At 42.9% G+C, this 288358-nt stretch overlaps 2 protein-coding genes across 2 annotated transcripts; both read right to left on the bottom strand.

The window, feature by feature from the left end:
- Positions 1-76876: 76876 nt before the first annotated feature.
- Positions 76877-77833, bottom strand: LOC309546652 (olfactory receptor class A-like protein 1; the record flags this gene model as incomplete). The annotated part of the gene is made up of 1 exon (XM_082246377.1): positions 76877-77833. One exon carries the CDS (start codon positions 77831-77833, stop codon positions 76877-76879), a length of 957 nt encoding a protein of 318 aa, XP_082102503.1.
- A 127601-nt stretch (positions 77834-205434) lies between these two features.
- On the bottom strand, positions 205435-206388 carry LOC309546653 (olfactory receptor class A-like protein 1; the record flags this gene model as incomplete). The annotated part of the gene is made up of 1 exon (XM_082246378.1): positions 205435-206388. The coding sequence occupies one exon, from the start codon at positions 206386-206388 to the stop codon at positions 205435-205437; it is 954 nt and encodes a 317-aa protein (XP_082102504.1).
- Between the last annotated feature and the right edge of the window lie 81970 nt (positions 206389-288358).

The following is a 288358-nucleotide window of genomic DNA, read 5'->3' on the forward strand; positions in this document are numbered from 1 at the left end:
TAAATGTGTGTACTCCTTGCAGTGCTGGGACAAGGTCATCCAGCGCCCAGGGCGAACGTGCAAAACTGCGCCCCCCCCCCCCCCTGGGTTGTGCATGACCAATCATTTTACCCATGCCTAATAACCACACTTGATAATTACACCTATGTATAGAGTGCTAAGGTCAGGACTGGATAATTTACCCCTATGAGGCATTTCATATATGCATGAATACATACATACATACAAACACTCAATATATACATTAAACCACCAACTAATGTACCTGTCTAACCCAAATGTCTTCCCTGAATTTTTTTCATAATAAACGTTTAAATCCCAACTTCAGGAAAAAAAACAAAAAATCAACCCTTACAATGGGGCCTGAAAAGTCCCAGTATATTCCTAAGACTAGCATGTAAAAAAAAAAAAAAAAAAAATGTTTTGATATTCTCATTGTGTGTATGGGACTTTTTTATTCTAGGAGCAGAGGATTAGGGTAAAACCACTTAGTCCCAGTTCACACTGGTATGATGCGGGAAACCCTGCTATTCAGTGCCGGTTCCCGCATTGCACCAGAATCGCACAGTGGTTCACACTGAGATCTGCAAATCTCTGGGGGGTGTCAATGTAAAGGTAATGATGACACTTTCAGATTGGTTCGCAGATCGCAGTTCAAATTGTGAAATGGTGCAGGAATTGGATCCCATAGGTGTGAACACCCATGCAATCCGATTCCAGTGCGAACCAAAAAAAGGGCCCTGCTCCATTCTTGTGCAAATGGGATGCGATTTCAGCCAAAAAGTTTGTATGGCTGAAATCACATTGCACAGACATCGCATGTGATCTGCACCACAATGTGGTGCAAATCACATGCGATGTCTGCCATTGCAATAGTGTGATTCGGCACTTAAACTGGCACACATGCATAGGTTTTTTTTTTATTTTGGTATAGCCAGTGGGCTGAATTGAAAAAAAACACTTACAGATTCATCCATCCACACAAGAGGTGGATGAAGAAATCCCCTCCACGAGACGTATTCTGACGCTGGGGACTCTTCTCTGTCAGAATACACTGATCAGCATTGCAGCTGATTGGCTGCAAGCTGCTGATCGAACAAGGTTTTCCAGCAGGCTCCCATTCTACAGAAGCTTCCATTCTGACAGGCGGCCAACAGGCAAGGCCATACATAGATCAAAATTCAGCTGGTCCCTGCTGAACCGAACAAATTTTGTTTCATGTGTACCCAGCTTTACCTTACTCCTTGCTCCAGTAGGCTCTCTCCAGTGCTGTGACTGGTCCTCGGGAGCTCCTGGGTAAACTGTGACTGACTGGGTCACACTCCAGCCTCATCATACCATACAGGGTTAATGTTCCTGTATGGTATGTGATGAGACTTTGGGTGGTAGAGGAGAGCACTGTAGCTGGCTGGAGAAAGTATACATGAGGCGATATCCTCCAGCACTGCAAGGGTGGACTGTTTCACTTGGAGTTGGGCTGCAACATATCACTTGTTTATGATCAATCTTTGAATAGGTTAGGAATATACTGGGACTTTTCAGGCTCTACATACTGTAGATGTATTCCACATACACAATATATCTTATTAAAAGGCAGGATTAATATATAGTGTGTATGTGTGGAATACATTTACAATATGTGAAGCCTGAAAAGTCCCATTATATTCCGAACCTATTCAAAACATTTTACTTTCTCTTTAGCAAACCTGCACTGCAAGGGTCAGTACAGGTTTACAGCACATCATTGCACAGTAAAACAGGACAGGACACATCGGGACTCACAGGAGGAGGAAATTCAGTCTGCTATCTGTCTCTTATCTTCAGCTTGAGGAGGAGAGGAGAGGAGAGCTCCGATGTCTGCTGGGCAGAAAGCAGTGATCGAGGCTGCAGTGTAGTGTGCTCTGCTTGCTCCGCCCACCTGTACAGGAGCTCTCACGGTCCCGATCCAACCAGCCAGCCTGTACGAAACCTGTGCCCAGGAGAGTGTTTCTCTCCTTTCCATCAAGGGGCGGGAAGCCTGCAGAAGGCATGGGCGCATTGTTGACTCTGATTTTGGACATGTTTTAGCAACACTGGAGCTTAGAATAAAGGTGATTCTTCAGTGTTTTGGCGACCCCTCCCTCACTCCTCCCACACTCCGCCCAGGGCAGCCGCCCCTCCCGCCCACCCCTTGTACCGGCCCTGACTCCTTGACCTTGTCTTGAAGAACAGTTTCAGTTTTAGAATGGATCATGGCCTGGGTGACTTTTTTTTGTTTTTGTTACATTAGAAAAGTTAGATTTGCAGGCCTTTGCTATGGTTTGCTTGGCAGCTGTGGTTATATATAGGAACAGACTGAGCCTGTGTCAGGTTGGGAAGATGAGAATTTGGTAATGTCATACGTGAATCTGGGGGGATTGATATAGAAAATAGTGTGGAGAGCTTGAGAAAGACTTCAGCCCAGAAGCAACTCACTACAGGGCAGGCCCACCATGTGTGGAAATAGGCACCCAAGCCCCCACATCCTCTAAGCCAAGCATAAGAATAATTTTGGACATATTTGATGATCTTAGTACGAACCAGTCACCAGTGGGTCATGAATTTATAATTGGTTTCCAAGGGTCCAATATTTTGCACTGAAGATTTAGTTGTGGCCCAAGTAGCAGTCCAGTCGATGTTATCTGGTGAAATTTCAAGGTTGCTTTTAGTGTAGGTATAATTGTGATATGAGCCCAGGTGAGTATGTTACTTTGCAGGTAGCAGAACATTTCCAAATTGGGTAAGCTGTGTGATTCCTGTAGCACTGGGAAGAGCTTGAAGGCTGGGAAGAGCTTGAAGGCTGAATTAGTGGTCAATTTGTAAAGTCTGAACAAGGTCATGGCCACCCAGGCTTAAAAAAAAAATGATGGGTAGTCTAGAGCTTAATAGAGCAAGGGGTTCCTAAGACTGTAAGGCAGTGGTCTTCAACTCCGGTCCTCAGGGCCCACTAACAGGCCGGATTTTAGGTATTACCTTGGGGAGATGCAGACTAGGGTACTGCAATCCCTGAGCAGCAAATTATATCACCTGGGATGTATTTCAGTTATCTTGCAAACCTGGCCTGTTACTGGGCCCTGAGGGACAGGGTTGAGGACCACTGCTGTAAGGTATTATGTAGTGAGATAATTCCAAATGCAACTTTCAGTCTATCCCTGAGGGTGAGGAAATGTTTTATAATTGGGTTAGAAATGTGCTTCCTATCTGGGTAATAAGGGGTTCAAAAGAAACGACTGTAACAGATTCTGTGGCAAGATAAGTCCATATGCCACTTTCAGTCAATCACAGAGGGTAAGAAAATGTTTTTCTAATTGCGTTAGAAATGTGCCATCTATCTGAGGGGCGCAACCAAAGCAGTTTGGCGACTGAAAGAGGGTCACAATGAGCCCCCTCAAGAGCCACCTTAAGCTCTCCTCTGACCTATATTCTTGTGGTAAATTTTAGCTAGTAGTTTTTTTTTTGTTTTTTTTAATAGTTTTTTATCAGATAAGAAAAATATAGGGTACAAGAAATAAAGTTGAGGGAGAGATATTCACCCAGAACATAGGTGTACACAAACATGGAATGTTACAACAATATCTTGTGAATGAATCTGAATAAGCATAAAACCTATATATGATGGGGTGCATACTCTATAGCAGGAAGAGGACTGCTTTATCAATCCTCGGGTGAGGAAAGTATTGAGTGGGGGGTAGGGATGAAAGGCAGGAAGGAGGAGAGTGAGCAGAGAGTGATAAAAGGCAGGTTTTGACGTAGACTTATGAAGATATTGTAGATATCTAAAGGCACAATAGGGCTAGGGATTTGCTTCTGGCTCTGTTTGGTCTGGGACACAGGAAGGTATGAGTCATACATATGGGGTCTGTCAAAGAAGACATCACTACACATTATTAAGGGTGATACCTCTGGGGTGTGCTAGCCATGGAGACCATTGCTTCTGGAACTTATTTCCAGTCATGTTTGATTTGGCGAAGAGAAATTCCATGTGACAATGATTGTTAATGGTAGAGGTGAGAGAGCATAGTGTTGGTGGAAGTGGATCCTTCAAAATCCATGCTAGGGTTACACATGCTGCTATCAAGATATGTTTTCAGATGGGAAGAAATGTTGTAGACTAGACCAGGCTAGAGAGAGGGGTCTAGACCAAAGAGAGCCATTTACGGAGTCAACACGTATGAGTCAGATAAGAAAAATACGTATTGACGAGTAATATCAGCAAATAAAGTAGATTTTGTCCTAGAAGGGAGCGGTGTCAGGGCAGTCCCACCAGATTTGGAAAATGTCCCCTATAGCATTACAATTTCTCCAGCATTTCAGAGAGTGAGATGAGGCTATATAGGTCATTCTGTTGAGTGTATATAATTTGTGGTATATTTTTATCAGAATTTCCCAATAAGACACGTTTTTAGAGAAGACAGTTGGCAGCCTGAGGGTTTGATGCCAGGCCTCTGGTGAGAGTGAAATCTGTAGTTTTGATTTCCAGAATATTATACTTGAGGATTTAGATGTGGATGCTGAGCAAGAAAAAAGATTATAAATATATGATATCCCTTTGATTTTGCTGGATTGCTGAATACAGAATAAGAGAAAACCCTTGGAGGCAGTCCCATCAATTATGGAAATTGAGGAAATAATGACGGATCCTGATTAGAATCCCCACACATTATCAGAGTGCCTTGTTGAAATTTACAACCTAGAGCAAGTGGGTAAAAAACCTGGGGGGGTACAAGAGGGTTGACATTGAACCACAGCACAGTTGATCAGTTCACAGGGTGGCAATAGGCACACAACAGATAAGCAGTTTACAGAGTAGCAGTGGGGCCACCATGAGTGAACAGTTAACAAAGTAAAGATAAGACAAAACAAAGGGAGGTGATCCTAGAATAGAACCACACAGCTTGTGGAAACAGCCCACAAAACCACAGTAGGCATGGTCATGGGCAGGGATTCTCCGGGTGGAAAAAGGGCCCAGCAAAGGTCAAGCATCGATGGAGAGGAAATATGGCACAGCACAGCCGGGAAAAGTCCACAGAGTCACAGGTAGGCACAACAAGGGTGAAAACAGATCTTTAGAGTGGTAGTATGGCACAGCAACTATCCAGGGAAATATTAGGGTACAGCAGAGCAGGGCAGGGGGTTCAGGGACTCACACCTAGGACTCAAGGGGCCCATGGCCATTGGTGGAGTGGTCTGGGGGCTTTTTCCTGATGGATCCATGGAGGCAGTGTCTCAGAAGACTGTGCTGGATCCAGGGGAGAGAGAGGCGCAGGGGTGCAGGCACAGAGGCAGCAGACAATGGGAGGCAGAGGGTAATCCCTGGAGGCTTAAACTCAGTTTGGGGTCCTCACAGGCACAGGGAACACACTGGGAAGGCAGAAGAACACTGGCATAGAGCAGAGAGAGTAGGCAGGACAATCCTTGAAGATCTCTGGGCACACTGCAGAGAGGACAGACAGGGAAATCCTTGGAGGATTCTGGGCACACAGCAGAGAGGGCAGGCAGGGCCATCCTTGGAGGGCTCTGGGCACACACCAGTCTTGGGCCCCCACAGGTTCTGGCAGCAAGTGGTTCCCATAGAAAAAGGGTTTACAATGTGGGAAAAAAGGGGAATCCCGTGTCTGGAAAGTAGCACAGACAATATGTTACTACATGTCCCAGCAGTCCCAGTGTCCAGAAAGTAGCACAACATCCATACCAAACTATCAGACTCAGCAGTACTAAGCCCCTTCTAGTCCTCTTCTAATGAGACCTGCAGTCATAAATGTCCATCCTGGGAGTAAACTCAGAAAAGTCTCACACTTTTTGTGACAGCGTAGGGTTAATATATTATACTTGGACACAATACAAACAGGGAGCAAAGTGTGCACTCACGGAACCTTCAATATAACTTTGCTCACCCGGCGCTAAAAACAATCCTAAAGACAATAAAATAAAATAAAATAAAGCAGCTGCTATATGTTCATAGATATATATATATATAGGTGCATAAAGATCAACACAGCCCGAGGGCTAAGAGACTCCTTCACACACTAGCAGCGCTATAGTCCATGAATGAACATGAATATATAAATGAACCAAAAGGGAAGTCCATGCATACAGTCCCAAACTGAAAGGAGGTAGTTGGAGTAGGTGTATCCTTGCAGAGACCCAAAAGACCTTCACCACACCGCTGTGTGCACCCTTATGTGGGAACACTTACCAGAACCAAACTGTGTATATGCCAAATAAATCAGCCAGCGGGATCGCCTTAAACTCCTTGCACCTCTTATGCTGAAACTCGAATGGGACCACCGTCAGGTATCAAATGCAGACCACCTCACCAGCATATGGACCGTGTGCATGAGAAATAATAGAGCAACATAGCGTAATCCTGCTAATTATATGCCTTTATTTCCCAAAATAATCCCTTCAACAATTGCACTTACAAACAACAAGAAGTCTTAATAGCATGTCAGCAAGTAAACCAATTGTTCCTACCACTCTCTCCCTGTAATGTTCCGGTACCTTTGGTACCCTAAATTACTCTTTTCACAAGTGTATGCTTTCTCTTTTGGAAAGGTGCGCATACACCTTTAAGACTGAAGCTGTCATCACTCAGCGCCGGACTAGATGGCTATTTAAATCGCCGGTTCTCACTCACATGTGTTCGTTCAAACACCCTTACCTGGATGCTAACTTGGCTTGAAGCTTTCATGCTTGCAAGCATACCTCGCTGACGGAACCTCGCTGCGCTGATCCCTGTATCCGCTTCCGGATCATCCGCTCCTCCTGAACCAACCTTCGGCTGTATTGCTATTAGTGCTAAGTACCCCGCAGGGGAACCCTCTATAAACTTATACTAAGCTTACACTATCTAGCTCTGCATAGTAAAGACTATTTATCACATCTGCATATCTAGATTGCTAGCTCTTAAGACTACTGCTACTTATTCCTGCACTGGGTTGATCTCTCTTGTATGTCCACCTGCTACTCTGTCATCTGCTACCATACATGATTGCTAAACCTACCTGCATCCATCTGCTACTGTCTTACCTTCAAGTGTCTGTCACCTACCACCTCCACTCAACCTGTCTCTTAAATCTTCATCACTGTGTTACTACATACATAAAGTCACTCTAGGAACCAGCTTGTTGAGTGTGTGTATTTACTAGCTGAATTAAGACCTTCCACACATGATGAGTCATTGAGGTTGGGAATGGTATCTCAGCATCTCTCTTACATGACTACTGAAGTGGAATATTTCTGCAGCTGAAAATCCACACCATACATGAAACGCAGGAGCGTTACACTCCCGTCCTGAACGCCCGCAGTCCAGTACCTGGCCGTGAGCCTCGAGGGATCGGCGTGTGACAAGGGCTTCTTGCGTGATTACGTGACCACGCCCTGACGCGTTTCGTCAGCAAGTGACTTCTACCGAGGGTGTGGTCACGTAACGTAATCACCTCTATTTACATGCATCGGAATGGGCGGAGACGGTGATGAGCCGATCACATGGGAGGGTGATGTCCGTCCCACTTCCGCCCTATTCTCTATGCTCCTCATGTATGCCGCACTTCCGCCCTCACACGGCATCACCACCTTCACCGTCCGGGACTCGGTGTGCGTGACCACACATACCATACAATCCGGATCCGGATCATCGGCAGATCATGTAGCCATTACTTAATCAAGTATTTATAGCCAGTACTATATACAACATAATGCTGACATACGGCTATATTCATATAAAGTGCATAACGTCATACAGAGATACAATACATCAAATATTACTAAAACATAATCCAAAGACATTCAATTTAAAATGACACTTAGATTTAAAAACATATAGCAGGTTATGACATTGGATCTACCCCTCAAATTAAAATGGGTAACCAATTAATTTGACATTACCGCTATCTCATTACAATCGAAAGATAAAATATAAAATACACCCAAAGCAGATATGTACGCAGCATGAATATATAAAAGGCCATAAAGACCATACATATGTGTATATATAAAATACTACAAAAATATATATAAAAATTATTTATAGGTCATATAAAAATATTAAAAGTTGTAAAAAATATATTACAAAGACCACTGGTTAATAGTTACTGATGAAACAGTTGATGTCAAGGTCTATATTGAGTCCCCTCGGGTATAGAGAGTTAGTCTGAAATATCCAATATGTTTCACGTTTCGATAGTTCCCTAACTCTGTTTGAACCCCTCCATACAGGATCCACTTTTTCAATACCCCAAAATTTTAATTGGGTGGGATCCTGATTGTGATGTTCCTAGAAATGGAGTGAAACATTGTGGTCCTTGAACCCTTTCCGGATATTAGCAATATGCTCTGATATCCTGATTGCTATGGTTCTCTTGGTCCTACCAATGTAAAGTAACCCACAGGGACATTCCATGCCGTACACAACGTGGGTAGTGTGGCAGGTTATTAGATCCTTGATCTCAAAGTTTTCCCCATTGGCAGACGAGTGGAAAGAAGTGTAGCCTCTTAGGTGGGTCTGCACTTGTTTACAAGTTTTGCACCTTCGACAGGCATAAAATTCTGTCCCGCTCTCCCAAAACATTGTGGGTTGCGTAGGTGGGTCCAACACCTTTCGCACAATCTGATCCCCAAAGGTGGGGGCCTTTCTGTATATAAAAGAAGGCTTGGTTGGTAGGTTGCTCACGAGGATTTTATCAAGGCATAACACACCCCAATGCTTCCTCATGATATCCTCAATCTCCTTGTACTGGGAGTTATACTGAGTTAAGAAACTCCATTCATGTTGGTTACACGGAGTGCTAGCCCGTTCGATTAGACAAGACTGTTGTGAAATAGCTGCCACCTCTGCAACATTACTATCCAAGATTCCCCCATCGTATCCCTTCTCTAGGAAACGTTGGCGGATCACCTGGGCCTGTGCATAATAATCTGCATCGGTGGTGCAATTCCTCCTCACCCGTAACAGTTGCCCCTTAGGGATGTTACGGAGCCAACAGCTATGGTGACCACTCTGGATCGGGAGGTACCCGTTGCGGTCCGTGGGCTTGAAGTAGACCCTAGTTTCCAAAGTCCTATTCCGCAAAACATTACCTCCACATCCAAATAGTGTATTGAGGACTGGCTCCAGTTGAACTCTAATCTGATGTTATTATTATTGGTGTTTAATGAGTTGGCAAATTCCGTCAACTCTTCCTCTGGACCTTCCCATATAAAGAAAAGGTCATCGATGTACCTCCTGTACATCTTAAGCTGCGGCTTTTGCTGGGCGTAGACGAACCTATCCTCCCATTCCCCCATAAAAAGGTTGGCGAGGCTTGGAGCGAACTTGGCTCCCATAGCCACACCACGTTTTTGGCTATAAAACTTGCCATCATACCAAAAGTAATTATTAGCCAGGCAGAATTCCAAGGCATATCTTAGAAGCTTTTTTGGGGGTCTGGGAGGTCGGCACGTCTACTGAAAGCCCAGTTCAAAGCCAACAGAGCATCCTCATGCTGGATCACAGTGTACAAAGAGGAAACATCTGCTGTCACCAAGAACATCTCTTTATCTGGGCAAACTGAAACCTCTCTTAATCCACATAGGAAATCCTTTGTATCCTTTAAGTAGGATCTTAAACTGGTTACACTAGTTTGCAGGAAGCAGTCAAGGTATTCCCCCATCCGTGCAGTGACAGAATTAATCCCATTCACTATGGGTCTGGCGGGGGGATTGATAGCATCCTTTGGATTTTTGGCAATGTATAGATCGTGGGGATCCTGTTAAAGCTTGGATTTAAATATCTTTTCTCTTTATCAGACAACACCCACTGATCATATCCATAGGTTACCAAATCCTTTAGAACCTTTCGGCATGCAGACGTAGGGTCACCCTTAAGTTCCACATACGTCTGTGTGTCGGATAACATTTCGGACAGTTGTTTGTGGTAATAATCCTTTTTGAGTATAACTACCCCTCCCCCCTTGTCAGCGGGTCTAATAACCACCTCTTTACTATTCTCTAAGGCTTCTAGGCCTTTCTGAATATAACGTGGGTTAACAGCTTTCTTCGGCTGTAACGCCTTTACATCCTGAATGACTAGATTTTTAAAGACATCCACATGATGGTTGGAAGGCTGTGGGGGATTGAATAGGGAGTTATTTTTAAGGCCACTGTCTACTCCAATCGACACATCTGTGTTGTTATTCCGATTTCTTTTACAGGTCCTAGTTGGATTAAGGAAATATCGTTTAAGATTTATTTTGCGGATATACTTATGAACATCTATGTATACATTAAATTTGTTTAAAGGTTTGTGCTTGGCACATTTAAGGCCCGCATTTAAGATGTTCGTTTCTTTTTGCGTTAAAGCAATACCATCAAAATATCAAAATGTCAACAAAGCTGTTATGAATTAATTCATCTATAACAGCTGTGTGGACTAAGCTGTAATTGGCCCACAGATATTACATGGTAGTTGGGCCGATCACAGCACCTGTACTATGTGATTGCTGTGGCTAATCACAGAAACTGATATTCATTGTAACAACAAACAAAATGTAAAACAATAAATAAATAATCCCTGATCACCCCCCTTCCCCCAGAGAAGTACAATGTTACTATGGTGACACTGAACTACTCTGATGACTATTTAAAAAAACTGTATTCAATATCTTAATTTTCAAAAAAATTGTAACAAGATATTAAAACTTCCAAAAGCTCAGCATGCCTCTCATTAAATGCCTCAGACTGTCTACTTTCCAAAAAGGGGTTACTTCGCAAAAATTTAACTGTTCTTGTATTAAAGGGCCTCAAGAAATGAGATAGGCCATCAGTACATCATAATTGTTAAATTCTCAAATACAGTGCCTTGCGAAAGTATTCGGCCCCCTTTAACATTTTGACCTTTTGCCACATTTCAGGCTTCAAACATAAAGATATAAAAGTGTAATTTTTTGTGACTAATCAACGAGTGGGACACAATCATGAAGTGGAACAAAATTTATTGGATATTTCAAACTTTGTTAACAAATAAAAAACTGAAAAATTGGGCCTGCAAAATTATTCAGCCCCTTTACTTTCAGTGCAGCAAACTCTCTCCAGAAGTTCAGTGAGGATCTCTGAATAATCCAATGTTGACCTAAATGACTAATGATGATAAATAGAATCCACCTGTGTGTAATCAAGTCTCTGTATAAATGTACCTGCACTGTGATAGTCTCAGAGGTCCGTTTAAAGTGCAGAGAGCATCATGAAGAACAAGGAACACACCTGGCAGGTCCGAGATACTGTTGTGGAGAAGTTTAAAGCCGAATTTGGATACAAAGCGATAATATTGAAATGGAAGGAGTATCAGACCACTGCAAATCTACGAAGACCTGGCCGTCCCTCTAAACTTTCAGCTCATACATGGAGAAGACTGATCAGAGATGCAGCCAAGAGGCCCATGATCACTCTGGATGAACTGCAGAGATCTACAGCTGAGGTGGGAGACTCTGTCCATAGGATAACAATCAGTCGTATACTGCACAAATCTGGCCTTTATGGAAGAGTGGCAAGAAGAAAGCCATTTCTTAAAGATATCCATAAAAAGTGTCGTTTAAAGTTTGCCACAAGCCACCTGGGAGACACCCCAAACATGTGGAAGAAGGTGCTCTGGTCAGATGAAACCAAAATCAAACTTTTTGGCAACAATGCAAAATGTTATGTTTGGCGTAAAAGCAACACAGCTCATCACCCTGAACACACCATCCCCACTGTCAAACATGGTGGTGGCAGCATCATGGTTTGGGCCTGCTTTTCTTCAGCAGGGACAGGGAAGGTGGTTAAAATTGATGGGAAGATGGATGGAGTTAAATACAGGACCATTCTGGAAGAAAACCTGATGGAGTCTGCAAAAGACCTGAGACTGGGATGGAGATTTGTCTTCCAACAAGATAATGATCCAAAACATAAAGCAAAATCTACAATGGAATGGTTCACAAATAAACATATCCAGGTGTTAGAATGGCCAAGTCAAAGTCCAGACCTGAATCCAATCGAGAATCCGTGGAAAGAACTGGAAACTGCTATTCACAAACACTCTCCATCAAACCTCACTGAGCACTGTTTTGCAAGGAGGAATGGGCAAAAATTTCAGTCTCTCGATGTGCAAAACTGATAGAGACATACCCCAAGCGACTTACAGCTGTAATCGCAGCAAAAGGTGGCGCTACAAAGTATTAACTTAAGGGGGCTGAATAATTTTGCACGCCCAATTTTTCAGTTTCTTATATGTTAAAAAAGTTTGAAATATCCAATAAATTTCGTTCCACTTCATGATTGTGTCCCACTTGTTGTTGATTCTTCACAAAAAATTACAGTTTTATATCTTTATGTTTGAAGCCTGAAATGTGGCAAAAGGTCGAAAAGTTAAAGGGGGCCGAATACTTTCGCAAGGCACTGTATATATACTATAGTTTGTAGATGCTTTAACTTTCACACAAACCAAATAATATACACCTATTGGGATTTTTTTTTTTTTATTAAAGACATGCAGCAGAGTACATTTTAACCTAAATTTATGAAGAAATTTGATTTTATTGGATATAATTTATTACAGAATGTAAAAAAATATAGTTTTTTTTTCAAAATTTATGGTATTTTTAAAAAAAACAGTGGTGAATAAATACCACCAAAAGAAAGTTCTATTTGTGTGAAAAAAATTATATAAATCTTATTTACAATAAGCCAGTTATTATTTATAAAAAACATTCAATAATTATATATATAGAGAGAGTTTCTCACAAAAGTGAGGACACCCCTCACACTTTTGTAAATATTTTATTATATCTTTTCACGTGACAACACTGCAGAAATGACACTTTGCTACAATGTAAAGTAGTGAGTGTACAGCTTGTATAACAGTGTAAATTTGCTGTCCCCTGAAAGTAACTCAACACACAGCCATTAACCACTTAAGCCCCGGAAGATTTTACCCCCTTCCTGACCAGGGTTTTTTTTGCGATTTTTTACTGCGTGACTTTGACGGACAATTGCGCGGTCGTGCGACGATGTACCTAAACGAATTTCACGTTTTTTTCCCACAAACAGAGCTTTCTTTTGGTGGTATTTGATCACCTGTGCGATTTTTCGATCATGCGCTATAAACAAAAAAAGAGCGTAATTTTTGCAAAAATAACAATATTTTTCACTTTTTTTTATATGAAATTCCCCCCCAAAAAAATGTAAAAATCAAAACTTTTTAACATTTTCGGGCCAAATTGTTTTACGCTACATATGTTTGGTAAAAAAAATCACAAAAAGCGTATTTTGATTGGTTATCGCGTTTACTAACAAAGGGAAAGATTTTTGTCATTTTTGGTGTTTTTTTTTAATGAGTTATGGCGGCGATCTGCGATTTTTTTTGCGGTACTGCGACATTGCAGCGGACAGATCGGACCCTTGACTGACATTTTTGACACTTTTGGGGGTACCAGTGACATTACTGCAGTAATCAGTGCTATATATATGCACTGTTACTGCAAAAATGACACTGGCAGGGAAGGGGTTAACTGTATTGGACAGGGAGGAGTTAAGTGTGTCCTAGGGGCTTGATTCTAACTGTAGGGGGACAGGTCTCCTAGTGTAAAAACAAAGATCAATGGTTCTACATAGTAGAACCGTCTGATCTTCATTTTTACACAGGGGATAATGACAGGCGGCTTGTTTACATAAGCCGCTCTGTCTTTCTCCCGCTGTACCGGCGATCGTAGTGTGACCGGCGGACATCGGGTCCGCCGGTCACACGCCCGCACTCCTTTGTGAACGAGCCGAGGCGGGCGCGCGCCGAGGCGGGCGCACGCTCGCCCGCTATTGGCTCTAAAGGAGTGACAGGCGAGCGACGTAGACCTACGTCACTCTGCCTGGCCGGGGCTGACTGCCGCAGTAAATATACTGTGAGCAGTCGGCAACCGGTTAATGACTAAACTGCTGGAAACAAAAGTGAGTACACTCCTAAGTTATAATGTCCAAATTGGGCCCAAAGTGTCAATATTTTGTGTGGCCACCATTATTTTCCAGCACTGCCTTAACCCTCTTGGGCATGGAGCTCACCAGAGCTTCAGAGGTTGCCACTGGAGTCCTCTTCCTCTCCTCCATGACGACATCACAGAGCTGGTGGATTTTAGAGACCTTGCGCTCCTCCACCTTCCGTTTCAGGATGCCCCACAGATGCTCAATAGGGTTTAGGTCTAGAGACATGCTTGGCCAGTTCATCACCTTTTCCCTCACCTTTTTTAGCAAAGCAGTGGCCATCTTGGAGGTGTGTTTGGGGTCGTTATCATGTTGGAATACTGCCCTGTGGCCCAGCTTCAGTATGCCACAGTACATGTTGGCATTCATGGTTCCCTCAATGAACTGTAGCTCCCCAGTATCGGCAGCACTAATTCAGCCCCAGACCATGACATTGTACCTGATTGCTACCCTGATTGCTACCACAAACGCTTGACATCATCAGAACCAAATAAGTTTATCTTGTTAAATAAGTTCAACATGGCACCTCACTTAGACACATCAACGCCGGAGTATGAGGAGTGGCGCTGGAGAAAGCATGCAGAGCCTAGGCCTTCCTGCATCTCTCCTCTCACAGGCAGAGTGCATTTGATGTCACTCCACCTGTGACAGGAAGGAGCTGGAACTATACAAAAAGCATCAGCTCCATTCTGACTCGGCATTGCGCGGCACTTGCGGGTGTCAGGGAGCTGCAGCCCAAATGCGGGAGACTCCCGCCCCTTGTGGGAGTCTTGGGATGTTTGCCTTGACAAAAGGGCACTTTGGGCATCAAGGGGCAAAGGGGCAGGTGCTCAAGCACCCTCTGCCCCTCCCCCAACCTTCTTGCACATGACTGATGCCCGCACAATTGCCAGTTAAAGTAGCTCAGTGCTGAATAGCAAAAAATTGCCTGGTCATAAAGGGGGTAAAACCTTCCAGAGCTGAAGTGGTTAAGGTCTACTAGTGGTTTTATGGCATAGCTTAAATACAGGTCTCTGGTTAAATACTGTTTACAACAGCCATTTGTCCAAACCAGGATCTGAACCTATAACCCACTGTGTCTGGCAGTGGCTCTTCTTGCAGCTCCTTCTCTGATCTTTTGTAATTTCTTGCCTTGTCTCTTGTTTCTGTTTCTTGTAGCCAGAAATTTGATCACTCAGTGTGAATTTACTAAATCTAAGCACAATGTTTCTCCCTTAGCTTTTACAGAGTACTTTTTAAAAAATATTTGTTGCATTTATCTAGAGAATAGCGAGATTGTGCTGTCAAACAAGTGTAGCAGGTTTTCCAGGCATTGGGCCTTATGTGGATCTGCCATTGTTACCGGTTACCTCTCCAGCCCATGTGGGCTGCGACCCTGGGTGTGAGAACTGAGACATTGACAACTTCGGCATCTTTGTTTGGTTGTTTTATTGTAATTTTAGGGGATGGGAGAAGGGAATAAGTGGGGTACTATTTTGGCTTGACTATGTACAACTTTGGGACTTTTATAGCAAAAATGCCCGTTAGCGCTGTCTTGACGCCAGCCGACGCTAGCCAACGCTTACTGGCGCTTTGAACACACTGTATCTCTGAAAGTTGTGCTGGAACTCCGACTTAAGTCCAAAAAATCCAGGACTGTAGAACATTGAACTTCTGACACTGCTGGCACTCACAAGTCACTGACTACTCCCTTCAGCCTTGCACTGGCTTGAGATAGCTTGTTGTGAATTCCTGTATGGCTGCAACTCTTAACCGATGCACTACACACTGTGCACTGACTCTTCAGGCCCTAACTACAGGTGCCCCCTTTAACTCTTCAGGGTCCCCTGACTAGGTACCCCCCTGTCACTTCAGGGTCCTCAACCTAGGTACCCCCTTTACAACTAGCTGACACTTGGATCCTAGAACCTTCTCCGGAGTGGTCCCCACTGACACTAGGCAGACCTCCAGGGGCAATCTTCAGTACTGACGACCTGTGTAGGCTTTCCTGGGACTGGACCCCTCTTTCTCTCCGCTGGTTCTCGGCAAACCGGATCCCCACAGCTAACTCAGCATCCTCTGGATTCTTAGGCAGCACCCGAGACATCCACTTCCTCAGACAGAAGGAGAGACAGCCGTTCTCTCCCTCCTGGGACTCTGCTCCCGCCAAAGACACTGAGTCATGCACTTCCCTCAGACTTATACCCACTCCCAGAATCCTTTGCAGCAGAATCTGCCTTCTGGGGTAGTTACAAGCTCAAATGTGTCCCTGATTGGGTTTCCTCCACTCCCCTATGAGAAGCCTCTCACTGAGCCAGTGGGGAGACTCCCCTCTCAACAGACACACCTGCAAGCCATGACACCCTAACCAAAAAAAACAATCATGGCCCTGCTGTTAGGCAGACAAGGCCCACTATGCATTTACCTAGCACCTACCTGTAAGGTGCTACACAAGTATTTTGTTTTCCTCTAAAGACAGCTGTACCTTTAGCCAATCTAATGCTAACCCAGCCCATTTAGACTGCCTGGAATAATCTATACTGAAATCCAGGGTCCCAGTTGCTTTCTAACTTCAGAAGCACAAGCCCGGCCTGCTCTGATCTTTTCAGTTTTTGAAGAAATTTCCTTTAGCACTGGCTGTACATTCAATTTATGCCCTAATAGACTAGCATAGGGTGATAGTCTAAGTGTCTGCATTTTTGGTTTAAGATCCTTTAAAAGTCTAGGAGGGCTTACTGCACAAAAACAGCCGATCCTGAGAAGAATATCTGTCTAAGAGGCTTTATACATTGGTAAAGGCTGCTGCTTGCTACTGAAGTAAATAAAGAGATGGAACGTGGGCTTTTACTTCCCAGATTTTATCTGCTGGTTCCTATGGCAGAGTGTTCTTTGAAAGCTCTAAATAGAAAGTGATATTAAAGAAATTCATATATACTGTATACAGGTGATATAGTGCATCTGAACCTAGATTATTCTTGAGGTGTTTAAAATGCAAAGGACTTATTTTATATAGTCATCCTTTTAGTGAAAACACATCAGGGCTTACAGGTGCAAAGAATATCCCATTATTTGAACCACTGTGATTATATCCATAAAGTTTCCCAAAAAAGTCCTTAATGCATGCAAGAAAAATCTTCCAAGTGGTATTTTTCTTTTTTCTCTTATAATAGTGTGTCTCCCATTAAGCTCCAATAACAGCGATAGCCACCTCATGTTTTTACCCAAAGATTTTTATAGGTATTACTTTCTTTGCATACCTTATTTTCCAGCGTATAAGATGACTTTTTAACCTCAAAAAAATTACCCAAAAATGGGGAGGCCGTCATATATGCCAAGTATAAAAATCTCCAAGGTAAGTAAGTAAGTGTAATCTCTCAAAGCGCTGGCCGTCTGTGCCCTATTCATCTGCAAGGTACTGTAAGTACCGTAAATGTAATCTCTCATATATCTTCAAGGTACCGTAAGTAAGTATTACCGGTAGATGTAATCTCTCAAGGCGCTGGCTGTGCAGGAATCCTGTACCGGTATACCGTATGTACCGTAGCTTTGGCTACATACAGTATACCACGCTGAGCCAATCACGGTGAGCAATGTATTCAATTGTTGAATGCAAAGCCTGCTCGGATTGGCGGAGTCAGAGAGAGTAACATCAGCCCGCTCTCTGACTCCGCCAATCTGAGCAGGCTTTGCATTCAATAATAGAATACATCGCTTACTGTGATTGGCTCAGCATGGTATACTGTATGTAGCCGAAACTACGATACATACAGTATACCGATACAGGATTCTCATACTACCGGTAATACTTACGGTACATTGGAGATATAGGAGAGATTACATTTACAGTACTTCTGAAGGGGGGTAGTCTTATACGGCGACTATAACCCAAAACCTATGTTTTAACTTGAAAATTTGGAGGGTTGTCTTATACGTCCAGTCGTCTTATATGCTAGAAAATACGGTACTTTTATTTAGGCTGTTTGGAATTTCAAACTGTTAAGCAAAGCGCTACATCATCTTTTCTCTTAATCCATAATATACAGTATTATTACCTTGCGTTACAATAAACTGTGCCTCCTGTTACAATTTGTTAAAGGAAATCTATCATCAATGAATTCAGAAGAAATGTATGACTGTGAAAATTCTGGTCTTGTTATTATGCAGATCCTCTGGCTTCTTGCAGATGTATGACAGAAGGGCAACAATGACAGATTACATAATTCTTTCATGACAAGTCTCGATACCCATGTTTTTGTATCTACTTGCTTTTACAATACATGTATTCATTTTCTCAAAGACATTATCAGCAGTCCTTAATAAATCACTGTCTGGCACTGTGAAAGTCACAGCAAAGCAAGGAAAAATGTATTGTCTCAGATTGCTATGGGCTAATGAATGCAATTATGCAATGATTGTGTACATGCACAGGCAATATAATCCAGCTGACAGGTTTTCATCTCAGCTACCTAAAATGGACCTTCACTTACAATTTGAATGTACTCCTAATCTGCCTCTCCTCTCTCCTCTAACATTTTTTTCGGGAGAACATGCTTTTTTATTTAGACAGTTACCCGCTTCTACTTCCACAGTTCTCACCCTGGCTGACTTCACATCACGTCTCAGAAGGCTGCAGGACCAATCTGACAGTACATCATAATCTTGCATATGTGCAGTGGGGAGCAGACTGTGGAATGTCCCAGCTGGCTCCCACAGTCAAGATGACATTGCCAAGGATCTTTAAATATCTTTGCCTAATACCCAGCTTGAACTGGACTGGTGGATGGGTCCTAGCACCACATCCCAATATTAAAATTATTAAAATTCCAAACATTTCCAAAAGGGACTTTTAAGGTATGGGAAACATTACAGGAATTCTTCCCTATTTATCCACATCTATATATTGCTACTGTGATGGAACAGCTTGGCACCCTACTTAGGTGCTTCCACCCAGGGCCGGAGTGGGACTCATTTTCAGCCCTGGAGTTTCACGACTTAGACTGACCCACTTTAGTTCACGACTCACTATATTAAAATAATGTAATTAAAACCTCTGAATATAAGTTTGCAATGGCGCACTGTTCTCTACAGCCTTGTAATTCATTCAGTGAGAGAAAGAGAGAAGGAGGAGTGAAAGAAAGAGGGAAGGAGAGGCAGGGAGCGAGAGAGAGAGAGAGGGGTGGAAAGAAAGAGGGAAGGAGAGAGAGAGAAAGAGAAGGAGGGGCGAAAGAAAGAGGGAAGGAGAGAGAGAGAGCGAGTAGGTGGGGTGGAAAGAAAGAGGGAAGGACTGACCCCCCCTACACTGACCCCCCCCTACATTGACACCTAAACTGACCCCCCTACACTGACCCCATCACTGACTCCCCTACACTGACACCCCCTTCACTGAATCCTTACACTGACCCCCCTACATTGACCCCTTCACTGACACCTACACTGCCCCCCCCCCACATTGAATTGACACCTACACTGGCCTTCCCTACACTGACCCCCCTACACTGACCCCCTCCACTGACCCTCCCCACATTGACACCTACACTGACCCCCCTACACTGACCCTTTCACTGACACCTACACTGACCCCTTCACTGACACCTACACTGCCCCCCCCCCCCCACATTGCAGCAGTGGCATCTGTAAACCTCTAGCTGCTGCCTCTGCAGCTTAAACGGCGGGAGTGATAGGGAGCTGTAAAATGAGGCTCAGCAGCATGTTTTATAGCCCGCCAACCACCAGTGTAAATGAGCCCATGGCTAGGTTCACACTGTTACAGGTGGTTGCATGTGTGGGACAGCGTGTAAATGGCACCTATTCCCACAACCACCTGCAGGAAAAATTCCCTGCTCCTTTACAGATGCGCAAGGCTGATATTTATTCCTTTTGGCACTCCTGCGCACCTGAAAATGCAGCACATTTTTTGGTGCGGGAAATTACATGATACTTTTGCACCATGCTATTTCCCTGCGGCTGCGTTTTCATAAAGGTGCAGGGACCTTTTTTCTGTGTTTCCTGCAGGTACAGGAGCCCATTTAAATGAATCGGCTGCTGTGCCTGCGCAAATGTGAGTCACAGAAAACGCATTAGTGTGAGCCTGATATAATAGTCACCTAAAAGGAAAATACATACAGCAGGGTGCCTCCAACATATTTTACTTAATAGCACAAAGTCACTTTAAAAAATATTCCTCCTGAGTACTCCCCTATTTAGCAATCATATCCACAGTACTCAGCTGAAAAGAGCAGAACATCACTGCATTGTGCAAGTGCTATAGATTTTTGCGCCAAATGATTACTAAATTAATTAGATTATATATAGCGGTGAACAAGACTGCAGCTACCTTACAATCACCAATAGGGAAAGAGTACTCTACTAATATTAAGAAGCTATGCTTTAATTAGGCAGCGCATATCTTGTCTTCCAAAATTGTGCTTACATGTATGTATTATACTATAGTGACATGGACTTTTAAATAATACCAATCCTTATAAATAATTATTAAAGTGCATAAATGTCAAAAATTAATAAAATATACATAAAGTGCTCTGTGACATTCATGTAAACATCCGTACCCAAAAGAATATAACTGTGTGTATATATTACTGCAATCAATTAAAGTGCTTAGTGCTCATGAAATACCCAATTAAATACAATTATATATATAACAATTCAAACAAATAAAAGTGCTTTTGTGCTCAGTGCTACTATCATTTGATCACTCAAAGTTCAGTGCAAATAAATTGTCCAATATTCTCCCAGTGAAGTATTCGCGACCATGCAGGGGAACAGTGGTGGTGGGTATCTCCTATTCACCCGTGCAGTATTAATTGGGGTGTGCGCTTACCAGAGGGATATGATCCCTGTTAACTTATGGCAACCAGGATCCTAAACGCTTTTTAGCTAATATTTAGCTGTTGAATGGTCCTCTCGTCCACTTTTCCTCTGTTTGGGATCACCTATATGTCTCAGGGTAAGTAATAGGAGAGAGACAAGGGACTTCTTATGGTGTAGTATGTTCAATAATCGTATCCTTTATTACGGGTTCATTAAAACTCATACAAAATATAAAATCAATTAATGCCTATGTAGCATTATGCTGAATAGCTGTATATAGTACTAATTACCGGATCACTGAGAATAGCAAGCCCTCAGGTGCAAATCACGTCGCTCCTTCCCGGCTACTAGTCCGGCATCCGGCGTGCGTTCCAGCTAAACTCTGCAGTGAGGCGGATCCTGGTTGCCATAAGGTAACAGGGATCATATCTCTCTGGTAAGCGCACACCCCAATTAATACTGCACGGGTGAATAGGAGATACCTACCACCACTGTTCCCCTGCATGGTCGCGAATACTACACTGGGAGAATATTGGACAATTTTTTTGCACTGAACTTTGAGTGATCAAATTATAGTAGCACTGAGCACAAAAGCACTTTTATTTGTTTGAAGTGTTATATATACAATATATAATTGTATTTAATTGGGTATTTCATGAGCACTAAGCACTTTAATTGATTGCAGTGTTATATACACACAGTTATATTCTTTTGGATACGAATGTTTACATGAATGTCACAGAGCACTTTATGTATATTTTATTCATTTTTGACATTTATGCACTTTAATAATTATTTATAAGGATTGGTATTATTTAAAAGTCCATGTCACTATAGTATAATACATACATTTAAGCACAATTTTGGAAGACAAGATATGCGCTGCCTAATTGAAGCATAGCTTCTTAATATTAGTAGATCACTGCATTGTACCTGTAATTCATCAGTGTTCTTGGGTTTAATCTGGGCATCTTCTGTCTGCTTCTGTCCCCGTCTGTCAGCCCGCCCACCACCTGAATTGCTTTAGTATTCTTAGCTCTGCCAGGGATGTAGTCCCAACATTTTCTTCATCTTCTGCCGGCCTCTATCCCCGCCCACTGGCCCGCCCACCATGTACAGCGCTTCCCTAGACCATTAACTACAGGTCTGATAGGAGGTGGGCGGGGACAGAAGATGAAGAAAATGCCGGGACTCAACCTGGACACAGAACTAAGAATTCTAAAGCAATGCAGGTTGTGGGCAGGCTTACGGTCGGGGACAGAAGCAGACAGAAGATGCTCAGACTAAACCCGAGCCCTAAGCACTTCACTTCCGCTGCGCCCCCCCTTTCCTACAATAAATTGTTCCACCCCCCTTGTACTGGCCCTGCACTGAATTCTCCCGGTGCTCCCGATTAGCCAATCCGGGCCTGCTTCCACCTAAACAGTGCCTCCTGTTCTTCTAACCCTTCCAGCAGACCAAGAGCTGATATCAGCCCATTTACCCCAAGCATGAATGACTGTTTATTGAAACTCAGACACATAAAAAAAACACAGGAGGACATTCGCCTCTTGAGGATATTAGCATGACAATGCCAACTTAAAACACCAATCAAATTACAGCTAACAGCTAGCAGTGATCTTAATTATTCAGTAATCAAATTAAACAGTAAGTTAATCAAAAAACATATAACATCCCACAATCATTTGGTTATGAGGTGAAGTGGACACAATGCTAGCAGACAGAAACAATAGGTGTCTCAATTAACTGCACCCCTAGGAGGGAGACATAGGGAGAGACACACTTAATAAACACATAACACCTTGATAAACAGACTATAGCAGGTGACCCCCAGCATCAGGTTGCTTGAGCTGATTATATTAACATCTGTTCTGAGTCTCAAAGTCTGAAGCAGTCATTGCTGGTTTAGGCCTAAAGACCCCCAAATATGTAAATGAGTCCTCCAGTTCCCAGAATCTGTGTGTTTTGGGGAAACATGGACTTGAATATGAAACCATTCCACAGGTACCCCGGGGAACACTTTTCCCAAAGAGTAGTGTTCCCTTAAAATCCCAGGCCCATAGTCTGTGGGTAGGAGGCTTGCCCCTAGTCCCCTCCAAAAGCCTCTGTCCCAGTTTGGTCTGTCACAACTACCATATTGTCTCAACATAAATTCAAATGATTGGTTAATGTATGCTCAGTATTGGAAAAGGAAAGATCTTCTTCTCAATGGATTTCACAGATTGCTTCCTCTGTAGATCAAGTGAGGATCCATTTACAATATGATATTAGAACACACTTATTATTTGTATAAATATTTTTTTAGTATCTTCCACATTCTTTCAATCTTCAACAGTATGATAATATGTAGGGAAATACTTAGTTTCCTCTTATTATAGTACTATATTATTCATACTTTTTTGCAAATTCATACATACCCACCTTACAGAATTTCCTTAATTTAATGACATGCACAATAATGGTGAATTCTTTTGAGAAATCCCTGTTTTGTTTTGACATACAGTGGGTACGGAAAGTATTCAGACCCCCTTAAATTTTTCACTCTTTGTTATATTGCAGCCATTTGCTAAAATCATTTAAGTTCATTCTTCTTCCTCATGAATGTACACATAGCACCCCATACTGACAGAAAAACACAGAATTGTTGACATTGTTGCAGATTTATTAAAAAAGAAAAACTGAAATATCACATGGTCCTAAGTATTCAGACCCTTTGCTGTGACACTCATATATTTAACTCAGGTGCTTTCCATTTCTTCTGATCATCCTTGAGATGGTTCTACACCTTCATTTGAGTCCAGCTGTGTTTGATTATACTGATTGGACTTGATTAGGAAAGCCACACACCTGTCTATATAAGACCTTCCAGATCACAATGCCTGTCAGAGCAAATGAGAATCATGAGGTCAAAGGAACTGCCTGAAGAGCTCAGAGACAGAATTGTGGCAAGGCACAGATCTGGCCAAGGTTACAAAAAGATTTCTGCTGCACTTAAAGTTCCTAAGAGCACAGTGGCCTCCATAATCCTCAAATGGAAGACATTTGGGACGACCAGAACCCTTCCTAGAGCTGGCCGTCCGGCCAAACTGAGCTATCGGGGGAGAAGAGCCTTGGTGAGAGAGGTAAAGAAGAACCCAAAGATCACTGTGGCTGAGCTCCAGAGATGCAGTCAGGAGATGAGAGAAATTTGTAGAAAGTCAACCATCACTGCAGCCCTCCACCAGTCGGGGCTTTATGGCAGAGTGGCCCGACGGAAGCCTCTCCTCAGGGTAAGACACATGAAAGCCCGCATGGAGTTTGCTAAAAAACACCTGAAGGACTCCAAGATGGTGAGAAATAAGATTCTCTGGTCTGATGAGACCAAAATAGAACTTTTTGGCCTTAATTCTAAGCGGTATGTGTGGAGAAAACCAGGCACTGCTCATCACCTGTCCAATACAGTCCCAACAGTGAAGCATGGTGGTGGCAGCATCATGCTGTGGGGGTGTTTTTCAGCTGCAGGGACAGGACGACTGGTTGCAATCGAGGGAAAGATGAATGCGGCCAAGTACAGGGATATCCTGGACAAAAACCTTCTCCAGAGTGCTCTGGACCTCAGACTGGGCCGAAGGTTTACCTTCCAACAAGACAATGACCCTAAGCACACAGCTAAAATAGCGAAGGAGTGGCTTCACAACAACTCCGTGACTGTTCTTGAATGGCCCAGCCAGAGCCCTGACTTAAACCCAATTGAGCATCTCTGGAGAGACCTAAAAATGGCTGTCCACCAACGTTTACCATCCAACCTGACAGAACTGGAGAGGATCTGCAAGGAGGAATGGCAGAGGATCCCCAAATCCAGGTGTGAAAGACTTGTTGCATCTTTCCCAAAAAGACTCCTGGCTGTATTAGATCAAAAGGGGGCTTCTACTAAATACTGAGCAAAGGGTCTGAATACTTAGGACCATGTGATATTTCAGTTTTTCTTTTTTAATAAATCTGCAAAAATGTCAACAATTCTGTGTTTTTCTGTCAGTATGGGGTGCTATGTGTACATTCATGAGGAAGAAGAATGAACTTAAATGATTTTAGCAAATGGCTGCAATATAACAAAGAGTGAAAAATTTAAGGGGGTCTGAATACTTTCAGTACCCACTGTATTCTCAGTTGTGTAGTGCTGGGTTATCTCTGCCCCACTATATAACTGTTTTAAGGGTATTGTCATAGTGAAAGACATTTACAAATATTTATTTTTGAGGAAAATATTTATACAATTAGTTAATATATGTGTTCTAATAGGATATTTTAGATGAATCCTTCCTTAGATCTCTTGAGGAAAACCACATTGAAAATAAAGCTGATCCCTTTCCAACACTAAATATCTACATTGTTGAGACAATATGGTGTGATTATACATGGGACAGATGTATTTGAAAGGATTTCTGTCAATTGTTCTGTAATAGTATTTTTTTTTTTTTTATTGTCTGTATTTTTATCTGCTTCTGTCCAGTGTACATCCGCATCTGGGGCAGCAACTGGGGCTGCAATCAGTTATACCAGGATCACGGCTGCAGTTGCAGCCATGATTTTGGTACTATGATTTTGATCACTATCTTTAATGCAGTTTACTTATCGCTTGATATCTTTGGTGTACTTTAGATGGACTGTGCAGTATAACAGAGCTTTTGGTAGATGAAAAGTCTGGATGACCTAGTCTGATCTGTAGTGGACTACTTATCTTACAATATCACTCCACACATCTGCTCCCCTAAGCTCTCTATATTATACTGTTGTAAGTACCTTTAGCTACCCCTCCAATAGACTGATCTAGCTGAGTCTTTGACAGTCTTTTGTTACTTACTTATTTAGGATATCATATTGAAATTTGTATTCCTCGCTGTCCTCATTACTTGGGTATATTACCTGCTGCCATATATCCTATACAGTTGTCAGAATAAAGTAAGTTTATAGTGACAAAGTTGGATCTTCCTTTTGGCTATATGTTCATCATATACAGATTTTGTGTGACATTATATATCCTTTCATCTAGGATTGCTGTTTTTTTAACCTCCTGCACTGTGGTTTGAATTTGCCTGGTGTGCTCCTTTGCCCGCCCTAGGTGTTCGGGCTGGCTGACCTCTTGCCGGGTCCTATTGACAGGAGTATATGATACAATATTTGGCTAAATGACATACAGTATATCATTTCTGTAAAATATATGTGTGTTTTTAATACTATGTTGTTTTAGGTTATTCTAATACATAATATATATATAATTCTATATGTCATATGTCTGGGTCCTGAAGAAGCCAAGTTAGTGACAAAACATTGATCGTACAGACAACACCATATCACACCACTGCAATAATTGTATTGTTCCAATTATATATATATTGATTTTACAATTTTTTTTATCTAATGCACTATTTCTTCTCCCCTGCTGGGGCAAAGAAATCTTTCTCAAAACATTTTAAATTTGTTTAATAACATTTTTTAACTTGTCTCCTCTCTGTTGCCTTGTAGGATACTAGGGTTTTTACCAAAAATTTTTGTATGAATTTGGAAGCAATGAGAATTTTATCACTTCTGGTTTCAAAGCTGTCTTTTTCTAGCCGTTACAGCCAGGCAACTAGCTGATCAAACATGATCTGTGTTTGACTAGCTGCCTTGGAGGGCAGGGGAGACATCAAGAGTCTAGTAGACTTCTGATGTCTCCATAAAGAGTGCCTGTCCCTGCCCAAAGCTGTCAAAAGAGGGCTTGGTTACCCCTTGTGATAGTAATTAGGTAAAAAAAAATGTAAAAAATAAATGAAGATAATAAAAAAAATAAAAGCACCTTGTCCTCCTTGCTTACACACACATGCATATGTGTATATAGATTAGACAAAAACGATGTGCCAAGGATGCTACACAGAAATAGTGGGGAAGATAGTCTCCTCTCTGTCCTCCGATATGCTGTCATTCCTTAATAGTAGAGTTAAAAATCAGAGCTGTATCGCCCTATGGTCGGGTTGCAAGTAATCTGTCCACAGTGTCCATATTTTAAGAAATAAGTCATGTTTATCCACCACAAAGGCTGTCAATTTTTGTTGACCATTGTACTATTAAAACAGGTTTTTTTGACTTTCTGGACTTTCAACCAGGGGAACTTCTTGAAGTGTGCAGAATAGTTTGTTTGGTGGCATTAAAAATAAAGTTAGTTTAGTTTAGCCAGTTAGTTTTGCTGTTTTCCGACGTATAGCCTGAATGGTCCTGTTTAATTAGACCACAATTGGATTCTTACTTAAATTGCACTGGAGGACCAAATTTATTAGGGAGTAAACAATTCACAGCCTCTGTACCTTCAGCATGTCCACCATATATGTGCCATTGATCTCCTCCACTCCACAGCCACTTAAGCAAAGGGGAGAGTACATATTTAGATATGCTTTAAGGGGGTTAGGTACCAATGCATGAAGAATATAAGAATATTTGAAGGCTAATATGTTACTATAACTAGCAGCCGTGGAGGAAGATATCCTTTCAATCTTTCTCCAGGAAAACAACACCCAGCTCCTCCTCTCAACGTAGCATATATTTCACTTTTTGATTGATTTTGGAAGAGTTTATAGAGGCATATAAAAATGAAATAAGACCCGGAAAATGAGGATTGGAGCAACCATATGAGAACTGATGAGGTGTCCGTATGTGACAAAAGCATACAGTACTAGCATAATGCCTGAGTTGTATATAATGAAAAAATGTCTACGGGGGCACCTCATAATTCTCCTTAAAGTAATAAAATGATTTAATACCTTTGGCGGTAAGGAGAGAATGAACATCAGTAAAACCCCATGGGTCTACTTTTGGAACCTAGAGGGGGCTTCAAATCCTGGGGAAAACTTTGGACAGCAAACCAGGTTAAGAAGTGATAAGTGAAGGGAGATGATGCCACTCGAATACTTGATTGGGTTCCTTATTTTAGGAGAATGCTCCAAGGAAAAAGTGATGGACGATAAGTAAGCAAGAGCCAATTCAATCAAGATAGAGCTGTGTTGTTACAGTCTATCATTTCTAATAATGTCCATGTAGGAATAGGAGAAGCGTGTAGACTGGTAGGCAGGACAAGTTGGGCTGCCCTATAATAATGGAGGTAATTAGAGACCCCTAGGCCACCACTGAGTCTTTGTGGATAGAGAGTATGTTTATTGACCCAATGCGGAGTCGTGTTCCATATATGTTTCAGAATTTTATTCTAAAGAACATGCAGTAATCAGTATGGAAATAGGTAGCATCCTAAAATAGTATAGAAGTGTTTTGGGAACAATGTCATCCTGGTGGTGTTTAGTGTCCCCAGCCAAGAAATTTGATTTGGGTCCATGTGCGTAAAAGAATAAATAATAAGTGAAGGGGAAGTTAGCCTACCATAGTGTGACATAGGTGGACATTAAAAAAATTGCCAAATATGGAAGTTGGGTAGTCCAAGAGAATGTAAAAGAGCATTGCAGGTTGTAAAAAGTAGCGGGACCTAAAGAGATATCCATGGCCATAGATTTGGACTGAACAACTCTTAGACTTGCAAAAGTTGCAAACAAACATGATAGGGACACGAAAAATGACGTCTTGTTATTGATATCTACCTTTTCTGTTTACCTAATATCCTTGCATTACAGAATATATAATTCTAGAGGCTCCAAAACCAGTATAAATAGACCATGTACGAGGGTCTTTATTAGGCTTGAGTAGCATTACCACATGAGCTTTCACCATTTTGGATGGTATGGTTCCAGAAGTTCTGATCTCATTATACACAGCTGCTAATCTAGTGCAGAGAATGTTTGCAAATTTTTTTGTATAGAAAAGGGTGGAAAATTCTTCAGGGCTATGCTGTTTACCAGATTTCAGAGTCTTAATAGTAGCCCATACTTCCTCAGGAGTAATGGAAGCTTCCATAATATTTTTCAAAAACTCTGGGACCTGAGAAAGCCAGATGTTGGCAAAGAAATCTTCTTCCACAGCTGAGTCAAAATGTGTTAAATCAGCATACAGTTTTGCCAGCTGCGTCCTAAATTCCTCCATTCCTCCTCCTATCTTTAAAGGGTTACTAGTACCCATGCTAGTTCTGGTTTATAGCTGTATCTGGGGATAACCTGGATTATATTATTTTAGCTAATACAGCAAAGGTGTGTCTGCCTTATTCCCTTTTACCTAATATAGTTGTTTAAACCACCACAGTTTCCGTTTGGCAACATCTATCAACATTTTTAAGGTTGGCTTTCATTGGATGGTATTTAAACATTTTGGAATCCAAGGACAGGTCACATTCAAGCTTGGAAAGTAGTAATTGGTGTTCTTTCTTCTTAACAAGAGCAAATTTGGATTAAAGTGCTTCTAAAGCCCAAACTTTTTTTCACCTTATTACATTCCCAGCATGTTCAGGTATCAGTATGCCCCCTTACCTCCCATTATACTTACCTGAGCCCTCACTCAATCTAGCCCTGTGCCCACCTGTAGCAGCTCCGTCTTCTCTCCCCTCTCTCACGCTCTTTGCTGAGTCAGCAGGAGCCATTGTCTCATGCTGCTGTCAGTCAAATCCTGTAACAAGGTGGTGGGGCTGAGCCATACAGTCTTTGTCTATGGACAAAGGCAGCACAGCTCGGGATGGAGCTCGCAGGTGTGCCACAATAGGAAGTGGCTTCTATAATAGCACATCAAGAAGAGGAGGAGCCAACCTTATCCAGATAATGCTGACATATGTCTTAGATGTTGTACTGGTGCTGACACTTACTTCCATGTCTTCAGGTCATGCCATTGATATCGTGAGCAACTTCCCATTGAGTGCTGATATGTTGCTGTTGGGGGTAATGGAGCCTGTGGAGGTTACCAAACATGAAAAGCTTTTTGCTTTCTTCTCTGCCTACTATACTTGAATAGAAATTCTTCTCAAATGGAAAACTCAGCTCCCCTCATGGTGTGTAGTTGGAATGCTGCGATAAACAGGACTCTCACCCTATATAAGCTCACATACAGTATGCCAGTAGAAATTGCCCCAAGAAACTCAATAAGATTTGGAACAATTGGATTGATGCATAGGGCTTGACTCTTCAATTGTTTACAAGTTCTTACGTATTTCTCATTTGAATATATACTGCTATAGTACTAGATGTTGCTGGATCCCCTTTTCGCCCATTTCCTTCTTCATCCTTTCTCTTTCTCTTCTTCTTCACTCCTCCTCCCCTCCTCACCTTATTCCCCCATTTTCCTCTCTTCCACATTATTTACTGTATATATCCTGCTATGCCCTAAAATGTCCACTATGCTTTTGTAAGCTGAATTATGGCCCACAAAGGTGTTTCCTACTTCTATATACTCTGGTGAGATGGATGGAGCCAAATACAGGACCATTCTGGAAGAAAACCTGATGGAGTCTGCAAAAGACCTGAGACTGGGATGGAGATTTGTCTTCCAACAAGACAATGATCCAAAACATAAAGCAAAATCTACAATGGAATCGTTCACAAATAAACATATCCAGGTGTTAGAATGGCCAAGTCAAAGTCCAGACCTGAATGCAATCGAGAATCTGTGGAAAGAACTGCTGTTCACAAACGCTCTCCATCCAACCTCACTGAGCTCGAGCTGTTTTGCAAGGAGGAATGGGCAAAAATTTCAGTCTCTCGATGTGCAAAACTGATAGAGACATATCCCAAGCGACTTACAGCTGTAATCGCAGCAAAAGGTGGTGCTACAAAGTATTAACTTAAGGGGGCTGAATAATTTTGCACGCCCAATTTTTCAGTTTTTTATTTGTTAACAAAGTTTGAAATATCCAATAAATTTCGTTCCACTTCATGATTGTGTCCCACTTGTTGATTCTTCACAAAAAAATTACAGTTTTATATCTTTATGTTTGAAGCCTGAAATGTGGCAAAAGGTCGCAAAGTTCAAGGGGGTCGAATACTTTCTCAAGGCACTGTATATGTAGCAGGTTTTCCAGGGCTGTGGCTTGATGTTAGTCTGCCATTGCTACCGGCTACCTCTCCAACCCATGTGAGCTGCAACCCTGGGTGTGAGAACTGAGACATAGATGACTCCGGCATCTTGATTTTGTGGTTTTTATTGTAGAAAAGGGGATGGGAGAAGGGAATGAGTGGCTAGCTGACGCCAGCCAAAGCTCACTAACACTGAGAACACAATGTAGCTTGATAGAACTGCTGGATCCTCCACAATAAGTCCAGAAGACCCAAGACTGTGAATTGTATAATTACTGACACTGCGGTACTGCAAAGTCACTGAATACTCACCTCCCGCCTTGCACTGGCTTGAGGTAGTTTGCTGTAGATTTCTGTAAAGCTGCAACTTCCAACTGTCACACTCTGTCCAATTCAGGGCCCATATGCAGGTGCCCCCTTTAACCTTGAACTCTTCGGGGGTTCACTGACTATGTACCCCCCTCTGTAACTTCAGGGTGCTCAACCTAGGTACCCCCTTTTAGCTAGCCTTCACTGTATCCCAGAACCTCTTCCGGGAATGGTCCCCTCTGACTCTGGCAGATCCCCAGGGGCAAGCCGCAGTACTCACGACCTGTGTAGGCTTTTCTGGGACTGACACCTCTCTTCTCCGCAGGCTCTCGGCACACCGGATCCCCTCAGCTCAACACTCTCTGGATTCTCAGGCGACACCCCGAGACATCCACCTTCCTCAGACAGGAGGAGAGACAGCCGTACTCTCCCTCCTGGGACTCTGCTCCCACCAAAGACAACCTGTCACGCACTTCACCCAAGCTTATACCCACTTCCAGAATCCTTTGCAGCATAATCTGTCTTCTGGGGTAGTTACAAGCTTGGATGTGTCCCCTGATTGTGTTTCGCACACTGCCCTATGAGAAGCCTCTCACAGGAGCCAGTTAGGATACTTCTCCCCTCAGCAGGCACATCTGGAAGCCCTGACAACCTAACTAAATGAATCACAGCCCTGCTGTTAGGCAGACAGGGACCACTATACATTTACCTAGCACCTACCTGTAGGGTGCTACATATATATACTGTATACACTATATTGTCAAATGTACAGGGACACCTGCCTTTACACACACATGAACTTTAATGGCATCCCAGTCTTAGTCCGCAGGGTTCAATATTGAGTTGGCCCACTCCTTGCAGCTATAACAGCTTCAACTCTTCTGAGAAAGCCGTCCACAAGGTTAAGGAGTTTGTCTATTTGACCATTCTTTCAGAAGCGCATTTTTGAGGTCAGGCACTGATTTTGGACTAGAAGGCCTGACTCGCAGTCTCCACTCCAATTTATCCCAAATGTGTTCTATCGGGTTGAGGTCAGGACTCTTTTCAGGCCAGTCAAGTTCCTCCACCCCAAACTCACTCATCCATGTCTTTATGGACCTTGCTTTGTGCACTCATTCAAATCATTTGGTGGAGGGGGGATTAGGGTGTGGGGATGTTTTTTAGGGGTCGGGTTTGGCCCCTTAGTACCAGTGAAGGGAACACTAAAGGCGTCAGCATGCCAAGACATTTTGGACAATTTCATGCTCCCATATTTTTGGGAACAGTTTGGGGATGACCACTTCCTGTTCCAACATGACTGTGCACCAGTGCAGAAAACAAGGTCCATAAAGACATGGATGAGTGAGTTTGGGGTGGAGGAACTTGACTGGCCAGCACAGAGTCCTGACCTCAACCCAATAGAACACCTTTGAGATGAATTAGAGTGGAGACTGCAAGCCAGGACTTCTCATCCAACATCAGTGCCTGACCTCACAAATGCACTTCTGGAAGAATGGTCAAAAATTCCCATAGAAAAACTCCTAAACCTTGTGGACAACCTTCCCAGAAGAGCTGAAGGTGTTATAGCTGCAAAGGTTGGGCCGACTCAAAATTGAACCATACAAACATACTTAGATGCTATTAAAGTTCATGTGCGTTTAAAGGCAGGCATCCCAATACTTTTGACAATATAGTGTATAAGTATATATCTGTAGCACCACCCCCGCAGGAGCTGCTGATTAGATTATTGGGTCTACGTCCTGCCTACCAACCCCTGGAATTGGCTCGAACCCTCCCTAGGCACAACTGACACGAAATGGGACTATAATACCAAATGGCTACAGGAGAACACAATTCAGGATATATCACCCCAATAAGTAATAATAACTTGTTACCTTTCTCCAGCCGCAGTCCCTCTGGGTGACACAAAGTGCAACACACAGACTTTTGCTTAACCAAAGTAGCTTTACTGAGAATTAAAGTACAAGTTGACTCCATAAGACATCACAAGAGTCAACTAAGAAAGATAAAGTTAGTGTCACAATAATAAACAATATGATTAAGATAGCTATATTTGTATACTTATGCAACTAAAAGATAACTCATAAGCTTTCTTTTACCCAATTCAGACTACACTTTACACGCGTCTAGTCTCTTGTATCTGGTAGGCAGAACCTATTGGAATCCCACACACAGTTCCTTCCTTTTGGTTTGGAATCTTCGCTAGCAATCGTTGGTGCACAAGCTATTTGTAATCCAAAAGTAAGGATATATAGTCAAAAAGGGTGAGAAAAAAAAAGGTTACAATCACCCGCAATGTTACTGCGTAATTGGGTATATGAATCTTCTTAGTGGTGCATATATAGGCCCCTGACACCTTATGTACTTGGGTTTAAATGCTTAGTATCCTGGAAGGTGCACTAGGCCGTTGAGTGTACTGCGTACTATCTGAAGTATAGTTAGCACCGGCTAAAGTTACTTTCTTCCAAGCGAGAATCAGATTTTGGGCATGTGCCCTGCTCACCAAACAGCCTCTTTCTTCAGGAGCACTCCACCTCCGATTTCTGTCACCAGCCGTGCTTGTGGTTAGATGTGGGCGACACCAGTCTCTGCAGAGCATCGATGGGTTCTCTAGGAAGGCTCCTTTACTGAAGATGAAACGCTTCCACTCAGTCACTTCAGGCCCAGGCTTCAGGCCTAGTCCGCAGCATCAGCCCACAGCACTTGCTTCCTTCTAGGTGTTGTGTGAGGAGACAAGAAAAGAGCCTGGCTCCTCCCTTCCTTTATAAAGCCTCCCCCAGAAGGCTGCACAGTGAGGCAGTGCACTCTGGTATCACAACTGCAGTGTGGGTAATGTAGTCTTCAGTCTCCCAGAGATTGCAGAGCCTGCAGTGTAACCTCAGCACCACTAGAGGGGGCCGAGTTCCTGAAAATGTCCAGCAGCAGTCTTTTACAACTTGTATAAGGGGAAACCTGGCTACACACTCCCCCCACTTGAAAACTTTGGTCCCCAAAGATAACGACAGTATGTATCCTGTCACATACGTTGAAAAAAAACAATTAACTCATGCACAATGGTAAACCATGTCCCTTATCAGTAACAGAGTTCAAACCCAACAACTGCACATTAAAACACAGGGCCGACAGCGGAACCTCCCACCAATTGTTGGGGGAGGGAAGATGGTTCTGTTCACAAACCCCCGACACTTGAGTGGCTTGTACAGATGTGCCTGGGGGTGAGCTAGGGTTGTCCTCCACTAAATCTGCAGTGGAAGAACTAGGCTGATCAAGAGTTCTCTTAGAAGTAAGGACAGCTTCTTCCGAGCATTCCCCCAATTGGTAGTAAGTTAGTCTTTTGGGTGGGTGAATGACTCTTCTTTCCCTCTGTTCTTTGTGAGTCACAATCTTAGAAGTGCTGGAACCAGCCGATCTTGGGGATTCTTCAAGAGCTTCCTCCTCTTGTTCCAACGCATTGGACTCTGGGGTTTCAGAAGCAGTTAATTCTTCTTCAGAGAAAGGTGCAACCTCCTCCTCAGGATCTTCACCATCAGCTACTTCTTCTGTAAGCATGTGGAAAGGCACGAATTCAGGAGCTTCTGCCCGAGGGGGTTCCTCTTTCAACCAGTTTGGGTGAAGGCAGACAAATTGTCGCGGGTTCTAGTGATTGCGATGACCACATCCAGCTAGGTATCTCCTCATCATTTTCCATATCCACACTTGCGGAATCTCCATCCCCTCCATCTGGAAATGCTGTTTGAGATCTGGTGACTGGCCTGTGCCCTTGAGAAGTTGAAGGGGCTTCATGTGAGACTGGGACAGGAGGTAGGTGAATTGCTTCTGAGAGAGGTAATAGGTGGTTCCAATGCCAAGTCTTCAGTGGGCCCACTCTCCCTTCCGGCCTAATATACATGATACACAGGAAGGTTTGGCAGCTGCTTACAGATGACATAGGGCTGGGATTTCCAACGGTCAGCCAACTTGCGTTTCCCAGAGATACCCAAGTTCCTCAACAACACTTTATCCCCTGGCTGCAGATCCTGGATCCTAACTTTCAGGTCAAAGTTTCTTTTATTTCTCAGCCCCCGTTGATCAGATGAGACTTGGGCTTTTTCTAAGGCCGTTTTTAGACTCTTCCTCAACCGGTCCACATACCCCTTGTGAGATGCTGCTGAGGTGTGATCAGGTGATATGCCGAAAGCCAAGTCCACTGGCAGCCGAGCCTCCCGCCCGAACATTAATCGGTATGGGGAGTATCCTGTAACATCACTGACAGTACTATTGTAGGCATGTACGATGGCAGCTACATGCTTACTCCAGTGCTGTTTCTTTTCTGAGCTCAGGGTCCCCAACATGTTCAAAAGAATCCGGTTAAACCATTCAGGCTGAGCATCCCCTTGTGGGTGGTAGGGAGTAGTCCTAGTCTTTCGGATGCCTAACAAGTCTAGCAACTTCTTAATCAGCCGGCTTTCAAAGTCTCTTCCCTGATCTGAATGGAGGCGTTGCGGTAAACCATAGTGCACAAAGAACTTTTCCACTAATACTTTGGCCACTGTTGTGGCTTTCTGGTCTTTTGTTGGAAACGCCTAGGCGTATCTGGTGAAATGATCTGTTACCACAAGGACATTCCCTTGACCACTCAAGTCAGGCTCCAGGCAAAGGAAATCAATGCACACCAGTTCCATAGGTCCCTGACTTTGCAGATGGCCCATTGGGGCTGCTTGACGTGGCAAAGTTTTCCTCTGGATGCAGCGAGCACAAGAACGACAGTATCCTTCAACTTCACCCCGCATACAGGGCCAGTAAAACCTGTCTCTCACAAGTTGGAAAGTCCTTTCAGGCCCCTGATGACCATGATTGTCATGGAGAGCAGCCAAGACTCCTTCCCTGAATTTAGCTGGTAGGAACAGTTGCCACTTCTCTTCCAGATCATCAGAGGGGCCCCTTCGGTAGACCACCCCTTGGCGTATCTGTAGCCGGTCCCATTCCTTATGCAACAATCGGCTTCCCGAGGGGAGTCTGTTAGAAGCAGCTCAGGGCGCTGAGTCTCCATGGCCTTCAGCAAAAGTTTCCCCAAAGGGTCTTTTAACTGTTCCTTCCTCAAGTCCCCTTTTGAAAGCCTAGGCAAACCTTCTTCTTCAACCTGGGTCACCCTGCAATAACACCTGGGTACTCCAGCAGCTGAGACCCCAATCTCTTCGGCTCTTGCTCCTCCACTGGATCGAAATTCCGTTCCCTGACATAGGGCGCGCACTCCCTCCGAGGTCAAGTGGGCCCATTCTTCAGTAGGATCGTTGGGGGCATGAGACCTTCTGGAGAGGGCGTCTGCATCCCTATTCCCAATTCCTGGTAGGTATTTTAAACTGAACATAAAGCTAGAGAGAGCGGCTAACCACCTATGTCCAGTAGCGTCCAGTTTGGCAGTGGTCAGCAGGTAGGTAAGTGGATTATTATCCATTTTGACTATGAATTCTGCTCCATATAAGTAATCTTTCAGTTTGTCTACTACAGCCCACTTCAAGGCCAGGAATTCCAGCTTGTGTGTGGGGTAATTCCTCTCGGAAGGTATCAGACTTCTGCTCACATAAGCAAGGGGCCGCAGGTGACCGTCATGCTCCTGGTACAACACCCCACCTAGCCCATCTCTGCTTGCATCGACATGTAGTTCGTAGGGTTTTGAGGGGTCTGCGTAGGCTAACACAGGGGCAGTGGTCAGGCTCTTCTTCAACTGAATGAAGGCTTCCTCACATTTTGAGGTCCACTGATCCTGAATAGATTCCTTAGGCTTTCTAGGCCCCGTGGCGGGTTTCACTGGGTTGACTAGTTCTGGAACATCATCTTCCCCTTCGGTTCTGAGTAATTCATTGAGGGGTCGGGCAATTTTGGCAAACCCTTCCACAAATCTCCTGTAATAGGAGCAGAAACCCAGGAATGATCGGAGCTCAGTCAAATTTGTGGGCCTCGGCCAGGAAGTAACAGCATCCAGCTTCTCTGGGTCGGTGGACACTCCTTCTGCAGACACAATGTGACCCAGGTAATGGACTGAGGACTGGTAAAACTGGCACTTCTCCGGAGAAAGTTTCAGGCCTTCTTCATATAACCTCTTTAGGACCTTTTCCAACCTCTCTTCATTCTCTTCTAGGGTTCTGCCGAACACAATAACATCGTCCAAGTATACCAGTACCTCTATCAGGTTCATATCCCCAACAGTTCTCTCCATCAATCTTTGGAAGGTGGCTGGGGCTCCTGACAACCCTTGAGGCATGCGGTTAAACTCAAAGAACCCCACGGGTGTGATGAAGGCTGTCTTCTCCCTATTCTCAGGGTGCATGGGGATCTGGTAGTATCCACTTTTCAAGTCCATCACACTGAACCACTTGGCCCCTGACAAACTTTGTAAAGCGTCTTCAATCCGGGGGGTAGTATATTGGTCTGGAATGGTCCTTCTGTTCAGTGTTCGGTAGTCGATACAGAGTCTCAGGGACCCAGTTTTCTTCCGGACTACCACTATTGGAGAAGTGTACGGGCTCCTGGATTCTCGGATAATCCCTGTTCTCTTGAGTTCCCCCAACTGCTCCCGTAGATCCTCTAAGTCACCCAAGGGAACCCGTCGGACTCTCTCCCGAAAGGGTTTATCTTCATGTAGGTGGATCTTATGGATGGCACTCTTTGCACACCCCACATCGAATTCATCTCTAGAGAATATTCCTTTCCATCGAATCAGTTGGGCCCTGGCTCTCTTCTTCCATTCCGGTGGGAGGGCTGTATTTCCAGAGCAGAGCTCCTCTATAGTGATTTCGCCCCCGTCTTCCCTCTTCAAATCCGATGGGGCAACTGGGGTGGCCGGGTTCACCTGGCCCAACAGCACCCTGGCCGGCACCTTCACCGGAGTAGTAGCAGTATTTCTGACACTCACCAAAACCTTTCCATTACTTTTCTGTAATGCCTTCAATGGGACCACTTCGGGGATCACTTCTATCCCTTTCTGTGCCTCCGATGGGCCTGATTCAAGAACCATGAAAGGGCCTGGCTGCTTCCAAGTGAGCTTGACAGAAGCCCTCAAGCAGGTCACCTCTCCCGGCTGCAACACCTTCTCTGTTTTATCCAGCTTCCAGATCTTTCCAACTCCTTCGGCAGGGGCCTTCTGTTCCAGTCCTAGACGTTGATAGGCCTGCCTTAACATGGGATGAACTTTCAGAGCTGGGGCATCCTGTCCCTGGACTAGTTGTGTCAGCAATCGCCTGACTAAGTCAGTGTTGGTCCCTATAATGAGGGAACTCTTGTTGGCCCCTGGTGGGCGAGGGCATACCACTGCTAAAGTATCGAAGGTTTCGGCTTTCCCGGCCAAGGAGGGGTCAAAAGTTAACTTGATTGGCAAATACCCGTCATAGGGAAAACTTTGTGTTCCAATACCCCATATCTCCAGGTCTTCCAGCCTCTTCAGGGGCAGATGTTTGAGGTGTCTATCGTAGAAATCCCTATACAGGAGAGTCACCTGTGCTCCTGTGTCCAGTAAAGCCTTTGTATAAATTCCTTCCACTTGGATTGAGACTACAGGGGAAGGCCCCACTAGCTTGACAGGAAATTCTTTTAGAGTAGCCCTTCTGCCTGGCTCAGCTACCTGCACCCGTACTCCTTTCCATTTTAAATTTCTACTGGGCCTCATCTCATCCTGGGCCTGGTGTGCATTGATTTCCCGCCTCTTATCGGCCCAAAGTCATGGAATGAGAGGCATTTAAAGAGGGCTTTACTCCCTGACTGTGGCTCTTGAATTTAAGGGATCTCTTGGAGTCCGTTAAAACTGTTGGGCGCCCGGTTGACTCCTTCACCGGAGCCCTCTGAAGTTTTTCCACCGGCTTTCGGTGTTTGGAGGCAGCCTCCTCTGGACTGGGACATACTCCTCTGACATGCCCTACCCCTCCGCAATTGAAACAGGTTATCGGCCTCCTAGATTTCTGTTCTGGTTCAACACTGGAACTAGGGTGTTTAGCGGGCTTCTCTTCTGTGTTTCTATTGGATAGAGCAGATGCCTGACTGTTCAGGATGGATACCATTTCTATTAGCTGTGACACCTGAGTCTTTAAGAGCTCAACTTGTGAGTCGCCTTCTTCTGCACTTATCACTCTAACTCGGGCGGTGGTTTCCCGTTCTTGGCTCTTCCTTTTGTTATCCAACATGACCTCTTCTTCCCGGACCATCCTGATCAGATCAGGGTATTCCAGAATGCCACCGTCCTGGCGAGTTCGCAACAGTATAGCAATAGGGTCTAGAGGTTGAGCTCCCCTCAGCACCTGCTGTGCTCGAGTCTCATCCACCTTCCGGGGATCCAACCCTTTTTTTAACAGAATCTGATGCATGATCCTATCCAGACGCCTGATGAATTCAGACAGTTTTTCTCCTTCCTTCTGGTAACAGTGCTCCAGTTGGTAAAGAAGTTCAGTAACCTTTTCTGTCCGGCCAAACACATCTTGTAGAATATCCAGATAGTCTTGTGCAGTACAATCCTTCTTGCTTAGCTTGAGGTTGCGTACGGCCTCCAATGCAGGCCCCTTCAAACTCTCTGTGATTCGCTGCTTCTCATGCTGTTCTGGTATTTCCCACTCCTCCAGGGCCTGAGTAGCGTTATCTAGCCACTCCTCGAATCCATCTTCCACTGAAGGTACAGGTTGCTTCCCATAAAAAGTCCTGAGCTTCCTGTATCCAGTCATCAGATAGTTTGGAGGATCCTTGTTACATTTGGCTACTATTTCCCAGAGGACAGCGCATAGTTCAGAGCTAAGGGTAGTCAAAGGTGGTGCACTGGATCCCTCCTTTTTGGCACTTTCTTCTGTGCTCAGTCCCCCTGTAGTAGTGGGTATAGGGTCTACCTCTAAACCTTCTGGATGTATCAGGAATAACTCTACTTGATCTATAGTTTTTATGCTGGTGCCCTTGAAGTGATCTGGGACCCCCTTCTTCCATTCACACAATGCGTAGGTGCGTTGATTGGTGGTATCTGTCCTCATGTCCATCACTGAAAGTTTCCTGTCCTTGGAGTATGTTCTCAGAACTGAGAGTAGTTGTTCCTCTGTCCAGTTCTCTCCTTTGATTCCAATCACCAGACCATGGCCGATAAGGACATTTTCTTCTCTGCACCACCGGGCTGCAGCGGCAGGGTCCATTTTTGTGCGAACAGGGATTTTGTCACTGAGAGGGAATTGTTGCAGGACCGTAGATATCCCGGACGAGCCCCCACGTGTAGCACCACCCCCGCAGGAGCTGCTGATTAGATTATTGGGTCTACGTCCTGCCTACCAACCCCTGGAATTGGCTCGAACCCTCCCTAGGCACAACTGACACAAAATGGGACTATAATACCAAATGGCTACAGGAGAACACAATTCAGGATATATCACCCCAATAAGTAATAATAACTTGTTACCTTTCTCCAGCCGCAGTCCCTCTGGGTGACACAAAGTGCAACACACAGACTTTTGCTTAACCAAAGTAGCTTTACTGAGAATTAAAGTACAAGTTGACTCCATAAGACATTACAAGAGTCAACTAAGAAAGATAAAGTTAGTGTCACAATAATAAACAATATGATTAAGATAGCTATATTTGTATACTTATGCAACTAAAAGATAACTCATAAGCTTTCTTTTACCCAATTCAGACTACACTTTACACGCGTCTAGTCTCTTGTATCAGGTAGGCAGAACCTATTGGAATCCCACACACAGTTCCTTCCTTTTGGTTTGGAATCTTCGCTAGCAATCGTTGGTGCACAAGCTATTTGTAATCCAAAAGTAAGGATATATAGTCAAAAAGGGTGAGAAAAAAAAGGTTACAATCACCCCCAATGTTACTGCATAATTGGGTATATGAATCTTCTTAGTGGTGCATATATAGGCCCCTGACACCTTATGTACTTGGGTTTAAATGCTTAGTCTCCTGGAAGGTGCACTAGGCCGCTGAGTGTACTGCGTACTATCTGAAGTATAGTTAGCACCGGCTAAAGTTACTTTCTTCCAAGCGAGAATCAGATTTTGGGCATGTGCCCTGCTCACCAAACAGCCTCTTTCTTCAGGAGCACTCCACCTCCGATTTCTGTCACCAGCCGCGCTTGTGGTTAGATGTGGGCGACACCAGTCTCTGCAGAGCATCGATGGGTTCTCTGGGAAGGCTCCTTTACTGAAGATGAAACGCTTCCACTCAGTCACTTCAGGCCCAGGCTTCAGGCCTAGTCCGCAGCATCAGCCCACAGCACTTGCTTCCTTCTAGGTGTTGTGTGAGGAGACAAGAAAAGAGCCTGGCTCCTCCCTTCCTTTATAAAGCCTCCCCCAGAAGGCTGCACGGTGAGGCAGTGCACTCTGGTATCACAACTGCAGTGTGGGTAATGTAGTCTTCAGTCTCCCAGAGATTGCAGAGCCTGCAGTATAACCTCAGCACCACTAGAGGGGGCCGAGTTCCTGAAAATGTCCAGCAGCAGTCTTTTACAACTTGTATAAGGGGAAACCTCGCTACATATCAATCTAGTGTGCACATTATGAGGATTTGAATAAAAAAAAAAAAAAAAAGTCCTTAATTAGTGTAGTTCCCTCCAGGAGTCAATGAAGTTGTGCTGAGCAAGTAGATTTTGAAAACATTGCACTTTAGCAGAAGGGGGTACTACCACAGGCAATCTGTCAGAACAATTATCAGGTTTAGGATTAAGCAATACATTGGAATCTCAGCAATGAAAAACCATCCCCATCTAATGGTGGTCAAGCAAACAAACATTATGGGATAGGAATTGCCTACATTTAGGAGCATATTAAGCATACTGTAATGTCAGAATCATGGAGCGTACTTCATAGTAAAAGATAACGTCCTTCTGCTATCTGTTTAATGCAGTGGAAATTAAGATTTACTATGAGTACTCCCCTTTGCTTGGTGCTAGCCGTGGACATTTAGAGGAAAAGCCACTGAAGTATTTGACAGAGGAGGCTATGGAAACATGAGGAGATTAGGCAAATTGTGAGAGTGTAGATAGTTTAATACCTTTACTAATTTTTGAGGAGTGTTAATGCATTTTACATTTAGTATGAGTAAATTAGGAGACATTAGGGGGAGCAACAAATGGCTTAGTAGAATTGCAAGGAGATGGTAAGCAGCCCAGTAGAAAGGGGTAGAGAAAAGGAAGGAGGGAGACACAGAGGGAAAAGAGAGAGAGAGGGGTCCAAAAGAGAGGGGCAACAACATTACTTGCAACGAGTAACTAAAGTGATCCATACATGAGACAGCAATCTCACAAGACTGGTGGGGGGGAGAAAGGTAGGGACTGTATAAAAAAAGAATACTAGAAATCATTAGGGTCCTATCAGTCTGAAGCGACCCTGAAGTAGTATAATGAAGACAATAAATACCTTGTCTTCCCAAGTAAGATAAAGTGCAAATAAAAAGGTTACACAGTAGGTTTGAGAAACTTACAGAAGACAATAAATTGGAAATTTGAAAAGGCAGACCTCGAAAAACAGACCATATTAATAGGATAAAATGGATAACCATAAAAAAGACACTGCATAGTCATATAACAATCTCAGAACACCAGAGATAATATTATATGAAGGCAAATTCAACATACCATGAAAGCTTCCCTGTAAAGGCATACACATCAACATCAGAACTGTATAAAATCTCAACTGGATAAGAATCTCGAAGGAAAAACACAAGGCTGTTCTCTATCATATACCAATAGATTGCTGGAAAATATAGGTAATTGTGTATATTAACAAACAGCCTGATGCACTGCTATGCACTAGTAAAGTGAAAATATTCAATAAAATTGAAATATACCTGTTTCTGAGTCACTATAGAATATATATATATGTGTCACATAAATAGCTAAAATAAGTACATCAATAGTGTAAAGTGTTAAAACTATTAATACATTGAGTGTAAGTCTCCGTTTCCACTACCGCGGCTACGAAGTCGTGCTACTTCTAGCGCGACTTCGTAGTGAAAGTAAACTGCGGCTTTCAGTGCGACTTGTCCCTCATTATAGAGGGAAGTCGCACTGAAGTCGGCTCAAAAGTAGTGCACAAACTACTTTTGAAGTCGCCGCAACTGAAGTCGCGGCAGTGAAAACGGGCCCGATTGAAACAAATGGCTTTTGACTTGCTGTGCGACTTGACATGTGTCAAGTTGCACAGCAAGTCACACTAGTGGAAACCGGCCCTAACACTGGACACTGGACATTATCAAAACACCAGTAGAAAGCTGTAGCTGTAGAAGAAGTTTTTCAGCTTTTTTTGTAGTAGCGTTTTTCAGCGGTTTTTAGCTTTTTTTTTTTAGCAAAACTATACTCCCACAAAAGCTTATGGCTCAAAAACACAGATAAATGCTGAATACCCAAGTGGTTTTTGGCATTTTTTCAGCATTTTTAAGCTTTTATCAGAGTGAGAGCATTTTACAGCTGAAAAACTCCTCTCAAAACACACTAGTTCTGGGTTTTTTTACAGCCAGAAAATGTCCCTGACAAAAACTACTGATACCAGCCTATATGTGCATGGACACATGCTGGGGAGTTTATTGGCTGCAGAAAAAAATGTCTAAAGCCAAAAACAGCAGCTGTAAAAACGTCCAGTGTGCATGAAGCCTAAGGCCCCGTTCACATTGCCGCGATCCGACTTGGGGGGGCGACCTCCGAGGTCGCGGTGCGAGCAGCGCGCCGCAACCTCGGAGCGGCCGCCACGGACTTCATAACATTGAAGTCTATGGCGGTCGCCTCCGGGTCGCCCCAAAGAAGCTCCGGACCCTTTTTCTAAGTCGGAGCGACTTGTGTCGCTCCTATTAGAACGGGTCCGCAGCTTCCCTATGGAAGGCGACCTACGGCGACCTGTGAGGCGACCAGGTCGCCTCACAGGTCGCCTTAGTGTGAACGGGGACTAAAAAACAAGAACAAAAACAAATAAAATCAATAGAAACTCTTCATCAACTCATTTCGTTAGTGCTCATAAAAGTCCCACAAATCTTGATATATTTGGGTGCTTCTATGTAAATGCACATGTGCCACCTCTGTGCTCATCAACCTCTTCATACATCAGTTTTTGTGCCTACTTAGCCAGTCGCAGACAAGAAGTGACATAGGAGGGCGTTCTGCCCTCGTTTTCTCTATTCTTTGTGGCGTTTTTAAGTCTGTTATATTGTACGTAATAATCTTCACCTTTTAAATACTGTAACGTGAGAGGCTCTGTATATGTTTTCTCCTAACATGCCTTATACATGAGCGTTCTAAATTCTTAAAGGGCCAGTACCCATTAACATCAGAAGTATTGTAAATGTTATCTGGAGGGCCCCTAGTGGACAGGAAACTGGGAAATCATCTGTAGAGCAACAAACTTGATGGATGATAACTAGGCGCGGTATCTGATGTATGAATGTAAGAGTTTGGTGAGCACAGAGGGGGCATGTGTGAATTTATATATAGGCACCCACATATATAAAGAGGTGTGTGACATTTATGAGCACTAAACAAACAATGACTTGATGAAAAGTTTACATTGGTTATTTTGTTTTTATTCTTGTTTTTTACATTCAGTGTTTTAATATTTGATCACTTTGCACTATTGATGGACTTATTTTAGCTTGGTATGTGACTCAGAAACAGGTATATTTCAATTTTATTGAATATTTTTACTTTACTAATGTATAGCAGTGCAGCACTCTGTTAATATATTGTCTGATATTGTGGGAACACAAGTTTGTTTGCAGCAGCTTAACACTTATTCGATTTTTTTATTTTTTATTTATATATTGATTGAAGCAAACGTACTCACTGGTAGCGCAAGAGTTCACATTTATTTAATAGGTGATTGTGTGGTACAGGTGGATGAGCGAAGCACCCACTGGAGGGCAGCAGAGGACAATACTTAATTGTCAGTGAAACTGGGATATAAGATTCATAAAGGACTAATTCCAAATATTAAAATATTCAGGTATCTTATCAAATGAAAAAGTACAGTATCTCACAAAAGTGAGTACACCCCTCACATTTTTGTAAATATTTTATCATATCTTTTCATGTGACAACACTGAAGAAATGACATTTTGCTACAATGTAAAGTAGTTAGTGCACAGCTTGTATAACAGTGTAAATTTGCTTTCCCCTCAAAATAACTCAACACAGCCATTAATGTCTAAACCGCTGGCAACAAAAGTGAGTACACCCCTAAGTGAAAATGTCCAAATTGGGCCCAAAGTGTCAATATTTTGTGTGGCCACTATTATTTTCTAGCACTGCCTTAACCCTCTTGGGCATGGAGTTCACCAGGACTTCACAGGTTGCCACTGGAGTTCTCTTACACTCCTCCATGATGACATCACGGAGCTGGTGGATGTTAGAGACTTTGCACTCCTACACCTTCTGTTAGAGGATGCCCCACAGATGCTCAATATGGTTTAGGTCTGGAGACATGCTTGGCCAGTCCATTACATTTACCCTCAGATTTATTAGCTCAGTTTAGAATCACCTATATAGAGGAAAAAAGAAGAAGAAGTGCTTGGCGCTGCCAATATATGCGTTAGAAGTGTGGAAGGTAGAAACTAGTATAAATAACACAGATATCACAAATATTGCAAATATTATGCACGATTGAAAAAAGTGGTGGATGTTAGATAAATAAGTGAGGTATTAAATATTCAAGAGGTAAAAACAGGAATAAAGTGTAAAAGCATAAAACCTAAAAACCAATATTTAAATGTATGCAGAAATATAAATAGGTATGCAAAAAATGAATAAATAGAAAATGACGTATATATCCACAATATACTCCAGTAAAAAATATATAAAGTGCCCTTCAAGTGAGGGTGAAGTGGTGATGTTGAAACAATAAATAAATATATGAATTCAGAAATGGTATTATAGTGCAGTGAGTATTTGGTGATATGTAACACAGGTGTATAAGTGATGATTAAAAGGTATAGTAGAAGAAATTAGTAAATATAAATTAATTTACAGTGACTTGGGTGACCAAAAAGTGACGTGTGCAAAAAAGAAACCTCAGTCCCAAACCAGGGAAGAGAGAGTGCACTCTCTCTTCCCTGGTTTGGGACTGAGGTTTCTTTTTTGCACACGTCACTTTTTGGTCACCCAAGTCACTGTAAATTAATTTATATTTACTAATTTCTTCTACTATACCTTTTTATCATCACTTATACACCTGTGTTACATATCACCAAATACTCACTGCACTATAATACCATTTCTGAATTCATATATTTATTTATTGTTTCAACATCACCACTTCACCCTCACTTGAAGGGCACTATATATATTTTTTACTGGAGTATATTGTGGATATATACGTCATTTTCTATTTATTCATTTTTTGCATACCTATTTATATTTCTGCATACATTTAAATATTGGTTTTTAGGTTTTATGCTTTTACACTTTATTCCTGTTTTTACCTCTTGAATATTTAATACCTCACTTATTTATCTAACATCCACCACTTTTTTCAATCGTGCATAATATTTGCAATATTTGTGATATCTGTGTTATTTATACTAGTTTCTACCTTCCACACTTCTAACGCATATATTGGCAGCGCCAAGCACTTCTTCTTTTTTCCTCTACATATCTAATATAATCTCTAGTAGATTATATTCTGAAGTGGGCTGCAGCCAATCGTTTTTTTCTACCCCCTCCCTTCGATATTATCCTAAGCGCGGATTCCTTTCCACTCTTGATCACCTATAGCAGTCCCTGTTCCTGTAAGCCAAAAAAGCCTAGCCTACTGGTACATGGCTGTGCCCAGGAATGCCATGTTCACTTGACAAGAAGTACAGGAGGATGAAGAAAGGAAAAACAAAAGAGTTTCTGCGGTTCAAGGAGTGCAGTTGCCTGCAGGAGATGGCTGGGACTCCTATCTCACAGGAACGTCGTCAGTCAGACGTGCAGAAGGGTCAGTTTAGGCAGCAGGCAGAGACATGGGGCTCCATTCACAAAGCAGTATCTTACTGCATTGCAGTTCTTAACAACAGTAACTGTCATGGTTGTTATCAGGGTTTGACACTGACAGCTGAATGTAAAAGCAAAATGCCCAAAAGCACCCCCCAATGTTGAGGGCATGTGGCTTGATATGGCTCAGGAGGGGGGTCCTGCGATCCTGAATCATTGAAAATCGTGGGATGCATGGGCAATTGCCATGACTTGCAATGGCACCCCGCGCTTGGGGTGCCATTGCAAGTCACAGGAATTGCAGGGCATTCCGCGATTTGCAATGATTTGGGATTGCGGGCAGAATCAATACAGTATGTGAATGGAGCCTAAGAGTTCTAATTTTATTACTCATCCTCCAATGGGGGTGATATTTCTCAATTCCCCAAAATACGAGGGAGGAGGGATCTTTATTGTGATGAGTTGCATAGCGCTTAGAAACACTATGCTTGGGGTAACCAATATTTGTTCCCTAAAACTTTTCCACATAGGTCCTTTTGTTCTTCCAACATTTTGGATCTGGCATTGACATCGCAGGGCATAGACTACTCCTTCTGTTCTACAATTTATGCAATCTTTAATTTGGTATTCATTTCCTGTCGTAGTAGCTTTAAGTGTCTCTTTTTATATTTTATTCTTAGTTTTGGTACATGCATAACACTGCTTACATTGGAAAAACCCTTTGCCTGCAAAACAAAAGTAAAATTCATTTTTTGGGCGGATCCACTATATTCTTAGCTAATTTGTCACTTTGTGTGGGGACTCTTCTGTATACGAATTTTGGATGTGTAGGTAACACTTGCTTTAGATGTTTATCTGCTCTCAGGATGGGCCAATGCTTTCTGAATATTTTTTTCTATTTTCTTATGTTGTACTCCATAATTAGGAATATTTGGCATGTTATCTTGATATGTGTCAAGTCTCACTTTATCCATTATTAGGTCTCATCTACGGATGGGCTTGATGTTCGAATTGAATGTAAGTTCGACTCGAACATCAGCTGTTTGTGTGTTTGCTGAACACACAAACAAATGGGGCGCTCGGCGGGAAGTTCGCCCGCCGATGAGCGCCCCATAATGCACTGCGCTGGTGCAGTGAATAAATTACTGATGATTGGCCAAAGCGTGCACATGACCTGTATGCTTTGGCCAATAACAGCACAGTGCCCTGTCAGAGCCACACTATATAAGGTTGCTGCTTACACAGCAGCCGTGTATAGTGTATTAATAGAGGTTAGGCAGGTAGTTAGTGGATAGTGAGTTGAGTTAGTTTAGTGCAGTCAGTGTAGTGAACAGGCATACCCCACTTCTATAATGTATAGCTATGTTGTACTCCTGGGTCCCCTCTCAGTGCTTCCCACGTTTTGTGCCTCTGTCACTTATAGTTCGTGAGCAGTGCCATGCCAAGCTGACTGAGATTTCCCATAGACGCCAATGTTAAAGATAGGGAGCAGTGCCATGTCAAGCTAACCGATATTTCCCATAGACACCAATGAGCACTGAAATCTGAAAATTGGTCTAGGCAGGAAGGGGGTGAATGTGCCCTGTATTTAAGTGGTTAAGAGGACCACTATGACAGAATTAAAAAAAATATGGCATAGGGCTCCCCCCAAAATCCATACCAGGTCATTTGGGTCTGGTACAGATTTAAAGGGGAACTCCACGCCAAAATTGAAAAAAAAAAAAAACGGCGTGGGCCCCCCCCCCAAGATGCATGCCAGACCCTTATCCGAGCAAGCAACCTGGCTGGCCAGGATAGGGGGGGGGACAAGTGAGCCCCCCTCCTGATCCATACCAGGCCGCTTGCCCTCAACATGGGGAGGGTGCTTTGGGGTGCCCCCCAAAGCACCTTGTCCCCATGTTGATGGGGACAAGGGCCTCTTCTGGAGAACCCTGGGCTGTGGTTGTCGAGGTCTGCGGGTGGAGGGCTAATTGGAATCTGGAAGCCCCCTTTAACAAGTGGGCCCCCATATCCTGCCCCCCCCCCCCACCAAAAAAGTGTGAAAAAAAAATTAAGACAAAAGCCAGTTTTTTGACAAGTCCTTTATTAAAAAATAAAAAAATAGTGTTCACCCCCCCCCCCGATGTAAATCCATCGTCAATCACGTTGCCCGCCACACCCGAAAAATAGAGAAAAAAAAATGCTCCCGCTTCTACACACTCCTCCCGCATAATGACCTGTTTGAGCTGTGACAGCTCCTTTCATTTTTTTATCTGTATTTCCGGGAGCCGACAATACATTACAGCCACGAGCAAGTTTGAAAGACATTTTTTTCTTTAGAAATGTCAGTATTGCTGCAACAGGCTACATACATCACACAAATGCGCCACTTTACAGGCACATTAAGGGAACCCCCAGGCATGATATTTAAAGGAATTTTTTATTTTTATTGTTTCACTTTAAGCATAATTAAAATCACTGCTCCTGTAAAAAGGATTGTTCGAGATGTTCGGGGGGGGGGGGGGGGGAATGTTCAGCCCATCACTAGTCTCATCTATCCATTTGGTCTATTTGAATTTTTTTTGGGGGAGCGCAAACAAACCCCTCCAGGTCCGCACTCACATACATCGCAGCGATCGCACAGACAATACAATCTATAGCTGCCCCCTCTGCATTACCCTGCCCAGCATTTTCCCCCCACAGTATCGTCTCCACGGGACGAGGAGCCAGAAACTGGAAGTGACACAATGACGAATATTGATTCACTAAAATCAGAAGTGGGAGGGTTTGGGTGCAGAGCACAGATTACTTTGATTTTAGGACAACCTAGAGCCTCAGCCTGGAATCACATGCTTGCATCACATTTACGAACCTAATAGACACCCATTATTCCGGCGACCCACACAGTGCACACACTTTAAGTTTCACATATGACTGATTTATTTAAAAATAATATGACCAACAGTTTTCAACATGTTAAAGTAGGTTTCTTCTTTGGCAAACTAACTTTGGGAACTTTGGAGGGGGGGGTGCCCCTGTACCCATTATGGACCGGCCGCCACTGTCACTGACTGTCCTACCACTACATACTGCTCACTGACACTGACTGCTCTGCCATTACGTACTGCTCGGTGACTGCTCTGCCATATATACTGTTAAGTAACTGCCCTGCAATTACATTCTGCTAATTATCCTGCCACTGCACACTGTTCACTTACTGCCATTGCCAGCCTGCTCTGCACTACCCCTAGATACTGTGCATGGCCATATGTCTTTAGTGCCACATAGAACTCACTGCATGCTGGGTACTGCCCTGCACCTTCTTACTACAAAGTATCACATACTCTGCACTTCTGCATTGGCATTTCTTACTGCTATCTGCCCCACACTGCACACTGCCCTTTATGTACGTACTGATCTATGCTGACACTGTATACTTCAGCCGCACATTTTACACACTAGTACTGAAAGTCACACTGAATGAGGGAGGGGGGCCCTGTCAAGTAGGCTGGATGGATCCCCATCATTTCTAATGGGGACTCTGGGTACACTTACAACCAGTAAACAGGGGGTACCCTTACCACCAATGTACAGGAGATACAATGAACACCATTGTACAGGGGGCACACTGACCACCACAGTACAGAGGGAAGACTGATCACTAGTGTACAGGAGGAACATTGACCATTATACAGGGGGTGTACTGAAAATGTTGTACTCAGTACTGAACCCCACACATTATGCGCTGTATAGTGCTGACTGCTTTACTCTTTACGCTCTGTTGCATGTTTCACAATGAAGGGGGCATACTGACTGCTATGCTCCTGGAGGATAATTATTATATGATGTTGGGGATTACCTTTAATGTAGTTCTGGGGGTTAATAATGCAAAATTCCTGGGGGTTTATTACTGTGCAATGCTGGGGTTTTATTATTAGGCCATGCTGGGAATTAAAGTGGCTGTAAAGGCTCAACTTTCTGTGTGCAGCAGCAACCCCAGCCCACCTAAAACGTACTTGAGCCCCATCTCAACACAGCAGGGAGTCTCTCCCTCCTCACTGGCTGAGACAGCAGTGGTACCCATTGGCTCCCACTACTGTCAATCACAGCCAGTGAGTCAATGAGGATAGGGAGGGGACAGGGTCAAGCCGCGGCTCTGTGTGTAAATGGACATGCAGAGAAGCAGTTTGGGAGTATGCCTGCTAGTGTGTCCCCGCTGCAAGCTGCTTGCTCTAGGGGCACTCGGTAGGTGGGAGAGGCCTCGAGCCCCGGCAGGGGAACCGAGAAGAGGAGCATCAGAGCTGCTCTGTGCAAAACCAGTGCACAGGGCAAGTAAATATAATATAATATATTTGTTTTTTTTTTTACAAAAACAACAACTCTTTAATAAAAGGACCCAGCCGTTTTCTGACATTTGTTGTTTACAAGTTACAATCAGTATTTTTTGCTGGACAATTACTTAGAACCCCTTTTCAAACACAATTTTTTGGGAAGAATTACACTTTAATGAATAAAAAAAGCCAAAACATAATGTATACCACAATTGTTTTGTATAATATGAAAGATGATGTTACCCAGAGTAAATAGATATCAAACATGTCAAAACTGTGCGCGCTCATGGAATGGCGCCAAACGATGGTACCCTAAAAATCTCCATAGCCACACTTTAAACATTTCTACAGGTTACCAGTTTAGAATTACAGGGGAGGTCTTAGTGCTAGAATTATTGCTCTTGCTCACTAATTAATGCTATTGTTCACTGGTCACTGCAATATCTGTCATAGAGAAGTTTGACAACTTTTCCGATCTAACAAGCAACTGGAAAAAGTCTTTATCACTCCCATTAGATTCCTCTCCCTCCTGCAGTATCTCATATTAATGTGGATACAAGGGTCAAATATTTAGGGGTGATTATTTCTATTCAACATAAGGTATATGTCTTCCATAACTTGTTACCACTAATTCAGAAATTTAGATCTCAGAGTAAAATAAGCTGTAAGCTACCAATCTCTGTAGCAGGCCATGCCAATCTTTTAAAAATGATCCGAATGCCACAATTAATGTATTATTTTTATACTTCACCCTGTTAGATTCCACAGAAATATTTTAAGAAAGTTGGTACGATTTTTGGTTATCTGATATGGGCGACTAGACCTGCTAGAATTAAATATGAATATTTACAATTTCCAAATGATCAAGGGGGGCTATCGGTATCAAATCCCTGGCTATATTTTTTGGCGGCCCAATTTCAACATCTCACTGGTTGGGAAAAAGGGGGTTTTCACATATCTTCTTATAAAATACTTAATTCTTTATTTCATAATGGAAGCTCCTTACGGGTTCTGAACTCTTATATTCCCCCCTTAATCAATATACCTATCCCACACTCCACCTGATTTACAAGGTCTAGCAATGCATCACAAAAAAAAAAAAAAAATGCTGGGCGTTACAGGTACACCAGATTTACACCTTTATGGCCAAATTTCCTGAAATTTCCAGATTGGAAGGGTTTTCCAGGTGGAAATGTGCTGGGATTGTATTTCTGATGCAGTTGTACACCGACGGAGTGCTGAAAACATATCAGCAGCTTTGTATGGACTACAGTCTGGAGCAAAAGTGGTTCTTCTAGTTCCTACAATTAAGACATGCTCTGAAATCCCATGGTTTGGCCCAGAATACTGCTTTTTTCTCAACCCCCATTTTGGACAGCGTAGTTCAAGTGAATAACACAAAGGGCCTTATTGCCAAAGTCTATATGCGATTGTTATCTAACTCGCTTCCTAGTTTTCCTATCCCATGTAGGCTGAAATGGGAGATGGATGTTGATGTGGCTCTAGGAGACATATGGGACCAAATAATGTAGAATATCCAACTGGTCTCACTGTCTCCAACTCAAAGAGTCACTCAACTGTTTATCCTGCAGATAGCCAGGAAGGAAAATCCTGAATGTACAAGATGTGCTTAATCTCCCGACTCTTTTAGTAATTTTTGTTGGAGATGTCCAAAACGACAATGTTACTGGCAGGATGTGATAGATGTAATCAACACTGTTTACAATACGGCATTGACTCCAGATCCCGTTCTATGTCTCCTAGGGTATATAAACCCCAACAATTTGGAACACAATCAGGTAGTGGCCATTATTAGATAATTTTTCATAGCTCGTAAGCTAATCGCTTCCTGCTGGGTCTCTCCCAACCCTCCAACCCTGGGGGACTGGATTCAGGTAATGGAGAAAAATGTAATGTTTGAAAAAAATATACTTATGCTTAATGAAATGCATCCTGGAAGTTTGGATATGGAATATTGGCAAAAATGGATAGATGCCTCATGCTCTAGTTTAGGCTTAAAATAAAGAGAGATAGTGCTTGAAGAGCAGGATTGCCTTTTCTGTTCAACTTTCTAATACAGTGTATCAGCTGCACTGGAACACTTTTGGAATTTTTGGAATGTTGATTAATAATGAATTAAATGTGTTGCAAATGTTAGCATCTTATTGGCCTTATTGAATAAGTAAGGGAAGGAGAAAAGTTGGGAGATAGGAGAGGGAAGAAAAAGATGAAAAGGTAGTTTTGGTATGTTTTTTTTAATTATTACTATTATTACTATTATTATTTCTTTGTTGGTTTTGTTCTTTTTGTATATGTGTAAAATGGAAAAGAAACAATGTTCAAAAACAACATCTGAATTCAAAAAATAATTATTGTTCTTGCTCATACTTTTGTGGCAATACCTCACATGTTTGGTGCAAACACTGTTTACATATGTGGGCATGGCCTACATATGCAATCACTACTGGGGGCGCTATCATTTTTTTTATTAATTTATTTATTTTTTAATTATTTAATTAATTAATTAATTAATTTATTTATTAAGAATGTTAGCACTGTCCATTTAAAAAACATTTTACATTTTTTGATCACGCAAGGCATGTAAACATCCCTTGCAATAACAATACAGCATGACAGGTCCTCTTTATGGAGAGATCTCTCCTCTACCCTTAAAAGCAAAAGATTAAAAAAACTATATATTTTTTATTTTTTCTCTAAGAAAAACAAAACAAAACCTGTTTACATGGCCAGAGAATTGGAAGTGACGTAGACATCGCTCTGATTCTCCAAGAGCATAGAGATGAGTGGTTGCCATCTTGTCATCGCTTATCTTTATGGAAAAACCCTGCTGACGCCGGATGGTTCCTGGGCTCACCAATCGGTAATGTTAGCCTCTCCCACAGCTTCCTAAAGTGATTTTGTGGAGAACCTGCAACTGGGGTCACTTTTATCGGAAAGTTGGCCACCTGAGGGAAAAGAAAATATTGGGGTTATGGTATCTATGCAGCCATAATCTATAATCCATGAAAGTTATAATATTATATAACATCAAAGTAATGACGTATATGCCCATGGGCAGTTAGGCAGTCGGCAAGTAGTTAATTGTTGTTCTTTGCTAAGGGGTTAATTACTGTGCAATTTTAGAGGTTAATTATAGTGCAGTGCTGGAGTTTAATATTGTGTCATACTGGTGGTTAATTATTGTTCTGTGCTAGGGGTTAACCATTGTGCTGTGCTGGGGGCTTATTATTGTGCCAGGCAGGGGGTTATTTATGGTGCTTTGATATGGGTTTGTTATTGTGCCATCCTGTGTATTTATTTTTGTTCCATGCCAGGATTTAATTATTATGCAATACTGGGGGTTATCATTGCTGGTCCTTACACTTGCTGTGGGTTATTGCTGGTCCTGACTCTTGCTAGGGGCTATCATTGCTGGTCCTAATTGGACTTATTTTATTCCAACAGTCTTTTTTGTGTCCCCCAAAGCTTTATTTGGTCTAGACAAAGGGAAAAGGTAACATGCTACAGTCTGTGTAGAAACATCCATTTTTGGACATACCCACCAATGACCAAGCCCACTTTATGGCCATACCCACAGAATTAATGTAACTACTCTAGGACAGGAACTGTGTTATTTTAACATTACCAGATGACCACAGTTGTATAAAGTACTCGAAACCCATACTTGAGTAAAAGTACAAGTGCTTGATCAAAAAGTGACTTGAGTAGAAGTATTAAAGTATTCAACATTTTTTGTACTTAAGTATTGCAAGTAGTTTTTAAAAAATGTTGCTACTCAAGTACTGAAAGTAAAAGTACCAGTAGTTTTGAAAAAAAAATTGCTACTCAAGTACTGAAAGTAAAAGTACAAGTACTGTGTTATGTAGTTATTAAAGAAAGAAGTCAAAAGTTTGAACATCATATTGTTTTTTATTATTTCAAATGCAGCTTTTATTTATACATACAGTAGCATTTATTTTCGTATGCGCTGATAATACACATGTTTTGAGCTTCATGAAACCTGCCATCTACTGTTCTGGCAGTGGTAATTTTTATAATTGTAACGAGTAACTATGCAGCACAAAAAAAAATATCGGAGTAGAAGTATTGAAATCATTGAAAAGATGTAGTGAAGTAAAAGTGGAAGTAGGAGAAAAAAATTCTACTCCAGGAAAGTACAGATACCGTCTTTCGGTACTTAAGTACAGTAGTGAAGTAGTTCTACTTAGTTACTATACATCTCTGCAGATGACTATAAAGGAAAGAAAGCCTGAAAAAAGAACACCAAGGCAGCCACCCTATCTACGGTCTGGTAAACTGCAATATATTATTACATTTTTTTTTTTGGAGGGGGGCATAAATACACTTTAATCAGTGCTGTCTTCAGTCACAATTCCTGCAGTCATGTAGTCACAAGAGTAGGTGCATGTGCAGGGGGATTTAATATGATATTACACCTCTACAATGAAGATCATGTTCTGGTATCTCCATCTATGGGGAGAGCAATTCAAAAGCATGCATATGCTCTTCTACAGCCTGCAACAGAAACTAGCCAAGATCACATTTACGATGTTCTAGTTGTCTGTTTACTGACCCTGTTCCTTCAATGCTTACATTTAATAGCCTGGAACAAGAACAAGTAAGTATGCTGATAGAAACTTTAAATTTTGACCATTAGGTTAGCAACAACAGCCATTGGATTTCACTGAAGAGAGGTTTAATTTAAGAAATTACATTTTTATTATAGTACATTATTATTAATAGTAATAGAAATATGAAAGATTTAGTTTTCCATACAAAATAATGAGCTGTACTTTCCATATTGCTCAGTGGGCAAAAATACAAATAAATTGATATCATGAGCATCACCCATATTAAAGTAGAAAAACATACGAACAGTAATTATTTTAGTTTTGCTGAGTTATACATTTTACGTGTTATCTTATAGGGAGTGAGGCACATTGGTTTCTAGTCTCTTGCTTTTTCATTACTTTGGATTTCTTCCAATAAACTAAGTTATGAATTGTGAGGTGCCAAGTGCTTACAAGATCAGTGACCTGAAAATAAAACTTGGATATACTGAAAGAAAACCTATGATATACAGAGAATATACGCAGGCTGCTAAAGTCGAACTCTCTTTTTAAAAATCTAGTTTCCTGGCTCTTATTCTAACCTAAAAGGCGGCAATGCTGTTTAGTCACCCATTCAGAAAAATATGTAAGTCAGAAGTTTAGATTTTCCTGTGACTTTACTAGTAGATACATTAAAATAAAAACGATATAGGTATATAAAAACATCATACAACTATAACACCATTTAACTAGATAAAATTGCAGCATGCAAAAGATCGATATATAAATATGTATACTGTACATAAGAACTACAGTTCTTAAAGTGAGACTCTCTTTTTGTATGCTCTTTCTGGGTTACAAAAATCACTGAGTATGACTAGACATTAAAGTGATTGTAAAGTCTCGTTTTTTTTGTTGGTGTTGCACAAAGCAGCCAGGATCCTCCTCTTCTTGGGTTCCTCTTTGGCTCTCCTGGCCCCTCCCTCCCTTTGAGTGCCCCCACAGCAAGCAGCTTGCTATGGGGGCACCAGAGCTGAGTCAAAGCTCTGTGTATCCATTCAGACATGGAGGTGCGGTTCGACCCTGCCCCCTCTCTCTCCTCATTGGCTAACGGACTGACAGCAGCGGGAGCCAATGAGGAGGGGAGTACGGGATGGCTGAGACAGTTGTGCACATCGCTGGATCGAGAGGGGGTTCAGGTAAGCATTTTGAAGGACGCGGCTGCACACATAAGGCTTTTTATCTTAATGTATAGAATGCAATAAGATAAAAAAACCTTCTGACCTTAAAACTACTTTAAGCATAGAGGTAAACTTACACCATACTTGTACGGTACATTGTCTTGTATACATTGTTTTGTGTGTCATTTGTATATATCATGAAACCCACCATACTTGTACTGCAAATTATCTTGTAAATATTTTTTATAATGTTTGGTGTGTTATTTGTAAATATTATGTATCCGTACCAATAGGAGCCTGTTCACACTGTGTGCCGTGACATGTGTTTTTCTTCATTGGATAAGCTCTTTTGTTCATTGGATAAGCTCACCACTGCAGTGCAAAGACGTAACACTTTAAATAAATAAAAAAAAAACAAAAAAAAAAAACAGTGTGATGTACCGAAAAGCACATATCTTCTGGAGTTCACACTTATAGCTGCTCACATGTTCCATTTTACCATGCAGTCTGGTGCGAACCAGGAAAAATATATACAACTACTAATTTTCTCCAGGAATACCTCAAATCTACACGTGTTTATGTAAATATTCCTATAGTGATTCGAATATGTTTACATATAAACACTCGAGTGTGTCAAGGAAAAAAGTTGTATTCATGTTTTATTCTATATTTTTATATTTGTATATTTTTAAAATAATTTTGCATCCTGAAAGTTTGCTTCTTTATCAGGTCATGTTAGCTAGTAAAGGGCATTACCCAAATTCCAAATTATCCTTTAAATTTAAGCTGAAATGTTCCCTTTTTAAGAGCAACAGGTTTACTGCAAAGCAAGTATCATAATTAGTGATGGGGAAATCTACCCTAGTTTGATTTGTCAAGAGTTTGGTGAATCCTGTTCAAAGTTTGGTGAACCCAACTTAGAGACAAATCCTGCTGAAGTCTATTGGAGGGGTGCAAAATCCGAAATTCTAGCCATTTTTAGAGCCAACAGGCAAACTATTGCCAAAAAAGGCTTGGGGCACTGGGTACTGCCATGGGGGACATGAACTGATTGATAAATACTTTATATATTGCACAGAAAGAAGAGGGTCCTTTCATGCAGCCTCAATTTTAAAAATAGACACATCATTTGCTTGTGGGATGATCTAATACTGTAATTGGTGTTTCATAGTACAATTTCCACAGACAGTCTCAATAACAGCATTGCACAATTCTACAAAAAGATTAGTGCTGCTCAGCACCCTACTCCTGCGCTCAGAACCTGGTCCTCAGGCTGCCTCAATCTTGGAAATTGTACTCATACTTGGCATCCACTATGGCTAGGCTTTGCTGCCCTCTACGACTGGGGCGGTCGACCAAACACTGTAAATACAAAACAAAGAAAGGGCGCACCAGCCTAGCGCATTATGCTCAGCAAGTTTATTGATAATAAAAGGATAAAAATCAGCTACTCACAAACATGCGTGAAAGTCAAGCATTTCAATTCCATAAAGCAGCATCTTTACAGGAGTCCAATATCTCATGGAAGCGGAGGGCTGACGCGTTTCGAGGCCGTGCCTCTTCCTCAGAGCCTGGAGGCCATGACTAAGTCCATGGCTTAAATATGGTAGACTAGGCCTCCATCCCACATCTCTGAGGGTCATGTGGAGGCCTAATCTACCATATTTAAGCCATGGACTTAGTCATGGCCTCCAGGCTCTGAGGAAGAGGCACGGGCTCGAAACGCGTCAGCCCTCTGCTTCCATGATATATTGGACTCCTGTAAAGATGCTGCTTTATGGAATTGAAATGCTTGACTTTCACGCATGTTTGTGAGTAGCTGATTTTTATCCTTTTATTATCAATAAACTTGCTGAGGATAATGCGCTAGGCTGGTGCTCCCTTTCTTTGTTTTGTACAATTCTACAGCTGAGTTGGCTTACAGTAGCAGCGTCTCAATCTGATTCATTTCACTTTGAGAAAAAATCCTTTTTTTTTTTGGTAGCTTTAGCAGCACACATGCCTATTCATCAAATTGTAATAGGTTTGCTATAACTGGTAGGTAGAAATTGGCCAGTGGTTCACTGTGGCTGTCCCTATTTTCAGTAATACAAAACTGTCCTGGCCAATTTATATCAAGCTCCTATTAGGAATTAAGAAATGGCAGATGATACAGCAGTGTAAAATTGGCCAGAAGCAGGACATTTTTAATGAGGGAAAATTGGCCAAAATGTACTTTAAAAAAAGAATACAGGCAGCATTGTAAAATTAGCTGTGTTTGTCTGACTTTTAATAAATCTAATGGGATAAGGGGATGCAGTAATTGTAAGTGATATAATGTGAGGTGGATTACATGCGAACTGTTCTTGCACTTCAAAAACAGTAAATGCTCCACTTTGAGAACCCCAAACTTAAAATAAAAAAGGAAAGAAAATCAGAAAATCCAAATACACCTCCCTGAAACAGAAGCCTATTTTTTTTTTTTTTAAGCCTTGCAGCAAACAATAAATAAATGCATAAATAAATAAATTCATACATAAATACATAGTGTAACAGATAAACCTAAAATAAATTAGTTATTAATATACAATACAAACCAGTATACCCCCCAAATAAACCACAGAATAACATGAAAGACAAAAAAGTCTTCCAAAAAAGAAATAAAAAGGCAGCAACGGGTTGATTGCTAAAAGACCTATCAATAAAAATAAAAATACAGTTTCCTATGCACCCTAATCTCTCCTTTGTCATCTTTCGCTATGCTTTCTCTGCAACAGCTTCCAATTTATTGACATTATGGCTTCTCCATGCCCCCCCTTCTTCTGTAATGAGTGGGCAGCCTTAACCAAAATCACCATTATTGGCCCATCTAAACCTGCTGGTCATAGTTCAAATGTCATGCACTGCATTATGGCTTGAAAATGTTCTCCTGGGTGAACCTGCACTTTGTGTAAAGTTGTAAAGTCTCGCTTTTTTCCTTTAAAAATAATAAACATGTTATACTTAACTGCTCTGTTGCAGTGGATTCGCACAGAGCAGCCTGGATCCTCTTCTTCCCAGGTCACTCTTCTGTGATCCTGCCCCTCCCTCCTGTTCAGTGCTGCTTGCTGTGGGGGGCACCCGAGCCGAGTCACAGCTCCCTGTGTCTATTCAGACGGAGAGCCCTGACCGGGCCCCACCCTCTTTCTCCCCTGATTGGCTAGCTGACTTTGATTGAGTCAGTGATACTGCTGCTGTGTCTCTGCCAATCAGGAAGGAGAATCTCAGTCGGCTGAGACACTAGTGGACATCTCTAGACAGAGTGGGACCTCAGGTAAGTATTTGGGGGGCCGAGGGGGGCTGCTGCACACAGAAGGATTTTTATCTTCATGCATAGAATGCATGAAGATAAAAAAAAAAAAACCTTCTGATTTTACAACTACTTTAAGCATAGAGGTATACTTACACCATACTTGTACAATACATTGTCTTGTAAACATTAATGACATAAACCCCCAGCATTCACCTCAAACCCCTAATCATAACAGGATTCAACACAGCTTCCCTGACTTCCATGCCACTTGGTACTTCTTGTTATGAAATAATATTTCCCTTGTCTTCCCTTAATGCAGCTCAGAGTTTAAACAGACAGTAGTCAGGCTACACACTGTCTCGCTGGCAGAATCCTGTGCATATTTTACCTTTCAGGGAGTAGAAATTAATGAAGCACAGGAAACACAAATACATACTGTATGGGCAAAGTATTGGTTTGATTAATAAAGAAAGGATACATTGTATATTACCTGCATTTTATCATTAATACTCTAGGTGACAGTAGCACTGCATACTGAAAACAAGAATTTGATTCTGTACACTATCAAGTCTATGGCTGAAGTGAAAATCAACTTTCTCTTCTACTCCAAAGCTAAAGTGGGTAAGTAACACATAGGATAATTCATTTTGTATGTTAACAGTACTATTTTTAGCAGTTGTTAATTCTCTTGATTAAGACACAGAGTTCAGCATTTGAGCATAACAGGATCATGGGAGAGGTTTAATCTGAACATTATGAAAACAAGTATACAATATAGTCAGAGAATATATGACCATTTGAAACAAAAAATAACTTTCAACAACCATTTCACTATCTAGATTAAATAAAGGGATATCTGAAAGGTCTGATTTTGAAATATTTACTATTTCTAGGGCCTCAAAACTATCTCAGTTTGCAGTCTATATGTGCTGCAAGGAAAGTCTGGAGCCTTTATACACAACTCAGGATTTGACTTTTGATGCAAGAGCATTTTGATGCCAGCTAATTGCTTTGTAAGGTAATAGCTGAAGAAGCAAGATGTCACTTCATATTGTAGGAATGTTGAGCTAAGCTTAAAATCATGTAGATATGTGAAAAGTCAGCATTACATTTCAAGTAAAGAGCATTAGATGCTAAATAATATAAATGCAGATTCCACATATTGCTTTTATCCAGCTTTGTGTAATTCTTAGGCCAAGACAGGCCCAATCCAAAGGTTTCAGTTGTCATACATTACCTGAAGCATACGGGTGTCTATGGGAGCTAGTGTAGACTGTCTGTGTTATTAAACATCATTGCTGAACATTGACAATAATTGCTTCCGTGAACTGATCATGAATGAGTTTCTACTACCAAGGCAAGCAACTTTCCACAGGATAGGCCTACCCAGCTGCCTTGGATCACCGTAAGAGGAACGGGCTCAGGAGACCATAATGGGAAGCCAGTTAAACTGGAGCATTTGACAGGCTGGGTTTATTCATGCTTCTGGTGAGTGCATAGTGGTGGAGGATTCTAGCACACTGTGGATGCACTTTGGGTCATACGGAGGAGCACTTCTTTATTGGATGTCTTCACTTGATGTCTTCAGAGTAACTTGGGGGATAATTCTTCTCAGTAGGAGACTGATTTGTGGAAACTTTAGTTATTTTGAATGAAATTACACTTTTTTATTTTTATTTATTTATTTATTTAATCTCAATGATTTTTATTGTTTTCAAAGATAAACATACAGGAAAAGGGAGTAAACACCCAGTTGTGACTGCATGCACATCATCAATAACATATATGTCGTTGCATATAGGTAATATATGAACATTTGAAGCAAGTTGAGGTTAGTAGTAATAGTGTCAGTAGAATACTATTGTGTATTTGCACATCTTTCCGACCAGATTTTCAAAGAGTTATCAATAGATTGACAGGTTAAAGAGTTAAAAGACAATAAGCGGTGTAGTTTCTTTGAACCAATACCTTTACCTCTGAAACATTCACAGTTTTATCACTCTTCCAGTTTCGGAGGATTAAAGTATGAGCGGCCAGCTCACACCTCTCCTGTACATCTCCCCGAGGCCCACCATTGGGTCTCCTCCCTAAGCCGACAACTATCCCTCTCTGCTCCTGGGCTTCCTTTGCCCGGTGGACGGGCGTACCCATTACCACCGCCTTGCTCCATTTGGGAATGTGTTCCCACCTTAGGGATCCCCGTAATCCTGCAAACCTTACGCGCTCCCTCTGCCGCTGGGATCTCATCTCATCTCAACTCCTCAGACCACAGGTCCTGCCTTTACCCAGGGTACCTTTCTGTATCAGTTTTACCCACTTGTACAATACAATCCTCACTGGCCTTTCTGAATAGTTGTTTACTATGTCTTCCCACTACTCAGAGACTGGTTGCTTTTGATCCTGTGTAGGCTGGGTTAGTTGTCATGTGTTATGTTGATTTAATTGCCTTGTTTATACATTTATGCCTGTATTACCACCTGCATTCCATGTTTTTGTTACTGCTACTTTTATTACCAATAAAACATTAAAAAAAAAAAAAAAGTATGAGCGGCCAGTAGTACCTGGGAAATAACATGTTTAAAGTTGGAGGGGAGGTTTTTTTTTCGATACCAATGTGGGTAAGGCTGTGTTATTTAACCAGTAAGGGTAGATATCAATTGGAAAACCTGGTTCCAATAGCTTTGTATACTAGAGGATCCCTAGAAGATATATAGGAGATGTCCCGTCTGGTCGCAGTTACACCAGCAAAGAGAAGAAGTGTCTGGAAACATTTTAGCCAATCTATGGGGGGTGTACTGCCATCTGTTGAATATTTTGATCATCATTTCCCACTGGGCAGTGCAATGGGAGGTTTTAGAAATTACCTGGAAGGCTATCTTCCATTTTTTTGCATTGAAGGATTGAATTTAGGTGTGATTCTCATTTTTTGGGGAATGTTGATTTGTTATAGGACTTTTTCTCTTGCATAAGGTTGTAGAGGAGTGATGTACCTTTGGTATTGGGTTCCAGGGATGTATAGAATTGCCATATTTTTTGGGGTAGATATTGGCCTGGAATAGGGTATGTGCAAGAAAATACAGTATGTGAGCACTTGGGAAATGCATATTTCCAAGTAGGTCGTACTCAGTCATGAGATGCTCTACCCTTTTTGGCCTAGAATTTACTAGGAAGTTTTCTAGGGAATTAATACCATAGGTTGAGTATGGTTTAGTGGATAGCATAGGGATTTTGGCTTCTAGTAGACCTAGTAGAAACTTGTATTCTTCCTTTAAAGAATTCAATGTACAATGTGTATGTAAGAACCTCCAGGCTTGTATAGATACTTGTATAGAGGGGGAATTATTCCAGATATCCCATGGTTTCCAGAGATCACCTATAAGGTAGGTTTTTTTGATCTTTTGTAAGGGCTAGGGATTTCTCTACCTCTATCCACAGTGGTACATCTCCATCTTTGAACCACCACCTAACTTGATCCAGTCTGACTGCCCACATGTAATCCCCTATATCTACTAGACCAGCACCTCCAACATGTTTGTGAGAGATGCAGTTTGAGCATGAACCTCTTGCTTTTTTGCCTTTCCAAATATATTTTCACATGATTCTTGACAGGGTTTGAATGTATTGGGAGGAGATGGGAATAGGTAAATCACAAAATATGTATAGTATTTGGGGCAGGATTATCATCTTAAATGCTGCTATTCTGCCTAGCCAGGATATTTCTCTTTTTGAGATCTCTGTGAGTTGATTTTCTAACTTTGCGATTTAAGGGTTTAATGGTACTAGCTAAGAGGTTGTGGTTGTCAGTTTTATACCTAGGTACGTGATTTTACTCCACATGTAGGGGAGAGTTTTTTGAAGCCTTTGCTTGGTAGTCTTTTGTCCTCCCAAGTCTAGGATAAGGGATTTTGTGTAATTGACCTTATAATAGGAGATATTGACAAAATCTATTAGGATCTTGTGGGCATGCGAGAGGGAAGTGAGCGGATCTGTTGAGAGGAGAATGACATCATCCGCAAAAAGGTTAATTACGTGTGATTCGGAGTCAAACTGAAATCCCTTAATTACAGAATGTGCATGAATCGCCTCAGCTAGGGGCACTATCATTAAGTTGAAAATGGATGGGGAGAGGGGGAAACCCTGTCGAGTCCCATTGGAAATGTTGAGAGTTTTCCATAGAAGGCCAGACGTATAGACTTGTGTGGTGGGGCAGGAATATAGAGCCAAAATCGCATTAAGTATATGACCTTGAAATCCAATTTCATTCCCCAAAGTGCCAATCCAACATTCCCCAAAGTGCCATCTTTATGTACCCCCAGTGAACTCTGTCAAACGCCTTCTCTGCATCTATGGATAGTAGCAGAGAAGACATTTGGGTTTTTTTCAGCATAGTGAATATTATTTACAGCCCTTCTAGTAGTATCTGAGGTCTGTTTTCCCTTCACAAATCCCATCTGGTCGTGTTGTATTAGAGAGGGGATAATGCTCGTTAGGCGCTTAGCTAGTAATTTAGCATAGACTTTAACATCAGAGTTAAAAAGTGAAATCGGCCTAAAGTTGGCAGAAGTGTTGGGACGACAGTATGTAGGCTCTCAGAATCTCAAGGGGAAAAGAAGCAGATGTTGCAGCTTTGGTAAAGACTTTTTGCATGTAAGGGGATAATACTTTGCTGAAAGTTTTGTGGTACTCGTTGGAAAAACCATCAGGACCAGGAGACTTGCTGTTTGGTAGTGTATGAATTACTGATTCTATCTCTGATGTCGTGAATGGGGCATTCAGTTCCTGGATGTGTGTGTCTGAAAGAGAAGGAATATTTAACCTTTGTAGGAATTGTATGTTTTCAGTAGTCGATTGAGGGGTCGTCTGAAGGTTATAGAGCACTCTGTAGTAACTAGAGCATTGGTCTGCAATTTCTTGTGGGTAATAATTTTGTAGAGATGGGCGAATAAGTTGAGCTAGTCTAGTTTTGGTGCATACTGCCTTAATTCTATTTGCTAAATATTTACCAGCTCTGTTTGCGTTAGCATAAGAATTCATTTGTAGGCGTTGGAGATGCCTGTTGAAAAAGAAGGTCTCTCAGACTCTCTCTGAGTGTGGAGAGGGTATTTTGAGTGATATGTTGGGATAGGTTTTATTACGAGATTCTAAAGTGTGAATTTCAGAAAGCAGGGAATTAAGTTTGGCATTGTAACGTTTTTTCTCTCTGGATCCAATTTATATGAGAATGCCTCCCATGAATGCTTTGGGGGCATTCCATAATGTACATGGGTCTTCTACTGAGTCTTTGTTGTTGTGAAGAAAGTCCCTGAGATGCTGAGAGACCGCTGAAGTGGAATTAGGTTCTTGTAGAAGTCTTAAATTGCAACGCAAGATAGGGGAGGAAGGGGGGGGGGTGGGGGAGGCACCCTTTTCTGCAATCGATAAGGAAATGACAGCATGGTCAGACCACGTAATATCGTGAATGTGTGTGGAGGACACCTTTTGGAGTAGCCATTTGTCCGTCAAAAGCATATCAATACGGGAATATGATCAATGCTTGTGAGAGAAATAGGTGTAGTCCCTCTAGCCAGCATGCTGGAATCTCCATGCCTCGAACAGGTGTAGAAGGTGTCGGAATGTAGTGTAGTAAGATGGTTTATTGGTTGTGGTATCCATCTTTGGGTGAACAATTAGGTTGAAGTCCCTACATATGAGAAGGTTGTCATGTTTTACGGAGGATACACATTTGAGCAATTTCCTTAAGAAACAAATTTGATGGGAGTTAGGTGCGTAGACTGCTACTAGAGTGTAAGGCCTTGAGTTTATGGTGCAGGTGACTATGATATATCTGCCTCCCTGACCCAAGAGGGTTTCTTTAGTTTGCAAAGAAAGTGAGTTTCTCACTGCCAGTAGTACTCCTCCTTTCTTACGCCCAGGAGTACAAGCTAGGAAAATGTGTGGGTAAACTCTATGTGAGCAGGGGGGCACTTTGGCTGTTTGGAAGTGGGTTTCTTGCACAAATAGGATGTTCGCTTTGTGTTTGATGGCCTCTTTCCACAGAGAGTGTCTCTTTGTGGGGTGGTTAGGTCCCCTTGCATTTAAAGATAGACATTTGATGGTCATTTGTACATTGGATTTTGGTGTGTGGTGACATGTTGGGAATACTCACTGTTAGGCATGAGCTTTGAGTTCGAGTTGATGGTAAGTTTAACTCAAACATCGGTAATTCAATTGTTCATCGAATGACGAACAAATGTGCTTCTTCGTGCGAAATTTGAGTTTCCCATAATGCACTGCGCGCGCGCCACGCGTGCAGTACGTTATGTGATTAGCCAAAGCATGCACCCTGACCTCATGCTTTGGCCAATCAAATGATCTCTGCCATGATTGGACTAAAGGCAGGCTTCCTTTAGCCAACCAAGGCTCAGGGGCCAAGTACATGATCCACACTACAAAAAGGCTGCCTGCGCAGCGGCAGCGTGTAGTGTCATTGTGCAGGTGATGAGACAGGGACAGGCACGCGATTCAGGCAGGGAGAGAGTAGTTTTTTTTGAGTCAGACAGTGCAGAGAGACATTCCTAGCAGTATAGGAAGGTACAGGTTCCTGTGGGAGGTAGGGAGAGATTGATTTCTTTACATCATATCAGACAGTATAGCGCCAGTGAGTGAGTAGCAGTGTAGGGAGGGCCAAGGTTCCTGTGTGAGGTAGGGAGAGCTGTCTTTCTTTACATCAGATACCAGTCAGTATTGTTCATTAGTTAGCTTCTGCAACATTCTATAATATTCACAGACCTGTAAGAATAGAGATCACTGCAGATATCAGCCACAGTAACCATTGCTCAGTTGTGGATCTTTCTATAGGGATCTCAGACCTGTAGGAATAGAGGTCACTGCAGATATCAGCCTGAGTAACCTTTGCTCAGTTGTGGATCTTTCTATAGGGATCACAGACCTGTAGGAATAGAGATTACTGCAGATATCAGCCACAGTAACCTTTGCTCAGTTTTTGATCTTTCTATAGGGATCACAAACCTGTAGGAATAAAGATCACTGCAGATATCAGCCACAGTAACCTATGCTCAGTTGTGGATCTTTCTATAGGGATCTCAGACCTGTAGGAATAAAGATCACTGCAGATATCAGCCACAGTAACCATTGCTCAGTTGTGGATCTTTCTATAGGAACACTTGACACATGTTCCATGCTTGGCACATGTTCTGAATCTGGTGGTGCAGCGTTTCTTTTCAGGCCATAAAAGTCTGAGGCAGAACAGGGGCAGGAAGAGGAGGACTTCCTTTCCTCACAAGGCCCCCTTTATGCAGATATCATTCCTGCAGGGCCACAAAATACAGAGGAGGAAGAGGAGAATGAGGATTTCGGCAGCATGGATGTAGAGGAAGAGGATAGAAGTCTTCAAGGGATGGTTTTTAATCCCCAGAAACCCCAGGAGTTGTATATGGTTGGGGAGAGGTTTCTCCTGCTGACAATGTCATCCTTAGTGACCCAGAGGACTCAGAAGCTCATGCCTCCTCCAACTTACGTTGCATGGGCTCCCTGAATCTGCAAAGCCTGCGAAAGGACTCGAGGATTCGTGCTATCAAGGAGAAGGATAATTACTGGTTGGCAACCCTTCTTGATCCACGTTACAACGGTAAAGTTGCAGAGCTCATCCTTCCTTCACAGATGGAGCAGAGGATGAAACATCTTGAGGAGGCCTTGAAAAAAAATTTGTGTACCACCTTTCCAGGCACTGGGAGGTCAACATTCTCCAGATGTGTTTCTGAGGCATCGTTCAGCCAAAGGAGCGGTGAAGAAGGTGGCCGGGTGACCGATGCCTTTAAACAGTTCTTTTGTCTTCAGCAGCACTCAGGGCTGTTAGGTTTAAGCAACCATCACCAGTGTCTCCGTTTCCTGCTTTCAGCATGCTTTCCAAACGGATGTTCAGTGCTGGTGGAGGTTTTGTGACGGACAAAAGAGTGCGTCTGTCCAAAGACTCTGTTGATCAGCTGACTTTCATCAAAATGGACCAGTCCTGGATTAACAAGAGCTATCAGGCCCCTGATGCTGATGTAACAGTTTGAATTTGCTAGGAGTCAGCCATCCCTTGAAGACTGCATATGCTGCCTATTCTATTCCTCTACCTTGATTCTGCTGGCTTCCAACAATGTTTTTGGTTAGGTAACTACCAACCCCCAAAGCCTAATTTTCTACACTTGTATGACAGGTGCATACAATTTAAATGTCATTGTGCCCTGCTAACTGTGAGGGGTTACGGTGTTCAGGCACCACCAACACCAAAGGCCCAATTTTTTGGCACCTGTGTAGCACATGCAATTTTAAATTTGCATTGAATTCTTACCAGCAGGTCCCATTCCTGCACCCAGCAAGAGTAACTGCGAGGCCTTGGTTACGATGTTCAGACAACACCTCCCGCAAAGGCCCAATTTTTGGCACTTGTATAGCACATGCGATTTCAAATTTGCATGGAATTCTTACCAGCAGGTCCCGTTCCTGCACCCAGCAAGAGTAACTGCGAGGCCTTGGTTACGGTGTTCAGGCACCATAAACGGCAAAGGCCCAATTTTTGGCACTTGTATAGCACATGCGATTTCAAATTTGCATGGAATTCTTACCAGCAGATCCCGTTCCGGCACCCAGCAAGAGTAACTGCAATGCCTTGGTTACGGTGTTCAGGCACCACCTTCCGCAAAGGCCCAATTTTTGGCACTTGTATAGCACATGCGATTTCAAATTTGCATGTAATTCTTACCAGCAGGTCCTGTTCCGGCAACCGGCAAGAGTAACTGTGAGGGGTTGGTTACGGTGTTCAGGCACCAGCAACACCAAAGGCCCAATTTTTGGCACCTGTATGACAAGTACATGCGATTTCATATTTGTATGGATTTTTTAGCAGCAGGGCCCGTTCCTGCACCCAGCAAGAGTAACTGCGAGGGGTTACGGTGTTCAGGCACCATCAACAAGCAAGGCCCAATTTTTCTGCAACCGTATGACAAGTACATGTGATTTTAAACTTGTATGTATATTTGTATATGACATTTTTTGCTTTAGAAATGTCAGTATAGCTGCATCATAGAGATGCATTACTTTACAGGCACATTCAGGGGACCCCCCAGGCACGATATTTGAAGGAATTTTTCATTTTTATAGTTTCACTTTAAGCCTCAGTAAAATCAGTAAATCAGTGCTCCTTTAAAAACGATTGTTTTTAAAAACGTTATTTTCATTGCTACATGTTCCCCAGGTCAGGACCCAGACCCCCATGCACTTTTTTGGGGCAATAACTTGCATTTAGGCCTTCAAAATGAGGCCGTTTGATTTTCAAGGTTCGAGTCCCTTAGACTTCAATGGGGTTCGTTTGTTCGAACAAACTTTCCTCTGTTTGCGGTGTTCTGGTGCGAACCGAACCAGGGGTTGTTCGGCTCATCATTACTCACTGTGCCGGCGAGGTCTTCTCCAGTCAAAGGCTGATTCTCTAGGTGTGGTTATAGGCATCTTGATGTCAGCAAGCTTGAAATTTCTTAGGTTGGATGCATCCGTTCGACATAGGTGTAACATAGTGGTCATGCAGATGTCAGTAGAAGTATTTAAAAAAAAGATTTAGTGTTAAGAACAGGAATAGAACTATAAAAAGAGGATCTTTTAATGGACCCATAAGCAGTGTATTCTGCTTAAGGGAGTTGGGGGAAACAGGAAGAAACATGGTGGTCTTCCGGGACCGGAGAGAGAGTTGGATGGATTAAGACATTTTTCTCATGAGCCTGTATTGGTGTGTTTGATATTAGAGCGCGATACCAACTGCCAAGGGTCTTAGATTGCCGGTATTTGCAAGGTGTGCGTGGAGGTTGGTGCTTGATCATGGATAATACCCGACTTGCGTAGAGCCAACATGCCTTCTTCGAATGTGTTGATTGAAGATGTAGGCCTGTGGTAGGTGGCGGATAGTGTCGCAGGGTATTTCCACTTGTGTAAAACTTTGTGATTCCTTAGGGCCTTGGTAATGATCGCCCTTTTGCGGGAGCATTGTAGCATAGACAGGTCTGGGAGTAGTTGTAGGGAAGCATATTGAGGTGGGATGTTATCAAGCCTTCTAGATGCGTTTAGAATTTGTTCTTTTACATGGTAGAAATGAATCCTTAGCAGGACATCCCTGGGTGTCTCTGCGGATAGGAATGAGGGTTTAGGCACTCTGGGAATCCTGTTGATTATAAGATCTTGAGCAGTTAGGGACGGTACCAATGTTGAGAACAAAGCCTGAGCGTTGTTGTATCTGTGTGACTGGCACAGATTCAGGAACTACCTGAATTTTGAGGTTGTTCCTTCTCGATCTGTCCTCTAAGTCTGCGATTTTATCTTTTAACCAGGCTACATCTTCAATCTGAGTGGTGTGTGCATCTACTAGGGTGTTAAAAGAGGAAGTATACGCATTGACTCATTTTCTGCTCTATGTGATCGACTCGTTTACCGGCAGCGTGGACGTCTGCCTGACATTGATTTATGCCTGCCAGTATATCTGAATGCAGGGATGCTCTTAGAGACAACAGCATTTCTTTTAGTGTAGTATCGCATATTAGTTGATCTGATGTCGGGAATGTGGCAATGAGATCATTTGTGAGGGATGAAGCAGCAGCATTGTTTGTGTGGGGTCCGCTTGCCTCCCTGCTGAGATCACTATGCTGTCTGGCTGGGGAGTCCATGAGAGGTCTGGATTTTTCAGGGCTCCTTGTGTAGGGACTGGATGTGCCAAGGAGGACCCGCTCTGTGTAGTGGCCTTGTAGGATGTCGTTTGGGGTGTCCCCTGCCCACTGTGCTTTGTCACTACCTTCTTAATCTGCCGTTGTGTCCATATGCCCCCGCCATTTTGTTGTAGCTTGCGCATTGCCAAGGTGAAGAATGCCGGCAGCTTGCAGAGCTGTGGCTAGCTTTTTCTTTGCCTCGCCATTTTGGAGGGTCCCTGCGGGCTCAGGGCAGTGATTGAGGCGGTGGATGCAGCTTGGAGGCTCGGATGTATGTGGATTCTCTCCGGCGGCCAAGCAGAGCTCCTATCTTATGCTGCCATCTTGGAGATTGGTCCCCACGCCCACCTTTATTGTTTTATGTATCACCATATATGCACATTTGCATTTTATAGATAATTGATTACTGAATATTGGATTCAGCGCTGTACATTTTTTTATTTATTTTTTTAATTTTGAGGCCATCCTTTTATGCTAGCTGCTTTTGCTTTTCTAGCAATATCTGTTTTGCGCGTATTGTTAGTTGGCCTTCATTGCTTTTGACCATGGTTAATGAACAATTTCCATTCACCTGCATCTGCAACAATAAAACCCCATAGTATGTTTCTGCTACCTACAAATCTTTCTATGAGACCTGCCTATCTGCAGGCAGCAATTCTTTGTTTCATGAACCATAAAAAAACGACATATTGACAGAAACATAATGCACAGATATACATTTAAACGTGACTCCTAAAAATATTCAATTTCAATCAACTGAACTAATTGAATAATGCATCAGACAGACAGGCTCAGATGGGTAGGTATTGAAAAACATAAAATCAAGCCTAATAAGTTTTGCTGCTCAGTGTTGATTTTGAAGAACATCAACTCCTAATGCCGCTTCCTTTAAAGGTGGATCAAAAAATGCTTCACCAGAATTATTAATTTGCTGCACTGGCATTAGTGCAAGCACAACAGATTTAACAAAGCAAAGTTTGAAGAATTCCCCCTTAAGAACATTTCTGTAACTTTGGGACTGGCCACATTATTGACTAAGATGGGAAACATTTCCTTTCTCTTCAGCATTTTCAAAGATATATGCACTCAAACTCACATCGATAGTCTACACAGATATTAAACAAAAAAATCGGGAAGCAATTTAAAAAAAATACAAAAGATTTTCCTACAATATGTCTCCTAAGGCAAAAGTTCTCTAAAAGTGCCACTTTAAAAGATGTCACCATGGTTAACCAAGACTTGCTCCCCAACAACAGGTTTCCTCTATGGTTTTCTTAGTCGGGAAGCTCTCCTATTGGATGCTGCCACCCCATGTGGCTCTGACAGCCATCTTGGGTCAGGCAGAGCCTATTTAAGGCCCTGGCTCCCAGGTTTGGTGCACATTTATGCAAGTGGGTAGCGTGACAAAAGGTACCCCATTTACTATGGACAGCACTAGTGATTGGGAAAGGTTCCTGATGAATAGGGTAAGCGTAGGATTGCAACTGGATACTTTCCTGATTGGGCACAAGATTGCTATGCGGCATTCTGCCCCTCTCAACAGATGCTGTCAGTCCAGCTGGAAACTAGAGAAGGGGAAGAAGGAGTTAATTAGAACTGGTAAGGGTAAACTAAGGGTTGATAAGGGGTAAAACAGAGACAAATATTATTAAAAAAAATGTTTTAACTAGTCAGGTTGCTTTAACTAACATCATATCCATCCCCTTTTTCTGTAGATGATTGAAACAGAGTAGTTGCAAATTCAACGAAGTTACTTTGTATCTCCATATTTCACTTATGAAATGTGTTGAGGCACACTGAGTCATACAGCCTTACTAGAGCTGCTGTACAGTAACAACACAACAACTCTGGAATTTGTTTTAAGAGCTGGGACTTGCCAGCAAGGGGGAGAGGTGTATGCAGTAGCAGGGCAGAAGGACTAGACATACTAAACACGCCCTGTGTACTTTGAAGACGTTTTTTGGAACAAGTTCTATTCCCATCACTTCACTTGTGTTGCACACGGGTACCCTTCTCAGTGGAGCTTTTGTGAACTTTGAGCATTTGAGCACTATACTATACCTGTTATAGACTAGTGGACCTGGTGTTGGATTATTTCTATAGATTGAACAGGTCTGTTTTGCATGTGTGGATTATGAGATTGTTCCTATCCAAAGCATTGTAGTATGATTACAAGTTATGGACAATTCTATTTTACAGAATTATTGATTCATGAGTTTACTTGAACATTATTGAATAGAGGACTACATGTGTTTTTTTTCCTCTCAGCAATAGCTGCAAAAATTTCCAAATTCAGGTGGTAGCAACCTGTATGGATGTTCACCGGTTGACAAATGGCACTTTACATATGGCTAAGTTAACACACTCAATATGCTTCTTTATGGCATGTATCAGCCTTTGCAACAATGACACTTCTTGGTAGCTCAGTATTTCAAGAAGTTGTCCATGTCCAAACTTGTGTGTATTTGCATTGATATGGTATATGTTTACACCCACTTACGCTGTGACTCGCTTGTTATAAAATACTTTATACCTTATATTTACTTGGTGGAAATATACATATTTTTATCTTGTTATGGATTTCCGGACTGTTTGAATGTATGTGAACTAGGGTGCCAAGATTATCAAAGATACAATAGATAAAGCATTTAGAAAGGACCCCACTAAAAGTTTTAAAGTTTATTTTAATGTATCAATACATAAAGTATTGACATTTTATATGCTTGATTTTGATGGTTTACCTGTATTTGTGTGTGACTTAATATTTTAGATCAATGAACCCGCTCCATTATTTATATTTAGAGAAAAAGTCACCTTACCTCCAAGTACTGATCCCAAGTTTATGAACCCCTGCTTTTCTCTACATGATACAGGTGATCAAGCAATTACTATGTAAAATCCTGTACCTCACCTGACAAAATATACACATTTTCACCCCCCCCCTCTCTGTTACTTTAGCTACAAGCCAATGCAATACTGAATGCAATCACAGTGACAAAGGAGGAAAGAGATCTGTGAAAGATCTTGCTCTATAGACCTACACTTGGCCCATACCCATAACTGGTAACTGACAGCGTAACTTACAACTAAATAAAATTGTGTCAATCAGCGCAAGCCCAAAAATCTGTGAAAATCAAACATAAAATGAAAATAATCTACAATTAAACAATATAATGCTGACTAGCCAAACACTGTGTAAGTGAGTCCACAACACCTCACAATAAATCTATTCAAAATAGATACCGTGTAAGCACAATAATAATGGAAAAGTCCAAAGAGTCCCATAAAGATGTGATCACACACACATCTAACTAAACCATGGAATAGTCGTGCAATTACCAAAAGAATAGGTGAAATCGTCCGTGAATGTCTATTTGATTGCTTCCAAACACCCGGTGCTTAATCTTTACACACTGTGATTATCCGTCACTGAGTGCCTGCTTACCTCCATATAGATTAAAAAAACAGCTTATCTTCTCTCATCCCCCTAGATAATATGTATTAAGTCAGAAAGGACAGACATGGGGGTTTATTCACTAAAGGCAAATCCACCGTGCACCTACTGAAGAAGTCACGTGGTGATACTCGTCTAGGGGGAGTACCAGAGCTCTGTGATGTTTACCAGAGTTACTCCATGTGAGGTGGTGAGCCAGATGATATATACTGTAAAACAGTTTCAAAAACGTTGGTCTTAACCTAAGTGATGTCATTGGTGTGTGGCCTGTTGTTCTTCAGACTGTCATATTGGAGATTGCTGTACCTAAAAGATCAAAGTTCTACAACATCTTAGAGTGTACACTCCTAATACTCCTAATACTCAGTTTATACATATAGGAAATGCTACATTTAATTGTGTGACTGAGAACAGTTTAATATAACTGTGCAAGTGAACATACTGTGTCTTGCACATACTTGGGTATTTAAAGTGAAATCTTTTTAGGTAAAATCCTTGTGTCCTCACAGATCATAAGGGAACTGCAGGCGCATGTGAGCAGCTAGAAGATATAAACTCTCAGATGAGGGAAATGTGGTATGTTTAAGGGTTGAGAACGTTCAAAGCACCAATAGCCCACTAGCAGGGTCACCATTCTCCACACTTATAGCTTAGAGATAAAAGAACCTTAACTTAAAGATACACATGCTTGTATGCGGTCATGCGTACATTCTAAAATTGCACTTTGAGGAAAACTGGTAAACCATTTTTTTGCATGGAAATAAAAGATGTACCTAATCCTAAGAGTCAGTTGGCAACTCAGTTTGCTACCAAATTCTTTGCTGGAACTTTTATAAACTACCCCTTTGGGTTCTTCCCTCCACCACTATTTAGTTGCAAGAGTGTCTGTCCCTTTTAAGGTAATGCCAATGCAATAAAGGAAAAAAATATAGAAAACTAGTTAGAGTGTGGAGTCATCAGGATCCTGAAAATGTTGGTGAGTGTATTTATCACTAACATAAACCAGCACAATTTTCATTAATTTTACTGAAAGTTTAAACTTCCTATTATACGTACTGCATACAGTATATGTAGAGCTCCATTGCTTCATATCCTCCACAGGAGTATTCACCCTTTACATAGTCTAATATTAGAGATAAAAAAAATAACAAAAAAACTTTTGTCACAGTTTTTTATACCAGGGTAAAAACTCTTGCTTGTGTGTGATTGGACAGAAAAAGGAAAGGCAGCAACTGATGAGCTAATTTTCAATCGGCTCTGTCCTTCTATCAGCATTATCCTTGTAGCACATGAGCATTGCAGTACATTTGGTTGGCTCCTTGTGCTGCTCTTTCGTCGCCCAGTCTGAGCTCTGCTGTTCAGGAATTACTAGTGGCTAAAACATGTAAATAGAAGGTTTTACACTGCTTAAAAAAGCAATATATTTGTATTTATAAATACAGAACTGCATTTATTTAGGTCTTTTATATCTGCCTGGAGTTCAGCTTCAATTAATTAGCTTTAGAGACCACGTCATTTATGTTTTATATCCTTTTATTGATAGATGTCATTCCACCAACAGATGGTAGATAATCAGGAAAAGTATAACTGACAACTGACTTTCCTCCAATGTCAGGGTTATTAGAGTGCAGACTACTCAACAAAAATGTTTATGCAATATATAAATATGGGACATGAATAAAAAGTGGTGCATCTATGGTGCACATTTATTGGGCACAATCTTTAGGGATCATGGTATTTAATGTCCACCTACCAGAAATACATTTAGAAGAGCTAAGCAGACAATGATGACAAATTATTGCATGTATTCTTTGAAACTGCCATTACCTCTAGCACATGTCACATATTGCCACCCTACCATAAGTCCATCCCAGGGCAATCAATTGCAGATTAGAGGGCAGGGCTTATTGATTGGGATAGATCCTATCATTTTAAAGAGGTTTCTATATTCATTGGAATATTGAGTAGCCTTGGGTAACTCTTATTTCTGTGTGATTTGTAAAATGGTGAGTATCTATGGGAAAACACTACCTTTGCATAGCATTAAAAGGCAGAGAAATTCTTCCATTTTGACTGAACAAGGTAAAGTGGTTCTAAAAGCTCAAGGTTTTTTACTTTCATGTATTCTATGTGTGAAGGTAAACCTTCTCTGTGCAGCAGCCCCCCCCCCCAGCCCCCTCCTTATAATTTCTGTGTGTAAATGGACAACTGAATGAGCCTGCTTGGGTGCCCCATTGCCTGGGGGTACTCGGCAGGAGGTAGGGGCCTAGGGCGCTGGTGAGGGGCCTGAGAAGAGGAGTATTGGGGCTGCTCTGTGCAAAACCACTGCACAGAGCAGGTAAGTATAACATGTTTGTTATTTAAAAAAAGAAAGCCTTTAATATCACTTTAATACTAAAATCTCTTTCTAGCTATATAGGTCGAAATAGACTTTACAGCTTGAAGTTCAGTTTTCTTTCTTGAACATTTAAGACCCATTTGGACTTTCCTATTAGTTAAAATAATTACAATGGGGCTAATGGCAGAGTAACAAGAATCAAAAAAAATACGTGCATCTGTAAAACGTGGAGATAGTGGAAAAGTACAGAGAGTAAGAATCCAAAACAAGTTGTCTAGACCAAAACTGACTATGTACATCATGACCAATGTGAAGACAGCTTTGGCAGCACGAATCTCAGCATGTTTGGTATTTAAAGTTGGAATACATTTAACCTGTTTGCCATGCTGGTAGAAAACATAAAGCAGATAACCACTGGATAGCATCATTAGACTCAAAAAGAACAAATCCCGAACAACATAGATCACTCCATTCCCTAAGTAAATCAGAGAATTTGGAAAGATCACAAAGCAGAATTTGTAACTCATAATGTATCTGGAAGTAACGTTCTTGATAGAGGCTGTAGAGTAGGCCAGACGAGTACTACTTATGATAAGATTGAAAGTCCAAAGAAAGAGCATTATTGGGAACAGAGAGTCAAGGAGCTTCTTCCTTGCATTCATCCAAAGTCGATGGGATGGAGTGATAGAAATACACTGAAAACATCCTAGCAAGGAAGTAATGCTGACAGACATGGCTCTTCCTACACAGTAAAGATAAAGGTTTATCTGGCAGGATAAATCACCAAATACCACATAGGTTCCAGTAGACTGTAGGGTGATTGGAAGCCCCCATGTCAGTATCACTAGCAAATTAGCCAAAGCCAGCTTACCGAGGATAATTTCTCCAGTGGTTACGCTGCCATGGTTGTGAAAGGTGTGCACAAAAGCAAATAAAATGATGAGATTGCCAGGAATTCCTATCATGTCTAATGAAATATAACTAATTATATCAAGGACAAGCCAGGTCCCCATTGTGTGCTTTTAAGGCAGAAAGTCTTTACAGGCCAGTATCTGTAAGATAAATATATTACATTACTGATTATAATACATTTATTTCAAATTCATTAAGTTCAAACTGTCACAGACTCAAGGGGCTTTGACCCAAAAACAGTAAATCACACCGCTCAAAGGCACTATGCACATCTTGGGGTTGATTTGCTAAAACTACGGATTGCAAATCTGGTGCAGCTCTGCATTGAAACCAATCAGCTTTCTAGATTTTTTTTGCCAAAGCTTACTTACTTACCAAGCTGAAGTTAGAAGCAGATTGGCTACCATGCATAGCTGTACCAGATTTTGTGCCACTCCAGTTTTAGCAAATCAACCCCATTGTACCACACAGGAAAAAAACATATTTTCATAACTTTTCATACAATTACTTTTAAAGTATTTCTCAAAAAAATGTTTTATGAAATTCGGCTGATTTTACCATTACTGTCTTCAACAGCCTGTTTACTCTTGCTGTAGAAAATAGTTTCCTGTATTGATAGCATAATCTCATTTTTTTTTATACACAACCAATATCTCTTTGTCTTTTGTACAGTTCTTTAGAAAAAAATCTCTACGCTGACCTTGAATATATTTTCACAAAACGAATGCATCACTGTTAAGTTTTTTAATTTCCAAGACATAATTATTCTAACCTTTTTTAGTCTTCTCATCTTTAATAATTTGATTGTTTGCCTTTGTACCCTTTTTACATGTCCTATCTTTCTTAGCATCCCAAGTACCTAAAACTGCATTAAAATTCCATGAGCAGGGTTACAAGCTTTTTGTACAGAAATAGTATTTGACCTCATGCACATCTGACTCTAAACGCCCTTGCATGTTAGCCTATGTATTCATGCACGCATAGGTGTTTAGAGGCAGGGGCATTTAGAGGCAAAAAAAAAAAAAACACTGCCATCCCATTGGGTTTGCCTGAGGGTCAGGGGGGTCTCCCCCGATTGCATGATGTTCTACTTTCACTCGCGTTGCTCTTCCTCCATAGGAGCCTCTTTACCTGTATTGTTGTTTATAGATTACATTTTTCACTCCTCATGTCTTAACTTGTATGATGAAGCTTTCTGTATGTTACCTACCAATTTATATCGCTAAATGATGTTATCTGTTGATGGCTTTTGTTTTGTTAAAACTTAATAAAAATCTTTGAAAGTAAAAAAAACACTGCCATCATGTCCAGGAGCAGCATCATTTTGACAGAAAAAAACTCTTAATGCATGTAAATGCATTTAAACACACCTTAATGCTAAGCACATTTAGTACTTGAGCATTAATTCAGTTCAAAGACCAGAATAAATTATTATTCTGACCTAAAGCAATGAATTAATGCCCAAGCGCTATTCACCCTGTTCACCCAATTTACCTTGAAAATAAATTTTTTGATATGTTTATGTATTTCATCCAGAGTACTGTACACCTTTTCCTGGTGAAAAAATGAAATACATTGATGGTGTTTTTTTTTACCTGTTTTTTGTTTCAGTGAATGCCTACCTTAATTTGGCAGCAACTTTTTATTCAATGGACACCTCAGCTGACCACACATTGGTTCCATTTTCAGGCATCATTACTTCTACCAGTGTTTAGCAGAACCTGATTACAGCCTAGCATAGTGTAGGAATTTCCAGAAAAACCCAAGCTAGCAGGGATTGTGTCCACCCACATTCTGTTTGGGACAGTCATATTCTCCACATGTGCTAAAATAGGTTGCTCGACCTAAAGAGAGGATAGATAACTTACCATACTTTTTGCAATACTTTCCATATAAGTACATTTGAACACTACTCTTAGAAGGATCTCTCTTGCTGCTTTTCATCCTTGTCTCTGCCCAACTGGAGCACCATCTTCGGCTGACCATACATGTTTAATTTTATTGTAACATTTTCTTTTAGAATTACCTTAAACAATGTAGTGCAAGGGTCTGCCTAGTTGGATTATTGGATTAGTTTGTTTGACCTCATATTATATTGTTTTTGATAAATCTAAAGGAAAATTGTGCAAGATTATTGAACATGTATGCCCAGCCTTAGGCTAATGGGCCATACACACTATAAGATTTTCTGAAGACTTTTTCCTTTAGACTTATCAAAACCATATAATATGAGGTCAAACCTAAACACTTTCAATATGTATGCAATCAGGCAGGCCCTTGCACTACATAGAAAAGGTAAATCTGAAGGAAATCTAACCACAAAAGTTGTATAGTGTGTATCCAGCTTAAGTATAAAAGCTGTACAGTTACCACTCTTTTAACTAAGCATAATGGGGTTGATTTCCTAAATAAATAGAAGCTAGTCAATTATAGAAATGCATGCTTGCTTTACAAAGTGAATGATAGTAAATAAAGTAAACTGATGTTAACTTTAAACACCCAATCATGTGCAAGGAAAACAAAAAAAAAAATGTTTTTGCTTTTTTGCTAGCATATGATTGAGAAATTGAATTAAACTTAGCATTGATGTATGCACTAGGCTGAGTGGACATTCATTTTGCAAACTAAACAGTATTTGTTTGTTTAGGAAATCAACTATAGTGTTTAATTGTAATTTAGAAAGGCACCTAATGAAAGGCATATTTGAATACAATAGTTTTTATTTCTTAAGAAACATGAACTATTTTGGTATCGTATGCTCACTTCCCCCTTTTCTATGCATGTGAAAAGTTGTACTATACTTATAATATGATTTTAGCGCATGATCTGGCACCATGATGGCTTGAAAGAGGTAGACCACACCACATTACTAAATTATATTAAAATACATAAATAGCATATGTTAATGCCTAATAAAAATACAATGAAAAATAAAAAGGGCTTGTATGACAGAGCTTTATTTTAAATAACTAAATTTCAAAGAAATTAACTACTTATTTGTAACTTCTCTGAGCATTTGTCCTTTTATAAGCGTACCATTAATTACTTTTATTATTATTATTAGTATCACCCTTTATTTACAAAGTGGTAACATATTACAAAGAGACACACTAAATGGATGGCAATTTCCAACATCAAACAAAAGTGCAAAACATGACACAATAACATTTAAGCTTAATGCATTCTATAAAGGTGCAGTTAAAACTATTTCATGTGTCCATTTCGGCAGTAAAATAAAATGTCAAGGACTCCCACACAAATAGAAAACACTTGTGGCTGTAATATAATTTGCTATTGATGCCAACTATTATCAGAGTGACTCTGTAGAATTAATTTATTTTAAAATTACATTTTTTCCTAGCACATTAGGGCTAAGTTTGCTTCAATCATCCATCCATGCACCAATAAATTCATATTTTTAAATCATGCATATAATTGGGTATTTACAGTTAACACAGGTTCATAATTAGTTAGTCAGATTGAAAAAAAGACACTAATCCGCTTACTTCAACCATTAACATAAAAAAAAGAAGAGGAGCATTTGATCCAGAGGCAACTCTCCCCCCCCCCCAAAAAAAGCATGATATAGTTTGTTCCAGTGTGTGTGTGTGGGGGGGGGGGGGGTCCTTCCTGAACCCCCATGGGGAAATTGGACGTTCCTTGGATAAACTATCCCTGATGTTATTACCTCTAAAAATGAGTATCCAGTTAGATTTTGTGAATTAAAAAAATGCATTCAGCCTAATCATTTCTTCTCAAGAGAGAATACTTTCAGATCAGCTAATCTTTCCTCATAGCTGAGGCCCTCCATGCCCCCTATAAGTTTGGTTGCCCTTTTCTGAATTTTCTCCAGGTCTCTGATATCTTTTCGTGAACGTTAACCCAAAATGAAAAAGCATTTTCCAAATTAGTTCTTACTAATGATTTGTACAGGTGAAAAATTATGCCCCTCTCTCTTTCTCTAGAGTCTTTACCTCTTTTAATATAAGAAAGTATTTTTTAGCTTTAAAAACTGCAGCCTGGCATTGCATGCTATTATTAAATCTGTGATTTACCAGAACACCCAGATACTTCTCCACCATTGACTCCCCCAGCTGTTCTTCTCCTAGTATGCATGAATGTTTTTACAACTTTACATTTATCAACATTAAACTTGTATTGCACACTATAAGTTTCTCCGTAGAGATCTCAAAGGCACCGCATCCCATATAAATAAATTGATTCATTTTTATCAAATGTTGTGATTTAACTTATTGGCACCTAAGAAATCCCAACTCTATTTGAGAGCATCATTGTGTGTCTTGTTCAACATTAGACTTCATTTGCCACATAGTTGCCCAAATAAACAGTGCATTGTGGTCAACTAAGTTGGAGACATCCTGTATGGACATAATTCCACTGCATAGGTTGTTGTCATCTGCAAACACTGAAATGGTACTTTTAATCCCAGATCCTATATAATTTATAAATATGTTATAAAGTAAGGGTCCCAACATCTTTGGGTACACCACAGATAATCTGAGACCAAGCACAGTATGAATCATTAATCAATACTCTCTGAATACAGTCTATCAATTTACAAACTGAATTTTCGAAGCCTGTAGACTTTATTTACACATTAGTGTGGGGATGCTTTGGCAAAATCCAAGTATACTATGTGCACAGCCACTCCTTTGTCTAAGTTTTTTCTTACCTACTTATTAAAATAAATCTTATTTGTTTGACAACTTCAGTCTTATGTAAATTCACGCTGACAGTTGCTTAACCTCCCTGGAGGTATTCCCGAGTGTGGCTCGGGGTGGAATTTCAGTGCCATTAGCGGTAACCCCGAGCCACACTCGGGGTACCACCAGGGAGAAATCGCTGGATCCTAGAAGAGGTTACTTCCTTGTCCCCAGGATCCCGTAATGTATTCCGGCAGTGTACGGCGGCCAGATCTTCCGCCTGATGCTGTGTGCCCCGGCTTCCATTCCCTGTGATCGCCGCGTCGCAGGGGGGTGGAACTAGTGGCAAATTCAAAAAGTAAAACACACAAACACACTGATATATTGTAATCCTATTGGATTACATTACTAAATAAAATACATTGACCTTAGTTTGCCCCCCAGTGCCCTTGCCTGCAGTTTTACTGTACTTATATATATATATACTTTAACTTATTTATAGTTATTTATTATATTATAATTTCTGATTTTGTGTTTCAAACTTTATCACATCTGGGATGCCTACTAGAGTCTTGTTTGGTCAGGTATAAGTAAGTAATTACTAAGAATTGTAGGCCTACAATACATATCACCAAATTTCCATACACAAAATTGTACCGCTTTTGGTACAAAATTCCTGACATAATCATCCCGCCAGGGAGGTTAAAATATTATATTATATATTTATAACAAAAAATCTCCCATATTGTATTTTATAAACTCCCAAGTATCTTCCCACCTATAGAAGTTAAACTAAACTGTCTGTAGTTACTTAATAAAGACTTTTACCCATTTTTAAATATAAGCATAAGGTTGGCCTTAACCAACCCAGTGATACCATGCCAGTCAATAAACAGTCTCTAAAAATTAGAGACAATGGCCTAGGTATAACAGAGCTCAGTTCTTTGAGGCCCCCTGTGTGTAAACCATGTGGTTCAGGTGCTTTCGTCACTTTTATTTTGTCTAATTGTTTCTGGGCCATGTCAATTGTAAGCCATTGTGGATCATTTGTCAATGCTATCACATGTCAATACTATCCCACATTAGGTTGATTTAACTACTTGCTGACCGCTTACTATATATGGCTCTCCTGCGCAAACCGACGTAGGGGTACAGGAGGCTAGGGGGCAAGGGGGGAAGCGATGTGTGTTTCAGGTGGCTCCGATTGCCATCTGACACCTGCGATCGCTCCCCGCTGAGAGAGAAGGGCAGTCGGCTGTTGTTAACACAGCTGACCGTCCTTCTCCCTGAAATGATCACAGAGCTCATGTGATCCTTCTATATAGGATCACATGTCTCTATGGTCATTTCACAAGCCATGCCCCCCCACAGTTAGAATCACTCCCCTAGGCTCACATTTAACCCATTGATCACCCATAGGTTTAACCCCTTCCCTGCCAGTGTCATTATTACAGTAACAATGCATATTTGTAGCACTGATTACTGTAGTAATGTCACTGGTACCCCCAAAAGTGTCAAAAATGCCAGTTAGGGGTCCGATCTTTCCGCCACAATGCCACAGTCCCGCAAAAAATGGCAGATCGCCGCTATTACTAGTAGTTAGTAGACATGATAACTTTTGTGCAAACCAATCAAAATACACTTATTGTGATTTTTTTTTTACCAAAAATATGTAGCAGAAAACAAATTGGCCTAAAATGTTAAAAAATTTAAATTTTTAAATTATTTTTTTTTTGAGAATGTTTTTTTGAGAATGTCATGTAGCAGAATGTTAAAAAATATTGTTTTTTTATTTCAAAATTGCCGCTCCTTTTTTGTTTATAGCGCAAAAAATAAAAATCGCACAGGTGATCAATTACCACCAAAAGAAAGCTCTATTTGTGGGAAAAAAGGACATCAATTTTATTTGGGTATAGCTTTGCACGACCATGCAGATGTCCATTAAAATAACACAGTGCCGAATCGCAAAATAGGGCCTGGTCATTAAGGGGGCAAATCGTTCCGGTTTTAAAGTGGTTAAAGCATTCCCATTTCTGTTCTGTGTTCTTTAATAACAAAATATCCTCCCTGTCTAAATCTTGGAGAGCACCCCTCAACTTTGGAAAATGTATTTTAGTAAAAGTTTTTTTTTATCTTCCCAGTATGTGTTGTTTACAGCTTCATTTCAATGAAATCATGTTATGGTTTCATCTACTCTGTTCTTTTATATGGACATTAGTAATAAGAAGACATTGTGCACATTAGGAAGATAGAGTACACATTAAACAATTTAATAAAACTGGAGATGCTAGTTGTCAGTAAGTGAATTTCTAACACACTAGGGTTGATTCACTATAACTGGAGCACTCAGAATCTGGTGCAGTGCAGCTGTGCATGGTAGCCAATCAGCCTCTAACTTAAGCTAGTTTAACCACTTAAGGACCGGAAGTTTTTACCCCCTTAATGACCAGGCCATTTTTTGCGATAAGGCACCGCGTTACCTTAACTAACAATTGCGCGTTCGTGTGACCCTGTACCCAAATCTGTCCTTTTTTCCCCACAGATAGAGCTTTTTTTTTATGGTATTTGATCACCTCTGCAATTTTTATTTTTTTGCGCTATAAACAAAAAAAGAGCGACAATTCTGAAAAAATAAAATAAAAATAATTTACTTTCTGCTATAAAACATTCCCAATAAAAAAAAATATAAAAATCTAATTTTTTTCACCCGTTTAGACCAATATGTATTCTGCTACATATTTTTGGTAAAAAAAAAACCCCCAAGAAGTGTATATTGATTGGTCTGCGCAACAGTTATCAGGTCTATAAACTAGGGGAAAGATTTATGTAATTTTAATTTATTTATTTATTTTTTATTAGTAATGGCAGGAAACAGCGATTTTTATCGGCACTGTGACATTGCGGAGGACAGATTGGACACCTGACATTTTTGACACTTTTGGGGGGACCAGTGACATTACTACAGTAATCAGTGCTAACAATATGCACTGTTACTGTAATAATGACACTGGCAGGGAAGGGGTTAACACCAGGGACGATTAAAGGGTTAAATGTGTGCCTAGGGGATGTTTTCTAACTGCATGGGGGATGGACTAATTGGATTAACACAGAGACCTGTGCTCCTAAATAGGAGGAACACAGGTTCCCTGTGTTCATCAATGACAGAACAGTGATCTGCCATGTTTACATCAGCAGACCGCCATTCTGTCTCCATGGGGAGCTCCCCCTCTAGCCCAGTGTTTCTCAACTCTGGTTCTCAGGGCACACTAACAGGCCAGATTTTAGGTATTACCTTGGGGAGATGCAGACTAGAATACTGCAATCACTGAGCAGCAAATTATATTACCTGTGATGTATTTCAGTTTTCTTGTAAACCTGGCCTGTTAGTGTTCCCTGAGGACCAGAGTTGAGAAACACTGCTCTAGCCAATCGGCGTGCTTGATTGGTTTCTATGCAGAGCTGTAGCACATTTTGTACACTCCAGTTTTAGTAAACACACCCCCCCCCCCCACACACTCTGATGATTTGCATTCTTGCTCTGGCCTAGTAAATTAGAAAGTATTGAAGCCATTAGATTAGAAGTATTGAAGCCATTAGACATGACAGCCAGGAAACTAGCATTTTTTAAAATGAGAGGTCATCAGTGGCAGCTTCCATGTTTCTCAGAGTATAGGATTATTAAGAGTGCGTATGTCAGAATTAAAAAAGCACCTCTGTGTTGCCATTAATTATAAGATACCATATTTACCAAGGTTTTAAATGGTATGATAAAACTTAGACCAAAATGTAAGACTACTAGATGCACTGTAGATGTCTGATGTCATTAGAGGCTGCAGAGAGTCTATTTTCAATAAGAAAGAACTTAACAGTAAGATAAGAAGTTCACTGAAAAGGAAAACATGTTTATGTAATATGCAAAATGGTTGTCCCAATGCTCATCATAATCATAAATTATACACATAAAAAACAAAGTTTTACATCATTGCAATTTGATTACAATTTTTTTCATTGTGTTGACCTTAGGTGCTTACCTAAAAACAATAAAATGTATTTAGGCCCTTCTTAGGGCATTTCAAGTTATTACAAGTATTAGGCCCTGTTCACATCTGAGCATTTTTCAGCTCGTAAAACGCTCATCTCTGAAGTCTCAAAATCCTATTCATTTCAATGGACCCTGTTCACATATGAGCATTTTGTTGCCGGAAGCAAAACGGCTGAAGCTCAAGAAAGTACACAAGCTTCTTTTTTTTGGCAGATTACAAGAGCTTTTGTGAGATGTCAATGCCTGCCTCCAAACATCTGCAAAAAATGCCTGAAAAAACATCTGAAAAACAACCAAATAAATGCCTGAAAATGATACGCTCAGGTGTGAATGGAGCCTTAAGCTGTGGCTACAGCACAATCCTTGTTGCTTTTTCTAAGTACCGATATCCCTTCCTAATTAGGTACATGAAGTGCATAGCAGCCATTGTAAAGGCAATACTGAACACTGTTGCCTCTGCCTCTTACCTTTAGAAATGGGAGTAGCTTCTGTGTATCATCTAGAATACGTTAGGGTTTTATAGTACTGCCCTCATCCACTTGGGACGCACATTGTTAATTGTGATGAGATGTAATACTACCTAAGATATTACAACAGACATATATATCTCACTGAATCTTCAAAATAACATTTATTGCTACAAATTGCTAAATATTTCTAACATATTACAACAATGTGTTCAATTTTTTTAAATTAGAGTTGTCAAGATTTAATGGGACATACAGTATGCTCAGTTTAGTTTACAGGGATGATTTCAAAGAACTCCAAAATAATAATAATAATAATAATAATAATAATAATAATAATAATAATAATAATAATAAAAATATCTACAATTACTACTTGCACAACAGATTCGATTTTTAAATGGAACCTTTTGTGACATGCTGTTTTGTGTTTCTACAGGAAAGAAGATTGGGTTTGCAGTTACAATGGGTTTGCAGCAGATTCAGATGATTTGGAATTTGCTATCCCCACAAGTTATTGTGGAAGCTTTCTAGACTGAATTATTTTTAACCATAACTCACTGCCCAACCTTTCTGCTTTGATCATCTCAGTGTTACAATGGCAAATCATGTGGGCTTTGTTATATGCTAGTAGTTTGGTGTAGTTTATTGCGCTTTTCCACTGCATGGAACCAAACGGTTCGGCTCGCTTTTGTGCTTTTCCACCGCATGGTACAGTGTAGGAGCGGTTCGGTACGGTACGGTACGGCGGGACTTTTGCATGGAATCGAACGGTACGGCTCTCAAAAACAGTACCACCTCGATTGGGGTTCCAAGAGGTACCATACCCGGTACCATATCCCACAATCCTTTGCATGCAGTCACTACTAGCCACTGATTGGTCAGAGAATCGTTGTTATCCCACCCACTTAACTTTAATACTACTTTAGTGGAAAAGCAAACCATACCGTACCGTACCGAACCGTTCCAACACCGTACCATGCGGTACCAGCAGTGGAAAAGCAAACCGGGCCAAGCAGGGCCAAGCAGGGCCAAGCAGGGCCGAGTAGAGCTGGGCTGGTACTTGCAGTGGAAAAGTGCCATTAGAGAGACCTAAAATTCTTCATAGGGAGAGTTAGTTGCTGTTCAATGGAATACTGTGCTATTTTGCACTAAATTACTATTGGTTGCAGTTTGATGCTCTTGTGTAACCCCCCCTGTGTTCACAGTTCAGAGACCCAACAGTCCTTTTAGGGGCATCTATTTTCTTGCAGCTCACCAGGCCAAGAGGTGGCCGACCCCATGTCATGTTCAGCCAGGTCATATATATCAATAATACTTACGTGCTGGCAGCTCTTTACCTGCAAAATGCACACATATACCTTGCCTTGCTCATTTCCTCTGAGAAACAGCAACATGCCATAAATGAGTACTGGGGTTCTTTTCACCATGTCATTACCTCATCATTTAGAGACCATGCAGCATTTTGGCACCTTTTGAAAAGGTGACCAAAACGGTGAGCCACGACGAGGCAGGGATTAATAATATAATACTTTTCTTGTTACTCGTGGAGTACACACTCTATGACTTGAAAAGCTGAGCACTAGATTAATAGCAGTAGAATGAAGAGGAGTTCTTGCTGCTTTTTCAGGGCCAGCAGGATTCTTAGCCAAGTGCCTCCCTCCCTATGAGGCAGAGGAGGATTAAAAGGTGGAGGACGGTTGGGATGCTGCCATTTAGGAGAAGAAGCAAATGAGGCTGGCTTCAAGGAGGACATTTCATCCTTTTTAAGCCCCAGGAATTGTATGTGGATGGGGTGAGATTGTCGAGGTCAGTGTTGTCCTCAGAGATACCAAAGACTCAGGGTCCTCTGCTACATGCAATGGGGAATTGGGCCTTTATTCTCAAATGGCTGTGCAAAGATCTCAGGATTCAGGACATCGAGGAGAGGGACCACTATTGTGTAGCCACCCTATTAAATCTTCTGTTCCAGGGTTCTGCAGCATGTCCTTTAAATTTCTGCTTTTTGCACTCTCTCTGGGATGGTGGCAGTATATCAACCATTTTTGATATACTGCCACCATCCCAGTGAGATTGCAAAAAGCAGAAATTGGAAGCAAATGCTACAGAACTTTTTTGCTATATGGTGGCAGGATCCCCTCTGATGTTGAATGTGCCTCCAATCATCAATTTCAATAAAACAAACTAGTAGTATATAGAGATGTATAGAACTGTTCGCCGGCGAACAGTTCCCGGCGAACTTCGCATGTTCGCGTTCGCCGCTGCGGGCGAACATATGCGATGTTCGGTCCGCCCCCCATAATACATCATTGAGGCAAACTTTGACCCTGAACCTCACAGTCAGCAGACACATTTCCAGCCAATCAGCATACCTCCCTCCCACACCCTCCCACCTCCTATAAATAAGCAAGGGCAGCATCCATCTTAGATCATTCTGAAGCAGTGTGTGTAGTGAGAGTAGGGAGAGAGCTGCTGCTGCTGCTGTTAAGCTAGGGACAGTTAGTCAGTGTTCCTGGTCTTGCAGTGTTCTTGGTCCACTACTGCTGTAAGGACAGCACCCCAAAAAGCCCTTCTAAGGGCTGGTATTTGTGTAATTTTTTTTTTTATATATATATATATATATATATATATATATATTTCTAGCGTCCCCAAAAGCCCTTTTAAGGGCTGGTAATTGAGTTGTTTCTTCTTATATATATCTATATCTATCTATCTAGTGTCCCCAAAAGCCCTTTTAAGGGCTGGTAATTGAGGTTTTTTTTTTTATTTATATATATACATATATATATATTTAGCGATTTAGCGTCCCCAAAAGCCCTTTTAAGGGCTGGTAACTGGTAATAGAGTTTTTCCTATATATATATATATATATATATATATATATATATATATATATATATATATATCTATTGTACACTGCAGTTGCCTGCCCGCTGTGTGTGAGAGGCCAAAGACCTACCACAGACTGTACTGTGTGCACACCACACTCATTTCGGGTGGCACAGGCACAGTACCTGGCATTTTAAAAAATATTTTTTTTTTTCCTCTGTCATAATTGCAGTGAGTGCTGTGTCAGGTCCACAGAGTGCACTGTACCCACTGCAGTGCACTGCCCACCATTGATATATATACGGTGGCACAGCATCTTGTTGCAATAAATTGAAAAAAAAAAATATTTTTTATTATTGCAGTTGCCTGGGCTGCCAGTGACTGTCAGGTCCACAGAGTGTACTGTGCCCACTGCAGTGCCACTGTGTGCCCACCCACCACTGATATATAAGGTGGCACAGCAGCTTGCAAAGTAAAAAAAAATATATATTTTTTTTAAATTGCAGTTGCCTGGGTGCCAGTGACTGCTGTCAGGTCCACAGAGAGTGTACTGTGCCACTGCCCACCCACCACTGATATATAAGGTGGCACAGCAGCTTGCAAAGTAAAAAAAAATATATATTTTTTTAAATTGCAGTTGCCTGGGTGCCAGTGACTGCTGTCAGGTCCACAGAGAGTGTACTGTGCCACTGCCCACCCACCACTGATATATAAGGTGGCACAGCAGCTTGCAAAGTAAAAAAAAATATATATTTTTTTAAATTGCAGTTGCCTGGGTGCCAGTGACTGCTGTCAGGTCCACAGAGAGTGTACTGTGCCACTGCCCACCCACCACTGATATATAAGGTGGCACAGCAGCTTGCAAAGTAAAAAAAAATATATATATTTTTTAAATTGCAGTTGCCTGGGTGCCAGTGACTGCTGTCAGGTCCACAGAGAGTGTACTGTGCCACTGCCCACCCACCACTGATATATAAGGTGGCACAGCAGCTTGCACTCATAGTACAACAGTAACAACACATTAAAAAAAATGACAGGCAGAGGCAGGCCACCCCGCAAGGGCCATCGTGGTCGTGGTGCTGTGATTTCCTTAGGCCCTAGAATAATGCCCAGTGTTCAGAGGCCACCACAGACCCTGAACTCAAAAAATTCTGAGGCCATAGTTGACTGGCTTACACAGGACACCCAATCATCTACAGCTTCCGCTCGGAACCTTAATGTACCATCCTCCTCCAGCTCAGCTTCGGGCACCTCTCAATTTACCACTCGCCAGCCCGCCGGCACCACCACCAACACTAGCACCACAGCCGCTTCACTTGATCCATCAGAGGAGTTATTTTCACATCAGTTGGAAGAAATAAGTGATGCGCAACTATTAGTGCCAGAGGATGTAGATAACGGGGATATGTCTCAGTCAGGCAGCATTATACACATGGACGTACATTGTGATGATGATGATGATGATGTTGTACCTGCTGCTGCTGCCTTTGCTGAGTTGTCAAGTGAAGCGGCTGATGATGACGATGTGTCTGTGGATGTCACCTGGGTGCCTGCTCGAAGAGCAGAAGAAGAGGGGGAAAGTTCAGATGGGGAGACAGAGAGGAGGAGGAGACGAGTTGGAAGCAGGGGGAGGAGGTCATCGCAAGGAGCTAGTGGCGCAGTCAGACAGCATGTAGATTCGGCACCCGGGGTCAGCCAGACAGCACGCCAATCAACGCAAGCTGTTGCCACCACCAGAATGCCGTCCTTGCAAAGCTCAGCAGTGTGGCATTTTTTTTGTGTGTCTGCCTCTGATATCAGCGATGCCATTTGTAACCTGTGCCAAAAGATACTGAGTCGTGGGAAGTCCAACACCCACCTAGGTACAACTGCTTTGCGAAGGCACATGATCTCACATCACAAACGCCTATGGGATCAACACATGAGTAAAAGCAGCACACAAACTGAAAGCCACCATCCTCCTCCTGGTCTAGCATCTTCAGCCACACCAACCACTGCTGTCCTCCATGCCCCCTATCAACAACCCGCCCCTCCGCCTCTCACCTTCAGCAGTTCCTGCTCGTCACCTGCCCACAGTCAGGTGTCTGTGAAGGAAATGTTTGAGCGTAAGAAGCCAATCTCACAGAGTCACCCCCTTGCCCGGCGTCTGACAGCTGGCTTGTCGGAACTCTTAGCCCGCCAGCTTTTACCATACAAGCTGGTGGAGTCTGAGGCCTTCAAAAAATTTGTCGCTATTGGGACACCGCAGTGGAAGGTACCCGGCCGAAATTATTTTTCACAAAAGGCAATCCCCAACCTGTACTCTATTGTGGAAAAGGAAATCATGTCCCGTCTGGCACACAGTGTTGGGGCAAGGGTCCATCTGACCACTGATAGCTGGTCTGCAAAGCACGGTCAGGGCAGGTATATAACTTACACTGCGCATTGGGTAAACCTGCTGGCGGCTGCCAAGCATGGAATGCGTGGCTCTGCTGCAGAGGAGTTGGTGACACCGCCACGACTTGCAGGCAGGCCTGCTGCCACCTCCTCTACTCCTCCTACTCCATCCTCTTTGCTAACCTCCTCGGCTGAGTCCTCTTCTGCTGTTGCGTCTTGCTCCACACCAACTGCACCCCCCCAGCTCCCCAGGGGCTATTCCACATGTCGGATACGACAGTGTCACGCTGTCTTGGGGTTGACTTGCCTGAAAGCAGAGAGTCACACCGGACCAGCACTACTGTCCGCCCTGAACGCACAGGTGGATCAGTGGCTGACCCCGCACCAACTGGAGATCGGCAAAGTGGTGTGTGACAACGGCAGCAATTTGTTGGCGGCATTGAATTTGGGCAAGTTGACACATGTGCCGTGCATGGCACATGTGTTGAATCTGATTGTGCAACGTTTTGTGCAGAAGTACCCAGGCTTACAGGACGTCCTCAAGCAGGCCAGGAAGGTGTGTGGCCATTTCAGGCGTTCCTACACGGCCATGGCGCACTTTGCAGATATTCAGCGGCGAAACAACATGCCATTGAGGCGCTTGATTTGCGACAGCCCGACACGTTGGAATTCAACACTGCTAATGTTCGACCGCCTGCTCCAACAAGAAAAAGCGGTCAACGAGTATTTGTATGACCGGGGTGCTAGGACAGCCTCTGCGGAGCTGGGTATTTTTTTGCCACGTTACTGGACGCTCATGCGCAATGCCTGTAGGCTCATGCGAGGACCTTCAGCACAGCAGGAGGTATTGTCCTTTTGAGGAGGTGACAAACCTAGTGAGTCGCACCGAAGGCACCATCAGCGACATCATCCCATATGTTTTTTTCCTGGAGCGTGCCCTGCGAAGAGTGCTGGATCAGGCCGTAGATGAGCGTGAAGAGGAAGAGGAAGAGTTGTGGTCACCATCACCACCACCAGAAACAGCCTTACCATCGATTGCTGGACCTGCGGCAACACTGGAAGAGGAGTGTGAGGAAGAGGAGTCAGAGGAGGAATGTGGCTTTGAGGAGGAGGAACACCAAACACAGCAGGCATCCCAGGGTGCTCGTTGTCACCTATCTGGTACCCGTGGTGTTGTACGTGGCTGGGGGGAAGAACACACCTTCAATGACATCAGTGAGGACGAGGAATTGGACATGAGTAGCTCGGCATCCAACCTTGTGCAAATGGGGTCTTTCATGCTGTCATGCCTGTTGAGGGACCCTCGTATAAAAAGGCTGAAGGAGAACGACCTGTACTGGGTGGCCACACTACTAGACCCCCGGTATAAGCAGAAAGTCTGTGATATGTTACCCAATTACCGGCAGTCGCAAAGGATGCAGCAGCTACAAAATAAGTTAAAAAGTATGCTTTACACAGCATATAAGGGTGATGTCACAGCACAACGGGAATCCAACAGGGGAAGAGGTGAAAGTAATCCTCCTCCTACCACCACAACCACGCCGGCAAGGACAGGACGCTTTACAGACGTCTTGTTGATGGAGGACATGCGGAGCTTTTTTAGTCCTATGCATCGCCACAGCCCTTCGGGGTCCACCCTCAGAGAACGACTCGACCGACAGGTAGCAGACTACCTTGCCTTAACTGCAGATATCGACACTCTGAGGAGCGATGAACCCCTTGACTACTGGGTGTGCAGGCTTGACCTGTGGCCTGAGCTATCCCAATTTGCCATTGAACTTCTGGCCTGCCCCGCTTCAAGTGTGCTGTCAGAAAGGACCTTCAGCACAGCAGGAGGTATTGTCACTGAGAAGAGAAGTCGCCTAGGTCAAAAAAGTCTTGATTACCTCACGTTTATTAAGATGAACGAGGCATGGATCCCGAAGGGACTGACAGTGGGGGATGCATTTGACTAAAAAAGGCCTGGTGATGACTGAGATGCCTTGGCCTAAAAATGGTCCACATGCTGCTGTATATAATCATTCTCTGCATGCCGAATGACTTACGTGACGTCTCCGCCACCAACTACGGTTCAAGCCGCAATTTTTTAGTGCACTTTCTGCCTTAAAACCTCAATTTTTCAGGCCGCTGCTACAGCAGCGGCTGCAACAATACCTGCTTTTTCATGCATGTGTACATGCCTAATTTTTCTGGCCTCTGGTGCTACACTGTGGCTGCAAAAAAACAAAAAACAAAAAAAAGGCACATACATGTGTCAATTCCCCTTCGTGATCGTTACCTTGTCGTGGTGAAGGGGCTTGCGCATCACAATGAAGCGATCAGCTCTAGGATTGTGTTGGCACACCCCAGATGATAAGGTCGTTGCTTCATTGTGAACAGACCAAAAGCGATCCGCAGGATAATTTTTCATAGAAAAAACATTCATTTTCTTTCATTCTTTCTGCGGAGCTGGGTATTTTTTGGCCGCGTTACTGAATGCTCATGAACAATGGCTGTAGGCTCATGCGTCCTTTTGCGGAGGTGACAACCCTGGTGGTCAGTCGAACCCAAGGCAACATCATCGACCTCATCCCATATGCGTTTTTTCTGGAGCGTGCCCTGCGAAGAGTACTGGATCAGGCTGTAGATGAGCATGAAGAGGAAGAGTTGTGGTCCCCATCACCACCAGAAGCAGCCTTGTCGTTGTCAATTGCTGGACCTGTGGCAACGCAGAGAGAGGAGTCTGAAGAAGAGAAGTCAGAGGAGGATGTTGGCTTTGAGGAGGTGGAATACCAGCCACAGCAGGCGTCCCAGGGGGCTTGTTGTCACCTTTCGGGGACCCTTGGTGTTGTACGTGGCTGGGTGGAGGAAGAGACCTTCAATGATGTCAGTGAGGACAAGGAACGGGACATGGCTAGCTGGTATCCAACCTTGTGCAAATGGGGAGTTTGCGGTTGTGCAAATGGACTGACTGACTGTTAAACGGGGAGTTTGGTCTGTCAGAGTTTGGTCTGTCACTGTGAAGCGGGCGACGGGCGTAACCCTTACACTACTTGACCGATAAAACATCATACCTGATCGTATTCACACACTGGATGTTTTAGTGCTGGTTTGCACTGCCGCTACCACTAAAGTAGCGTCGCTTCCAGTGCGACTTTGGCGCGACTTAGCGCGACTTTGGCGCGACCTCATCGCGAGGCGACTTTTTATTTGGCCAATCACAATATCATGTTTTGTGACCGTCACCTAATTTCCTTTTCCTGTTTTTTGTTTTACATATTTCCCCATGTGTGCAGTGTTGTCTGTGTCATAGCTCAACTGATAGGCATGTTTGCCTTGGCATATCATATTTCAGCTTGCCAGAAAGAAAAAAAGACAGCTGGAAAGACACTGCATTAGTTTTCTACTAAAAATTATAAGAAAAATGCTGTTTTTTTGGGGTTCTGGACATACTACAGAGCTGAAACTTGACAGGTACACTTTTTAGACCCCCCAGACACTAAATACAAAAAATGACATGCCTGCCTAAAAAAATGCCCGATAAATGCCTGCAAGAAAAAAAGCCAGCCGCAGAGAAGCCATATTCCTGAAAATATAAGAAAAATGCTGTTTTTTAGGGGTTCTGGACATACAGAGCTGAAACTTGACAGGTACACTTTTTAGACCCCCCAGACACTAAATACAAAAAATGACATGCCTGCCTAAAAAAATGCCCGATAAATGCCTGCAAGAAAAAAAGCCAGCCGCAGAGAAGCCATATTCCTGAAAATATAAGAAAAATGCTGTTTTTTTAGGGGTTCTGGACATGCTACAGAGCTGAAACTTGACAGGTACACTTTTTAGACCCCCCAGACACTAAATACAAAAAATGACATGCCTGCCTAAAAAAATGCCCGCTAAATGCCTGCAAGAGAAAAAGCCAGCTGCAGAGAAGCCATATTCCTGAAAATATAAGAAAAATGCTGTTTTTTAGGGGTTCTGGACATGCTACAGAGCTAAAACTTGACAGGTACACTTTTTAGACCCCCCAGACACTAAATACAAAAAATGACATGCCTGCCTAAAAAAATGCCCGCTAAATGCCTGCAAGAGGAAAAGCCAGCCGCAGAGAAGCCGTATTCCTGAAAATATAAGAAAAATGCTGTTTTTTAGGGGTTCTGGACATGCTACAGAGCTAAAACTTGACAGGTACACTTTTTAGACCCCCCAGACACTAAATACAAAAAATGACATGCCTGCCTAAAAAAATGCCCGCTAAATGCCTGCAAGAGGAAAAGCCAGCCGCAGAGAAGCCGTATTCCTGAAAATATAAGAAAAATGCTGTTTTTTAGGGGTTCTGGACATGCTACAGAGCTAAAACTTGACAGGTACACTTTTTAGACCCCCCAGACACTAAATACAAAAAATGACATGCCTGCCTAAAAAAATGCCCGCTAAATGCCTGCAAGAGAAAAAGCCAGCCGCAGAGAAGCCGTATTCCTGAAAATATAAGAAAAATGCTGTTTTTTAGGGGTTCTGGACATGCTACAGAGCTGAAACTTGACAGGTACACTTTTTAGACCCCCCAGACACTAAATACAAAAAATGACATGCCTGCCTAAAAAAATGCCCGCTAAATGCCTGCAAGAGAAAAAGCCAGCCGCAGAGAAGCCGTATTCCTGAAAATATAAGAAAAATGCTGTTTTTTAGGGGTTCTGGACATGCTACAGAGCTGAAACTTGACAGGTACACTTTTTAGACCCCCCAGACACTAAATACAAAAAATGACATGCCTGCCTAAAAAAATGCCCGCTAAATGCCTGCAAGAGAAAAAGCCAGCCGCAGAGAAGCCGTATTCCTGAAAATATAAGAAAAATGCTGTTTTTTAGGGGTTCTGGACATGCTACAGAGCTGAAACTTGACAGGTACACTTTTTAGACCCCCCAGACACTGAATACAAAAAATGACATGCCTGCCTAAAAAAATGCCCGCTAAATGCCTGCAAGAAAAAAAGCCAGCCGCAGAGAAGCCATATTCCTGAAAATATAAGAAAAATGCTGTTTTTTAGGGGTTCTGGACATGCTACAGAGCTGAAACTTGACAGGTACACTTTTTAGACCCTCCAGACACTAAATACAAAAAATGACATGCCTGCCTAAAAAAATGCCCGGTAAATGCCTGCAAGAGAAAAAGCCAGCCGCAGAGAAGCCGTATTCCTGAAAATATAAGAAAAATGCTGTTTTTTAGGGGTTCTGGACATGCTACAGAGCTGCAACTTGACAGGTACACTTTTTAGACCCCCCAGATGCTAAATCAAAAGAAATTTTTTATTTTTATTTTTTTTTAATTTTTCCAATAATTGGCTCTCTATCAAAAAATTATAATTTTTAAGAACTTTTTTTTGCGTGATCCCTCTCCGGCATGCCACAGTCCAGGTGTTAGTCCCCTTGAAACAACTTTTCCATCACTATTGTGGCCAGAAAGAGTCCCTGTGTGTTTTAAAATTCGCCTGCCTATTGAAGTCTATGGCGGTTCGCCCGGTTCGCCGGTTCGCGAATTTTAGGTTCGCGACATCACTAGTAGTATATTGCCATTGACTACAAAACCCCTGCTGCCAATAATACATACTAAACTTTCAAGTGTCGTCCAGCCTCCAAAACAAAAATTATACCTACCACTATTTTAAGCTCCTTCACCACCATAAAACCTGCCTTGCCTCTCCCTCTCATGTTGCAGTATAACAAACCTTACATATTGTTCGGCCACTGTACCAAATAATATATTCTTCTTTTTTTTTTTTTTTCTAGATTAAGCTTGCCTGTAATTAATAAAGCATTTTAAAAATGTTTTTGCTTCGTTAAATGTCTCCTGTTTTCGTGCTGACTTCCACGTATTCTGTTTAGCTTGCCTGCTAGCTTTACAAATGGACATAATTTAGCATCACAGTCCCCCCCCCCCCCTTCCCTCATAGACTTCAATTGGATTCTTTGCTACATTTTGGTTTCAAATAGGATTTGCCCTGCATATTGACCCCAGGTAGATGCACTCATCCCCACTTTAGAGATTGATGCCAATAAAAGTAACCTGAATAAGCCAATGCTTTCTGCCACACATCTCTGATTCAGAACAGACAGGAACACCACTAGGACCACTAACAATAACTTCTGAATGTGAAATAGTTTGCATAATGACCGCCACCTGTCAGCTGTTGCTGTGCCTTCAAGCTGTAAAATTCGGCAATCGGTTTGTAACATAATTTTTTTTTTTGCTTTGGAAATCTATCCATCCACCATCATCACCTACTGCTACTGTGCTCTAATGTCCAATCATAAAACAAAACGCATACTATTTCTCCATATGTAGGATACTTCTTTGTGTTGTCTTGTGTAATGTGGCTGCTGTGGCAGCATATGGAGATGGCAGATAAACCATGGAGTTTAAAGGGTAGAGAAGACAGAGTGGCCTCTGTAGGGTTTGTGTGAAATGGACAGAATGGCAATTGGCCCGGGGAAAGGTGTAGCCTACACTGTGAATTGAGAGTAGCGTCAAAAACAGAAACATGGGAAGCAAGGGCAAAAGAAAAACAAAAAATAGGCAGAATGCATTATGCTGAAATTAGGAAAACCCTCCAAGTTGTAGATTTTAATATCTGTTTTAAAGTAGCCAGTGTCTGGCTGTTCAAATTTGGTGGATGAACACATACACAATCAGGATTGCTATTATTTATTTTTGGACAGAACACCAAGGAGCACCAGAACTAGTTTTCACTGCTCCTATTTTTCCACATTAACCATTGTAATCACTGGCAGCATGCTGGCAGCATGAACAAAATAATTAGAAGAAGACCTGAGTGGTGGAATTATACAAAACACAAAGGGTGCACCGACCTAGTGCATTATCTCCAGACAGATAATTTATTGAATAAAAACACGGTAAGTATTGTACTCACAAAGACATCAAAAAATTGCGCATTACAGATCTCTGTAAATTCCATCCAATGTATCAACACGTATGGGTGTAACAGTCACTGAAGACCCCGTGGGCTGACACGTTTCAAGGAATTCCTCTTCTTCAGAGCCACACGAGAAGACTACCCACACCCTTCTTATATAACAGATAACAAGAAGAAATTTCAAATATGGGCGTTACATCCCACCCCACTTGGCAACAACGTTAGCAACAACAGCCACCAAAAACCCCAGATCGTTAGAAAAAAAAACTAAATAAAATTATCAAAAATAATTATTCATTTATACACATACAGTCAGGTCCATAAATATTGGGACATTGACACAATTCTAATCTTTTTGACTCTATACACCACCACAATGGATTTGAAATGAAACAAACAATATGTGCTTTAACTTGTTTGGCAAACTCTAATCTGGCCTTCCGGTTTTTGAGGCTCACCAATGGTTTACATCTTGTAGTGATCCCTCTGTATTCACTCCGGTGAAGTATTCTCTTGATTGTTGACTTTGACACACATACCCCTACCTCCTGGAGAGTGTTCTTGATCTGGCCAACTGTGAAGGGAGTTTTCTTCACCAGGGAAAGAATTTTTCGGTCATCCACCACAGTTGTTTTCTGTGATCTTCCAGGTCTTTTGGCATTGCTGTGCTCACCGGTGCTTTCTTTCTTATTAAGGATGTTCCAAAAAGTTGATTTGGCCACACCTAATGTTTTTGCTATCTCTCTGATGGGTTTGTTTTGTTTTTTTCGGCCTAATGATGGCTTGCTTCACTGATAGTGACAGCTCTTTGGATCTCATATTGAGAGTTGACAGCAACAGATTCCAAAGACAAATAGCACACTTGAAATGAACTCTGGACCTTTAGCTGCTCCTTGTCAATGGGATAATGAGGGAATAACACACACCTGACCATGGAACAGCTGAGCAGCCAATTGTCCCATTACTTTTGGTCCCTTAAAAAGTGGGAGGCACATATACCATCTGTTGTAATTCCTACACCGTTCACCTGATTTGGATGTAAATGCCCTCAAATTAAACCTGAAAACCAAATTATTGAATTCAGCACTGTTAAAGCTGTATGCTATTTCTTTGATATTTAATAAAAATATTTTGGAAGAAAAAAAAAAAATAAATAAAAAAATTAAACCTGAAAGTCTGCAGTTAAAGCACATCTTGTTTGTTTAATTTCAAATCCATTGTGGTGGTGTGTAGAGCCAAAAAGACTAGAGATGTGTCAATGTCCTAATATTTATGGACCTGACTGTATATCCAATCATGGTATACACATATGTTAATGTGTGTGCATGCACATGCACACTCCCAACCTTGCACATTGGTATATATATAAATATACACATATACTTAACTCCCTGCATGATTGTTTACAATCTATATATACAAGGCCATTTTTTTTTATACAATAAATTATTTGTCTCGAGATAATGCACTAGGTCAGTGCGCCCTCTGTGTGTTTTGTATAGTTGCAGTATTAGACCCCCCCTAAGTCTTTGAGGGCAGCAAGACCCATTTCTAAGGGCAATGAAGACGTAATCACGTCCATCTGGACGGGTCATTTTCCTTAGCGCAGGAGGCATTGTGTGTGTGACTGAGTGGTGGAATACATACCTCAAGATAATGTCAGTTTGAAAACATGGAGGAAAGGAGCTTTGAGACAAAGCAAGGAAGGTGGTGGTGAATCTAGAAATATTTGCTAGAGCTGTATGAATATCAGTGCAAAGGATGGCAGATCATCCCTTAGCAGGAAAAGAAACCTTGCCTTTGCTGAGCCAATATTTTTTCTTGTTGATTTGCAATCTACTATGAGGGGGGCGGGGAGGTTGTCTTTTGCGATGTAAGGGGACTGAACAACTCTCTGAAGATATATAGTTTTTGACTACTTGAAACACATTTATCCTGCAGGAGACACACTTGATGGATGAAACATCAACATATTTAGACAAATCCTATTTCCAATTAGTATTACATTGCCACTATTCTAATTATGCTAGATGAGTCACAATATATCTACTGCAGTGTTCCTGCCACTTGCATGCAGATCAAGTTAGATAGCTTGGGTAAATGTATTTTTATCCTACAGTATATAAGGTATATGATCTTTAATGAGCTACTGCAATGCTACTGTATATATTCCCCCACCATATTTAAATAATGTAATGGAATCTCTTGTTTTTTATGACCTGTTCCTTCTTACAGCCCATTCAGACTGGCGCGATCCGACTTTGTGGGGCGACCTGTGAAGGCTGTGCACTGCGCTGTGCACCGCGACTTCGGCGCGACTTGCACGGAATTCATATAATTGAAGTCAATGCAAGTCACCTCCAGGTCGCCCCAAAGTAGTACAGGACCCTTTTTCTAAGTCGGAGCGACTTGTGTCACTCCTATTAGAACGGGTCCTGTGCTAATCATTGGCGAGCGAGCGAGCGCGACTTGTCAGGCTGACAAGTCGTCTGACAAGTCGCGCTAGTCTGAATGGACCCTTACTGTCAGGACAGTAGTTAGATAGCAGGAAAAACAGTTTAGTTGGGCTGATTGTACAGAATCTAGGCACTGACACCTGCAGCCAGAATTAAACTGACACTGTATACTACTGAGATTTTAAACAATATTCAGTCAGTACAACATGCTGTGAAGGGTTAGCTGAACATTCCTCTTTGTTGGCAGAGATTAGGTATGTGCTACTAGTTTGTTTGAACACAAATTCAAACCAAATCTCACATATACTAGTGGGGTTTTCTCCAGATGCTATATATGACAGCTTCCTTCATCTGCTGTCAATAGTTGTTAAAAAAGCAGCTGCCGCTTCCTAAGCAACCATAGACCCAATAATTTACCTGCTGGGACTCCCCAGCCATGTAAAGGAAGCAGTCAGGATAGCTAAAAGAAAAAATGACATGGGGTTCTGCCCATAATTTACACCAGACCTGAAAAGCTTGATAGCATATGCTAAAAAAGGGGACTCACTCAAAAGAAAAAAGAAAAAAAAGAAAAAAAAAGATGACATGGTCTGGTATAGACTTTAAGAGGGAAACCTCAATCAAAAATTATGAAAAAAAAAACATGGCCCCCAAAAATTCCTAACCAGATTCATGCAAGTTTCCTGTGAGGTCATTGACCAAATATGGACATGTCCATATCTGTTCAGTGATATCACCTGGGGAGCTTTTTTTTAATTAGCTGTCATCTCCCAAAACATGTCATTTGCAAGCAAGCATGTGTTGGGATTGGATGTGTTGGTGGGTTTTTCTCTTTCAGTGTGTCAATGAGCATCATTCATAGTGATTGACATCTATCTCTATCACTGGATGAGATAGGAAGTAAAGAGCAATCTCCCTAATGGGGCATGAACAGCAAGACAGCAATGGAATTAACTGGTTCTGTAGAAAAAATTACAGATCAACGGGAAACTAGAGATCAACTCCAGATTTGTAGCAGATGATATTGCTTCATCCCAATCTTGCAATTGTGCTTCCCAATGAGTTGGTCAAAATCTTCAGTAAAACATTACACAATCTATCGGTGAACCATTCTTTAAAAGTCTGGGATAGTGGCGTGATTTTGAGGTAGTTGAAACCTCTATACCCCGGGTCCTCAATAGGCGGACCCTGGGCCGCGTCCGGACCCAGACGCGCTTAGCTCTGGACCGCGGCGGTCTGTCTGTGCTGAAGCTGCTGCCTATTTCTTTTATCACTGGTTGCTAGATCACCGGCCGCCCAGCGTCTAGCAAACAGTGACGTCACACGCCAGCCACCCAGCATTCAGAGCGGAGGAGGAACTTATTCCTCCTCGCGTCTAAGCACCCCGCGCCGCGCTGCATTCCGGGAGTTGTAGTCTGTGGACACCGAGCTGAGGGAAGCCGGGCTTCGGCGGCAGGCGGTGAAGAGACATCTGCTCAGCGGCGAGGTTCATGAACATCTGAGCGCTCAGCTCATTGCCAAGCAGACAGACCGGGACCTACCACATCGAAGAGGGTCACTCCAAACTCACATCCCGACCATCCCTGCATCCCCGACCGACCACCGATCATGCCACCTAAGAGGAAGGAGGTGTCTCTTCTCTACAGCAATTGGGAAAACAAGTAAGTGCGGGAATGCTTGCATGTAAAATAAATCTATAATTTTAACTATACAGAACTACAGAAATGTTTTTAAAAAGATGAATGTATTTCACCTGCATATCCACTGAAAATATACAGCAAAAAATAGTTTGTACTACTGTAAACCATAAAAATGAAGTCTCACTGCATTTTTAAAGAATTATTTTCATATTTATGGTTTACAGTAGTACAAACTATTTTTTGCTGTATATTTTCAGTGGATATGCAGGTGAAATACATTCATCTTTTTAAAAACATTTCTGTAGTTCTGTATAGTTAAAATTATAGATTTATTTTACATGCACATATATATATTTGTTTTCCATCATTGCAGACACAATGGCTGAAATTATAAATCAGGCTGACGGGAAGAATAGCTAAAAGACACAAAATTCTGTTTGCAGTCTCTCCCATCTATGGATCAAACAGCGTCATATTTCACATATTGGTTGTGTATTTGTTAGGTCATTTTTTTGTGTATAGTTCAAAAGTTTTGGGGAATGCCTTTTTTTGTTGTTGGCGTTCTGTATTTGGAATTTGACGGTCACTTTTCCGGACCTCGGACTGAATGGAAAATTGGTAAGTGGACCTTTCAAGTTTACATTTGAGTACCCCTGCTCTATACACTAACCCTTCAATCTATTTACTCAAGCTAGACAACAACTCCCTTACCTTCACCTATACATTTGCCTTCTTATATTGAGTCACTACTTCCATTATCCAGTCCCCCCCCTCAATTAATCCTTCTCACCCCTACCCCTTCTCTATCCTTATCCTTCTCATTCCATGGGAGGAGTTGGTGCAGGGAACCAACCCCTCCCCTCTATCACCTACAGTTAACCTCTGCACAATCTAATTACATCAATCAAGTACCTGAATTAATCTTTGAGTCTGCAACCCTAATCTGCTTTTCACTCAGCAACTTGATGAAACAAAAGATATTCCCTCACCCGCACCTATTCTCTTATGTTATGCATACTCATTCAAACATATTCTAAATTCTGTTATATGGCACTTGTGTCTTAATGCATTCCTGTTTTTCTTCACTTATACCTTGAACACCGAGAATGTTGATCGGATTGTTCAACTGTTTGTATGATTCATTACAACCTTCTATGTATCAATAAATCGTTTTGGAAAAAAAAAAAAAAAACACCAGTTCAACTGAAGGTCAAAGGCTTTTTTGGTTATTGATGATTAAAATTAATTGGCAGGTGTGGCCAGGCAAATGCACACTGTTATTCCGAGTGGATTAACAGGATTTTGATAGCACTTTCTCATATGATAAATAGGAGGCTGAATGCTTACATACGGATACAGTGTAATGCACCATACCAAGTGAGTGCCATTTTGTTTTTAAATAAAGTGTCTTTGGTTTACACACTACACTATGGTATATTTCCTTTTTTTTGGACCATGCTTAAGTTTCAATGGCAGAGATAAAAACTGTGAAGGAGTTACTTTAAAAAAAAAAAATGGAGCTTTCGTTACAAGGGTGCTTTTATTTATCTAAAGGTCACTCTGTTCTGGGAAGTGATTCTATGTTCAATACTTGGATTGGCTTGGCTTTTCAATCTAATATACAGCAGAAGGATCACAGATTGCAAAGAAGAAAAAAAAAAAAGCACTTTCTTTCCTTATTTCCTTTCCTATTTGGAACTGTAGCAGCTTGCAACAGCTACTTTGCATTTTTATAGGCACAATTCACTTATTAGATATTTATACTATTGCTTATGGATGTAAATATTAAGCACTGTTTAGAGGTTTGAATAGTAGTTTATTGCAACATATTGTATGTTTAATGTTATTGATGTGGTTGTTACACACAGGGCCACCGTGGGAGTGAATACAGCCCACACACATGCAAGGGGGCCCCGGCATCCCGCGGGGCCTGGGCACCCGAAGGGCAGGGGCAGACTGGTTCAGGCGGCTGCTCTGATGCCCCATAAAAAGCCGCACAGATATACAAGACCCGAAGGAGGAGCAGGAGGCTGAGTCTGTGTGTGCAGCTGCTGGAATGTTTTCTTCCCCAGACACCATGGCCGACTCAGCTTTACCCCTCTAGCTCCAGCCCTGCACAGCCACTGGCAGCCTAGCATAGTAACACAGTGAAAGCGGGGAAAGCAGCTTGCCCAGGAGTCGGGCTCTACCAGCTCTGTCTCCTGTCCTGTCATCCTGTTTTTACTGTCCACCTAGCCCCTCCTTCACTCTGCTGCTTGTCCAATCTGACACTCCACCACCCATTTGTGTTTGCCCAACTCCACCCACACTCCAGCCACCTCAATGCATTACACTGTGTTGTAAGAGGAGTTCTGTGGGCAGCTGGGTGGGAGTTTTAAAACAATAGCTGCTGGCTGCCACAGCCCTGGGGGAGATAAGCCTAAATGGGGAAGGCATAATTGGTAAATGAGCCTTTTGCACCCAGAACAGCCCCCTCACTCCGTCACCCCTTTTTTCTCTGCACATTCTTTCTCCCCACACCACCTTCTGTTCCCCTTTCTCTTTCTACCCCTCTCCCCCCACCCATCTTTTCCTTCCTCTTCTCTTAATCCTTCTCACTCTTCTCTTTCACTCCCTTGTTCTCTCTCACATTCTCTCCCTCGTTCTCTCTCTTTCTCTCTTATTCTCTCTCATGTTCTCTCTCTCTCTCTCTCTCTCATTCCCTCTCTCTCTTGTACTCCCTTTCTCTCTCTCTCTCTCTCTCTCATTCTCCCTCGCTCATTCTCCCCCTCTCTCTCTCGTACTCTTATTCTCTCTCTCATTCTCTCTCTCTCTCTCTCTCTCGTACTCTTTATTTCTCATTCTCTCTCTCTCTCATTCTCTACCTCATTCTCTCTCTTTCATTTTCTTCCTAATACTCTCTCATTCTTTTACTCTTACTCTCTTTCTCTCTCATTCCCTCCCTCATTCTCTCTCATTCTCTCCCTCATTTCTCTCTGTCTCATTTTCTTCTTCGTTCTCTTTCTTTTCGTTTAGTTTCTCTTGTCTTCTCATTGTGTCATTTGTTTTCTCTCTCTCCCATTCTCTCCCTCGTTCTCTCTCTCTCTCTCTCATTTTCTCATTTGTTCTCTTTCTCTCTCATACTCTCTTTCTCTCCTATACTCTCTTTCTCTTCCTCATTCTCTCCCTTTTTCTCCCTCTCTCGCTCTCTCATTTTTTCTCTCTCTCATTCTTCTCCTCATTCTCACCATTGTTTTTTCATTCGCTCCCTTGTTCTCTCTCTATTATTTTTGCCCTTGTTTTTTCTCTCTCTATCTCTCTCATTCTCTCCCACGTTCTCTTGCTCTCATTCTCTCTCTCTCATACTCTCTTTCTCTCTCATTCTCTCCCTTTTTCTCTGTCCCTCTCTCTCTCCCTCATTGTATCTCTCTCTAGACTGGAGGTGGAAGAGGACATGGGATGTAGGAGATGAGACTGGAGGTGGAGGACATAGATGGGGAGGTGAGAATGGAAGAGGTGTACATGGGATAGGGCAGATGGGACTGGAGGAGGAAGAGGACATGGGATGGAGAAGATGGGACTGGAGGAGGGGGACATAATATGGAAGAGATAAGATATACTAAGTTTTAATAGTGTCAAAATAAAAGTGGGTGCCCGAAGAATTCAATGGGATGGCCAGTGGGCAGGTTCATTGGGATGGAAACTTCCGCCATGGGGTAGATGGAGCATATGGTGAGACATCCTGATGAAGCATACGTAAACTTATGCAAAATGCATTAACGTAGGCAGCGCAGCAGGCCCCTGCATGTCACTATGCACTCTGTCTACCCCGTGGCGGAATTTGCGGTGTGTTCACCAATCATCACTGTTACACTCCAAGGATTGAGGAGAGTCACGCTGCTTCACGGAGCTAACCACAAGCGATCTGCTGGCCCTTAAACCTCTACTGCAGGACATCTGCTTCGGATTATTGAACACATCCGTCCATCGGCATATAGATGGAGGAAAAAGTGATGTGCTGCGCAGTGGTGAGAGCCTTCCGGGCACCCTTCTATCTCCAGTGTGTATCAAGCCACTACTATCTATAATTCCGCTACACTGAGTAGGAGTTTAGTCAATTGACTACCAGCTGCTGTTATGGATAGAAATTTCAATGGGCCACCTAGCCAATAGGACTGGTGAGGAATACGTGGCAACTATGGCTTGGCTGCAAATGAAGTCATTTGATTATCCCCACTTAAAGGCTGATAGAGCTAACTGGTAAATGTCATATCTTGCTCGGTGAAATATGATTGCTATTTCCATCTGTGGTCATGTTGAAGTTTATGCATGGACTGCACTCTGAGGCCACCAGCCTTTCATCTATGTCTCCCCCCCCCCCCCCAAGGACTTTGTAAATAAGGGTACACAGTAGTGTGGTTAGAGTCTTCCCACTACACATGACCCTGGGCAGATTTGAACTGGCTTGGAATTGCTTTCATCAGCCCTATCTATATAGTCCGGTATTGGAAGACATACCTTTTAGGAATATTTGGTATGAATGTTAGTGAACGTGTGGCCCAGTTTTTGTCTGCATGTGTGTGATAATGTTGTCCACTTTGTTTTTATTTCATTGGATGCCTGGAGGTTATGGTCAAATTGGCCTCTCATGATGTGATGATTGGTAATTTTTTCAATAAAGTTTTTCTTAATTTATCCATACCGTAGTTGGTTCTCCATATAGAACCCCTTTTTTTCCTAAAGGTGACCTATTGGTCTTCCTTTGTATGTTTTCATTACCTAAATATGCACCTGAATACTAAACCATGCATTTAAAGCGTAATTCAAAGTTGTTGCTAAAGTTGAAGCACTCCTTAGCAGTAGTCATCTGATCTTTACAATGGTCTAACCCTCATGGAAACTCAATATGAGATCACATAAGCCAGGGAAATCAGCTTAAAAAAGATTGCAGAGTCAAGGCTTTTACAGTGAAAATGAAATAGTTACAAAGACATAGATAAATGATAAGATATTTCACATAATTAAAACGAAACATTTAATTAATAAGTGTTTTTCACTGTCAGAGTTAGATGCCAGCTGTTAATTAATGTGCCTATTAAGTGTACATTTAATGTAGGTCCATTAAGCCTAATTAACATGCATTACATCCCATCATTCAATATGCTAAGAATCAATTCTGTTTCTAATTTATATAGTAATATTACTAACATTTAGGTAATGATTTTTGCTGATTTTTTTTCTGCCTGTCACAAAAGTAAATGGTTTTATGAAGAGAGAAAACTATTATTACACATTGCTTGTGTGGAAATTTAATTATTTCCAACCAAATTTTATGTACTGGAAAGTTTCTCCCTTGTAAGGACAAATTTACTTAGACTTGTGGACTAAGCCTAACACAAAGATATCTATATTGCTGACGTTAATGAATGTACATGTAGACTCTATTTAAACATAAATTGACTGTATGTCACCAGCACACTTAAATAAAGCTAAATGTAACTTTTTTTTTCGTATTATAATCACACAATAAAGAATGCAACATTTAGTGACCTCACAGAACCTGTCATGCCTTCAGCTTGGAAGTAATTAATGTTAGTGGAACTTGTAATACCAATATTGTCCACAAGATGCCCCTGTGACAATACAATTGTTGTACAGTACTTTATGGTATTTCCTGTTCTCTATTACAGAGTATTAGTTCCACCTCTCTCTGAGAAAATCTCCATTTTAGACTTACCTCATGGAGGAGCAGTCAGCATCTGAGGTTGTTGTGGGAGATTCCTGAACCCCCCTTTGAAGCATCGCTGGTATGCCTATGAACTGTCAGTTATATACTCAGTGCATATATTGTTTATGTTTGTACACTGATTGTATGTTTATTTACAGTTTCACCTATTCACAATCCTATTTGCATATCCATCTGACTTGTAACCTGTTCATGTGACCACCATTCTTTCACTGGAATAAAGCCTTAAGTTACAAAAGGACTGGTTATTGTAGGATTAAAGGTTTAGCTGTATGTTGAGCTGCACACGCCTGGGGCATACGTGTAGTGAGAACAGAACAGTGAAACAGCGGCTATCCAGCAAGTGGGATTTAAGACAGATACTATACAGAGGCCTGCTACCCTGCCAGCGCAGTCATCTGCATATGCAATACAGCAGTATCTACACAGTCAAGCATTCCTGCAAGCAATATGTCACATAGCCAGACATCCTCACTCAAGACAAGGTCCCGAGTTTCCGGCTCCTCTAGATCTTCCTCCGCATGCAATGCACTCGCCATAGCACGTGCGAAAGCTGAAGCCGCCAAGGTGCGAGCAGCCTTTACTGAGCAGGAAATGCAGATTAAACAGGAGAAAGTGAGGATAAAAAAAGAGGAAGCCCTCCTAAAAGCAAAGGCAGAGGAAGCCCTCCTAAAAATGCAGAAAGAGGCAGAGGAGGCCCTCCTAGAAGTAGCCCTAGAGAAACTGACTGTAGAGAAGGAAGTAGCAGCAGCCATAGCTGAAGCAGACGCCTTAGAATTAGCTGTATACCCGAGAAGTGAACGCAGCAGACGCAGCAATATTCTCGATCCAGCAGCTGAAACTCCAAATTCTCTACAACAAACTTCAGATTACATCAATCAACACTTTAAAACAAGCAGTGTCAAAGATGACGTCAACGAGACAAGCCAAAGACACTCCACGGTACCGCCACAAGTCAGTGACAAGCCTCAAGCCTGCAAACGGGAGAAATCCGTGCAAAGTGACATCTCCTACGACAGACTCCCCATAAGTGAGATAATAGAATCACCTTCTAATCGCCCTCCAGAACCAACGTCCAAGCCAGAACGGTACATCAGAGGACAGCTCGGTGCCAGCAAAAGGTATGACTACACACAGCCATCTTACCATGACAACACACAGCAGGCTAACCAAGCCACCATAGACTTTGCATGGTTTTTAGCACGACGCAAGTTAGTCACCAAAGGACTTGAAAAGTTTAATGACCGCCCTGAAAACGACAGAGCTTGGTGGTCATACTTTCAAAACACTATCAGAGACTTAGGGCTATCTTGCAGCGAAGAGATAGACCTCCTGATCAAATGGCTTGGGAATGAGTCTGCCGAGCACACCAGGCGAATCAGGACAATAAATATAAACTACCCAGACACTGGTCTTAGAACAATCTGGGATAGACTTGATGAGTGTTATGGATCAGCAGAAGCAGTAGAAAATGCATTATTCAAAAGACTTGATAACTTTCCCAGAATACCTAGCAAAGCCTACCATAAACTTAGAGAGTTAAGTGACTTGTTAATGGAACTTCAAGTAGCTAAATCCGAGGGAGACTTACAAGGACTTGCATTCCTTGACACAGCCAGAGGTGTCAACCCCATCGTGCAAAGGTTACCCTATAACTTGCAAGAGCAGTGGATTACACATGGATCCCGATTCAAAAGACAGCATGATGTTCCATTCCCTCCTTTTTCTGTTTTTGTGGACTTTGTGTGCCAGCAAGCTAAAACAAGAAATGATCCGAGTTTTGATTTTACAGTGTTGTGTGCTGCTCCTGTGGGACTTAACCCTCGCAAACCTCCAGTAGCAGTACACAAAACTAACATGTCTCCTCCAGGTTCCTTTCACAGGTCTGCCAACTTCTCTAACTCAGAGACAAAGGTCAACGATCCTGGTAAGCAGTGTCCCTTGCATTGGAAGCCACATCCTCTCCTAAAATGCAGAGCCTTCAGAGAGAAAACCCTGCAGGACCGCAAAGCCTTCCTCAAGGAGAACCACATCTGCTACAGGTGCTGCTCTTCAACATCTCATCTCGCCAAGGACTGTAAGGTCAGTTTGAAATGCACAGAATGTGACAGCTCAGATCACAACACAGGGTTACATCCTGGGCCAGCTCCATGGACTTTACAACACACCCTCAGCACTAGTGAGCAAGGCGGGGAGGAGGAGCACACCACCACAACTACACCAGAGGTCCCTTCACAATGTACAGAGATCTGCAAAGGAGCCATAGGTGGTAGGTCCTGCTCCAAAATCTGCCTAGTCAGAGTCTACCCAGCAGGCCAAAAAGAAAAGGCTATTAAGCTTTATGTAATCCTTGATGACCAAAGTAACAAGTCATTAGCCAGCTCAACTTTCTTTGACATGTTCGGCATTAAAGGCCCCAGCATTCCCTACTCCTTAAAAACTTGTGCAGGAATAGTGGAGACGGCCGTTAGGAGAGCATCCGGCTACCAAATCGAGTCCATCGACGGGCGATCACGCTTGTCTTTGCCAACTCTTATCGAATGCAATCAGATCCCTGATTTGAAATTCCTACACCAGATGTAGCTGCTCATCAACCACACTTGAAACGCATAGCACATCTGATACCAGAACTTGATCTTCAGGCTCAGATCATCCTACTCCTCTGGAGAGATATCTTACAAGCCCACAAATCAAGAGCTCAGATTAATGGTCCCAATAACGCTCCTTATGCTCAGAAGTTAGACCTCGGATGGGTCATCATAGGAGATGTCTGTCTAGGAAGCGTGCACAAACCTAACTCCGTTAGCAGCATGCTCACAAACACCCTAGAGAATGGACGTCCCTCTCTTTTCCAGCCATGCCACAACCATTTCCTTGTTAAGGAATCAGCCTACGCCACCCACTCATCTTGTCCCTTCACAAGCCCCACTAGTGACAACTTTGCCTGTGACAGTGACCAAAACCATTTAGGGTGCACAGTCTTTCAGAGAACTACAGAAGACAATCGTGTGGCGATGTCTATCGAGGACAAACTCTTCCTAGAAATAATGGAGCAAGGTCTAGTCAAAGACAGCACAAACAGCTTGGTTGCACCTCTTCCCTTCAGACCACAGAGACAACGCTTACCCAATAACAAAGAACAAGCTTTACAACGTTTTGCTTCCCTTAGACGTAATTTACAAAGAAAGCCAGAGATGAGGGAACATTTCTTTTCTTTCATGGGTAAGATCTTTGAGAACGGTCATGCTGAGGTGGCTCCCACCCCTAAAGACTCTGAAGAGTGTTGGTACCTCCCTATATTCGGAGTGTACCATCCCAAAAAGCCAGGTCAAATTAGAGTAGTGTTTGACTCTAGTGCCAAATACAAGGGTATCTCCTTAAACAATGTCCTCTTGACAGGCCCAGACCTCAACAAAAAACTCCTGGGAGTGCTCTTACGCTTCCGCAAAGATTCTATTGCCTTCATAGCTGACATCCAGCAGATGTTCCATTGTTTCTTGGTCAGAGAGGAAGACAGGAACTTCCTAAGGTTCCTTTGGTTCCAAGACAATGATCCTTCAAAAGATATCTCAGAGTATCGCATGAAGGTACACATCTTTGGCAATAGCCCTTCACCTGCAGTCGCTATCTACGGACTCAGACATTCCGCCCAAGAAGGTGAACTTGAGTTAGGCTCAGATGCAAGACAATTCGTAGAGAAAGACTTTTATGTGGATGACTGTTTAAAATCCTTACCTTCCAGTGAGTCTGCAATCTGTCTTCTTAAAAGAGCGCAGGAAATGCTCGCTTGTTCCAACCTCAGACCTCACAAAATTGCTTCTAACAGCAAGGAGGTAATGGAAGCTTTCCCCGCTCAAGACCATTCCAGTGATCTAAAGGACTTAGATCTGGGTACAGACTCTTTACCTGTACTGCGCAGTCTAGGTCTACTTTGGGACTTGAAATCCGATTCCTTTACCTTCCAAGTAAATGGACAAGAAAGACCCTTCACTCGCAGAGGTGTCTTGTCTACAATCAATAGCCTGTACGATCCATTAGGATTTGCGTCACCTGTTACAATTCAAGGCAAAGCCTTACTTAGAGACTTGATTCGCGAAACATCCGACTGGGATGCCCCACTACCCCCTGATAAGAGGAACTCTTGGGTAGAGTGGAGGGACTCTTTGTCAGTCTTATCTGATCTCCATGTTTCACGCCCATATGCTCCTGTACCTTCTACAGAGATACAGAGTCAAAACCTTTGCATATTCTGTGATGCTTTTGTCAAGGCAATAGCTGCCGTGGCCTACTTAAGAACTGTTGACACTACAACATGATGCCACGTAGGATTCATCATGGGCAAAGCAAAGCTAGCTCCACACCCTGAGCACACTATACCTAGGCTAGAACTTTGTGCTGCAGTACTAGCTGTTGAACTAGCAGAATTAATAACCTCAGAGATGGACATTGACCTCAAGGATGTTAAGCTCTACACAGACAGCAAGGTAGTGCTAGGCTACATCTACAATGAGACCAGACGTTTCTATGTTTATGTCAACAACAGAGTGTTGAGGATTAGGAGATCCACTAGTCCAACACAATGGCACTACGTACCTACTGACTATAATCCTGCAGACCATGCTACAAGAGCTGTTGCTGCATGTAACCTTAAAGACACAACATGGTTTACAGGACCTGCATTCTTGTACGATGCAGAACAGACTTTTCCTAAAAGTGACACCATTGAACTAGTAGATCCAGACTCAGATACTGACATCCGTCCTGAGATCTCAACATTCCATACTACAACTTCAGACTGCCAGCTTAAATCTGACAGATTTACCAGATTCTCAAAATGGAAGACACTTGTTCGAGCTATTTTTTGTCTTATTCACATAGCTCGCTCCTTTAAAGGTGACTCAAACAGCTGTGACCGCAAGGGATGGCACCATTGTCAAAGGATCAGTTCAGTATTAGAGCTACAGCAGTCTCAGGATCTTATCATCCGCACTGTACAGCATGAAGCCTATACTAAGGAGATTGACTGTACCTTGAACGGAAAACCTATCCCTAGAGACAGTGCCCTGAAAAAACTTGACCCATTCCTTGATCAAAATGGACTACTTAGGGTAGGTGGTCGTCTAAGACAAGCCAACCTAGAGTCAGACGAGAGAAACCCTCTAATAGTTCCTGGTCACCACCACATCGCTTACTTGATTGTGTCACATCATCACTCCCATGTAAAGTGGAAGTCAAGATCCACAGAATCAAGGAGACAAAGTTGTTCCTCAGACCAGTTTCTGAAATTATTTGTTGTTATCATCTGAGGAATAAATAGTGGTATCTGATGATACCAGACGGGGAGTGTCATGCTTTCAGCTTGGAAGTAATTAATGTTAGTGGAACTTGTAATACCAATATTGTCCACAAGATGCCACTGTGACAATACAATTGTTGTACAGTACTTTATGGTATTTCCTGTTCTCTATTACTGAGTATTAGTTCCACCTCTCTCTGAGAAAATCTCCATTTTAGACTTACCTCATGGAGGAGCAGTCAGCATCTGAGGTTGTTGTGGGAGATTCCTGAAGCTCCGTTTGAAGCATCACTGGTATGCCTATGAACTGTCAGTTATATACTCAGTGCATATATTGTTTATGTTTGTACACTGATTGTATGTTTATTTACAGTTTCACCTATTCACAATCCTATTTGCATATCCATCTGACTTGTAACCTGTTCATGTGACCACCATTCTTTCACTGGAATAAAGCCTTAAGTTACAAAAGGACTGGTTATTGTAGGATTAAAGGTTTAGCTGTATGTTGAGCTACACTCGCCTGGGGCATACATGTAGTGAGAACAGAACAGGACCCCTTCATCACACATGCTTTGATTAAGGGGTCCTGAAAGATCTTAAAACATTGCATGCTTTATTGTGTGATTGTAATTCAACTTAAATGTAACTGTATTTCAGTGTGCGGATGACATATGATGGTGTGCAATAGGAATATGGTACATAAAACATGCCCCTTTAAAGCGGTATTAAACTCAACAACAAAAATGAACAAAAATGCAGGTCACCAATTCTGAAATGTGGTGACTAAATTTGTTTTCTTTTTTTAGGCTTTTTCCCTACTTTTTATGTGGTGATCTAGCCACTTAGTGTGTTATTTTTTAACCACTTCTGGACCGGGAGAATTTGCCCCCTTAATGACCAGGCCATTTTTTGCAATATGGCACTGCGTTACTCTAACAGACAATTGCGCAGTCGTGCGACGCTGTACCTAATTAAAATTTATGTCTTTTTTCCCCCACAAATAGAGCTTTCTTTTGGTGGCATTTGATCACCTCTGCGATCTTTACTTTTTTGAGCTATAAACAATAGAAAAAATAGCAGCAGTTCTGAAAAATAAAAACAATGTTTTTTACATTCTGTTATATAATATTCCCCCCCCCCCCAAAAAAAAAATCAAAAATCAAATTTTTTTAACATTTAAGGCCAATTTGTTTTCTGCTATGAATTTTTGGTAAAAAAAATAGCAATAAGCGTATTTTGATTGGTTTGCGCAAAAGTAATCGTGTCTACTAACTACTGAAAAGATTTATGTCATTTTTATTGTTTTTTTTTTTATTTACTAGTAGAGTTGAGCGGACACCTGGATGTCCGTGTTCGGTGGGTTCGGCCGAACTTGAAAAAAAAGTCCGGGTCCGTGTCCTGGACTTTTTCCGAACTTTACCCGGACACCGAACCCCATTGAAGTCAATGGGGACCCAAACTTTCAGGCACTAAAATGGCTCTAAAACACCAAAGGAAAGGGCTAGAGTGCTGCAAATGGCAGCAAAACGTAGTTAAGAGCATGGCAAGTGCTCTGCAAACAAATGTGGATAGGGAAATAACTTAAAACAAAAAAAAACAGAAAAATAAAACAATGTGCTTCATCTGTGAAGGACGAGGCCCATATGGAGTAGGAGGGAGGTTGAGGTGGTGGTGGATGTGGCGGTGTCATAGGCGTGCGCACAGGGTGTGCCGGGTGTGCCTGGGCACACCCTAATCACCTAGGGCACATTAGCATTATCGCTCTGTTTGCCAGTGAGGAGATGGGAAAGATCTCCCTCAGACCTGCTCTGCCATAAGAGAAGTGCCACACACTTCTATTTCACTTTGCCAGCAGGGAGAGTAATGTATCGGGGCCATGTGCATGTAGGCAAACACATGCATGTATATTTAAACTTTGGAGTGCACACCCTAATGCAATAGGCTGCGCACACCTATGGGCGGTGTAGGTGGAAGCGGCGGTGGAGGAGGACGAGGTAGCCAACACTGCTTTTTTTCAGAAATTTTAAATGAGGGTACACCCCAAAAGAGTGAGAAAGAGCAAAAATAGAACAATGGCTGGGTAAGGTCGGTATCCATCGCTATTCTGCACAAGGTACGGAAAAGTCCCGTGGGATCCATGCCTGGTTCATTTTAATGAACGTGAGCTTGTCCACATTGTCTCTGGACAGGCGGCTGCGCTTGTCTGTGATAACGCCCCCAGCCGTGCTAAATACCCGTTCAGATAATACACTGGCTGCAGGGCACGCCAGCACCTCCAAGGCGTAAAGGGCAAGCTCAGGCCATGTGCCCAATTTGGAGACCCAGAAGTTGAAGGGGGCAGACCCCTCATTCAGTACGTCTAGACGTGTGCACACATACTGCTCCACCATGTTGGTGAAATGCTGCCTCCTGCTAAAACGTTCCATATGAGCTGCTGGTGCTGCTGTTTGTTGTGGCGTGCTGACAAAGCTTTTCCACATTTCGGCCATGCTAACCCTGCCTTCTGAGGTGCTGGCCGTGCCCTGGTTGCGTTGGCGACCTCTTCCTCCTCCTCCTCCTCCTCCTCTGCCTTGTGCTTCCACTGTGGCCCCGCTGTCAGGTGGGAATGCCAGCAGCATCGCGTCTACCAGCGTGCGCTTGTACTCGCGCATCTTGCGATCGCGCTCCAGTGAGTGAATTAAGGACGGTACGTTGTCTTTGTAACGGGGATCCAGCAGCGTGGCCACCCAGTAATCAGCACAAGTTAGAATGTGGGCAACTCGGCGGTCATTGTGGAGACACTGCAGCATGTAATCGCTCATGTGTGCCAGGCTGCCCAGAGGCAACGAAAGGCTGTCCTCTGTGGGAGGTGTATCGTCTGTGTCCTCTGTATCCCCCCAGCCATGCACCAGTGATGGCCATGAGCTGGCCTGGGTGCCACCCTGCTGTGAACATGGTTCCATCTCCTCCTCCGTCACTGTCACGGCACTGCCGCGTACTCACCTGCGTCTGGGCGCCTGCGGCGTTCTCGCAACAGAGTCTCGGTGCTTGCCGGTCGCAGAGACACCCCCTCTGGGTCTGCGGTGGCTCCTTCTCCTCCCCTCACCTCTGAGGCCTGCAGCGGCACACTGTCATGGCAAGATGGCGGTCGCCATGCGGTTACAGTGTTTTACACACAGGGAGAGAGGAGAGTTGAAGATCTGGTAAGATCAGGTTCTATGAAGCAAACCAAGATGGCGCTGGGTCTCTGACCTCCCTTTATAGCCCCTGGCAGCCCCACCTACTGGTGGGAGGTGGTCGGGTCATGTGATCCTGGCTCCCTATATAAACCAAGCACACCTTCCAGTCAGTGCTTGGTTATTTTCCTTGCTCCTGTGTGTCTGCTAATTGCATTGCCTGTGTTCCTGGTTCCTGATCCTTTCTCCCTCAGGTGGATACTCCTTGATTGCCTGCCAGACCTGACTCCAGAGTTGTCGACCTTACCTCCTTCTCTTCATTAAAGGCCTCCGTGCCACCACAGACCCTACGGGGCCCTGTTCCCACTTCCAGGGACTCCTGAGGGTCGTGATTGTAAGGGAGTGCTGTTCCACTGCAACTGGGTTCCCTCTCCACTGCAAGACCCCAGGTGGGTTGTGACATAATAACCAAGCCGCAAAAATGGAACCCGCAGGAACAGCCGAAGCTATTACTGCTCTCACCCAACAGATGACAGCCTTGGCTCAAGCCGTCCAAGATCTACAAGCCAGTAACGCTATGCTTCTTCAACATGAACAAAGAAGGGCTCAGTCTGTACCCCTTCCAGACTCACCCCCAGCCACTGGTCCAGTACTAACTGCATTCCCAGAACCAGCCATTCCTATGCCTGACAAGTTTACTGGAAAGAAGTCTGAACTGCGATCATTCATCACAGCTTGTGAACTACTCTTCGTCCTAAAACCACGCACCTACCCCAATGATTACGTGAAGGTCCGCACAACCATTGCCTTGCTGTCAGGTCAACCACAAACCTGGGCACACCAACTCCTGCACTCAAAGAGTCCAATACTGGAGACCTGGGACTCTTTTGCCGCAGCTATGCGTACATTATATGATGACCCTTTGAGACCCTCCGCTGCTCGCTCAGCCCTCCGTTCCCTCCGGCAAGGAAGAAGACCTGTGGAGGATTACACCACGGATTTCCGGGAGTTGGCGTCTGACACTGGTTATAATGAAACTGGCCTGATAGAACAGTACCGACTAGGACTATCCGAGGCCTTAAAAGATGAATTAGCCAGAGTTGGGGTACCCCCTTCCTTGGAGGATCTGATCCTCCTAGTCACCCAATTAGACCGACGCTTCCGTGAACGAAGAAGTGAGAGACAGGCTCCAGCTAATCTCCGGTCCTTGGATTCCCCAGGCCCTATGCCTTCTGCTTCTCCGTCCTCTTCCTCATCCGAGGAACCTATGCAAATAGGCATGGTTCGCCGTCCACTAACGAAAGAAGAACGCAAGAGACGCAGTTCTCAAGGACTTTGTCTCTATTGTGGGAAAGCCGATCACCAACTCCGGTCATGCCCCGTCCGACCCACAACCTCACCTGGTAAGGGTTCCTTAGCCCCTTCTTCCTGGACTTCTACTGTTCCAGCCACCTCTTCTTACTTGTCTGTTTCTCTTTCTCTCCAGTGGGGAAGTAGAGATCTCCAGATTACGGCCATCATCGACTCCGGAGCCAGCGGGTGTTTCATAGACCAGACCTTGGTCCGATCACATCATCTGCCTATGCAACTTAAGTCACGGCCGTTATCCCTATTCGTGGTAGATGGGACTCCTATCAAAACTGGACCCGTACTACATGAAACCGTTCCCATCTGTCTCCTACTTGGTCACCATAAAGAGACTATCAATTTGGATATTGTACCCTCACCAATATTCCCACTCATCCTCGGCCTTCCCTGGCTTCGCGCCCACAATCCAGCGATAGACTGGATTAAGGGTACTCTCACCTTCTCTTCCACCTTTTGCACCACCACTTGCTTAAAAGAGGCACCCACGCATCTACTCACGATAAACCTTGACCCTCCAGTTATCTTGCCAGACAAATACAAAGAATTCCAGGATGTCTTCAACAAACAGAATGCAGATCAGTTGCCCCCAAGACGTCCATATGATTGTCCAATCGATTTGCTCCCAGGTGCCCCTATCCCCTATGGACGTGTATTCCCTCTGTCGGAAACTGAACTCGTGCACCTCAAAGGGTACATTTCTGACAGCCTCGCCAAAGGTTTCATCAGACCTTCCACGTCACCAGCAGGAGCAGGTATATTTTTTGTTGGTAAGAAAGATGGAGGTCTTCGCCCATGTATTGACTACCGTGCCTTGAATAACATCACTATTAAAAATCGATATCCTTTACCTCTGATACCTGAGCTCCTAGATCGATTAAGGAAAGCAAAGATTTTCTCGAAACTAGACCTAAGAGGGGCATATAACCTGGTCCGCATACGCAAGGGGGATGAGTGGAAGACAGCATTCAGGACACGCTACGGACATTTTGAATATCTTGTCATGCCCTTCGGGCTCTGCAATGCCCCGGCCACATTCCAGCACTTTCTGAATGATGTCTTCCGTGATATACTGGATTCTTTTGTCGTAATATATCTAGACGACATCCTGATCTTCTCCTCTTCTTCTGCTGAACATAATGAGCATATGAGAAGGGTACTTCTCCGTCTCCGTGAGCACAGACTCTATGCCAAGTTGGAGAAATGTGTTTTTGATACAGAATCTGTGGAATTCCTGGGGTACTTGATCTCTCCGGGGCAGATACAAATGGACCCTCGTAAGATCACAGCTATCCTGGAGTGGCCTATCCCTAAGGACAAGAAGTCTGTACAGCGCTTCATTGGGTTTGCCAATTTCTATAGACGTTTTATCAAAGGTTTTTCCCAGGTATGCTCCCCCATTACAGCCCTGACAAAAAGCCACAACCTGTTCACATGGACCAACCAAGCTCAAGAGGCCTTTGAGAAACTAAAAGAACTGTTTACCCAGGCTCCTATTCTCATCCAGCCCGATTCTACAAAGGCCTTCTTCCTTGAAGTTGATGCCTCCGATATTGCCATTGGGGGTATCCTGTCCCAAAGAGGTGAGAGGGATGATCGACTTCACCCCGTGGCATTCTACTCACGAAAACTCCTGCCCGCTGAAATAAACTACGACGTGGGCGAAAGGGAACTTCTTGCTGTCAAAAACACTCTAGAGGAATGGCGCCATCTCCTTGAAGGAGCACCCTTACCTGTAACTGTATATACAGACCACCGTAATCTAGAGTACCTACGTACTGCTAAGAGACTGCGCCCCCGTCAAGCCCGCTGGGCTTTATTCTTTTCCAGATTTAATTTGCAGATCACCTACCGCCCTGGGTCAAAAAATCAAAAGGCAGATGCTCTATCACGCATGTATGAAAAGACAAACCCAACAGGTCAAACCCAAGACACCATCCTACCTCCAAACCAATTCCTAGCAATACAGGTATCACTCCTAGACCGTATACGCAATTCATCGGTCCAACCACCGGTGATGATACCTCCTCTGATCCAGAAACAAGGCTTATGGTACCATGGTGAACAACTGTATATACCACCTTCACTCCAGTCTGAGGTAATTGGCCAGTTCCATGATACCCTTTCAGCAGGTCACGGAGGAATTACCCAGACATTTGAAAACATTAGCCGTTATTATTGGTGGCCTTCTATTAAATCGGACGTCAGGGATTATGTCCTTTCTTGTGATATATGTGCTCGATCAAAGACCCCAAAGATAAAACCTGTGGGTCTTCTCCAACCTCCTGCAGTTCCTCGAGGACCATGGACCGACATAGCCATGGACTTTATTGTGGATCTACCCTTATCACACAAACACAACACCATCATGGTGGTAGTGGATAGATTCACAAAAATGGCACATTTCATTCCTTCTGTAGGACTTCCATCTGCTTCAAAGACTGCCTCCTTGTTCCTGCAAAACATCTTTCGGATACATGGATTACCCCAAACCATCATCACTGACCGTGGGTCCCAGTTCACCTCCCATTTCTGGTCCCATTTTTGTCGTCATCTAAGGATCCAACGATGTTTATCCTCGGCTTACCATCCTCAGACCAACGGCCAAACAGAACGTACCAACCAGATTCTAGAACAATATCTTCGTTGTTTCACTACACATCTGCAAGACGACTGGTTATCTCTGCTTCCCACAGCAGAGTTCTCCTACAACAACCACATGCACCACTCCAGCAAGATGACACCTTTTTATGCCAACTATGGTTTCCATCCATGTGCCCTTCCAGAGCTACCTTGTCCAAACACAGTGCCCGATGTAGCCTCACAACTGAACAAACTTAGACATCTTAAGCCTATGTTGTACCAGACCCTGAAAATAGCACAACAACGCTACAAAGGATATGCAGACAAGAAAAGGTCCCCAGCACCCACCTATGTGCCAGGGGACAAAGTCTGGCTGTCCACACAACATATGCATTTGTCTTGCCCCTCACGGAAGTTGGGACCACGTTACATAGGGCCTTTCACTATCACCGAGATCCTATCTGCTGTGGCCGTCCGCCTGGATCTCCCTTCCACCTACAGGTTACATCCGGTTTTTCATGTATCCCTCCTAAAACCTTGGAAACCCAACAGATTTCCTTCCCGTATTGTGGCTCCACCCTCTCCAGTGGTTGTGGATGGCTCTGAAGAGTTTGAAGTCCAAGAGATTCTTGATTCCAGACGTCGTAGGGGAAATCTGGAGTATCTCATCCACTGGAAAGGGTATGGCCCAGAGGAAAGATCCTGGGAGCCAGCTAAGAATGTTCATGCACCTGCCAAGGTTAGAGCTTTCCACAGAAGACACCCTGGCCGACCAACCCTATTTCGCAGCCTGAGGTCGCGTTTAGGAAGGGGGCTCTGTCACGGCACTGCCGCGTACTCACCTGCGTCTGGGCGCCTGCGGCGTTCTCGCAACAGAGTCTCGGTGCTTGCCGGTCGCAGAGACACCCCCTCTGGGTCTGCGGTGGCTCCTTCTCCTCCCCTCACCTCTGAGGCCTGCAGCGGCACACTGTCATGGCAAGATGGCGGTCGCCATGCGGTTACAGTGTTTTACACAGAGGGAGAGAGGAGAGTTGAAGATCTGGTAAGATCAGGTTCTATGAAGCAAACCAAGATGGCGCTGGGTCTCTGACCTCCCTTTATAGCCCCTGGCAGCCCCACCTACTGGTGGGAGGTGGTCGGGTCATGTGATCCTGGCTCCCTATATAAACCAAGCACACCTTCCAGTCAGTGCTTGGTTATTTTCCTTGCTCCTGTGTGTCTGCTAATTGCATTGCCTGTGTTCCTGGTTCCTGATCCTTTCTCCCTCAGGTGGATACTCCTTGATTGCCTGCCAGACCTGACTCCAGAGTTGTCGACCTTACCTCCTTCTCTTCATTAAAGGCCTCCGTGCCACCACAGACCCTACGGGGCCCTGTTCCCACTTCCAGGGACTCCTGAGGGTCGTGATTGTAAGGGAGTGCTGTTCCACTGCAACTGGGTTCCCTCTCCACTGCAAGACCCCAGGTGGGTTGTGACAGTCACCTCCTCCTCATCCTCCTCATCCTCCAGAACTGTGCCCCTGCTGGACAATTGTGTCCCTGGCGTTTGTGTGTGCAGGAACCCACCCTCGGAGCCCCTTGCGAATGACTGCCCTAAAAACCTTGGAAATGTTACCTCTTCATCCTCCTCCTCCTCATCCTGTGCCTTATCCTCTTCCATCATCGCCCGAATTGTTTTTTGAAGGAGGCATAGAAGTGGGATAGTTAAGCTGACAACGGCGTCATCGGCACTGGCCATGTTGGTGGAGTACTCAAAACAGTGCAACAAGGCACACAGGTCTCGCATGGAGGCCCAGTTATTGGTGGTGAAGTGGTGCTGTTCCGCAGAGCGACTCACGCGTGCGTGCTGCAGCTGAAACTCCACTATGGCCTGCTGCTGCTCGCACAGTCTTTCCAGCATGTGCAAGGTGGAGTTCCACCTTGTGGGCACGTCACATATGAGGCGGTGAGCGGGAAGGCCGAAGTTACATTGCAGCGCTGACAGGCGAGCAGCAGCAGGGTGAGAACGCCGAAAGTGCGCACAGATGGCCCGCACTTTCTGCAGCAGCTCTGACATATCGGGGTAATTTTTAAGGAACCTCTGCACCACCAAATTTAGCACATGCGCCAGGCAAGGGATGTGCGTCAAACCGGCTAGGCCCAGAGCTGCTATGAGATTTCGCCCGTTATCGCACACCACCAGGCCGGGCTTGAGGCTCGCTGGCAGCAACCACTCATTTGTCTGCTGTTCCATGCTCCTCCGCAACTCCTGCGCGGTGTGTGGTTTTTCCCCCAAACAGGCAAGTTTTAAAACTGCCTGCTGTCGTTTACCCCTGGCCGTGCTGAAGTTGGTGGTGAAGGTGTTACGCTGACTGGATGAGGAGGCGGTAGAGGATGAGGAAGCGGAGTAGGAGGAGTTAGGAACAGGAGGTAAACTGAAGCGCCCTGCAATCCTTGGTGGTGGAAGGACATGCGCCAAATTGCTATCCGCCTCAGGCCCATCAGCCACTGCATTTACCCAGTGTGCCGTTAGGGAGATATGACGCCCCTGACCGTGCTTACTGGTAGTTGGGTGAACCTTGCCACAGATGGCGTTGCGCAGTGCACACCTGATTTTTTCCCCCACTTGGTTGTGCAGGGAAGGGATGGCTTGCCTGGAAAAGTAGTGGCGGCTGGGCACGACGTACTGTGGGACAGCCACCGACATAAGGTTTTTAAAACTGTGCGTCTCCACCAGATGGAATGACAGCATTTCAAAGGCCAAGAATTTTGAAATGCAGGCATTCAGGGCCAGGGATCGCGGGTGGGTAGGGGGGTACTTCCTCTTCCTCCTAAGTGTTTGGGAGATGGAAAGCTGAACGCTTCCACGGGACATTGTGGAGATGGTTGGTGACCCAGGTGGTGGTGTTGCTGACAGATCGTCTGTTTGCGGGGTGGCAGGTGCCAGTATCACTACAGATGTGGATGGAGAGGCCGAGACTGCAGCAGAAGAGGAAGCAGGATGTGCCAGAGACGTTTCTTGGTTTTGAAGGTGTCTACTCCACTGCAGCTCATGCTTTGCACTTAGATGCCTGATCATGCAGGTTGTGCTCAGGTTGAGAAGGTTTATGCCTCGCTTCAGGCTCTGATTGCACAGGGTGCAAACCACTCGTGTCCTGTCATCAGCACATTTTCTGAAGAACTTCCACGCTAGAGAACTCCTTTGAGCTGGCTTTGATGCGCTCGTTCCCTTGCTGCGTTGGGCAGTAGCAGGTGTAGTGTCTAGGGCACGGCCGCTCCGCTTCTGCACCCTGCTCCCTCTTCTGCTTTGCTGGTGGCTCTGTGCGACCACCGCCTCTTCCTCCAAACTACTCAGGTCACCTGCATGACCTTCATTCCATGTGGGGTCGAGGATCTCATCGTCCTCCACATCATCTTCCACCCAGTCTTCACCCCTGCCCTCCTTGTCGGTCTCCACAATTCTGAATGCCGCAGCAGTTGGCACCTGCGTTTCGTCATCATCGGAGACGTGCTGCGATGGTCCTTGCATGTACTCATCTTGAGAAATAAGTGGTTAGGCATCGCTGCACTCAATCTCTTCCACTTCTGGGGCAGGGCTAGGTGGATGGCCCTGGGAAACCCTGCTGACAGAGTCCTCAAAAAGAAGAAGAGACTGCTGTATGACTTGGGGCTCAGACTGCTTGCCTGATTTGCAAGGGGGTGAGGTGAAAGACGGTTGGACATTGGCTGCAGGTGCCAACTCTGACCTTTCTGCAGTAGACTGGGTGGAAGACAATGTGAAGGAACTGGAGGCACTGTCAGCATCAGTCATCCAATCTACTATCGCCTCTACTTGTTCTGGCCTCATCACTTCTAGAGGCGTATGATGCCGTACGAAATACTGCTGCAGGTTCTGTCGCCTACTCACACTTGAGGAAGGTGTTTCACTTGTGCGTTTAGCTGGCACAGATCGACCACATCCTCTCCTTGCAACAGGAGCTCTACCAGCAGCACCATGACCCAGGCCACGGCCCCTATTTGACGGTCTCCTCATATTTCTGTAATTTATGATCTTGCCCTAGAAAGGTGTTTATTGAATAGCGGAACAAAACAACAACAGTATCGCACGGGTGTATCTCACAGTCAAATATGCAAACTATGCCGCAATTTAATTTTTTTTACCCCAAAAGGGTGTATATTGAATAGCGGAATAGGAAAAAGGATAAAAAACGGTGTATCTCACACGTACAAACACAGACTAGGCCCCGATTAAAATTTTTTGTACCCTAAAGGGAGGATGAGGAAGAGGAGTAGGAGGAGTTCGGAACAGGAGGCAAACTGAAGCGCCCTGCAATCCTTGGCGGTGGAAGGAGATGCGCCAAACAAATTTAAAAGGTGTATCTCACACGTACCGATACAGACTATGACGTAATTTAATTTTTTACACTCCAAAATGGTGTATATTGAATAGCGGAATAGGAAAAATTTTATAATACGGTGTATCTCACACGTACAAACACAGACTAAGCCCCGATTACAATTTTTTGTACCCTAAAGGCAGGATGAGGAAGAGGAGTAGGAGGAGTTGGGAACAGGAGGCAAACTGAAGCGCCCTGCAATCCTCGGCGGTGGAAGGAGATGCGCCAAACAAATTTAAAAAGGTGTATCTCACATGTACCGATACAGACTATGCCGTAATTTAATTTTTTACACTCAAACAGGGTGTATATTGAATAGCGGAATAGGAAAAATTTTACAAAACTGTGTATCTCACACGTACAAACACAAACTAGGCCCCGATTACTATTTTTTGTACCCAAAGGCAGGATGAGGAAGATTAGTAGGAGGAGTTGGGAACAGGAGGCAAACTGAAGCGCCCTGCAATCCTCGGCGGTGGAAGGAGATGCGCCAAACAAATTTAAAAAGGTGTATCTCACATGTACCGATACAGACTATGCCGTAATTTAATTTTTTACACTCAAACAGGATGTATATTGAATAGCGGAATAGGAAAAATTTTACAAAACGGTGGTGTATCTCACACGTACAAACCCAGACTAGGCCCCGATTACTATTTTTTGTACCCCCAAAGGCAGGATGAAGAGTAGGAGGAGTTCGGAACAGGCAGGAGGCACACTGAAGCACCCTCAAATCCTCGGCAGTATGAGATGCGCCCCAAAAATTTGAAAGGTGTATCTCACACGTACCGACACAGACTATCCCGCAATTTAATTGTTTTTACCCAAAGGTGTAGATTAAATAGCGGAATAGAAAATATTATCAAAAAAAAAGGTGTATGTATCTCACACGTACAGAACCAGACTAGGCCCCGATTACTATTTTTTGTACCCCCAAAGGCAGGATGAGGAGTAGGAGGAGTTCGGAACAGGCAGGAGGCAGACTGAAGAACCCTCAAATCCTCGGCAGTATGAGATGCGCCCCAAAAATTGGATAGGTGTATCTCACACGTACCAACACAGACTATCCCGCAATTTAATTGTTTTTACCCAAAGGTATAGATTGAATAGCGGAATAGAAAATATGATATCAAAAGGTGTATGTATCTCACACGTACCGACACAGACTATCCCGCAATTTAATTGTTTTTACTCCAAAGGTGTAGATTAAATAGCGGAATAGAAAATATTATCAAAAGGTGTATGTATCTCACACGTTCTGACACAGACTATCCCGCAATTTAATTGTTTTTACTCCAAAGTTGTAGATTGAATAGCAGAATAGAAAATATGATATCAAAAGGTGTATGTATCTCACACGTACCGATACAGACTATCCCGCAATTTAATTGTTTTTACTCCAAAGGTGTAGATTAAATAGCGGAATAGAAAATATTATCAAAAGGTGTATGCATCTCACACGTACCGACACAGACTATCCCGCAATTTAATTGTTTTTACCCAAAGGTGTAGATTAAATAGCGGAATAGAAAATATTATCAAAAAAAAAGGTGTATGTATCTCACACGTACAGAACCAGACTAGGCCCCGATTACTATTTTTTGTACCCCCAAAGGCAGGATGAGGAGTAGGAGGAGTTCGGAACAGGCAGGAGGCAGACTGAAGCACCCTCAAATCCTCGGCAGTATGAGATGCGCCCCAAAAATTGGAAAGGTGTATCTCACACGTACCAACACACACTATCCCGCAATTTAATTGTTTTTACCCAAAGGTATAGATTGAATAGCGGAATAGAAAATATGATATCAAAAGGTGTATGTATCTCACACGTACCAACACAGACTATCCCGCAATTTAATTGTTTTTACTCCAAAGGTGTAGATTAAATAGCGGAATAGAAAATATTATCAAAAGGTGTATGTATCTCACACGTTCCGACACAGACTATCCCGCAATTTAATTGGTTTTACTCCAAAGTTGTAGATTGAATAGCAGAATAGAAAATATGATATCAAAAGGTGTATGTATCTCACACGTACCGATACAGACTATCCCGCAATTTAATTGTTTTTACTCCAAAGGTGTAGATTAAATAGCGGAATAGAAAATATTATCAAAAGGTGTATGTATCTCACACGTACCGACACAGACTATCCCGCAATTTAATTGTTTTTACCCAAAGGTGTAGATTAAATAGCGGAATAGAAAATATTATCAAAAAAAAGGTGTATGTATCTCACACGTACAGAACCAGACTAGGCCCCGATTACTATTTTTTGTACCCCCAAAGGCAGGATGAGGAGTAGGAGGAGTTCGGAACAGGCAGGAGGCAGACTGAAGCACCCTCAAATCCTCGGCAGTATGAGATGCGCCCCAAAAATTGAAAGGTGTATCTCACACGTACCAACACACACTATCCCGCAATTTAATTGTTTTTACCCAAAGGTATAGATTGAATAGCGGAATAGAAAATATGATATCAAAAGGTGTATGTATCTCACACGTACCGATACAGACTATCCCGCAATTTAATTGTTTTTACTCCAAAGGTGTAGATTAAATAGCGGAATAGAAAATATTATCAAAAGGTGTATGTATCTCACACGTTCCGACACAGACTATCCCGCAATTTAATTGTTTTTACTCCAAAGTTGTAGATTGAATAGCATGAATAGATAATATGATATCAAAAGGTGTATGTATCTCACACGTACCGATACAGACTATCCCGCAATTTAATTGTTTTTACTCCAAAGGTGTAGATTAAATAGCGGAATAGAAAATATTATCAAAAGGTGTATGTATCTCACACGTACCGACACAGACTATCCCGCAATTTAATTGTTTTTACTCCAAAGGTGTAGATTGAATAGCGGAATAGAAAATATGATATCAAAAGGTGTATGTATCTCACACGTACCGACACAGACTATCCCGCAATTTAATTGTTTTTACTCCAAAGGTGTAGATTAAATAGCGGAATAGAAAATATTATCAAAAAAAAGGTGTATGTATCTCACACATACAGAACCAGAGTAGGCCGCGATTACTATTTTTTGTACCCCCAAAGGCAGGATGAGGAGTAGGAGGAGTTCGGAACAGGCAGGAGGCAGACTGAAGCACCCTCAAATCCTCGGCAGTATGAGATGCGCCCCAAAAATTGGAAAGGTGCATCTCACACGTACCGACACAGACTATCCCGCAATTTAATTGTTTTTACCCAAAGGTGTAGATTGAATAGCGGAATAGAAAATATGATATCAAAAGGTGTATGTATCTCACACGTAGAGACCCAGACTAGGCCCAAATTACTATTTTTTGTACCCCCAAAGGCAGGATGAGGAGTAGGAGGAGTTCGGAACAGGCAGGAAGCACACTGAAGCACCCTCAAATCCTCGGCATTATGAGATGCGCCCCAAAAATTGGAAAGGTGTATCTCACACGTACCGACACAGACTATCCCACAATTTAATTGTTTTTACCCAAAGGTGTAGATTGAATAGCGGAATAGAAAATATGATATCAAAAGGTGTATGTATCTCACACGTAGAGACCCAGACTAGGCCCAAATTACTATTTTTTGTACCCCCAAAGGCAGGATGAGGAGTTGGAGGAGTTCGGAAAACAGGCAGCACCCTCAAATCCTCGGCAGTATGAGATGCGCCCCAAAAATTGGAAAGGTGTATCTCACACGTACCGATACAGACTATCCCGCAATTTAATTGTTTTTACCCAAAGGTGTAGATTGAATAGCGGAATAGAAAATATGATATTAAAAGGTGTATGTATCTCACACATAGAGACCCAGACTAGGCCCAAATTACTATTTTTTGTACCCCCAAAGGGAGTAGGAGGAGTTCGGAACAGGCAGCACCCTCAAATTCTCGGCAGCATGAGATGCGCCCCAAAAATTGGAAAGGTGTATCTCACACGTACCGATACAGACTATCCCGCAATTTAATTGTTTTTACCCAAAGGTGTAGATTGAATAGCGGAATAGAAAATATGATATCAAAAGGTGTATGTATCTCACACGTAGAGACCCAGACTAGGCCCAAATTACTATTTTTTGTACCCCCAAAGGCAGGATGAGGAGTAGGAGGAGTTCGGAACAGGCAGCACCCTCAAATCCTTGGCAGTATGAGATGCGCCCCAAAAATTGGAAAGGTGCATCTCACACGTACCGACACAGACTATCCCGCAATTTAATTGTTTTTACCCAAAGGTGTAGATTGAATAGCGGAATAGAAAATATGATATCAAAAGGTGTATGTATCTCACACGTAGAGACCCAGACTAGGCCCAAATTACTATTTTTTGTACCCCCAAAGGCAGGATGAGGAGTAGGAGGAGTTCGGAACAGGCAGGAAGCACACTGAAGCACCCTCAAATCCTCGGCATTATGAGATGCGCCCCAAAAATTGGAAAGGTGTATCTCACACGTACCGACACAGACTATCCCGCAATTTAATTGTTTTTACCCAAAGGTGTAGATTGAATAGCGGAATAGAAAATATGATATCAAAAGGTGTATGTATCTCACACGTAGAGACCCAGACTAGGCCCAAATTACTATTTTTTGTACCCCCAAAGGCAGGATGAGGAGTTGGAGGAGTTCGGAAAACAGGCAGCACCCTCAAATCCTCGGCAGTATGAGATGCGCCCCAAAAATTGGAAAGGTGTATCTCACACGTACCGATACAGACTATCCCGCAATTTAATTGTTTTTACCCAAAGGTGTAGATTGAATAGCGGAATAGAAAATATGATATTAAAAGGTGTATGTATCTCACACATAGAGACCCAGACTAGGCCCAAATTACTATTTTTTGTACCCCCAAAGGGAGTAGGAGGAGTTCGGAACAGGCAGCACCCTCAAATTCTCGGCAGCATGAGATGCGCCCCAAAAATTGGAAAGGTGTATCTCACACGTACCGATACAGACTATCCCGCAATTTAATTGTTTTTACCCAAAGGTGTAGATTGAATAGCGGAATAGAAAAAATGATATCAAAAGGTGTATGTATCTCACACGTAGAGACCCAGACTAGGCCCAAATTACTATTTTTTGTACCCCCAAAGGCAGGATGAGGAGTAGGAGGAGTTCAGAACAGGCAGCACCCTCAAATCCTCGGCAATATGAGATGCGCCCCAAAAATTGGAAAGGTGTATCTCACACGTACTGATACAGACTATCCCGCAATTTAATTGTTTTTACTCCAAAGGTGTAGATTGAATAGCGGAATAGAAAATATGATATCAAAAGGTGTATGTATCTCACACGTAGAGACCCAGACTAGGCCCAAATTACTATTTTTTGTACCCCCAAAGGCAGGATGAGGAGTAGGAGGAGTTCGGAACAGGCAGCACCCTCAAATCCTCGGCAGTATGAGATGCGCCCCAAAAATTGGAAAGGTGTATCTCACACGTACCGATACAGACTATCCCGCAATTTAATTGTTTTTACCCAAAGGTGTAGATTGAATAGCGGAATAGAAAATATAATATCAAAAGGTGTATGTATCTCACACGTAGAGACCCAGACTAGGCCCAAATTACTATTTTTTGTACCCCCAAAGGCAGGATGAGGAGTAGGAGGAGTCCGGAACAGGCAGCACCCTCAAATCCTCGGCAGTATGAGATGCGCCCCAAAAATTGGAAAGTTGTATCTCACACGTACCGATACAGACTATCCCGCAATTTAATTGTTTTTACCCAAAGGTGTAGATTGAATAGCGGAATAGAAAATATGATATCAAAAGGTGTATGTATCTCACACGTAGAGACCCAGACTAGGCCCAAATTACTATTTTTTGTACCCCCAAAGGCAGGAGGAGGAGTAGGAGGAGTTCGGAACAGGCAGCACCCTCAAATCCTCGGCAGTATGAGATGCGCCCCAAAAATTGGAAAGGTATATCTCACACGTACCGATACAGACTATCCCGCAATTTAATTGTTTTTACCCAAAGGTGTAGATTGAATAGCGGAATAGAAAATATGATATCAAAAGGTGTATGTATCTCACACGTAGAGACCCAAACTAGGCCCAAATTACTGGTTTTGTACCCCCAAAGGCAGGATGAGGAGTAGGAGGAGTTCGGAACAGGCAGCACCCTCAAATCCTCGGCAGTATGAGATGCGCTCCAAAAATTGGAAAGGTGTATCTCACACGTACCGATACAGACTATCCCGCAATTTAATTGTTTTTACCCAAAGGTGTAGATTGAATAGCGGAATAGAAAATATGATATCAAAAGGTGTATGTATCTCACACGTAGAGACCCAGACTAGGCCCAAATTACTATTTTTGTACCCCCAAAGGCAGGATGAGGAGTAGGAGGAGTTCGGAACAGGCAGCACCCTCAAATCCTCGGCAGTATGAGATGCACCCCAAAAATTGGAAAGGTGTATCTCACACGTACCGATACAGACTATCCCGCAATTTAATTGTTTTTATCCAAAGGTGTAGATTGAATAGCGGAATAGAAAATATGATATCAAAAGGTGTATATATCTCACACGTAGAGACCCAGACTAGGCCCAAATTACTATTTTTTGTACCCCCAAAGGCAGGATGAGGAGTAGGAGGAGTTCGGAACAGGCAGCACCCTCAAATCCTCGACAGTATGAGATGCGCCCCAAAAATTGGAAAGGTGTATCTCACACGTACCGATACAGACTATCCCGCAATTTAATTGTTTTTACCCAAAGGTGTAGATTGAATAGCGGAATAGAAAATATGATATCAAAAGGTGTATGTATCTCACACGTAGAGACCCAGACTAGGCCCAAATTACTATTTTTTGTACCCCCAAAGGCAGGATGAGGAGTAGGAGGAGTTCGGAACAGGCAGCACCCTCAAATCCTTGGCAGGATGAGATGCGCCCCAAAAATTGGAAAGGTGTATCTCACATGTACCGCTACAGACTATCCCGCAATTTAATTGTTTTTACCCAAAGGTGTAGATTGAATAGCGGAATAGAAAATATGATATAAAATTGGTGATTTATCAATAGCACATGTGAACAGCAGTGTCTTATAACAATCAGCTCTGCTGAAGGCTATGGAGGGAAAAAAAGAAGAAAATTCCCCTTTTAAGTTTGTAATTTTTAACTAGATTAGTACAGACTATGCCACAATTTAATTTTTTTAACCCAAGGGTGTATATTGAATAGTGGAATAGAAAACAGTGTATAACTTTTGAAATCACTCAATAATAGCATATGTGTGAACACAGCAGTGTATTATCACAGTCAGCACAGCAGCACTGAAGGAAAAACGCTGCACACAACTGACTGATAAAAAATACTTTTTTCTCCCTCCTCCTCAGTGGGCAAAAAGATTGTGTTCACACCACCCCACACACAGCAAAATCGATGTGGACCACTGACACCTGCCTATCTCCAGACTCTCCCTAAAAGGATCGATAAGATCGGTCACTGCCGGCACTGCAAACCCCCCCACACTGCAAAATCGATTGTAGAACACTGACCCTAAATATCTCCAGCCTCTCCCTAAAAGGATTGATAAGATCGGTCACTGCCGGCACTGCAACCCCCCCCCCCACACAGCAAAATCGATTGTAGAACACTGACCCTAAATATCTCCAGCCTTGCCCTAAAATGCCTATATCTCGCCCTGCCTGCAGCACTCCGACCTGTCCCTCAATTCTTTTCGGACACAATATTATTTTTTGCCTGTCTGTCCCTAATCAGCAGCCAGCACGTATGATGTGTGCTCTGTCCCTGTACTACAGCATAATGACGCAGCGGCGCTCGGTCTCGAACTTATAAAGACTTGGTCACATGCTTCAGATGGCCAATCACAGCTACTAATACATTTGTAGGCATGGCTGGGATGGCTTAAGGCACACCAGTTAAACGCTTGTTGATTGGCTGTTGAAAGCCCGCCATTAAAAGCGCGCCAATACATACAAACCCGGAAATAAAATGACCGAACACGGATTTTTACCCGAACATACAGTAAAGTTTTCGGGTCCGTGTTCGGGTAACAAAAATCCAATTATTCGGTACGAACACGAATAATACAGTCCGTGTTCGCTCAACACTATTTACTAGTAATGGCAGCGATCTGCGATTTTTGTAGGAATGCAACATTGCGGCGGACAGATCAGACCCCTAACTGACATTTTTGACACTTTTGCGGGGACCAGTGACATTACTACAGTAATTAGTGCTAAAAGTATGCACTGCTACTGTAATAATGACACTGGCAGGGAAGGGGTTAACAAACACAGTGGGTGATCAAGGGGTTAAATGTTTGGCTTTCGAAATGATCACAGAGAACGGTCAGCTGTGTTCTTCTCTTTTAGCGGGGAACAATTGCGGGTGGCCAGCAGCAATCAGAGCCGCTGACCCCGTGCATTGGAGTCCCCGCTGCTGAATGGGGGCAGGAGTGCACTGCCGGCGGTGCGCGCTGGCCCCCTAGCTGCAGGCATGCAGCCGACGTAGATGGACTTGACTAACAAAGTGACGTTGAACTCTAGCTAACACCTTATGAGCAGCCACAGCAAACTGCTGTTTTTTTTTTAAAGGTTTTCCCTAAATGAACTAAAGCTGACCATTGGAAGCACGGCTGTCAGTGGTAAATGGTTTATCTCAGTCCCCTGACTGTAAATCTTAGTACCACATTACCCTTTCTCCAGACTTACAATGTTGCTGTCCAAAGGTGTCTGCTTTACTACTTACTACTTTTACTACTATAATTTACTACCTAGAATGCAGGGAGAATTTAGGTTCCTGTATGGGCCCCTTGGTTATGCATTAGTTGATCTACCAAGCGACGTTTGTACAACCAGCCTATTGGGTTTTTCCCCTATTGATCAGTTCTGCTGGCTATAGCTGACAGCACTGAACATTGTATTCTGGGCCTTCCCCACCGTCAGAACACAAAAGCACAGCAAGAGGATTCCCTCATTCACTTAGACTGTGCTTGAATGAAAAAAATGAATAAAAAAATGATAATGTATGGGCTCCATAAGACAGGAAGTGTGTTAATGGCTGGATCACCAGATGAATTAAAAGAAAATAGGCCCAAGGCCTCATGCACACTAGACATTTCATCTGCTGATGCAAGGTGTGTCTGGCTTTTTGTTTTCTGTCCCTAAACGCCCCTGTATATTAGCTCATGTGTTCATGCACACATAGGAGCTTAGAGGAGTTTAGAGGCAGGGGCGATTAGAAGCAGAAAACAATCGCACAGCCATTGCGTCCAGGAGCAAGGGTGGTTCGGCAGAAAAAAATGCTTGACGCAACTAAGCGTGTCTAAATGCACTTAAATGCAAGTCAGTGCTAGGCATGTTTAGCGATTAAGCGTCAATTCATTTTAATGGCCATAATAAATGATTATTTTGGCCAGTGAAATTATTTACTGCCCAAGCCCTAAATGAGCCTAAACATGCCTGATTGCGTACATGTGGTTTTTTTGCCAAAAAATTGCTGCCAGGTGGAAGGGAGTCTATGAGAGTTAGAAAAAAGTGTGCATGAGGCCTAAAAAAGAAAACAATTTCAGCCACCACATTTAAGGACTGGTAAACTCCAAAATATTACATTTTGTTTTTGAGTTTACTACTGCTTTGAACCACATCCAATATTTAGTTTTATGCAACCATGCTCACTTTTTGCTGCATTGTGTTGCATACAGCACATAGCCCTGAAGCCCATCCCAAGTTTAATTCTAAACTTGGGATGTATAGATACAGGTGACTTTCACAGGAGGTGGGTTTTACTGGGTTGGCTGGATTGCATGCCCTGTAGTGTAGAGAACTTATCAAAGAGCTATAAAAATATTACTTGTGGTTGTAATGGTACTTGTCAATTAAATACTATTTTGGTGGTCACATGGTACTTGTCAATTAAATTATATTTCATTGGTCACATGACTGCTTAAGGGAGCACTCTATTATTAGATGTTTGCTATCTCTGTCACAAAAAGTAATGCTATCTGTACATAGTAAATGTCTGTTAAAGTGGTTCTAAAGCTTTAAGGGTTTTTAGGATAATACATTCTATGCATTATGGTAAAAAGCCTTCTGTTGCTGCCCCCCATTATACTTACCTGAGCCCGATCTCTATCCAGCACTGTTCACGAGAGCAGCTGCTCTCCTGACTCTGTCCCTCCTCACTGGGCAGATTGATATCAGTGGGGGGCTATTGGCTTCAGCTCCTGTCAATCAAATCCCATGACGAGGGAGCAGGGGGCAGGGCTGAGCCCAGCTGTCTGTGTCAATAAACACAGACAGCGGGGCTCAGGGATGCAGGTGGGGGACTGGAGAGAAGGAGGATTGGGGCTGCTCTGTGCAAAACCATTGCACAGAGCAGGTAAGTATGACATGTTTATTATTTTAATAAAAAAGGGAAGCTTTAATATAACTTTAAGGAAACACAAGACATCAGTGCAGCATTTCATACATGGCCAATATAAACAGATACAGTATATAGAGTTTTGAATATGAGGCTTTAAAAACATGGAGAAAGACACTGTTGTTGATTTATTCAATATTTACAGGCTGTAGAGGATGCATGGTGATGTGGTTAAATTGAATACCCAAACATCTGCGAGGGATATTAAAAAAAAAACAGGATTGGTTGATTTGGCTAAAAATAGAACTACCTCCAAACTCTTAGAACTCCTGCCTACAACTGTGTGAGATGCTATCTTGGGCATAATAAAATAAAAATATTTTCTCCTTCCAAACTGACTTTTATCCACAACACTCCACAGAAAGTACCCTTCTAAACATCATTGGAGACTTACTAACTGCTAAAACCAATAACCACTACTCTGTGCTCTTACTATTAGACCTTTTTGCTGTCTTTGACACAGTTGGCCATCTACTCCTGTTAAAAAAACTCCATTCCTTTAATTTTCAAGATTCTGCTCTTTCCTTCAACTGTACAACTTCCCCTCTCCTCTTTTTCTGTCTGTATGGGTGGCTGCCAGGGCTTTGTCCTCAGACTTCTTCTATTCTTAATCTACTCTATCTCTATCTCTGTCTTTTCAGCCTTGGTCAGTTGACAACCACACATGGCTTCCAAAGCGATCTCTATCCTGACGATATCCAAATCTCGCTCTCTACACTTCAGCTCACCCCTTCTCCTTGCACATTACTAATCTACTAATTGGCTTATCAGTATGGATGTCAAACCATTTCCTAAAACTTGACCTTTCAAAAACTGAGCTCATAATATCCCCCCCCCCCCATGCCCATTCCCAGACTTTTCAATCTAGCCTAATGGCACAACTATCCTTCTCTCCCCTCATACTAGGGTGCTAGGTGTAATCCTAGACTGAGACACCTCCTTTCAGCCTCACATTTAATTACTGTCCAAATTTTTATGCCTTAACTTCCATTAAATTTCCAAAGTATGGCACTTCCTAATCAACGTTACCACCGATTTACTAAATCACGCTCTCCCTACAACTGCACTGACTACCTCCCTTCAGTCTGTCATGAATGCTGTTGCCATACTCACCCACCTTACCAACCACTCAGTGTCTGCCAACCATCTCTGCCAATCTGCCACTGTCTTCTGATCACCTAATGGAACAAATTGAAAATATTGAATACTTACAAAATATCAACCTAACCGTTCACTTCAGGGCCACCTCGATAGTAGGGATGAGCTTTGAGTTCGAGTCGAACGTAAGTTTGACTCAAATATTGGGTGTTCGTTAGTTCGTAGGACAACGAACAAATGGGACCGTTCGTGGGAAATTCGCCCGCCATAATGCAATGCTTGTGATTGGCCAAAGCATGCACCTTGACCTTTATGCTTTGGCCAAACACAGCATAATGTCCGTGATTGGCAAAAGGCAGAGTGCCTTTAGCCAATCATGGCTCAGGGGCTAAGTCCACTCCCCAAACTATATAAAGGCTGCTTAAATGGCAGCCATGTGTAGTGTGTTAGGAGTGGAGATTAGGCAGGGTAGTTAGTGGAGTGTGCGGTTTATATAGTAATAGATCAGCCAGTGTAGTATATATATATATAGTATATATATAGTGGAGTATATATTTTTATCAGTTATTGTAGGCTATATATCCACCAGTGTATATATATCAGCAAAGTCCAGTGTATATATCCGCCAGAGCAGTATATATATATATATATATATCAGCAATTGCAGTATAGTGTAGGACTGAACACGTCTGTGTCACCCCACTGATACCATTCTGTATTTCAATTATATATATATATATATATATATATATATATATATATACAGTGCCTTGCAAAAGTATTTGGCCCCCTTGAACTTTTCGACCTTTTGCCACATTTCAGGCTTCAAACATAAAGATATAAAACTGTAATTTTTTGTGAAGAATCAACAACAAGTGGGACACAATCATGAAGTGGAACGAAATTTATTGGATATTTCAAACTTTTTTAACCACTTGCCTACTGTGCACTTAAACACCCTTCCCATCCAGGCCAATTTTCAGCTTTCAGCGCTGTCACACTTTGACTGACAATTGTGCGGTCATGCTACACTGTACCCATATGACATTTTTATCATTTTTTTCACACAAATAGAGCTTTCTTTTGGTGGTATGTAATCACCTCTGGGTTTTTTATTTTTTTCAAAAAAAAAGAATAAAGACAGAAAATTTTGAAAAAAAAAAAAGTTTTTCTTATTTTCTGCGAGTAAATTTTGAAAATAAATTTTTCTCCTTCACTGATGTGCGCTGATGAGGCGGCACTGATGGGCACTGATAGGCTGCACTGATGGGCACTGATGAGGTGGCACTTATGGGCACTGATGAGGTGGCACTTATGGGCACTAATGAGGAGGTACTAATATGCCGCACTGATGAGCACTGATAGGCGGCATTGATAGGCGGCACTGAGAGGCGGCACTGAGAGGCGGCACTGATGAGCACTGATAGGCGGCACTGATGAGCACTGATAGGCGGCACTGCTGGGCACTGAGAGGTGGCACTGCTGGGCACTGAGAGGCGGCACTGACGGGCGGCACTGATGGGCACTGATAGGCGGCACTGATGGGCACTGGCGGATGGCACTGGACACTGATGGGTGGCACTGATGAGCGGCACTTATGGGCAGCACCATCAGTGCCCAGACTCAGTGCCCATAGTGCTGCCAGTCAGTGCTCATCAGTGCCTAGATGAGCAGGCACTGATGGGCACTGAATAGCAGCACTATGGGCACTGATTGTGGGCATTGATGGGGGGCACTGATGGCGGGCACTGTGGGCACTGATGGGGGGGCACTGTGTGTGTGTTTTTACCTTCAGTAATCAGGGCACTGGTGATCGGTGCCCTGATTACATTCTCCTGTGTCCCCGGCGCTGTGAGGCTCCCCCTCCTTCCTCACACTGCAGGCTCCGTGTGAGGAAGGAGCGCCGGCGATGAGAGATGATATCATATGTTTACATATGAGATCATCGCTCATTGGACGGCCCGATCACGTGGTGAATGGCCGCTGTGATTGGCCATTCACCACGATCTGTGATCGGCCGTGTCCAAGGGACACGGCCGACACAGATTTTCCCCGCAGTGCGCTCGCGGGAGCGCGCTGGGGGCGTGTCACTGGGAGGCCGTTTAAAAACGGCCTCCCGAAAATTCGAGTCTGCGCTGCAGCCGTATATAGGCTGTAGCGCGGATGGGAAGAAGTTAACAAATAAAAAACTGAAAAGTTGGGCATGTAAAATTATTCAGCCCCCTTAAGTTAATACTTTGTAGCGCCACCTTTTGCTGCGATTACAGCTGCAAGTCACTTGGGGTATGTCTCTATCAGTTCTGCACATCGAGAGACATTTTTGCCCATTCCTCCTTGCAAAACAGCTCGAGCTCAGTGAGGTTGGATGGAGAGCGTTTGTGAACAGCAGTTTTCAGTTCTTTCCACAGATCCTCGATTGGATTCAGGTCTGGACTTTGACTTGGCCATTCTAACACCTGGATATGTTTATTTGTGAACCATTCCATTGTAGATTTTGCTTTATGTTTTGGATCATTGTCTTGTTGGAAGACAAATCTCTGTCCCAGTCTCAGGTCTTTTGCAGACTCCATCAGGTTTTCTTCCAGAATGGTCCTGTATTTGGCTCCATCCACCTTCCCATTAATTTTAACCATCTTCCCTGTCCCTGCTGAAGAAAAGCAGGCCCAAACCATGATGCTGCCACGACCATGTTTGACAGTGGGGATGGTGTGTTCAGGGTGATGAGCTGTGTTGCTTTTACGCCAAACATAACATTTTGCATTGTTGCCAAAAAGTTTGATTTTGGTTTCATCTGACCAGAGCACCTTCTTCCACATGTTTGGTGTGTCTCCCAGGTGGCTTGTGGCAAACTTTAAATGACACTTTTTATGTATATCTTTAAGAAATGGCTTTCTTCTTGCCACTCTTCCATAAAGGCCATATTTTTGCAGTATACGACTGATTGTTGTCCTATGGACAGAGTCCCCACCTCAGCTGTAAATCTCTGCAGTTCATCCAGAGTGATCATGGGCCTCTTGGCTGCATCTCTGATCAGTCTTCTCCTTGTATGAGCTGAAAGTTTAGAGGGACGGCCAGGTCTTCGTAGATTTGCAGTTGTCTGATACTCCTTCCATTTCAATATTATCTCTTGCACAGTGCTCCTTGGGATGTTTAAAGCTTGGGAAATCTTTTTGTATCCAAATCTGGCTTTAAACTTCTCCACAACAGTATCTCGGACCTGCCTGGTGTGTTGTTCTTCATGATGCTCTCTGCTCTTTAAACGGACCTCTGAGACTATCACAGTGCAGGTGCATTTATACAGAGACTTGATTACACACAGGTGGATTCTATTTATCATCATTAGTCATTTAGGTCAACATTGGATCATTCAGAGATCCTCACTGAACTTCTGGAGAGAGTTTGCTGCACTGAAAGTAAAGGGGCTGAATAATTATGCACGCCCAATTTTTCTGTTTTTTTATTTGTTAACATAGTTTGAAATATCCAATAAATTTTGTTCCACTTCATGATTGTGTCCCACTTGTTGTTGATTCTTCACAAAAAATTACAGTTTTATATCTTTATGTTTGAAGCCTGAAATGTGGCAAAAGGTCACAAAGTTCAAGGGGGCCGAATACTTTCGCAAGGCACTGTATATACAGTATATAATGCAATCTAAGGAGTGAGGTGCACAATGGTGATAGAAGTGAGTACAGGCAATCAGGCCCTCCCACAGGCCATATATAGAAAAAATTCAAAGGGATTACTGCTCAAAAATAGTCATTTTTGATCCGAATATAAAATTACAAACCGAATACATACAACTATGATAATACAAAACATGACGTATATATATCAATTGGAAAACATGGAACCAATTTCACTGATTCTTCAATTCATTCAAAGTCGTTATACACACATCCTCAATGTTTCATTCACACATTGAGGATATGTGTATAACGATTTTGCATTAACTGAAGGATCAGTGAAATTGGCTCCATGTGTTCCAGTTGATATATATATATATATATATATATATATATATATATATATATATATATATATATATATATATATATATATATACGTCATGTTTTGTATTATCATAGTTGTATGTATTCGGTTTGAAGAAGGGCGCTATCAATACAGACCAGAACTGTTGCCATGAATACTTCTGAAATAATGACATTTTATATTCGGATTAAAATTACTCTTTTTATGCAGCAATCCCTTAGAATATATATATATATATATATATATATATATATATATATATATATATATATATATATAGATACATTGGGCATGCTTTGCCAGTCAACACAAAAAGTGTAAAATGTATACTAATGTTATGAATACAATGCTTTTATTTCAGCAATAGACTCTGTTTTAATACAATTTTGTCATCATGTGGGCACTAAAGTGTTAATTTAATTAAACTCCTGTGTTGCCCTTTATAGTTAAAGTGAAGATAGATAATTAGAAATGTTCATTTACTGTATATTATCTCCTAATAATTACACCCTAATTAATCCTGTTGTGCTGTTTACTCTAGAGTTTAATTACTAATTTTTAGAAAGAGCAAAGGAGCCTTGTGATGCAACAGATATTTTGATTACACGGTACAGATTCTGTTAACATGTCCATACTTGCCGGAAAACCGCAATTTGTCAGAAGAAATAAAACTTTCCTTATCTGCTGTTTATGTATTCTCACACAGAATAATGGCTTGACATTTCAATGTCTTTGTCCTTTCCACACAACACAAGGGACCTAGTTTTACACTTGTTTGAATGTATATTTCAAATAAATAAAAAAAATTTTTATGATAACTTCAAAACAAAAAACCCAAGTACTGTCTATAATTATGATGATACATTAGCTATTTCCTGTGCGCTGTATTGCAATAAACTGCAAATTACATGTGATTATTTGATTCATGACTATGAATTTAATGAATATATAATATGTAATACAATTACCTTTGTATAAGATGCAAGGAATTCCCTTTAAGGTTTATGTTATTTATTTGCCTAAGAACAAAACCAGTTGTGAAGCAACTTTTAATTTTACTGTTGAAATGCCAATTATACCACTGACTTGCTTGAACACTCTTTCACTTATCTGATAAATACTATAGTTAGAAAGCAGGTAAAATCATGTGCAGTGGACTCATTTGGTTATTTTAAGTTCAATTTCCACAAACCTTTCTCTTTAACCACTTCAATACTGAACCCTTTTCCGCTCAGGCCAATTTTTAGCTTTTAGCGCTGCCCCTCTTTGAATGACAATTGTGCGGTCATGCAACATGCTAAGGCATTCTATACAGTTCCCCACAAACGCTTAATCTACAAACTAAGGTCTGCAGGCATCAACCTCAAGGTTTGTTCTTGGACAGAAAACTGGTTACATGGGCGTGTTGAAATGGTGGTGATAAATAACGTGTACTCATACTGGTCAGGAGTGGTAAGTGGGGTCCCCCAAGGCTCAGTCCTGGGACCAATTGTGTTCAATTTATTCATCAATAACATAGAGGATGGAATCAGTAGCTCAATCTCAGTTGTCGCGGATGACACAAAAATATGCAGGGCAATAACTTCTCATCAAGATATAGAAATCTTACAGAATGACCTAAACAAAATAACAGAGTGGGCAACTATGTGACAAATGAGATTTAATGTAGAGAAGTGTAAGGTATTGCATTTGGGTGCAAAAAACTTAAACGCAAATTATGCTCTGGGGGGGGGGACCTCTGGGGGAATCCAGGATGGAGCAGGATTTAGGGGTTCTAGTAGATGATAGACTAAGTAATAGCATGCAAAGTCAAGCTGCAGCTCTCAAAGCTGGCAGAATTTTAGCATGCATAAGGAAGGGGATATATTCCAGAGACAAAACTATAATCCTACCAGCTCCGTGATGTCGTCATGAAGGAGTGGAAGAGGACTCCAGTGGCAACCTGTAAAGCTCTGGTGAACTCCATGCCCAAGACGGTTAAGTCGGTGCTGGAAAATAATGGTGGCCACACAAAATATTGACACTTTGGGCCAAATTTGGACATTTTTCACTTAGGTGTGTACTCACTTTTGTTGCCAGCGGTTTAGACATTAATGGCTGTGTGTTGAGTTATTTTGAGGGGACAGCAAATTTACACTGTTATACATGCTGTACACTCACTACTTTACATTGTAGCAAAGTGTAATTTCTTCAGTGTTGTCACATGAAAAGATATAATAAAATATTTACAAAAATGTGAGGGGTGTACTCACTTTTGTGAGATACTGTGTGTGTGTGTATATATATATATATATATATATATATATATATATATATATATATATACACACACACAGTATCTCACAAAAGTGAGTACACTCCTCACATTTTTGTAAATACTTTATTATATCTTTTCATGTGACAACACTGCAGAAATTACACTTTGCTACAATGTAAAGTAGTGAGTAGGGTTGAGCGGACACCTAGATGTCCGTGTTCGACGGGTTCGGCCGAACTTTAAAAAAAAGTCCGGGTCCGTGTCCCGGACTTTTACCGAACTTTTCCCGGACACCGAACCCCATTGAAGTCAATGGGGACCCGAACTTTAAGGCACTAAAATGGCTCTAAAACACCAAAGGAAAGGGCTAGAGTGCTGCAAATGGCAGCAAAACGTAATTAAGAGCATGGCAAGTGCTCTGCAAACAAATGTGGATAGGGAAATAACTTAAAACAACAAAAAAAAACAGAAAAATAAAACAATGTTCTTCTTCATCTCTGAAGGACGAGGCCCATATGGAGTAGGAGGGAGGTTGAGGTGGTGGTGGATGTGGCGGTGACATAGGCGTGCGCACAGGGTGTGCTGGGTGTGCCTGGGCACACCCTAATCACCTAGGGCACATAGCATTGCCAGTGAGGAGATGGGAAAGATCTCCCTGGGACCTGCTCTGCTCTATTTCTCCTTGCCTACAGGTACATGGCCCCGATACATTACTCTCCCTGCTGGCAAACACATGCATGTGTATTTCAACTTTGGGGTGCACACCTTAATGCAATAGGCTGCGCACACCTATGGGCGGTGTAGGTGGAAGCGGCGGTGGAGGAGGACCAGGGCCGGATTAACAGCATCATGGGCTTGGTGCTGAGGATTTTGAAGGGCCTTAAGGGCCGTGCCTTGCCATGCACCCAGAGGAGGAAGGGTGCAGCCATGCATGCCTAATTCAACATGGGATGCTGTTTCTGAAGCCCATAAACACATCCATGCATCGCCAACTGTCCCTCCTTGTCCGGCCTTCACGCTGTGTGGGGAGGTTCTGAGGGTGCTGCCTGGGGAAGCGAGCATAGAAGCCAGACTTCTGTGTTTACAAGTGACAGAAGAGCGGTAACAGTGAATATGGCCAACCCGGGGCCTATATAAAAGGTAGGGGCCTGGAGCTGCAGCTCCAATAGCCCCTACATTAATCTGGCCCTGAGGAGGAGGACGAGGTAGCCAACACTGCTTCTTTTCAAAAATTTTAAATGAGGGTACACCCCAAAAGAGTGAGAAAGAGCAAAAATGGAACAATGGGTGGGTAAGGTCGGTATCCATTGCTATTCTGCATAAGGTACGGAAAAGTCCCGTGGGATCCATGCCTGGTTCATTTTAATGAACGTGAGCTTGTCCACATTGTCTCTGGACAGGCGGCTGCGCTTGTCTGTTATAACGCCCCCAGCCGTGCTAAATACCCGTTCAGATAATACACTGGCTGCAGGGCACGCCAGCACCTCCAAGGCGTAAAGGGCAAGCTCAGGCCATGTGCCCAATTTGGAGACCCAGAAGTTGAAGGGGGCAGACCCGTCATTCACTACATGTAGGCGTGTGCACACATACTGCTCCACCATGTTGGTAAAATGCTGCCTCCTGCTAAGACGTTCCATCTGAGCTGCTGGTGCTGCTGTTTGTTGTGGCGTGCTGACAAAGCTTTTCCACATTTCGGCCATGCTAACCCTGCCTTCTGAGGTGCTGGCGGTGCCCTGGTTGCGTTGGCGACCTCCTCCTCCTCCTCCTCTGCCTTGTGCTTCCACTGTGGCCCCGCTGTCAGATGGGAATGCCAGCAGCATGGCGTCTACCAGCGTGCGCTTGTACTCGCGCATCTTGCGATCGCGCTCCAGTGAGTGAATTAAGGACGGTACGTTGTCCTTGTAACGGGGATCCAGCAGCGTGGCCACCCAGTAATCAGCACAAGTTAGAATGTGGGCAACTCGGCGGTCGTTGTGGAGACACTGCAGCATGTAATCGCTCATGTGTGCCAGGCTGCCCAGAGGTGACGAAAGGCTGTCCTCTGTGGGAGTTGTATCGTCCGTGTCCTCTGTATCCCCCCAGCCACGCACCAGTGATGGCCATGAGCTGGCCTGGGTGCCACCCTGCTGTGAACATGGTTCCATCTCCTCCTCCAGCTCCTCCTCCTCCTCATCCTCCTCATCCTCCAGAACTGTGCCCCTGCTGGACAATTGCGTCCCTGGCGTTTGCGTGTGCAGGAACCCACCCTCGGAGCCCCTTGCGAATGACTGCCCTGAAAGCCTTGGAAATGTTACCTCTTCATCCTCCTCCTCCTCCTCATCCTGTGCCACATCCTCTTCCATCATCGCCCGAATTGTTTTTTCAAGGAGGCATAGAAGTGGGATAGTTAAGCTGAGAACGGCGTCATTGCCACTGGCCATGTTGGTGGAGTACTCAAAACAGCGCAACAAGGCACACAGGTCTCGCATGGAGGCCCAGTTATTGGTGGTGAAGTGGTGCTGTTCCGCAGAGCGACTCACGCGTGCGTGCTGCAGCTGAAACTCCACTATGGCCTGCTGCTGCTCGCACAGTCTTTCCAGCATGTGCAAGGTGGAGTTCCACCTTGTGGGCACGTCACATATGAGGCGGTGAGCGGGAAGGCCGAAGTTACGCTGCAGCGCTGCCAGGCGAGCAGCAGCAGGGTGAGAACGCCGAAAGTGCGCACAAACGGCCCGCACTTTCTGCAGCAGCTCTGACATATCGGGGTAGTTTTTAAGGAACCTCTGCACCACCAAATTCAGCACATGCGCCAGGCAAGGGATGTGCGTCAAACCGGCTAGGCCCAGAGCTGCTATGAGATTTCGCCCATTATCGCACACCACCAGGCCGGGCTTGAGGCTCGCTGGCAGCAACCACTCATTTGTCTGCTGTTCCATGCTCCTCCACAACTCCTGCGCGGTGTGTGGTTTGTCCCCCAAACAGGCAAGTTGTAAAACTGCCTGCTGTCGTTTACCCCTGGCCGTGCTGAAGTTGGTGGTGAAGGTGTTACGCTGTCCGGATGAGGAGGCGGTAGAGGATGAGGAAGCGGAGTAGGAGGAGTTAGGAACAGGAGGCAAACTGAAGCGCCCTGCAATCCTCGGTGGTGGAAGGACATGCGCCAAATTGCTATCCGCCTCAGGCCCATCCGCCACTGCATTTACCCAGTGTGCCGTTAGGGAGATATAACGCCCCTGACCGTGCTTACTGGTCCACGTATCCGTAGTTAGGTGGACCTTGGCACAGATGGCGTTGCGCAGTGCACACCTGATATTTTCCCCCACTTGGTTGTGCAGGGAAGGGATGGCTTGCCTGGAAAAGTAGTGGCGGCTGGGCACGACGTACTGTGGGACAGCCACCGACATAAGGTTTTTAAAACTGTGCGTCTCCACCAGACGGAATGACAGCATTTCAAAGGCCAATAATTTTGAAATGCTGGCATTCAGGGCCAGGGATCGCGGGTGGGTAGGGGGGTACTTCCTCTTCCTCTCAAGTGTTTGGGAGATGGAAAGCTGAACGCTTCCACGGGACATTGTGGAGATGGTTGTTGGTGACCCAGGTGGTGGTGTTGCTGACAGATCGTCTGTTTGCGGGGTGGCAGGTGCCGGTATCACTACAGATGTGGCTGGAGCGGCCGAGACTGCAGCAGAAGAGGAAGCAGGATGAGCCAGAGACGTTTCTTGGTTTTGAAGGTGTGTACTCCACTGCAGCTCGTGCTTTGCACTTAGATGCCTGATCATGCAGGTTGTGCTCAGGTTGAGAAGGTTTATGCCTCGCTTCAAGCTCTGATTGCACAGGGTGCAAACCACTCGTGTCCTGTCATCAGCACATTTTCTAAAGAACTTCCACGCTAGAGAACTCCTTTGAGCTGACTTTGGTGCGCTCGTTCCCTTGCTGCGTTGGGCAGTAGCGGGCGTAGTGTCTAGGGCACGGCCGCTCCGCTTCTGCACCCTGCTCCCTCTTCTGCTGTGCTGGTGGCTCTGTGCGACCACCGCCTCTTCCTCCAAACTACTCAGGTCACCTGCATGACGTTCATTCCATGTGGGGTCGAGGACCTCATCGTCCTCCACATCATCTTCCACCCAGTCTTCACCCCTGCCCTCCTTGTCGGTCTCCACAATGCTGAACGCCGCAGCAGTTGGCACCTGCGTTTCGTCATCATCGGAGACGTGCTGCGATGATCCTTGCATGTACTCATCTTGAGAAATAAGTGGTTGGGCATCGCTGCACTCAATCTCTTCCACTTCTGGGGCAGGGCTAGGTGGATGGCCCTGGGAAACCCTGCTGACAGAGTCCTCAAAAAGAATAAGAGACTGCTGTATGGCTTGGGGCTCAGACTGCTGGCCTGATTTGCAAGGGGGTGAGGTGAAAGACGGTTGGACATTGGCTGCAGGTGCCAACTCTGACCTTTCTGCAGTAGACTGGGTGGGAGACAATGTGAAGGAACTGGAGGCACTGTCAGCAGCAAACCAATCTACTATCGCCTCAACTTGTTCTGGCCTCATCACTTCTAGGGGCGTTTGATGCCCTACCAAATACTGATGCAGGTTCTGTCGCCTACTCACACTTGAGGAAGGTGTTTCACTTGTGCGTGTAGCTGGCACAGATCGACCACGTCCTCTCCTTGCAACAGGAGCTCTACCAGCAGCACCACGACCCAGGCCACGGCCCTTATTTGACGGTCTCCTCATATTTCTGTAATTTAAGATCTTGCCCTAGAAAGGTTTTTATTGAATAGCGGAATAGGAAATATGATCCAAAAAAGTGTATGTATCTCGCACGTACAAAACCACACTAGGCCCCAATTACTATTGTTTCTACCCCTAAAAGGATGGATGAGGAGTAGGAGGAGTATGGAACAGACAGCACCCTCAAATCTTCAGAAGTATGAGATGAACCCCAAAAACTTGGAAAGGTGGATCTCACACGTACCGACACAGACTATCCCGCAATTCAATTGATCCTCAAAGGTTTTTATTGAATAGCGGAATAGGAAATATGATCAAAAAAAGTGTATGTATCTCGCACGTACACAACCACACTAGGCCCCAATTACTATTGTTTGTACCCCTAAAAGGATGGATGAGGAGTAGGAGGAGGAGTATGGAACAGGCAGCACCCTCAAATCTTCAGAAGTATGAGATGAACCCCAAAAACTTGGAAAGGTGGATCTCTCTCACACGTACCAACAAAGACTATCCCCCAATTTAACTGATCCCCAAAGGTTTTTGATTAAATAGCGGAATAGAAAATATGATCCAAAAAAAGTGTATGTATATCACACGTACACAACCACACTAGGCCCCAATTACTATTGTTTGTACCCCTAAAAGGCTAGATGAGGAGTAGGGGGGGTATGGAACAGGCAGCACCCTCAAATCTTCAGAAGTATGAGATGAACCCCAAAAACTTGGAAAGGTGGATCTCTCTCACACGTACCAACACAGACTATCCCCCAATTTAACTGATCCCCAAAGGTTTTTGATTAAATAGCGGAATAGAAAATATGATCCAAAAAAAGTGTATGTATATCACACGTACACAACCACACTAGGCCCCAATTACTATTGTTTGTACCCCTAAAAGGCTAGATGAGGAGTAGGGGGGGTATGGAACAGGCAGCACCCTCAAATCTTCAGAAGTATGAGATGAACCCCAAAAACTTGGAAAGGTGGATCTCTCTCACACGTACCAACACAGACTATCCCCCAATTTAACTGATCCCCAAAGGTTTTTGATTAAATAGCGGAATAGAAAATATGATCCAAAAAAAGTGCATGTATATCACACGTACACAACCACACTAGGCCCCAATTACTATTGTTTGTACCCCTAAAAGGCTAGGAGTAGGGGGGGTATGGAACAGGCAGCACCCTCAAACCTTCAGAAGTATGAGATGAACCCCAACAACTTGGAAAGGTGGATCTCTCTCACACGTACCAACACAGACTATCCCCCAATTTAACTGATCCCCAAAGGTTTTTGATTAAATAGCGGAATAGAAAATATGATCCAAAAAAAGTGTATGTATATCACATGTACACAACCACACTAGGCCCCAATTACTATTGTTTGTACCCCTAAAAGGCTAGGAGTAGGGGGAGTATGGAACAGGCAGCACCCTCAAACCTTCAGAAGTATGAGATGAACCCCAACAACTTGGAAAGGTGGATCTCTCTCACACGTACCAACACAGACTATCCCCCAATTTAACTGATCCCCAAAGGTTTTTGATTAAATAGCGGAATAGAAAATATGATCCAAAAAAAGTGTATGTATATCACACGTACACAACCACACTGGGCCCCAATTACTATTGTTTGTACCCCTAAAAGGCTAGATGAGGAGTAGGGGGAGTATGGAACAGGCAGCACCCTCAAACCTTCAGAAGTATGAGATGAACCCCAACAACTTGGAAAGGTGGATCTCTCTCACACGTACCAACACAGACTATCCCCCAATTTAACTGATCCCCAAAGGTTTTTGATTAAATAGCGGAATAGAAAATATGATCCAAAAAAAGTGTATGTATATCACACGTACACAACCACACTAGGCCCCAATTACTATTGTTTGTACCCCTAAAAGGCTAGGAGTAGGGGGGGTATGGAACAGGCAGCACCCTCAAACCTTCAGAAGTATGAGATGAACCCCAACAACTTGGAAAGGTGGATCTCTCTCACACGTACCAACACAGACTATCCCCCAATTTAACTGATCCCCAAAGGTTTTTGATTAAATAGCGGAATAGAAAATATGATCCAAAAAAAGTGTATGTATATCACACGTACACAACCACACTAGGCCCCAATTACTATTGTTTGTACCCCTAAAAGGCTAGGAGTAGGGGCAGTATGGAACAGGCAGCACCCTCAAACCTTCAGAAGTATGAGATGAACCCCAACAACTTGGAAAGGTGGATCTCTCTCACACGTACCAACACAGACTATCCCCCAATTTAACTGATCCCCAAAGGTTTTTGATTAAATAGCGGAATAGAAAATATGATCCAAAAAAAGTGTATGTATATCACACGTACACAACCACACTGGGCCCCAATTACTATTGTTTGTACCCCTAAAAGGCTAGATGAGGAGTAGGGGGAGTATGGAACAGGCAGCACCCTCAAACCTTCAGAAGTATGAGATGAACCCCAACAACTTGGAAAGGTGGATCTCTCTCACACGTACCAACACAGACTATCCCCCAATTTAACTGATCCCCAAAGGTTTTTGATTAAATAGCGGAATAGAAAATATGATCCAAAAAAAGTGTATGTATATCACACGTACACAACCACACTAGGCCCCAATTACTATTGTTTGTACCCCTAAAAGGCTAGGAGTAGGGGGGGTATGGAACAGGCAGCACCCTCAAACCTTCAGAAGTATGAGATGAACCCCAACAACTTGGAAAGGTGGATTTCTCTCACACGTACCAACACAGACTATCCCCCAATTTAACTGATCCCCAAAGGTTTTTGATTAAATAGCGGAATAGAAAATATGATCCAAAAAAAGTGTATGTATATCACACGTACACAACCACACTAGGCCCCAATTACTATTGTTTGTACCCCTAAAAGGCTAGGAGTAGGGGGAGTATGGAACAGGCAGCACCCTCAAACCTTCAGAAGTATGAGATGAACCCCAACAACTTGGAAAGGTGGATCTCTCTCACACGTACCAACACAGACTATCCCCCAATTTAACTGATCCCCAAAGGTTTTTGATTAAATAGCGGAATAGAAAATATGATCCAAAAAAAGTGTATGTATATCACACGTACACAACCACACTAGGCCCCAATTACTATTGTTTGTACCCCTAAAAGGCTAGATGAGGAGTAGGGGGAGTATGGAACAGGCAGCACCCTCAAACCTTCAGAAGTATGAGATGAACCCCAACAACTTGGAAAGGTGGATCTCTCTCACACGTACCAACACAGACTATCCCCCAATTTAACTGATCCCCAAAGGTTTTTGATTAAATAGCGGAATAGAAAATATGATCCAAAAAAAGTGTATGTATATCACACGTACACAACCACACTAGGCCCCAATTACTATTGTTTGTACCCCTAAAAGGCTAGATGAGGAGTAGGGGGGGTATGGAACAGGCAGCACCCTCAAACCTTCAGAAGTATGAGATGAACCCCAACAACTTGGAAAGGTGGATCTCTCTCACACGTACCAACACAGACTATCCCCCAATTTAACTGATCCCCAAAGGTTTTTGATTAAATAGCGGAATAGAAAATATGATCCAAAAAAAGTGTATGTATATCACACGTACACAACCACACTGGGCCCCAATTACTATTGTTTGTACCCCTAAAAGGCTAGATGAGGAGTAGGGGGAGTATGGAACAGGCAGCACCCTCAAACCTTCAGAAGTATGAGATGAACCCCAACAACTTGGAAAGGTGGATCTCTCTCACACGTACCAACACAGACTATCCCCCAATTTAACTGATCCCCAAAGGTTTTTGATTAAATAGCGGAATAGAAAATATGATCCAAAAAAAGTGTATGTATATCACACGTACACAACCACACTAGGCCCCAATTACTATTGTTTGTACCCCTAAAAGGCTAGATGAGGAGTAGGGGGGGTATGGAACAGGCAGCACCCTCAAATCTTCAGAAGTATGAGATGAACCCCAAAAACTTGGAAAGGTGGATCTCTCTCACACGTACCAACACAGACTATCCCCCAATTTAACTGATCCCCAAAGGTTTTTGATTAAATAGCGGAATAGAAAATATGATCCAAAAAAAGTGTATGTATATCACACGTACACAACCACACTAGGCCCCAATTACTATTGTTTGTACCCCTAAAAGGCTAGATGAGGAGTAGGGGGGGTATGGAACAGGCAGCACCCTCAAACCTTCAGAAGTATGAGATGAACCCCAACAACTTGGAAAGGTGGATCTCTCTCACACGTACCAACACAGACTATCCCCCAATTTAACTGATCCCCAAAGGTTTTTGATTAAATAGCGGAATAGAAAATATGATCCAAAAAAAGTGTATGTATATCACACGTACACAACCACACTAGGCCCCAATTACTATTGTTTGTACCCCTAAAAGGCTAGATGAGGAGTAGGGGGAGTATGGAACAGGCAGCACCCTCAAACCTTCAGAAGTATGAGATGAACCCCAACAACTTGGAAAGGTGGATCTCTCTCACACGTACCAACACAGACTATCCCCCAATTTAACTGATCCCCAAAGGTTTTTGATTAAATAGCGGAATAGAAAATATGATCCAAAAAAAGTGTATGTATATCACACGTACACAACCACACTAGGCCCCAATTACTATTGTTTGTACCCCTAAAAGGCTAGATGAGGAGTAGGGGGGGTATGGAACAGGCAGCACCCTCAAACCTTCAGAAGTATGAGATGAACCCCAACAACTTGGAAAGGTGGATCTCTCTCACACGTACCAACACAGACTATCCCCCAATTTAACTGATCCCCAAAGGTTTTTGATTAAATAGCGGAATAGAAAATATGATCCAAAAAAAGTGTATGTATATCACACGTACACAACCACACTAGGCCCCAATTACTATTGTTTGTACCCCTAAAAGGCTAGGAGTAGGGGGAGTATGGAACAGGCAGCACCCTCAAACCTTCAGAAGTATGAGATGAACCCCAACAACTTGGAAAGGTGGATCTCTCTCACACGTACCAACACAGACTATCCCCCAATTTAACTGATCCCCAAAGGTTTTTGATTAAATAGCGGAATAGAAAATATGATCCAAAAAAAGTGTATGTATATCACACGTACACAACCACACTGGGCCCCAATTACTATTGTTTGTACCCCTAAAAGGCTAGATGAGGAGTAGGGGGAGTATGGAACAGGCAGCACCCTCAAACCTTCAGAAGTATGAGATGAACCCCAACAACTTGGAAAGGTGGATCTCTCTCACACGTACCAACACAGACTATCCCCCAATTTAACTGATCCCCAAAGGTTTTTGATTAAATAGCGGAATAGAAAATATGATCCAAAAAAAGTGTATGTATATCACACGTACACAACCACACTAGGCCCCAATTACTATTGTTTGTACCCCTAAAAGGCTAGGAGTAGGGGGGGTATGGAACAGGCAGCACCCTCAAACCTTCAGAAGTATGAGATGAACCCCAACAACTTGGAAAGGTGGATCTCTCTCACACGTACCAACACAGACTATCCCCCAATTTAACTGATCCCCAAAGGTTTTTGATTAAATAGCGGAATAGAAAATATGATCCAAAAAAAGTGTATGTATATCACACGTACACAACCACACTAGGCCCCAATTACTATTGTTTGTACCCCTAAAAGGCTAGGAGTAGGGGCAGTATGGAACAGGCAGCACCCTCAAACCTTCAGAAGTATGAGATGAACCCCAACAACTTGGAAAGGTGGATCTCTCTCACACGTACCAACACAGACTATCCCCCAATTTAACTGATCCCCAAAGGTTTTTGATTAAATAGCGGAATAGAAAATATGATCCAAAAAAAGTGTATGTATATCACACGTACACAACCACACTGGGCCCCAATTACTATTGTTTGTACCCCTAAAAGGCTAGATGAGGAGTAGGGGGAGTATGGAACAGGCAGCACCCTCAAACCTTCAGAAGTATGAGATGAACCCCAACAACTTGGAAAGGTGGATCTCTCTCACACGTACCAACACAGACTATCCCCCAATTTAACTGATCCCCAAAGGTTTTTGATTAAATAGCGGAATAGAAAATATGATCCAAAAAAAGTGTATGTATATCACACGTACACAACCACACTAGGCCCCAATTACTATTGTTTGTACCCCTAAAAGGCTAGGAGTAGGGGGGGTATGGAACAGGCAGCACCCTCAAACCTTCAGAAGTATGAGATGAACCCCAACAACTTGGAAAGGTGGATCTCTCTCACACGTACCAACACAGACTATCCCCCAATTTAACTGATCCCCAAAGGTTTTTGATTAAATAGCGGAATAGAAAATATGATCCAAAAAAAGTGTATGTATATCACACGTACACAACCACACTAGGCCCCAATTACTATTGTTTGTACCCCTAAAAGGCTAGGAGTAGGGGGAGTATGGAACAGGCAGCACCCTCAAACCTTCAGAAGTATGAGATGAACCCCAACAACTTGGAAAGGTGGATCTCTCTCACACGTACCAACACAGACTATCCCCCAATTTAACTGATCCCCAAAGGTTTTTGATTAAATAGCGGAATAGAAAATATGATCCAAAAAAAGTGTATGTATATCACACGTACACAACCACACTAGGCCCCAATTACTATTGTTTGTACCCCTAAAAGGCTAGATGAGGAGTAGGGGGAGTATGGAACAGGCAGCACCCTCAAACCTTCAGAAGTATGAGATGAACCCCAACAACTTGGAAAGGTGGATCTCTCTCACACGTACCAACACAGACTATCCCCCAATTTAACTGATCCCCAAAGGTTTTTGATTAAATAGCGGAATAGAAAATATGATCCAAAAAAAGTGTATGTATATCACACGTACACAACCACACTAGGCCCCAATTACTATTGTTTGTACCCCTAAAAGGCTAGATGAGGAGTAGGGGGGGTATGGAACAGGCAGCACCCTCAAACCTTCAGAAGTATGAGATGAACCCCAACAACTTGGAAAGGTGGATCTCTCTCACACGTACCAACACAGACTATCCCCCAATTTAACTGATCCCCAAAGGTTTTTGATTAAATAGCGGAATAGAAAATATGATCCAAAAAAAGTGTATGTATATCACACGTACACAACCACACTGGGCCCCAATTACTATTGTTTGTACCCCTAAAAGGCTAGATGAGGAGTAGGGGGAGTATGGAACAGGCAGCACCCTCAAACCTTCAGAAGTATGAGATGAACCCCAACAACTTGGAAAGGTGGATCTCTCTCACACGTACCAACACAGACTATCCCCCAATTTAACTGATCCCCAAAGGTTTTTGATTAAATAGCGGAATAGAAAATATGATCCAAAAAAAGTGTATGTATATCACACGTACACAACCACACTAGGCCCCAATTACTATTGTTTGTACCCCTAAAAGGCTAGGAGTAGGGGGGGTATGGAACAGGCAGCACCCTCAAACCTTCAGAAGTATGAGATGAACCCCAACAACTTGGAAAGGTGGATCTCTCTCACACGTACCAACACAGACTATCCCCCAATTTAACTGATCCCCAAAGGTTTTTGATTAAATAGCGGAATAGAAAATATGATCCAAAAAAAGTGTATGTATATCACACGTACACAACCACACTAGGCCCCAATTACTATTGTTTGTACCCCTAAAAGGCTAGGAGTAGGGGCAGTATGGAACAGGCAGCACCCTCAAACCTTCAGAAGTATGAGATGAACCCCAACAACTTGGAAAGGTGGATCTCTCTCACACGTACCAACACAGACTATCCCCCAATTTAACTGATCCCCAAAGGTTTTTGATTAAATAGCGGAATAGAAAATATGATCCAAAAAAAGTGTATGTATATCACACGTACACAACCACACTAGGCCCCAATTACTATTGTTTGTACCCCTAAAAGGCTAGGAGTAGGGGGAGTATGGAACAGGCAGCACCCTCAAACCTTCAGAAGTATGAGATGAACCCCAACAACTTGGAAAGGTGGATCTCTCTCACACGTACCAACACAGACTATCCCCCAATTTAACTGATCCCCAAAGGTTTTTGATTAAATAGCGGAATAGAAAATATGATCCAAAAAAAGTGTATGTATATCACACGTACACAACCACACTAGGCCCCAATTACTATTGTTTGTACCCCTAAAAGGCTAGATGAGGAGTAGGGGGAGTATGGAACAGGCAGCACCCTCAAACCTTCAGAAGTATGAGATGAACCCCAACAACTTGGAAAGGTGGATCTCTCTCACACGTACCAACACAGACTATCCCCCAATTTAACTGATCCCCAAAGGTTTTTGATTAAATAGCGGAATAGAAAATATGATCCAAAAAAAGTGTATGTATATCACACGTACACAACCACACTAGGCCCCAATTACTATTGTTTGTACCCCTAAAAGGCTAGATGAGGAGTAGGGGGGGTATGGAACAGGCAGCACCCTCAAACCTTCAGAAGTATGAGATGAACCCCAACAACTTGGAAAGGTGGATCTCTCTCACACGTACCAACACAGACTATCCCCCAATTTAACTGATCCCCAAAGGTTTTTGATTAAATAGCGGAATAGAAAATATGATCCAAAAAAAGTGTATGTATATCACACGTACACAACCACACTGGGCCCCAATTACTATTGTTTGTACCCCTAAAAGGCTAGATGAGGAGTAGGGGGAGTATGGAACAGGCAGCACCCTCAAACCTTCAGAAGTATGAGATGAACCCCAACAACTTGGAAAGGTGGATCTCTCTCACACGTACCAACACAGACTATCCCCCAATTTAACTGATCCCCAAAGGTTTTTGATTAAATAGCGGAATAGAAAATATGATCCAAAAAAAGTGTATGTATATCACACGTACACAACCACACTAGGCCCCAATTACTATTGTTTGTACCCCTAAAAGGCTAGGAGTAGGGGGGGTATGGAACAGGCAGCACCCTCAAACCTTCAGAAGTATGAGATGAACCCCAACAACTTGGAAAGGTGGATCTCTCTCACACGTACCAACACAGACTATCCCCCAATTTAACTGATCCCCAAAGGTTTTTGATTAAATAGCGGAATAGAAAATATGATCCAAAAAAAGTGTATGTATATCACACGTACACAACCACACTAGGCCCCAATTACTATTGTTTGTACCCCTAAAAGGCTAGGAGTAGGGGCAGTATGGAACAGGCAGCACCCTCAAACCTTCAGAAGTATGAGATGAACCCCAACAACTTGGAAAGGTGGATCTCTCTCACACGTACCAACACAGACTATCCCCCAATTTAACTGATCCCCAAAGGTTTTTGATTAAATAGCGGAATAGAAAATATGATCCAAAAAAAGTGTATGTATATCACACGTACACAACCACACTGGGCCCCAATTACTATTGTTTGTACCCCTAAAAGGCTAGATGAGGAGTAGGGGGAGTATGGAACAGGCAGCACCCTCAAACCTTCAGAAGTATGAGATGAACCCCAACAACTTGGAAAGGTGGATCTCTCTCACACGTACCAACACAGACTATCCCCCAATTTAACTGATCCCCAAAGGTTTTTGATTAAATAGCGGAATAGAAAATATGATCCAAAAAAAGTGTATGTATATCACACGTACACAACCACACTAGGCCCCAATTACTATTGTTTGTACCCCTAAAAGGCTAGGAGTAGGGGGGGTATGGAACAGGCAGCACCCTCAAACCTTCAGAAGTATGAGATGAACCCCAACAACTTGGAAAGGTGGATTTCTCTCACACGTACCAACACAGACTATCCCCCAATTTAACTGATCCCCAAAGGTTTTTGATTAAATAGCGGAATAGAAAATATGATCCAAAAAAAGTGTATGTATATCACACGTACACAACCACACTAGGCCCCAATTACTATTGTTTGTACCCCTAAAAGGCTAGGAGTAGGGGGAGTATGGAACAGGCAGCACCCTCAAACCTTCAGAAGTATGAGATGAACCCCAACAACTTGGAAAGGTGGATCTCTCTCACACGTACCAACACAGACTATCCCCCAATTTAACTGATCCCCAAAGGTTTTTGATTAAATAGCGGAATAGAAAATATGATCCAAAAAAAGTGTATGTATATCACACGTACACAACCACACTAGGCCCCAATTACTATTGTTTGTACCCCTAAAAGGCTAGATGAGGAGTAGGGGGAGTATGGAACAGGCAGCACCCTCAAACCTTCAGAAGTATGAGATGAACCCCAACAACTTGGAAAGGTGGATCTCTCTCACACGTACCAACACAGACTATCCCCCAATTTAACTGATCCCCAAAGGTTTTTGATTAAATAGCGGAATAGAAAATATGATCCAAAAAAAGTGTATGTATATCACACGTACACAACCACACTAGGCCCCAATTACTATTGTTTGTACCCCTAAAAGGCTAGATGAGGAGTAGGGGGGGTATGGAACAGGCAGCACCCTCAAACCTTCAGAAGTATGAGATGAACCCCAACAACTTGGAAAGGTGGATCTCTCTCACACGTACCAACACAGACTATCCCCCAATTTAACTGATCCCCAAAGGTTTTTGATTAAATAGCGGAATAGAAAATATGATCCAAAAAAAGTGTATGTATATCACACGTACACAACCACACTGGGCCCCAATTACTATTGTTTGTACCCCTAAAAGGCTAGATGAGGAGTAGGGGGAGTATGGAACAGGCAGCACCCTCAAACCTTCAGAAGTATGAGATGAACCCCAACAACTTGGAAAGGTGGATCTCTCTCACACGTACCAACACAGACTATCCCCCAATTTAACTGATCCCCAAAGGTTTTTGATTAAATAGCGGAATAGAAAATATGATCCAAAAAAAGTGTATGTATATCACACGTACACAACCACACTAGGCCCCAATTACTATTGTTTGTACCCCTAAAAGGCTAGATGAGGAGTAGGGGGGGTATGGAACAGGCAGCACCCTCAAATCTTCAGAAGTATGAGATGAACCCCAAAAACTTGGAAAGGTGGATCTCTCTCACACGTACCAACACAGACTATCCCCCAATTTAACTGATCCCCAAAGGTTTTTGATTAAATAGCGGAATAGAAAATATGATCCAAAAAAAGTGTATGTATATCACACGTACACAACCACACTAGGCCCCAATTACTATTGTTTGTACCCCTAAAAGGCTAGATGAGGAGTAGGGGGGGTATGGAACAGGCAGCACCCTCAAACCTTCAGAAGTATGAGATGAACCCCAACAACTTGGAAAGGTGGATCTCTCTCACACGTACCAACACAGACTATCCCCCAATTTAACTGATCCCCAAAGGTTTTTGATTAAATAGCGGAATAGAAAATATGATCCAAAAAAAGTGTATGTATATCACACGTACACAACCACACTAGGCCCCAATTACTATTGTTTGTACCCCTAAAAGGCTAGATGAGGAGTAGGGGGAGTATGGAACAGGCAGCACCCTCAAACCTTCAGAAGTATGAGATGAACCCCAACAACTTGGAAAGGTGGATCTCTCTCACACGTACCAACACAGACTATCCCCCAATTTAACTGATCCCCAAAGGTTTTTGATTAAATAGCGGAATAGAAAATATGATCCAAAAAAAGTGTATGTATATCACACGTACACAACCACACTAGGCCCCAATTACTATTGTTTGTACCCCTAAAAGGCTAGATGAGGAGTAGGGGGGGTATGGAACAGGCAGCACCCTCAAACCTTCAGAAGTATGAGATGAACCCCAACAACTTGGAAAGGTGGATCTCTCTCACACGTACCAACACAGACTATCCCCCAATTTAACTGATCCCCAAAGGTTTTTGATTAAATAGCGGAATAGAAAATATGATCCAAAAAAAGTGTATGTATATCACACGTACACAACCACACTAGGCCCCAATTACTATTGTTTGTACCCCTAAAAGGCTAGGAGTAGGGGGAGTATGGAACAGGCAGCACCCTCAAACCTTCAGAAGTATGAGATGAACCCCAACAACTTGGAAAGGTGGATCTCTCTCACACGTACCAACACAGACTATCCCCCAATTTAACTGATCCCCAAAGGTTTTTGATTAAATAGCGGAATAGAAAATATGATCCAAAAAAAGTGTATGTATATCACACGTACACAACCACACTGGGCCCCAATTACTATTGTTTGTACCCCTAAAAGGCTAGATGAGGAGTAGGGGGAGTATGGAACAGGCAGCACCCTCAAACCTTCAGAAGTATGAGATGAACCCCAACAACTTGGAAAGGTGGATCTCTCTCACACGTACCAACACAGACTATCCCCCAATTTAACTGATCCCCAAAGGTTTTTGATTAAATAGCGGAATAGAAAATATGATCCAAAAAAAGTGTATGTATATCACACGTACACAACCACACTAGGCCCCAATTACTATTGTTTGTACCCCTAAAAGGCTAGGAGTAGGGGGGGTATGGAACAGGCAGCACCCTCAAACCTTCAGAAGTATGAGATGAACCCCAACAACTTGGAAAGGTGGATCTCTCTCACACGTACCAACACAGACTATCCCCCAATTTAACTGATCCCCAAAGGTTTTTGATTAAATAGCGGAATAGAAAATATGATCCAAAAAAAGTGTATGTATATCACACGTACACAACCACACTAGGCCCCAATTACTATTGTTTGTACCCCTAAAAGGCTAGGAGTAGGGGCAGTATGGAACAGGCAGCACCCTCAAACCTTCAGAAGTATGAGATGAACCCCAACAACTTGGAAAGGTGGATCTCTCTCACACGTACCAACACAGACTATCCCCCAATTTAACTGATCCCCAAAGGTTTTTGATTAAATAGCGGAATAGAAAATATGATCCAAAAAAAGTGTATGTATATCACACGTACACAACCACACTGGGCCCCAATTACTATTGTTTGTACCCCTAAAAGGCTAGATGAGGAGTAGGGGGAGTATGGAACAGGCAGCACCCTCAAACCTTCAGAAGTATGAGATGAACCCCAACAACTTGGAAAGGTGGATCTCTCTCACACGTACCAACACAGACTATCCCCCAATTTAACTGATCCCCAAAGGTTTTTGATTAAATAGCGGAATAGAAAATATGATCCAAAAAAAGTGTATGTATATCACACGTACACAACCACACTAGGCCCCAATTACTATTGTTTGTACCCCTAAAAGGCTAGGAGTAGGGGGGGTATGGAACAGGCAGCACCCTCAAACCTTCAGAAGTATGAGATGAACCCCAACAACTTGGAAAGGTGGATCTCTCTCACACGTACCAACACAGACTATCCCCCAATTTAACTGATCCCCAAAGGTTTTTGATTAAATAGCGGAATAGAAAATATGATCCAAAAAAAGTGTATGTATATCACACGTACACAACCACACTAGGCCCCAATTACTATTGTTTGTACCCCTAAAAGGCTAGGAGTAGGGGGAGTATGGAACAGGCAGCACCCTCAAACCTTCAGAAGTATGAGATGAACCCCAACAACTTGGAAAGGTGGATCTCTCTCACACGTACCAACACAGACTATCCCCCAATTTAACTGATCCCCAAAGGTTTTTGATTAAATAGCGGAATAGAAAATATGATCCAAAAAAAGTGTATGTATATCACACGTACACAACCACACTAGGCCCCAATTACTATTGTTTGTACCCCTAAAAGGCTAGATGAGGAGTAGGGGGAGTATGGAACAGGCAGCACCCTCAAACCTTCAGAAGTATGAGATGAACCCCAACAACTTGGAAAGGTGGATCTCTCTCACACGTACCAACACAGACTATCCCCCAATTTAACTGATCCCCAAAGGTTTTTGATTAAATAGCGGAATAGAAAATATGATCCAAAAAAAGTGTATGTATATCACACGTACACAACCACACTAGGCCCCAATTACTATTGTTTGTACCCCTAAAAGGCTAGATGAGGAGTAGGGGGGGTATGGAACAGGCAGCACCCTCAAACCTTCAGAAGTATGAGATGAACCCCAACAACTTGGAAAGGTGGATCTCTCTCACACGTACCAACACAGACTATCCCCCAATTTAACTGATCCCCAAAGGTTTTTGATTAAATAGCGGAATAGAAAATATGATCCAAAAAAAGTGTATGTATATCACACGTACACAACCACACTGGGCCCCAATTACTATTGTTTGTACCCCTAAAAGGCTAGATGAGGAGTAGGGGGAGTATGGAACAGGCAGCACCCTCAAACCTTCAGAAGTATGAGATGAACCCCAACAACTTGGAAAGGTGGATCTCTCTCACACGTACCAACACAGACTATCCCCCAATTTAACTGATCCCCAAAGGTTTTTGATTAAATAGCGGAATAGAAAATATGATCCAAAAAAAGTGTATGTATATCACACGTACACAACCACACTAGGCCCCAATTACTATTGTTTGTACCCCTAAAAGGCTAGATGAGGAGTAGGGGGGGTATGGAACAGGCAGCACCCTCAAATCTTCAGAAGTATGAGATGAACCCCAAAAACTTGGAAAGGTGGATCTCTCTCACACGTACCAACACAGACTATCCCCCAATTTAACTGATCCCCAAAGGTTTTTGATTAAATAGCGGAATAGAAAATATGATCCAAAAAAAGTGTATGTATATCACACGTACACAACCACACTAGGCCCCAATTACTATTGTTTGTACCCCTAAAAGGCTAGATGAGGAGTAGGGGGGGTATGGAACAGGCAGCACCCTCAAACCTTCAGAAGTATGAGATGAACCCCAACAACTTGGAAAGGTGGATCTCTCTCACACGTACCAACACAGACTATCCCCCAATTTAACTGATCCCCAAAGGTTTTTGATTAAATAGCGGAATAGAAAATATGATCCAAAAAAAGTGTATGTATATCACACGTACACAACCACACTAGGCCCCAATTACTATTGTTTGTACCCCTAAAAGGCTAGATGAGGAGTAGGGGGAGTATGGAACAGGCAGCACCCTCAAACCTTCAGAAGTATGAGATGAACCCCAACAACTTGGAAAGGTGGATCTCTCTCACACGTACCAACACAGACTATCCCCCAATTTAACTGATCCCCAAAGGTTTTTGATTAAATAGCGGAATAGAAAATATGATCCAAAAAAAGTGTATGTATATCACACGTACACAACCACACTAGGCCCCAATTACTATTGTTTGTACCCCTAAAAGGCTAGATGAGGAGTAGGGGGGGTATGGAACAGGCAGCACCCTCAAACCTTCAGAAGTATGAGATGAACCCCAACAACTTGGAAAGGTGGATCTCTCTCACACGTACCAACACAGACTATCCCCCAATTTAACTGATCCCCAAAGGTTTTTGATTAAATAGCGGAATAGAAAATATGATCCAAAAAAAGTGTATGTATATCACACGTACACAACCACACTAGGCCCCAATTACTATTGTTTGTACCCCTAAAAGGCTAGATGAGGAGTAGGGGGAGTATGGAACAGGCAGCACCCTCAAACCTTCAGAAGTATGAGATGAACCCCAACAACTTGGAAAGGTGGATCTCTCTCACACGTACCAACACAGACTATCCCCCAATTTAACTGATCCCCAAAGGTTTTTGATTAAATAGCGGAATAGAAAATATGATCCAAAAAAAGTGTATGTATATCACACGTACACAACCACACTAGGCCCCAATTACTATTGTTTGTACCCCTAAAAGGCTAGATGAGGAGTAGGGGGGGTATGGAACAGGCAGCACCCTCAAACCTTCAGAAGTATGAGATGAACCCCAACAACTTGGAAAGGTGGATCTCTCTCACACGTACCAACACAGACTATCCCCCAATTTAACTGATCCCCAAAGGTTTTTGATTAAATAGCGGAATAGAAAATATGATCCAAAAAAAGTGTATGTATATCACACGTACACAACCACACTAGGCCCCAATTACTATTGTTTGTACCCCTAAAAGGCTAGATGAGGAGTAGGGGGGGTATGGAACAGGCAGCACCCTCAAACCTTCAGAAGTATGAGATGAACCCCAACAACTTGGAAAGGTGGATCTCTCTCACACGTACCAACACAGACTATCCCCCAATTTAACTGATCCCCAAAGGTTTTTGATTAAATAGCGGAATAGAAAATATGATCCAAAAAAAGTGTATGTATATCACACGTACACAACCACACTAGGCCCCAATTACTATTGTTTGTACCCCTAAAAGGCTAGGAGTAGGGGGAGTATGGAACAGGCAGCACCCTCAAACCTTCAGAAGTATGAGATGAACCCCAACAACTTGGAAAGGTGGATCTCTCTCACACGTACCAACACAGACTATCCCCCAATTTAACTGATCCCCAAAGGTTTTTGATTAAATAGCGGAATAGAAAATATGATCCAAAAAAAGTGTATGTATATCACACGTACACAACCACACTAGGCCCCAATTACTATTGTTTGTACCCCTAAAAGGCTAGATGAGGAGTAGGGGGAGTATGGAACAGGCAGCACCCTCAAATCTTCAGAAGTATGAGATTGTGTTCACTGTACCCCACAAAGATTGAGTTCACTGCACCCCACAATGATTGTGTTCACTGCACCCCACAAAGATTGTGTTCACTGCACCTCACAAAGATTGTGTTCACTGCACCCCAAAAAGGATTTTGATCACTGCACCCCAAAAAGGATGTTGTTCACTGCACCCCAAAAATGATTTTGTTCACTCCACCCCAAAAAGATTGTGTTCACTGCACCCCACAAAGATTGTGTTCACTGCACCCCAAAAAGATTGTGTTCACTGTACCCCCCAAAGATTGTGTTCACTGCACCCCACAAAGATTCTGTTCACTGTACCCCACAAAGATTGTGTTCACTGCACCCCAAAAAGATTGTGTTCACTGCACCCCAAAAAGGATGTTGTTCACTGCACCCCAAAAAGGATGTTGTTCACTCCACCCCAAAAAGATTGTGTTCACTGCACCCCACAAAGATTGTGTTCACTGCACCCCAAAAAGATTGTGTTCACTGCACCCCAAAAATGATTTTGTTCACTGCACCCCAAAAAGGATTTTGTTCACTGCACCCCAAAAAGGATGTTGTTCACTCCACCCCAAAAAGATTGTGTTCACTGCACCCCACAAAGGATTTTGTTCACTGCACCCCAAAAAGATTGTGTTCACTGCACCCCAAAAAGGATGTTGTTCACTGCACCCCAAAAAGGATTTTGTTCACTGCACCCCAAAAAGATTGTGTTCACTGCACCCCACAAAGGATTTTGTTCACTGCACCCCACAAAGATTGTGTTCACTGCACACCAAAAAGGATTGTGTTCACTGCACCCCAAAAAGATTTTGTTCACTGCACCCCAAAAAGATTGTGTTCACTGCAGCCCAAAAAGATTGTGTTCACTGCAGCCCAAAAAGATTGTGTTCACTGCAGCCCAAAAAGATTGTGTTCACTGCAGCCCAAAAAGATTGTGTTCACTGCAGCCCAAAAAGATTGTGTTCACTGCAGCTCACACACAGAAAAATGGATGTGGATCACTGACACCTGCCTATCTCCAATCCCACACCACACAGCAATATCGATTGTAGTTTGTAGAACACAGTTTCCCTAAAATTCAGCAGACTCTGTCCCTAACAGGATTGAGAAGAGATCGTAGATCAGGATTGAGTGCAGATTCACCCCACCCCCCACACAGCAATATCGATTGTAGTTTGTAGAAGACACTGACCCTATAATTCAGCAGACTCTATCCCTAAAATGCCTACAACTCGCCCTGCCTAAACACTCCGACCTGTCCCTCAATTCTATCCGGACACAAATGGTTTTTTCCTGCCTATCTTTCCCTAATCAGCAGCCAGCACGTTGATGTGTGCTCTGTCCCTGATATAAGCAGCATAATGACGCCGCTGCGGCTGCCTCGAACTTATAAAGACTTGGTCACATGCTTCAGACGGCCAATCACAGCTACTAAGACATTTGCAGGCATGGCTGGGATGGCTTAAGGCACACCAGTTAAACGATTGTTGATTGGCTGTTGAAAGCCCGCCATGAAAAGAGCGCCAAAGCATGCAAAACCCGGAAATAAAACGACCGAACACGGATTTTTACCCGAACATACAGTAAAGTGTCCGTGTCCGTGTTCGGGTACAAAAAATCCAATTATTCGGTACGAACACGAATAATACAGTCCGTGTTCGCTCAACACTAGTAGTGAGTGTACAGCTTGTATAACAGTGTAAATTTGCTGTCCCCTCAGAATACCTCAACACACAGCCATGAATGTCTAAACCACTGGCAACAACAGAGAATACACCCTTAAGTACAAATGTCCAAATTGGGCCCAAATAGCCATTTTCCCTCCCCGGTGTCATGTGACTCGTTAGTGTTACAAGGTCTCAGGTGTGAATGGGGAGCAGGTGTGTTAAATTTAGTGTTATCACTCACTCTTACTGGCCACTAAAAGTTCAACATGGCACCTCAAGTCTTGAGGATCTGAAAAAAAGAATTGTTGCTCTACATAAAGATGGCTTAGGCTATAAGAAGATTGCTAAGACCCTGAAACTGAGCTGCAGCACAGTGGCCAAGACCATACAGTGGTTTAACAGGACAGGTTCCACTCAGAGCAGGCCTCGCCATGGTCGACCAAAAAAGTTGAGTGCATGTGCTCAGCATCATATCCAGAGGTTGCCTTTAGGAAATAGAGGTATGAATCCTGACAGCATTGCTGCAGAGGTTGAAGGGGTGGAGGTTAGCCTGTCAGTGCTCAGACCATATGCCGTATACTGCATCAAATTGGTCTGCATGGCTGTCATCCCAGAAGATGATGCACAAGAAAGCCCGCAAACAGTTTGCTAAAGACAAGCAGACTAAGGACATTGATTACTGTAACCATGTCCTGTGGTCTGATGAGACCAAGATAAACATATTTGGTTCAGATGGTGTCAAGCCTGTGTGGCAGCGACCAGGTGAGGAGTACAAAGACAAGTATATCTTGCCTACTGTCAAGCATTGTGGTGGGAGTGTCATGGTCTGGGGCTGCATGAGTTCTACTGGCACTGGGGAGCTACAGTTCATTGAGGGATCCATGAATGCCAACATGTACTGTGACATACTGAAGCAGAGCATTATCCCCTCCCTTCTTAGACTGGGCTACAGGGGAGTATTCCAACATGATAACAACTCCAAACACACCTCCAAGATGAGCATTGCCTTGCTAAAGAAGCTGAGGGTAAAGGTGATGGACTGGCCAAGCATATCTCCAGACCTAAACCATATTGAGCATCTGTGGGGCATCCTCAAACAGAGGGTGGAGGAGCACAAAGTTTCTAACATTCACCAGCTCCGTCATTTCACCATGGATGAGTGGCAACCTGTGAAGCTCTGGTAAACTCCATGCCCAAGAGGGTTAAGGCAGTGCTGGAAAATAATGATGGCCACACAAATTATTGACACTTTGGGCCCAATTTGGACATTATAACTTAAGGGTGTATTCACTTTTGTTGCCAGCGGTTTAGATAATATTGGCTGTATGTTAAGTAATTCTGAGGGGACATCAAATGTACACTGTTACACAAGCTATACACTCACTACTTTACATTGTAGAAAAGTGTCATTTCTTCAAGGTTGTCAAATGAAAAGATAAAATAAAATATTTACAAAAATGTGAGGGGTGTACTCACTTTTGTGAGATACTGTAGATATACTGTATATGAAAATTGGTCAATCCTGATGTACTGACATCCTATGTCATTTCATGAGGCCCTAAAATGCGAAGATAGTACACCCTCCAAATGACCCCTTTTTGGAAAATAGACAGTCCAATGTATTTATTAAGAGTCATGGTGAGATTTTTGAAGTTGTAATGTTTTGTCAAAATTTTTTAGAACCTGAAGAAGTAATAAAAAAAATGTTCACAATTATTTTTTTACATACTGTCACCAGTGCAATATTGCATCATCATATAGCTGATGTGGATGATCAGGGACACTGACTGGTGATGACAATAGAAAAAAATATTAATTTCTTCTTCATTTTTTTTATTTTTTTATTTTTTATGACATTTTTTTTTTCCTTTTTTTTTTTTTTTTTTTTTTATGATTTGTTTTTTACACACCATAGTAACATTGTACTACTCTGGCAAAGTGAGCAGAATTTTTTTTTTCTTTTACACATTATGATTGCTTATAGCAGTTCATTAATTGCATAAGTAAGCATTGTACTGAATGAAACTGATTTGTTCAGCTTGTTTTGTTATGATTGGCCAGAGCTAATTACATGGTACAGATGAGCTGTGATTGGCCTTGTCTGTACCATATGATCACACAGACCAATCCCAGCTAGCAACACAATTGTACACAATGGATGGAATGAAAGTAAGCCATCCATTGTTTACAACTGTCATGTGACCTGCTGTAATTGGTCCCAGCAGTCAGATGATACCGGCAGTGAGCCGGTACACTGATCAGTCATCGGCTATGTACAGTGGATGCACCCGGTGACAGATCGTGTCGCTGTGTGCGGTCCAGGAGGATGTCAAATGACATCCATCCAGATCGACAAGAGGCCCGTCCAGCCATCATTTTGTTATAGGCTGCCCGGGAAGTGCTTAGGTACCTATTTTTTCCTGCACATTTAATCTGCCTATAATAAGAGGTTTTGTGGCTGTGCAAAAATTGTTGTTTTTTTAATCAATCTCTCTTTCCTTTTGGGCAAATATGATATTAAAATATCATCAGATGGAAGGCAGGGATAGCTACCAAACTAATAATCACAACTGACAGAAAGTGTGATGATTCTGAGGCATTATGGGTGGAGCTGAAGTAGGCATACTTTAAAGTGAGTTGTTGGAGTCTGTTACAGGTCCCCAGTGTTAAAGAGGAGGGGGGATCTCAGCAACTTTCACAGATCGAAAGGGTTACATAGGCATTTACCACCCTGAAATTGACTGGGGTAATGGCACTGCTAGAGCAATAAAGAGGCAGAAAATCTATTCCAAGACAATTTTATGGTATAGATTATTGAAGCCCCAATTAGAAATGATGCTCTGTTGGACTTTGTAATCTAAAACTATGAAGAGCTGATCACTAAGAGACATGCTGGAAATGTTTTCTCAATTAGCAGCTTCAGCCAATAGGCTGAAGCCGCAGTTCAGAGTATTCTGACAGCAGCAGGTTCCACTGTCAGAATACAATGTCCCAGCAGGGAGAGGTATTGCTTCATCCACCTAGCTTGTGTGGATGAAGGAATATGTTCATTTTTTTCATTAAGCCATTTAGACTGGGAGAGATTATTGTCATTAACGGCCACAAAAAATCAAATTGAACAACAGGTTGCAAAATATAGGACAAACCTCAAAAAATTCTACAAAAATATTTAAAGTAAAATAGTAAAATGGGGAGCGCAAGCCCATAATGGGGATAGTATTGATGTAAGGTAGCTCCAAAAGAACAACAGTGGCTTAAAATTGATATGGTCCAAAAATGTTTAGACAAAATAACGATGAATAAAGCACCTGGACCACCCATGTGTCCTAAAAAATGTTGAGCTCCCGTAATTCAACCACTTCCCACCCATTACATAGGCTGGGCAGGAAGTGGTAAATAACAGAACTTTCTTATTGCGGGTGGACATCATACTTCCTCCCACTCTTGCCGATTGTGCGTTTACCCGGGGGTCTGCAGTGGCACAATCTGTGATTGCTGTGTCTCTTGGGCACAGCTCACCACAGATTGGAAAGGCCAATCACAGAGCCCCTTTACTATTGTTGTGTCCAATCACAGTGGATCACACAATGTAAACAATGGCTGGTATGTGCTGTTACTGGCTCTCCTTCTTCACACACAGATTGTGTGTCAGAGGAAGGAGAAAGATCTGAAAAGGTATCTGCAAGTTTTAAATTCCATTATGATTTACTGTAATCTTTACTGTGACAATACACTGTTACACATACAGAACCACCTGTCAGTGCCCTGATTGCAGCTAATGTACCTGTCACAACAGAGCAGCCATCATCAGTGCCCTGATTGCAACAAGTGTACCTGTCACAACAGTGCAGCTGTCATCAGTGTGTGATCAGCCACAATGGTGCAGCCATAATCAAATCTCTAATCAGTCACACCAGTGCAGATGTCAGCAGTGTCCTGATTTGGGATGATCAAACGGTTCAGGTCGACCATCGGTTTGACCATCGGTTCGACCCGAACATTGGCTGTTCGAGGTTCGGCCGAATTTAGAACTTTTTGCTGAAAAAGTTGGGAATTCGGCAACCAGAACCGACCAAAATGCAATGGTTCAGGAAATGGGCTTTAAAAGCCCCTGATTGGACCAGAACCATCAGTAAAAGCCAATTGAGGGGGCAGGAGAATGCTAGGAATGTGATTGGAGTGACTAGGGGGGTCCATAGTCCAATCATTAGTAAATATGCCCCCCAGTATATAAGATAACCCCCGCCAAATTCCTAGCATTGTTATACAAGGACATTGAAGAGAGTGGAAGCAGTTCTGTGACTTTTGCTACAAAGTGTCATTTAGCAATTTTTAGTGTGAGGAAAGGGATATCTAGTGTAGTTAGGGTGCTATTTTCCACTATAGTTAGCTTTAATTATTCAGTTTCTGTAGGGAAAGTGTTAAGTGTAAGGGGACCGTAGTGTAGTGTAGGGTTAACTGACTCTAACTGCTATGGCAGGGTGACAAAACCCTTCCATATCAGGGTAACCGCTATAGAGAAAATATCGTTTCTCTTGTATCACATTCAGAGCACTGATATGGCTTCTCACCGGTCAGCTTGCTTTTTGGCTGTAGGCGTTTATAGGGCTTTTTTGAGGAGATGTTTGGAGTCAGGCATGACATCTGAACATCTGTGTAGGTGTATATATACATACACCCATGTCTGTATATATACACATACACATATATAGGTGTGAAAGTAGCAGAAACATATGCTTGCGCTAATTAAATAATTAATAGGCATATGCCAAAAAAATGCCCAGGTGTGTTCTTGCAGGCGTTTTTTTGGGGCTTTTTTTGGGGTCTTTGGAGGGAGGCTAAACATCTGAACTTCTGTATAGGGTTATATATACACACACACTTGTATATATTTATACACATACACACATAAAGGTGTTATAGGAGCGGAGCCATATTAGTGTGAATTAGCGCAAGCATAGATTTCTGCTATTTTCACACCTATATATGTGTATGTGTATATATACATACATGGGTGTATATACCCTTACACAGAAGTTCAGATGTTATGCCTGCCTCCAAAGACGCCCAAAAAATGCCCCAAAAAAAAGCCTGCAACAACACACCTGGGCATTTTTTTTGGCGCAGGCATTTTTTTGGGTCTTTGGAGGCAGGCAAAACATCTGAACTTCTGTGTAGGGGTATATATATATATACATACACCCATGTCTGTATATATACACATACACATATATAGGTGTGAAAGTAGCAGAAACATATGCTTGCGCTAATTAAATAATTAACAGGCATATGGCTCCGCTCCTATAACACCTATATGTGTGTATGTGTATAAATATATACAAGTGTGTGTGTATATATATAACCCTATACAGAAGTTCAGATGTTTTGCCTGCCTCCAAAGACCCCAAAAAAATGCCTGCGCCAAAAAAAATGCCCAGGTGTGTTCTTGCAGGCGTTTTTTTTGGGCATTTTTTTGGGGGTCTTTGGAGGCAGGCAAAACATCTTAACTTCTGTATAGGGTTATATATACACACACTTATATGTATTTTACACATACACATATATATAGGTGTTATAGGAGAGAAGCCATATTAGTGTGAATTAGCGCAAGCATAGATTTCTGCTATTTTCACACCTATATATGTGTATGTGTATATATACAGACATGGGTGTTTGTATATATACCCCTACACAGAAGTTCAGATGTTTTGCCTGCCTCCAAAGTCCCCCAAAAAATGCCCAAAAAAACGCTTGCTACTAAACCGGCAAGGTGTGAAAATAGCGGAGCCATATCCCTGTTCTATAAGTGACATAATACAAACAATCTTTTTTTTTATGGTTCTGGACATGCTACAGAGCTGATACTTCACAGGTACACTTTTTAGACCCCCCAAATCCAAAGTCAAAATCCAAAAATCTCTTTTCTTTTTTTTTTTTATTTTTTCAATAATTGGCTCTCTATCAAAAATGACAATTTTTAAGAACTTTTTTTGTGTGATTAATAGTCCCTGGGGCATGACCCAGAACCCTAGGCACTTTTTAGGGGCATTTATTGGGTTTTAGGGCTTCAAAATGGTGTTTTTCGATTACCGAAGTTCGGGTCCCATTGATTTCAATGGGGTTCTGAAATCCGGGCCGAACTTTCGGGAAGTTCGGATGTTCTGGCCGAACTGAACTTTTGAAAAGTTCGATCATCCTTAGTCCTGATCAGCCAGTGTAGCTGTCACACCAGTGCCGTTGTCATGAGTGCCCTGATCAGCCAGTGTATCTTTCACACCAGTGCAGCTGTCATCTGTGTCCTGATCAGTCAGTGTACCTGTCACACCAGTGCAGCCATTATCAATGCCCTGATCAGCTAGTGTAGCTGCCACACCTGTGCAGCCATACCAGTGCAGCCATCATCAGTGCAACATCTGTCGGTGCCCTGATTCAGTCACACCTATCCAAGTGTCACCAAAGACAACTTACTCCTAAAAAAATGTACATCAGCGAGGAAACTTTCCAGATTTTGACAGTGACAGATGAGTAATGTGGGGATCTCTCACTGTCAGATTTAGATTCTGAGTACAAATCCATGGAGAGCAGTGGGTCTGTAACAGGATTGGAGGAGGAAAGGATGCCTACAAAAAGGATGAGGCATTGTGAAGAGCAGGCAACAACTAGCAATGCTGTACATTATCCTGGTGAAGTGGCGAGCACCAGCAGCACAGTACACCTGGATGAAAGGCTCAGTACTAGTTGTGGGGTGTCTTGTCAGCCACCAAGAATTAGGGCCCATACAAGTCTCCCAGAGTCACTTGAAAATATTTTATGGCTTTCCTCTAACCCATCATCAGCTAATATGCCACTTTTTCTGCACAGCCAGGCATTCAGACCAAGAGTGAAGAGAGTGGAAGCAGTTCTGTGACTTTTGCTACAAAGTGTCATTTAGCAATTTTTAGTGTGAGGAAAGGGATAGCTAGTGTAGTTAGGGTGCTATTTTCCACTATAGTTAGCTTTAATTATTCAGTTTCTTTAGGGAAAGTGTTAAGTGTAAGGGGACCGTAGTGTAGTGTAGGGTTAACTGACTCTAACTGCTATGGCAGGGTGACAAAACCCTTCCATATCAGGGTGACCGCTATAGAGAAAATATCGTTTCTCTTGTATCACATTCAGAGCACTGATATGGCTTCTCACCGGTCAGCTTGCTTTTTGGCTGTAGGCGTTTATAGGGCTTTTTTGAGGAGATGTTTGGAGTCAGGCATGACATATGAACATCTGTGTAGGTGTATATATACATACACCCATGTCTGTATATATACACATACACATATATAGGTGTGAAAGTAGCAGAAACATATGCTTGTGCTAATTAAATAATTAATAGGCATATGGCTCCGCTCCTATAACACCTATATGTGTGTATGTGTGTAAATATATACAAGTGTGTGTGTATATATATAACCCTATACAGAATTCAGATGTTTTGCCTGCCTCCAAAGACCCCAAAAAAATGCCAAAAAAATGCCCAGGTGTGTTCTTGCAGGCGTTTTTTTTTGGGCATTTTTTTGGTGTCTTTGGAGGGAGGCTAAACATCTGAACTTCTGTATAGGGTTATATATACACACACACTTGTATATATTTTCAGTCACACCTGTCCAAGTGTCACCAAAGACAACTTACTCCTAAAAAAATGTACATCAGCGAGGAAACTTTCCAGATTTTGACAGTGACAGATGAGTAATGTGGGGATCTCTCACTGTCAGATTTAGATTCTGAGTACAAATCCATGGAGAGCAGTGGGTCTGTAACAGGATTGGAGGAGGAAAGGATGCCTACAAAAAGGATGAGGCATTGTGAAGAGCAGGCAACAACTAGCAATGCTGTACATTATCCTGGTGAAGTGGCGAGCACCAGCAGCACAGTACACCTGGATGAAAGGCTCAGTACTAGTTGTGGGGTGTCTTGTCAGCCACCAATAATTAGGGCCCATACAAGTCTCCCAGAGTCACTTGAAAATATTTTATGGCTTTCCTCTAACCCATCATCAGCTAATATGCCACTTTTTCTGCACAGCCAGGCATTCAGACCAACACTGAACATTTTAAACCAGTTGAATTTTTTTATGTATTTTTCACTAATGATTTATTTAATTTAACTGTGGACCAGTGCAATCTTTTTGTCCAGCAATACATCACGAATAACCCTAATTCATATTATAACTATCTATCCATCATAGGTTGAACTGGATGGACTGATGTCTTTTTTCAACCTCACTAACTATGTAACTATGTATTTGAATGGTAACCTGTCAGTTCAAAATATTTTTAGGCCTCACACATAACATGGGACTTAAAAAAAATTAAGTACACATTTACTGATCCACATATTTTCATTGATTAATCCCTCATCCATATAACTGGAAAGCTGATATACAAACAATACATCCCCAGTTTAAAGGCCAAATACAGGGTAAAGCTATACAAACTGTGAGAGGGCCACAGGGTATACATATGCCTTCCTCATGGGGAGCAGTTGAAAAATTGTGTGGGACCTTGCATTGCCACTATTCCAAAAGGGGTTCCACCTCTATATGGACAACTTTTACCCAAACCTGTCCCTTTCCCACCACCTTCACCTTCAGAAAGGTTAGCCTGCAGTACAGCACAAACAAATCAGAAGGGCTTCCCACAAAGGCTGGTGACCACAAGGCTACAAAGAGGGGAGTGAGTTTGAAGAATGAAGAAATGTTGGCTTTGAAATGGAGGGAAAAGCAAGATGTGTATGTTCTGTCCTCCACAATTATACTCCATTGGAAGTCCACATAGGGCACAGTCGAGTCCAAAAGCCTAAGTGCATACATGATTACAATAAGTTAATTGGAGGTTTATAATGATTATAATGACCAAATGTTACAGCCCTATCTAGCAACCAGAAGGTTCTGCCACTGGTACAAAACAGTTTAAATTTACATTTTGCAATTGGCAATTTATAATTCCTATGTCATCTATCACAAGTCCATGAAAAGATCTGCTTCCTTTCTAAAATTTCAAGAGGATATTGCCCAAGCTCTTATCCACCAGGAAGGCCCTCCACCTAAAAAACATTCACTCTTTTGCAGTGAACAAGCTGCATGAGGGACATCTTCCAGATATTGAAAATATATAATCTGTAACTCCTTGCTTGGGAACAAGGCCCTCAACACTGTGTCTTTTATGGAGAACTAATACATTTTGAAGATTTTAAAGAACTAGCAAGGAGTTGTGGATTATCTCTTTTCATGATTGCTATTGCAGAAACAGGCCAAAGACACCAAAGAAAAATGTTGGGTATGCAGCAGAGATGGTGTAAGGCAGTGGTCCTCAACTCCGGCCCTCGGGGCCCACTAACAGGCCAGATTTTAAGTATTACCTTGGGGAGATGCAGACTAGAATACTGCAATCACTGAGCAGCAAATAAGATCACCTGTGATGTATTTTAGTTATCTTGCAAACCTGGCCTGTTAGTGGGCCCCGAGGACCGGAGTTGAAGACCACTGGTGTAAGGCATGACACCCCTTTTTACTGTCCCCAATGTGCCTCCCAACCGGGCTTATGCATAGCTTCTGATGTTACCACGCTTCACAAAGGTATTAGTGAAGGTATAGTGAACATATTTCTGACTGTCTGCCATTTCCCTGTAGCTAATATTCTTTGTGTTAACACATTTTTGCTGCCCAGGTTGATCTGTCTGCCACCTGTAATGACCCTGGACTGTTTATTACCAAGTTTCTGCCTTCTGCCTGAACTGAAATTTTGCACAGTGTGAGGCCCTGCCACTGTAGTAGTGGGATTAATGACAAAACAAGGATCTCATGTATGAAGAGTCAGGGTCTTCAGAGTAGTGTTTCCAAATTGAGAAAACTAAGCTTTTGATTTTCCTTGGGTTTTGTAATTCCCAGATCAGGGTCTGAAGTCTGGAGGCTTTAAAGAACTTTGAGTGGGAGGAAGCCTCTACCCCTGTGTCCAGTTCTTATCTGATCAAGGCCCTTAATCTGATGTTTCTGCATGCTGCCTGGATTAATTCCTTGGCTATTAGCTGACCACATTACTGCCTGAGCTGATCCTGGCCTGTTTATTGATCATGTTTCTGCTTGCTGCCTAAATTAATCCTTTGGTTGTTGTTGATCACATCTTTGTCTGCTCTCTGGACCAATTATTTGACTGTTTATTGATCATGTCTCTGCCTGGCACTAATACTGACCCATCTGCATGTCCCTCTGGCTACATGTCTGCAAGGCACCAGTCTCACCCATCTTTTATGGACAACTGTATTACTAGAACCACAGGTAAACTTTTGTTTACCCTTTGCTCAGCCTCCTGTACTTCCTAGCCAGTGAACAAAGCATTGTGCTATGGGGGCAGTCCTGTACCAGTAAGTTAGACCTGCATGGCTTTTAAGAACAGGAACTGCTGTAGGTAAAGTTACACTATGCTATATTCACGCACCACTTGTACAGAGGATACCATTACAATTTATTGTTTTCTGTATGGTGCTGGTTGATTTTTGTGATACACATTTTGCAATGTCAGGTACATAATCAGTCCAGACATTGTAAAGGTTTGTGTGGCATCCCCATACTCGGGAGATGTAGCAGAATGTATTTTGGGGTGTAATTCTAAGTATGTTCATGCTGTATGTTAGAAATATCTTCTTAAATTGACAACTTGGTATAAAAAAAATGCATTTTCATGTTCTTTCCACATATTCTAAAAACTTGTGGCACAAAAATTAAAATTTCCGAAGAGTCGATTTGCCTAAAAGCAAATACTTTGGGGTGTTTGCTTTTCCAAAATGAGGTGATTTTTGTGGGTGTTTTCAATGTTCTAGTGCTCCAGGGCCTCTAAAAATGTGAAAGGTAGTCAGGAATTAGATATGTAGTATATGTCCCTAAATTCCTGAAGAAGCTCCTTTAATGTTGGGCGTCTCTTTGTGGCTAGGCTGTGAAAAAGTTTCCCGCATGCGGTATCCCCATACTTAGGAGGGCTAGCAAAATGTATTTTGGGGAGTAATTGTATATCCATGTTGTGTGTAAGAAATATCATATAAATTGACACCTTTGTGTCCAAAAATATGTTTTCATTTTCTTTCCACATTTTCCAAAAATGTGTGGCAAAAAATGATCACAAGACACAAATACCTCATAAGATATATTGGGTGTTTGCTTTCCAAAATGTGATTATTTTGTGGGTGTTTCCATTATCCTGGTGCTCCAGGGCCTTCAACAAAGGGATAGGTAGTCAGGAAATTAAATGTGTAATGTATGCGTAATTTATACTCCTTGAAAGCTCAAAGGTGTTTTTTGGATATTTGGCCCCTCTATGTGTGCTCCAGGGCCTTCAAACAAAGTGATAGGTAGCCAGAAAATCAGATGTGTAATTTATGCATAATTTATTATTTCATTATGCATAATTTATTATTTATTTTATTTATAATTTATTAATTTATTATTTCAAAGTCTTTACCAAGTAACTACAGAGCTTTTAGTTTACTCTCCTTGAGAGTTTGATAAAATACTATATGGAAGAGTTTTTGCTAGAAAACAATATTATAAGCAATAGTCAACATGGATTCACAAAAGACAGAAGTAATCAAACAAATCTGATTTCTTTTTATTAGGAGGTAAAGAAAGAAGTGACTGTGGATATAGTACATTTGGACTTTGGAAAATCATTTGTCACAATTTCCCATACCCGACTAATAGTGTTGGGTGAGCAGTTTGGACCGAGCATAAGAACATTGCCTGTTTGCCTGTTCGGCGGACACCCGAAATTGCGGGGCGTTCACCCGCAAGTGCCCCCCAGTGCATTCTAGGGCCCTGATTGGCTGAAGCAATGCACCTGACCACTTGTCAGGTGCTAGGCTTTGCCCAATCAGGGCACAGAGCACTGTTAGAGGCCTGATTGGATAAAGTCATGATGACTTTGCCTTATCATGACTTTGTGCTCATAGTTCCACCCCACATTATAAAAGGTTCCAAAACCTTTTGCAGTGTGTTGTTGGAGTAGAGATAGATAGAGCAGGGCTCAGTGATAGCTTGTTAGTGTTATTGTGACTAAGTGTAAGTATAGAGTGTCAGTGTAGCGTGAGTATAGTGTAGTGCAGTGTTTAACAGCATTACATTACATTTAGTCCTGTTTACAGTGCAGTATGCACATTTTTTTGGTTGCTATATCTTTGAGTCCTTTGCGTCTCGTATGGATTTTAAGTAAAACCTGATGCCAAAATGAAAAAAAAACTGTGTGGGGTCCCTCCCAAAATCCATACAAGACCCTTATTCCAAGTATGCAGCCTGGCAGGCCAGAAAAAAAGGGGGGGGGGCAAGTTCCTCCCCTCCTGAATCATACCAGACCACATGCCCTTAACATGGGGGGGGTTCTTTGGGGCAGGGGGGGCTCTGTCATAGACAAAATTTTGAATAAGTTAATTTTCCCCCACATTATTAAGACCTCATTTGAAATATGCAGTTAGGTTTTGTGTAAAAAAATAGGATGTTGGAGAACTGGAAAAAAATGCAGAGAAGGGCAGCCAAAGTGATTATCATGCATAAATACAAAAGTGGTCCATATAGTAAACTTGGTACAAATGTATTCACTTTTAGGTGATTACATAGGACCAGGGGGCACTCCTTATGTCTATAGGAAAATAGATTCAACTTCCACATACGGAAAGGCTTCTTCAGTGTGGGAGCTGTGAAAATGTAGACTAAACCACCTCAGGAATTTGTTACAGCCAGCTCAGTAGACAAGATTTCTAAATGCACAAAATATAACTGTATATTAACATTTATAAGTAGAGTTGAGCGGACACCTGGATGTCCGTGTTCGGCGGGTTCGGCCGAACTTTAAAAAAAAGTCCGGGTCCGTGTCCTGGACTTTTGCCGAACTTTTCCCGGACACCGAACCCCATTGAAGTCAATGGGGACCCGAACTTTCAGGCACTAAAATGGCTGTAAAACACCAAAGGAAAGGGCTAGAGTGCTGCAAATGGCAGCAAAACGTATTTAAGAGCATGGCAAGTGCTCTGCAAACAAATGTGGATAGGGAAATAACTTAAAACAACAAAAAAAAAAACAGAAAAATAAAACAATGTTCTTCATCTCTGAAGGACGAGGCCCATATGGAGTAGGAGGGAGGTTGAGGTGGTGGTGGATGTGGCGGTCTCATAGGCGTGCGCACAGGGTGTGCCGGATGTGCCTGGGCACACCCTAATCACCTAGGGCACATAGCATTATCGCTCTGTTTGCCAGTGAGGAGATGGGAAAGATCTCCCTCGGACCTGCTCTGCTCTATTTCACTTTGCCAGCAGAGAGAGTAATGTATCGGGGCCATGTACATGTAGGCAAACACATGCATGTGTATTTAAACTTTGGGGTGCACACCCTAATGCAATAGGCTGCGCACACCTATGGGCGGTGTAGGTGGAAGCGGCGGTTGAGGAGGACCAGGGCCGGATTAAGAGCATCATGGGCTTGGTGCTGAGGATTTTGAAGGGCCTTAAGGGCCGTGCCTTGGCATGCACCCAGAGGAGGAAGGGTGCAGCCATGCATGCCTAATTCAACATGGGATGCTGTCTCTGAAGCCCATAAACACATCCATGCATCGGCAACTGTCCCTCCTTGTCCGTCCTTCATGCTGTGTGGGGAGGTTCTGAGGGAGCTGCCTGGGGAAGCGAGCATAGAAGCCAGACTTCTGTGTTTACAAGTGACAGAAGAGCGGTAACAGTGAATATGGCCAACCCAGGGCCTATATAAAAGGTAGGGGCCTGGAGCTGCAGCTCCAATAGCCCCTACGTTAATCTGGCCCTGAGGAGGAGGACGAGGTAGCCAACACTGCTTCTTTTCACAAATTTTAAATGAGGGTACACCCCAAAAGAGTGAGAAAGAGCAAAAATGGAACAATGGGTGGGTAAGGTCGGTATCCATCGCTATTCTGCACAAGGTACGGAAAAGTCCCGTGGGATCCATGCCTGGTTCATTTTAATGAACGTGAGCTTGTCCACATTGTCTCTGGACAGGCGGCTGCGCTTGTCTGTTATAACGCCCCCAGCCGTGCTAAATACCCGTTCAGATAATACACTGGCTGCAGGGCACGCCAGCACCTCCAAGGCGTAAAGGGCAAGCTCAGGCCATGTGCCCAATTTGGAGACCCAGAAGTTGAAGGGGGCAGACCCGTCATTCACTACATGTAGGCGTGTGCACACATACTGCTCCACCATGTTGGTAAAATGCTGCCTCCTGCTAAAACGTTCCATCTGAGCTGATGGTGCTGCTGTTTGTTGTGGCGTGCTGACAAAGCTTTTCCACATTTCGGCCATGCTAACCATGCCTTTTGAGGTGCTGGGGGTGCTCTGGTTGCGTTGGCGACCTCTTCCTCCTCCTCCTCCTCTGCCTTGTGCTTCCACTGTGGCCCCGCTGTCAGGTGGGAATGCCAGCAGCATTGCGTCTACCAGCGTGCGCTTGTACTCGCGCATCTTGCGATCGTGCTCCAGTGAGTGAATTAAGGACGGTACGTTGTCCTTGTAACGGGGATCCAGCCGCGTGGCCACCCAGTAATCAGCACAAGTTAGAATGTGGGCAACTCGGCGGTCGTTGTGGAGACACTGCAGCATGTAATCGCTCATGTGTGCCAGGCTGCCCAGAGGCAACGAAAGGCTGTCCTCTGTGGGAGGTGTATCGTCCGTGTCCTCTGTATCCCCCCAGCCACGCACCAGTGATGGCCATGAGCTGGCCTGGGTGCCACCCTGCTGTGAACATGGTTCCATCTCCTCCTCCAGCTCCTCCTCCTCATCCTCCTCATTCTCCAGAACTGTGCCCCTGCTGGACAATTGTGTCCCTGGCGTTTGTGTGTGCAGGAACCCACTCTCGGAGCCCCTTGCGAATGACTGCCCTGAAAGCCTTGGAAATGTTACCTCTTCATCCTCCTCCTCCTCCTCCTCATCCTGTGCCACATCCTCTTCCATCATTGCTGTAACGCTCCTGCGTTTTTATTATAGGCTGGATTTGCAGCTGCAAAATCTCTACTCAGTAGTCATGTAGAGATGTGTTGAATACCAGATCCAACTCTCCAGGACTCATCACCGTGGGCCTGTCAGCTTCAACATACAGATATATACACACTCAATTAGATGTTCCTGGAGTGATAGTATGTATATGATAGTATGAAGGTGATGTGCTGAAGGGACAGGTGTGAACAGTGACAAGGATGGTAATCACTTGATAGGTTTTGTATAGGAGAGTTCAAGATGGTATTTAGGAATGCAGATAGGTTAGTATCGAGTATGCTAACAGGTGGTGAGGAAAGCAGATGACAAATACAGGATAGACTAACCCAGTGCAAGGATAGATAGTAGTAGACAGGAGAGCTTAGCAATCTATGCAGCAGTGCAGATGATAGATGGTAGTAGGCTCAAGAGCTAGCAATCTATGTAACAGTGCAGATGATAGGATAGTATGGATAAGTGGTAACAGTCCTTAATGTGCATAGGTAGATAGTGCAATAAGGTTATGGAGGGTTCCCCTGCGGGGTACTTATCACTTGTAATGTTAGTAGTTTAGAGAGGTCCAGTAGATAAGGAATGGACCGGTAGCGAGATACAGGGATCAGTAGTGAGGTTCCGGTCTGCTCCAGGTAAAGGGAATAGCTGGAGGTTCCGATCGAGAGACAGGCTTAAAAGCATGTGGATAACAAGGCAGGTTGAACGAACAATGTGAGTGAGACCGCCGGCGGTTGAAATAGCCGCTCTGCGGCGCTCAGCAGTGACATCATCGTTCTTAAAGGTATATGCGTACCACCTGAAGAGAAAGGTGGGACGCATTACAGAGGAAAGTGGTGATTAAGGGTACCGGAGGTACCGGAATCTTACAGTACCCCCCCCCTTAAGGCCGGCTCCGGAAGGCCTATAGGACAGGTTTCTCTGGGTGTTTCGAGTGAAAGTTCCGTATAAGTCTAGGCGCATGAATATCAGAGGTATCTAGCCAGGTGTCGTCTTGGGGTCCATAGTTCTTCCATCTTATGAGATACTGGAGTCTTCCTCTATGGATGCGAGAATCCAAAATTTCCTTGATCTCATACTCTTCTCCGCCTTCAACTTGTATTGGAGGTGGAGGCGAGATGGTAGGCCTTATTCCTTGGTTAGGAACATGGGGCTTCAGTAGCGACACATGGAAGATGGGATGGATCTTGAGATCTGCTGGTAGGGTGAGCTGTACTGCAGCTTTTCCGATAAGTTTTTTAATTGGGAAGGGTCCCAAAAATAAAGGTCCAAGCTTCTTGCTAGGGATTTTTAATCTTAAGTTCTTTGTCGATAGCCAAACAAGGTCCCCAATAGCATACTGAGGAGAAGGTCTTCTACGAAGGTCGTAGTACTTTTTTTGTTGACTGTGAGCGTGTGATATAGTGGTATTGAGTAAACCCAAAGAGTCTTTTATTTGGGTAAGATAATCCGAGGCTACTGGGTAATTCACCTCTGGGCTGCTTAGTGATTTTGAAAAGAAAGCAACTGGGTGGAGTGATGAAGTGTTTGTTGGTCGTTGGGAGAGAACTGCTCCTACTGCCATATTTGACACATCTACCTCTAGAATATATTGGAGGGATGGGTCTGGATGGCGTAGTATGGGAGCAGAAGTAAAGCTTGATTTTAACAAGCAGAAAGCTTGATTTGCTTCTTCTGACCATTTGAATGTTTTTTTTATACTTGTCAGTTGTGTGAGAGGTCTCACAATAGCGGAAAAGTTCTTGATGAACTTCCTATAGAAGTTCGAGAATCCAAGGAATCGCTGTAGGGCCTTACGAGTTGTTGGTATAGGCCAGTCTAGAATACAGGATATTTTACTTATATCCATCTTAATTCCAGTTTTGGATATGAAGTATCCTAGAAATAATATTTCTTCTTTATGAAATAGACATTTTTTTAATTTCACATATAGTCTGTGTGAGAGCAGTCTGGACAACACAAGTCTTACATGTTTTATGTGTTCAGGCATAGATTGAGAATAAATAAGTATATCGTCTAGGTATACTACAACACAGACATCAAGTAAGTCTCTAAAGATGTTGTTTATGAATCTTTGGAAAGCTGCGGGAGCATTACATAGCCCGAATGGCATCACAAGGTATTCGAATAGTCCGTATCTGGTTCTGAATGCTGTTTTCCACTCATCCCCGTCACGGATTTGGATTAGGTTGTATGCCCCTTTCAGGTCTAATTTGGTGAAATAAGTAGCCCCACGCACCTGTTCAATAAGTTCAGGGATGAGCGGCAAAGGATAGCGATCCTTTATCGTAATCGTGTTTAATTGCCTATAATCGATAATAGGCCTGAGACTGGAATCCTTATTGCGGACAAAGAAAAGTCCTGCAGCAGTGGAAGAAGTAGAGGGTCTAATGAACCCCTTTGTCAAATTCTCATCCAAGTATTCCTTGAGATGAGAAAGTTCATCCTGTGAAAGGGGATAAACATGACCGAAAGGCAATTTGCTGTTAGGGAGTAGATCGATAGTGCAATCGTAATCCCTATGGGGAGGCAACACTTGAGCATTTTTCTCAAGGAACACTTCGGACAGATCCTGATAGCATAGTGGTGCAATTTCATCTGACACCACAGACAGAATCTTCCCATAAGATGGGAGGTTACACGTATTCTCACAATAGTGAGAAGGGAAAACCAAAGTCCATTTTTTCCAATCTATGATTGGTTGGTGTGTGTGTAACCAGGGAAGTCCCAAAATAATAGGAAAATGGGGTGAGGATAGAATGTCAAAGGTGATGGTCTCCACATGTGATTCGTTGGTAGTAGCAAGGAGTGCCTGTGTCTGGTTGGTGATTGGACCAGAAGACAGTGGAATACCATTAATGAAACTAACAGAAACAGGCTTAGATTTTGAAATAATAGGTATTTTATTTAAGGTAACAAAGCGTGTATCAATATAGTTTCCACAAGATCCAGTGTCGACCATAGCCTTGGGGGTGATCCTAGTTTGGTCCCACTGTAATATTAAATGAACAAAAAGATAGGGGTTAGAAAAGGAAGTCGTTAATCCTCCCAGCAAGACATGTGAACACTCACCCTCTTTTTTGCGGATAAGGGGACAGGTGTTTATCAAATGATCCGAGGATGCGCAGTACATGCAGAGATTTCTGGATGTTCTTCTAGCTCGTTCGGTAGTCGTTAAAGGTGGGCGTATGGTTCCTACATCCATGGGAGTAGGGTCAACGGCCGAAATCTGAGAAGGACTAGACAATGGCATTCCCATCTTTTCAGCCCATCTTTCTCGCAGTCGTCTGTCGATGTTGATACTAAGTTGTATCAAGGCCTCCAAGGAGCCAGGTAAATCCGCTCGGGCGAGCTCGTCTTTAACAGCTTCCGATAACCCGAGTCTGAATTGAGTTCGCAAAGATGTGTCATTCTACCCTGAATCAAGGGTCCATCTTTTGAACTCAGATACAAAGTCTTCTACAGGTCTCCTTCCTTGTTTTAAGGCCCTCAACTGAATATCAGCAGTACTCTGCCTATTGGGGTCATCGTATAAACTAGCAAGTTCCACTAGGAATAAGGAATAGGTGTTGAGAATCTGATCATTATTCTCAAAGAGAGAGTCTGCCCAGGCCCGTGGATCACCCGTCAAGTATGAAAAATAACGGTACAGACTTTTATTTGATCAGTGGGGTATGTACGAGGTTTTAACAAAAAAAGCAATTGACATGCGTTTTTGAATTCACAAAATTTTTTCCAATCACCTGTAAACACCAGAGGAGAGTTTATTTTAGGTTCAGGAGGCTGAACAGCAGTAAGCTGTTACCTGCGGTTACCTGCTGTGTCAGAGTCTGATTCTTTTCTTGTACGTCAGTCAGAGCAAGTATTAACGCTTTTACTTGTTGTGTTAATTGTGTCACTTGAGTGGGTAATTCTGCTGAATCCATTTTTAAGGTTCGTTCAATCTGTAACGCTCCTGCGTTTTTTTATTATAGGCTGGATTTGCAGCTGCAAAATCTCCACTCAGTAGTCATGTAGAGATGTGTTGAATACCAGATCCAACTCTCCAGGACTCATCACCGTGGGCCTGTCAGCTTCAACATACAGATATATACACACTCAATGAGATGTTCCTGGAGTGATAGTATGTATATGATAGTATGAAGGTGATGTGCTGAAGGGACAGGTGTGAACAGTGACAAGGATGGTAATCACTTGATAGGTTTTGTATAGGAGAGTTCAAGATGGTATTTAGGAATGCAGATAGGTTAGTATCGAGTATGCTAACAGGTGGTGAGGAAAGCAGATGACAAATACAGGATAGACTATCCCAGTGCAAGGATAGATATAGATAGTAGTAGACAGGAGAGCTTAGCAATCTATGCAGCAGTGCAGATGATAGATGGTAGTAGGCTCAAGAGCTAGCAATCTATGTAACAGTGCAGATGATAGGATAGTATGGATAGGTGGTAACAGTCCTTAATGTGCATAGGTAGATAGTGCAAAAAGGTTATGGAGGGTTCCCCTGCGGGGTACTTATCACTTGTAATGTTAGTAGTTTAGAGAGGTCCAGTAGATAAGGAATGGTCCGGTAGCGAGATACAGGGATCAGTAGCGAGGTTCCGGTCTGCTCCAGGTAAAGGGAATAGCTGGAGGTTCCGATCGAGAGACAGGCTTCGAAAGCATGTGGATAACAAGGCAGGTTGAACGAACAATGTGAGTGAGACCGCCGGCGGTTGAAATAGCCGCTCTGCGGCGCTCAGCAGTGACATCATCGTTCTTAAAGGTATATGCGTACCACCGGAAGAGAAAGGTGGGACGCATTACAGAGGAAAGTGGTGATTAAGGGTACCGGAGGTACCGGAATCTTACAATCGCCCGAATTGTTTTTTCAAGGAGGCATAGAAGTGGGATAGTTAAGCTGAGAACGGCGTCATCGCCACTGGCCATGTTGGTGGAGTACTCAAAACAGCGCAACAAGGCACACAGGTCTCGCATGGAGGCCCAGTTATTGGTGGTGAAGTGGTGCTGTTCCGCAGAGCGACTCACGCGTGCGTGCTGCAGCTGAAACTCCACTATGGCCTGCTGCTGCTCGCACAGTCTTTGCAGCATGTGCAAGGTGGAGTTCCACCTTGTGGGCACGTCACATATGAGGCGGTGAGCGGGAAGGCTGAAGTTACGCTGCAGCGCTGACAGGCGAGCAGCAGCAGGGTGAGAACGCCGAAAGTACGCACAGACGGCCCGCACTTTATGCAGCAGCTCTGACATATCGGGGTAGTTTTTAAGGAACCTCTGCACCACCAAATTCAGCACATGCGCCAGGCAAGGGATGTGCGTCAAACCGGCTAGGCCCAGAGCTGCTATGAGATTTCGCCCGTTATCGCACACCACCAGGCCGGGCTTGAGGCTCGCTGGCAGCAACCACTCATTTGTCTGCTGTTCCATGCTCCTCCAAAACTTCGGTGCGGTGTGTGGTTTGTCCCCCAAACAGGCAAGTTGTAAAACTGCCTGCTGTCGTTTACCCCTGGCCGTGCTGCAGTTGGTGGTGAAGGTGTTACGCTGTCCGGATGAGGAGGCGGTAGAGGATGAGGAAGCGGAGTAGGAGGAGTTAGGAACAGGAGGCAAACTGAAGCGCCCTGCAATCCTCGGTGGTGGAAGGACATGCGCCAAATTGCTATCCGCCTCAGGCCCATCCGCCACTGCATTTACCCAGTGTGCCATTAGGGAGATATAACGCCCCTGACCGTGCTTACTGGTCTACGTATCGGTAGTTAGGTGGACCTTGGCACAGATGGCGTTGCGCAGTGCACACCTGATTTTTTCCCCCACTTGGTTGTGCAGGGAAGGGATGGCTTGCCTGGAAAAGTAGTGGCGGCTGGGCACGACGTACTGTGGGACAGCCACCGACATAAGGTTTTTTAAACTGTGCGTCTCCACCAGACGGAATGACAGCATTTCAAAGGCCAAGAATTTGGAAATGCTGGCATTCAGGGCCAGGGATCGCGGGTGGGTAGGGGGGTACCTCTTCCTCTCAAGTGTTTGGGAGATGGAAAGCTGAATGCTTCCACGGGACATTGTGGAGATGGTTGGTGACCCAGGTGTTGGTGTTGCTGACAGATCCTCTGTTTGCAGGGTGGCAGGTGCCGGTATCACTACAGATGTGGCTGGAGCGGCCAAGATTGCAGCAGAAGAGGAAGCAGGATGAGCCAGAGACGTTTCTTGGTTTTGAAGGTGTCTACTCCACTGCAGCTCGTGCTTTGCACTTAGATGCCTGATCATGCAGGTTGTGCTCAGGTTGAGAAGGTTTATGCCTCGCTTCAGGCTCTGATTGCACAGGGTGCAAACCACTCGTGTCCTGTCATCAGCACATTTTCTAAAGAACTTCCACGCTAGAGAACTCCTTTGAGCTGACTTTGGTGCGCTCGTTCCCTTGCTGCGTTGGGCAGTAGCAGGCGTAGTGTCTAGGGCACGGGTGCTCCGCTTCTGCACCCTGCTCCCTCTTCTGCTGTGCTGGTGGCTCTGTGCGACCACCGCCTCTTCCTCCAAACTACTCAGGTCACCTGCATGACGTTCATTCCATGTGGGGTCGAGGACCTCATCGTCCTCCACCTCATCTTCCACCCAGTCTTCACCCCTGCCCTCCTTGTCGGTCTCCACAATGCTGAACGCCGCAGCAGTTGGCACCTGCGTTTCGTCATCATCGGAGACGTGCTGCGATGGTCCTTGCATGTACTCATCTCGAGAAATGAGTGGTTGGGCATCGCTGCATTCAATCTCTTCCACTTCTGGGGCAGGGCTAGGTGGATGGCCCTGGGAAACCCTGCTGACAGAGTCCTCAAAAAGAACAAGAGACTGCTGTATGGCTTGGGGCTCAGACTGCTTGCCTGATTTGCAAGGGGGTGAGGTGAAAGACGGTTGGACATCGGCTGCAGGTGCCAATTCTGACCTTTCTGCAGTAGACTGGGTGGGAGACAATGTGAAGGAACTGGAGGCACTGTCAGCAGCAAACCAATCTACTATCGCCTCTACGTGTTCTGGCCTCATCACTTCTAGAGGCGTATGATGCCCTACCAAATACTGATGCAGGTTCTGTTGCCTACTCACACTTGAGGAAGGTGTTTCACTTGTGCGTGTAGCTGGCACAGATTGGCCACGTCCTCTCCTTGCAACAGGAGCTCTACCAGCAGCACCACGACCCAGGCCACGGCCCCTATTTGACGGTCTCCTCATATTTCTGTAATTTAAGATCTTGCCCTAGAAAGGTGTTTATTGAATAGCGGAACAAAACAACAACAGTATCGCACGGGTGTATCTCACAGTCAAATATGCAAACTATGCCACAATTTAATGTTTTTTACCCCAAAAGGGTTTATATTGAATAGCGGAATAGGATAAAAAACGGTGTATCTCACACGTACAAACACAGACTAGGCCCCGATTAAATTTTTTTGTACCCTAAAGGGAGGATGAGGAAGAGGAGTAGGAGGAGTTGGGAACAGGAGGCAAACTGAAGCGCCCTGCAATCCTTGGCGGTGGAAGGAGATGCGCCAAACGAATTTAAAAGGTGTATCTCACACGTACCGATACAGACTATGCCGTAATTTAATTTTTTACACTCCAAAAGGGTGTATATTGACTAGCGGAATAGGAAAAATTTTATAATACGGTGTATCTCACACGTACAAACACAGACTAGGCCCCGATTACAATTTTTTGTACCCTAAAGGCAGGATGAGGAAGAGGAGTAGGAGGAGTTGGGAACAGGAGGCAAACTGAAGCGCCCTGCAATCCTCGGCGGTAGAAGGAGATGGGCCAAAAAAATTTAAAAAGGTGTATCTCACATGTACCGATACAGACTATCCCGCAATTTAATTTTTTACACTCAAAGAGGGTGCATATTGAATAGCGGAATAGGACAAATTTTACAAAACGGTGTATCTCACACGTACAAACACAAACTAGGCCCCGATTACAATTTTTTGTACCCTAAAGGCAGGATGAGGAAGAGGAGTAGGAGGAGCAGGCAGGAGGCAGACTGAAGCACCCTCAAATCCTCGGCAGTATGAGATGCGCCCCAAAAATTGGAAAGGTGTATCTCACACGAACCGACACAGACTATCACGCAATTTAATTGTTTATACCCAAAGGTTTTGATTAAATAACGCAATAGAAAATATGATAAAAAAAAAGTGTATGTATATCACACGTACACAACCACACTAGGCCCCAATTACTATTGTTTGTACCCCTAAAGGCAGGATGAGGAGTAGGGGGAGTATGGAACAGGCAGCACCCTCAAATCTTCAGAAGTATGAGATGAACCCTAAAAACTTGGAAAGGTGGATCTCACACGTACCAACACAGACTATCCCGCAATTTAATTGATCCCCAAAGGTTTTTATTGAATAGCGGAATAGGAAATATGATCAAAAAAAGTGTATGTATCTCACACGTACAGAAGCACACTAGGCCCCAATTACTATTGTTTGTAACCCTAAAAGGATGGATGAGGAGTAGGAGGAGTATGGAACAGGCAGCACCCTCAAATCTTCAGAAGTATGAGATGAACCCCAAAAACTTGGAAAGGTGGATCTCACACGTACCAACACAGACTATCCCCCAATTTAACTGATCCCCAAAGGTTTTTGATTAAATAGCGGAATAGAAAATATGATCAAAAAGAGTGTATGTATCTCACACGTACAGAAGCACACTAGGCCCCAATTACTATTGTTTGTACCCCTAAAAGGATGGATGAGGAGTAGGAGGAGTATGGAACAGGCAGCACCCTCAAATCTTCAGAAGTATGAGATGAACCCCAAAAACTTGGAAAGGTGGATCTCACACGTACCAACACAGACTATCCCCCAATTTAACTGATCCCCAAAGGTTTTTGATTAAATAGCGGAATAGAAAATATGATCAAAAAAGTGTATGTATCTCACACGTACACAACCACACTAGGCCCCAATTACTATTGTTTGTACCCCTAAAAGGATGGATGAGGAGTAGGGGGAGTATAGAACAGGCAGCACCCTCAAATCTTCAGAAGTATGAGATGAACCCCAAAAACTTGGAAAGGTGGATCTCACACGTACCAACACAGACTATCCCCCAATTTAACTGATCCCCAAAGGTTTTTGATTAAATAGCGGAATAGAAAATATGATCAAAAAAGTGTATGTATCTCACACGTACACAACCACACTAGGCCCCAATTACTATTGTTTGTACCCCTAAAAGCATGGATGAGGAGTAGGAGGAGTATGAAACAGGCAGCACCCTCAAATGTTCAGAAGTATGAGATGAACCCCAAAAACTTGGAAACGTGGATCTCACACGAACCAACACAGACTATCCCCCAATTTAACTGATCCCCAAAGGTTTTTGATTAAATAGCGGAATAGAAAATATGATCAAAAAAGTGTATGTATATCACACGTACACAACCACACTAGGCCCCAATTACTATTGTTTGTACCCCTAAAAGGATGGATGAGGAGTAGGGGGAGTATGGAACAGGCAGCACCCTCAAATCTTCAGAAGTATGAGATGAACCCCAAAAACTTGGAAAGGTGGATCTCACACGTACCAACACAGACTATCCCCCAATTTAACTGATCCCCAAAGGTTTTTGATTAAATAGCGGAATAGAAAATATGATCAAAAAAAGTGTATGTATCTCACACGTACACAACCACACTAGGCCCCAATTACTATTGTTTGTACCCCTAAAAGGATGGATGAGGAGTAGGAGGAGTATGAAACAGGCAGCACCCTCAAATGTTCAGAAGTATGAGATGAACCCCAAAAACTTGGAAACGTGGATCTCACACGTACCAACACAGACTATCCCCCAATTTAACTGATCCCCAAAGGTTTTTGATTAAATAGCGGAATAGAAAATATGATCAAAAAAGTGTATGTATCTCACACGTACACAACCACACTAGGCCCCAATTACTATTGTTTGTACCCCTAAAAGGATGAATGAGGAGTAGGAGGAGTATGAAACAGGCAGCACCCTCAAATGTTCAGAAGTATGAGATGAACCCCAAAAACTTGGAAACGTGGATCTCACACGTACCAACACAGACTATCCCCCAATTTAACTGATCCCCAAAGGTTTTTGATTAAATAGCGGAATAGAAAATATGATCCAAAAAAGTGTATGTATATCACACCTACACAACCACACTAGGCCCCAATTACTATTGTTTGTACCCCTAAAAGGCTGGATGAGGAGTAGGGGGAGTATGGAACAGGCAGCACCCTCAAATCTTCAGAAGTATGAGATGAACCCCAAAAACCCCAAATATCATTCAGCTCTGCTGCAGGCCACAACTTAATTTTTTTTAACCCAAGGCTGTATATTGAATAGTGGAATAGAAAAAAAGTGTATGATTTTTGAAACCACTCAATATTAGCACATGTGAACTGAACACAGCAGTGTATGATCAGTCACTCAGCACAGCACAGCTGAAGGAAAAAGGCTGCACACAGTGCCTGATAGAAAAATACTTTTCTCCCTCTTCCTCAGTGGGCAAAAAAGATTGTGTGCACTGCACTCCAAAAAGATTGTGTTCACTGTACCCCAAAAAGATTGTGTTCACTGCACCCCAAAAAGATTGTGTTCACTGCACCCCAAAAAGATTGCGTTCACTGCACCCCAAAAAGATTGTGTTCACTGCACCCCAAAAAGATTGTGTTCACTGCAGCCCCCACACAGCAAAATGGATATGGATCACTGACACCTGCCTATCTTCTATCCCACACCAGCAATATCGATTGTAGTTTGTAGAACACACTTTCCCTAAAAATCAGCAGACTCTATCCCTAACAGGATTGATAAGATCGTAATTCGGGACTGCAAAACGCACCCCACACAGCAATATCGATTGTAGTTTGTAGAACACACTTTCCCTAAAAATCAGCAGACTCTATCCCTAACAGGATTGATAAGATCGTAGATCGGGACTGCAAACCCCACCCCACACAGCAATATCGGTTGTAGTTTGTAGAACACACTTTCCCTAAAAACCAGCAGACTCTGTCCCTAACAGGATTGATAAGATCGTAGATCGGGTGACTGCAAACCCCACCCCACACAGCAATGTCGATGGTAGTTTGTAGAACGCACTGTCCCTAAAATCAGCAGACTCTCTCCCTAAAATGCCTACAACTCGCCCTGCCTAACACACTCCGACCTGTTCCTCAATTCTATCCGGACACAAATGTTTTTTTTTTCCTGTCTGTCCCTAATCAGCAGCCAGCACGTTGATGTGTGCTCTCTCCCTGATCTAAACAGCAGAATGGCGCCGCAGCGGCGCTGCCTCGAACTTATAAAGACTTGGTCACATGCTTCAGACGGCCAATCACAGCTACTGATACATTTGCAGGCATGGCTGGGATGGCTTAGGCACACCAGTTAAACGCTTGTTGATTGGCTGTTGAAAGCCCGCCATGAAAAGCGCGCCAAAGCATGCAAAACCCGGAAATAAAACGACCGAACACGGATTTTTACCCGAATATACAGTAAAGTGTTCGTGTCCGTGTTCGGGTAACAAAAATCCAATTATTCGGTACGAACACGAATAATACAGTCCGTGTTCGCTCAACCCTATTCATAAGCAATAACTCCAGAGATTGTTGCTCCAGGGAATATTCATCACCTGGGGGGTCAGGAAGAATTTTTACTTTTCCCTTGCTGTAATTGAACCATGCTATATTTATTTATTTATTTTTTTTGCCATCCTCTGTATCAACCGTGGGTATATGGTTCTGTATATGGAAGTTTTCTATGGGTTGAACAAGATGGAAGTGTGCCTTTTCTCAACCTAAGTGACAGTGACAAGCTGAACATACTCAGGTTCAGATTGGTGATAGTCTTGCAAACATTATTGAAGTTCAGGTCCAAAATCCAAGACTCATTACAATTAATAGGAGCTTAATGTTCATTTTCAGTAATAGCCTTTTTCTAACCTAAAAGTCAAGGGATTGACAAAGATAGGAAAGAAAGGGCACAGTGGACATATACCAAAGAAGAAAAAAAAGTGATTGTTTAACAGGGAGAGGGCATCTTACAATGTCTCAAGGGGCAACAGAAAGAGTATGAAATTATTTTAAACAGCAGGCTTGGGAGATGCCTTAAAGCTGTTCCTGTAATTAGAGAACCTTATGACTCTCTGAGACAGTGTCAGCAACGGCGTATTCTGGCATCACATAAATTGCACATCTAATTATTTACTTTGATTGGATCACATACAGCAACACCTAATATGAATGATTTCCACCCCAAAAGAAATTTATAGAAGGTTGATTTTTACCAAAACAGCTGATTTTTTTGTGTGTAGCAGTAATAGCTAACTGCTAAAAGCAAATACAGCAAAAAAAAAAAAAAACTATTGTAAGGTACATATTTTTGTCTTATTCATTTCTGAACAGGGCCAAAGGAAGTCACAGAGCATGCATCAAAACACCCCCAAACCAAAAACCCACACATTGCTTTGCTTACCTGAGGCATTTCTTTTACTGAACAAGAAAAAAAGGTGAGTGCCATGTTTCAGAGACAAAAGCTGAAATGTTTACACAGTAACTGGAAAGCATGCAAGCAGTTTAATTGGGGCCCAAGGCAACAATGTAAGAGGAACAGGTGAATCATTTTTTCTAAGAAATAAAAATTAGAGTATGATATTACAAAACAGCAGTCCTAAATATTGTAGAGACTCACTGCCCGTTAAGCAAGCATTTGTGCTTGGCACTATGTTAAGATTCTTTCACTCTGTTCCTGCTGAACTTCGGCCACAGCATGGGTTCAGAGCAGTGTACCCATGGTTTTCGTGTGGGTTAGCTATGCTTTCCCATAGACTTCTATTATGTCCCGCATTTTTGGTGCGCTTTCTGAAAGTGCACCAAAACTGCGGGATATAATAGACATAATCTAGCTAAAGAAGTGGAAGGACAACAGAAGGAGTAGGGGAGAAAGAGAAGCAGAAACATACAGTATATATACTGTAGAGGGAGATACTTGATAAGAGAGAGGAATGGGGAGAGAAGGGTTCAACATCCAAAGCCGAAGCCTGACTGCCCAAAAGGTGAATATAAATCTAGACGAAAGAGCACCAGAGGGATCATGAAGGGTTCAGGAAGGGGATCAGGAAGGGTTTTCCAAAATTTGCCAGATTATCCAAACCCCATTGAATTGATCAACAGTTGTTATTAGTGGCTGTAAGATACTCCATCTTTTTGACATCTCTAAACCAGTAGCGGAGTCAGAGAAGGAGGTTCATGTTATTTCCAATAAAGGGCAACTAAACCAGCCATTGTTTAGAGGCTTTAGAGAAAGCCAAAGGAAGTAAACCAAGGATAGGCCACCTTAGTTCTTTGGGGTAAACAAAACCGATCTGGAGAGTCTATGGTGTTTTTAGTTCCAGATGAAGTTGAGTAAACTGTTTTGTACTGTTTTAAAGTGTGGGGTTGGGACTGGTATTAGTAATTTTTGAAGAGGTACAGTAGCTTCAGTAAGATGACCTTTGGAGAGAAAGTGGGCTCTGATAAGGGCACCAGAGGCCGTGAGACATCAGGTGGGGGTATCTTTGGAGGGAAAGAGAGACCAGAAAAACAGTTAAGAGAAACCAAAATGAAGAGAGCAATGCAACACAAAACTTAACAATTATGATCCTGCTGAAGAAAAGCAGGAAAGGGCAGTTCAGTCAACCAAATGAGACAGAATACAGAAGTAAAGTATCTGTCATACTTACATACAGGAAGGCAAAACTCACCAGAGGCTGAGGGGTCCTTAAACCTATGTAGCATAGGCATCGGCATGCCTGCCTAATGAAGTAGTGAATTTGAAATGCTACCAATGAAAAACATAAAAGGAGGGGAAATTGGTCTGGGAAACAGCTGGAGTAACACAGGCACTCTAGAGGGTATAAATCCTAATAATCAAATCTTTAGAGAGAAATAAGAATACAATTCTGTTCCCTGATAGCCCATTCAGATAATAACATCACTTGTGGTGTGGATAGAGTGAAGAATAATAGCATGGAGTGAAAATCTGACCATCAAAAGAAGACATTGAGCTAGATGAAAACATCCACATAGCAAAATACAAATGTATGTGTGTATGTACAATGAGTAAGGAGCTATTGAAGTCCATCATTGGTCCCAGGCAAGAAAAAGTCAAGGCCATATGGCACTCGGATCTATTAAGCATGAGAGCTCAGTAAAAATGTTGAAGATGAGGTCAAGCTGGATGAAAACATCCACATAGCAAAATACAAATGGTGTAAGACGGGTGTGGGTTGTGGATGGGCTCAAACAGGGGAATCCCCATAAACAATAGGGTAGAAATCAACAACAGCCCTGTAGAGCTTTAAGTTAAAGCCTGTATACAACAAGTCAGCAAGTAGAGAAAACAAAACACATGAGAGAAAAAAAAACTTCAAAGCGAAAACCATAGAGTCCTATATTGAGGAAGTTCAGGCAATGGAGTAACAGACTATCAAAGTGCATCAGTGGTCCTAGGCAGGAAAAGTCAAGGCCATATGGAACTCAGGTCCATTAAGCGTGAGAGGTCAGTGAAAATGTTGAAGATACTGTGCTTACTATATGTCATACAGGGTGCACAAAATGGCTCCGAACACACTGCGTAATTGCTGGAGGTATTCTCACCCTAGAGGTGATTTCATTCACATTTTTTGGTCTTGCCCAACCATAGAACAATACTGGAAGGCAGTGGTTCAAATCATACAAAGGGTCTACAGTCGGGACCTTTCCCCCTCTGTACCAGTTTGCCTGCTGGGCCTGGTTGAGGAGCTTGCCCCTATGGTGGTAGAACACACATTGGTGGGGCTGCTGCTCTTTTATGCAAGGAGGGCAATAACTCTGGCCTGGAAGAAACCTTCTCCTCCTACAGTTTCAGCATGGATGAGCCCGGTCAACTCTGCAATACCCCTCTATAAAGGCACATACTTTAATAGAGGTTGTCCTAGGGAGCTTGACAAAGTCTGGAATAAATGGATTAATGGCGACTCCACGGCACACGTCTGCTGCTCCTTATTAAGGGTTGATGTAATTTTCTATTCTATGTGCTCTGACATCTTATTGTTGGGGTGGGGAGCGAGTTTGGTTGGGGCAGCCTACTGAGCTTAGTTTATATGCTTGTTTAATTTTTTATATACTGGGGTGAGCCTGGCACACACAGTTTTTTAGTTGTTTTTGTATTGTTTTTATCTTTGACCATCGTATAGTGCTCCGGCGGTCTGCTTTGGTTGCCATGCATTGTGTGTTGAAGATGACACACATCACAGCCTCATTTTCCTAGTGACAGTAGTCCAAAGTTCTGTGTATGGAGGAAAAGTTGGCACGGGATTCCAATGGGGATATGGGAAGAACTGGAAGGTTCAAAGTACTACAAAAAAAATGTAGTTTCTTTGGATATTTCAACATTTTGGATATGCCATCTTTCTAAGTCGTTAGGTTAAATCCCCATCTGTATTGGATAGCATTTTTCCTGAGTGTCATCAGGAGGGACTGTAGAAGCCTGCAGTTTGGAAGGAAATTTCAAGAGAGGTCTGGGTAGAGTAGCATACTCTAAATCAAAGTCAGTAGTACGAATTACAGGATTTTTGCATAATTTATTTTTTGAGGCAAAAGTCATGCACTCTACAGAAGACATCCCAAAGTCTCGAGTGAAGGCCTTGTGGACGAAGAGCTCTATGAGTACAATCCAAATTTATTACTTGCTCTGTTCGATGGCTTAGGAGTTAGGATTGTATTGAAAATAGTCCACACAGTATGTTTAAGGTTCTTGGTGTGAGTTGCTTCTGGGAGACCACAGATTCTAAAGTTGTTGTGTCATACCCTGTTATCAAGGTCCACCAGATGACGTTGGTAGTCTTGAAGCATTAAGGCTTCATCAATATAGGGGACTTCTTGCCTTTTTTAATGAATATCTTCCTCCAAGGTGCCAACTTTAGTAGAAAATTGTTAGAAACCAGGCTGAAGGATTGTAATTTCAGATCTACAACCGTCACAGACTTCTTGATTCAACAGGCAAAAGTCATTTTTTATCGGCATGCAGCGAGATTAGTCCCTCCAAGTTACACAATCTTCTGAGTCCACATCAGAGTCAGGATAGACATCATGGGCATTCAAGTCAGATGGAAGATATTGGGGACAGGAAACTGGGGTGGAGTCCGAAGGAGAGTCATCTGAGGCTGGGAGATGTAGTGTTCCTGAGAGGATACAGCAGCTGGTTGGGAGAGAGAGCCCCAATTCTTTACCCATTTATAAGGGTTTCTGAGATGTTTTAGGCTTACTAGTGGTGGAGACAGCAGAGGTGGATCTGTGGGAAGGCCCCCAAAGATTCTAGACTTCCACTATGAGGAGTGCTGGGCAGCATGCTGTGCACAGTCCTTGTGCTTGGAGCGAGAGGAATAGGGTGGCATTAATTGCTCCCAATGTCCCTTGAGCCCTGTGTCCCCCTTATTTGAATAAGACGAAGCAGAGTCGGTGTGATTTTTATCAATCCCTCTGATCTGTGTCCCAATGCCTTGGTAGCAGGGTAGAGAAATTCCTGCTGAATGGCCTAAATGTGTGGGACCCAGATACATGCCAATCAGCAACTGTTCAATGTGACTATGTGGTCAGGTGGCAAAGCATAACTGATACTGGGGCTTGGATAATGTGCCTGTACCATCCCTTTATATCAGTTCTTCCATTAGCCTTTTGTTAATGTGTAAAATTAGAGTATTGAGGAACAGCTAATAGTGATTTCAGACAGAGATTGTCTTAGTGCTACTATACAGTGCAATTCATAATAATGCAACCCCTCAATGCTAATCAAAAGGTGAATATGTTTGTGAACCAGAAATATATATATATATATATATATATATATATATATATATATATATATATATATATATATATATATGAAAAAAAATAATATTAATAATATTAAACTACTCTACAAATAAAACTATATATATACAGTATCTGACAAAAGTGAGTACACCCCTCACATTTTTGTAAATATTTTTCTATATCTTTTCATGTGACAACACTGAAGAAATTACACTTTGCTACAATGTAAAGTCAACGCACAGCCATTAATGTGTAAACCGCTGGCAACAAAAGTGGGTACACCCCTAAGTGAAAATGTCCAAATTGGGCCCAAAGTGTCAATATTTTTGTGGCCACCATTATTTCCCAGCCCTGCCTTAACCCTCTTGGGCATGGAGTTCACCAGAGCTTCACAGGTTGCCACTGGAGTCCTCTTCCACTCCTCCATGATGACATCATGGAGCTGGTGGATGTTAGAGACCTTGTGCTCCTCCTCCTTTCGTTTGAGGATGCCCCACAGATGCTCAATAGGGTTTAGGTCTGGAGACATGCTTAGCCAGTCCATCACCTTTACCCTCAGCTTCTTTAGCAAGGCAGTGGTCCTCTCGGAGGTGTGTTTGGGGTCGATATGTTGGAATACTGCCTGCGGCCCAGTCTCCGAAGGGAGGGGATCATGCTTCAGTATGTCACAGTACATGTTAGCATTCATGGTTATCTCAATTAACTGTAGCTCCCCAGTGCCAGCAGCACTCATGCAGCCCCAAACAATGACACTCCCACCACCATGCTTGACTGTAGGCAAGATACACTTCTCTTTGTACTCCTCACCTGGTTGCCGCCACACACGCTTGACACCATCTGAACCAAATACATTTATCTTGGTCTCATTAGACCACAGGACATGGTTCCAGTAATCCATGTCCTTAGTCTGCTTGTTTTCAGAAAACTGTTTGCGGGCTTTCTTGTGCATCATCTTTAGAAGAGGCTTCCTTCTGGGACGACAGCCATGCAGACTAATTTGATGCAGTGTGCAGCGTATGGGCTGAGCACTGACAGGCTGACCCCCCCACCCCTTCAACCTCTGTAGCAATGCTGGCAGCACTCATACGTCTATTTCTCAAAGACAACCTCTGGATATGATGCTGAGCACGTCCAATCAACTTCTTTGGTCGACCATGGCGAGGCCTGTTCTGAGTGGAACCTGTCCTGTTAAAAAAACGCTGTATGGTCTTGGCCACCATGCTGCAGCTCAGTTTCAGGGTCTTGGCAATATTCTTATAGTCTAGGCCATCTTTATGTAGAGCAACAATTCTTTTTTTTTTTTTTTCAGATCCTCAGAGTTCTTTGCAATGAGGTGCCATGTTGATCTTCCAGTGACCGGTGAGAAAGTGAGAGCAATAACACCAACATTTACCACACCCGCTCCCTATTCATACCTGAGACCTTGAAACACTAACGAGTCACATGACACTGGGGAGGGAAAATGGCTAATTTGGTCCAATTTGGACATTTTCATTTAGGGGTATACTCACTTTTGTTGCCAGCGGCTTAGACATTAATGGCTGTGTGTTGAATTATTTTGAGGGGACAGCAAATTTACACTGTTAAACAAGCTGTACACTCACCACTTTATATTGTAGCAAAATGTTGTGTTGTCACATGAAAAGATATAATAAAATATTTACAAAAATGTGAGGGGTGTACTCACTTTTGTGAGATACTGTATATATATATATATATATATATATAGTACTGTTCAGGAGGTATAGCACCTCTGGATCAAGTGCAACAGCCATTTTATTACAAACAAAAAACAGAATATAGCTGCAATACAAAACTTTAAATAACACAACGTAAAAGTCTGCTTATCTTCAGCACAAACAGAAATATCGGGGCTTTTATCCTAGAGTTAGCAGCGTCCAGCTTCAGATGTTTGCTGGTCCACATGTGCAACACACAGCCAGGTCTCCTCTCAAATCTTACTCCTGCCCCTAGCATTAGGAGCTTCCTGCCTTATGTTCCTGGAGACCTTGTTTAACCTTGTATGGACCGGAGTCCCTGTAGTTAGGAGTGGAAGTCCATTTCCCACATGAATATCACTCCAAACCTCCAAAATTCAGGATCCCAAATAAGCCACTACTAATCCTGGGAAGACTGCGAGTCAGTCCTCTCCTTTACTTGACTAGACTGGAATTCCTCAGCCATCGCGGGTGAGACTCCTGAGCACCCAAAATATTTCCCTTAAAGTGACCACAACTCAAATACTCCAAACACCCATCCTTGGTGTCCTGTACAATATATATGTATATATATATATATATATATATATATATATATATATATATATATATATATAGCTGGGACTAAGACAGCTCTCACAGGGCTTCAGATACTGACCATTCCACTTTCCTCAGCAGTGTCCTGGACTCTGAGCTTTGTGAAAAATGCCCTCCTGGTCTGTGGAGTGTTCCTGACGTTGCCCTGGGTACCAGTGTTGCCAACTCCCATTGACTTAGTTTACTGACAAAACATGAATTATTTACTTATGAAGCACATTTTTTACTGAAAACCTGATATATGACAGAAACCTCTATTATAAACTAAGGTAATCAATATTTAAAGGCTAAATTATTCTTAGGTAGTAAAATAGTACCATTAGAGTGCCCCTTATATCCTTCAGAGTGCCCCCTTAGTGACCTCTTACATCCTTCTCCAGAGTGCCCCTTGGCACCTCCTAGGTGCCCCCTATAACATTCAAAGTGCACACTTAGTACTACAGTACTGTACTAAGTATTCACTCTGGAAGATGTAAGGGGGCAATTTGGAGGTACTAAGGGGGTTCTCTGGAGGTACTAAGTTAGTACCTACAGAGTGCCCCCTTACATCCCTCAGAGTCTCTCCTTAGTGCCCCATTAGTACCTCCAGCATGCTCCCCTAAATCCTCTAGAGTGTTTCTTTACATCCTCCTCCAGAGTGCCCAATTACTACCACCAGAGTGCCTCCAGAGTGCCCCCTTATTACTAGAGGGGCACTCTGGTGGATGTAAGGGGGCACTTTGATGGTACTAAGGGGGGATTTTGGAGGATGTAAAGGGACACTCTGGAGGAACTAAGAGGGTACTCTGGAGGTACTAAGATAGTACCTCCAGAGTGCCCTTTACAAACTCCAGAGTGTCCCCTTACATCCTCCTCTAAGGTGTCCCCTAAATGAATGCCCCCCTAAATTCTCTTCCAGAGTGCCATTGCTCCTTTGCATCCTCCAGAGTGTCCCCCACATCTTCTACACTGCCCCTTTAGTGTCTCTAGAGTGCCCCCTTACATCCTCTTCCAGAGTGCCTGTGCCCTCCTATTGCCCCCTTACATCCTCCAGACTGCCTTCTTAAATCCTCCTCCAGAGTGCCTTCTTAGCACCTCCATAGTGCCCCCTATATCCTCTAAAGTGCCTCCTTACTTGTACTAAGTAGGGAACACTGGCGGTACTAAGGGAGCACTCTGGAGGTACTAGGGAAGCACTCTGGAGGAGGATATAAGGGAGCACTCTGCAGAATATAAGTTAGTACCTCAGAGTGTCCCCCTACATCCTCCACAGTGCACTCTTAGTGCCTCCAGAGTGCCCCCTTACATACTCCTCCAAAGTGCCCCCTAAGTTAGTGCCCCCTTACATTTTTCGCCAGAGTGCTCCCTTACACACACATTCCTGGCCTGGCTGCTGGTGGAAGTGGGCCACCCGTGGCTTGTGAGAAGATGGAGAGAAATCACTTTGAAAAAAAAATCCTTCGCAGCAACTCTAAACTGCACATGTGCAGTTCTAAAGCCAGCCGATTAGTGAACTACCAAGCTCGGCCACAACTTTTGTGGTGGAGTGTGTGAATATAAGTCACACACCGCTGCCCGATCCAAGGCCAAGGAGATTTTTATGGACAATTTTCACCTGTCTACAGAAATTTACGGACAAGAGAAAAGTGCCTGTTATTTAAAAACCATCATACAAGGAAGGTGTGATCTGGATCTCCCATCAGAGTGGTAGCCTCCATCCCAAATTTCATACAAACAGGAAATTAATTTGCCCGGGGGACTTTAAATGAAGCTACGCACTAAAAAATAACATGGTGCAGTGTTATACGAATAGTTCAAATGTTTTATTAAACAACCATATGGATAATAATCACATTCAGTAAAACCATGTTGGACTGATCAATAGTAAAATACATGTATAATGTGTACAATATAAAATAGAGTATACAAGTAACAGCATCAACATACATTGTGAGCACACACAAACATGTTACAAAAGACATGATAAAAAAATATAGCACCCTTTATACTCTGCACGTTTCGCAAAATGTAATTTGCTTCCTCAGGAGTAGGTGTACATCTAAGGTAAAATAGTATTGTAAATGATATGTGTGTGCACATATGGAGTGTCAAATGAAAGACGGACAAAACATGAAGGCTCCATACTTACTAGATCAGTCTTAGCATGGAAGCACTGGAAACAGCGGTCTGCTGGAAGGTCTGACCCGGGAGCCATGGGGGGGGGGGGGGGGTCAGGTGGGCACATGGGTTACAGGGAGAGCAGGACTGCTGGTGATGATGCTGGTGACAATGTGTGTGTCCATATACCTAGATTTAGGTTGAAAACAACCCAGGAAGCCAATCAGTGACTGATGTAAAAGATTAAATATAAATAATAGTATAAATCAATCGACATAAGTGAGGTCCTGCTCTCTCAAGAAGATCCCAAGGCAACCACTCTAGGCATCCCCCAACGCCATGTGTGCTGCCAAAGGGGTGCGGGGGAAGCCGCAGCGTGAGAACACACTCTGCAAGGTCACCGGGTGTATATTGAAGCCAGCAGTCTCCTCGCAAATGGCAGCGTGTGGAAAAATCACCACGCTGGCGTGCAGCACCCACATTTATTTTTTTATCATGTCTTTTGTAACATGCTTGTATGTTTATGCTGTTACTTGTATACTCTATTTTATTTTGTACACATTGTACATGTATTTTACTTTTGATCAGTCTAACTTGGTTTTACTGAATGTGATTATTATCCATATGGTTGTTTAATTAAACATTTGAACTATTGGTATAACACTGCACCATGTTATTTTTGAGTGCGTAGCTTCATTTAAAGTCCCCCGGGGCAAATGCATTTCCTGTTTGTTATTTAAAAACCGTCCATAAATTTACGGATGGTTAGCAGCACTTCTAGATACCTATATAGCCGATCTAAGGTGCCAAAGTGACTTGCCTTCTGGTCCACATATGTGAGGCTTTAAGATTGTTCAGAAAGATACCTCATGGTCCCCAGCTGTCAGGGTTTAAACTGTCCTCTCATTGATGTTGCTAGCATTTTTGAAGTATCCGATGCCCCAATCCCTCTCCTGTTACAAGTTTTACAAGCAATAAATCTCAAAAGACATCCCCCTACATCCCCTGTGGGGGTAGCACCACATGTGAATCAAAAGGTTTCCTCATATTGTACAACACTATCATCATTCTAAAATCATATAATAGAATCTAGAATAATTTACCTATGCATATGAGCAAAAACATTTATAATCCACACAGAAATAGTGAAAAGTCCACATACAAAGAGCTGAGTGAAAATTGGAGTCCCTGTAACACACCTAGTAATTAAAAAAAAAGTCCAAGAGAAAAAAAAAAAAACAAAAACAAAAAAAAAACAAAAAAAAAAACAGAAAAGTGTCCAGCATAATAAAGAGTATAATAAAATTCTTCCTCTTGGATGATCCTTAAAAAAACTGCCCCCCCCGTGAATCTTTATTTAAATTGATACCGTTCCTTATTCATCCCTTCACCTTACAATCAAGATTGCACTCACCAAAAGTACATGACTCTTTTTACTCAAGATAGGCAAGCTCAACTTGTTTTAATTCCCAGGAAGTGATCCTTCACTGTCTGAATGTAGCAGTGCTCCAGGGATCCAGGTGGATGGATGTATGGATAACCACCATAAAAAGAAACTTCACATAATGTGATATTGTTTTAAAAGGCATTTATTGTAAACACATCCACAGTATGTACTCACAATAATACAATGTTGCAGCACAAATGAAACTTGGAGAGAAACAGCTTCAGTAAAATCCTGCAGCTAAGTGGGCACTCACTCAACAGAAAAGTCCTGGCTGGTCAGTGAAGGAGCGCTCTTGGTCTCGAACACTGCACCGATCCTGCCTCACTGTTACACTACAGTGAAGTGCAGTGTGGAAATGGAGTGATTGAGATTGTGGTGCTTTGGTGCACTTGACACTGCTAATCCCCCCCTCCAAAAACAAAATGCATTAAACTAAGATATCAAAATAACATATAAAAATATTCTTACCTCAAAAGAATAAAACTAAAATGCTAAACTCCAACCCTGAAACAATAGAACTCCAAACACTGCTTCACGTTGTTTAAAGGAATTGTGTATTTTTAATGTTGCCCTTTAAGACCTATTTCCCATAAAACAGTATTTTTACTGTTTTATGTCCCTGGTGGCAGAGCCCAGCTACCCATGTACTTCTTTAACAAAAAAAAGCATGGAAACTGGCCCTAAAATAGCCAGAAAACACTAACAAGTCAGCTCCCTTAGCTTTCAGTGAGTCTTGGGAACTTTGGGGTTTTCACTGGATTTGATGAACGTCCAGCGAATTGAACTTTGCTTGGTTTGCTCATTACTAATTTGGATGTATGTAGGGAGGTATTTTTAAATTATTCATTTAATAAAATTTTAATTGTTTTCCCCGCTGACAGCTGAAGGAAAATAAAAACGTGCTGGCAATTCTAAAATGTGATTAAAAAATGGCGTTGGCCCCATGCCAAAATTGTTTTTAAAAATGAAGTATCCTCCCTCAAAATCCATACCAGACTCTTATCTGAGCATGGAGTCTGGCAGGCCAGGAAAGAGGGGGAAGAGGGAGCACCCCCCCTCCTGACCTATATCAGGCCACATGTCCTTAACATTGGGGGCTTTGGGGCAGGGGAGCTCTGCCAATTTACAGGCAGACTAAGGGGACCCCCTACAGGCACTATCTTAAAAGGAATTTTTCATTTTTATTGTTTCACTTTAAGCATCATTACAATTAGTGCTCTTCTAAAAAAGATATATTTTTTTTACATTTTGTTTTGCATTGATACATGTCCCCCAGGGCAGTACCCAGGCCCCCGTACCCTTTTTATGGGCAATAACCTGCATATAAGCCTTCAAAATGGGGACTATTGATTTTTCAAGTTCAGGTTCTATAGACTTTATTAGGTTTTACGATTGGGGTCCGAACTTTTTCCATGTTCGGGAGTTTTGAGGCAAACCGAACCAGGGGTGTTCGACTCATCACTACTTCAAATGAATATCACTTGAGAAGGATGATGGTTGATCCTGAAGTCTTCTCCAAAATCTATACCGTGACCATTGCTGTATTTTAGGATTGGTAACAAAAATAACAATGGGGCACACTGCAGAGTAGGCACAAGCTAGTACAACCCTGGCATCATTCATGTTGGTTCCAACATTTGATAGAGTCAGAGTATAGATCCACATGGCATTGTCCAACCCCATGAACATCACATAGCATATGACTAGTAGTATTACAGCTTTAGAAGCTTTATACTCAATTGATTTACTTTTTGTTTTGTTTGAACTTCGTATGCTTTTTACAGTTTTCTCATGCCTGAGTAGTACATACACAATGTAAAAACTTGCAAGAGCCATTATAGCAACAAAAAGAAAGTCCCTGGAGGCAAAAACAACCCCGTTGGCAATATAAGATACATATGTTTGAAAATCAGTGTCACAGTAAACCAGATGAAGTGTATATGGGGAAGTGTTGTTATTTCTGGCATTAGCATACATAAAACTTGTGCGATAAAGGGCAAGATTCATCAAAAGAATGGCAAGAATGATTGGTGTTATATTAGGAGACACCTTTTTTTTTAAATAGACCCAGATCTTAGTACTTGGGGCAATAATGATGCACTGATGACAGCTAAGCAAGGTGGTGATGCATATAGACATAGCTCTACCAACTCTGTAGGTATATCCAGATATCTTGCAGTTTAGGTCATCCATTAAGTCCTCAATTCCTAATGCATTCAGCGACTGTGGGATGACACGAGAGCAGACAATGAGAAGATTTGCAAATGCTAAGACTTGCAGAATTATATTGGATGGTAGAAGCCTCTTTTCTAGTAACCTAATAACCAAAAACTGGAGTACAATATAAAGGTTTCCTGGAATACCAGTCACAGTCAAAAGAATGAAGATAAAGGCCTTTAGAATATGTATATCCATTCCCCTAAGGTAGCAAAACACCACACCTGAAAATAAAAAATAACAAGGTGTTATTGTTTTTAAAATGTATTAGCTGTTGTACATCAAAGTTATAAGATGTTCTTTTAGTGGAATACTGGCAATTGTATAAGGGATGATGACATGTTCAAACACACTAGGAAGGAACTTTTCCAAATATGTGTTTTCAACTATATCAGAATCAATGTTTGTACTAAAGTGGTTTTAAAACCAAGACCAAAAATGAAACCAACAATGAAACAACTTATCAATGATTAAATGTGGTGACCGCTTTTTGTTTTTTTGTAAGTTTTTTTTCCCTTCGTTTTTTCCTTTCAGTAACAGACTTCCTGTCTTATGGTGACTCCACGCTGGATGGAGAAACAGTGGAGACACCTTTGGACAGCAGCATTGTCAAACTGGGGAAACGATAGAGCTAGATGTACTAGCAGATCAAGATGCACTTGACTAACAACTTATAGCTGAATTCTAGCTATCACCTTTTAACTAGGGATTGGCTGGATGTTTGAGTCGAATGTAAGTTCGGCTCAAACATCAGCCGTTCATGTGTTCGCCGAACACACAAACAAATGGGGCGCTCGGTGAGAAGTTTGCCCACGGATGAGCTCCCTGTAATGCACTGCGTTGGTGCAGTGAATAAATGACTGATGATTGGCCAAAGCATGCACCTGACCTGTATGCTTTGGCCAATCACAGCACAATGTCCTGTCAGAGCCATGATTGGCCAAAGGCAGGATGCCTTTAGCCATTTATGGCTCAGGGGCTAAGTCCACGCCCCACAATATATAAGGCTGCTGCTTACACGGCAGCCGTGTACAGTGTGTTATAATAGAGGTTAGGCAGGTAGTTAGTGGATAATGAGTTGAGTTAGTTTAGTGCAGTCAGTGTAGTGTTCAGGTTATACCCCACTTTTATAATGTATGGATATGTTGTAGTCCTGGGTCCCCTCTCAGTGCTCCCCAAGTTTTGTGTCCCTGTCACTTATAGTGACAAGTTGACCAATATTTCCCATAGATGCCAATGTTAAAGAAGGAGAGCAGTGCCATGTCAAGCTGTCCAATATTTCCCTTAGAGACCAATGAGCACTGAAAGCTGAAAATTGGTCAAGGGAGAAAGGGGGTGAAAGTGCCCTGTATTTAGGTGGTTAAGGGGAACCCTATGACAGAATAAAAAAAAAAAAAAGGCATGGGGTCCCCCCGAAATCTATACCAGGCCCTTCGGGTCTGGTATAGATTTTAAAGGGAACTCCACGTCAAAATAAAAAATATATAAAAAACGGTGTGCCCCCCCCCCCCAATCCATACCAGACCCTTAGGGTCTGGTAAAGATTTTAAGGGAAACTCCACGCCAAAATTGAAAAAACGCCAAACTCCACACCAGACCCTTATCTGAGCATGCAGGCCAGGATAGGGGGGAGATGAGCGAGCGCCCCCCCCCCCCCTGAACCATACCAGGCCATTTTTCCTCAACATGGGGAGGGTGCTTTGGAGTGCCCCCCAAAGCACCTTGTCCCCATGTTGATGGGGACAAGGGCCTCTTCCCGATAACCCTGGGCTGTGGTTGTGGGGGTCTGCGGATGGGGAGCTTATCGGAATCTGGAAGCCTCCTTTAATTGGAAGCTCCCAGATCCTGGCCCCCCCCCCCTATGTGAATGGGTATCGGGTACATCATACCCCTACCTATTCACCAAAAAAGTGTACAAAAAAAAAACACAAAGTTTTTGACAAGTCCTTTATTAAAAAAAAATAAAATAATGTCCCCAATGTAAATCCATCGTCAATCACGACGCCCGTCGCACACGAAAAATAGAAAAAAAATAGAAAGACGCTTCTGCCTCTTTTCAGGTGTACCCGCGGAATGACACTTTTGATCTTTGATAGCTCTTTTATAGACAAGGGGCGGGGCCACCCAATTACATCACCCAGTGGCACCAACCCTTCTGACGTCACGCAACTTCACGTGATGTCAAAAGGGGTGGTGCCACTGGGTGATATAACCGGGTGGCCTCGCCCCTTGCCTATAAAAGAGCTGTCAAATCTCAAGAGCGTCATTCGGCGGGACGCGTCTGAAGAGGCGAAGCATCTTTCAATTTTATTGATGATGGATTTACATGGTGGGGGGACACTATTTTTTATTTTTATTTTTAAAAAAAAGAATTTGTCAAAAACTGTCTTTTGTGTTTTTGCTTTTGTACACTTTTTTGGTGAATGGGTAGGAGTACGATGTACCCAATACCCATTCACATAGGGGGGAGCCGGGATCTGGGGGCCCCCTTGTTAAAGTGGGCTTCCGATTAGTCCCCCACCCGCAGACCCCCACAACAGCAGCCTAGTGTTGTTGGGAAGAGGCCCTTGTCCCCATCAACATGGGGACAAGGTGCTTTGGGGCACACCCCAAAGTACCCTCCCCATGTTGAGAGCAAATGGCCTGGTATGGTTCAGGAGGGGTGGCGCGCGCTCATTTCCCCCCATCCTGGGCTGCCAGGCTGCATGCTCGGATAAGGGTCTGGTATAGATTTTGAGGGGGGGTTCCCCTTAAAATCCATACCAGACCCGAAGGGCCGGGTATGGACTGGGGGGGGGGACCCTACGCCATTTTTTTCATTTTTTTATCTGTATTGCTGGACCCGACAATACATTACAGCTGGGAGCAAGTTTAAATAAAATTTTTTCCTTTAGAAATGTCAGTATTGCTGCAGCAGGCTACATACATCGTACAGATGGGCCATTTTACAGGCACATTAAGGGGATCCCCCAGGCATGATATTTAAACTAATTTTTCATTTTTATTGTTTCACATAAGGTATTATAAAAATCACTGCTCCTGTAAAAATAAAAAAATAAAATATCTTTTTTCATACATGTCCCCGGTTGTCCCGGTCCCCATACACTTTTTATGACAATAAATTGCATATAAGCCTTTAAAATGAGGACTTTTGATTTTTCATGTTCGTGTCCCATAGCTTTAATAGAGTTTTTTTTTTTTATGTTCGCTAGAACTTTTTCCCTGTTAGAGATGTTCTGGTGCAACTGAACAGCTGGGTGTTTGGCCCATCACTACTTTAAGCAGTTACAGCAACATTTTTTTATGCTTTTGGGATAAAGGTTTTACATAAATTAATTAATTCTGGCTATTGTAGTAGGTACCCCTGGCAGTGGTAATTGGTTTGTCCCAACCCTCTGACTGCTCCTGTGGGGGGATTAAGCTAGTTATACAATTTTCTTATTCAATCTCCTTTAGATTTACCTTCAACTATGTAGTGCAAGGGCCTGCCTTATTACATACAAATTGAAACTGTTTAAGTGTGACATCATATTATATGGTTTTGGTAAATCTAAAGGAAAATTGTACAAGAAAATTGTATAATGTATGGCCAGTATTGGGCCGGCCATACCTGGTTCAAGTTGGTAATGAGCAGGCTGAATGTACCAAGTTTGTAAAACCAGCCTGGATATGGCAATTGTGGATTCCCCTGTCAACGCTGTCTGTGTTGATGGGGGAATCATGAAAATTCTTTCCTGAAACCCATGGTGTATGGTCAGCCTTAAGCCTCGTACACACTACTATTTGTTTTTTTCCGCTCTGCATTTTGAAACAAGCAGAGATACGATGAATGTGAAAAAAATTTTGAAATCACTGAGCTTCTACATTTTCAGCTTCAAGTGTCCAAAGAGTATAATTCTTTGACAATGCAGTAGACTTCATAGCAGCGAATAAGGTACATGAGACCTCATGTAATAAAGGCTATTTGATTTGGCTAAAAGTAGAACTATAGGCAACTTTTTTTATTTGGGATAGAGTAAACTATAGCGATCCACTTAGCATATACTGTATCAAATGAGTGAAAATCATGCAAACTTATACTATATAATATACAGATGTAGAGCATATAGCTTGTGCATATCAATAAATAGTGACCATACCACTGTATCAATTCACAGGTGCTCGTCTTCATTGATTTGAAAGGTAGTTTTCGCTTGTCTGCAAAAAACAGGAATCTTTTTAAATTTATTTTAAACCCCCAAAAAATAATACATTATATTATAGTTCTTAGATGAGGTGCCTGCATTTGTTTTTTAAGGCCTTTTTAACCTAAATTTTTACCACGGGAGCCATGGTAGTCAATCAGGCTGAACTTCAAACATGCCTGCCTTTGTTTATCTCTATTACATTGGGTATGATAGCATTAGCAGTTTACACAATTAAAGTGGTTGTAAGCCTTTACATATACCCAGTAAAGTGACTAGCCTCAGGTGATACACAGAGATTAAACAAATCCTCCTATATAAGTTGTACCTGTTTATCTGCAGCCTCTGCAGAGATCAGTGAGGAGAGCTCTGAGAGCTTATTGGTTGGAATTGGAGGGAAGGGGCACCCCCCCCCTTTACACAGCACACAGGAAAACAGATCTGAGGCTCTCAATAAGCTGGAGCCCTATTATCTCTATTACATTGGGTATGATAGCATTAGCAGTTTACACAATTAAAGTGGTTGTAAGCCTTTACATATACCCAGTAAAGTGACTAGCCTCAGGTGATACACAGAGATTAAACAAATCCTCCTGTATAAGTTGTACCTGTTTATCTGCGGTCTCTGCAGAGATCAGTGAGGAGAGCTCTGAGAGCTTATTGGTTGGAATTTGAGGGAAGGAGCACCCTCCCTTTACACAGCACACAGGAATAGATCTGAGGCTGTCAATCAGCTGGAGCCCCTCCCCCCCAGTCACCTTTTTTCTCTTGGTGTCAGGAAAACTTGTCAGAAGTGATTTATGCTGATAGCAGACAGAAATGACACTTAGTGCTCTGGATTGAGTTCACACTATAGAGCAGTGCTCTCCAAACTTGCCCAGAGGCTGGATGCACCCCTTTGCTTGTTTTTACCTGGCCCTTGGAGCAAATTTCATCCTCTGAGACCAACATTGAGGCATAATCCCCCCCCCCCACACACACACACACTAAAGAAGGGGCACAATTCCTGTCAATAATTTCAACAATGGGGCACGGTTCCTCTCAATGGCACAAATGATGTGGCACAGTTCCTCCCAGTGACACTAACAATGGTGCAAGATTCTTCCCACAAACGACACTTACGATGGGGCACAATTCCTCTCACTGATGCCAAAGATGAGGCATTGTTTGATCCCAGTGATGCTGGGACATTTTCTATTTCCAACAGTCCAGCCCCCCTAAAGTATTGTTTAGAAAGTTTGGAGACCCCTGCTATAAAGGGATATGCTTTGTACATATATTTAATGTCTGAGGTTTAGAGCCCGTTCACATATGAGCGATCCGACTTGCCGGGGCAACCTCACAGGTCGCTATGCGCAGCTCGCACTGCGACCTCGGAGCGGCCGGCACGGACTTCATAACATTGAAGTCAATGCAGGTCGCTCCGGGTCTCCCCAAAGAAGCTCCGGACCCTTTTTCTAAGTCAGAGCGACTTGTGTCGCTCCTATTAGAACGGGTCCACAGCTTCTCTATGGCAGGTGACCTACGGCGACCTGTCAGGCGACCATGTCGCCTGACAGGTCGCCCCAGTGTGAACCGGCTCTTACAACCACTTTAATATAAGGCTGTTTTTACTTTTTGTTAACCTCACAGGAAGTGACAATAATCACATGTATTTTCTGTACTTAGTGAAAATATTCTTAACCTAAAAAAGAAAACAAATGCAGCAACCACATCTAGGGACTGGTAAGCCACAATATATTACATTTTTCTAACAATAAAAGATTAGTTGAGCTGTTCCTTGGGCAAGATAATATGCAGTTCTCAATGTCAAAAAGCAAAGTGTCTCCAGCTTGTTAAAATTCTCCTTTTCATTGGGCTCCAATCAACCCCATTTCTCTAGGAAGAAAGTTAAAACTTCACATACTTTGCACATATTAACCGGTTGCCGACCCCCGCACGACTATATACGTCGGCAGTCAGCCCCGGCCAGGCAAAGTGACATATATATACGTCACTAGCCTGTCACTTGCTTGGGAGCCAATAGTGGGCGGGACGCGTCTGAAGAGGCGAAGCATCTTTCAATTTTATTGATGATGGATTTACATGGTGGGGGGACACTATTTTTTATTTTTATTTTTAAAAAAAAGAATTTGTCAAAAACTGTCTTTTGTGTTTTTGCTTTTGTACACTTTTTTGGTGAATGGGTAGGAGTACGATGTACCCAATACCCATTCACATAGGGGGGAGCCGGGATCTGGGGGCCCCCTTGTTAAAGTGGGCTTCCGATTAGTCCCCCACCCGCAGACCCCCACAACAGCAGCCTAGTGTTGTTGGGAAGAGGCCCTTGTCCCCATCAACATGGGGACAAGGTGCTTTGGGGCACACCCCAAAGTACCCTCCCCATGTTGAGAGCAAATGGCCTGGTATGGTTCAGGAGGGGTGGCGCGCGCTCATTTCCCCCCATCCTGGGCTGCCAGGCTGCATGCTCGGATAAGGGTCTGGTATAGATTTTGAGGGGGGGTTCCCCTTAAAATCCATACCAGACCCGAAGGGCCGGGTATGGACTGGGGGGGGGGGACCCTATGCCATTTTTTTCATTTTTTTATCTGTATTGCTGGACCCGACAATACATTACAGCTGGGAGCAAGTTTAAATAAAATTTTTTCCTTTAGAAATGTCAGTATTGCTGCAGCAGGCTACATACATCGTACAGATGGGCCATTTTACAGGCACATTAAGGGGATCCCCCAGGCATGATATTTAAACTAATTTTTCATTTTTATTGTTTCACATAAGGTATTATAAAAATCACTGCTCCTGTAAAAATAAAAAAATAAAATATCTTTTTTCATACATGTCCCCGGTTGTCCCGGTCCCCATACACTTTTTATGACAATAAATTGCATATAAGCCTTTAAAATGAGGACTTTTGATTTTTCATGTTCGTGTCCCATAGCTTTAATAGAGTTTTTTTTTTTTATGTTCGCTAGAACTTTTTCCCTGTTCGAGATGTTCTGGTGCAACTGAACAGCTGGGTGTTTGGCCCATCACTACTTTAAGCAGTTACAGCAACATTTTTTTATGCTTTTGGGATAAAGGTTTTACATAAATTAATTAATTCTGGCTATTGTAGTAGGTACCCCTGGCAGTGGTAATTGGTTTGTCCCAACCCTCTGACTGCTCCTGTGGGGGGATTAAGCTAGTTATACAATTTTCTTATTCAATCTCCTTTAGATTTACCTTCAACTATGTAGTGCAAGGGCCTGCCTTATTACATACAAATTGAAACTGTTTAAGTGTGACATCATATTATATGGTTTTGGTAAATCTAAAGGAAAATTGTACAAGAAAATTGTATAATGTATGGCCAGTATTGGGCAGGCCATACCTGGTTCAAGTTGGTAATGAGCAGGCTGAATGTACCAAGTTTGTAAAACCAGCCTGGATATGGCAATTGTGGATTCCCCTGTCAACGCTGTCTGTGTTGATGGGGGAATCATGAAAATTCTTTCCTGAAACCCATGGTGTATGGTCAGCCTTAAGCCTCGTACACACTACTATTTGTTTTTTTCCGCTCTGCATTTTGAAACAAGCAGAGATACGATGAATGTGAAAAAAATCTTGAAATCACTGAGCTTCTACATTTTCAGCTTCAAGTGTCCAAAGAGTATAATTCTTTGACAATGCAGTAGACTTCATAGCAGCGAATAAGGTACATGAGACCTCATGTAATAAAGGCTATTTGATTTGGCTAAAAGTAGAACTATAGGCAACTTTTTTTATTTGGGATAGAGTAAACTATAGCGATCCACTTAGCATATACTGTATCAAATGAGTGAAAATCATGCAAACTTATACTATATAATATACAGATGTAGAGCATATAGCTTGTGCATATCAAGATAATATGCAGTTCTCAATGTCAAAAAGCAAAGTGTCTCCAGCTTGTTAAAATTCTCCTTTTCATTGGGCTCCAATCAACCCCATTTCTCTAGGAAGAAAGTTAAAACTTCACATACTTTGCACATATTAACCGGTTGCCGACCGCCGCACGACTATATACGTCGGCAGTCAGCCCCGGCCAGGCAAAGTGACATATATATACGTCACTAGCCTGTCACTTGCTTGGGAGCCAATAGTGGGCGAGCGCGCGCCCGCGGAGGTGCGCTCCCACCCCGGCTCGTTCCCTAGCAAGTCCATGCGTGTTACCGGCGGACCCGATGTCCGCCGGTCACTCGCCGATCGTCGGTGCAGAGGGAGAAAGGCAGGCGGCTAATGTAAACAAGCCGCCTGTCATTCTCCCCTGTGTAGGAATGGTGATCATAGGGTTCTACTATGTAGGACCGTTGATCACTGTTCCTACACTAGTAGCCACAGCCAATCACAGTAAGAATCACGCCCCTAGGGACACACTTAACCCCTCCTTCCCCAATAAAGTTAACCCCTTCCCTGCCAGTGTCATTTTGCAGTAACAGTGCATATGTATAGCACTGATTACTGCAGTAATGTCACTGGTAACCCCAAAAGTGTCAAAAATGTCAGTCAAGGGTCCGATCTGTCTGCTGCAATGTTGCAGTCCCGCAAAAAAAAAACACAGATCGCCGCCATTATGCGTTAAAAAAAAAAACACCAAAAATGACAGAAATCTTTCCCTTAGTTAGTAAACGCAATAACTTTTGCGCAAACCAATCAAAATACGCTTTTTGCGTTTTTTTTTACCAAACATATGTAGCAGAAATCAAATTGGCCAAAAATGTTAAAAAATTTAGATTTTTACATTTTTTTGGGGGGGGGGGGAATTTCACATAAAAAAATGTGAAAAATATTGTTGTTTTTGCAAAATTTACGCTCTTTTTTTGTTTATAGCACAAAAAGTAAAAATCGCACAGGTGATCAAATACCACCAAAAGAAAGCTCTGTTTGTGGAAAAAAAAAAGGACGTCAAATTTGTTTAGGTACAGAGTTGCATGACCGCGCAATTGTCCATTAAAGTCACGCAGTAAAAAATCGCAAAAAACCCCCTTGTCAGGAAGGGGGTAAAATCTTCCGGGCTTAAGTGGTTAAGTGTGAATTTCAGGCAAACAGCAAAATATACAGATGAAAACCATATATGAGAATTTTTTTTTACCTTACCTGCCAACGGCTTTGTATTTATCCCCACCCAGTTGCAAAATATAAACATAGCAGGGGAAAGGACCTGATATTATTCTGCTGCAGTTTCACTTCTACTTACAGGTCTCCTCCCCACCCTCACCCTGTGCCTGGACAGTGAAAGAAGAAGAAACACTGTGATGAGCTGATGAGCTCATCTCTCTTTCTTTCTGCTCTGTCCACCTAACAGAATGTTCCTGGTTAGCTCATGAGTACTGCAACACAACTGATTGGCTCCTTGTGCTGCTTCTTCCTCCAACTTTGTAAACTCTGCTGTAGACAGTAGACTGTGGAAGACTAAAATCTGGTGAAATGCAGGTACTTACACTGCTTGCATTTAAAAAAATACATTTAGAGCTGCATAAATTGTTGCTTTTAATGTCTGCCTGGAGTTAAGTTTTAACCAAACAGGTCACAAAGTACATTGCAGTGGTTTCGGAGCCAATGTTTAACCACTAGTAATTTAGTTCTTAAGCAGTTTGAAGACTTTGGAAAATGTCTTCTGAAAATCAGTAAGGGCTTGTTCACACTGTGTGTAGTGACCTGCATTTTTCCTCAGTGGATAAATGCAGATCACCACCAAGGCACATAGAAAACAATTGTTTTTTGTGTGCTTCACTCACTCCGCAATGCTGTTGTGATGTGCGGTGCATTTTGGTGCATAAAAACACAGCATGTTTGGGTTTTTATGCACTGCACTGGATGGTAACGCATGCTACTGCACAGCAGTGCAACATATCATACTGCTGTGCACCAAAATTAACAAGGACCCATTCACACTAGATCACACACTAAACAACTGTGGTTTAGTGTATAAACAGCAGCTGTTTTGGGCTACAGAGCCATGCCACAGGGGGGCAGCGTGATGCATGTTTTATGTGTCATTGCAGTTACCTGCAATTATTTAGAAGGAAAAAATGTTAATGGGCTCTGAATTGTCAATGAACTTCAAATAAAGTTAAAGGGATTGTAAAGGTAAAAGGTTTTTTTTTTTTTATCCTAATACTTCCTATGCATTAAGAATAAAAAACATTCAGTGTGCAGCAGCCCCCCTCAGCCCCCTTAATACTTACCTGAGTCCCATTTTTTTTATCCAGCGATGTTGCAGGAGTGTCTCAGCTGCCTTGGACTCCCCTCCTCCTTGGCTAAGATAGCAGCGCAGTGCGCTTGACTCCCACCACTGTCAATCAAAGGCAGTCAGCCAATCAGGAGAGAGTGGGGTTGGGTCACGGCTCTGTATCTGAATGGACACAGGGTGCTGTGACTTGGCTTGGGTGTCCCTATAGCAATCTTCTTGCTGTGGGGGCACTCAACAGGAGGGAGGGGCCAGGAAACACAGAAGAGGGACCTGAGAAGAGGAGTTATCCGGGCCACTCTGTGCAAAACCAACTGCACAGAGCAGGTAAGTATAACATGTTTGTTATTTAACCACTTGGCGACTGCCAGCAGCACATATACTGCAGCGGGTCAGCTCTGTCCTGTTAACCTTCTTAGCGGTATTCCCAAGCGTGGCTCGGGGTTAAATTTCAGAGCCAAAAGCAGTACCACCAGAAGCATCGGTGGATCCTGTAAAAGAGGTTTCTTACCTTGTCACCGGGATCCAGCGATGTATCTCAGAGGTATGTGGCGGCGGATCTTCCTCCCGATCCTCTCAGTGCCCCGGCTTCCGTCTCCTGCGATGTGACGTTCGCAGGGGGGTGGAACCGGCGGCAAATTCAAATGTAAAACACACCAAACACACTGATACCATTCAAAATAAAATAAATTCACATTACATTGCCCCCCAGTGCCCTTTCCTGCAGTTTTACTGTACTTTTTATGTATATATATATATATATATATACTTATACGTATATATATATATATATATATATATATATATATATATACGTATATATATATATATATATATATATATATACGTATATATATATATATATATATATATATATATATATATATATATATGGAAAAAGTGGGAAATATCCTATGTCTAGACAAATGGTCCTCATCCCGATTAGAGATTTGGAGAGAGTATGTGCTCACAACAGTGATCCCAGTATACACTGATGATAGGAGAGGAAGTTGGGACTCTGGCGGACTCAAATGTCAAAGATTTATAGGTAAGCAGAGAAAACAAATTAGAAATATAAAAATAACAGTATTTATTTAAATGAGTATAAAAGTCGACACATAGAGAAAAAAAAGTAATACAATTCAACATATTTCACATATAACTTGGTAGTAGTCGATCGAATGAGTGAGAGCCTTGTGTTCAATGCATTTCGCCTTTAGCTTCGTCAGGAACTCTGGCATAATACATTCACCCTTTTGTAGAGTCAGGACTACATTAACACCTTCAAAATGTATTCATAGAGAAGAAAAAAGATATACATAAACATAGATGAATATCATGATAGTTTAGAAAATCTACAATTTTCATTTTAACCTTTGTATTGGTATATACAGGGTCATGAGAAAAGGAAACATACAGCTTACCACACTTCAGAATGTTGTGCCTAATACAAAGAAAGATTGGACCACAGATTGCGTCTCCCAGTAGCTTGCCTCATGGTTCCAAACCGAAACGTCCCTGGCAGGACCCGCTGCGGGTCCTCCATGGAGGTGGCTTACAGGTATGGATTGGGCCAGTCTTGAATGGGTGCCACCACAACGGACAATAGGTGGAGCCCAGAGTTCTGTAAACAAAAATAGTAGTGTGCGTTGTATAACAAACCTGATGTCAAACAGAGCTGGTAAACATAAGTGGACATCAAAGGTGGTGTAATAGCTGATTATAGCCCCTATGGGGTTCAGAACAAGGATAGCGAAACATACGCTAAAGAACTGCCGGGTATAGAGTCAGCTTATGGCTAAACAAGAGAAATGAGGACGCTAAACCAAAATGACCATCCATATTCGAAATAGCGAGTTTATGGAGGCAGCAAATGAAAGCATTAACTTTAACGGGTTGCCCAAAAAGAACCATACGTATATGGCTAATATGCAGTCTAAACGACCGATATACCGTCTGACCGAAATGCGGGGCCCGAAGTTTAGCAGTCCACAGAGCAAAGCTAGAGTATCTATGGTGGTAAATAAACAAATCACGCAAAAGAAGCCCCATGTGGTGCGGGCTTAGGTATCTTACCTTTAGACCAGTAAAGCCGCGGGTCGGGAGAGCCGCCATGACTCATCCTCCCGCACCCGCGGCTTAAGACTGGTCCCACCGGAAGTGACGTATGTCCGCAATCGTCACTTCCGGCGCGGGCGCCATATTATCGGATGTCCACCACTAGAGGTCAAATGATCTCCGTGGATTACATCCGCACCGGCTGTGTCGGCCGGAGGGGGCGAGCAAGAATACTGTCCCCTGCTTGGCGCCCGAATCCATACCGAACAAGGAGCCAATGGACAAGTGGGGCACAATCCGGATCCATTACAGTGATCACAATAATATATACAGTAATATGAACTGCAAAAATATATTGAGTACATTCTAAACAAAGAGAAAACAGAAAGCTAAGACAACTCTGATTAGAATATAGAAAATATAAAACGCTTGGAACCTGTCAAGGACATATATATCCTACTGATAGTTCCAATATACACATCAAACAGGCAACTCTAAATATAAAAAAAAAAAAAAAAAAGGAAAAATTGAAAATAAAAAGCAGGAATGGTGAGGTGACTGAAAATAGGAAAAAGGGAGGGATGGGAGGAAATAGGAGGTGGGGGGAAATAAGAGGAATAGAGGGAAGATAAATCCACCCCCCTGTTATAGGATGTACAATGGAGCCGATAAGCACATCCTGTATTGTGAACGTTCTTAGAAGCAGTCCCCCTGATAACTAAGAAAGGACCCATATGAGATAAGCATGATATGCCCATACCTGGTTTCCTCCAGCATGTAGGAAAGTTCAGTAGGGAACATAGGTCCCCATTTGGAGGTTCAATATAACCTATATACCCAATAGGGTGATAAAGAACATACAACAAGAGAAAAAATAATAAGCAATAATCGTTGAATAAGACAAATAGGCCTCAATAAATGAGGCTTTATAGAGGTAAAACAAAAAAAGGAGAATTTTTTGAATTTTACTGCTGGAGGGTTGCAGTTTGTTAAATTCTGGGTCATGAAATAAGTGTCTATATACATTCTGACTAATAACTACCCAGTGATGGGGCCAGTTGTTGGAACGACCTGGGGGGAAATAGGAATAGAAAGTTCAGAGGTCTATAGGAAGGGCTTATACGAGACAGCTGTATTAAGTCCTGGCCATTGAGTGGCCTGTAAATTGAAGATCCACATAGCCTCTTTGCGAAGGACCTTGTTATCGAAGTCACCCCCCGTGGGTTGGCGGGGATGACCTCGAGAACAGCGAACCTGACATAATCGGGGTCAAAATCATGATACACACCGACGTGCTTACAAATGGGCGTGTAGATGAGACCCACCTCAAGATAATATAGGTGATCCTGTATGCACTTGGCTAGTTTGCGTTTGGTCTTTCCTACGTAGAAAGCCCCACATTTACAGAGGGCGATATACACCACCCCCTGTGTTTGGCAATCTGCGTAGGATCGACACTTATGAATACCTCCCCTGGGAAGTGGAAAGGAAGAGCCCTCCAGGACCCACGGGCAAAAGTCACAGGTACCACATTTGAACGTGCCTTTAGGGAGATGCTCCCCTTCAGGTTGCTCAGTGTAATGGCTGTGCACCAGGGAATCACGGATAGACCTAGACCGACGAAAAGTTAGCTGAGGGTATGTAGAGACGTATTTAGAGATGTTATGGTCTTCCCTAAGGAAGTGCCAATTTTTGGCAAGGAGATTGCGGACCAAATGGTGGTCTGTATTAAATTTTGTCACAATTCTAGTGACCGCTTCCTTTTTATCTTTTCTTTTGCCAAAGATTAATTTGTCCCTCTCCAGGCCACAGACTTTGCCATAGGCCCGTTTAAGGACCCTGTTGCTGTACCCCCGGGCCAAAAGTCGTTGACGAAGGGAATCAGCCTCCCTTTTGAAATCTGTTTCCTTGGTACAGATCCTACGTATTCTCAAGTACTGGGAATAGGGGATACTTTGTACCAATGAACGTGGATGACTGCTATCAAAATGCAGTATTGTGTTACCTGCTGTATCCTTCCGATGCAGCGTGGTGTAAATCGATCCGTCAGGGTCCAACAACACTTCAGTATCCAGGAAGGCTAATTTGTTCCTATGCCACTGCATCGTAAATTTAAGGTTGAAACAATTGTCGCCTAAAAGTGACATGAAAGATTGTAATTCCTCCAGCGAGCCCGTCCACACCATAAGTACATCGTCGATGTATCTTCTCACTGACAAGGGGGGCAATGTCGTCGTTATGGATCGTGATCAATACGTCACGATGTGCAACAAAATACTTTCCAATCTAGATTGGTATGCACCCATATCCCCGGATTGCATACAAGATAAAATAAATGAGTTTAACTTCTTGCTTCGTGATGCCTTTGACCAGGGAATCATTGACCAAGACCTATTGGGCTACCTCTCAACGAGATGGCCAATTACTCCGACCTTTTACGCTTTGCCTAAGGTCCATAAGGACCTTGTTGCTCCCCCCGGGCGCCCAATAGTCTCTGGCATGGGCTGTGTATCGGAAACAGCCAGCAAATATCTGGATGATCAATTGAGACCACATGTGGTGAGACTACCTTCCTACTTAAAAGATACCATTGAACTCCTAAAAACTTTGGAAGGACTAACTGTTCCTTGCCATTCTATCCTAGTAGCCATTGACATCAAGGCACTCTACTCCAGCATCCCCCACAGCAAGGGGTTGAAGGTGGTCGCTGCTTTCCTCCGGGAACAGGGACGCTCATTCTGGCCTAAAGTTGACTTTCTTTTGAAACTCTTGAAACATATTCTCAACTCTAACATCTTTACATTTAATGGCAATACATTCCTCCAGGTGCAGGGGGTAGCGATGGGGACTTCCTGTGCCCCGTCGTATGCCAACCTGTACCTGGGGGGATGGGAGCGTACCCTGTTCGCGGGGGAATCCAGCGACCCCCTCCTGAACCATATACTCCTTTGGAGAAGATACATCGACGATGTACTTATGGTGTGGACGGGCTCGCTGGAGGAATTACAATCTTTCATGTCACTTTTAGGCGACAATTGTTTCAACCTTAAATTTACGAGGCAGTGGCATAGGAACAAATTAGCCTTCCTGGATACTGAAGTGTTGTTGGACATTGACAGATCGATTTACACCACGCTGCATCGGAAGGATACAGCAGGTAACACAATACTGCATTTTGATAGCAGTCATCCACGTTCATTGGTACAAAGTATCCCCTATTCCCAGTACTTGAGAATACGTAGGATCTGTACCAAGGAAACAGATTTCAAAAGGGAGGCTGATTCCCTTCGTCAACGACTTTTGGCCCGGGGGTACAGCAACAGGGTCCTTAAACGGGCCTATGGCAAAGTCTGTGGACTGGAGAGGGACAAATTAATCTTTGGCAAAAGAAAAGATAAAAAGTAAGCGGTCACTAGAATTGTGACAAAATTTAATACAGACCACCATTTGGTCCACAATCTCCTTGCCAAAAATTGGCACTTCCTTAGGGAAGACCATACCATCTCTAAATACGTCTCTACATACCCTCAGCTAACTTTTCGTCGGTCTAGGTCTATCCGTGATTCCCTGGTGCACAGCCATTACACTGAGCAACCTGAAGGGGAGCATCTCCCTAAAGGCACGTTCAAATGTGGTACCTGTGACTTTTGCCCGTGGGTCCTGGAGGGCTCTTCCTTTCCACTTCCCAGGCAAGGTATTCATAAGTGTCGATCCTACGCAGATTGCCAAACACAGGGGGTGGTGTATATCGCCCTCTGTAAATGTGGGGCTTTCTACGTAGGAAAGACCAAACGCAAACTAGCCAAGCGCATACAGGATCACCTATATTATCTTGAGGTGGGTCTCATCTACACACCCATTTGTAAGCACGTCGGTGTGTATCATGATTTTGACCCCGATTATGTCAGATTCGCTGTTCTCGAGGTCATCCCCGCCAACCCACTTATGTTTACCAGCTCTGTTTGACATCAGGTTTGTTATACAACGCACACTACTATTTTTGTTTACAGAACTCTGGGCTCCACCTATTGTCCGTTGTGGTGGCACCCATTCAAGACTGGCCCAATCCATACCTGTAAGCCACCTCCATGGAGGACCCGCAGCGGGTCCTGCCAGGGACGTTTCGGTTTGGAACCATGAGGCAAGCTACTGGGAGACGCAATCTGTGGTCCAATCTTTCTTTGTATTAGGCACAACATTCTGAAGTGTGGTAAGCTGTATGTTTCCTTTTCTCATGACCCTGTATATACCAATACAAAGGTTAAAATGAAAATTGTAGATTTTCTAAACTATCATGATATTTATCTATGTTTATGTATATCTTTTTTCTTCTCTATGAATACATTTTGGTCTTAATGTAGTCCTGACTCTACAAAAGGGTGAATGTATTATGCCAGTGTTCCTGACGAAGCTAAAGGCGAAATGCATTGAACACAAGGCTCTCACCCATTCGATCGACTACTACCAAGTTATATGTGAAATATGTTGAATTGTATTACTTTTTTTCTCTATGTGTCGACTTTTATACTCATTTAAATAAATATTGTTATTTTTATATTTCTAATTTGTTTTCTCTGCTTACCTATAAATCTTTGACATTTGAGTCCGCCATAGTCCCAACTTCCTCTCCTATCATCAGTGTATACTGGGATCACTGTTGTGAGCACATACTCTCTCCATATATATATATATATATATATATATATATATATATATATATATATGTATATACGTATATATATGTGTATATATATATATATATATATATATATATATATATATATATATATATGTATACATACATACTTTAACTTTTTTATAGTTTTTTATTATATTATAATTTATGATTTTGTGTCTCTAACTTTATCATACCCGAGATGTTATAAAGAAGAACACACAGTAAAAAAAAAAATATGTAAATAGTTGGTTTGGGCTGCTCATTCTCAAGAATTACATGCAAAATAATGGTACCCTGCATGGTAATATGCTGCATTTTACGAGGCAGGGTAGTGTGAACCTAGCCTAGGTTTATAACCATCCCATACACTGTCCATGCTTTACTTTAATTAGAGTAAATGTAAATAGAATGTAATGTTTCTTCTACTCTACAAGACTCTGGTCCGGCCCCATCTGTATTATGCTGTCCAGTTCTGGGCACCGGTCCTCAGGAAGGATGTGCTGGAACTGGAGAAAGTCCAGAGAAGGGCAACAAAAATAATTAGGGGAATGGAGGACATCAGCTATGAGGAAAGACTACAAGCACTGAACCTATTCTCTCTGGAGAAGAGACGATTGAGGGGGGATATGATATCAATGTACAAATACTGTACTGGTGACCCTGGCATAAGGAACAAACTATTCAGAGTAAGGGAATACAATAAGACACATGGCCACTCACTAAAACTAGAGGAAAGGCGGTTTAACCTTAAAAGGGGTTTCCTCACTGTGAGAGCAGTAAGGATGTGGAATTCTCTTCCACAAGCAGTCGTATCAGCAGGGAGCATAGTTTCAAAAAACTGTTAGAAGGACACCTTAGAGACCACAACATACAGGGGTATACAATGTACGGTTAAAAGCAAACACACACACACATGATAGGTTGAACTGGATGGACTGTTGTCTTTTTTTCAACCTCACTAACTATGTTTCAGTGAGTAAAAAGCCAGTATTGATAACAGGCCTTTCCTAGATCTTTTTTTCAGTACACAGAAAGTCAACCTACTGGGCAACTGTTACCAGTTATGCCAAGCAAGAGGAAACAGATTTCTTGTAGACATATCCCATGGGCAGTTGGGTTAACTTCTTCAATACCGGGCACTTTCAACCCCTTCCTGCCCAGGCCAATTTTCAGCTTTCAGTGCTGTCTAATTTTGAATAACAATTGTGCGGTCATGCAACCCTGTACTCATATTACATTTTTATAATTTTCTTCACACAAATAGAGCTATCTTTTGGTGGCATTTAATCACCGCTGAGTTTTTATTTTTTGCTAAAAAGAAAAAAGACCAAAAAAATGTTTTTCTTAGTTTCTGTTAGCAAATTTTTTAAATTAGTAATTTTTCTCCTACACTGATGTGTGCTGATGAGGCTACACTGATGGGCACTGATAGGTGGCACTAATGAGGCAGCACTGAAGGGCACTGATGGGGGTGGCACTAATGAGGAGGCACTGATAGTCAGCAGTGATGAGCACTGATAGCCAGCAGTGATGAGCACTGATATGTGGCACTGATGGGCACTGATAGGTGGCACTCATGGGCACTGATAGGTGGCATTCATGGGCACTGATAGGCAGAACTTATGGGCAAAGCTAGGTGGCATAGATGGACAGCACTGATGGGCACTAAGGGTGGCGCTGATAGGGGCTAAGGGGGGCTGCTGCACACACGCTAGGCTTTTTATCTTAATGATAATACCTTCGGCCTTTACAACTCCTTTAAATGAACAAATCTTTATAAGCACTTGGATATATTTACACAATAAAGCTTCAGGCTCCAGGCAAACAACCAAATATATAGATAAAATACATTAGAGAGGACTGTTATACCCATCAAAGAATTTGAATTTCTTTTCATCCTGTTTTGAGATTTATACAGCTCTGCCACACACCACAGCCCAATCTGACAGGGCAGGAGGTCTAACTTTTATCTGCTGCAGTTTTCAGGTCTCCTTCCTACCTACTTTGTTACTGGACAGTGTAAGCATTAGCAGCAGATAGATATCTTTTCTCTCAGATACTCGGCTGTCTTCTTCTATCAGCATGTTCCTTGCACTGCAGCACAGCTGATTGGCTCCTTGTGCTGCCCCTTCCTCCCCCCCCCCCCAGTATTAGCTCTGCTTTAAAGGGAGTGCAAGAGACTGATCCCAGTTAGATTCAGATACTTAATCCGGCCATAGACAGTTAGAATCCAAACCACGTATGGGCAAGCTGAATGTATCAAGTTGATTAATCAATCAACTTGGGTACAACAGCCTGCTGGATTTACTTGCAATTAACGCTAGCTGCTGCTATAGCCACTAGCAATAATCACTGTCTTCTCCGGATGGGGATAGCTTCCCTCGCCCCCCTGCTGCGAGAATACAATGTCTTGTCAGGAGGGATTCCCCAGTCAACACTGTCTGTGTTGATGGGGGAAATTTCTTTCCTGCAACCATATGTGTTGATGGGGGAATCATGCAAATTTCTTCCTTGCAACCTATGATTGCAGGAAAGAAATTTGCACCAACTATGGCCTGCCTTACACTTCCTGGGTATAGGCTGCATTCATTTGTGTCTTTTATATCTGCTTTGAGTTGAGCTTTCAGTCATCTTTTTTGTAGATTTAAAACATACGCACTCTTGGATATATGAAGATTGGATATAATTTGTCCCAACACTGACCTTTGGTAAGCTAAGTTTAGCCCATTAAAAAAAAAGTTACTCTTACTCCCCTCTTATATATTTAGATCAGCTATTGAACCAGAATTAAATATTCTCTTACAACCCTTACATTATCGTGTTAGTTTTTTTTTTATAGCACTTCTTTTCTTGGGATGTTTGAGAATTACCTCCTAAGTTTTTGACTCGAACACTGCCTGTTCACCCGTTCGCCGAATGGCGAACAAATGGGCTTCTTCATGGAAACTTCAAGTCCCCGCATCCATAATTAAATTAATAGGTTTTGTTTAATATCCATAATTAAAATTAATCATCCGCTGGCCAGGGAATCCGACTCACAGCCTCTCATTTGCAAGCCCATTATTCTAGCACCTACGCCATCAAGCCAGCTGTTTAACCTAAGACTCTCTCTGCCTAACTAACTTCTATCTGAGTTTGACAGCTCTTTTATAGGGCTCTGACGTCACCAGCGCCCCATAATCCACTGCTCAGGTGCAGTGAATACATTACTGATGTCACGTCAGAAGGGGCGGGGAAAATTATTAGGTTTTAATTAAAATCCATAATTATCATTGATCACCCGCTGGCCAGGGTATTCAAACCCCCAGCCTCTAATTTGCTAGTCCGTTACTCTACCAGCTACGCCACCAAACCAGCTGACTAACCTAAGACTCTCTCTGCCTAACTAACTTCTATCTGAGTTTGACAGCTCTTTTATAGGGTTCTGACTAGTGTTGAGCGAACACGGACTGTATTATTCGTGTTCGTACCGAATAATTGGATTTTTTTTACCCGAACACGGACACGGACACTTTACTGTATGTTCGGGTAAAAATCCGTGTTCGGTCGTTTTATTTCCGGGTTTTGCATGCTTTGGCGCTCTTTTCATGGCGGGCTTTCAACAGCCAATCAACAATCGTTTAACTGGTGTGCCTTAAGCCATCCCAGCCATGCCTGCAAATGTCTTAGTAGCTGTGATTGGCCGTCTGAAGCATGTGACCAAGTCTTTATAAGTTCGAGGCAGCCGCCGCAGCAGCGTCATTCTGCTGCTTAGCTAAGGGACAGAGCACACATCAATGTGCTGGCTGCTGATTAGGGACAGATAGGCAGGAAAAAACCATTTGTGTCCGGATAGAATTGAGGGACAGGTCGGAGTGTTTAGGCAGGGCGAGTTGTAGGCATTTTAGGGATAGAGTCTGCTGAATTATAGGGTCAGTGTCTTCTACAAACTACAATCGATATTGCTGTGTGGGGGGTGGGGTGAATCTGCACTCAATCCTGATCTACGATCTCTTCTCAATCCTGTTAGGGACAGAGTCTGCTGAATTTTAGGGAAACTGTGTTCTACAAACTACAATCGATATTGCTGTGTGGTGTGGGATTGGAGATAGGCAGGTGTCAGTGATCCACATCCATTTTTCTGTGTGTGAGCTGCAGTGAACACAATCTTTTTGGGCTGCAGTGAACACAATCTTTTTGGGCTGCAGTGAACACAATCTTTTTGGGCTGCAGTGAACACAATCTTTTTGGGCTGCAGTGAACACAATCTTTTTGGGGTGCAGTGAACAAAATCTTTTTGGGGTGCAGTGAACACAATCCTTTTTGGTGTGCAGTGAACACAATCTTTGTGGGGTGCAGTGAACAAAATCCTTTGTGGGGTGCAGTGAACACAATCTTTTTGGGGTGCAGTGAACAAAATCCTTTTTGGGGTGCAGTGAACAACATCCTTTTTGGGGTGCAGTGAACACAATCTTTTTGGGGTGCAGTGAACAAAATCCTTTGTGGGGTGCAGTGAACACAATCTTTTTGGGGTGCAGTGAACACAATCTTTTTGGGGTGGAGTGAACAACATCCTTTTTGGGGTGCAGTGAACAAAATCCTTTTTGGGGTGCAGTGAACAAAATCATTTTTGGGGTGCAGTGAACACAATCTTTTTGGGGTGCAGTGAACACAATCTTTGTGGGGTGCAGTGAACACAATCTTTTTGGGGTGGAGTGAACAACATCCTTTTTGGGGTGCAGTGAACAACATCCTTTTTGGGGTGCAGTGAACACAATCTTTTTTGGGGTGCAGTGAACACAATCTTTGTGGGGTACAGTGAACAGAATCTTTGTGGGGTGCAGTGAACACAATCTTTGGGGGGTACAGTGAACACAATCTTTTTGGGGTGCAGTGAACACAATCTTTGTGGGGTGCAGTGAACACAATCTTTTTGGGGTGGAGTGAACAAAATCATTTTTGGGGTGCAGTGAACAACATCCTTTTTGGGGTGCAGTGATCAAAATCCTTTTTGGGGTGCAGTGAACACAATCTTTTTGGGGTGCAGTGAACAAAATCCTTTGTGGGGTGCAGTGAACAGAATCTTTGTGGGGTGCAGTGAACACAATCTTTGGGGGGGTACAGTGAACACAATCTTTTTGGGGTGCAGTGAACACAATCTTTGTGGGGTACAGTGAACAGAATCTTTGTGGGGTGCAGTGAACACAATCTTTGGGGGGTACAGTGAACACAATCTTTTTGGGGTGCAGTGAACACAATCTTTGGGGGGTACAGTGAACACAATCTTTTTGGGGTGCAGTGAACACAATCTTTGTGGGGTGCAGTGAACACAATCTTTGGGGGGGGGGTACAGTGAACACAATCTTTTTGGGGTGCAGTGAACAACATCCTTTTAGGGTGCAGTGAACACAATCTTTGTGGGGTGCAGTGAACAACATCCTTTTAGGGTGCAGTGAACACAATCTTTGTGGGGTACAGTGAACAGAATCTTTGTGGGGTGCAGTGAACACAATCTTTGGGGGGTACAGTGAACACAATCTTTGTGAGGTGCAGTGAACACAATCTTTGTGGGGTGCAGTGAACACAATCATTGTGGGGTGCAGTGAACTCAATCTTTGTGGGGTACAGTGAACACAATCTCATACTTCTGAAGATTTGAGGGTGCTGCCTGTTCCATACTCCCCCTACTCCTCATCTAGCCTTTTAGGGGTACAAACAATAGTAATTGGGGCCTAGTGTGGTTGTGTACGTGTGATATACATACACTTTTTTTGGATCATATTTTCTATTCCGCTATTTAATCAAAAACCTTTGGGGATCAGTTAAATTGGGGGATAGTCTGTGTTGGTACGTGTGAGAGAGATCCACCTTTCCAAGTTGTTGGGGTTCATCTCATACTTCTGAAGGTTTGAGGGTGCTGCCTGTTCCATACTCCCCCTACTCCTCATCTAGCCTTTTAGGGGTACAAACAATAGTAATTGGGGCCCAGTGTGGTTGTGTACGTGTGATATACATACACTTTTTTTGGATCATATTTTCTATTCCGCTATTTAATCAAAAACCTTTGGGGATCAGTTAAATTGGGGGATAGTCTGTGTTGGTACGTGTGAGAGAGATCCACCTTTCCAAGTTGTTGGGGTTCATCTCATACTTCTGAAGGTTTGAGGGTGCTGCCTGTTCCATACTCCCCCTACTCCTAGCCTTTTAGGGGTACAAACAATAGTAATTGGGGCCCAGTGTGGTTGTGTACGTGTGATATACATACACTTTTTTTGGATCATATTTTCTATTCCGCTATTTAATCAAAAACCTTTGGGGATCAGTTAAATTGGGGGATAGTCTGTGTTGGTACGTGTGAGAGAGATCCACCTTTCCAAGTTGTTGGGGTTCATCTCATACTTCTGAAGGTTTGAGGGTGCTGCCTGTTCCATACTCCCCCTACTCCTAGCCTTTTAGGGGTACAAACAATAGTAATTGGGGCCTAGTGTGGTTGTGTACGTGTGATATACATACACTTTTTTTGGATCATATTTTCTATTCCGCTATTTAATCAAAAACCTTTGGGGATCAGTTAAATTGGGGGATAGTCTGTGTTGGTACGTGTGAGAGAGATCCACCTTTCCAAGTTGTTGGGGTTCATCTCATACTTCTGAAGGTTTGAGGGTGCTGCCTGTTCCATACCCCCCTTACTCCTCATCTAGCCTTTTAGGGGTACAAACAATAGTAATTGGGGCCTAGTGTGGTTGTGTACGTGTGATATACATACACTTTTTTTGGATCATATTTTCTATTCCGCTATTTAATCAAAAACCTTTGGGGATCAGTTAAATTGGGGGATAGTCTGTGTTGGTACGTGTGAGAGAGATCCACCTTTCCAAGTTGTTGGGGTTCATCTCATACTTCTGAAGGTTTGAGGGTGCTGCCTGTTCCATACCCCCCCTACTCCTCATCTAGCCTTTTAGGGGTACAAACAATAGTAATTGGGGCCTAGTGTGGTTGTGTACGTGTGATATACATACACTTTTTTTGGATCATATTTTCTATTCCGCTATTTAATCAAAAACCTTTGGGGATCAGTTAAATTGGGGGATAGTCTGTGTTGGTACGTGTGAGAGAGATCCACCTTTCCAAGTTGTTGGGGTTCATCTCATACTTCTGAAGGTTTGAGGGTGCTGCCTGTTCCATACTCCCCCTACTCCTCATCTAGCCTTTTAGGGGTACAAACAATAGTAATTGGGGCCCAGTGTGGTTGTGTACGTGTGATATACATACACTTTTTTTGGATCATATTTTCTATTCCGCTATTTAATCAAAAACCTTTGGGGATCAGTTAAATTGGGGGATAGTCTGTGTTGGTACGTGTGAGAGAGATCCACCTTTCCAAGTTGTTGGGGTTCATCTCATACTTCTGAAGGTTTGAGGGTGCTGCCTGTTCCATACTCCCCCTACTCCTAGCCTTTTAGGGGTACAAACAATAGTAATTGGGGCCTAGTGTGGTTGTGTACGTGTGATATACATACACTTTTTTTGGATCATATTTTCTATTCCGCTATTTAATCAAAAACCTTTGGGGATCAGTTAAATTGGGGGATAGTCTGTGTTGGTACGTGTGAGAGAGATCCACCTTTCCAAGTTGTTGGGGTTCATCTCATACTTCTGAAGGTTTGAGGGTGCTGCCTGTTCCATACCCCCCCTACTCCTCATCTAGCCTTTTAGGGGTACAAACAATAGTAATTGGGGCCTAGTGTGGTTGTGTACGTGTGATATACATACACTTTTTTTGGATCATATTTTCTATTCCGCTATTTAATCAAAAACCTTTGGGGATCAGTTAAATTGGGGGATAGTCTGTGTTGGTACGTGTGAGAGAGATCCACCTTTCCAAGTTGTTGGGGTTCATCTCATACTTCTGAAGGTTTGAGGGTGCTGCCTGTTCCATACCCCCCCTACTCCTCATCTAGCCTTTTAGGGGTACAAACAATAGTAATTGGGGCCTAGTGTGGTTGTGTACGTGTGATATACATACACTTTTTTTGGATCATATTTTCTATTCCGCTATTTAATCAAAAACCTTTGGGGATCAGTTAAATTGGGGGATAGTCTGTGTTGGTACGTGTGAGAGAGATCCACCTTTCCAAGTTGTTGGGGTTCATCTCATACTTCTGAAGGTTTGAGGGTGCTGCCTGTTCCATACCCCCCCTACTCCTCATCTAGCCTTTTAGGGGTACAAACAATAGTAATTGGGGCCTAGTGTGGTTGTGTACGTGTGATATACATACACTTTTTTTGGATCATATTTTCTATTCCGCTATTTAATCAAAAACCTTTGGGGATCAGTTAAATTGGGGGATAGTCTGTGTTGGTACGTGTGAGAGAGATCCACCTTTCCAAGTTGATGGGGTTCATCTCATACTTCTGAAGGTTTGAGGGTGCTGCCTGTTCCATACTCCCCCTACTCCTAGCCTTTTAGGGGTACAAACAATAGTAATTGGGGCCCAGTGTGGTTGTGTACGTGTGATATACATACACTTTTTTTGGATCATATTTTCTATTCCGCTATTTAATCAAAAACCTTTGGGGATCAGTTAAATTGGGGGATAGTCTGTGTTGGTACGTGTGAGAGAGATCCACCTTTCCAAGTTGTTGGGGTTCATCTCATACTTCTGAAGGTTTGAGGGTGCTGCCTGTTCCATACCCCCCCTACTCCTCATCTAGCCTTTTAGGGGTACAAACAATAGTAATTGGGGCCTAGTGTGGTTGTGTACGTGTGATATACATACACTTTTTTTGGATCATATTTTCTATTCCGCTATTTAATCAAAAACCTTTGGGGATCAGTTAAATTGGGGGATAGTCTGTGTTGGTACGTGTGAGAGAGATCCACCTTTCCAAGTTGTTGGGGTTCATCTCATACTTCTGAAGGTTTGAGGGTGCTGCCTGTTCCATACCCCCCCTACTCCTCATCTAGCCTTTTAGGGGTACAAACAATAGTAATTGGGGCCTAGTGTGGTTGTGTACGTGTGATATACATACACTTTTTTTGGATCATATTTTCTATTCCGCTATTTAATCAAAAACCTTTGGGGATCAGTTAAATTGGGGGATAGTCTGTGTTGGTACGTGTGAGAGAGATCCACCTTTCCAAGTTGTTGGGGTTCATCTCATACTTCTGAAGGTTTGAGGGTGCTGCCTGTTCCATACTCCCCCTACTCCTCATCTAGCCTTTTAGGGGTACAAACAATAGTAATTGGGGCCTAGTGTGGTTGTGTACGTGTGATATACATACACTTTTTTTGGATCATATTTTCTATTCCGCTATTTAATCAAAAACCTTTGGGGATCAGTTAAATTGGGGGATAGTCTGTGTTGGTACGTGTGAGAGAGATCCACCTTTCCAAGTTGTTGGGGTTCATCTCATACTTCTGAAGGTTTGAGGGTGCTGCCTGTTCCATACTCCCCCTACTCCTAGCCTTTTAGGGGTACAAACAATAGTAATTGGGGCCCAGTGTGGTTGTGTACGTGTGATATACATACACTTTTTTTGGATCATATTTTCTATTCCGCTATTTAATCAAAAACCTTTGGGGATCAGTTAAATTGGGGGATAGTCTGTGTTGGTACGTGTGAGAGAGATCCACCTTTCCAAGTTGTTGGGGTTCATCTCATACTTCTGAAGGTTTGAGGGTGCTGCCTGTTCCATACTCCCCCTACTCCTAGCCTTTTAGGGGTACAAACAATAGTAATTGGGGCCTAGTGTGGTTGTGTACGTGTGATATACATACACTTTTTTTGGATCATATTTTCTATTCCGCTATTTAATCAAAAACCTTTGGGGATCAGTTAAATTGGGGGATAGTCTGTGTTGGTACGTGTGAGAGAGATCCACCTTTCCAAGTTGTTGGGGTTCATCTCATACTTCTGAAGGTTTGAGGGTGCTGCCTGTTCCATACCCCCCCTACTCCTCATCTAGCCTTTTAGGGGTACAAACAATAGTAATTGGGGCCTAGTGTGGTTGTGTACGTGTGATATACATACACTTTTTTTGGATCATATTTTCTATTCCGCTATTTAATCAAAAACCTTTGGGGATCAGTTAAATTGGGGGATAGTCTGTGTTGGTACGTGTGAGAGAGATCCACCTTTCCAAGTTGTTGGGGTTCATCTCATACTTCTGAAGGTTTGAGGGTGCTGCCTGTTCCATACCCCCCCTACTCCTCATCTAGCCTTTTAGGGGTACAAACAATAGTAATTGGGGCCTAGTGTGGTTGTGTACGTGTGATATACATACACTTTTTTTGGATCATATTTTCTATTCCGCTATTTAATCAAAAACCTTTGGGGATCAGTTAAATTGGGGGATAGTCTGTGTTGGTACGTGTGAGAGAGATCCACCTTTCCAAGTTGTTGGGGTTCATCTCATACTTCTGAAGGTTTGAGGGTGCTGCCTGTTCCATACTCCCCCTACTCCTAGCCTTTTAGGGGTACAAACAATAGTAATTGGGGCCCAGTGTGGTTGTGTACGTGTGATATACATACACTTTTTTTGGATCATATTTTCTATTCCGCTATTTAATCAAAAACCTTTGGGGATCAGTTAAATTGGGGGATAGTCTGTGTTGGTACGTGTGAGAGAGATCCACCTTTCCAAGTTGTTGGGGTTCATCTCATACTTCTGAAGGTTTGAGGGTGCTGCCTGTTCCATACCCCCCCTACTCCTCATCTAGCCTTTTAGGGGTACAAACAATAGTAATTGGGGCCTAGTGTGGTTGTGTACGTGTGATATACATACACTTTTTTTGGATCATATTTTCTATTCCGCTATTTAATCAAAAACCTTTGGGGATCAGTTAAATTGGGGGATAGTCTGTGTTGGTACGTGTGAGAGAGATCCACCTTTCCAAGTTGTTGGGGTTCATCTCATACTTCTGAAGGTTTGAGGGTGCTGCCTGTTCCATACCCCCCCTACTCCTCATCTAGCCTTTTAGGGGTACAAACAATAGTAATTGGGGCCTAGTGTGGTTGTGTACGTGTGATATACATACACTTTTTTTGGATCATATTTTCTATTCCGCTATTTAATCAAAAACCTTTGGGGATCAGTTAAATTGGGGGATAGTCTGTGTTGGTACGTGTGAGAGAGATCCACCTTTCCAAGTTGTTGGGGTTCATCTCATACTTCTGAAGGTTTGAGGGTGCTGCCTGTTCCATACTCCCCCTACTCCTCATCTAGCCTTTTAGGGGTACAAACAATAGTAATTGGGGCCTAGTGTGGTTGTGTACGTGTGATATACATACACTTTTTTTGGATCATATTTTCTATTCCGCTATTTAATCAAAAACCTTTGGGGATCAGTTAAATTGGGGGATAGTCTGTGTTGGTACGTGTGAGAGAGATCCACCTTTCCAAGTTGTTGGGGTTCATCTCATACTTCTGAAGGTTTGAGGGTGCTGCCTGTTCCATACTCCCCCTACTCCTAGCCTTTTAGGGGTACAAACAATAGTAATTGGGGCCCAGTGTGGTTGTGTACGTGTGATATACATACACTTTTTTTGGATCATATTTTCTATTCCGCTATTTAATCAAAAACCTTTGGGGATCAGTTAAATTGGGGGATAGTCTGTGTTGGTACGTGTGAGAGAGATCCACCTTTCCAAGTTGTTGGGGTTCATCTCATACTTCTGAAGGTTTGAGGGTGCTGCCTGTTCCATACCCCCCCTACTCCTCATCTAGCCTTTTAGGGGTACAAACAATAGTAATTGGGGCCTAGTGTGGTTGTGTACGTGTGATATACATACACTTTTTTTGGATCATATTTTCTATTCCGCTATTTAATCAAAAACCTTTGGGGATCAGTTAAATTGGGGGATAGTCTGTGTTGGTACGTGTGAGAGAGATCCACCTTTCCAAGTTGTTGGGGTTCATCTCATACTTCTGAAGGTTTGAGGGTGCTGCCTGTTCCATACCCCCCCTACTCCTCATCTAGCCTTTTAGGGGTACAAACAATAGTAATTGGGGCCTAGTGTGGTTGTGTACGTGTGATATACATACACTTTTTTTGGATCATATTTTCTATTCCGCTATTTAATCAAAAACCTTTGGGGATCAGTTAAATTGGGGGATAGTCTGTGTTGGTACGTGTGAGAGAGATCCACCTTTCCAAGTTGTTGGGGTTCATCTCATACTTCTGAAGGTTTGAGGGGGCTGCCTGTTCCATACTCCCCCTACTCCTCATCTAGCCTTTTAGGGGTACAAACAATAGTAATTGGGGCCTAGTGTGGTTGTGTACGTGTGATATACATACACTTTTTTTGGATCATATTTTCTATTCCGCTATTTAATCAAAAACCTTTGGGGATCAGTTAAATTGGGGGATAGTCTGTGTTGGTACGTGTGAGAGAGATCCACCTTTCCAAGTTTTTGGGGTTCATCTCATACTTCTGAAGATTTGAGGGTGCTGCCTGTTCCATACTCCTCCTCCTACTGCTCAACCATCCTTTTAGGGGTACAAACAATAGTAGTTGGGGCCTAGTGTGGTGGTGTACGTGCGAGATACATACACTTTCTTTTTGATCATATTTTCTATTCCGCTATTCAATTAAAACCTTTGGGGATCAATTCAATTGCGAGATAGTCTGTGTCGGTACGTGTGAGATCCACCTTTCCAAGTTGTTGGGGTTCATCTCATACTTCTGAAGATTTGAGGGTGCTGCCTGTTCCATACTCCTGCTCCTACTGCTCAACCATCCTTTTAGGGGTACAAACAATAGTAATTGGGGCCTAGTGTGGTTGTGTACGTGCGAGATACATACACTTTTTTTGATCATATTTCCTATTCCGCTATTCAATAAAAACCTTTGAGGATCAATTGAATTGCGGGATAGTCTGTGTCGGTACGTGTGAGATCCACCTTTCCAAGTTTTTGGGGTTCATCTCATACTTCTGAAGATTTGAGGGTGCTGCCTGTTCCATACTCCTCCTCCTACTCCTCATCCATCCTTTTAGGGGTACAAACAATAGTAATTGGGGCCTAGTGTGGTTGTGTACGTGCGAGATACATACACTTTTTTTGATCATATTTCCTATTCCGCTATTCAATAAAAACCTTTGAGGATCAATTGAATTGCGGGATAGTCTGTGTCGGTACGTGTGAGATCCACCTTTCCAAGTTTTTGGGGTTCATCTCATACTTCTGAAGATTTGAGGGTGCTGTCTGTTCCATACTCCTCCTACTCCTCATCCATCCTTTTAGGGGTAGAAACAATAGTAATTGGGGCCTAGTGTGGTTTTGTACGTGCGAGATACATACACTTTTTTGGATCATATTTCCTATTCCGCTATTCAATAAAAACCTTTCTAGGGCAAGATCTTAAATTACAGAAATATGAGGAGACCGTCAAATAAGGGCCGTGGCCTGGGTCGTGGTGCTGCTGGTAGAGCTCCTGTTGCAAGGAGAGGACGTGGTCGATCTGTGCCAGCTACACGCACAAGTGAAACACCTTCCTCAAGTGTGAGTAGGCGACAGAACCTGCATCAGTATTTGGTAGGGCATCAAACGCCCCTAGAAGTGATGAGGCCAGAACAAGTTGAGGCGATAGTAGATTGGTTTGCTGCTGACAGTGCCTCCAGTTCCTTCACATTGTCTCCCACCCAGTCTACTGCAGAAAGGTCAGAGTTGGCACCTGCAGCCAATGTCCAACCGTCTTTCACCTCACCCCCTTGCAAATCAGGCCAGCAGTCTGAGCCCCAAGCCATACAGCAGTCTCTTATTCTTTTTGAGGACTCTGTCAGCAGGGTTTCCCAGGGCCATCCACCTAGCCCTGCCCCAGAAGTGGAAGAGATTGAGTGCAGCGATGCCCAACCACTTATTTCTCAAGATGAGTACATGCAAGGATCATCGCAGCACGTCTCCGATGATGACGAAACGCAGGTGCCAACTGCTGCGGCGTTCAGCATTGTGGAGACCGACAAGGAGGGCAGGGGTGAAGACTGGGTGGAAGATGATGTGGAGGACGATGAGGTCCTCGACCCCACATGGAATGAACGTCATGCAGGTGACCTGAGTAGTTTGGAGGAAGAGGCGGTGGTCGCACAGAGCCACCAGCACAGCAGAAGAGGGAGCAGGGTGCAGAAGCGGAGCGGCCGTGCCCTAGACACTACGCCCGCTACTGCCCAACGCAGCAAGGGAACGAGCGCACCAAAGTCAGCTCAAAGGAGTTCTCTAGCGTGGAAGTTCTTTAGAAAATGTGCTGATGACAGGACACGAGTGGTTTGCACCCTGTGCAATCAGAGCTTGAAGCGAGGCATAAACCTTCTCAACCTGAGCACAACCTGCATGATCAGGCATCTAAGTGCAAAGCACGAGCTGCAGTGGAGTACACACCTTCAAAACCAAGAAACGTCTCTGGCTCATCCTGCTTCCTCTTCTGCTGCAGTCTCGGCCGCTCCAGCCACATCTGTAGTGATACCGGCACCTGCCACCCCGCAAACAGACGATCTGTCAGCAACACCACCACCTGGGTCACCAACAACCATCTCCACAATGTCCCGTGGAAGCGTTCAGCTTTCCATCTCCCAAACACTTGAGAGGAAGAGGAAGTACCCCCCTACCCACCCGCGATCCCTGGCCCTGAATGCCAGCATTTCAAAATTATTGGCCTTTGAAATGCTGTCATTCCGTCTGGTGGAGACGCACAGTTTTAAAAACCTTATGTCGGTGGCTGTCCCACAGTACGTCGTGCCCAGCCGCCACTACTTTTCCAGGCAAGCCATCCCTTCCCTGCACAACCAAGTGGGGGAAAATATCAGGTGTGCACTGCGCAACGCCATCTGTGCCAAGGTCCACCTAACTACGGATACGTGGACCAGTAAGCACGGTCAGGGGCGTTATATCTCCCTAACGGCACACTGGGTAAATGCAGTGGCGGATGGGCCTGAGGCGGATAGCAATTTGGCGCATGTCCTTCCACCACCGAGGATTGCAGGGCGCTTCAGTTTGCCTCCTGTTCCTAACTCCTCCTACTCCGCTTCCTCATCCTCTACCACCTCCTCATCCGGACAGCGTAACACCTTCACCACCAACTTCAGCACGGCCAGGGGTAAACGACAGCAGGCAGTTTTACAACTTGCCTGTTTGGGGGACAAACCACACACCGCGCAGGAGTTGTGGAGGAGCATGGAACAGCAGACAAATGAGTGGTTGCTGCCAGCGAGCCTCAAGCCCGGCCTGGTGGTGTGCGATAACGGGCGAAATCTCATAGCAGCTCTGGGCCTAGCCGGTTTGACGCACATCCCTTGCCTGGCGCATGTGCTGAATTTGGTGGTGCAGAGGTTCCTTAAAAACTACCCCGATATGTCAGAGCTGCTGCAGAAAGTGCGGGCCGTTTGTGCGCACTTTCGGCGTTCTCACCCTGCTGCTGCTCGCCTGGCAGCGCTGCAGCGTAACTTCGGCCTTCCCGCTCACCGCCTCATATGTGACGTGCCCACAAGGTGGAACTCCACCTTGCACATGCTGGAAAGACTGTGCGAGCAGCAGCAGGCCATAGTGGAGTTTCAGCTGCAGCACGCACGCGTGAGTCGCTCTGCGGAACAGCACCACTTCACCACCAATAACTGGGCCTCCATGCGAGACCTGTGTGCCTTGTTGCGCTGTTTTGAGTACTCCACCAACATGGCCAGTGGCAATGACGCCGTTCTCAGCTTAACTATCCCACTTCTATGCCTCCTTGAAAAAACAATTCGGGCGATGATGGAAGAGGATGTGGCACAGGATGAGGAGGAGGAGGAGGATGAAGAGGTAACATTTCCAAGGCTTTCAGGGCAGTCATTCGCAAGGGGCTCCGAGGGTGGGTTCCTGCACACGCAAACGCCAGGGACGCAATTGTCCAGCAGGGGCACAGTTCTGGAGGATGAGGAGGATGAGGAGGAGGAGGAGCTGGAGGAGGAGATGGAACCATGTTCACAGCAGGGTGGCACCCAGGCCAGCTCATGGCCATCACTGGTGCGTGGCTGGGGGGATACAGAGGACACGGACGATACACCTCCCACAGAGGACAGCCTTTCGTCGCCTCTGGGCAGCCTGGCACACATGAGCGATTACATGCTGCAGTGTCTCCACAACGACCGCCGAGTTGCCCACATTCTAACTTGTGCTGATTACTGGGTGGCCACGCTGCTGGATCCCCGTTACAAGGACAACGTACCGTCCTTAATTCACTCACTGGAGCGCGATCGCAAGATGCGCGAGTACAAGCGCACGCTGGTAGACGCCATGCTGCTGGCATTCCCATCTGACAGCGGGGCCACAGTGGAAGCACAAGGCAGAGGAGGAGGAGGAGGAGGTCGCCAACGCAACCAGGGCACCGCCAGCACCTCAGAAGGCAGGGTTAGCATGGCCGAAATGTGGAAAAGCTTTGTCAGCACGCCACAACAAACAGCAGCACCAGCAGCTCAGATGGAACGTCTTAGCAGGAGGCAGCATTTTACCAACATGGTGGAGCAGTATGTGTGCACACGCCTACATGTAGTGAATGACGGGTCTGCCCCCTTCAACTTCTGGGTCTCCAAATTGGGCACATGGCCTGAGCTTGCCCTTTACGCCTTGGAGGTGCTGGCGTGCCCTGCAGCCAGTGTATTATCTGAACGGGTATTTAGCACGGCTGGGGGCGTTATAACAGACAAGCGCAGCCGCCTGTCCAGAGACAATGTGGACAAGCTCACGTTCATTAAAATGAACCAGGCATGGATCCCACGGGACTTTTCCGTACCTTATGCAGAATAGCAATGGATACCGACCTTACCCACCCATTGTTCCATTTTTGCTCTTTCTCACTCTTTTGGGGTGTACCCTCATTTAAAATTTTTGAAAAGAAGCAGTGTTGGCTACCTCGTCCTCCTCCTCAGGGCCAGATTAATGTAGGGGCTATTGGAGCTGCAGCTCCAGGCCCCTACCTTTTATATAGGCCCCGGGTTGGCCATATTCACTGTTACCGCTCTTCTGTCACTTGTAAACACAGAAGTCTGGCTTCTATGCTCGCTTCCCCAGGCAGCACCCTCAGAACCTCCCCACACAGCGTGAAGGCCGGACAAGGAGGGACAGTTGGCGATGCATGGATGTGTTTATGGGCTTCAGAGACAGCATCCCATGTTGAATTAGGCATGCATGGCTGCACCCTTCCTCCTCTGGGTGCATGGCAAGGCACGGCCCTTAAGGCCCTTCAAAATCCTCAGCACCAAGCCCATGATGCTGTTAATCCGGCCCTGGTCCTCCTCCACCGCCGCTTCCACCTACACCGCCCATAGGTGTGCGCAGCCTATTGCATTAAGGTGTGCACCCCAAAGTTGAAATACACATGCATGTGTTTGCCAGCAGGGAGAGTAATGTATCGGGGCCATGTACCTGTAGGCAAGGAGAAATAGAGCAGAGCAGGTCCCAGGGAGATCTTTCCCATCTCCTCACTGGCAATGCTATGTGCCCTAGGTGATTAGGGTGTGCCCAGGCACACCCAGCACACCCTGTGCGCACGCCTATGTCACCGCCACATCCACCACCACCTCAACCTCCCTCCTACTCCATATGGGCCTCGTCCTTCAGAGATGAAGAAGAACATTGTTTTATTTTTCTGTTTTTTTTTGTTGTTTTAAGTTATTTCCCTATCCACATTTGTTTGCAGAGCACTTGCCATGCTCTTAATTACGTTTTGCTGCCATTTGCAGCACTCTAGCCCTTTCCTTTGGTGTTTTAGAGCCATTTTAGTGCCTTAAAGTTCGGGTCCCCATTGACTTTAATGGGGTTCGGTGTCCGGGAAAAGTTCGGTAAAAGTCCGGGACACGGACCCGGACTTTTTTTTAAAGTTCGGCCGAACCCGTCGAACACGGACATCTAGGTGTCCGCTCAACCCTAGTTCTGACGTTACCAGAGCAGTCAAACTCAGATAGAGGTTAGTTAGGCAGAGAGACTCTTACGTTAATCAGCTGGCTCAATAGTGTTGCTGGTAGAATAACAGGCTTGTAAGTGAGAAACTGTGGGTTTGAATCTGGCCAGCGGGTGATTAATATTAATTATGGATTTTAATTAAAACCTATTAATTGTCCCCGCCCCCTCTCACACGACGTCAGTAATTTATTCACTGCACCTGAGCAGTGGATTTTGGGGCGCTGGTGACTTTAGAGCCCGATAAAAGAGCTGTCAAACTCAGATGAAAGTTAGTTAAGCAGAGCGAGTGTTGGGTTAATCAGCTGGCTTGGTGGTGTAGCTGGTAGAATAACAGGCTTGCAAGTTGGAGGCTATGGGTTCAAATCTCGTCTGGCTATCGGGAGATTAATAGTTGCTTACATTTAAGCCTTTAAAATGAGGCCTTGTGGTTGTTCGTATGTTCACTAGAACTTTTCCCCTGTACAAGATGTCCTGGTGCAAACCGAACAGGGGGGTGTTGCGGCTTATCACTACTCCTAAGTGGTGTGGCTGACAAACTTTCCCATCGCAGGGGGGCATCCTTGGCCTATTGTGGGGTTGAAGAAAGGTTTGGTGCCAGTCACCAAAAAGAGAGCAAGATAGCTCAGGTTTGCTCGCAGCAGGTTGCAGGTAGTTTGTGGACTCTTAAAAGTGGTTCTAAAGGCACAAGGTTTTTCACCTTCATACATTCGCTGTATAAAGGTAAAAATCCTTCTATGTGCAGCAGCCCCCTCTCAATCCAGCGATGTCCACAAAAGCCTTGCCTCTCCCTGTACTCGCACTCCTGATTGGCTTTTGGCAGCAGCGGGAGCCATTGCTGTTAACCAATCAGGAGATGGAGAGGGTGGATGGACACACAGAGCCGCTGATCAGGAGCGCATCTGCTTGGGTGCCCCCATTGCACACTGCTTGCTGTGGGGGCACCTGGCAGGAGGAAGGAGGAAGGGGTAAGGAGCACCTTCAAGGGACACAGAGCAGGTAAGTATAACATGTTTGTAATAAAAAACAATAAAACAAAAGATTACATTCACTTTAATACCAGCCAAGCAATAACACTTTGGGAGTCACTGTCTTTTGTTGAAGATTAATGGTTCTTATTCTTTCCATAAATAAATTCTAGGCCCTTGAACCCTTCCTTACTGTCAACCCTGGCATCTACTCCCAGTAGGTTTTTCAGTTCCACAGGTTCATTTCAATAAAGTTATTTCCCTTACACTACCTTCTCATGTAGGCTCACGGTGGGCTTAACATTATTCAAAACAACAAAACATTTAACTAGGTACACTCCAGCTTAAAGGAGATCTGTGGGCACGGCATACACTTTAATTTTATAACACCAGCATTGTAATAGCAACACAAGCAATAGCTAGTTTTGACAATACATTATAAACTTACTTGAAAAATGTCCTTTATTGCAGAAATAAATATACGATTTTAAATTGTGACCATAGATACACTTTAAGGCAATGCCCCTGCATTAAATCTACTGCCTCATAAAACTGATAATGCTAGTCACACATGATGTACTGTATGTTCCATAAACCCATGTTAATTCTTTGTCATTATAGAATGTATATGGCTATACATTTTTGTTTGCCTTTTCTTCAAAATACTGCTTTCTTCGACTATCAATTCATTTTTTTGTTGCACACTACAGAAGTATGGCTTACAGGTCTACAGATACCTATTCACCATCCTTACTGCCACCAAACACTAGGGGAGGTGCCTCGGGAAAGTGTTCTTTACCCACCCTTACTTTGCCCAGATAAAGAAGATAGTGTAGTGATGTCATCCCTGTTCTAAAGATGGAAGCTTAAGCAAACCAAAAAAGAAACTAATGGGACTGTTGAGCATTTGGAAATAATGAAAGGCATGTTAAAACATAAATAAATCATCCTAAAGAGCCAGAAAAGGCCCAGTTCTGATATTTGCATTGTTGACCATTAGGTGCAGAAAGTTGGCAGAGAAATGTACACAACTGCAGGATTTCTAAATCTAAAATGTGCTCCTTTAAAACACACAGTGAAAATGCAAGTTTTGTTATAGCATCAGTAACCAATTCAAAAAAGACAAAATGTGCAACTAGGTCAAGAAAGGAATGCTGGGTAAAAAAAGCATGATTTAAAAGATGATATTATGCACAGTGATGGTGATGGAGATATAGTACTACCAGTTATAACAAAAAAGTATAAAATGATCAAAATGAAATAATATAAATAATTATATTTTCAATAAAGACCATGAAACAATGTTGGATTTTTCCAGCACCAAACACCCAGAAAGGCAAGGCTGTGTAAAAAAAAATGTAGCCATTATCCAGTGCACCAGATCAGAAATATAGTCTGCATTTGTAGCTGCCTGTGTCATGACTAGTGAAAGGGCAATCAAAGAGCTGTAAACAGCTAAAGTCAAGCAACGGAGACTGCATTTAAGAAGATGTAGGTGGGCAAACTGGATGCACATTTGTAATAGAAACTATGCTGGCAGGTGCAAAAAAGCCGCTGGCAAAAAAAAAAAAACAGTCAAACACACTGTGCAATCAATAAAATAAACAAAATTATGCCGCGCTTATAATATTGTAATACAAAGCACACCAATAGAATGCAAAAAATAAAAATAACGATGTCTATAAAGTCCACTTTAAATACATAAGATGAGAGCAACAGTCCCAATCCAAAAATACATACATCGCTCCAAGATCCAAGATGCATACACCGCTGTGTGATAGAAGGTATCAACAAAATTGGCAACGTGGGCCATCACAACAAATAAATGGACTCCCACCAGAATCAATGGCCGGCAAGCAGTATCCTATTATATGATGCTAAGACCCATATGTTTTTTTTTGATCCTCATGATATCTCTGATTCACCAGTGTGTATTAGATATACAGTACATGGCAACAGTAGTTATGCAGGATTCCTCCATGAAATCAAAATAGAAATGCCCACATAGTGTGAATCAGTAAAACATTTTTCTTAAAAGTAAAATCTAAGACTACTCACATGTGAGCGATGCAACAAGTAATTCCAGGTATTAAAAAACAATTCGAACAGGCATGGCGATGTCACTTGCGTTAGCTCCGCCCAATACGTTTCATCATGACTGATGTACTCGGGGGCATCAAAGCACTGCAAGTCACTGCGCCAAATATAAATTTATTCAGCAGGGGAGATGACACCCTAATTGTCAATAAATCAATTTCCAGTATATCCCACAAAGGTGGCTGACTGTGACTACCAAGCCTCGTTCCCAATCAAGCCTCATTCCCAATCTTCGGGATCCGCTTTTCAGTATTTTTAGAATTTACAGCTGGTAAATGATACAAACAATATATCAGTTACAGAAATAAATACATAAAAAAAAACATATCTTCTGGTAACATTTCCATCCACAAGGTGAGAAAGAAAAAAAATTAAGAAAAACAAAGCAATATAATTTTTAATTTGAAACAAAATGCAACAACTACAAACTGTTGGAGAAAAGGAAAGAGGAAAAAAAAAAAAGAGGGGGGAGGGGGAGAATTGCCTTTGCTGAGGTGCTAGAAATGCACAATTATTTTCATTTGCAGCAGAGTGACAGGACTATTGCTGCACTACCTTGATGGACTGGCAGGAACCAGTGGTCTAGCACTGCAGCATCTCATGGTGATGTAGCGAGTTCCAGAAGTGCGGTCCAAGCTGGTGAGGTTGCTAGCACCAGTAGCTTCTCGCAGCCACCAAAAATTCGAACACAGGCCTCTAGAGCCCATAGAGTCCTTCAAGAGGTGCTTGCAAATACATATTAGAAGCCCACAGATTTAGCAGCACCCGTTATTCCCCTATTCGCAGTCCAACTTGGAATTCAGGTGGAAATAGCAAATGTAACAACTCCTTGATTTATTTAGAAATTTTTCATGGAAAAAAATGTATAGTTTCATTGGGGACCAAAGGAATATTTATGCTGATCAGTACATCACCGCCAACCCAAATTCATACCTTGCCAGACCATTTGATGGTTTCTGAGTTTAACATTTTTTTGGGCCTAACCCAGCAGGTGCATTAGAAAAAAGAATGAATTGCGGTCATATTGGTCTACAGACCCAATTCATCATATGCCCATATTCTTTGCTGCAATGGCCGGCATAGATATGAGCATATAATTAGACATGTGTGGTTTTATTTTTTCTGAATTGCAATTCGGACAAAATTTTAGTTATTTGGAAGATGGAATATATCCGAATTTCTGAATACAACAGTGACAAATTTCAACAAATGCAAAATTATTAACAAAATAACTTTGCTTTTTCATTTAAATTATTTGTTTGTTTCATTCAGATGTTTGAAGCATCCAAATAAAAAAAAAATATTTAAATGTATTTGATAATAGCTGGTATGGTGGGTCTGGTATGAAGGGCCCCAGATCCTGCCCCCCATGTGAATGATTATGGGGTACATTGTACCCTTACTCATTCAGCAAAAAAGTGTAAAAAATAAATAAAAATATGAGCTCAGTTTTAAAAAAAAAAAAAAACTCCAAACACCATGTTCCCTAAAGTAAATCCAGTCAATCACGATGAACCCTGCCGACCCGTAGAAAAAAAAAAAAAACAGATCCGCACCCGTCGCATGCCTTCCAGCGTCTGGCATCTCAGGTTCCCACTGATGGTAAATAAACAAAGTCGCAGGGTCACAAGTTGCCGCGGGCGACCCCGCTCCTTTGTTTATATACATTTGCTAGGCACCTACCAACTGACAGCTCTGGTTCCCAGTGCGGATAGCAAATAAACAATTTTACTGTCGATAGGAACCGGAGATGTTAGAGGCCAGGAGGCAAGCAATGGGTGCAGATCTCTCTCTCTTTTTTTTTTTTTTTGGGTCATCATCAGCATTGTTAATCTTGATTGATGCTGGATTTGTTTTTATTTTTTTTAATAATGGACTGTGTTCCTCTTTATTTATTTTTGACACTTTTTTTGGTGTAACAGTAGGGGTACATAGTACCCCATACTCATTCACATAGGGGGGGGGGAATCTGGGGGCCCCCTTGTTAAAGGGGGCTTTCAGATTCTGATCAGCCCCCCACCCGCAGACTTCCCACAAGCACCACCAACAAGCATGGGGAAGAGACCATTTTTCCTATTAACATTTGGGCAGGGTGCTTTGGGGGGGAGCCCCCCTGGCCCAAAGCACCCCCATGTTGAGGGTATGTGCCTGGTATGGTTCAGGAGAGAAGGGGCACTCGCTTGTGCCCCCCCTTTCCTGGTATTGCGGGCTGCATGCTCGGATAAGGGTCTGGTATGGATTTTGGGGATGACCTTCAAGTTGTTTTTTTTTAACCGTTATTTGTTTAGTTTGCATTCTGCCAACAGTGGGAATGCCACTGACAGCAGATGAGTCATGGTTGTTAGGGATGCGGCAGTCGGCTTGCATGCCTGCTACTTAACAACCAGCTATTCTCAACACACAATTCTGTTTGGATCAATATTTTCAATTCAATTTCAATGTTAATACTTCCGAAAATGTTGAATCCATTAGAAAACATAAAAATAAACTAAACTAAACTAAAGGGAAGGAAACAAATTCCAAAAACGAATCATTCTAATCTAATGAATGCAACAAAACGAAAATAGTAACATAGCAAATCTAAAAAAAAAAAACAAAACACATTTTTTCGTTCTGCTTATGTTTATATATAATTTAATGTGTTTCATGCAATTCAATAACAATACACCCTGTCGTCCTTGGGGTAACCCTGAATTTTATCAGCTCCACAGCATTTGGCTCCTTGTAGATGTAGCTCCCTACAGGTAGGTGCTAGGTAAAAGTATAATGGGCATTGGCTTCCATAACAGCAGGGCCATGATTTCAGCTGGGCTGTCATGTCTCCCAGGTGTGGTTACTGAGAGGGGAGTCTTCCCTACTGGCTCTGTGAGAGGATTCTCATTGGGCGGTGGAGGAAATCCAATCAGTAGCACATTCGGGCTTGTATCTACCCCAGAAGGCAGATTCTGCCGCAGAGGATTCTGGGAGTGGGTATAAGTTTGCGGTGAATGCATGACGCAGTGTCTTTGGTGGGAAGCAGAGTCCCAGTAGGGAGAGTACTGCTGTCTCTCCTCCTGTCAGAAGGATCGGGTGTCTTGGGTGGCTGCCTAAGTATCCAGAAGGGAGAGCCAAGCTGCAGAGAGGATCCGGTGTGCCGAGGACAGATGAGAAAGAGGGGTTCAGTTCCAAGAAAGCCTTCCAAGGTCGTGAGTACTGTGAACTGCCCCTGGGGTCTGCCTAGGGTAGAGGGGACCACTCCGGTGAAGGTCCCAGGGATCCTAGAGCCCGCAAGTGTAAAGGGGGTTGCCTAGTGAAAGGACCATGAAGTATAAAGGGGGTTGCCTATTGAAAGGACCCTGGAAGTGTAGAGGGGGCACCAGCGTTTGGGCCCTGAAGAGTTAAGTGTTCAGTGTTAAGAGTTGCAGCAGTACAAGCAGTTACAAGGAGCTACCTCAGTCAGTAAAGGGCTGGAGGGAGTCATACACAGTGTCAAGAGGATCATTAAAGTCCTGGATCTTTTGAGTTAACCAAGGAGTTTAAAACAAAGTTTCAGCACTTTCAGCAGAACAAGTATTTAAAAGTGCCAGGAAGCTTTGGTCGGCATTCAGCTGGTGTCAGGACAGCGCTAATAGGCATTTTTCTACAAAGTGTCCCAGTTGAACCTAGTTGAGCAAGAGGAGTATCCCACTCATTCCCTTCTCCCATCCCCATTATAAAATAAACACAAACCAAAAATGCCAGAATGGTCATTGTCTCAGTTCTCACTGGGTTTTCAACTTAAATGTGTTGGAAGTGTTTCCGGTAACAATGGCAGACCCACCTCAGGCCCAATGCCTGGAAATATTGCTACATAAATTACCTGTCCCAAAACTAGGCAAATGTGTAAATGCCCCAACAAAACATCTGCATAGATGAGTCCCTCAATAAAGTGATTGTAAACGATCACCTTGTAAAACAATCTATTCAGTTTAAAATATAAATGAAAGGCAAAATATTTGTGTATAGATATTAAAAAACATTATCAATCCTTTTTATCCTGACAGACTCCATGGCAGCATACATGTGTGTTAACCCCACCTCCTCCCTTACCCTATAGGACCCCTACTCCCATAAATCTTTGCTCCACACCAAAGGCTGCATTCTTTTTTGTCCTCTTAAGGACCAAATTGTGTGTATTCTTACCTTTGACAATGTGTTCACGATCAAGGTGATTCCCGAAAGATGCGTGGAGTCTGCTGAAGTCCCCAACTATTAGGGGGGTGGAGAAGGATGATGGATGAGGTAGCCATGAAGAGCTTAGCCTGGTCATTGGCGAGGGAAAAGCAGCAGGCGGCCTAATAACCTAGTTATTGGCAGGTGGCCTTTAAACCCCCTGGACCCGTGCAGCAGCGTCTTCTGGATCCTGGTGTGATCGTGGGTAGGCCATGCCTGGTGATGTATTTCCCTTGTTTGCGTTTGCTCCATGGCAGCAGTGTTTTTGTGTGTTCTTTTTTTTCTCTCCATTTTCCTTTCTATGCCCTGACTCTAGCTCCGTGGCCCATGGCGGCTGGACCGCTGCTGCCTTTCAAGCCCCTATCTCAGCCCAATTGCTTCTGCACATGCGCTGTCCATTGCTGGAAACGAGGCTTGGTCTCATGCATCCCATCAAGATGGCGCATGCGTGCTTACAGGAGGCGGTGCCTTCACCGGCTGCGGGGGGATTTAAACAGCTGTCAAAGCTGTTACAAGTTGGGATGGATTGTGGCCTTAGGCAGCAGCTTCCCCAGGCACTAAGAATCTCTGTAGGAAGTAGTTGCCCTTGCTAGCATTTTAAGTCCACCTAATTTTTTGTGTTTTTTTTTTCTCTCCCCTCTTAATAGCAGCTGGTTATCTCCTTGCAGTCCCTGCTTGTACAGTATCTCTGCTATGAAAGTGTCACCTCCCCCTTCTGGCCAGCCCTCTCGCAGCACGCAGGGTCGGGTAGTTAAACCCTTTTTCTTCCATGCTGTCCTGGGCCCAGATCATTTTAATCTCTTTTTTTCTTTTCTCCATTCTTTTCTCTCCCTTTAGCCCCTCTAATCTGAACACCAATGCACGGAATGCAAAACTGGAGATCCTCAGAGGTCACAACATCCGCAATCCTCTTCTAGATCTGTTCACCATAGGTCATCATCCAGATCTAGGCTTCACGGGAGAGACTCCAAACCCTCATTCAGGCACTGCTCTCACCACCACTCCAGCCATTCTGAAGGGAAAACCAGATGGGCATGCAGATCCCTGGTCCTGGAAGGCGGATCACTCTGCGAACCATGTTTTGCCTATGGAATGGGTGAGAAAGCCAGCAGGTGGAATCTCTGGTTAGAAGAGTGGTCAAGGAATCCCTTAAAGATATGGGTACCAGCCACATCTGCAGCTCTCCTACCGGTTTGGCAGGCTCTTCTTTGAGAGATGTCGAGGACCCAGTGGAACCCTCCCAGCCCAGTCACCCATCCTTCGGATCCTCAGACGGCAAATCTGAGACTAATGCTTTCAGCGTAGGCTTTGACTTTGCCCTGGTACAGCCCCTGGTAAGGACAATCAAGGAAGCGTTAAAGTGGGGGGAGCCAGTCAAGTCCCTCTCTAAATGGAGAAAATTCTTCAAGCATCTCAAGAAAGAGGGCTTAGATTTTACTTTTCTTCAGGAACTGTGAGAGATTGTCACGGATGAAAGGAGCAAAGTTGACAAGAAGAACTCCCTGCTGACAAAGGTGGCCAAGCTGTATCCCTTCAAGAGTGAGGAAGTTAAACACTTGGAGTAAGCACCTTTGGTAGACACGGCATTGATGCGGTTAGTGAAACACATGACTCTTCTGCTAGAGGATGCGGTATCCTTTAAAGACGGCCTTGAAAGAATGATTGACACTGACCTAAAGTGGATTTACGTGACGGATGGCATGGCCTGAAAACCAGCCCTGGCTCTGGCAGCCATGTCCAAAGCAATAGAGGCCTGGACGGAGAATGTGGGTAAGACGCTGAGAAGTGTTACGAAAAAGGTGACCAGAAATTCGGCCGTTCAAGAGTTGCAGCTGGCATTAGCGTTTCTGGGAGAGCCCTCTATTGACATTATCCACCTGGTGGCATGGGTCATGCTCTCCTCTGTCACCGCTAAGTGTGCCTTGTGGCTTCAGCCGTGGGTAGCGAACCCTGCCTCTAAACAGGTGTGGTATAGGATTCCCTTTGAGGGTTCCTCGCTGTTTGGCAACAAGTTGGATACCGCCATAACCCATGCCACGGGGGGGGGGGGTAGGTCAGGTTTACTGCCCCAGACATTTTCTAAGCCAGAAGAGGACACAGCCCAGGAGACAAAGCTCAGAATGCTCCAGAGACACACGTCTTTACAGACCTGGCCGTGATTTCAGAAGAAACTGGAGGAAAAAACAGTCATCACTTCAGAAATCTTCTAAAAACAGTTCCTCGGGAGGCCAGGAGGCTTCCAAGTCTTTTTGAGATTTGGCCCGCTCAGGCAGGCCAGGTGGGGTCACGTCTTCTCTATTTTTGGCATGTCTGGGCAGGTCTCAATCCAGGATTATTGGACAATCAGGACGATCTCCTCAGGCCATTCTTGGGTATTTAGCAGAACCCCTCAGCTCAGGTTCGTTTCCACTACCCTTCCTCACTCCAAAGAGAAGAGACTAACGCTCCTGGTGTACGTAGAGTCTCTGGAACTGCTGTGCCCATTCCAAATGGCGAAACGTTTCAGGGCATTTATTCGCCCCCTCTTCATGGTCCAGAAGAAAAATGACACATGGAGACCAGTCATAGACCTGACCCATCTGAACGCATTAATCAGGAAAGAAAAGTTCAAAATGGAATCCTTACTCACAATTCAACAAACAGTTCAGCTAGGTGACTGGCTTTTGTCCATAGATCTCTAGGACGATTACTTCCATGTCCCTGTTGCGGAAGATTTCCAGAAATTCCTTTGCTTCACCATTGGTCAGAGCCACCTCCAGTTTTCCCGTCTCCTGTTAGGGCTTTTGACATCTCTTCTGGCATCTTTAAAAGTCTTATTGGCTGTGGTAGCCCTGCTCAGGACAAGAGGCATTCGTCTACACCATTACCTGGATGACCTTCTTTTACTGTCCCAGAACAGGAAGCAGCTGCTGTCACACAGAGCGCAAGTCATCTCCACACTCCTAGAGTTCGGCTGGCTATTGAACTTGGAGAAGAGTCACCTGGAGCCCACTCAATCCCTAGTGTTTCTCGGGGTCCAATTCCTTACCGTCACAGGCACCATCTCCCTGCCTCTGGAGAAAATTCCAGTGATTCCGGGCAGAATACGTCTAGCACTGTACTCTTCTCATCACCCGGTGTTACGGTGCTTAACCACTTAAGCCCCGGAGGATTTGGCTGCTAAACGACCAGGGGGTATTTTGCGATTCGGCACTGCGTGACTTTAACGGACAATTGCGTGGTCGTGCGACGCTGTACCTAAACGAATTTGACGTCCTTTTTTTCCCACAAACAGAGCTTTCTTTTGGTGGTATTTGATCACCTTTGCGCTTTTTACTTTTTGCGCTATAAACCAAAAAAGAGTGTACATTTTGCAAAAATAACAATATTTTTCACATTTTTTTAAATGAAATCCCCCAAAAAATAATGTAAAAATCTAAATTTTTTAACATTTTCGGCCAATTTGTTTTATGCTACATATGTTTGGTAAAAAAATCGCAAAAAGCGTATTTTTATTGGTTTGCACAAAAGTTATCGCGTTTACTAACAAAGGGAAATATTTTTGTCATTTTTGTTGTTTTTTTTTTAACGCGTAATGGCGGCGATTTGCGATTTTTTTTGCGGTACTGCGACATTGTGGCAGACAGATCGGACCCTTGACTGACATTTTTGACACTTTTGGGGTTACCAGTGACATTTCTACAGTAATCAGTGCTATTCATATGCACTGTTACTGTAAAAATACACTGGTAGTGAAGGGGTTAACTTTATTTGAGAGGGAGGGGCTGTGTGTGTCCCTAGGGGCGTGATTCTTACTGTGATTGGCTGTGGCTTGAGGTGTAAGGACACTGATCAACGGTCCTACATAGTAGAACCGTGTGATCAGTGTTTTTACACCGGGGAGAATGACAGGTGGCTTGTTTACACAAGCTGCCTGACTTTCTCCCTCTCCCCCGACGATCGCCGAGTGACCGGCGGACATCGGGTCCGCCGGCCACACGCGCGGGGGGGTCCATGACCGCACGGGAGCGGGAGCGCGCCTCCACGGGCGCGCGCTCGCACCCCAGACCCTCCCAGGCTAGTGACGTTAATTAACATCACTCTGCCTGGCCGGGGCTGACCGCCGCAGTTAATTTACTTGCGGCGGTCGGCAAGCGGTTAAGAATCATCAGCACCATGGTAACCACAGAGCCCATGATGAAGTGGGCTCAGTGGAGGATGCATCACTTTCAGAAGGGTTTCCTTCAAAAATGGAGTCCAGGGAATGAAATGCAGTCCATCTACATAACTCCTTCCATGAGGGAGAGCCTCCCTTGGTGGCTGCAATGGAAGCATCTTCTCAACTTCCACTCCATTGCACCCATTTCATGGGTCACAATTACTTCAGATGCCAGCAACATGGGTTGGGACGCTCATTGCCTAACAAAGTTAACCCAGGGCAAGTAGAGCTTTCTTTCTTATGGAATGGTGTCAAACATCCTGGAACTTCGATCAGCAATTTGTGCTTCAGGCCTTTTGTCACCTGACGACAGGGGTGTCGGTGCTGCTAAGATTGGACAATACAACAGCGGTTTCTTACATAAAGAAGCAAGGGAGAACCCACAGCCTTTCCCTGTTGCGGGAAGTATAGCCAATCATGGCCTGGGCCCAGAAGTAACTGTCAAACCTTTTAGCAGTCTATGTTTCCGGAGTCCAGGACACCCAAGCCGACTTCATGTCCAGGGTCCATCTAGATCACAAGAAATGGGCTCTCCATGCTGAAGTCTTCAAGTGGGTCTTGTCTCTGGGAGTCATTCTGGAGGTTGACCTATGCGCCTCCTCATGCAACAACAAGTTGGAGAGGTACTACTCAAAGAATCGGTATCCCCAGGCCTTTGGGGTAGATGACCTGATAGATCAATGGAGATTCTGCAGGTTGCTGGTTCCGGTCATTCTTCAGTTCCTGCAGAGGCTCAGGACAGAATGCATGTAGATAGTGGCAATAATCCCATACTGGCCAAACAGGCCATGGTTTACCCTACTGACTCAGCTCAGTCTGCGGGACCCAGTTCCCTTATCTCTCAGGCCAGACCTTCTGTCTCAAAGGGCTTTCCTACAGCCTTTCCCAGCTCATTTGCATCTGAGGGTCTGATTCTTGAGGGGGGGGGGGGGGAGACTGGAGGCCCTAGGTTACCCAGACGGAGTCATCTCTATGCTAATGATTGCTAGGAAAACAAGCACAAACAGGGTTTACAAGAGACTATATTTCTGAATACATGGCCTCCACTACTGGTTAATGCAGCAATCCTGCAGTCCAGGATCTCTTGGGTTTCCTACTATCTGGCCTTGACCTGACCTTGTCAGTCAGTTCCCTCCGGGTACCGGTGTCTGCACTTTCGGCCTTCACTGGGGTGTCCTAGATTAAACACCCTCTTGTCTACCAGTTCTTCAAAGGAGCAGTCTTAGGCCTCAGAGGAAGCCAAGATTCCACAAATGGGACCTTCCACTTGTCTTAGACTTTCTCTCTGGATTAGCTTTGGAGCACATTACACTGATCTCTATCAAGGATCTTTCTCTCAAAGCTGCCTTCTTGGTAGCCATCACTTCAGCAAAAAAGTCTCAGAGATAGGAGCCCTGGGTTGTAAAGAACAGTTTCTAATCTTTTTTCCAGACCGAGTTGTGCTAATCCATATGCTGGGGTCAAACCCCAAGGTTGAATATGTTTTTCATGAAAACCAGGAGATTGTCCTACCAATTTTCAGGTCATCAGAAAGTTACAACATTCATCTCCTGGATGTGGGAGAAACTTTGAGTCTGTATCTGCAAGCCACTTAGTGCAGGAAGAAGGGTTTTGGGTTCTTGGAGAACTGGGCTGACTATTCAGTCAGTTACCAGCTCTATAGCAGGGATGGACTGCACCTAAATGGGGAGGGTGCAGTTCTGTTGGAGAAGAAGGTGCCCAGAAAGTTAAAGGAAGCATTTCCAACTAGTGAACAAAGGGCAGAAAGTGTGACAGTGGGAAGTTCAACTGGAATACCTATGACAAACACGTGTGGGCTGGCAGAATCCTACTGCAGCTTCAAAACTAACAGGAATAAAATAATATTTGGCTGTACAGAACTAAAAGGCATGTTCAAAAATGATAGAAGTTTGGTGAACAAAATGGAGAAATTGAAACTACTGATACGTTTGGAAGATTTCAACTTTATACTTTTAACCTACCCTGAAGGATTAAGATGAGACTGATCTCCTTTCACAGTTACAAATGGCAGTGTGGCAGAGCAATGTTATAATCATAGGGGACTTCAATTACCCAGATATTGACCGGTTGGATGGAATTATTCACACTTCTAAGGCTCAGCACTTCCTAAATATTTTGCGGGACAATTTTGTATGTCAGTTGGTGAATGTTCCAACTATAAAGAAGGGTCTGCTAGACTTACCTACTAATTACAAACAAATCAGCGATGATAGTGGATATGGAAGTAAGGAATCATTTAGGAAAAAGCAATCACAGGGCAATTATATTCACTGTAAAGAACAGGATCAGCAGACATGAGGGTAGGACATGTAAATTAGATTACAAGAGAGCCAACATTAGCAAACTGTGCTCCATACTTCATGCCATTAAATGGGAAGATATTCTAGAAGCAAAAAACACAGGAAAAGTGGGAGTGCTTTAAGAAAACTTGAAATTATTGGCATTAGCCAGTGTATCCCAAGGGCAACAAATACAAAAGAACCAAGGTTAAACCTGGGCAACTAAATAAAGTGTAAAAAGGCACATTAAGGTGAAAATAAATATATTAATATAAGGCTGAGAGGACACCATCAACGTTCCAGCACTACAAAGAAGACAATAAAAAATGTAAGAGTATGGAGAAAATGAGCAAATGTAAGAAATGTAAGATTAGGGTTGTGAAAATAGACCACGAGAGACACAGAGGAGAGTAAAATGAATCCCAAATATTTTTTTTAAATATATAAATAGTAAAAAGGCAAAATCAGAGCATATTGGTTCCATAAAGCACAGTCAGTGGATGTTGGTTACAAGTGGCAGGGAGAAGGCAAATGTATTAAATATATAGAAAGAAGCTGCGCTAAGTGACAGTGACCATATTTGATACTGGTCAAAGGAAAAAAAGTCCAAGATAAAGTCCCAAAATTTAAGTGAAAAAGTGAACAACTGAACAATTGCAGTCCAAAATTATACTCCACAGATGCAATCAATGTGTGTAGATACTGCTTACCAGAAGTAGCAGTAAGATGAGCATATAATATATGGAACCGAGCCAGATGGAAGTCTGCAGAGGATTCCTCCCCGACGGTGTCCAACTCAGAAGTGCAAATTGATGGATTTTTTTAAATAAAAATATAAAGAAAAACATAGCGTGATACTTTATACAAAATTAATTATCTCCCGTGTGATTCCAAGGAAATAGAGTGCTGATAGACACCACCACCCATACAGGCTGCTTACCAGAAGTAAGAGTATGTGAGCATATCGATCAGACAGATCAAAAATATATGGAGGAAATAAGAAAGGCCACCACCATAATCACATTAAAATTACCGGATAGGTGCAGATAAACCGTGTATATAATCACTGGAACTATATAGTGATCTCAAAGGGCCGTCACCAAAATTCCCCGCTTACCGGATAAGAATATAATGGCAGCGTGTATCAAATCAGGATGACACTGAGATATAGCAGTCCAATAGGAAAAACGCTCCCTCATCAATATAGATGACCCGCATGAGAACTCCGATAATCACATGGAAGGAATGATAAAGGAAATTCCCATAGCGTAAAACCGTTTATTAAAAATCACAAATAAAAGAAATGCACTTACAAGAAATAAGTGAACTAGCGCTGAATCGAAGCTGCCGGCCGGTCAGCTTCAAACACCCGTCGCGACGTGCTGATGTCACCTCTACGAGACGCTCAGGCGGGTGTTTGAAGCTGACCGGCCGGCAGCTTCGATTCAGCGCTAGTTCACTTATTTCTTGTAAGTGCATTTCTTTTATTTGTGATTTTTAATAAACGGTTTTACGCTATGGGAATTTCCTTTATCATTCCTTCCATGTGATTATAGGAGTTCTCATGCGGGTCATCTATATTGATGAGGGAGCGTTTTTCCTATTGGACTGCTATATCTCAGTGTCATCCTGATTTGATACACGCTGCCATTATATTCTTATCCGGTAAGCGGGGAATTTTGGTGACGGCCCTTTGAGATCACTATATAGTTCCAGTGATTATATACACGGTTTATCTGCACCAATCCGGTAATTTTAATGTGATTATGGTGGTGGCCTTTCTTATTTCCTCCATATATTTGTGATCTGTCTGATCGATATGCTCACATACTCTTACTTCTGGTAAGCAGCCTGTATGGGTGGTGGTGTCTATCAGCACTCTATTTCCTTGGAATCACAACACGGGAAATAATTAATTTTGTATACAGTATCACGCTATCTTTTTCTTTATATTTTTATTTAAAAAATCCATCAATTTGCACTTCTGAGTTGGACACCGTCGGGGAGGAATCCTCTGCAGACTTCCATCTGGCTCGGTTCCATATATTATATGCTCATCTTACTGCTACTTCTGGTAAGCAGTATCTACACACATTGATTGCATCTGTGGAGTATAATTTTGGACTGCAATTGTTCAGTTGTTCACTTTTTCACTTAAATTTTGGGACTTTATCTTGGACTTTTTTTCCTTTGACCAGTATCACATATGGTCACTGTCACTTAGCGCAGCTTTTTTCTATATATTGTTTCTTTGATGTTTGTCGCATACAAGTTGCTGCTACCTTTGCTCTAGATATTTAGCGCAGTTTTTCCTTTTTGAAATGTATTAAATATGTTCTTTTCCTCAGAAAAGGAGGTGTATAATAGACAAGACCATAATGTTAGCAACACAGCAAGGAGTGTACCCTTGTAGCTAACGGAAGCTACTTTCCTTAAAGAGGAAGTAAACTTCCATCTTTAAGTTTTACCTATAGGTAAGCCTATATTAAGGCTTACCTGTAGGTAGTGTAAATATCTCCTAAACATACACCGTTTAGGGGATATTTACTGTCCAAGCAGCCAGCTACGTCACTGGTGCATGCGCTCTGCAGGAAGGGCCGCCCGTGCCTTTTCCTCAGAGCAGTGTGCTGTGAGCGGGTGTGATGTCATTGTGGCTCTGGCCAGTCACAGAGCCGCGAACCCGGAAGGAAGACCAGGTATAGATGGACGCCATCTCCATCGATGACATCGCATCACTGGAACGCTTCATTTTCAGGTAAGTTTAACTTAATGTGCTAGTATGCTATGCATACTAGCACATTATGTCTTTGCCTTGCAGGTAAGGAAAAAAAGAAAAAAAGTGCAGCGGTTTACAACCGCTATTGAAAGACTTGAGAAACCTAATATGAACAATTTACCAGGGCCAGATGGCTTACATCTGAATGTCCTCAAAGAATTTAGCCAGGTAGCCAGGTCATAGCTAGACTGTTATTCTTTATCTTTAAGGACAGCTTACTAACAGAAATGGTACCAGAGGACAGGCAGCATGCTAATGGTACCAGAGGATAGGCAGCATGCTAACACAACACTTATATTCTAAAAAGGGCAATGATACATACCAGGAAACCTCAGGCCATTTAGTTATACATCAATGGTTTGTAACTATTGGAGGATATGATAAGGGATCATTTCCAAGAATTTGCTGATAGAAATAGAATTGTTTGTAGAAACCTGCGTGGGTTTATGAAAGATCGTTTTTGCCAGACAAACCTGTTCACATTCTATGAGGAAGTGAGCTGTAATCTGGATAAAGAAAGGCCTGTGGATGTAGGGTATCTAGATTTTGGCAAGTGATTGACAAGTTACCCCATAAATGCTTAAGTTGCAAACTGTGTCTGTTGGCATTGATGAAAGTGTATGTACCTGAATAGAAAACTGGTTACAGGGGGCAACCAAAAGGTGGTGATAAACAGCATATATTCTGAATTGTCTGGAGTTGTGAGTAGGGTGCCCTAGGGCTCTGTCTTGGGACCAATTCTCTTTAACGTGTTCATAAATTATATAAATGTTGGTATAAATAGTTCAATCTCATTATTCACTGATCATACGAAGCTAAGCCGGGTAATAACTGCACAGCATGATATTGAAACTTTCCAAGCGGACTTCAACAAATTAGAAAGGTAGACAACTACATGGCAAATGAGGTTTAATACAGATAAATGTAAAGTAATGCACTTGCTGACTAAAAATTTGAATGCAAATGACACACTAAGGGGGAGAACTCCTGGGGAAATCAAGGATGGAAAAGGATCTGGGGGTCCTAGTTGATGACAGGCTCAAAAATAGCTTGCAATGCCTAGCTGCAGCAAGCAAGGCTAGCAGATTGTTAGCATGCATTAAAAAGGGTTTTCCTAAAGAGACAAATCTATCATTCTACCACTTTACAAAACTCTGGAAGGAAGGATGTGCTGGAACTGGGCAACAAAGCTAATAATAGGGTTTAGAGAACCTCAGCCATGAGGAAAATCTACATACAGTAAGCTTATGTTCTTTAGAGTAGAGACACTTAAGAGGGTATATGATCGTAATATACAGTATAAATGGTGATTCTAGCATAGGGAGAAAAATGTTCAGTCCCAGGTCACTCGACACACATGGCCACTCTAGAAGTTGGATGAGAAGTGTTTTTTTTTTTTTCACAAAAAGTTGCTTTATTGAAAAAAATCTAAACAAGTTACAGGTAAATGTGGTTTTAAACTTAAACTACATAATTGGTTCTTTAATATTAGAATAATAAAGATGTGGAACTCCTTTCCACAATCAGTGGTGTCAGTGGGAAGTGTCAACGATTTAAAAAAAAAAAAATCTTAGATGGGCATCTTAGCATAACCAATATACAGGGATTTGGGAGGTGATAGAAACATATATGCATACGCAGACCCACACAGGTTGGACTGGATGGATTTTTGTCTTTATTCAACCTCACCAATTATGTAACTATGTATGTATAATCTAAAAAGCGCTGCGCAGTGTGCTAAAAGGTGTACATGATATGTTGAACTAAGCGAGATATATGAATATTATATAAATAAAATAATACAACTAAATAGTGAAACAAACAATGCAACTGTATGAGATTAGGTGCTAAATCACTGAAGCATATATGGAAACATCTCCATTCCCAGTCAATGCCTCATCAGGGGAAATGCGTCGGGGGGAGAAGCCTGCGCCATCACCACCCGTGGTCCGTGCTGCAGAGCGACCACGTTTGAATTTGCATTCGCCTATTTATTCAAGTTAACTGTAAGTGTTCTACCTTTTTTTAATAAAGTCGTTTAAGAGGTAATGCACTATTGCCTGTTCCATTCTTTTTTGGGCACTATCTGTCACTGAGTGTGATGGGTATAGGAGAGAGACCAACCCCCATACAGCAACATGAGTCAGAACAAGATTTACAAGAAAATTCACTGCTTGCTAGTCTGGATAGTTTGCCTGAGGATTTGGAGAACATTATCACTCACAATCTGACCTGTGAAATACTTGCCTTTGGTAAGAGTTTTGATATACCACATATCGGGTGGATGAGTGAAAGGTTGGGATGTCATAGCTATTACACTGGCTGGTGTCATCTTCCCAAGTGTTTTATTACGTTGAGTTGATAAGGATATTACCTTTCTTTTCTTTACACGTGGGTGCCAAATTCAGTTCCTCTAATCTTTTCTCATATTAGAGCTCCTCCATGCCTCTTATCCGTTTGGTTGCTCTTCTCTGCACTTTCTCCAGTTTCCTTTTTGTGAACTGGTGCCCAGAACTGAACTACATATTCCAGATGAGGTCCTACTAATGATTTGTACAGGGGTAAAATGATCTCTCTCTCTCTGGAGTCCATACCCCTCTTAATACAAGAAAGGATTTTGCTTGCTTTGGAAACAGCAGCCTGGCATTGCATGCTATTGTTAAGCTAATGATCTACCAGAACACTCAGATCCTTCTTCACCATTGATTGTACTGTATGATGAATGCATATACATTTTGTTTATATGGCTAAATTTTCTTACAATAAAATTTCAATTATATTCAAAGGAACATGCAAAATAAAATGTATGCAATAATGATGCTTTCATTTTCATGGGATTGGATAGAAAACAAAATATTACTAAAATAGTCCAATGATAAACATGTTGTCATAACAATAGTACTGTGACTGAATAACAATTACTCTTTTACTTTTTACCTTTAAAGCAGCTCAACAATGAGTGTATCTTAGGCAGGCATATTCACAGCTACAATATTTTTGTATTTTTGTGCAAATAAATACTGTAGAACAAACGCTTGCTTAGTTTGCCTTTTTATATTATTGTAAAAAAAAAAAAAAAACTCTTGTATTAATGACAACTAGAAAATTAATGGAAATTAAAAAATAAGTATGCATATTATTTATTTCACCTTTCTGCCTCTTACCTTCTTTTACGGTCTTGTCTACAGTAGGTGATTAGGTATGCCATTTTACTTATATTTGTAGTCATTTAGTTCTGATATCATTACACAAGGGATTAAATGAAAACCTCTGCAATTAATACCTTTCGTGAAGCATAAACAACTTCACATACTTCACAGTAGAGTGAGCTGTACATTTATTTAACCCAGTATTTAACTCTTCAATATGATTTTACTAGAATAAACATTTATGCTTACAACTTCTAACCGCTTCAAGACCAGACACTTTCACCCTCTTCCTGCCCAGGTCATTTTTAAGATTTCAGAGCTTTACCCAAATTAATTTTATATCATTTTTTTTGAGGCAGACAGAGCTTTTTTTTTTTTTGGAGGTTTTTGATCACTTTTTTTTTGCTATATAAAAAAAAAATATGTTGGAAAATTTGAAAAAAAGTCTTAGTTTCTGGTAAAAAAAACTTTTGCAAATAAATAGTATTTCTTCATAAATGTACTCTGCTACATTTCTTTGTTAAAAATAACCTAAGTCAGTTTAGATTTTTTAGTCTGTGTGAAAGTTATAGAGTCTAAACACTATGATATACTGTGTATATTTGAAAGATGATCAATCCTGATATTCTGACTGTCTATGTCATTTCTGGAGGTGCCAAAATGCCAGGACAGTAAACACCCCCCCCCCCCCAAATGTCCCTATTCTGTAAATTAAACACTTCAGTGTATTTAGTAATAGACATAGTAAGTTTTTTAAAATCAAAATTTTTTGCCATGATTTTCTGGAAAATAAAAAAAAATTAGGCAAAAATTTGTTTTTTCCCCACAAAGTTGTCATTTTAACAGGTTATTTCTCACACACAGCATAGGAAAACTTACAATTACACCACAAAAACTCTGCTACTCCTCCTACACATGAGTATACAAAATATGTGAGACTTTTTCACAGCCCAATCGCAAAGAGGGGCCTAAAATCCAAGTAGCACCTCCAGGCTTTAAAAAAACATAACTTACAGTACATGTTGTTACGGTATGCGAGGTGAAGTAGTGGATAATCAATATATTTTACCTCACATATGTTCCGTGTTAAGAGACTGAACCGGAATCCGGCCTGGGTTTTCCAGCATCTGTGACAGGCTAGGTTCTGGTCCAGAGACTGGACTCAGGTGGACTTAAAATGAACAGGAAGAGAGCACAGGAGGGAATCTGAGAGAGGAGCTCTGTTTGTACTTTAAAGAGAAGATTTGCTTTACCCCATGTTTTGTGGATGATGGGGAGCAGCCCCACACCGTATAGTGAGGAAGTCTGCTATATAGTTTAGCACCAGACGGCAAGGATTTACTTTTGCTGGTTTAATTTTCATATTTGCAAACCTTTGCTAAATAAAACTGGCAACCCACCAGACTTTAAAGAAACTACCTGCATGCTGACCTTATTTTCCAGAAAAGGTGATTCCTGTGAGCTAATCTCCCACACGTGGTGGACTCAGCGGGCATATTCTAAAGATGGAGGAAATGTTAAAGGCCCTGCTACAGGCCATTGCAGCTCAGTGGGAAACCAACTGCCAAATTGCAGAGGCTGCTACAGCACAACAGGAGGCAGCTGCAGCACAACAGGCGGCCCAGCAGGAGATGAACCATCAGTTCATAGAGGCTCTGCTGAAATTGAAAAAGGGGTTTGCATCTCCTGTGCCAGCGTAACCAAAATTGGTATGTGCCTCGTACCATCTGCAGAAGATGACAGCGGCCGATGATGTTGAAGCATACCTGGTGACTTTTGAGAGAATCGCTGTGCGTGAAGGATGGCCAAACAAACAGTGGGCGGGTCTGTTGGCCCCATTTCTGACAGGAGAACCTCAAAAAGCGAATTTTGACCTGGACAAGGCCCAGGACTATGAGACTCTGAAGACGGAGATACTCGCACACTTGGGTGTCACCATGGCAGTCCGGACCCAGCGCGTGCATCAGTGGACCTACTCCAGCAACAAGCCACCCCATTCTCAAATGTTTGATGTCTTTGATGGTGTCTTCACTGCTTCATTACTCTTTAGTGGGGAGGGATTTCCCCCATTTTTTGGAGATTGTGGAAGAGCAAGGGGAGAATGGTGGATAGAGCTGCCCCTGCTCCGAAAGCACAGGAACTCTCACCAGACCCTATTTGCCAAAGGGAATGAAAGACTGTTGGGGGAATCGAGGGAGATGGAGATCCTCTTCCTTTCCCTGTCATGGCTCGGGAGCCGGAGGACCTGGAAGCTCGCTCCCACACGAACGAACAGGAGAACATTTCTTGCCCTGACAATGAGAGTTGCCACAATGTGGTACCTGACTTAGAGGTGTCTGATATATTCCACCCAAGGGGGGTCATGCAAATCGTGGCGATCAGAGGGCTGTAATATATTGATCTGTGGTTGGTTTGCGGATATCTGCACGCAGAGTGTGTGCCCCTGCACTCTCCAACCTCATGCAGCCTGGTGCCTGATTTTCTCTCTCCCCTTGGTGGTTTGTTTTTGTTTTTGAATATGTCATCAATTTTGTGAGAGTGTATTTGTGGCTGACCCCTCTGAGAGGCCAGTGAGCATATTGCCCCCAGAGTGCACATATAACGTTCCATATATGAAACATGTAAAGGAATGCACGCTTGAATCTCCTATTGCACACTCTATTGTTGACCAATTGATATCTTTTGAACTATGAATTGTTGGACTTCGGTCCTTTTTTTAATATTGTGTTCTTTATGTTTTTGAATAAAAGTTTTGAATATATATTTGTCAATGTGGTGAATCGTATTTAATATGGTGCCTTGAAAGTCCCCTTTTTTTTTTCTTCCTCATCCCTTACTCTCCACCCCCAGGGACTGTGTTTGTGGGGAACCAGCTCCCTTTCCCCCTATTCCCCGGTATTGTGACATTAGAGGTCAGGAGAAAGGATTTCTGTACTGAGCAATGGCGAGATGTCATCCTCCTTAGAGCCAGAGAAAACCAAAAGGGGTGTGGAGGTTGGATGTATTGAAAAGGGGTGCTGAGTCGGTTATACCCTCATCCCTTAGCTAATGAAAAGCATGTGCATGGAAAGGATCCCCCTGAACGGGACTATAGTGGGTAACGACTCAGGTTAGTATCAAAAAAGAATATTTATTTATATAAACAATATATACAAAAATTGGCAAATGAGCAGAGAAATACACAATTGCACAATTGAAAATTGTTAAAAAACATAAACGACTCTTTTACAATGTCAGATAGAAAGTGACTAATCCAACATGGAGGAACCTGAGGTATGGTGCTGAAGACCCTACGCGTTTCAATATAAATCTTCCTCAGGGGTCTTTTTGACCGTGGTTGCAATTGTTTATTAATTTTAAATATTCTATGAAGGGATGAAGACAAAAAATTAGTTTGCATTTATAGTATACATTGTATTCATTATCGTCAATTTTCATTTAGGTATCATTTTATATATATCACCATACACATACCATGTATTTTGTCACTGAATCTGAGAGAGTCGTCTTAATTAAAAAATCGATCGTTTAGGCACCACCGAGAAAAGCATATCAGGAGATGTCCCAGAGAGCCACATTGAACGTCCTGGTCCCTCCTATTTACCCTAGAAGGGAGAATGTGGGCCGATCAGTGCTGGGTGTGGAATTGAGAGGGAGACGGACGGAAAGGGCAGACCGTCACAGCATCACACGGGGTCCATACCCAAGATACACCAAATCATCCAATTTGCAATTCTGAAAAAATTAATTCAAAATATGTGTATATATGTATATATACTATTGAAGATATGAATCAGCAATATGTATAAGCAAAAGTGGCTGTTCATTATTAGACTTTTTGAAGGAATTTAAGTTCTATATATTCAAATCTATTCATGTTGTTCCACAGCATGTATCTCATGCATAGATATAGATGTCTGATACTGAATGAGTTCTATATCATAAAAAATATTTTGTTTTGTTTCTAACAGTACAGGTGCATGGAAAAGTACCCACCTCTGATTGCTGTGTTTGTTTGGAGGGGGAAGAAGGAGGGGAGGAGGGAAAATGGAGATAATCACACTTGCAGTTTGACTTTCCAATAGGTATGGTGCTTCAGAAGGAAAAGGACCATCTGTTTAAAATGCAAAAGAAATATATATATATATCTTTAAAGGGGAAGGTATTAACCATTATCCCAACATGCCAAAAAAAAAAGCAGGGCAAAATTACATGTAGTATTATTGGCAATTTGTTGTTATGTTATTTACCTCCTTTGGATCGTCAAAGAGTTTTCAAGTGTGTCCCTGTCCTCCCAGGTGGAGCGCCTCAATGCTACTGAGGAAACTGACCTTATTTATGTGTGCTTGTTATTAATTGCAAAGTTGAAGCAGCTGCTTGTTGGAGGGCCCCCTGAGTGGGCGGTGTGGACAGCGGCCCCACGGAGCGCTGGCCAATCGGGGCTGCGTGTCATGACAAGTCTGTACGGCGTCCAGACTGTCGTTCATGACAACCCCATTGTTTTCACTCCCGGGGTCTCGATCCACATCACCCGCTCACCGACGCACAAAGGAGGGAAGAGGCGGTCAAATAGGTCATCTCATCCCACATTGCCATCCAACTCCAACGGCAGTGGATTGCCAGAGTGGATGGCTTACGTGCTCCGGGTGATGCCGATGAGGAACGCCCTCCCCGGGACCGCTCTGCCCAGACCACTCCCAGCGAGCGTAGTGTGGAAAGACAATGCGGCGCTCCGAGGCCTCTCCCGCATACAAGTCCCAGAATGCATCTCGTCTACCATAAACGATCTTTCAATCTGTCCTTAAAAACACTAGAGGGAAAAGAAGGAGTACACAGAGTGAATATGAGGCACAAACATATTCAAAGACAGTATCTCATAACATGATTATGACCATGTAATTGCTATTATTTGAAACATAGCCACATTTTATCATTTCATCTTTTTTGTGTATTTTTTTATATCAGAGGGATATTGGTTACTTTGAACCGGTATAAAGCATTTAACCATGATGGCACAAAAATACCTATTGACAAACATATATTTGTATATATTAAAATATGTTAACAGCAGTTATGTATACATGTGGGGGATCATACATATTTTGGATTTACCAATCAAGCTCAAGCATATGTGTCAGAGAAAACGTTAAGATGGTGGATAGGGAATCGGTAGATCCTAACTGGGGGGTGTCTTTCCCCTACATGGCCATTGAAAATAATTTACTGTATCAAGTGGTAAAACATGGAGAGGATGAGGTAGAACAGCTACTGGTTCCCAAACCCTTCCACAGGGTGGTCCTAGATCTGGCCCATGGTCGTGTCCTGGGGGGACACCTCAGTATTGAAAAGACCAGGGAGAGAATTGCCCAGAGATTTTTTTGGCCCGGGTTGCATGAACATGTCAGGGAGTACTGTGAATCATGCCCTGAGTGCCGAATGTCTGCACCGTCTCCCCATTTTCGTAGTCCCCTTGTCCCTTTATCCATCATTGAGGTTCCTTTTGAAAGGATTGGCATGGACCTGGTGGGGCAGGTAGTGAAGTCTGCCTGGGGTCACCAGCATATTCTGGTAATCCTCGAGTATGCGACATGCTATCCTGAGGCCATACTCTTGCGTAACACCTCCGCTAAGGTCATCGCCAAGGAGTTAGTCCAAGTGTTTAGTCGAGTGGGAATCCCAAAAGAGATTTTAAAGTGATCAGGGCACCCCATTTATGTCCAGGGTTACCAAGAAACTGTGTAGATTATACAAAATCTCCCATCTCCGTAGCTCTGTCTACCACCCCCAAATGGATGGTTTGGTCAAAAGATTTAATAAAACCTTGAAAAGTATGCTAGGAAAAGTGGTTGACAAAGATCCGAGAATTTGGGATTTTTTGCTCCCATATCTTATGTTTGCCATAGGAGAGATTCCGGAAGCATCCAAAGGCTATTCTCCCTTTGAGCTCTTGTATGGTAGACATTCCAGGGGGCTGCTGAATGTCGCCAAAGAAACGTGGGAAGGTGAGGCCACCCCATATAGAAGCGTCATAGAGCATATATCCTTGATGCATGATAGAATCGCTGCTGTCCTGCCCCTGGTGGGAGAACATATAAAGAGATCGCAGGAGGCCCAGAGGAGGGTCTATGATCGGGGTGCCAAGGTCCGTACTTTCAGCCCTGGGGACAGAGTGTTGGTACTGGTTCCCACGGTCGAAAGTAAATTCCTTAGTAGGAGAGGTCAACTATAAAATATGCCAACCAGGGAAAAGGAAACCACAACAAATTTATCATATGAGAGATTTCATTGTTCGCATCCCAGACCCCAGCAGACCGGGTACCAGTGACACCTGACGTCCCCATAACAGATTCCCTGTCCATGGAACAACAAAATGACGGTAGGGGGTTTGTGTTCAAAAATAGAGACTTTTTCTTCCCCTTACATGGACTGACAACATGATCCAGCATGATATAGTGACAGAACCAGGGATGCGCATACATTTAAAGCCATATAGAATCCCAGAGGCCAGACGTGAGGCACTCATGAAGGAAATCAAAAAAATGTTAGAGTTGGACGTGATAGAAGAGTCCCACAGTGAGTGGTCGAGTACCATAGTACTGGTCCCAAAACCTAATGGCACTAGCTCATAAGCAGCTGCTTATTTGGATGATGTGGTCATCCACAGCCCAAATTGGGACTCGCACCTGCCCCGAGTACAAGCAGTGGTAGATTCCCTTAGGGAAGCAGGTCTCACAGCCAACCCAAAAAAGTGTGCAATAGGCCTGGAGGAGGCCAAATACCTGGGATACGTTATTGGTTGGGGACTGGTCAAGCCTCAGACCAATAAGATTGAGGCAATTCAAAAGTGGCCGCAACCGGTAAACAAGAAACAAGTTTGGGCCTTACTAGGCATTATGGGGTATTACTGAAGGCTTATACCAAACTTTGCCACCATTGCCACCCCTGTGACCAACCTGAGGAAGGGTAGAGGGTCGGTCATGGTCAAATGGAATCCTGTAGGGGAGGAGGCATTTCAGAAGTTAAAGCAGGCCCTTTGTGTACTACCGGTGCTGGTGACCTTGGACTTCACAAAGGGGTTTGTTGTACAGACAGACACCTCCGAAGTAGGCCTAGGTGCTGTACTATCTCAGAACAGAGGTGGTAAGGAGCACCCAGTTGTATACCTGAGCCGAAAACTGAACAAGCATGAAAAAAATGATGAAGGAGTGTCTCGCTATTAAATGGGCTTTGGACTCCCTGAAGTATTACTTGTTGGGGGGGTAGTTTAAGCTGGTCACTGACCATGCTCCCCTAAAGTGGATGTGTGACAACAGGGAGACAAATGGCCACGTGAAAAGATGGTTCCTGGCTCTACAGCCCTTTTAATTTACAGTAGAGCATAGGCCAGGCAAGCTCCAAACCAATGTGGATGCCCTCTCCCACATGCACTGTATGCTTGGGTTAATTGCTCAATTGCAGGGGCTTGAGCAAAGGGGGAGGATATGTGACGTATGCAAGGTGAAGTAGTGGATAATGCGTATATTTCACCTCGCATACCTTTTGTGGTAAGAGACTGAACCAGAATCTGGCCCGGGTTTTTCCAGCCACTGTGACAGGCTAGGTTCCAGTCCGGAGATTGTGGGTCACCTGAGTCCATGCTCAGTTGGACTTTAAATGAACAGGAGTGCTCTGGCCTGAGACTCAGAAGGGACGAGCTCTGTTTGGACTTTAAAGAGAAGGTTTGCTTTACCCCATGTTTTGTGGGTGATGGGGCCCCACATCGTATAGTGAGGAAGTCTGCTGTATAGTTTAGCGACAGACAGCAAGGATTTACTGTTTTGTTGTTTTGGTTTTTTTTTCATATTTGAAAACCTTTGCTAAATAAAGCTGGCAATCCACCAGACTTTAAAGAAACTGCCTGCATGCTGACCTTATTTTCCAGATAAGGTAAGTTATGTGAGCTAATCTCCCACAACGTCTAATTTCCTGACTACTTATCACATTCTTAGAGGCCCTGGAGCACCAAGAAAATGGAAACAACCACATTTTGGAAAGCAAACACCCCAACATATTTTATACGAGGCATAATGAATCTTTTGAAAACATAATTTTTTGCCACAAGCTTTTGGAAAATGCAGAAAAAAATGAAAATGTATTTTTTTTATACAAAGTTGTCGAATAATAAGAAATTTTTAACAAACATAGGCATATTATCAGAGATCAGCTGCCGAACTGATCTGTGTCTTATTGTTTGCATTCTTTTTTATCTTTTGCTGTTGTAGATCTACTGAAACCTGTGGTTCCACAAGCTTGTGGTCTGCTCTTGCTGCACTGACTTAGCAGCTATGGGTGTCGGATGGTTCACTTGTTGGTTAATATACTTTCCTTCCAGCTACTACCTGTCCAGCCTCCCATTTGTCTCCCTATTTAAATTCCACTCAGACCAGTTTCTGTTTTCTTGAGCAACACTTGTTCCTGAGCCCCTTCTGTGCAATAATTCCTAACCTGACCTTTTGTGGACCGATCTCTTGTGTAACAACTCAGCTAGTTCTCCTGATTAAGTTTGTCTGCTGCCCGCCCAGACCTTGGCTCGTTATCCAGCTCTCCTTTTGCTCCATCCATTTATCTGTCCACCCATGCCTGCGCTGTGTCTTTGGGAACTCTCCCAGCGAGCAGGGTGAACCTGGGGGTTGTGACCAAACTCTCGTGAGGGGGTCCCTGGCAGAATACCAGCTAGCCCTTAGATTCTACGCTCCAGGGATCCGGTGTCACCTGCTCGCCTGTGGGCTCACACCCTTAGAATCGTGACACATATTTAGAATTATACCTCTTCACAGCCTAGCCACATGGAGTGGACTAAAATCCAAAGGCGTTTTGAAGCATACAGTAAAATACACATCTAATTTCTTGAATATCTATCATATTTCTTGATGCTGTGGAGCACCAGGACTCCTATGGAACTCACTTAACTGAACTTACCCCAATCTGTCCGATTATCACCTACTCTGTTAGCTTTTACACAATCCCTGAAAACCCTCCTCTTCAGAGAAGCTTATCCTACCCACACCTAACAATTGTACTTTGCATTTTGATTGCACATATTTCTGGTAAGAATAGACATTGGGAGAAAGGCCTATGGCCACACCACCCTGAATGTGCCTGATTTTGGAAGCTAAGCAGGGTTGAGCCTTGTCATTACTTGTATGGGAGCAGGGCCGGACTGTTATACTGAGATAGCGAGAAATTTCCTGGTAGGCCAGCAAGGCCGCCTGCCCATATGGCTGCAGGCCCAGGCCAACATGTCAAATGCGTATACACCGCTCTGAAGCTAGCTCGGGAAAGCCCGTACACACCTGGCCATTCTTGGGCAGGCGGGCGCATGCGTGGCATAATAGCACCGGGCGGCACCATTTTTAAATGTAAGGCAGCAGTGACTGTACCTATGTCTGTAGCCTCTGACATCTCCTGTACCATGTCTGCAGCCTCTGACATCTTGGACATCATCTGCTGCCCGGGGTCCCACATGTGGGGATCACCCTTCTGTGGCAGCCAACACCTCTCTCCCCACTGAATGTCACTGGGGTCATCAATAAACAGAAGTATTTTTTGATTAGACTATTTAGGCACTATAAGGGGAGAATTAACAATATAAATATGTGCATGTATGGGTTTTTAAAACTGTTCGTTTTGTAACAGCAGATCGGGGTAGGTGAGGACCTGGGCCTCCATTGAAAGAATTGGATGCCAAGGCTAGAAATGTAACATGGGGGCAACCAGGCCATTGTGAAATTATAGTAATATATATAGCAGCGCTGCTCCCTTATGAAAAAAAGTACAAAAAGTGACCAGTGCTTAAAAGGTAATAAATAGTCTCTAAAGATAATATTTTGGATGTACTCCTGAAAATAAGTATGTATACTTCACCTGGATAATGATATGTATACAGAATCATTCAAATTATATAAATATTAATACCATGTGAAATTGTGATACTTTCTAATGTGCAAAATAAGCAATAAATAAATGAATATACATAAAGTGCCATGTGAGTCCTTATAGTCTGCAATGACTATACAGTAAAACCTTGGTTTGAGAGTTAGGCTCCATGTACACGGGACGTTAGAAAAAATGTCCTGCAAAGCTATTTCTGACGCCGGGAAAAAGCAGCTGTTAAACGTGCTTTCAGTAGCTTTTTCCATTTGCGTTATTGCACGTTTGGCCACGTTGCTTTTAGCAGTTTTTTTCTGCCTCCATTCAAAAATCAATGGTTCCCTATGGGAACCTATTGATTTGAATGGAAGTCGGGGGTGCAGAGCTCCCCCTGCCCCAAAGCACCAACACCCCCCCCATGTTGAGGGCATGTTGCCAGGGGGGGGTGGGGCCCTCGCTCGTCCCCTCCCCTTTCCTGGCCTGCCTGGCTGCATGCTCGGGTAAGGGTCTGGTATGGATTTTAAGGGGGGACCCCACGCCATTTTTTCGGTGTGGGGCTACCCTCAAATTCCATACCGGACCCCGGACCCGAAGGGCCTGGTTTGGAACCTGGGGGGGACCCCCACGCAGTTTTTTTCCCATTTTTGGCGTGGAGTTCCCCCTCAAGATTCTCACAGTGCAGGTCGCGCCGCAAGTCGGATCCGACTTGCGGTGCGACTTCCATTCAAATCAATAGGCTCCCATAGGGAACCATTGATTTTGAATGGAAGAAAAAAAACGTAGGTTCATCACGTTCAGTCATGTTTAGTCACGTTCGGCTGTGTTTCTGCGTTTGAAACGCCGGGAAACACACGTTCGAACGCAAATAATTGCGTTCTAAAAAAAGTCCCTGAACGCAACTACCTGCAAATGACTGTAAACGACCATGTGTACATGGACAGATAAGATAACATGGAGCTGCGTTCAGGGGCTTCTGAAAAAAACGCCCAACTGCTCCTAAATGGCCATTTCCAGCGTCCTGTGTACATGGAGCCTAACTTGGTTTGAGAGCGCTTTGCAAGACAAGCACATTTTTTAAATAAATTTTGACTTGATATACAAGCGATGTCTTGATATACAAGTAGCGTCATGTATAGAAAAGAAGAGAGGAGCCTCTAAAGTGTAGCAATATGGTTACATTTATTGAAGGTTCAATATTTAGCAACTCACATGGTTGATGTTTAAAACAGGCACATCTAAGTATGCAGGCATCTGGGGTAAAGCTGTCCACATAGACCATCCTCTGCACTGCCATCTTCATCATCCCTTCCACACTGCGCTCCATGAGTGATTCAAAGCCTCACTTTCAGATCACTCTACTGCAGACTATTCTTCCCGGTCACGATTGCAGACTGACAGTGGTGAGAGCCGGTGGTTCAGAAGATGGTCTATGTGGACAGCTCTACCCTGGATGCCTGCATACTTAGGTGTGCCTATTTTAATCATCAACCATGTGAGTTGCTAAATGTTGAACCTTCATTAAATGTAACCATATTGCTACACTTAGAAGCACCTCTCATCTCTCTTAAATTCTGTAGCTCTGCTAGATTTTGCTTCTAATCCCCTTGGGAAGGCTGCATTTTGTGGATGGACATTTTATGGTTACACAACCTATCACATTGCTATAATCTTTGTATATAGACTATAAACTGAAGGACTTGTGGAACGAATCATCTGAGTTTCCATTATTTCTTATGGGGAAATTTGCTTTGATATAAGAGTGCTTTGGATTACAAGCATGTTTCCAGAACAAATTATGCTCACAATCCAAGGTTTTACTGTATAGTTAAATACATTTTTCCAAAAGTGTTCAAACTGTGACTAGTAATAGAAGGACTTCTTGCTTCACTCTGTGCTCCCCTCTTGTGTCCCCACTCACCGGACAATGGAAGAGATGAGCAAAATGAATGGACCAGCAATCAAGTATATGCCCCTACAATTCTTCCTAGTATGGTGAAATCTGGATCTCCTGGGTCCCAGACTCTTATGATTTCTCCTTACATCTATTTACATCAATGGCTCCCAATGAAGATAATCATACAAAGAGAAAACTCCATAGTGTAATATTGTTAATGTTTATTGAAATAAAAATAATCCACTTACAGTTAAAATAACAAGGATCAGCTCAAAGATCTCTTGGACCAAGAGAAAAAGTGGATTATTTTTATTTCAATAAACATGGTATCTTCAAGATCCTATGTGGTTCCAGTGCTCAGTCCAGGGTTGTCGAAAAGGTACAAAAGGCAAATAGTGATATGATTTTATTATTGGCCAGCATTTACTCCCATTACTTTCTGAGTAAGTGTTAATGCTGCACTACATTCAGAACATTGGTGTGAATTGATAGTCATAAAAGTATAACATATAAATATCTATGGATTCATAGACTTAAAACCCTCTCAATCGGCAGAAGAAGTGCTTATAAAACATGTTCAGCTTAACCCCCCCCCCCCCCTCTCCCCCTTGTATGTCAATATAGACTAATTTTCTTTTTTTTAATTTACATTTTTATTATTGAACTTCATTAAAACTTACAAAACATTTCAAAAGCAAAGAAAGAAACACCATATATAATTTTCAACAGATTTACAAAATATTGCCTTACGGTACATTTCTTGCCCTTTTTCTTTCTATCTTCCCTCTCCCTCCCCTCCTCCCTTCCCTTCTCTCCTCCATAGTCTTCCTTAGCCTACTCTGTTGGTCTCTCTGTTGTTTTTCCTTGATTAATATTTAAGTATTCATTTCTACATATTTGTTTGATTTTTTTAAAATCTATCAATTTTTCCCATTTTTTTTTAAATATTAATTGGGTTTTCCTTCTGGCTATTACTAATATATTCCATATTAAAAACATAGTTTATCCTAGTACACCATTTTTTTAACTCTGGGGGATCTACTTCATGCCACTTCTTCGGTATTGTTCCCTTTGCTGCATTTAGCAGGGTTGGGATCAAAGTTGCTTTATATTGTTTTAGTGGTATTGTCGTTTTATGAAACAGGCAGACCCATGGATCATTTGGAATCATTATTTTGGTAATTTCACCAATGATTTGACATACTTTTGTCCAAAATTCTCTAATTTTAGGGCATTACCACAGTATGTGGTACATCGTTCCCTTTCCTCCATGTTCCCGCCAACATTTGTCTGTTTTGTCTGGTTGGTATTTATGTGCTAATTCCGGTGTGATGTACCATCTTAACAAACATTTATAATTTAATTCTATGGTTCCTACATCTATGGCTACATATCCCGCTGCCTTCAGTACTACATCCGATTCTTGTTTTGATAATTGTGTCCTAATTTCTTTTTCCCATTTTGCAATAAATGGGGGCCTCTCCAGACAGTGCCACCCTGTCAACATCTTATATACTTGAGATGTTCCATGTTTTATAGTTGATGTATAACATAATTTTTCAATGATATTTAATGTTTTCTCTGATCTAATCGGCTGTGATAATGAGTTCACAAAGTGGCTCAACTGGAGATGCCTCCATTCATCCAATTTCATCCCTTTATCATTAATATTTAAATCTTGAAGTGTTTTAATATGACCCTTGTGAACTATATCTTTAAATTGAGTGTTTCCTATCCAATTTCCAAATTTTCTTTCAATCCCTGGTGGGAAATATTTTGTGCCCATAAGTGATATCATTGGGGAATTATATTCCCATTTTAATTGTTTATGAACCCCATCCCATATTTTATATACCACCCTTGTCAGTTCATGTACTCCGTGTGATTCCCTATATTTTGGTGGGATCCATATTGTCTTATGTAAATGTGTGTTATTTTGTGCACATTCTATTTTAACCCATCTTTTCCCTGTGATTTATTTTGTCCATTCAATCATTTGTGTGATAATTACTGCCTTGTAATACCTCTCTATATCTGGTGTTGCTAACCCTGCCTGTGTTTTACTTCTCGTGAGAATCGCATGTTGCACTCTGGGCTTTTTCCATTGCCATATGTATTTTGTTATCATGGTTTTCATTGCTCTGAAAAAAAGCTGGGGGAATGTCCACTGGTAATAAGGAGAACTTATACAGGATCTTAGGTAGCAGAAAAATCTTAATGACGTTTATTCTCCCTACCCAGGAGATCTGATTATTAGATCTCCTCCCTATATCAGTTTTTATTTCGTTTAGTAGCAGTACAAAATTTGTTTGGTAAAGCTTTTCAGTTTCTGCTGTTATATATATCCCTAGGTATTTTAACTTAGTTTTTGCCCAGGTATATGGGAAATAAAATTTTAGGGCCTGTTCTTCTCCGATGTTTAAACTAATATTAAGGATTTTATATTTTACTGGTTTATTTTGAAGTTGGATAGATTTCCATATTCTTTTAATTCTTTTTGAATGTTTGGGAGGGTGATCCGGGGGTTCGTAATATAGAGCAGTAGATCATCTGCATATGCTGCAATTTTATGCTCCTCTTGTTCAACATTCACTCCACTTATATCTCTATTTTGTCTTATCTTTGCCATTAATGGTTCTAAAGCTAAGATGATCAACAGGGGAGAGAGGGGGCACCCTTGTCTCGTCCCATTGCCCATCCTAAAGCTTTCTGATAGTCCTCCATTTATTTTGATCTTTGCTGTCGGATTTTTATATAATACTTCTATCCACTGCCTCATCCTTAGTCCAATCCCTAAATTTTTTATTGTCTCCTTCATGAAGTTCCAATCTACCCTGTCGAAGGCCTTTTCAGCGTCTATCGACAATAGAAGAGAGGGGACATTATAGTTTTGAGTTTTTGTAGGAGTAACAAGGTTCTTACTACATTGTCATTTCCTTCTCTACCTGGCACAAATCCCATTTGATCTGGGTGAATCCAAAGCTCCAGAAGACCTTTTAGTCTTGTTGCCAAGATTTTTGCGACTATTTTAGTATCCACATTTAATAGGGCAATTGGTCCTTAGCTAGAACAGAGGGTTAGATCTTTCCCTTCTTTTGGTATTATCATGATATGTGCCAGTAGAGATTCCTCCCTTAAATCTTCTTTTCCAATTTTATTTAGATATATATGCATTTTGGGGACTAGAATTTCTCTAAATCTTTTATAGTACCTTACTGTATATCCGTCCGGTCCTGGGCTTTTCCCGTTTAGAGTAGTTTTTAATGCCTCTCTTATTTCCTCTTGAGAAATGGGGACATCTAGAAGTTCTAATTTGTCTTTTGATAGTTTAGGTAGATTTGCTTTCTTAATATATCTCTGTATATTTATTATTCTTTCTTGTTTCATTTGTTGGGTTTCTTCCTGATGTACATTATATAGAGTACTATAAAAGGTGTGAAAAGCTCTAGCTATTTCTGTTGTTGAGTTGGTTATTTCTCCTTCACTATTTTTCACCTTTTCTATATAATTTTTTTATTTATTTTTATTAGTAGTCTTGCTAGAGGTTTCCCTGGTTTATTACCAAAATTATATCTATATCTTGCTAATTTATTAAAATGACGTCTAGTTTCTTCTTCCAGTAGATCTTTTAACTTATCTCTTTTTAACATAAGGTCTTTTTCTATTTCTTTTGTTAGATCTTTTTTGTGTCTTTGTTCTAATTCATATATTTCCGTTGTTAATTTATTTATTTATTAAACTGGTCCTTTCCTTCTTTTTTTTTTTTGAGGCAATGGATATTAATATCCCCCTGATATATACTTTGTGTGCTTCCCAAATAGTCGCTACTGAGGTTTCAGGGGTTTCATTTTCCTGAAAATATAATTCTAGTTCTTTTTCTATTCTACTTCCTATTTCCTCATCCTGGATTAAGTCCTCATTCAATCTCCATGTCCTAATAGTCTTTTGGGAGCCTGGCAATCTTATTATTAAACCCAATGGAGCATGATCAGACAAGGTTATTGTTCCTATCTCTGTATCAATCACCGATTCCAACAGTCGATGGTCAATAAAAATATAGTCCATTAAACAAGAAAAAATAAAATGGTATCACTATCCCTGCGGACTCTATTTGTGCCCCAGAGTAACCGCTGCAGGTGGGCGTGAACCGAATAGTGGGATTTTAAGGGTGAGGCTTGTAAGGGTATATGTTTAAGATAAATAATTCAAAAACAAGATAAAATAATAATTTTTATTACAAATTTGATAAAAACAATCACATACAGTGATACATCTTGATATCACAAAGATACTTAAATGTACATAGAACCATTGAAAGGTGCTAGGGGTCACTAGTGTCCAACATGTTTCGCCGGAAGGCTTCTTCTGGGACAATACAGGAATGGTGACCTCTGCTGGTTCTAAGTATGAATAACATACAGTCAGTTTACAAAAATATACCAAGTTAATTGCAATCAGATATAAAAATTACAGTGTAGTAGGGCTCACCACAAGTTGTATCTAGAGTAAAGCAGCCATATCAGCGTCCGTGTGTCAGGGATCATAGCGATCCATCCAATGGCGGGTAAAAAACCCTGAACTACAAAGTCCAGCCAGACCTGATCCCGCTACTTTAACAGGAACCGGACCGAGCTCGGTCGAACGGGAGTAAATCTGAAAAAACCAGCATTCCATAAAAGGAAGAAGCTAGTTACTAAAAAATCCCACATGATACTGAAATCAGGTGTATATAGGTACGTTACCCACATTCTCCAATAGTAGGGCCATAGCAGTGAAAAGATCATGCTTAGGTTGTGGAAGAGAAAAGGGGGCTACATAGAGTGATAAGGCAAAGGAACAAGAGGGGTTAATGAAGCCAGGGGTGCACAAACACCATGTGAGAGATAGAAATGTAGCATATAATTATAGACCAGGTGCAGACCGATGGTAACCAAAAAGGTTACAAGTGTGCAAGATAAATGAGAGTGAGCTAAAAGATAAGTCCGATTAGGAACCTACCCAGAAAGTGAATATTAAGAGGAAATGGTAAAAACACATTTAACCAGCAGAGATTGTGAAAGAGAAATGCCATTACCGCCATACAAATAGGAGATCGTTGTAGTAAAACTTACCTCATATGCTCCGGTTGATTGGTAACAAACAGCCGCGCCACTAGTCGTGGCCTGTCTGTACCATATTCCGCTCGGCGTTATAAGCGCGGTCCCACCGGAAGTGATGAGGTACCTCATGACCTCCAACTAGTCACTTCCGGTGCGGGCGCCATCTAGCGGTCCCAATCAGAGCTGCACCGCAACAAAGAGGTACAGATGAGTAGGAACGCTGTACATCCGCTATCAAAAGAAAACGGACTCGGGGAAAAAATGTGGGAGGAGAAGAATAGTATAAATCTCAACAACACCACCCCCGGCTTGGCGCCCGAGCCCCTGTCAAAAGAGAAATAAGCAGGAAAAGAGCCGGCACATTGGATTTAGTCGCGATTTGATCCTATATTGACACACGGATTCCGATACATAAAGCTACAAAAATAAGAGGGAAACAAAGAAAAAGAGAAAAATATAAATATCATAAGAAAATATGTATTAATACTTCACAGCACATGACCAACATGTGCTGTGATTAATTAATTATAAGCAACATATGATTAATGACATGGAAGGTATACAATAGTATCCTATCCTGAATTCTGGCAACACAATGGATTACTGTGATGTTAATACAGTATTACGGTTTGTCCAAATGCTGAATCAATAGGTACATGGACAATATAGACAATACAAAGCATGATCATATGAGGAGTTTCAGGAAGAACGGAGGGTGGGGAGTTTTTTATTTATTTATTAGTCTTATGGTTACATGTATATAGTAGGCAATAATACAGCCCTAGATTCATTCCAAAAAAGGTTTAAATGATAGGGCCGTATTTAAACCTGGTGGCCTAGTGGCCTGTAATTTATAGATCCACTTTACTTCTGCCTTAAGAATTGCATTGTCGTAATTACCCCCTCTGGGGTTCTTCTTAATTGCTTCTAATACAATGAATTTAATGAAATGGGGGTCGAAATTATGATTTAGACCTACATGCCTACAAATGGGTGTAGACATAAGTCCAGTGTCCATATAGTACAGATGGTCTTGGATGCGTTTCGCAAAGGGTCTAATTGTTTTCCCTACATAGAACGCCCCACAGAGGCATGTAGCTAAATAAACAACCCCCTCAGTAAGGCAAGTAGCCCTAAACCTAGGTCTCAAAGTCCCTCCCCGAGGTAGGAGGGAAGTGTATCCCTCTTTTACCCAGGGGCATTCTGAGCATTGGCCACATTTGTAAGTACCATAGTCCCCCACTGCTCCATGGTAATCTTCCTCCTTCTTTGGTTTGTGATGACTATGTACAAGTTTGTCTCTAAGTGAGGCAGATTTACGATAAACTATCTCTGGGTAGGGTTTGATGTATTTTGAGACCGTAATATCGTCTGCTAAGAAATGCCAATTGTTATCCAAGATTTTACGTATGGTTTGATGTTGGGAGCTGTATTTAGTAACTAATTTAGTGGTATTTGAGGGTTTAGTCTGACGTGACCCAAAAATAAGCCTATCTCGTGGTTGAAGATTAGCTCTTTGATAAGCTTTTTTAAGTAATTTCTTGCTGTAGCCACGGACCAAGAGCCTTTGCTGTAGGGCCTTAGCTTCTTGTTTGTAGTCATCATCCAGAAAGCAGTTACGTCGTATTCTAAGATATTGTGAATACGGGATACTGCGTATTAGGGATCGCGGGTGACTACTAGTATAATGAAGTATAGTGTTTCCTGCCGTATTTTTACGGTATAGGGAAGAGTAAATATTGCCCTCAGGTGTAAGATATATTGTGGTATCAAGAAAGGCTATTTGTTGGGTATCATATTGAACAGTGAATTTTAAATTATAATTATTGTTGGATATGAAATCTATAAATTCCAGAAGAGTGGACACCGAGCCTGTCCATACAACGATGACGTCGTCGATATACCTGTGCCACAGCGCTAGGTGGCGCAGGTATATTGAAGCGCCATCATTGGCAAACAGCTCCCTTTCCCACCCCCCAGGTACAGGTTGGCATACGATGGGGCACAAGCAGTCCCCATCGCTACCCCCTGTACCTGGAGGTAAGTGGTTTCGCCGAATACAAAGATATTGGATCTGAGGATATGGTTCAGTAGTTGAAGTGTAAAGTCTGCCAGCGCCCAAGTGCGGTGGGTCTGTTCCTTAACAAAGGTGGTAATAACCTCGATACCTCTGGTATGGGGGATACTAGAATAGAGGGCCTCAATGTCAAGGGTTACCAAGAGAGAGCCACCAGGGACAGTGAGACCCTCCAGAACTCTCAAGAGCTCTAAAGTATCCCTGAGGTATGAAGGTAGGCCCATGACATGTGGGCGTAGTTGGTCATCAACGAACCTACTGGAAGGTTCAGTGATAGAGCCGATGCCTGAAACAATTGGGCGCCCTGGAGGTGTTTCGAGGCTTTTATGTACTTTGGGTAACGCATAAAACGTTGGCAAGATTGGCCATTTAACGTTTAAGTAGTCATACAGTTCTTGGTTAATCACATGAGACTGTAAGGCATTAAAGATTATAGATTTAAATTTACCCTTCATAATATCAACTTCCTCGACAGATACTGGTCTATACCATTCTTCATTTTTTAGAATATCGAGACACATGGTCTCGTACTGATGCCTGTCCATGACGACCACGTTGCCACCCTTGTCCGAGGGTTTAATGACAACGAGGTCGTCATGGACAAGGTCATCTAAAGCAGTCCTTTGGGAGGCCGACAGGTTAGAGGCCCCAGGTAGGGGGGCCTCCAATCTGTCGATCTCCTTCTGGGTGTGCTTCACAAAAGCCCAAATAGCTGGGCAAGTTTGGAGATTGGGAAAACGTGTTGATCTGGATTTGAATTTGTTTATTTCATCGTGTGGTTCCTCCTCATCGTCAGAAGAGGAATCAGACGGTGAATAGTCTGGATGTTGTTTATTTTCCTCAATTAACTGCATCATTGTTTTGAGATTTCTAAAATCTTGGGCCTTGAATCCTTTGTATAGATCCTCGTCCCGTATATTGTTTTGGCCTTTGTTTTTATCAAAAATATATTTATATGTCAAAATCCTTGCAAATAAATGAAGGTCTTTGACCACTTCAAATTTGCTCATTTGTTGATCTGGACAGAAACTTAGGCCTAGTTGTAATACTTCTTTCTCAGTTTGTGAGAGTGATCGGGAGGAAAGATTGATAATATCAAGAGGATTCTTTTTCTCCCCTTGATTGTATATTGATTGTTGAGTGGAGTTTGACAGTCCATCCTTGATCCCAACATGTGAAGGTGCTATAGGGGCCAACATTGGAGTGTCCCTGTGTGTGTATCCTATTCCAGATTTATCGTTTGTCCTCTTATTACAAAGGTGTCTATGGGTCCTCTTTTTTCGTCTACCAGTTGTGTGGGAAGAGGGGTCCCTAAAGGGAATCCCTGGATTGTTTCATCATTGGTGGTTGTTGGCATTAGCTCACTCTTGGAAGTTTTGGGAATAGCTCCCAGATCTCTAATAATTCCCATAACTGGGGTTGTTTTGGCATTTGGTGTGGATTGTGGGGATAAATTGCGCTTCCTGTTCGGTTTATCCGTGTCTCCTACCATATTTTGATGTTGATTGCCTTTATTGCTTCGTTTCCCTGATTTACCACTGTTACCCTGTCCCTGTCTAGTTTGACCCCTCTGCGTTGATCGAGCTGATGAGGCAGAAGATACAAGAGATAGTTCTGAGTCAGATGGATATTGATAACTTGTCTTGTCAGATAATATTTTTTGAGTTTTATTTTTACGTGTGTAAGTGGATTTTTGCCATTTGTAGGCGTAGCCTCCCATAAAGGCCAGCTTATCCTTGTAAAATTTCAAATCTTTCCTCATCAGAAGGGTTTTGTTGAAACTCTCCAGGTGAACCTGTAATTCTGATTCCCTTTTATTGTATTCTAAATGCTTGATAAGTGAGCGATTTCTTGTTTGCAAATTCTCAATATCCTTATCAATATCCATTAAATCCGACTTGTATTTGTCTCTCAAAAGCTCCATCATGTTAGAGGTACATTGGGTTAGGTTTTTTTCCCATTTTTCTTTAAAGGTTATATCATGCACCTCAAAAGAGGGAAAGATTTGTATACGTAGCCCCATAGGATTAGCGTTTTCTCTTATATATTTGTCAAAAAACCTGATGTGCCAACCGAGGTTGGATTTTCTTTCCATCAATCGTCTAATTTTCTGAAAAAATACCTCTATATCAATATCATTTGGGTTAGTGGTGGTACAGTTTTTCTCAATATTATCTAGGAAATCCTCCCAGTTTTTTCCTCCTAACTGTGCCATTTTTGCCATCGTGGGGAAATGGAAGCCAATCCTAGGGAAGGAATTTACTACATATGAGAAAGGTTAGAAAAAGGGGCTAGCAATATAATCTCAGATATTTAAATGTCCAGAAGGGGAGGGGAAGGAGGGGGATCAGGAAAAACCAAAGTACCCAGATTACAGTCCAATTAAACATACCAATGTAACCATTGATTGCCAAGTATATTATCATAATATTAACTTAATTAGACATATATTGTTTCCTGTTGTAGTAAACAAAATATAGTACAAATTAGAGAAAGGAATATATAACATTTTCTGAAAGAGTTATTTATCCAGACCAGTAGGCAATGGCAAGTGCGAAGCACTTCTGGGGTTTTGCACCCCTGTTTCAATCAATATACAAGAAAAAGAAGGTGCCATGCCTAAACTGGCCAATGTACCCAGCAAGCCAACACCACATCCCTAATGATACATTAAACAAGAAAAAATAAAATGGTATCACTATCCCTGCGGACTCTATTTGTGCCCCAGAGTAACCGCTGCAGGTGGGCGTGAACCGAATAGTGGGATTTTAAGGGTGAGGCTTGTAAGGGTATATGTTTAAGATAAATAATTCAAAAACAAGATAAAATAATAATTTTTATTACAAATTTGATAAAAACAATCACATACAGTGATACATCTTGATATCACAAAGATACTTAAATGTACATAGAACCATTGAAAGGTGCTAGGGGTCACTAGTGTCCAACATGTTTCGCCGGAAGGCTTCTTCTGGGACAATACAGGAATGGTGACCTCTGCTGGTTCTAAGTATGAATAACATACAGTCAGTTTACAAAAATATACCAAGTTAATTACAATCAGATATAAAAATTACAGTGTAGTAGGGCTCACCACAAGTTGTATCTAGAGTAAAGGAGCCATATCAGCGTCCGTGTGTCAGGGATCATAGCGATCCATCCAATGGCGGGTAAAAAACCCTGAACTGAACTGTATGACTACTTAAACGTTAAATGGCCAATCTTGCCAACGTTTTATGCGTTACCCAAAGTACATAAAAGCCTCGAAACACCTCCAGGGCGCCCAATTGTTTCAGGCATCGGCTCTATCACTGAACCTTCCAGTAGGTTCGTTGATGACCAACTACGCCCACATGTCATGGGCCTACCTTCATACCTCAGGGATACTTTAGAGCTCTTGAGAGTTCTGGAGGGTCTCACTGTCCCTGGTGGCTCTCTCTTGGTCACCCTTGACATTGAGGCCCTCTATTCTAGTATCCCCCATACCAGAGGTATCGAGGTTATTACCACCTTTGTTAAGGAACAGACCCACCGCACTTGGGCGCTGGCAGACTTTACACTTCAACTACTGAACCATATCCTCAGATCCAATATCTTTGTATTCGGCGAAACCACTTACCTCCAGGTACAGGGGGTAGCGATGGGGACTGCTTGTGCCCCATCGTATGCCAACCTGTACCTGGGGGGGGTGGGAAAGGGAGCTGTTTGCCAATGATGGCGCTTCGATATACCTGCGCCACCTAGCGCTGTGGCGCAGGTATATCGATGACGTCATCGTTGTATGGACAGGCTCGGTGTCCACTCTTCTGGAATTTATAGATTTCATATCCAACAATAATTATAATTTAAAATTCACTGTTCAATATGATACCCAACAAATAGCCTTTCTTGATACCGCAATATATCTTACACCTGAGGGCAATATTTACACTTCCCTATACCGTAAAAATACGGCAGGAAACACTATACTTCATTATACTAGTAGTCACCCGCGATCCCTAATACGCAGTATCCCGTATTCACAATATCTTAGAATACGACGTAACTGCTTTCTGGATGATGACTACAAACAAGAAGCTAAGGCCCTACAGCAAAGGCTCTTGGTCCGTGGCTACAGCAAGAAATTACTTAAAAAAGCTTATCAAAGAGCTAATCTTCAACCACGAGATAGGCTTATTTTTGGGTCACGTCAGTCTAAACCCTCAAATACCACTAAATTAGTTACTAAATACAGCTCCCAACATCAAACCATACGTAAAATCTTGGATAACAATTGGCATTTCTTAGCAGACGATATTACGGTCTCAAAATACATCAAACCCTACCCAGAGATAGTTTATCGTAAATCTGCCTCACTTAGAGACAAACTTGTACATAGTCATCACAAACCAAAGAAGGAGGAAGATTACCATGGAGCAGTGGGGGGCTATGGTACTTACAAATGTGGCCAATGCTCAGAATGCCCCTGGGTAAAAGAGGGATACACTTCCCTCCTACCTCGGGGAGGGACTTTGAGACCTAGGTTTAGGGCTACTTGCCTTACTGAGGGGGTTGTTTATTTAGCTACATGCCTCTGTGGGGCGTTCTATGTAGGGAAAACAATTAGACCCTTTGCGAAACGCATCCAAGACCATCTGTACTATATGGACACTGGACTTATGTCTACACCCATTTGTAGGCATGTAGGTCTAAATCATAATTTCGACCCCCATTTCATTAAATTCATTGTATTAGAAGCAATTAAGAAGAACCCCAGAGGGGGTAATTACGACAATGCAATTCTTAAGGCAGAAGTAAAGTGGATCTATAAATTACAGGCCACTAGGCCACCAGGTTTAAATACGGCCCTATCATTTAACCACTTAAGCCCCGGAGGATTTGGCTGCTAAAGGACCAGACCCCTTTTTTCAACTTGGCACTTCGTGACTTTAACTGATAATTGCTCGGTCATGCAATGCTGTACCTAAACGAAATTTACTTTTTTTCCCACAAACAGAGCTTTCTTTTGGTGGCATTTGATCACCTCTGCGCTTTTTATTTTTTGCGATATTAATAAAAAAAGAGCGAAAATTTTGCAAAAAAATGACATTTTCAACTTTGTCTTTTAAAAAATATCCAATATACTCAATTTATGTCATTTTTTTTGGCCAAAATATATTTAGCTACATGTCTTTGACAAAAAAAAAATCAATGAGCGTATTTTTATTGGTTTGCGCAAAAGTTATAGCGTCTACAAACTATGGTGTAAATACTGAAATTTACGAAGCTTTAATTTCTGACTGCCTATCTCATTTCATGAAGTGCTAAAATGGCGGGGCAGTACAAAACCCCCCCCAAACTACCACTTTTTGGAAAGTACAAAAGAAGAAAATTCCCCTATGTTTGGGATTTTTTAGGCACATAGATAGACAGATTCAAAAGATCTAAGCAAAAATTATAATATTTATTTAAAGTGACAAACATAGGATCATAAATGTTAAAAACAAAACAGGCAAAATGTATGCATCAAGAATATATAATTGTGACCGTGAGATGGTGAAGATATCAGTCCAATATATTTCGGAAAATCAATTTCCTTCTTCAGGGACGGGTCACATTGAAAGTTTTCTAATAATAACAAAGACAACAATATAGTTAAGCCTATTGTATCTATTACATAAAATCATCATATACAGTGTAACTATTGCATTCTAGGCATGATGTCATATAAATATACTCGTTAGATTTGTTATTTCTTTCTATCCCTTTCAAACAGTTAAACAGAGAAAAAGGGGAAACACTTACATAATTCTTCTTGTCATACATGAAAAGCCTGTAGAGTAGCTAAAAGCAAGAACCGAATAACCGCATATGTGGAAATCCACAGTCACTGATGTTCATATATCCCAAAAGATTGGGGGGAAACCAGTATGTCAGACTTATGTTATTTATATGGAAGCCCCCCGTCGCTATCCTGGCTCCTGTGGTCACCTGAGGTCCCAAAATTGGCCGTAGCACCAAGAAGCTGACACTGGGAATCAACTACAAGGAAGAAACATATGTATAAAGAATATCTTCATTAATTTCTTGGGCTTAGTAATAGTCACCAAGAATAGGCACCTAGGTCAAAATAGTATTGACCGGGGTGTCATATAGAAAATGTAGATGGTTTGTTGGTTACCTGAAAGCTGTAGAACCCACAGTTGCCACATATGGGTATCAACCAGACACGGTTTGGAAAGTGTGGACACATACAGGGAATCTAAGAGTTTAAATGTTTACCTTGATTGGACCCAATCGGCAGCAGCTGGTGCCCGGTCTGTGGGGCTTCCTGGATCGTAAGCGTCAGGACCGCCCCGCTGTACATTGCGCATGACGATCGTCATAGCGCTGGGCGGAACCGGAAGTGACGCCTGCGTTCCACCGGCACGGGTCACGCAACCGGAAGCGGAACAGCGCATCCGGTTTACGATTGGCTATACCCGCCCATATATGCAGAGAACTGCAATGGGCAGGGCCAGCCAGAGACAGCGAGCGCCATAATGGCGATCTGTCTCCCCGTGCCGGGGTGGCCACAGGAGAGACCGAGGAAGACAAATAGGGGGAATATTAAAAATTAGTTATGTAAGAATTGGATCCTAAAATTGGCTGACTATGTGCATTTACCAACATAGTAAAAATAAAGGATACTTACTCAATATCAGTATGATTGATAACGGTTATGCTGCAGTGGAAATATAATATGTGGTAAATTCTGGCTTGAAATTAGCTACTTCTTTGACAGTTCTATATATAAGAAAACTGCAGTATCCAAAATATATATCCTGTGCAAACTCAAAAACAGACGATGAAAGAGTTTATTAATGTAAAAGACTTGGTATTAAAGAAGAAATAAATCATTTTTCCATCCCTCCTGATGAAAACCCTTCTAAAAAGGGTTTAAATGACAATGCTCCATTGAGACCAGGAGGCTCTGTCGCTCTTAGCATATGTATCCACCTCAGCTCAAGTTGGAGGAGACTTTTGTTCCAGTCTCCTCCTCTCGGGCTGGGGTGGATACGATCCAGAATAAGGAATTTAATTCTCGGAAATTTTCCCTTATGTACTACTTTTACGTGACGCCCTAGGGGAAGCTCAGGGTCTGACTTGCGCATACTAAGAATGTGACGGTATGCGCGACGCCAGAACTCCTGCTTAGTTTTTCCTATGTAGAAGCATCCGCATGTACATAGGAGTAGATATATGACACCGATCGTGCGACAATTCGCAAAATGTCTTGCTCTAAAAGTCTGACCGTTGGGTAGGATAGGGGATTTGTTTGTCAACATATAGCCACAGTAATGGCATGAACCACAGATGTATGTGCCCTTATATTTGCAACATATCACATCATCATTGTTGAATTCACTTCGAACAAGTCTGTCTCGAAGTGCCGGGGCTCTCTTAAAAGTAAAGCCTGGTGTCTTGGACAAAAATTGTCCTAAAATTGGGTCGGATGTTAATAGGTGCCAATGTTTGGTCACTATATTTTTTATCTTTTTATGTTGATACATATAAGGGGTGATTATCTTGATGTTGTTGCTATCCTTCCTGTTCTGATTTTTGGAAGGATTCAGAAGTTCCCGTCTATCACTGAGGAGGGCTCTTTTGTATGCCTTTTTCAGAGACATCTTGGAGTAACCTCTTCGTGTCAGTCTTTGACGTAATTCATTTGCCGCAAGTTGGAAAGACTGTAAATCGCTACAATTACGTCGTACGCGTAGGTATTGACTTATAGGAATTGATCGAATTAATGGTTCAGGGTGAAAACTTGAACCATGAAGAATGGTGTTTCCCGCTGTTGGTTTGCGGTAGAGTTCACTCTGTAGAGTGCCATCATCTCCTCTAAAGATCTCGACGTCAAGGAACGTCACGCGATTAGGATCTGAATTCATCGTAAAGAGCAGGTTGAATTCGTTCCTGTTCATCCTTTCCACGCACTTATGTAATAGTTCAGGGGGGCCCTCCCAGATGAGGAACACGTCATCTATATAACGGGTCCACAAAGAGATGTGGTCCGTATATATTGACATGGCTTCGTCATCTAGGAAGGATGTCTCCCACTCCCCCAGGTACAGATTGGCGTAGGATGGGGCACAGCAAGTGCCCATCGCTACGCCCTGCACCTGGAGGTAGTGGGAGCCATTGAACATGAAGATGTTATGTGTCAGAATGAAACGTAGAAGGTTAATTATAAACTCACTATATGCATTGTTAGATGTTTTACGTGAAAAAATGTGTTGAATTACAGATATACCTTTTCCATGGGGTATAGAGCTGTATAGAGCCTCTACATCGATGGTAACAAGTACCGCTGTGGGGGAAACAGGAACGCCTTCAACCTTACTCAGAAAATGGATCGTATCCCTCGTGAAGGAAGGGAGTTCCTGCACGAAGGGTTGTAAAAAGCTGTCGACTAGGCGACTAGCGTTTTCTGATATGGATCCTCTCCCTG

Source organism: Pelophylax lessonae (genome assembly GCF_965119305.1).
Source record: "Pelophylax lessonae genome assembly, chromosome: 2".
Classification (NCBI taxonomy): Eukaryota; Metazoa; Chordata; class Amphibia; order Anura; family Ranidae; genus Pelophylax; species Pelophylax lessonae.